The 288,358-nt window shown below is 42.2% G+C and overlaps 5 protein-coding genes across 14 annotated transcripts; 4 read left to right on the top strand and 1 right to left on the bottom strand.

The window, feature by feature from the left end:
• Positions 1-28,252: 28,252 nt before the first annotated feature.
• Positions 28,253-58,243, top strand: NUDT4 (nudix hydrolase 4). Of its 3 annotated transcripts, none has more exons than XM_059816747.1 (5): positions 28,253-28,372; positions 42,385-42,495; positions 50,308-50,352; positions 52,592-52,679; positions 54,605-58,243. In XM_059816747.1, the coding sequence occupies exons 1-5, from the start codon at positions 28,274-28,276 to the stop codon at positions 54,805-54,807; spliced, it is 546 nt and encodes a 181-aa protein (XP_059672730.1). In that variant the 5' UTR covers positions 28,253-28,273; the 3' UTR covers positions 54,808-58,243. The 3 variants fall into 3 exon arrangements, with proteins under 3 accessions (XP_059672730.1, XP_059672727.1, XP_059672729.1); XM_059816744.1 differs by having other exon boundaries at positions 52,595-52,679; XM_059816746.1 differs by lacking the exon at positions 28,253-28,372 and adding an exon at positions 39,844-39,951 and having other exon boundaries at positions 52,595-52,679.
• Positions 58,244-63,476: 5,233 nt separating this feature from the next.
• Positions 63,477-121,668, bottom strand: UBE2N (ubiquitin conjugating enzyme E2 N). The gene is given in 7 exon segments (XM_059817105.1): positions 63,477-64,964; positions 65,575-65,715; positions 65,900-66,146; positions 92,484-92,513; positions 92,516-92,555; positions 114,289-114,381; positions 121,640-121,668. Coding segments are annotated over 6 exon segments (582 nt in total). The 5' UTR covers positions 114,372-114,381; positions 121,640-121,668; the 3' UTR covers positions 63,477-64,923.
• MRPL42 (mitochondrial ribosomal protein L42) lies at positions 95,535-108,116 on the top strand. Of its 8 annotated transcripts, none has more exons than XM_059816984.1 (7): positions 95,541-95,569; positions 96,022-96,295; positions 97,087-97,193; positions 101,500-101,563; positions 102,541-102,625; positions 103,910-104,073; positions 105,367-108,116. In XM_059816984.1, exons 2-7 carry the CDS (start codon positions 96,216-96,218, stop codon positions 105,410-105,412), a joined length of 546 nt encoding a protein of 181 aa, XP_059672967.1. In that variant the 5' UTR covers positions 95,541-95,569; positions 96,022-96,215; the 3' UTR covers positions 105,413-108,116. The 8 variants fall into 8 exon arrangements, with proteins under 8 accessions (XP_059672968.1, XP_059672974.1, XP_059672967.1 ...); XM_059816987.1 differs by lacking the exon at positions 96,022-96,295 and adding an exon at positions 96,691-96,748 and having other exon boundaries at positions 95,553-95,569; positions 97,031-97,193; XM_059816986.1 differs by lacking the exon at positions 96,022-96,295 and adding an exon at positions 96,691-96,752 and having other exon boundaries at positions 95,559-95,569; positions 97,031-97,193.
• A 2,282-nt stretch (positions 121,669-123,950) lies between the features above and the next one.
• On the top strand, positions 123,951-126,454 carry SOCS2 (suppressor of cytokine signaling 2). Its single transcript, XM_059816224.1, has 2 exons — positions 123,951-124,101; positions 125,096-126,454. The coding sequence occupies exons 1-2, from the start codon at positions 123,951-123,953 to the stop codon at positions 125,542-125,544; spliced, it is 600 nt and encodes a 199-aa protein (XP_059672207.1). The 3' UTR covers positions 125,545-126,454.
• An 11,137-nt stretch (positions 126,455-137,591) lies between these two features.
• Positions 137,592-217,439, top strand: CRADD (CASP2 and RIPK1 domain containing adaptor with death domain). The gene is made up of 3 exons (XM_059816223.1): positions 137,592-137,685; positions 140,064-140,369; positions 216,929-217,439. The coding sequence occupies exons 2-3, from the start codon at positions 140,072-140,074 to the stop codon at positions 217,222-217,224; spliced, it is 594 nt and encodes a 197-aa protein (XP_059672206.1). The 5' UTR covers positions 137,592-137,685; positions 140,064-140,071; the 3' UTR covers positions 217,225-217,439.
• Positions 217,440-288,358: the final 70,919 nt, after the last annotated feature.

Consider the following 288,358-nt stretch of genomic DNA (forward strand, 5'->3'; position numbering starts at 1 on the left):
CAATATCACGGTTTGTCATTTGTTTTTATACTGCGTGCAGATGAGACCCACTTCACAGTAGCTAACGGCAGCCTAAAGGCTAAGCAGAATTTCCTATGATGTGGAGGAGACAGTGAATAGATGAAGACATGACTTTAAAATCCTAGACAAGTTCCATAGCCACTACTCTATAATTGAAATGCCATCCTGTACATGAAAATACTGCATCAGGCACCTTCTGATTCAGTGGAAAAGAGGCTTTTACAAGGTGGTATTTGCCAGAGCATTCCCAAAAACATGTCCTTGCCTGGAGATGACTTTGCTTTATGTATTGTATTTATGTAAAATTGATATAGTGGAGACAAGGTAATTTGCAACAGGACAATTAACAAGTAAGCTACTGAAGTGAAAAGACACCTTTTCTTGACAGTCAAGGCAAGACTCCGTTACAGGGTGCTACTTGGCCCAAAAACACAAACTAAACTGTTTTTAAGAAGGAGCACAGTGTAAATTTGCGACATGAATTTATGCTTGTGATAAAGTTCTTCGGTTTGTTTCACTTTGTTGCTGTCTCCAAAGCACATTTGGAAGTAGTCTTGATCACTGTTGACAAAGTTTACTTGCACCCATGTACACCTTACAATGCCATTCCACTGTGCACCTGAAAGAACCAGGAAAAAATGTTTTACCCAGTGTATCAGATGGCTTGTTCTGGTTTCTGGTTTGCTCTTCTCCTTTCACCTTCCTTTATATATTGGAAGTTTGGCTACAACAGAGCTGGTCGGTAGGTGTGGTCTTGCCAAAAGTTGAGACCAGGATGAAAGCTTCTCAAGCTCAATCCAGCAGATGCTGTTGAGTTTCTGTGGAGGAGAACAATCTCATAACATAGGATGCAGTTTACGTTTTAAAGTTATCTGAGCATTTTATCTTAAAAACTATTTGCTGTTGCAAAGACATGGGACATTAATGATGTCCTTGATCTCTTGTTCAGCAGTATATTGCAGTTGTGGGGTTTCTTCTCTGTTTTCAAAACTACTAACACAGATAGCACTGAAACTGCAGCAATGTTGTGCTTAATGATCATTGCAGGGTGTGCAATTGTAATCTCAGTACCAACAGGATATATCACCAGTCATCATTGCATGGCAGTAATGTACTCTATGTATTTATTGACCAGGCCTCACTCAGGTCCTATTCTCAGCTCTTCCTTGGCCAGTGACTTTAAATATATGTGACACTCTTCAACTCAGTGCCTCAACTTCTGCATTTCACAGTTAATGCTTGCTTCTTGTAAAATGGTGATATCCACAAACAACACACAGTACACTATTGTGGGTGGTCACACAGACTCAAAGAAAATAAATTCAGCAGGTACATCTTGTGGGGAAAAATAAGTGGGATTTTTTCCTTCCTCCTCCTTCATAGCTACATTTTTTGTCCTCCAGCATCCTGTCCATCCCATTTATCTGGTTTCATATATCCCCACCCCATACAATAAGGTAAATAGACCCCAAGAGTTTGATTCTCAGAAGTCTACTTTCACTCATCCACCCCACTGTTTCCAAAACCTCAGAAGTGAAGAACCATCAGCACTTTTCTAAGAAAACAGAAGACAACACACAAGATGTCTTCAAGAAGGGAAATCTAATGCTTCAGAAACTAACCAAGGGCACAATGTGGCTGTTCAAATCCTGGAAACAGAGATGATCAGCTAGTAGCATCTTCTCCAAAAATACCCACTGTGCATCTCACAGTGTGAAGTCCACTTTCCTAATAAGCTAAAAAACCCCAACCCAGGAAGACAGGTTGAAATACTGAAAACTTTATGCAGGGATGAATTCAACACTTTATTCTGGAACAGTCATTAGACAATAAAGAACTCTTAACAAGGAAAAGTAACTTTCAGCCAGCACAAGTCTGTGTGCATTCCTGCTACACTTTCAGTCCCCCTGAGAACAGCAGGGGCAAAAAGCTGGGATAGTTAAAACAGTTCCCCCAAGCAACGTCAAGTTCTCTCTTGGCTTGCTGCTATTACAATAAAAGGCAACCTATTACAACCACCTTTAGTCAGCTACGGCACAGACTTTTAGAGCTAAAAGAGTCATCTCAGACCTCCTTTAAAATCAATGGAGAAAACAGGCATTTAACGAGTGATTCATCTGGTTTATTTTAGACAGTGACATTGGGATGAGATAAATTGTGCTGCAAAATATAAAAAACAAGCCCTAGGAATGCCCATATCCCTCCATACATAATAAATGAAGTCCAGATGAGGAATTGTCTGTATTTGGTAAGATGAATCCCACCCAGTAAGCCTGTGGCATACACTCACTCCTCTCAGAGACCTTTTGTTATAGCTGTTACAGTTTCCATCGTTTCCAGACTACTGGGCAACCAGGGTCCCTCCACAGTGAGCTCTAGATGGACAGTGGAATCACAGATATTCACAGCTATTCAAGGATTTCTAACCTATCAGATCCTACTGTGTGGACTGACATGGATCTGGAGGGTATGCCTTACCATGTAGAACACTCTACATGGTAAATGGGAAAGAAATAGATCAGAGAAGCTCTTTTCTAAATTGGGAACATAAACTCCCTCACACTGCAGAGTCTTATAACAAAAACTGAAAGACTGAAAACTGCATTAATATAGGCTACGATTTGCAAAGAAAAAAAAAGGATACTAAGCTGCATTCTTGATCAGAAAATCAAAATACTAGCAACTCAGAATCCACAACACAGCATGAAAAATAATCCCCTTTAGTCGAAGACCTACATCATCTTCCTCGCTCCCTTTTGTAGCAGTATTGAACACCAATAGAGGAGAAGATCTGTTATGAATCTTCCTACTCAGAAGCAGCTATAGATGCCGAGGCCAGCACTTTGCACCGCCCATGTTGTAAATAAAGCTTGATAAAGGTCTATTTTCTGAAAATCCAGCTTTATGTTATTTTGTATTAGATGGAAATTCCCCAAAATTAATTGCTAAAACAATTTCTGCATGTGTGATAACAAAAACAATCACTGTCTGGTTAGTTCATACCATCACCATGCTCTCTTTTATGCTCCCTCAAACAGTTGGTACATACGGCAGATGGAACGGGTATATCTCTGACTTCAACAAACATGTTATTTCTCCACCTGACCAACACCCCCAAGGGACATGATAGTTGCAGAAGTTATGCAGTACACAACAGGTGGCATTCACCATCAGAACCACTTCACCTGTAGAAAACCAGACTTCTCATTAGACATTGTTATTCTTTGGTGTGCACTCATTCTGGGCATCTTGGCTCTGCTTATAGAACAAAGTCTTACCCATCCTACAATAGACAGAATCACTCTACTTATCGGTACAGCTTTGCTATTTTATAGATGACTTTGAGTACCCTGTTCAGTTTGGGGCTCCCCATCATAAGAAAGACATTGATGAGCTGGCGTGAGTCCAGCAGAAGGCTATCAAGTTGGGAGCTGAAGCACATGATATACATAGAGAGGATGGAAGAACTGGGTTTGTCCATTCTTTAGAAGAGAAGACTTAGAGGAGACCTTATTGCTGTCTACAACTACCTCATCAGACAATACAAGGAAGATGGAGCCAGAGCCTTCTCGGAAATGCACAGCAACAGAACAAGAGGCAACAGACACAAGCTGAACAGGGGAAATTCCAAGTAGATACAAGAAAGTAGTCAAAAAACTGGTTGCACAGAGAGGTTGTAGAATCTATGTCCTTGACAGTGGTCAAGACTCAAGCAGACAGCGCCCTGAGAAACCTGATCCTGCTGAACCTGCTTTGTGCAAGGGATTGGACTAGGTGACCTTCAGAGGTCCCTTCCGACCTAAATAATTTTATGATTCTATGATGGGAATAGGAAAAGGCGTGGAGAATATAAATACAGCCTTGAGGAAGCAGTTTCTGTGGCTTTAATGCACAGCTCCCTCAGTTCTTGAAGGACACTTGCTCAGTATTCAATATTCAAAAACAGCCTCGTCTAGTTGCATGCCAAACAACGGCATGTTGATATAGTTGGCTCTACACATAGACACCTCAGACTGCCCACAAACCCCATCACCCTTCACAGCAAGCAATGACACAGCTGTCCTAAGGTCAAGAAACCATCTTATCTGCACAGACAACTGAATTAGCCAGGCACACAGCCTATCCACATAGCAGTAAGGACACTCTTGAATGAGCTTTAAAAAAACTCCAGCACTACCCAATATTTTTCCTGCTGGAGAATCAGCTGTTTTCATGTGTCCCCAGATTCAGAAGTAACGATGCCCTAACAAGTGCAGAATGAATAGTTAACGCATTTGGCTTCAGGACGAGTACTGCACAGCATTACAGACACAGTTACCAAGATCCTCTTACATGCTACGCATATTTTGCCAATACAGTCTGAAGCCATGAAGAAATATATTGCCAACAGAAGCAGCCAAATGTGAGTATATTCTGCCAAAAGAACTTGCTAGCTGCACTATGCCAACAGACTGTTTGCCAGCTAGATCTCTTCATGCAGAAAAGGCCGCGGATTTTCACTGTCTTTCAGACTGTCAGATTCCAGTATTAAATGGATGGATTAACATTTTGCAACAACAAAGTGACACTGGTTATCTTCATAACTGTTTTTAGTCACTAGTCAATACTAGACAACATGTCAATTTACATCATCATCTGTACTGAATCATGTAAATACAAGGCTGCAAATATCTGGGAATGCCTAATGAGATGATGTTAAACTCCGTTAAGTGTGGACTTACTTGAGAAGTCTGTGAGGTTTCATATGCTACTACAGAACATTACAGGCTTACTACTCCAGCATGTACACCCAGCAGACACCATCCTGAAGTAGCTTTACAGGCTGTGCATTAGTACAAATCAAAAGGACAGATATAACGTGCTACCAAAAATTGTAGGTCATTGTTTATGTTTCACACTAGGATTTTGCCTTTTGCAGTCCCAACAATAAAACTACCTTGCTGGAAAACTAAGTGTTGATTCAGGGTATTTGAAAGTTCTCTAAAAAGATGGGGTTTTTGCTGTTTACTAACCCAATGAATAAGGAACTTTGTGGGAAAGTACTGATTCTGATTTAACTTTTTTAGAGGGTTTGAAAATCTATCCAAAGAAAAAGAAAGAGAATAACCTAAGCTCAATCTCATGCTGAACCACATAAAAGATTCAGAATAGGCATCTGATTTGCCATTTTCCCACAACATTTAATGCTTAACATTTAATTAATCAGAAATGTTTTGTGTCTTCAGCTTCTTCTATCTTCAAGAGAAAAGCTAAACATTAGGAAGTACTTTAAATTTTTAGTTTATTAAGAGGGACTTAATTAATGAAAAGGTATGGGAGAGAAGAAGATGTAATTGCTGTCAAACCAACAAGTTAGCACAAGGAAGCTACAGTTACCCTGGAATCGTCCCTATAGAAACTATTGTACATTGATGAACCTGTAGCATTTTGGCCACACCTTCTTTAACAGATTCATAGCAAGACATCTACAGCAAAACAAACAAACAAACCAAACCTTCTGTCAAATGAAACACTCTAGCAGATCATCTTCACCCCCTCAGGAGAGGATGAGGGAGATCAAGTACAGGACAGATGTGTAGGCAGATTACTCAATGACTACAGGATGGCACTCAAATACTATCATGATATATACAGACTAAAATGTGGGCTCTGTTGAAATAACAGAAGAGCCAATACCTGCCTTAAGGTAGCAATGGGGTTTGCATGCAAGAGAAATAAGAAACTAATAAATTATAGATCCTATTTCTTATGCCTATACTAGGATATAAGCAAAAATGCAAAAATTTCCATGATGTCCACCAGAAATATTGTAACAATGTCATAGAAAAGTTGACCTTGCAAGCCACATGAGCAAAATTAATCATTTGTTCTCTATGGTAAACACTATACAGTATTTACAATTAGCATTAATACAGATTTATGAGAACTACTGGTATGCTGTAAAATTGATACTGAGCAGACATATTCAGTAGTGAAATGGTTCGTCCAGCTGAGTTACAGATAATGATCCCCACTGCAGTGAACTCCACTTAGATGTTGTCTGTTCAGGATCCTAAAGCTAGGAAAGCTCTCGCCTTCCCAAATCTGTTCTGATTTAGATCGCATCAGTAAATAAATCAAGTTGATCAAAACCATTAGGAGAAAAAAGAGACATGAAAACAACTGCTGACTTAGAGAAACTACAGTCTACCACCTCTAAGGCAGCAAGATGTTTCAGGAATCCATGTTCATAATGTGGCAAAAGAAATTCTGCTCATTTTAGGAGAAAATCTGAAAGAACATATTTCCAGGGTGCACTGGCTGAGGCTAAAAATGAGATGGATTTCCTAGGGTAGCAAGCTTGTCAAAAACTAGGGTGAACCACATGATTGCCTTGAAACCATTCGATAACTGGTGAGGAAACATGAGGTGTCCATCGCCAAACTGCCTAGAGATACCATTTACACATATTAAATTTCTGAAGGTACCAATATACTCCGTAGCCCTGAAAGATGAAGTAACTCCTGGAAAATCTATTCTAATTATTAAAGGGATGATTCAAACTTAATAAGGAAATTTGCCAAATACCATTTGCCTTCTGCAGGTCTTGGTTCTTTGAGAGGCATCAGCATAAGAAAACAAACTTTAAGTTTCTCTCCAAGTTTCAAGTTATAACAAACTAGCATTTTGAAGAAAGCTTTCTACTCCTATTGTTCAATATCCTTATTTTAAATGTTTGTACAGATTATTAGGCAAACAATTGCAAAGGTCCTAGGTAATTAGCAACTATGTTTATGGAAATATTATACTTAAAATACAAATTGAATCATGTTTATAACTTAAAGCCTTCCATAAATTCTCTCTAACCGCCTCATTTTACAAGTAAGTGAGAGTTTGGCTTTTGACTTTAATGGTTACAGGATTGGCTCATCCTGACATGAGTTAAGACAGCCATCTTTTAAGGGATCTGTTGGAGATGCACACATACTCAGTAATACTGGCACCTTCACTGAAATAATTTTCCTTTAAAAAGCAGTTACCACACAGTCATATGGAGCACATAAAAATACCATCAAAGTAAGTACAATGTAAGCCAGCCCTCTGATTCTTCAAATCTTTGAGCTTTGGTATAGTTCTGGTTGAAAAATGTAGCTGTTCAAGGTTTGTATTGTTTAGATCAACAACAGAGATGGATATTCTTCCCACCTACTTATTCTTTCCACTTTAACACTGTTGTGAGGAGGTATTTCTGATATCCACCTATGCCAGAGAGAATCTGGTCTACAGCCCTTTTAAATCTCAGTACCCCAAAAGACATTTTCAGATAATTGTTATAGACAAGTCTTTTTGCAATACCTGCTGTTCATGGTTTTACCTATGCCGAACCAACAGGTCAGTTCTGAAAATCACCACTCTAACCAGTGACACCTTCTCAGATTTTAGGATAAATGCTAAGACCACACTCCAGCCAGGTTTAGCTATAGGCTACAGAGTAACACATGAGTTCAGCTATGAATTCAGATATTTTTGTTTATTGAGCTTATTGCTTTAAAACAGGTGGTTCAAACTAAAGAATTAACAGAATGACTCAGTAGAGTAGAATTAAATCAGATCAATTAAAAAAATAGTATCCTGTGGTACATAACACACACAAAAATAAACATTTTATCACTTAAATGTTAGAAATTACTAGTATATTAAATTGAAGGTAACCTATAACTGTTCTTTTGGCTGCAGGAAGTAGTTTTCCCATTATGGCCTCATTAAACTCCAAACAGGAAAACTAGAATGGATGGGAGAAGGATATTTTGGAGACTTTGGGGGTGTTAATGTCACTTTAAAGATCCACCTTCTCTGAAATACTATTTAGAGCACAAACCAAGCAGGTGCAGGTTAAGATGAGATTGAGACAACTAGTGTGGTATTCCTTCAGCACGTTTTCTGGCCTGGGGGTGGGAGTATAGTGATGGCTTGGGTAAATCTTGGTGGATGTTTCCTTGCTGAATAGTACATGCAGAAACTGCAAGTCCTACTAGCATTGTCTTGAGTAGACGGCTCTTGTTATATGAACTTCAATAATCAAAGCTAAGATTATCTTTTGGGTAATTATCCCTTTTCTTTTTTTTTTTTCCTTAATTAGCAGTATTTCTGGGATAGTGATGGTGTGCTATCACTTCTCATGCCTCTGGTGACTGAGACAGGCTAAGGGCTAACTCTGGCTTAATGAATGTTTTATACGCTATTCTGTGAGTGCAGACTGCAAGCTTTCTCAGAGTCTACAGGCTTCCCCTCTTGTGTTAAGCTTTTCAGGGAACTGGCATGTTATAATACATATCTGCAGTGCTGTCAACTAAAAGCCTGTTTAGGCCTCAAGACATCAAACTCAGGATGACATAATTTGAGCATCTGAACACCCTGAACTGGATTTGTAAGCATTTTTTTCCTCTTCTTAGAAGGAATGTCTGAGACTGGCTTTTTTCCCAGCATTAAGTACCTCAGCTGGAAGGACCTATTTTTACTGAATTTAGTCTGTATTTCTGAGAACTACTAAAACTGTTTTCTAGCTTTAAAAAGAGTATCTATGTAAACTTCTCTAAAACTGCGTGTGTTAAAAAAAACACTTAGAAAGTCATTTGAGAAGCTGTTCTTAAAATATAATGGAGTAAGCTTGAAACATTGTTCAAATTATACAGAAAGCCTGTTTTAAAATGGCATACTGCATACAGCTGCGCTTCTTCAATTTTGCTGTGGGAAGATGAACAGTGTCGTTATCACCTGTTCACGCCTTGTAGTATGGCATTCGAAACTGGCAGCACTAGGTTCTCTAAAAAGCCAAGCTCTGTTTTGCTTTTTAATTAAAATGCTTTGCTAAAACTTAAAAAGTTTGGATCATCTACTAACTTTGATACACATAATTTCTGACAGAAAAGGACGGAATATGCTTATTGTAGGGTAATTACACTCTCTTTAATTAATATACTGCTTTATTTGGTGTTCTCTTAGAATACCATCATTATTGCTTAAACCTGGAAATACGAGTTTAGTGTCATCAGTAGATCACAGTTAACACAGGATTACAGGACACTCATACCCAAAGGCTGTTTTTGAACTGCCTGCAGAATCAAATATAACTCTGCACTATTGGTCTACTCCCTTTGACCTCACTACAATCATTCCCTCTTATCATGCGATTTCTCTTCCTGTAATTTAAATATCCAGGAATCCTGTTTCCAAAAGTCATCTTTATCCACTGGTCAGATAGAGCATTCTTTTATGGTGCAAATGGCAGCACTGACAGCATACAAAAATAGCTGGAAAAAGGGCATTGATTTTTTATTTTTCACCACACTCAGCTGTTGGAAACAGCCTAATATCAATAACCGTGATCAACTTTTTGTATTACTAAAAGTAATTTTTTGTAACTGTAATATATAATTTTATTAATGAATTCTATTCTATATATTTCTATATCAACAACTTTAAAGGCAACAGCTGTTGGTGTACAAGCAGTTGTGCAAAGTAGACTATATAATTTATGGAATCACTCTGTTCAGTTCTTGCTGTGAAAACATAAGGATCTTTACTTTTTATCTTTACCAGGATTTTATTTCTGGTTGCCACATCTGTCCTACTCTCACTACTTTCCTTATGTTATTCCACTTTGTCTAAGTGCTATTAACAGTCATTTCTTGGCAATTTATTAAAACTCTTTGCAATCTTAACTTTAGTAAGGCCTTTGACACTGCCTCTCTAACATCCTTACAGACAAGCTGACAATATAGGGGTTAGATCAGCGGACAGTGAGGCAGATGATTGAAAACAAGAACGGCCAGGCTGAGAGGGTTGTGAATACTGGGACAAAGTCCAGCTGGAGCCAAGTCACTGGTGGTGTACCCCAGGAGTCAATACAGGGGGCCAGTACTGTCTAACACTCTCATTAATGACTTGTATGAAGGGACAGAGTGCACCCTCCGCAAGTTCACAGATAATACAAAACTGGATGGAGTGGCTAATAAACCAGAGGGGTGCACTGTTTTCCAGAGGGACCTTGACAGGGAGGAGAAATGGGCAGAGAAAAACCTCATGAAGTTCATTAAAGGGAAACGTGAAGTCCTGCACCTGGGCACGAATAATCCCAGGCTCCAGTAAAGGCTGGGGGCTGACCAGCTGGAGAGCAGCTCTGCAGAGAAGGACATTGGGGTCTTTCCAACCAGTATGTTGACCATGAGCCAGCAATGTGCCCTTGCAGCAAGGAAGGCCAAGAGCCTTCTGGACTGCATTAGGAACAGCATTACCAACAGGTCAAGGGAGGTGATCCTTCCCCTCTATTCAGCCCCGGTAAGACACAGCTGGAGTGCAGAGTCCACTGCTGGGGTCCCCAGTGCAAGACAGAGACTTACTGGAGTGAGTCCAGCAAAGGGCAACTTAGATGATTAAGGGGCTGAAGCATTTGACACAGGAGGAGATGCTGAGAGAGCTGCAAGTGTTCAGCCCGGAGACGAAAAGACTCAGGGGGATCCTATCCATGTGTATAAATACCTGATAGGAGGGAACGAAGAAGAGGGAGCCAGATTCTTCTCAGTATTGCCCAGTGACAGGGTAAGAGTCAATGAGCACAAATTAAAACACATTAAATTCCATCTGAACACAAAACCATTTTTTTACTCTGTGACGTTGATCAAACTGTGGACCAGGCTGCCAAGTGAGCTTGTGGAGTCTCCATCTTCGGAAATATTCAAAACACAACTGGACACGGCCCTAAGCAACCTGCTCTAGCTGACCTTGCTTGAGCAGTGGTTGGACTAGACAATCCCCAAAGGTTCCTTCCAACCTCAGCCATTCTGTGAATTCTAAAACAGAGATACTGCTAACATTTTCATTACCGTTTCTCCTTGTAAAAGCTACATGGGAACGGGATGGAAAAGAATCACCTCAATCTCCAGGTTGTTGTCTTCTCCATGTTAAAGTGTTGCTTTCTTAAACTAATCAGTCCTAAATGAATTCTCACATCTCCTACTTAAAGGTTAGGTTGTTTTAAAACCCTTACTCTAATTTATTTTAGCCTAGTTCACACCCACATGTTCTTATCCCCACATTGTTTTTCAGCCTAAGTATATTTTCCCCTCCCATATATTTATAGAGATGTGGGCTTATTTAGCGCATGAAAACAAAAGCTTTTATGGGCTCTTATAATATGCTGTCCATTCCTGTAATCACCCTCATAGCCTTTCCCTGCAGCTGTTCCAGTTTTAATTCATTCTTCATGAACATGGAAGAGCACAATGGTACACATTATTCCTCAGAAAAATTATATTAATGCCTTCATCTCTGTTCTGTCTATTGTAAACATTTTCCTCACTCTTTGTAGGTAACAGATCATTTGATTACTCCTGCCAGACTGAATGGGAGGAATTAATAGAATAGAAGACCCAGGTGCTTACCTGCACTGTGCTTACAGTCCATGCTACTGTGGGTAACAGATGTGAGGCACCTTTCTGCATCCTCATCACAATTATAGGGCTATGTCATGCTGGCTGCAGCCACTTCATTAAGATCTTGCTTCCAGGCAAAAATCAATTGAAGTTCTTTTATTAGGGTTGTCTTTCCACCCATGCGCATTCTCTGATGCTGCAGACTGCTTTTCTCAGGAAATCTTCAGCAGTTTCTGTAAGGTGTCCTAAGAAGTAGAAAGATCTTAGCCATGAGAGGATATGATTCAATTTAGTCCAGCACATACCAAACTACTCAGCAGAGAGTAGGTGGGTTTGGCTTTCTTTAAACAAACAGTACACCTGCATTTTAAATCATGCCTATGAGAAAATTTTTCAAACTTGTTCTCTGCTTGTACCTAGTTCTCTGTAAATACAAAGATAATGTCTAGATTAAAATTTTCAGAAGTAGCAGAAGTGACTTAGGCTTATCAGTCACTTATGAAAATAGGACTTTGGAGCTTTGAAATTTACATTCTAAGTAAGTTTCTAAATTAGAGAAGACACTGAAACAGAGCTTCAGCAGTAGAGTGGGCCATTTGATAAGCCAAAAATAGCCCTTAGCAAAGCAAATATAACTCTAAAGAGATGTAGTCTATTTAGAAGAACTTTGGAAGGTAGAAGATGATGGAAGGAGGGGAAAAGCTAATGCAGAGATCACTTATAACTTATGATGTAAATGAAACACGATCCCATGGCATCTTGAAGCTTGGGATATATTTGTTCATGAGATACAAGCTCATCATCTTCTATATAGAGTTAGGACAGCCTTGTAATATTACAATTTTTTGCCCACCCACCTTCCCTAAAATTTTGAAGGGGAGTGAGGTAAGAGAGCTATAAAACAAAGTGGGAGAAATTACTCTCTTACACTGAGCAATTCACTGGCAGTTTTGTGCTCTTTACTCCTATTTGCAGTTACATTGTTTTCAGTAAGACTTTGTTTCTGTCCTGACATTTACATTTATCGTGCCATTACAGCCATTCATATGTGAAAGCCTATTTTCAAACCCCTATCGCTATCATTCCTCCTGTCTTCCATTTATTGGAGTGACTATACAATGTGAAGAGTGGTGGGAGGTGATATGTTTTGTTTGACAGTAATAAAGTCTACAGAACTAAAATAAGCTGAAAAAATAATTCCCATTTTCTGTCTTTTGTAACCACAAGTCCACCCTCAAATTTTTTGCTACTTAGAGTGAGTATGTATGTTCATAGGAAGGACGCAAATGGCAATCCAATATTAGGTAGACTGACTGGAGCTAAAATTAGAGTAAATATCAGTTCACTGAGAACTCGCCCTCAATTCATTAGCAAATCTTACCCTCAGTATCTTGATATATAGACACTGCTACATATTCTGCTAGTTCTCAGCAAAATGGATTTGCCTCCTTTCTCGTGTATGATTTTTCATTGATACTTCATAGGAATACAGTCACTCTAAAGAGAGGGATGCTTACCCTTTGCTTGAGATTATATTTTTAGAGTGTCAGCTATAAAGATACACTAAAGCAGTAGTTCCCTTTTACTTGAGAATAAACATAGCCCAACAGCTGAAAAGATATATTTACAATCTTCCACCAGAATCCTCCCAATTCCTTACTGCTAAGAAAAACAAGTGGGCCACTGCGGCATGTCCCAGAACTATTCTGGTATTGGGGGAAGTGCAAGTTCCAAAGCAGTGTGGAAAAATGCCCTGCCAGCTGCTCCCCCTCATACAAACGTAGACTTAAGTGTCTTCCCTGATCAACTAGTAGATGAAAGAACTTTCAGATAAGTTGCTTCTACATCATTAGCACCACATCCACAGAGATTTTTAGGTGTCTGAAGGCTCAAAGGTTCAAATGAATTGCTGGAAGCTCATCAAGTATCACACTTCAGCTGACCTACAGTAATTGGCTGTGCAAGTCAACAACAACAACAAAAAAAAAAGCAATGTAACTCACAGCAGCTCAGCTCCCTTCACCATGGAGTACACTCACTCAAATTACTTTTTCCTGCCACATATTAAGAGCACAGAGCATGCAGACCTACTGAAGCAGAGTAACTTGTTACCTCATACCAACTGGCTCTGCTCTGAGTAACATTTATACTTATAAATATAAATCTGCTTTCAAAGCTCTGGCACCTGAAAAGTCATTGGTGCTTTAACTCTCACCAGTGAAGTTCGACGAGTGCTGGACGTTTTACTACTCTGCATGCCAAGATCTTGGTTTACCTAAGCATTTCAAGGGCCCATCTCATGCCTACTGATCGCAAGCTATCAGTCCTGCGCTTTGTCTGCTGATCAACCCAATATACAGGCTTGTAGTACAAGTGCCACACCAAGACCAGATTATAACACTGGGTACAACACACACTTTCACTTAGAAGCACTACCAAAAGCAGAAGGTAGCATCCCCGACATTTTACGTGGCTGTCTAGACGCTGGCATACTCAGGGGGGAAGTAAGAGACTACTCAGCTGAGGGGATTCAAACCCAGATTCTTACATTGGAAGCATGAGGGAATTGGCCTTTTTAAAAGGTACTTACAATGGAGTTTGTGCTTCTAAAGAAAGTTTAAAAATGTGAACCTCCAGTGAGTCAAAACCTTGGGAAGCAAACAGAAATCAGGTGCACGTCGATTTTTTCCAAATCTCATGAGCTCCTGGAACCTGATTCATATATGTGGCATTAATGACAATAATAAGTGCAATAATGACAATAATAAAAGCTGACACAAAGCATGCTGAAACTAGTTTAGTGCTGAAAAAGACAAAGAACATAGTTGGATGGTCTATATGAACTGCATATAAACACAGCTTCTTGGTCAAGCTGAGACCAAAAGCCAGACAGACATGGTCTGGCTGCTGATGCTGCAATATTAGTGCTTCCCTTTCAAGAAAGCAGTCTTAAGATCAAGTGAGCAGTTGTAAGATGCAACATCACCTCTTCCATCTTGACTGTTTTGTTTCTTCAAATTAATCCTTTTCATTAGTATTAGTAGCTCCTCCTTCTTCAGAATGAGTTTCAGGCTACTCGTAAGTTGCAGTCAAAGGAAGGACTGAAGCTGACTTAGGCCAAAACTCATTAGCTATAAGCAAAGTAACACTGCAAAGGCTTCAGTTACCACATAGTACCAGGATACTGCCCAGGTTTGTACAGCTGAAGCCAAATTCAGTACTCTTGTAACTTCAGTGCTGTTGCCTAGGCTAGCTAGATCAATATTTGCAAAACAATATCTACACATGTTGCTGTCACACCTTTAACTGCAATGTAGATACAGTCACAGGTAGTGGTCATTAGTGCTCTGAACTCACATAGACACCAAATTTGGCAATTTGCCTTCTCAACTCTTTGAAACGCTAAATTTTTGTGAGTAAGCTAGGTTTCATTAGAAACTATGGATCACAGTTGGAAGGACATTGCAAAGGAGTAAATGACATGACAAAGCAGAGAACAGACCAGGAATTAAATCTACCTCAGTGCAAACTGCACCAAATTTCCAAGACACACTGAAGACTGCTATTTCAAAATGAAGAGATGCTAGACATCTGCTGTACCACATTTTGATTGCCTAACCTAATGCCCTCATGAACTCAAATTATACTGAAATTTGAGGGAAAGCAGTTAAGCCATGAGAAACTTCTATTAGTCTGCCAAGATAAATTTTCCCTTTTGATGCACACAACAGTCTTGACCTTTTTCTGAAAGCAATATATTACATCATAGCAATGTGTAATTTTACTTTGCAGGGCAGGAACATATTTAAGGTAAACTATAACATTATATACACATGCAGCCCGACTAAGAAATTGTTTTCAAAAAAATACTTTGGTAATCCAAGCATCCTGAAGAGAAACAAGGCTAACAAAATGCTAAAACTTAAAAATGCCTTAGATTTTTTGGGATTTTCATCCTCTACTCAGTTTCAGCTCTGATGCTTTTATAAGCAACAATCAAGAGGCCATGCTGCAGATGGAGAGGGAAGAGCCTACAAAATAGCACAGCCACCTTCCTATCACCTGAGCCTGAGCACACATCCCATGCAGAACGGCACTGCTGGAAGAGCTACTGCCCCTATATCACCTTTCATACATCCGCATCTGTTACAATACAAATTTGTTTTCTATGTATTCAGGCTGTTCCCAATGATTTTGCTTTTTTATCTGCCAGTAAGCGAATTCTACCTCCAGTTTCAACCTCAGGATAGAAGGCAAAGGCTGAGAGCTGGTGCTACAACTTCCATCTGCAAAACCTCTTGTGTGGGCAGCATCACAAGAAATTCTTCAAGGCAGACTGCAGCTCAGAAGACACTGATGACTATGTTTGCACAATGTAGCGACAGTGGATATAAACACTGTTTGAGCATGTTTTAAATCTGATTTCAGAGCACGTGAACTTTGGGCATCGAGAAGATGGGACACAAATATCAGAGCAGAAGACCCAAAGTCAGTGCTGTCACCTCACCTTTGCAACAGCTGTGGTCCTCAGTAGCCCTGCAATAAAATTGGTAGGAATTTTTAAATCACAAAACCCCCAACCATATCACTAGTAAAGTTAATGCATTTCCCCACCCTGCTAACTAAGCTTACATGATTAGACCAACATCATCCAGCTCCAGTACAACACTAATAAATACTGCTGTAACAACACTGTACTCCCCTTTACAAGCAAGATCACTGTGCTGTGTCTGGAAAAATCAGTGGATAAAAATGCTCATGTACCTTTGCTACAGTTGGTTAAAAAGAATACAAAAGCATCTCATGACATAGGTACAAAACACGCTACCACACAAATTCAGGATTAAAACCTTTTCTTCTTCCTTTTTTTTTTTCTTTTTTTTTTTAAATAGAGGAGAGGGGGACATTTAGATTTAATTGCACACAAATATAAAACAAACAAAACAACCCAAGAAACAAACAGCTTTCCAAACCGTGGAATCTTTCCCTTTCTTAAATATAAATGCAAAATGCATGCTACTGGTTGCAGAAAGGACTATCTTTTCAAGTTAAAAAGTGAGAGATGACATACATCATGCACTGAAACATCTGTGGCTGATGCAGGAATCAAAATAAGGAAGGACAACACACAGAAACTAAGGAGTCTTTGCTGTGGGCTACTGTCAATGGAAAGCTCAACTTGACCATCACAAAGAACAAGCTGTCAGCAAACTCATCACTGATGGTGGTCCGAGGGCTCACTAGCACTGTTCAAACAATGGGTAGGACCAACATGAGAATAGAAGTGGAACCCAAAACGTGCTGGTTGATCCAGTCCCATCCGTGGTTCCTCCCAATAACATTGTTATGCAGCCTAGCCAGACTTCAGACCCACATTTGCGAGTGCCCTTAGGCACCCAATTCCTATTGAGTTCAATGGGAATCAGGCTCCTAAATGCATTTGTCAGTCTCAGCTTTACTGCCTTTGCACTCCAACAGTAGGGAGAAGCTTTTGTACTGCACTGCTTCTGCCTCAATACCTTTTCAGGACAAAGGAGGAAAAACACATGCGTGTCTTAGGCATGATTCGTGTTCATTTTGCAAGGAGAGAACCACATAGCCAGCACAAAAGGATGTATCACGAGGTATATCATTATGTATGGCTTTTAATAGTAAGTGACAGCACTGGCTGGTTACCACTATACTATCGTAACTCTTTCAGAAACTCTGACACCATAGTCCAATATTAAGGAAATCCCTATTCTCCATCTCTTTCCTTCAGGTATTTTTGAAAACTAGATTTAAGGCTCTGCATTTGTGTTATGTTTAACAGCTATTTTATACGCAAAATGTATTTGGGTATAGTTACTCTGGGTGCCAAGCAGTTTGACTGCATCAGTTTATAACACAATGGACTGTATTTAAGGTGACTCTCTTTAGAGTTATGTTCTGCTAGTGTTCAACCCCCTTTATGGGAGGAGATGACTGAAGAAAAAAGAATAGCATATGGCAGCTATTACCAAAATAAACACATAACACATCTTGTTCTGAAACCCTGCATGCTACTCAAGTTACTTTAAGAGTAAAAAGAGTTAAAAAAAAAAAAATCAATTCCATTTATTGCCTCCTGGGCTTTTTTTTTTCTTTTTGCCTGGCAACAGGATATCCTTGCTGGCATTACAAAGATGTGATATTCATTAAAAAAAAAAAGAAAAGAAAAAAAGCAACTGTGCTAGAAATCATGAATGTCAAAGAAAATTGAGAATACTAGCACATGCTGAGTCTTGTTCTCCAGCATATCAGCAGAAAGACATTCCAAAAACAGGTTTTATCCCAAGAAACTCTGATTCAGAGTAGAAATTCTTGGTATGGAAACAGATAGAAATGTGCAAAATGATAACCAGTACTTAAATTACTTTCAATGCTTAAAGTCTTAAATGGTTTATGGACATACCACCGTAGACACCACTTATTTTTGCATGCCACAGTGTCATCGCAGATCTTCAGCAGTGACAGCTGATTGACAACTTATCTCCTTTTGTATAAATGAGACATAGCTACCGGTCAGACTACCCTGCTCCCAAGGGCAAAGAATAAAAAAAAAAAAAAAAAAATCTTTCTTTCTAGGACAAGGACTTGAAAAAGTAGGGCTTAAAATGTCATCTGGTGCATTCCTCTACTCCAAGGCAGGACTGTTAGGGTTTAAACTATATTTTGGCATTTCTGAGTCTGTATCTAGAATAGCCTATAGCTGATGACTAGAAGATACAAGTGGAACCAAACCTCCCCCATACCAGAAGAGGTTTCCACCCTGCAAACTAATTATGGAAAAAAATATGAAAAGTGATACTCTAAGAGTTGCACTTGAATTACAATAACCTCCCACAGATCAAACCATGTAAGCTGTAGTGTTGTGCCTTGAAAGTGATGTTTTTAGTATGAAAATTCCTGAACACAGGAATGCTGAGGTCCACCAGCCTTGCCATTGGCTTACAACAATTTGGTATACTGTAAGCACTTCAGAACAGTTAACAACAATTGTCTGATAAAACAATACAGAAAAATACCTGCTTTATTTTCTGCATCTATTAGCAATGTTGTACCAAAGTACAGATATCATTAGACACAAACTGACATGTCCAGCTTACAGGTAATCAAATATTCCTTTCTCACCAAAGAATAATGGGAATTAATGTTGTTTAATCTACCGGGTGATAGAAGTGTCATCTAAGTAAGTAAGTAATTGGATGCTTTGTGTTCCCCCTGTAGACAATGGGATTTTAAGACTGTTTATGTACAATGTGTGGAATGAACGTGTTTCCCTTCTGAAGAGATTTATATTTTCCTACTGCAACTCTACGGATTACTTCTATGTAGCAAAAACCCCAGAGCGTAAAAAAATTAAGCACATTTTCAGGGTGTTCTCCTGTTTAGTCATCACTAGGAACAAAAATGTTGGCTCTTTGTTAGGGAGGAAATATCACAAATACCATATGCAACAAGGTTCCCAATATGGTAGGTGGCAGCAGCAGCAAACGTGCTTTCACTGATGCAAAGACCAAAATCTGAATTTAGATGGGCAAATGAAATGCCATTTTTACTAGGTGCAGCTAGTATGTACCATAAAACCATCTTTGTTCTTTTTTTTTTTTGCCATTCATACCTGCCTTTCCCTTTCATCATACCTGCCTTTCCTTTCTATTTCATTCTTTTTCTTGATCCTCACTTTTGTTACTTTAGTTTTCAGAAATTCTTTCTATAGCTCCACTTCACCTTACTTTCAGATCAGCCTAGAACCGCCTACCTGTTCTCAAACAACAACCATTTTGTTCTAGAAAACAGCTGAGTAGCAACAGCTAAAAAAAAAGTTTACTTGCAACTATTTCAGTCCTCTTGCACAGCAGCAGGCAAATTGAGATGTTTCCACCACTGGAAAAGCTTGGGGGGGTGCACTTTTTAAAGGAAAGTTTAACATTTTTGTATACTATTTCAAAACAAAGTAAAACCAGTTAGTTTTACATTACCATTGAAAAATAATTGTTTAGGATTCACACAGGCCAGTCTGGCCTGGGTTACTGTTTGAAAATATTCCTTACCAGTAAAATCAGTATCATGGCTAAGGTGAGTCTACATGATCTATTTAAGACATTTTGTAGCTCATTTCTGCACAAGATTACCATTGAAGTAATAGAAATAATGCTACTGGATAAGCCAGTGATCCTGTTGTTTCCATGAGCACTTGTAAAAAAAATAATCCTTCAAAGGAGGCCATAAGTCCTGCAGTGACAAGTTCTGGAACTGGCTGCCCATATGGGAATTTTCTTTTTAATTACAGAGGATATTTTTATTTTTACATTGAATTCTCAGACTTGATTTCAGTTATTCCAGGTTTCTTCATCTACATCCACATAGCAAGACATATTATTAAAGATGGATGTAAGAATGTTGAGAATGGCAATCTTAATTTTACTTGAACTTTTATAAGATAACCACATGTACTTTACTAAGTAAAAGCTCTTCCAAAATACAGATATAGAAACAATCTGGGTAATATAAAACAGTACAAAAATGTGAGAAAACCACCATGGGCCTAACCCTCCAGGTTTTCAATGATGACAATGAAAAATACAGGAATAGGACTCATTTATTTAGTAGAAAGAGGTGGGGAGAGGAAAAGTGTTACCAAATATTGAACACTTTTAGGTGCAGCAAGACACAAATTATGTTTACACAACATTTCTATCTACATCTGTTTAATTTTGTACTTAGAAGTCTTCTATTCCCTTAAAAATACATACAGAAAATACTACTGCACATATTAGCACAATACTGTCAAATAAATGTATTATCCAGCACCAATAAAGGGTACAAGCACAGCGGAGGTTTGGAATTTGTTGTATTAATTTAATAAGACAACAAATTAAGTATTATAGCAAAAGTAAAAAAAAAGCAGCCGTCAGATGACTGAAGAGACAATACAATGACCTAGCCACAAGCCGAAGAGACATAATTAATCTATCAATACTAGCAACAGAGAGACCAGAAAAATCCTAAAATGATAACAAGACTTTCCTCTTCTTCCTGAGAAAGGCTTAATCACTGCAGCAGAGAACATTTTTTTCTGTGGAGGAGTCCAAAAGAGCTGGATGTGTTCCCAAATTCAGGAAATAGCAAACTTTAATAAAACAATGAACAAACCAACTCTTACTGTGGTTCAACTTTACAAGCAGTAACAATGCAAAAGGTATTAATTTACAGCATACTTACTCTAAACACCACTCCCATCAATATTTTAACAGTTGTCATCAAGAGAATAGTAAAACCAGAGCCTCAGTACACTGAAAGATGTGAAGCTGTTAACACACATCTCAATAAGAAGTTGCATTTCAGAATCAAGCACCCCCAGGCTTTGATTTGAAATTGCCCATATTTGTTGTCTCTCAGGACCTAGTTCAGTAACCATTTACCCAGTTTCTATTGGGAACGAGCAGTAGTTATAATAATGTAGTAACTAACACCCAATTTACTAACTTTGGGAGGAACTACAGGAGAAAAACTTGGTTTTATTCTGTACAACAGCATTTTTCATTATCTTCCTAAAATTTGGGAGAGATGTTTTACATTACTATTAAGAAAAACGATAGCGCTAGTGAATGCATTCTCAAGACTACCTGCAAACGTATACTGGACTCCTCTCATACTAATTGTATGAGGGGAAAAAACTCAACTCTTGACAAAAAGATAAACAGACAAGTTTCAACAGATACTTATCAAAACATGCAATTTAAATAATTTACATTTAAATGAATTTAAATATTTAAATAATAAATATGGATTGTGCCATAAAGAAAAACACTCACTCAGAGCACTGGTCAGAGAAACAACTAGAAGTTCCCTTCTTGGCTGTTCCTAATTTGGAGCTTATTGGGTCTCAATGCTCCAACCATCTGTCCATTCTGATGATCTTTCTCAAGTACAAATTCTATCTCACGGGACCTGAAAAGTTTTCCAGAGACAGTTTGTCAAAATAAATACAATTCCTCAGTAAAACTTTCTTTTCTAGGGGAAAAAAAGAACTTGAAGGAGTCCTAGCTAGCTCTAATGACATATTTTTGTTTGACTCCATCCCCCATATCAATGCCATTTTGTTGTAACCATACACAGAAAATACACTCCACCTGCTCAGAAGCTAAGCAACAGAACCCCAAGCATATGGAAATCACTAGGCAAAAATCCAGAGCCACCATAGTGATTTGCTACTGCTATCAACATGTAAGCTTACATGCAAATCTTCTGATTGCTCACAAACTGTCCTTGCACAATTCTCCATGTGCAAAAACAAAATAGGCACACATCTGTGCCTTTGACCCCAGCAGAGCCCTTATGCACAGCTTAAATGCTACCTTCTGCTGGCCCTCTTAACGCTAGGAGGTTCAACTGTTAAATTGCAAACAGCTCTGATGCATATATTTAGCAGCAGTAGCTAAACCACAGTCTGAAACAAAACCACTGAAATAAAAGTGGTAATACCAGGCCGGACTGTAATTCGGCTCCAAAGCTGGAGTCATCGTGTACCCTCTTTAAAAACAGAGCAATGATCAGCTTGCATGTCTAGGTGTTTTCAAGTAGCCCATAACCAATCTTACACTCTTGTAATGGGTCATAAAGATGATAATGACTAACTACAATTAAAAATTGGTGGGGTACCTATCACAAGTCTACTCCACCCATATTGACCTGTGGATCTGATCTTTTTTAAAGGTTGCTTCGTGTAAGAAAGGTTAAGCCTGACTAAACACAACAGGGTCAAAAGCCAACATTTTGGAATGAAGCCTTCAGATGAAAACAGTGGAGAGGAACATTCAGGATTTTTTATGGCTTTCTCTGCTACCACACCTTTGCAATAATCACTTTTTCCAGTAAGTTGGTTGAAGTCTGCCACATAACAGCACTCAAAATATTGTTCAGATATTTAAGTAATCACTATGCTCTACTACCAAGATTTACCTTTGAAATTCAACCAGACATAAGAGTAAAATTTAATCACTGTTTACTTCTCACACGGAATTACCTTTAGTAATTACCCCATTGCTGGAAAACACACTACACAGTGGATTTAGCCAAACAACATGTGCCCATCTCTTGGCAACCCAGTTCACAGTCCCATTTCTTCTGTACCTTAAACTACGACCCTGGAGCAGTTGATATTTGGTACAAGCTTGCTGCTGCTGCTATGGGAGTGATAACATCTTAACCACAGGTAGGCTTCCAAAACAATTCAGGAATTTTCTCAGCTTTGAGTCCATAAAGTCCTATTTTCCCAAGAAGCCAAACTCCTAAAAACCTAGACATATTTTACCCTATTTTATTCAGGAAACTGAAAGAGGACCAACGAAGAGCCTACTCATACTACTATCAGTTAAAAAAAAAAAAAAACCTTCTTCAGGTACGTCTACCAAAGTTGAGTGACGTCAGTCTAGCTTTATTGTAGAAGCCCAATAAAATATGCTAAACAGTTCTGCAAAATAAGAGTTTTTCTATTTTGCTAAAAGAAGTTAAATTTTAAGCAAATCCAAACCAATCACAATCCACTGAACCCATAAAAGCACACAAAAGCATACAATACTCTTAATATATAAAAATAAAGATGCTCAGATGTCTACATTCAAATAAACATAGCTGTATTTAATTGATCTCCTCCTTTTCATTCACTGGTGACTATCATTTCTCCGCATTTGTAAGCATTTGATGCAAAACCCTATCTTTACTGGGAAGGTCACTCTTACCAGGGATCAAAGCAATGCTAACTATAGTTTTTCATAAAAGGCAAGATTATAAAGCTGGATTGGCAGACAGTAATTGAGTAATTGCATACAGTTCATACAAGTTGTTCAATGATAACAAACCAAAGGATACTTGTTGGCAGCTGTAGCGGTGCTCTAGATTCACCTGAAAAAAAGGGAGCCCTGCAGATGAGGAATGCAACCCTTATCATCATCATGTGAGCATGTACGTGTATTCTCTTTAAAGTGCATTTTACAACAGATTCAGCTGAAGATCTGCCTCTAAGGAAGAAGACAATGTGGGACTTACTATATAAAAGCTGCTTTATGGAGAAGCATGATTTAGAAATAAATAAGTGCTCCATTTTTTAAAGTTAATTCTCTGTTCAGTGTTTACCAGAAGAGAGTGTGTGTATGATTTGGCAAACTTTGTGCATTTTTTTGGCACTTAAAAATATTTTAAGATTAATGCTGGCATTTTCATAACTGCTATATCATTAGAAAGATGACATTTTAAGTTTGCAGGGAAGTTAGCTTGGCACTGTTCTCATTTGCTTCCTTATAGCTAACCATAGAATAGTATAAAAATCTCAGAAGAATCACTGCTCCCTCCTATTGTATCTTGGGGGAGTAAATCACCTTCTGATGAATACTTACCCTTTCCATATCCCAAACCTTCTTATATTCAACTATGTTTAAGATTTTTTTCTAGGTTTGGGAAAGGTGCTAATCAGTCTGGTTGTCAGGTTAACATTGCCAACATCAACGCTACAGTTATTCTAAGTTCTGCTGAAATGATGACTGGGCCTAGAGCTGCAGGCAGCCTTTCACCAGGCTACAATGCAGCTGAATGAGGATTTACTGTTCCAAAAGCCCGCACAATGCAGCACTAGAGGGATGCATTCTCAATACACTGATCACTCCTGAACTTCTGGATTCTTGTGCTGGTTTAAAGGTTGAATACCAAATAAATGTTCTATCTACGACAGAACAAATGATCATCTAGAATGATGATAAGTAAACACACTGGCTTCCCTAATATAAAATAGTTAATTTGATGTGCTATTCGCAGATGTGAGAAAAAAAAGCTAAGTATCTATTTCTCTTCAGAGCAAATATTAAGTAGAGGACTGAAAGTACCTCCAAAGCAAATATTTCATTTTTATTAACTATAATAAACCAAGAGTGGAAAAGAAAGTTACATAAAACTTGCCAGAACATAGTTATTGAACACTGCAGTTTCTAATCTCGGCAATAAACGTAGGTCAAGGGAACTGGAAAATCTAATTACTCTGTAAATTTTTAAACCTGTTTCTTTCTTCTCAAGGAAAAGACAATTGTTCCCTTGCATTTAAGCAGACTTCGCTTAACTCAGAGTGTAACTACAGCTAGGTGGAAAGTTATTTTAGTGTGAATGTAAAGGTTTTTGAACTTCCTTTAAAGTGTCTCTGCATCCTGCATTGTTTACCTAGCTCTGGTTCACACTTGTACCAGTATCACCAGTTACTTCACAATTACTATTGCTGTAATGCAAAATCCAGAGACACTCTTCACGAAAACAAACAAAAAACCCCACCTCTGAATAAAATAGACCTTCGGTACCACACTGTAGCTGTTCCTTTCAGTAATATATCCCATGCAATCATAATTTGATACCCAGTATTCATACACTGCATTAACAAAATACAAAGCAATGCATCATTACAGAACTACTGAGAATATGAATATGTGATAGCATTTTAAATGTTAATTATTTACTGATGATTTGATTGTTTCACATACAGTTGTTGCTGACTTCTGTGTATAGACAGACCACATAACTTACTTACAAGAAGATCAAATACTTTAAAAAAAAGTACAAAAACCTTGAAGGTTCCAGCCTCTTGATGATTCTAAAAACCAAGGGCCACTTAAGAATCACATCTCCAAACAAAAAAATATAATTTTAGTCATTTAAAATTAATTCCTAGCACAATGAATTTCAATTTTCTCAAAAAAAAAAAAAAAAAAGGCACCTCTCAAAACAAAATCCCTCAAGGTCCAAAAACCAAAACGGCCTATCACTTCACTCTTTAGGATTCATCTGTCATTATTTTTTAATATTCTTCCATAGCCACAAAGTTGGGTTTCTTTTAGTTTGTAAAATAAAAGCCTAAAGCAGAAGTTGGGGCTTTCACAAAAACAAAGAGAGCCTCAATGAATTTACAAATCATTGGAGCTGTTACCGTGTTTGAGGATACGTGGACTAGAAAATGTAAGTATATCCAGCCTACTGACTGGCACACCTCGCAGAGCTCTCTCTTGCGGCTCTTACCTCTGTGATACGTGATGAAGCAACCATCGAGTTTCACAACATAGATAGCATTTGTGTGTTGTGTTCTGATTTGGCAGTCAAATGTTTTGTTTGTTTTTTGGGGGTGGTAGGGGTGAGTTGTACAAAAGTGGAAAACTGGCCTAAGCTCATCTGATCTTTGGACACTGTTCTCGTTAGGTATAAATCCTACTTTTGAACTTCCTCCAATTGCGTGAGAGGTGAGGCCTCCCAAACAAAGAAAAAACATAATTCAGAAAGAGCTATATTGAAAACTTAAAACATGTTTGTCTTAAAAGGTAAACCCTGAAACAGTAGCTCAAGGAACACTCCAAACCAAAATGAGTTCTATCATAATGGTCTATTATAAAAAGCAGACCAATGGCAAGATTTTTTTTGCTATATGCATTACATGAATGCACCTCTGTGCTGTTTGTAAAGATGTACCTTTAAAACTACACAGGAATACGGCAAAGGTGGCAAGGTCAAACATGTAAAATCTAAGAAATGTTGGTGCAATGACTAACTGCAATCTTAATTTGTAGCCCTTGAGTTTCATGTAATGATACCACACTCCCTTTTCTGTATCATGGACAAGTTTATGAATACAGGCATCAAAACCAGATTTTTATTCACCAGCATTCTCAAAGGTTTCAGATATCAATGCTTTAAATTTTGAACTAAAAATTTCAGATGCTAATTGGGTATAGGTCCTTCCCTCACAAAAAAATAATTTATTCTGACTAGGGATCTTACTAAAATTGTACGTAGCCTAAAGCCTGACTGGTGACAGGTAGCAATAAATGAGACCTGGATCTGCACTGAATGAGGAGAAAAAAGAAGAAATCTGATCTGCCAGTCCATTTGCTAAGCGGCAAAAGTGGCAGGGGCCTTCTTAAGAAAAATATGCTTATACAAGTAATCTATGTGTAAAAGTAAATTAAATTTGGAGCTTCTTAATCTTTGGGTGTTTGACTTCACAGCTTATTATAACTTTAACAAAATAATATAATTCAATACAATTGTGCTTTCCCTCCTTTAGCCTTCCATGGTTTTCAAGTGGGATACTGCACTGACTCATTGCACTTAGTTCATGCTCTGAAGAACATGAGGTCCAAATTTCACTAGGAACCGGAGTAACCAGTGATGACGAACCAATCTCCTTTCAATACATGCCACAAAAAGCATATAAAAAGTCTGGCTTGTTACAGATCAACAAAATTGTTAAAAAAAAAAACCCTCTTAGGATAAAATAAAAAGGTGTGCTGGAGCAAGAAACAAGTAGGATAGATGTTTAACACACATCAGTCTGCTCTAAAAGCACAAAGGAGCCTACTGAACATCAGTAAGATTCATATGAAGGAGAAGGTTTATGAATCAGTTTGGAAGGGGGATTTCTACAAGCCCAAGTATATAAGCATATACTACTACCTTCTGCCAACGCGACTAAGCAATCTTTCCTGCACAAGTAGTAAGTGCTTTGATGGCTACTTGCAATTGACAGCAATCCAGGGGCACTGAGAAGAGTAGCATTTTCTTGTTTTGCTTTTGCGGGAGTTTTTGATGATAACGTAAACACCAGGGGGTTTTCCTTACCAGATGATAATAAAGGTATGTGGGTAGTAAACCGTTTCCTGGCCCTCTGGCAGCACCGGGAAGGCCTTTCATCCATCTTCAACTCCCAAATAACGTTATTATATAAACGAAACAAACAAAAAAGAAAAGCAAGCATGGACTGCCTGCTTTCCCAGCCTGCACGCACCAGCATCTTCTAAAAACAAGTTATTTCAAAAACGGGTTAATTTACATAGGGCAAGCTACACTCACACTACGGTCCTTGAGCCACGTGCATCCTCCATCTACCGAGCCTGGCAGCAGGAAAGCCGCCCTGCCTCGCACACCTACGCCGGGCTCCCTGCCACGGAGGCTGCCAGCAGAGACCGCATCCCTTCCGCGCTCAGAGAGCCGTGCTGGACAAAGGCCCGCTGGCAACAGGCCCGCTCCCGCCCCACGGGGACACCGGGCCGCACAAGCCCAGGAGGCAGCCCTGCCCCACCACGCCTGCCCCCCGCCCGGCAGGGCAACCGCGGCCGGGGGGACACCGGGGGCGAACCCCGAGCCGCGGCCCTGTTCCCGCCAGCCCAGAGCGCAGGGAGAGTCCAGAGCCGCCCCATCTCACACTAGGTCCTGCTCGCCTCAGGGACAGAGGCGGCCCCCACCCCCCGCAGGGCCCCGCCGGCGACCAAGCACGCCCGCCAGCAGGCCGTGACCGGCCTTTTACCTCCCCTCCCTCCCCCTCCCCTCCCGCTCCCCGGGCCCGGCCCCGCCCCGCCCCGCCTCTCCCCCCCCGCCCGCTGCCGCGCCCGGCGCCTGCGCGGTGCGGCGCGGCGCGCGCGGGCGCAGGAATGTGCGTTACAGTTAAATAGTGGGCGCAGGGGCGGCCGCCGCGGCGTGCGGGACCGGCGGGTGGGCGCGGGGCGGCGGCTCAGGGGCGAGCCGGGCCGGGCCGGGCCGGGCCGAGCCGGGCGGCGCCGCCGCCGCGCAGCGAGGGAGCCTCCATGGCGCGGCGCGGCTCTTGGGGCGGTGGCAGCGGCGCGGCGCTGCTGTGACAGGAGCTTGGCAGCTGGGACTGGCCTTCCTCCTGCCCCGCTCCCGAGCAGGGGGCCCGTGCCGGCGTTCCGGGGGCGCGGCGGCGCTCGGAGAGCGGAGCCGTGGCGGCGGCGGCGGCAGCAGCGGCGGCCGGGGGCAGCCGGCGTCTCACCGCCTCTATGATGAAATTTAAGCCGAACCAGACGCGGACGTACGACCGGGAGGGCTACAAGAAGCGGGCGGCGTGCCTCTGCTTCCGCAGCGAGCGGGAGGACGAGGTGAGCCCACCGAGCCACCGCACACGTGGGGCGGGGAGCGCCGGGCCCGGCCCGGGCGGGGCTCCCCTTCCGCCGTCACCCGCTGGGCCCGCCGCGTCCCTTTGTCTGAGTGGGCCCCTCCCGGGGGACACCCCGCTGCACTCACAGAGTCGTGCCGGGGCTCTTCCCCCCGAGCCGGGGGACGGGGCGGTGAGGCGAGGCTGCGTGGCCCCGGGGCCCGCAGCCTGCGCTGGCAGCTGGGGCGGTGGCGGGCGCCCCCCTTCCGCGCCGGGCCGGGGGCGGGGCGGGCGCGGCGGCTGCTCCGCGGCGCGCCTCGCCTCTCGCCCACCATCTTGGGGCGGCGCGGTGTGGTGGGGCGCGGGCCCACGTGCGCGACGCCCTCCTTTGTGCGCGGCCGCGGCCCCGCGCGGCGCCCCGGGGCGGGGGGCGGGGGAGGAGGGCAGCTCCCGGGCGGGATCGGACACCGGCTGGAACTCCTGCGTTATCCTTTGTGTGCCCGCGGCGCGCAGAAAATCGGTTAATGTGTAATGGCGCATTGAGGGCAGGGCTGGTCTTGCCCTTAAAGCGAACCCCCTGCCATACTTGGGGGGGGGGATACAAAAATCTTGTTTTTGGAGAACCTGCGCCTTGGCGGGCGTTACCCAGCACGGGAGTAAAACGGTGCTTAAAAATATTTCGTTAAGGAGCTCGGGGGCGGGAGGGGGGGGTGTTGCGGTTTTGGTTGTAGAGAATAGCTCAGCCGAGGTTTTATGTTGCCGCAGAATCGGGAGGTGGCACCGAAGTTGTCCTGTATTCCTAGCCAAGGTCAATTGCACTGGCCGTTATGTGGAAACTTTGCTGATGGTTTCATTGCACAATGCGTTTATAAGCTGTCTCAGGCTGGAAGCATACCCTATCCTGATTTTCGTTTTCATTTTGTTGTTTAATAGCTATAAAATAACTACACAGGTTAGGGCTTGAGTTTCTTTCCCTGCCTCTATCTATATGCTGGAAGAAGCTAGTGTCCTATCCAAGCTGCCAATATGGCAAATTTCTTGCTTAAACATCTACTAAGAAATATAACACAGCAGGGAGAGGCCCGATCTCACATTACCCACCCTTGGGTATAGACAAAAATGTTGTATGGTGTTCTGGTATATGCCGTTCCCTAAGTGGTATAGATACAACCTTGGGACCACACTGATCAGCTTTGCCTAATATTATAAAGGGGAAAGGCGACCAGCAGGAATCTTGCTAGTTCTTGCTATTGGTCTAGCTTTTTTTGGTTTCAGCAGTACCTCTGATACTCTAGTGTGCTTCCCCATTTATGTGTCTTCAGTATTTATTTTTGGATGCTACTCCAGCTCAGACTTGTTTGGAGTTCAAACTCCTGAGCCACTGCTGCAGCTTTCTTGCACCAATTGTAGTGGGAAATTCACAGTTGAGGTTACCTTTGTCAGTAATTTCCATTCATTCTTCATTTCCTGCTGCAGCGTCTTACATTCTCTTTCAGTCTTGCATCCAAATGAGACAGCTGGCTGCTTCAGAAAACTGTTTGTGCTTAAGAACACCCTTGGAGGCTAAGGATGGTAGTAGCAGCTTTACTGGGCTGTGTAAGAAGAGTGGATGCTGACACTTGTAGCACTTTGTGATATTGCAGATGGAGCACCTGTGTGGCTGGCATGAGGCTGGGCTTTGGCCTTGTGCAAGTAGACACGCTTCACAGAATCACTAAGGTTGGAAAAGACCTTAAGATCGTCAAGCCCAACCATCAACCCAAAACCACCATGCCCACTAAACCATGTCCCGCAATGCCACGTTCCCATGTTCCTTGAACACCTCCAGGGATGGTGACTCCACCACCTCCCTGGGCAGCCTGTTGCAGTGTTTCGCCACTCTCTCAGTAAAGAAATTTTTCCTAATATCCAGTCTAAACCTCCCCTGGTGCAACTTGAGGCTTGAGGTTGAAATGAACGGGATAACACCAAGGCAGATTTGGGACATAGATTAAGCGTGTGGAAACAGTTCAAATCACTTTCTGATAAGTTATTTCCAGAAAAGCAATGACAACATCTTGAACTTGCTTAGGTGTTTCCTAAGTGCCAGCTCCGTCAGCATTAATACAGAACCTATTCCTTAGAAGTTTGATGCCTGACTACTGTTTGTGATTAACTTGTATCACCAGCCATGTTCCCTGAATTGGCTGGATGAGACTTGCTTCTGTTGTTCTTGAACACTGTTGTCTTAATATGTTTCCATGTAGGTCTACTTCAAACTCCATGTAAATGTCTTCTGTGTTTCCTTTCCAATTCTCTAGAGATTATACCATTGATTTGCAGCTGACCCACATCTCCAGGAATCTTTAAGTGCAGGGTAACTTCAGCTGTGAAGGAGCACAAAGGCAGTACCTGGGAGACTGGAGGGAGAAGACAGGAACAGCAGACTCCTGTAGAAGCTAGCGGAGAAAAAAATTAGCTTTCCTAGTAATTTTAACCTACAGGGTTACTACCCCATAAGCAAAGAGTTGCTAGACGTTGCAGGAGAGACAATAGAAGAGACAACTGAAAGCAATCTTCAGCGATACATTTCTTTTTAGGAGTCTTAAAGCAAGAAATCAAAATCTCAACTTTTTTTTTTACCAGAGATTCTGTCTGCAAGACTCTCTCAATAGATCATGTTCTACTTTTCAGCTGGTTAGTTTCTATCTGGAGGAATGAGTATCTGCAGCAATCTTCTGATGCAAATCTTTGAATTAAGGTGTCGTCCTACTTCTGTTCTGACTTTCTGAAAGGCCAGTCCATATGCAGTTGTGCCTGTATTCAGCTTTTTTCCTCCTTTCTTGTACTTCTGACATATCTGCAGATGTGGTCATTCCTTTCTTAGCACTTTTTTGATAGACTTGAAGTCTTACAGCCTCCTAAACAGTTTTCTCTTTTTCTCATCATCATGGTAGCTCTTTCTTCTCCTTCAGTTTGACAGCCATATTTTTTGAGTGTGCATGACAGTTGTAGTTGCTTTGGATGGAATCTCACTGTGTTGTGTAAAAGGTTACTAATACTTCTCTAGCCATACTGGAAAAAAATTGTGATGGGACCTGTCTTTATCATGCTTATAAAGCTATCGTGTAGTCATCTTGTGATTAGTGGTGGTATCTAAGTCTCTAACTTGTTCGCACCTTGTGAACACTCAACTTGTACCAGAAATTCTTAGTGTCCTGTGTATTAGATTCGCTATATGTTCTTCTTAGCCATATGTGATCCTTCTGCAACTTCAGCTTGAGATCCCCTGTTGATACCATGACTTATGGATACTGCCTCTCAATTTGGAGGCTTACAAATTTCAGTAACAGCTTTTCGTGATCATCACCAATGAAAATCAGGCCAGTCACTAAAACATTTGATATCTCTTGTTACTCATCATCTAGCAAAATCTGCATGTTACGGCTTCTTGGTCTGTTCCCTATCCGTATTGCACTTCTTACGCTATCTTTGTAGTCTTGTTGAAACCCATGTTACAGCTGAGTTTTATGGACAGTGAAGCAACACGTCAGTTGAAAAACACTGTGGTAACAAAGGATGTTTTTGGTAAAACTGTTCATTTTCTGTTTACTTCTTAATTTCTTAATTTGAAACATAGCTGGGCTCTAGAATACCACTGAGGCAAAACTCAGTCAGGTGATCCCTGCAAACAGTTTGAAATACAGCTGCTGAACTCCTACTCTCCAGCTACAGCACCCTGTCCAATTAGACTTACCAACAGTCTTTGCTGCCAGACTTAAAATTGTTGAGTCAGTTGTCTTGGGTGTTACAGGCTGGAAACTGGACTTGCCTGCGGTCTTGCAACCTGTCAAAAGCTTCTGCTTTGTCTTGAGAAGCTGGTATTGCAGCTGAAAGCATGTACTTGTGAGATGAGCGATGGCTGTCCAGATGCACCACTGCAAAAATCCTTCTTTCCTGTTCGTTTCTTCATCTTGAGTGACTTCACATATGCCAATTTACTGCTATATAGCCCATTTTGGTTTAGATTTTGTAGCCTTCATGCTGTGATATTGTATGATTGGGGGGGGGGGGGGGGGGGAAGCCCAAATAGCCAAGTAATGTGGGCAGTAGCTTTGGCTTTTTTCTGAATGTTTTAGAAGATCTCTTAGACTACTGTAATTAAGGAGTTGTCTGTTTTAATCTCTCAGTGCTGTCGTTTGGGCTGAAGAGAGAGTAAGATGGCTGGATATGAGCTTAAGTGCTGGCTCCTACTGTCATTCTTAATGGAAATGAAGCAGTAATTGCAGGCACTGTCTGCCCTTTGAATGAAAAAAATTGCTGGAAATGAAGCAGGAGAAATCCCATGAAAAATGAAACAAGGTTTTGTGGGCATGAAATGCATGGGGACTGCAGGGTTTTTGCTTTGAACAAGCAAGAAGCTGCTAGGTGTGTGCGAAAGGCTGATGATGGTATTCAGCAGACTGGGATGGGCTGGCAGATTTATGTATGAGGAAATACAAGTCTCTGTTGAGCAACTAGGAGATGTGGATGGCAGCTTTAGGGTAAGCCTGCAGGAGAACCTCTCTCAGTACTGTGAGGACCAACTGCTCCCACGGGTTGGTATTGCTTATGCATTCAGTACTCTGCAAACACTGGTTTTACATAAAATGCTGCTGTCTCAGGGTCTGGGCAGAGGGTAGGGAAGGACGTCCTTACCTCTCAAAGCAGAGAACAAGGCAGGCCTTCAAAGCAGCAAGAGCAAATAGTAATAAACATATTTTTTTCTAGTCATTTGGATAACTAAAACAATTTTAAAAGCTAATTTAATTTTTCTTCCACCAACTACATATTATACAAATAAATGAGCAGTTATCTTTAAATACTTTTGAATATAAAACTTGAGTGCGTTCTAATTATTTTGGCATCTGTAACACTGCTTTATGTAATTGAATATAGTATTGAAAACCCTACTTTAGTGTTCGGCCAGCAGTTGCTAGTGGCAGATCTAAAAAATGGTTTCATACGCAAAAAAAAATCTTCAAGATTTTCAGGTTTTAATTTTGCCATTTTTGTTGTTCAGCCTTGTAGAAGAGGTGAAAATAGATGGGAGGGGTTTCCTGTTACTGTTGAGATAGTAGTGAGGATTAACTGTATTGTCACACACTTATGGGAAATGTAGAGTTTTTTTTTTTTTTTTTTTTTTCCCCTGTAGCAGGGCATACACTTGCATGTCAATTATTGCCTCTTAATTTTGAGTTACCATGCTAAGAGCCTGTAATTTTTATCTCCTTTTTTGTCTGATTTAGAGAATTTTATTTCTTGGGCTGTAGAATATAAAGATTTAAGAAACCCTTGTTTAATCTACCTTGTTCTGGTGGTCACTGTTTTAGTATTTTAAAAAATAGTAGTGTTCTTCAGTTTCTTACAGCTGTTGCTTCATATTAGCAATGGTTTTATTAAAGGATAATAAAGGAAAACGTGAAATGTTATTTTTATTTGCATTGGTCTAAATCATCTGAAAACCAGAAAGACTTGTTGTAATGTAACCTGGTCTATAAAACCAGGGCCCACAAGTGTCACCTGGCTACCCTGGCAAAATGGGGTGTTCTAGGAATTATTGTAAATAAACTTGCACAGTGATGAAAGATCTTCCGTATTTAACTCAGAATTTGTCATTTTGTTTCTTTATCCTTCAGTGTAAGCTTTCAGGTGTAAACACGTATATAATGTGTGCTTTAAAATAGAAGTATGACCATGGCACCATATTTAAGGCTGGCATGCTTTCCAAAGCAATGTATGGCTGATACAGGTTACCCAGTTTGCTCTATGCTTGCCTAATAGAATATAGGCATATTTTGAAATACCAGAGAATACGCATTTCAATGTGCACTTCAGGCGCACTGTGGTTTTTGCTCGTTCTGTCTCATGTCCCTGCCCTGCTAATGTACAGGAGAAATAATTGACATAGGGTGATTGCTGCCTTAGTTTTTTCCTCAGCATTTTCTTGATATTTAGACATCATCTGTGTGGTGTAGGAAGGGGTATAGCTCAAAAAATCAAGACCTATAAATAGCTTCCAAAATGGCTCTTTATGATGTGTCTACAGAGAACGTGTCTGCTTATGGTGTATCCCTGCAGGCTTGTATGGAGTTCTGTAGGGGTTTAATGTTAATGTCTAAATGTTAACTAAAAATAATTGAACGTTAAGTTGCTGTGGTAGGATTTATATCAGGTAACCAACGTACAAAACACAAGTGCCTTGTTATCCCTACTTCCACAGAAAAATGGCTTTCTGCAGGCACTGCATATGCACCTTGCCTTCATGTTGCGATCAAAATTTTGCGACGAACTGCTACTGCTTGCCAGCAGTGGAAGCCTGCAAGTTTGGCGAAGCCGTAGGAATTCAGCTGTCCACCATGGCAGGAAGCTTCAGTCTTCACTCATGCCTGTTCAGATACTGAAATCAGTCAACCGTGAGCTGTTTTTTATTGCAAAACCTCGATATTTTTTTTTTCCCTCGTACCTATGGTATTACTTGTCTATGCCATACAAATGCGTTTAATGGGGTGAACAGTGGCTTGAAATGGGCTGAGGGGAGAAGGAAACATGGCTGTACCTGTCTGACATCAGGCTAAGATGTCCTGCAACAAAACATGTTTTGTGTTTTGCCCTGTTTAGAAGATACTGTCTTTTTTGAACTAGTAATATTTGTAAGTGTTTTGATACTTGAGAAAATATCCTTTATAGTTTACTTGCACCATCCAAAGTTTACTTTGAAGATTTAAACTGGTGGCTGAATTTCTGTTTGAATTGCCCGAGTTAACTCAGCAGTGCTCAAAACTTTCAATCTATGAAATGGAAGAGTGGCAGACTTCAGAAATACATACAAATCCTAGCTAGAGATATATGTGCGTATATACACATACATACGCATATATATATCTAGCTGGGATTTGTAGTCATGTTTTCTTAAACATGTTTTGTAGATATGCAACCACATAGATATTCAGACCACAAGCTGATGTGTATTTTTTTGCAGTCTTGTTTGTAGAACACTTAAAAAGCTTATTATAATCAGGTGGCTTTCTCCAGTTATTCCAACTGGAAGAAAGATGTGTTTGGCTTTAGCTAGCCACTGATTTCATGAAACACTACAATCTGACTTAGTGCTTAAGCACTGCAGTGGAACCAGTCCTGTAAATGTAAATATTTTAAAACAAATCTTGTCTTCTAAAATGTATGCGGTTTTTTCCAAGTATCTCAAAGACAAAAAAAGGCTAAAAGGTAACTGGTACTTGTCAGAAAGTAACCTTGTCATGTATTTACCTGCAGCTGAATAGTTCGCAAAGACTTGGAGCTCTTGTTTCTGACAAGCGCTTGGAAGCTGATCCCTTAGTCAAACAGATTATGTTGCTGAGTAAGTAGTAAAGCCCAGTTCTCCTGCTCAAGATCAGGCTGTGTTTCAAGTTACAAAGAAATGGGCAGCGATGGTCAATTTTAGCTCTTCCCCTACTACCTTACGTATTTTCTCCCTTGGTCTGTATTGGCAAGTGTAAGGGAAGAAGGAGGTACTGTAAAGTGGATTGGGGAACTGACCCAGCGTGAGAAGTAAAACTTTTATAGACCCTTGGGGGGGGGGGGGGTGGTTCTTGTTTGTTCGCAGGGGTTTTTGCAGCCAGGAATCTCCTTTTGCCCTGTGTCTGGGTGCAAGAGCTGCATCTTTCATCGCACCATGAGACTTGTCACATCTGATTCTCCAAAGCATACCAAAGCTCAGGGGGAGATCTAATGTTACAGGTGACTTGAGTGCTTGTTGAAGTGAGGAAATGTGTTCTGACTGATGTACCATAGTAGTATAGTGCTGTCTGTTCCCAATATGAATGCTTTAGCTGAAGAACAAAACAAAGTTCTTTAAATAGCTGGAGGCAGGTACTCCAATTCTGCATCACTGTAACAGCATGTTAGCCAAATATGTGAATTTCATGTGAAATAAAATTTATAGAATAATATAATTTTAATTGCAAGTTAAAGCAAAACTTCTAAAAAGGCTGATGTTTTTCTCCCTATTGCTATATAGCCTTAAAATCAGAAAATCTCAGAGGAAAAATCATTTGCAGATGTGATTTTTTGAAGTGTTATAAAAATATATGCATATATTTCTTTATCATTCATCTTCATAATGCCGGTGCAGTTGCACTGATTGATATCAAAGCATCATGCTGCTCCTTTGAAAAGTGATCTTTACTTAAAGTTGGGTGGCTATTTCAGACTTTATTTAATATATTGTATAGACAGAACCTGATTTTCTGGGTTGCTTTCAAGATGCTGTGCTCAAGTTAATGAGCGTTAGGATTAATGTACTGCTGGTTGTTACGCCATTTCTCTGCTGCTCTGCCACAGTTCCTGTTCATTGAGACTAAATCTTCTTTTTAACCTCCGTCATAGCTGGGGACTGCTTTTCAGTCTATTGTCTGTAAAGTACTTTGCTCGAGGCTCTTGAATTGGCTTAGGCTGAACTGAAATTGGGTAGCTGCAGTCATGCCTTTCTGCCCCAGTTTGTGCTGTGCTGACCCTTGTGTGGCTGTGTACTGATCAGTGTTGGGTGTGTGCAGGCTGAAAAATAATCTTTAACGGTACGAGCTAGTTTTCAGCCAGATCAGCTTCCTGAATTCATTGTGCCAGTGTAAGGGAGAAAGTAAAGATGTTGCAGCCTTGAGTTTAACTAGCTTTTAAAATGCTGTCAAGTATGATCCCAAGGCTTTTTACTACCGTACAGTAACTTTGTGCATTTTACACCTCCAGGTTAAAAAAAGTAATTTTGAAAATGATAGCAGTAAAGAATGAGGACTATAAGCAATCACTCTACGGAGAACATTTTCAGGAAGGCAAAAGTATGTTCCTTACTAAATGCTACCTGTGTGGCATTGCTATGGCAAGCTGTAAAGCTTTATTGCATTTTTCAACTTTCTGGAGTCTAAAAAGAGACAATGGCATTCTAGGACAAGGGTGCCACGGTAACCTATAGGGGAACTGAGAAACTCTTTCAGAACTACTGAAATGAGGCAGTGATTCTTAAAATAGCAGGAAGTGTTAGATAAAGGAAATCTGTTAACTACAGTAGCAGGATGACTTGTGCTCTCTAATTTGAGGTGTGTGCTTTTGCCTAAAAATGCATACAGTGAATCCTGCAAATATGATCCAGACTTTGTAAGAGGTCCTTTTCCTTGCTCCTCAATAATGTTTCTGTGTTGTAGCATTCAAAGTAGTTTGTTTCCTGGTACTTTTAAGGACACTCCTGGGCTGAAAACAATTGGAGGTTGGAAGTGTTAGGGAATAATAAAATATTTCCTGCTCATATTCTTCCCTGAACATCTGCTTATGGCCATTTTTAAACAAATCATAGGGCTTGACTGACCCTTCTGACTGTATTTGGATTAAACCATCTTTATGACTTTCTGGTGCTTGTAACTTTGGCAGACCAACTATGTAGGCTGAAGTTTCCATATTGAGTGTGCTAGGTTAGACTATATTAACCTCCATCAAAGTGGGTCCTGGTTTTTTCTCAGAATAGGATTGGATTTTTTTTCTTCTTAATGTTTCTGATGCCTAGGGAGAACAGATATACTGCATGTTCTTATAACAGCATTTTGACACTTTGTTTTGTACCTGAGAGGTACCTCTTGCTGCCTTTACGATCTTTCCTATATTCTAACCAGTTTAAAGCTTCTGAAACGGTTCACATGTACTCAGCTTCGTAGAGCTTGGGAGCTGAATCCTTCATCTTGCATGCGCCTGCCTTCTCCTTTCCTTCTCTGCGCGGTGTTTAGTCAGACAGCTGAGCAATGCGGTGTTCCTTGCAACTGAGCTACAGGTGCTCAGTGGTCTTTTGGGGGTGAGGGGTTGATTCTCTTCCTCTTGAAAGTTGTTCCTTTTACCTGGCAGTTTTACTACAAAAAAAGGCAAACTTGGCTATCTCTATCAGGTAATTCAAACAGCAAGTTGAACATAGCTAGTGGATTAGCAGGGGTGATGAGAGGGGAGAAAATGGGATGTGCAGTGGGGAAGAGAGAAATAGATTGTGATTAGGCTGGGAGGAGAGACCTTACTAAGATGTCTAATGACATAAATAATTTCTGTGGAACTGGAGTAGTACCTTTTTAATTGTAAGTTTGTTTTTTCCTTGCAAGTAATACATCCGCTATGGAAAAATTCCCATCTTGCAGTTGGTTTATTGTGGTTTCTGCTGCTGTTGCTTCATTACTTCAAGTTGTGGATGACTGCTCTGAAGTCCAAAATAATCCAGCTGCGGGGGTTTGTTCTATCCAGCAAGTTTCAACCTTAACCTTGCCTTTTTTTTAATATAAGCTGCTTTTTAATACAACTATTTTTGTAAGCTATAATGCCCTACAGTTAAGGAAGATGGAAAGCAATGATATTTTATATAACCTTAAGTAATTTTCTACTTCCTTGAGTGCTTGATATGAAAAAAAAATATAGAGAGGAATATCTTTTGGTTGTCATTTGTATTCCGCTGAGCTGTTGCCATTTTAGTCTTCTGGAATATATGGCTGTTAACTGTTTCACAAGTTTCATTTCAATTGAGAACACTAAACAGGCCAAAACTGGCATCTTTCTCTGGAAATTTTCATTGTTTGTCTGCAGGCTTAGCAGTTGTAGTGAGCAAGTCCCATGATGCCACGTTCTCTGTAATTACTGTGGGGTTTTTGGTTAACCGTATTTTGGTTAAGCATATTGATAGGTGCTTATTACAAGCAGGCTGGCTAGCAGTTTCTCTTCTTCACTGCACTCAAAGGTCATTGCTATTGCTGGCCTTAAAAACAAGGTAAAAACTTGGCTAATAAGAGAGTGGAAGAAGTTTTCTTTTTCTCCTCTTAGCTGAATTTTGCAGCTTTACTTCCTCACTTAGCAGCCTTCTGGAAAATAATAGCTTTACCTTAGTCTTTACAGCAAGATAAACTTAACAGTATAACTAGGCAAGCAGATTTGATGCCTTTACTCTGCACCATGGAAATCTTTGATCAAGAGTCATCAACAGTAAGGGTTTTTCCGAGATACAGGAAAGGCAGTGATCACTAGCAAGTAATACAACACAAGAAGTCTCATTCCTTTCTCTGTATTCAGAGATACAGGATACAGATTTCTCTGCATAGGAAGTACTTCCATTGTTTTCTTCTGAGCCTAATAAGGTTATGATGTAAAATCTGGTGTGCGTAGGACTTGAAAAAATGTAGGGGTGTGAGATTCTGCAATCTTGTTTTTCAGTAGACTGCTGTAATCTGCATGAACATGAACCTTCTCAGAAAAGACTGGATGTCCAGGAGACCTAGATCTCTAGTCTCCTGGGTTGCTTATTTTATATTAAAGGAGGATGAATTGCTGGCTTTTCGCTGCTGATTTTGCACCTCTTTTGGCATGTGAGTGCATTGTCAACCAACCACAGCTTTTTGGTGTTTTCATTTTTTTTAAGTGATCTTTGTATTTACAGCCTAGTCATTCAGGTACTGTGGGATGTGTCTTCTGGCCACTTACAGATGGAAACACCTGAAAACTAGATCCACTACATGGAATAAAAAACAACACACCAAAACCAAAAACGTGCAAGTGAGTGCAAGATTGCTTGCTACCATAACAGAAAGAATCTTTGTAGAGTGCTTTTCAGCCTTACCACACAATCTGGTAATTGCTAGCTATCAGCTCTCAGCTTTTGTAGAAATTGGTTACTACTGGGTACATTTGTGCTAGCATACCCCAGGACGGATGCCTCATGCCTTAGGGGCTTCAAAAGTTAATGTTACTGCGTGGAAAAAAATTGTGCATCTGAAGTTCTCAGGGATATACCTTAATGTGGTCTCTTGGATTCAGACTGTAAAAGCAGTGGGATCACAGAAGAATAAAGTATAGAGGGAAAGATGCTTGAGAAAATGCTTGAGTTCCAGGGTTAGTAGAGACTTGGATAGTTGCCAAAATGAACTCCCAGGCTGTAATGCTGGGGAGTTCATTGTATGTGTAGCTGTAAAGCCTATGTACCAGAGTTGATGTATTTTTATGTTGATTACTTGCTAGATGTATTTGTTTCTGCTTTTTAAAAATGTAATTTAAAACTAATAGATACACAACACCAGCTTAATAGACTATTGGTCAGGTTAGTGGTAGGCAACTACTACATATAAAGTTATAAAAAATTCCTTGTTTTATGCTACACTACCAGAACCAGCAACCTGATTTATCCCTTAGTAGTAATTAAGAATTTTATGTTTAGCCTTAACTAAACAATGAATGCTGATTAAAACCATTCTTTCAAGCTGGGAATGATTTAATGTGATATAATCATCCTTTTGTTCATCTTTGTTGCTAGCTTCCACATGACTGCAGAGAGTGCTGGTTTCATCAGCAGAAAATAATGTGCGATGCTTATGTCTGGGATCCCACAAGTGAATTAATAACTTGACTTTTACAACTGCTCTTTAAGCATTGCCGACATGGTGGTTCTTTGAGTTGACTGAAAATGTGAACAGTTAGATCAGACGCTAAGAACGATTCTGTACAAAATGAAGTCTCTGCTGTGTTCCTTATTTAGCGTAGGAAAAATTTGGGGGAAGTTAGTACAGTGGAGAATCCTTCAGAGTAGGACAAATCTTGACTGCAAATAAAATAAACATTGCAACAAGAAACTATCTGTCAGATAAGGCTCTTCTAGGTGCACCTCAGTATGCACACACATTGTTGCATTCACAAAGGTATGCAGTCATCTTAATTACACTCCGCAGTTCCTGTAGGTGAACCTACATGGTATTTCCACGAGTGCCAAAGGGACATAGTATAAGTGATAAGCATTTCCCTGTTGCCCTCATCAGGGAATCGTTTTCCTACTTAATCCAACAGGAGATGAGTTTAAAGACCATAAAGGTAGTTGGTGAGGACTGGACTGTCACTTCCGTCATCTGGCACCAGTCAATACTTTAACCTTTAGACTGAGGTTCTTGTTGCTAGTCTCTTAATTGCTTTTAAAGATTCAAGCACTGACCCTGTCCCTTTGCTGCCCACAGTTGTCCTTTGGCTTCAGGGTAGGGCTCATGTAAGTATTGCCTAGAATATGAAGCACTTTACTACACAGATGATTGAGTATGTCTTACTAATCAGGACATGTCTCAAATAAAAGTTAAACTGTTTGTTTCCATGTGGTCCTGAATCAAGGTGTTATTTTCATTTACTTCTACTGCAAATTACTCCAAACATGAGGCATCCTAGTTTGTTGGATGGGTGGCTAAAATCTTCTCAGCTCTGAATATTATGAAGGACAGGCCCTTTAGACAGTGGGTTTTAAATTGGTATATATCAATTATATGACCAGGTTACAGAGTCAAATTAAGTGAAATTAAAGTGTCTGGGGGGGGAAAAATGTGATTAAATTTAGAAGTAATTTAAAATTAAATGTGTTGCATTTTTTCCTGTTACAGAAATGCTATAAGAAACCAAATTGGACAAGGGCCGATGAAGCGCTCTCCTTATAATTTAGTTATGCAATATTGTAAGCATGTCATGCTAACATAACACTTCAGTAACTGAAAAGAAGCTTGTCTAAGACTAAAAATTATAAATAGCCGAAAGATGCCATTCCAGAAGAAGTAGTTAAACTTCTGTGTGATGGAAATGTATTAATTTTCACGCTTTACTGTCTGTATGACCCTAAGACTTACTCAGTATTGGAGAATATTGTTACTAGTTTTTTGTTGTACATCTTCATTCCTGTGTGTATTGTATTGTGTATCTTTCACATTATGTCTAAGCATCTGATGAAAGTGTTTGTGCAAGGAGATTACAATGACAGTGTCTTGACTTAGTTGTATTAAAAAGACTGGATGTTAATAATTTCACTTTTTTTACTTCTTACAACTCCTGGTTGCCTGCTATGTTTAATTTCTAAAGTCTGTAATACATCTGGCTAGATTAATAAGTACATTGCTGAAAAAGTCGGTAGTACCAAGATTCCTGACTTGTGAGCTGTATTTAACAGTCATTTGCAATTATTTATAGGTGCTATTGGTAAGCAGTAGCCGATACCCAGATCAGTGGATTGTACCGGGTGGAGGAATGGAACCAGAAGAAGAGCCAGGGGGAGCAGCCGTCAGAGAGGTGTATGAAGAGGTAACAAAAAACAAAACAAAAAAAATCCAGCTTCTTTCTGCTGCTGCTATCTTCCGATGGGAATCAAGAAGAAAGAGGGAACTCTACCTTCTTTATCCAGGATTTGAGTGAGACTTTCATGGTTGTGAAATTCAAAGAACTGCGGTTCTGTATGTTAGAATTGGGGTATAGTGTGGTGAGGTGAACGAAATAGCTTACTTCCCAGCACACTTTCATTTCATAGCTAAATTTCTGTCTGCCTTTGTAAACACTTAATGGAAGTGGAACTGTGACTTTATGACAAATGACATATTATAGCAGTGTAGCATTTCTGTGTTTGTGCAGAAAATGTTTGACTTGCAGCTCTTCTAGAACAGAGTGAAGGTGAACTAACCGTTAATGTGTAGCTACATAAAAAAGAAATAAACAGACCTTTGAGGAGATTCCAAACTAAACAGATTAGAAATTGATGTATCTGAGCAGTTGAGAATTCAACAATAAAAAGGCCTTGTTAATGACATTTAAGGCTGTTTATCTATAAAGAAAGCATCACAGGTATAGTCTGCCTTTCTATCTCTGCCCATACCCCTAGGCAGAACAGAGCTTTAAGTCTTGAGGAATTAATGCAATTTCCCACTCTAATATGGTACTTAAATTTCAAATTCAAAATTCTGGTTTTTAACTATTTTTCCTAGGTAAACTGTTAAAAATGTTAAATGTTACTTGAATATCAGCCAGGACTGTAAGCCAAATAAAACTTCAAGAAAACTCAGAGTCACTTGATTTAGCTAGAAATTATGCAATGCATAAGTGACCACAGATCGACTCTTAGTTCTTTCTATCATACTTCTTAAATAGAACATATAAGGTTTTGCAGAAAGTGGACACATCCTGGCAAGTGAGTGAACTACAGGATTTCTGCTAGTCTTAAATAGTTTTCTCATCCCAGTTTGACTACTACTACTCACAAAACTCACTAGTATTGTTGCTAATTAGTATGTGTAGTGATTTTTTTTTTTTTATTAGCTGTGCTATCTAGTGGTTTAGCTTGCTTACCCTTAAGATTGATTCTGCTGGTTGTAGAGGCTTGGGAACTTGATGTAGATGGAACTTGCACCAAATGCTGCCTGCTATTTGGTGTCAAAATGAGGTCTTCTGTGAACTGTGATTCAGTGACCCTCCTCCCCTCTCACTGAACTAGTCTGTTCCCCCTGTATTCATTGTTCTTAGCAGCCTTCGTGCAGCAAGTTTCAAGCATAAATAAGCCTCACTGATACAAAGTTATTCCAGACTTTTTGTCTGTGTGCAGTTTTGCTGGGGGAGCCAATTTCGAGCTGCACAAGACACACTCAGATAAGTGCTTGTGTATTTGTAAAAGTAAAGAAGGCAGCCACAAGGCAGTCCATTTGAAAGGAGCAGAGATTTAGGATTCTAGGGATGAGTCAGTAAAGATTTAGGCAGTAGTAGCACCTCTAGGGAATGTCCTGGCACTTCCCACTGTGTTGATGGGTGGGATTGAAAAGCACAGGACCACTGGCTCAGTGTTCTTGTGGACGCTGGTAGTTTTGATAACTGATCTGACCTAAGGCACTGTCCAAGATGAAGGATAGTAAAATCTCATCTCCATGTCAAACTAGAGCTGACTGAACTTGTAGTCATATGTTTGGGCTTTTTTCTTTGGTGGTGAAGAATGGATCATCTCAAAGGGACCTGTCTGCAGTTAGTATGTCTCCAAGCTGCTGTATGGGTTTGACCAGCTATTGAAAGCTGCCTGAGTGGTCTAGCTTTTCAACTTGCAGGGAAAGCAGTGCTACACACAAAGCTCTCAGGCTGACTTCACAGCAAAGTAGTATAGCAGTGAGAGTTGTGACTGGGCAACTGATAACTAGTTTTCTACTACACATGGTTCTGCCCTGAGAATATTCTGAGGAACACTTCCAAGTCGTGGCTTTGCTGGAGCTCTGCTTGCAAATTTCTGCAGTGGTACAGTGCATGGGCCATGAGTGTTGGAGAAGGTTAAGCTGGGATAGTTAAGGAATGCGTATAGAGTATTACTGGGTGATACATCATATAGTATAAACTTAGTAGAAATTTCTCTGTTAATGTAAAAGCCCAGTCAGAGTGTGCACACTGCCCAGACACTGTGAACTTCTCTGGTTCATACAGTCACCAAAATGTTAGTTACTTCTGAATGATGTTTTTCCCTTTGCATATGCTTTCACATCAGCAGGTAAAAAAAAAAAGAGCAAATAAGAAAGGGAAAAGTAGGAGTACCTGCTGTTATGATGTGAAGCAGTCCTTCCATAGCTAGGTTTTTGCTCTGGCCCTCATTTCTTTCTCAGGGCAAAGCAAAAGACTTTCCCATACATCATGGTGATTCTGGTCAAGAATTGCAGTACTCAGCAACCCTAGACTGTTTTGAATCCTGAAGACAGAGGTCAGCCTCCTTCAACTTAGACACAGAGTTCTCTTTTCATCATGTTTTGTTCAAGTGCTATCACACAAAGTGACTCTTAAAACCAGCTACAAGTAAACGTGGTTTAGACAAATGCTTTGATTACCTTTCAGTGTATTGTATGTTAAGCTGTTCTGTAGCTGCTTAGAATATACGTGTTGTCATCAAAATTTCAGTAAGAGGCTTCATGATAGAAAAGCTGCATGTTGTAAACGACTCAAAATGCCAACATCATCAGTGTTTACACACCATGAGAGAAACTGTTTCTAAAGGTAAAGAAGAGAACAGCAAATACAAGGCTCTTGAGTGGTGCTACCACAGGGGCATTTTGCTCAGAAGTTAAACCCATTTTTATTCACTTTTACTACAGTGGCTACACTTTGGGGGTTTTTACGATGTTCTGGAGTAAGACACAAACTGCCAGCCATGTTCAGCTCTGAGCTGTGCTTGCCAATGCATTAAGATTTTTCAAAGGCATGGGGCTTTAATAAGCAAAAATAATTTGGTGACACTTGTTCTATAGCTTCAGAGTCCCTGGGGTTTGATAGCTTGTGTAGCTGATGAGCGTTAAAAGCTTCTGCCTTAACGTAAAATATTCTTAAGCTACAGGCTGAATCTTGTGTGCTGCCATGAGGCTGCAAAGCGCCATTTTCAAAGAAAGCCAGAGTGGTATTCAGGGTTTTGACTTGAGCCATGGAAATTCGTGCTAACCTTTCTAGAGATGGATGTCCTTTCTATTTTTATACTAAGGTCGATGTCACCTGGCAAGTTTGTTACAGTACAGTGAAGTAAACTGTTAAGAGTTTTGTGAATGAATAAACTTCAAAGGAGGCACACTGTGGCACTGGTTTGAACGGTGTTTATTCAGTATTGGGTCATGCACAAACTAAGCATCGGTTTCCATTAAATTATTAAAATGGAGAATTGATAGTGGGAATTACAATGGCATTTCTTAATGGTAGGAGTGCGAATAGCTCACAATATGGTAGCCCACTGGCTCTAAATATTCCTCACTTTCCCACCAACAGTAGTGTATTTAAAATCTTTTTTTTTAAACCCAAGCAAAGATCTTTGTAGTCAAATCTATGTACACTGCAGTTGTTCCATAGTCCGCCTGTGTGCATGACTCCAGATTTTTTTTATCCTTAAGTTCTGTTCATGTTAGTGATTTGGGTTTTTACCTCTACTAAATGTTTAGTATGAATTTCATTTAAGTTTGTCTGCCATTTCACAGGTTACAGTAATTAAGATAACCTTACAAGTTCCTTAGGTGCAGTAAGTTTTTACAAACCTGGAAATAGAATACCAAAATGAAGTTACAGTATAAAGCAATCCCAGGAAGGTATTAAACCTCATCTAAATGAGGAGCTACTCCGTTAATGAATTTGGAGCTTAGTCTTTAATTGGGTAGCATGAAAGATGGAAGTAAGAGTTGTTTGCACATGCAGTGTTCAAAGAGAAATATGACACAGATAATAAGGGTGGCAAGCTGATGATGTCCAGCCTCTTAAATAAAGAAGCATCCTCCCACTCCCTTTTCTTCCTCCGTCTCACCAAAAATACTGAAATGCCTACCAAAAAATATGCAATTCCTCCCAGACATGTGTGAATATGGCTTCTGAGAAGAAGAGGCTCATCCTGAAGGTTAATCTGCTGCGACAGTGAAAATGGCAGTAATATTATCTAAGACCTCTTGCAGGAAATAGACGCTCACTGGAGCAGATTCCTCTAATATTTGAAAAATGTTTGGGTGTTACAGACTAGGACTAGGTAGATACTGTAACAAATAAATAAATAAAACACCCTTTCAGCTGAAAGATTGTGGCAGGTACAGTGAAACCCTTTGCAAGAAAGGGCAGGAATAGTCTTGCACTGTGCCTTTAGGAGCGTAGCCATTAAAGTACTATCCAACAGATCCCAGAGTTAAAAATAAATCTTTCAGATTTTAAGCAACTTTCTGCCCTGGTAGACTGTTAGCCTAAACATTAAACTGCAGCATGACTCTTGCTCCATCTGCAGGAAACAAAAGGCAAGCCTGACTGCATCTGAGATTGCAGTATGTCTAGAGCTGCCAACAGTGAATGACCTCCAGGTCAGAAAGATTATGAAATGAAGTGGACAGTTTTCCCTCCTGTGGTTGGATTTAGACTAATACTGAAATACATGCATAAATTCAGATTTGAGACCTTATCTACATAGTAGTCATAGACTTCCTTAGGGAATCGTTCTGGGGGCGGGGGGTGTAGCACTAAATTCAACAGCTTGTCTGTCAAAAGAAATGCTGGGGGGGTTTCAGGCTTTTCTCCCAAAGTTTAGACTTTCTTACATGCTTATGGTAGCCTATAGGATTCTGTTTCCTTAAAGAACCGTATTTTAACAGCCATGGGTACATAAAGGCCAAAGGAAGAGAGATACTTTTATTAGAGACAAAATGGTTCAAAGTCTAGAATTTAACCAGTGTATTGGATTAGAAGCTTACAATTGGGAAAGTGGGAACTTTGTTTGACTTCCCAGGGAAAAAGCTGAAGCATTTTTTGGTCCTCTAGCACTTAATTTTGACACATTTTTGAAGGAACTACATTAAGATAAGAACATGGAGGAAATATTTTTGTTAGCAAAAGCACTTAAAAATACCACTGTCAATTTGATGGTACTTTTTAAACTATGAAGATGATTCAGTTGAATATATTACTTTCAGAGGAAAATCATGAGACTTTAATAACCATCTTTTTATACTTCTGGGTATAGAGGTTTTCAAAAGATGCTACTGTCTGCAGGAATGATGCTACGTTTTGGAAGCACATATCTTTGCCTAGAGAGTAACTAGACGTCAGTGACAGTAATCACATTTACATAGCAACATCTGGTTGCACAAAAGCTTCATTATAAGCTTTGGGGAATTTTTACGCTTAATGTAATGAAGTGCTTCTAATTGTTTCATTCAGAATTGCTCAGTTACGAGTATTTGTTTAAACCACTGATTCGCTTGGAGGGAGAATAGAGAAGCTGTTAAGTAAGCTCCACTTAGAGTAATATTGATGATAAAGTCACACTGTGACTGTGGGGTACTAATAAGTTGAAAAAACTTCTCTATGAAAGCTATTCGGTATTGGTAAACTTAACCTGGTCGTGGTGTTTGTGCCCTGTGGTGGACATCAGTTAATTGTCAGACTCCCACTTAGCAGTTCAGAGAAGCCCTCCTGCATCTATTTATGGTGAGTTTCTTTGTCCTTCAACAGTCCTGCCTTTAAGAAATCTTTGTAATGTAAATAAGGCCTTGGCTAGGACTTACTGAAGAGTTACAATTAAAAGTTTTTTGGTTTGGGGAGGTGTTTGTTGGGGTTTGTGTGGAGGGGGCAGTTGTTTAGGTTTGGGGTGAGGGGGAGTAATTTTTTTCTCTCCCTCTGGTAGAGCATAGTCCCCTTTAGAGCAGTTCCTTGGTACTTGGAAAAGCTTTTCTTAATGTTTGAGAAACCTGCAGAGTCTCTGTCATGCTGTTAAGCCAAATCTTTAAGGACATTAAACAATCTTGTTCTTTGCTGCAACTTTAGGGAAGAAATGAAGAAATTACAAAACTTGTGCAGATAAAACTGCACACTTGGACACCAGAATAATTAAAAAAAGACTGATCCCATAGATTCATGTTGTTACTTTTGATGGAATAGGATGATGGGAAACTACTTTTTTTTTTAGTTGTTCAGCTTGCCACAAAGTAGAAATCTTAAAGGATATAGTGATTCCTAGATAGTGCTGTATGAGAAGAAAGGCAAAAATTGGTGACAGAAGCATAGTAGCCTTTTAGGTTCTGTTCCTCTTTTTTAAAAGATACTGTAATGTTGAAGAAATTCAATGTTCAAATACTGTTGAAGATCAGTAAAACTTAAACGTTTCTTCAGCATGTGTTCCTTTAGGCTAATAAATGCTTTTTCATTACCCAGTGTAAAGCACAAGCAGTCTTTAGTGCCTGTTGTGGCATAGCTGACCCTTTCAGACCAAAATAAGGGTCTGTCACTTTCATAATTAATGTCACTTATCCACCAGATCCAGTTACGTATTTCAGCTTCATGAGGTCTAACAGGTATCTGTCATTACAGCAGACAACCAGAAGAATATTGTACATAGTTTTTCATTAACTTTAGGTTTAGCTCTTGCTCTGGATAAGCAACATGTTTGTTGAGTTGCACAGGCTGTGATTAGACTTCCTTCATCAAAACTGCTTAATAAATAACAGCAGCCATCTGCTTTCTTTAAAAAGAAAGACACAGAAAACATTCACTTGTAAGATCTTGATTAGACTTCTTACTAAAGCTTGCCCAGTTGTCTGTCAGAGTTACTCATTAAAATGTAATTAAGATCCATATGGTCCTTTATATATAGACATAAGACATCAGTAACTTGCTTTGGTTAAAGCTGGAAACAAAGACTGAAGGCTAGAAAATGTCATCTTAGCACTAAGAAGCCCTATTTTAAATATCTGTTATACAACAAGATAAAAAAACCCCTAAATATGGCTTTGTCTACCAGTAGACTACATATGCTTATATGTCTCAGGCGTATGGACTGAGATTTGTTTAGAATAAATGGATGATCATAAACTACTTCTGTTGGAAGAGACATTATATATTACTTTTGGAAAAAACAAACCCTAGAGTCTTAGTAGAATATAATGACCACCTTAACTGTATTAATAAAAATGACTAAGCACAGGCTGATACACATAGGGGTTGTTTTAAAAAGTTGGAGTAAAACTCTGAATTCAAAGCGTTTTGTAATGTTACTAAGTAGAAAAAGAACTCAAAACTGTAGAGGATTGGGGATATAAAGCTGGTTTTAAGCTTACATGCCAAAAGCTACACTTCTATATGAAAACTAGCATTCGTGAAGTCATTATGCTGCAAGCTCCACCCAGTAACCTACAGTTTAATTTGTTGTTGTATTTTGAAGACTTGGACTTAAGCTTCTGTGTAAAATAGCAATGGAGTTTTAATGATTCCTTCTCTAGATTTATTATTATAGTACTTTTAAATTATCTCTTGTCCTATCTACTTCCCTGGATTATTTCAGTATTGGATGTCATTTATCTCTTTAATAAAATACAGTATACAAAGAACATGGTAAGTAAACCGGTATTTTGGTCTTGATGTAAAACTTGAAAGATCTATGCATTCTTTGATCCACTCATTAGGACAAGCTTTTGTGCTCTATACTCTAAAATTAGAAACTCCAGAAGCAATGCAGCACTGTCTTAAAACTTATGTTAAAACACTTTCTTAAATAACCCTAATAAGGAGGAGTATGCTGATATAGGAGGCTGGTACTGATATTTTAGTTTTTGAAATTAAAAAGCACGTTAACACTTTTTCCTTTTTGTTTTGTAGGCTGGAGTAAAGGGAAAGCTAGGCAGACTGCTTGGAATATTTGAGGTGAGCTATTTCTTTTACCTTTTAAAAACAATGTTCTTTTTTTGGTTTGTTTTTTTGTGAGAGTTGATAAACTGCAACATCAGATTTAAGTTCTTAAGTATTACCTTCCTATAATTTTACAATGCTACTGGAAATGCTACATTAGACAGATGATTTCCTCTAGTTGTTACATGATGTGTGAAGATTTGAATAGGAAGATTTCAAAGTACTTGGAACTTTCCTGGAAAGATTAAATTAGTATTTGGATAACATCTAGAAGTGTTAAAAAAAAAAAAAAGAAAAAAAAGAAAAAAACCAGTATTGATAGATCTAGGATTTCTGAAATATCACACATGCCTTTTTTGGGGCACTATTTTGACTTTTCCTCTCTGATTAGATTTTGCTGAAGTAACTTGCCAACTTTCACACACCTAAATTGATAGGTCTGTATATGAAGTATCTCGTTATGGCTTTGATAGACTAAAAAAGGTAAGGCTTTGGGTAACAGATAAATCTAACCTTTAGCAATACTACGTAGTTCAAAACTTGTATTTCGTAGTGCAAACATCAGACTCTGAACTACTGATAGAAGTCCCTTAGTCTAGTAGATGGGTATGAATCTTAGTCTAGTAGTTAGGTATGAATCTTCACAATTTAATTGTAAAACCAACTTTTAGAGGCAGTGTGTTCCACATAGGGATTTCCTATCAGAAATATTACTTAGTCATGTATGACTAGTTGATACAGTGCTAAAGGTGTTTCCATTGTGAAGTATGGAAACCATTCCTGTTTGTATTTAGTAGCACTTGTCCTTTTTCTGATTTGTTTTTGGTTTGAGTAGACCTGAATGGTCCTACACATTAAAAACTTGTCTGTGTTTTAACTCTGCTGGTTAGTCTGCAGAAGTAGTCTGTATTTCCCAGCTCAGACAAAAAAAAACCAAAACAGGATCCCTATCATCTTGTTGCCTTAAAACAGGCTGCAAGGGATGGTGCTTCTTTAGTAATTGAGCTGTATGTTCTTCTGAAGCTATCTACCACCATCTAGACCAGAGGAGATAAAAATCTGTGTTGAGTGGCACTTTCCTCAGTTACTTAAATCAAGGGCCTACTTCAGTTTCCCAACACAGCCCCACAAACAGTTAATACCATTGAGGGGGCCACACAGTGCAACCTGGGAATGGAACTAAGAGAAGATGGAAATTACTCTGCTGCTGAGTCCTCCTATTCTAGAACTACAGCCAGAAAGGATACGTGTTACAGATGTGTTTACTCCATTTAATAGTGATATTGACAAAGAACTCTCTTGGAGTATTTTTACTTCCTAGTAAAGCACAACAGTTTAAAACTGTATTAAGCTTGTAGTGAAACAGAGTTAAGTAGGAATAGTTATTGGCGCAAGGATAAAACCATCTGTTCTTAATATAGTTGCAATTGTAGATGGTCCTGGGTTTTCTAGGAGCTCGGTTCTTTTCCAAGGGGCAGTATGGTTTGGTTAGTTGGGTAGTGCCTTTAACAGCATGCCGTTAGCCTGCTTTGGAGCTAGCAGGGAGTAATGTCTACACAGACCTCCCATGGACTGGCTGCAGCGTAGCGACCCTGCCCTGAGCAGACTACCTCTGTCAGTCTCTGTATTTGACTTGCCTTATTTAAAAGGGGTGTGCTTTCTAAATAGGTGTTTCGTGCTGCAAACGTGGCAAGCCTGTTGAGTGAACAGATGGTAATGATTTTTGCATTTGTCATGATTGCAAACACAGGCTATTTAATTTGCCTCATTTACTGAGTGAAACTTTGTAGCCAGCATGGCATAGATGATCTGGCCACGTGATGCAGCGGTTCCATCTTCCAAAGTTCCAAACCTTTCATCTAGGAGAGTTGTGGAGACAGTTTTAGCAAATGCACTCTACCATGGTAACTTATAACATATGGAAAAGATAAGTAATGGGCAGTACTAGTGGACAACTGCTAATATCAAACTGGATGACCAAGAACATAGTTTGGTCCAAACGTCACGATCTTCAAATTTGCTTTGGTTTTTTTTTTTAGCCGAGTAAAAATAGAACAGCCGTTGTTTCAAATAAAACTTCAGTTTTCTCATCCTTCTGGGCCTACTCAGTACAGATATTTATTTAGTGAAAATAAAATGCAGGTTTTGCTGGCAAGTATCCTTCAGAGGTAAGTAATTTCTAATCTTGTAGTTGCGATAAGTCTGTAAGTTATTTTTTTTTCTGGGAATTAAAAGTCTACTTCTAATATTCAAGCAGAACCAGGATCGGAAGCATAGGACATACGTTTATGTTCTTACTGTGACGGAAATACTGGAAGACTGGGAGGATTCAGTTAATATAGGTAAACCTGTTCTCTGTCCTCATGTGCTACACTTAAAATGTATTAAGCAAAGTTCTTTCATGTTCCGAAGCAATTCATATAATTCTGGGGGAATACTAATTCTGTTCTATAAACTGAAATTACTGGAAATTGTGATGCTGTTCTTCCACACTTTTGTACACATAACTAGGGTTGCTTCCTACATATTTTGTTACTCTCATGTTGTATTAATCAGGGTATTCCAAGTATTACGATGGATTAAACTTCATTATTAGTTGCTGATACAGCTGTAATTTTTTTAAAGGCCAAATATTATACTGACAAATTTCCTTACAAAGTAGACTGTTTTACTGTCTGATACTCTAGGGTGTTTTTGAAAGTGTCTTTGGAAAAAAAAAAATATTTGGAAAGTTTTGATGAGGTTCTTTTTCCCCTGATTCTCCTGGGGAAAAAAATCACTAGTATTTACTTTCACCCGAGCCTCATTTTTAAGTACTGATAGTGCTTATCTTAAGAGGTATCTTTTCCTATATATACATCTATGGCACACGGATACCATGTCATGCAGTTTAGTTAGATTAACATCCTTTGTGATGTTGTATGGATCTTCCACTTTGAATTTAATTGGGTAAATGTTAACTGGTTTTGTCCTTAAGTTTTTTTTAAAAAAAAAAAGCTTAGTTCATTCAGTGTCTTTTTCCAGATGAAATTTTAGTTAACTAAGAATTGGTATAAAAAATTACATCCTACCTTGATTGGTTATGCTTTGACCTTTTCAGGAGGTGGTGCTTCAGGAGTGTTAACATTCATAAACTTAGCACTATTGATCTGTCAGCAAATGGCACATAACTGTGCTCTGTTTTTCAGGTGGAGACAGAATGTTTTGTCTCTGATACTATCAAGTTGTGGGGAGTGCACCCTCTTAATTGCATGTGAGGTTCCCTGTATAGCAACACTGATCAGTGGTCCATTACTTAAGAGGATTAATATTGGCAGGGGTGGGATTGTTTTGAGGGGGGGGGTTGTACCTGGAACTGTACAGGGCTCTTGGGGATAGTACTGGTCTGTTCCTGCTTAGTGCCAGGCTGTGGAGTAGAGGGGGGAGTAGAGGGGGGAGCATCCAGCACTGTGGCTACTGCCACCTTCCTTTTGGGGAGCACTGCTGGCGGTGGGATGCTAGCTGGATGAGCAGCCCTTGTGGGGCCACATACCTTGGTCTTAAACAAGCAGTTTATAAATGTCTTAATAATGTTCAAGCATAGTACCTGTAACACTGTAAAACCAAATGAAAAATAGAATTAATCCCCCTTACAACAACACTATCCTTGACCTTGTCTATAAGTATTTTCAGGGGCCTCTAATTTTAAAGGACTGACTTTTATAAGAAAGATGGTTTTAGGACTGTCTTACTAAGATTAAGATTTAGAACTTACCTTACACCAGACATACGTTTAAGTATGTTATTTTTTTAAAACTCGCAGCTAACCTGAGTAACTCCATACATGGATGTTTAGAGTATGGAACGCTGTTTTCTAAACCGGACCAAGCCATTCTTTTGTAATGTTATGCATGCATGTTCATTTTCAGATCAGTTTTCTGCTAGGCATATCAATGTAGGAAGGCAGTATTAAGTAATTTAAATAATATCCTTTTCTGTAAGGACTAGATATGGCTTCTGGAGCATATGAGCAGTCATATGAGCTCCTGCCCAGTATCTGCTTCAAGAGAGTTATCTGAAAGGCTTTATTGTGAACTGCATTTCAGTAAGCTTGAGTGAATCTCTCATGTTAATCAGTTCTTTCAAGGTCTTTTCACTCTATCTTTTGCCTGACAGCTTGAACTTCTTAAGTGAAAGAATTAAGGAAAAAATGAATGATCAGATAGCAACAAATAGAGCTGTTACAGATTTGTAACTCTGTTTTTCTTTGTGGATTATACTCATTCAGGAAGGAAAAGAGAATGGTTTAAAGTAGAAGATGCAATCAAGGTCCTTCAGTGTCACAAACCTGTTCATGCAGAGTACTTGGAAAAACTGAAACTGAGCTGTTCACCCACTAATGGAAACTCTGTGGTTCCCCCTCTTCCAGATAATAACTCCTTGTATGTCACTTCTGCACAGACTTCTGGGTTGCCCTCTACTGTGAGATAAACATTTGGATTACCTTTTTTTCATGTCATCACAAGGGGAGACATCTGTGATCACATGTAGGCATCTGTATAACTGTCAATTCTAAGTGAAATATGTGAATGTGTCATAATGTCAAATTCATTTGAACATGTTTTTCCTCTTTAACAATGTAAAATAGTATTTCAGCAAACCAAAGCCATATATGGATTTTTTTAAAGATGCCTTAATAGGCCATTTAAAAAAAAAAAATGAAACTTGAGTATATAAATTTCCATATCTGTTAAAATAAAATAAGCATCTCAGTGGTGTTCAGCTTATTTAAGACTTGTCAGTTTTAGTCAGTAGTTCCACAAGAGTACTTGCTTAGAAAAAAGCTTGAGCAAATAGTCTTATACTGAACTCTTATTTGGTATCCACAGATGAAGCGCCAAGATCTTAAGATGGCAGTATTTGGGTAAATGAGTGTGTTGAAGGCAGAGGTGCATAAGTGTGATTACAATAAAGCACTAAACCACATTCAGCCTGGCTAGAGCAAAGGATACCAACACTAAGCACTGCTTGCCTAAGTTATCCAAAAGGTTGCCTTGTCCTATGCAATCTTCATGTAATGTATAACTAAAGCAAGAACAACTTTGTCTTGCAACTACCAAAAGTAGCCACTATAACTCTTGTTTCATCACTTGGTCAGCTGATGAACTGTCAGAAGACTTAGGTGAAAAGCATTGTAGACCTCTCTTCCCCCATTTTTTTCCTCTTAGCATTTTGATTGTGTTTTGTTCGTGGTGTAATTACACTGCAGGTTCCAAAAACTTCTGGTCTTCAATGAGAAGCATCTTAGTAGTGTTCCTGCAGTCTGTTGTAATTTTAAAATGTTTAGAGGAAAGTAAGACTTACCCAAGGGGCACCCTTACGTTACAGAGGTGTCTATTAACAAGCATGTGTTGAGGTGTCTTGCCCAGCAGGGCCGAAGTAGTGGTACCTCCTGGGCTTGGAGACAGGTGGGTTGATGCTTACTTACGCTAGTGGAGAAATAATATTCCGTTGCCTCTTATTCAGAAAGTGTGCTGAAAGCCCCAATTTTAAGTTAATTCTTAAATACTTCAGTTTTACTGTTCTAACATCAATTGCTTTAGTTTCTTGAATTAAAAGCTGGCCTCTTGATAAAAAATTAGTTGGAATAAATGAGGTACAGCTGACAACTTCCCTGTTCTTAATTATTTTCTCCTCTCTTTCAGCCAAAAAGATGAAAACTAAATCCACTGTTGGTCTTAATGTTTTTACCATAGGATTACTTTCTCTGTGTGTGTGTGAATGGTTTCTCCTACAGTAACACAATCTAATTCATATGAACATCCTAATTCTGAATTTATTCTAGGCTCTAAACCCAACTGTACCTCCTCTATAGCCAGTCAGAACAGAGGCTGAGGTAGACCGTTACCTCACATGTGAAGTTTATTCTGGGTAAAGCTCATTCTCTTATACAACATTTGAACCTTTGTAAATAGTCCAACTAGTAAATAGTGAGTGTAAAATGGAAAATAAATGTAATTTAAAACTTTTGTTACTCAATATACAAATGGTTAACTTCTACTTTTTTAACACAAATTGTGTAAAATGCTGCTATAAATTAAACTTTTTTGTGCTGTTACACTTTTTTAGGAAAAAATGTTGTTGCCACAAGTTACTCCTTAGAAAACCAATCTTGTGCCATATGTAAATGCAGTGAAACTAGGGAGACAGATGATCTGATCTCTTAATGCTGCTCTCTTTGAAGAGGTATAAATACTACTGACAAGAGGCATGAGCCACAAAGCTGAAGACTTCTGAAATGTTGGGTAGGATGCTGCTTTCCATCCCTGTATCTCCTATTCCAGGTCATCTATGGAACTGGAAATAATACACAACTCTGTGCAGGTGCATCTAAAAGTGGAAGTGTTGCCAACAGTTTGTCCATCCTTTCAGTCATTAGGTGGGGGGCTGGGGAAGGATTGTTGATATTTCAGTAGTGTACACAAGAGTATGTGTACTTTACACTGAACCTAATCCAGATTGGGACATGATTTGCTCAGCTCACTTCTTTAAACTGAATGGTCTCTCAAAAGCACTGTTTGGCCAGGCAACACAGAAGAAGGTAGAGTTGAGTATGTTGAAGAATATCTAATCTTTGTTAGAATCGTACTCAGTGTGTAAGGGTAGTTCTGGCTCTAAAGCTGCTTTTAAAAGAGTGAATCATTTAGCTCCCTTTTTTGATCACTTAGCTCACTTTTTTGTTCAGTAGTCATTTTAACACTTTAAATTGAGCAAACTTGTACAGGCTTTCTTGTAACAAGATTATACAGAATCTGTGAAAGCTAAAACAAGAATCCAGAGTTTGAGTTCTTATTCATACAAAAAGCTTCTGTCTCCATTTCAGATTCTTGGAATGAAACCAATCCAAGCTCGTATGAGATTTACTGGTAATGCATGATCTTATTTTGTAACTCTTGAATTATGTATTTGATAATAATGTAAAAATGTACAGTATTGCTGTTGCTAACAAACTCAGAGTTGATTGCCTATAAATATTTTGGTTATTTTTTTTGGTCACACAGGTTTGAGCTGTTCAGTAGTGCCAGACAGATTTTTTTTTTTGTTTTAAAACAGCATTTGTTGTATAAATCTCTTCAGTCTCTATGCAGCCTTCAGAATGAAGCTCTGTTGCTTAGTTTGAATTCTGTTACTTCCTTTCAAAGATAAATGATCTGTGAATTGTAAAGGTAATTGGAAACACTTCAGTTATGCTACAGGGAACAACTGTAGTAAACAGGCAGTGGTATGGCTTCAGTCCTAACTAAATCTGACACTAAACTTCAACAGAAAGGGTCTGTATAAAAATCGGAATAGGAAGGCTACAGTTTTTTCTGCTGCCTATCAATTTAAATATAGAAGCATTTTGGTTTTACATGCATCTCTCTTTAGATGGGCCAAACCTGTTTCATACTGAGCAGATTTGGGATTTTTCTCATGCCATAAATTCTGTACAATGTATCCAGATTTGGTTCTCCAGAGGAGAAGGGGAAGAGACAGGTAGTTATCTGCAATTTTCAAGAAGTCTAGTTTTACTGCTGCTTTTCCTGGCTGTTAGGTCTTGAGATTATCATGAGTTAATTATGGTGGTATCAAATAGAAATAGCCTTAAAGTTTAAAATCGTGTGGACCCAGAATTAAGTGAAATGGATGTGCTTTTAAACACCACAGGAAATACTGAGGTATTGCAGAGAGGCTGTTAAAGTGAAAAACCTTATTTTGGTGCTTGCTGCACCCCTGACTTAGCCTAGCATTGGTCTGTTAACAATGTGCTGTGAAAAAAAAACTGAGAGGCAAACACTTGGTTTACTTACCAACATGGTTTGTGAAGTGAAAACTGAAGGGAGGGGCTGGGGGGGGGTGCAAATTACGTTGTAAACATTTTGACCTGCTTGCATGGATTTTCTTTAAAGATTGATGTAATAATTTTGACTTTTTATATTTGAGAAATATCAGAATAAAATCTAAATTAGTCCTGTGGATGATGTAGTCATTCCATTGCGAATACTGCAAAAGAAGTGTTTGTGTAAGAGTCTTCAATCCCATCTTAAATATACTTAGTTTTGTTTAATGTTTTCTACTTCTTGCCTCATCCTTGCACTCTAGCTTCATCTAGCTCTGTGGAAGAGGCCTCTGAAGAGCTTATCCCAGCACAACTGCCCTAGCTTACTGTAACTGCTGCCCACACCAATGAGATTTCTAACTCTCTACTTCCTTTTGTTATCTTCATGCCTGCCAGTTGCAGCATAGACATGTATTTAATATCTGTACAGTAATAGTGAAAGCAGCTGCATCAGATCAGACCAAAGGTCCATCTAGCCCAGTGCCTCATTTTCAACAGTGCCTGGAGGAATTAGTAACAACAGGACAGCACGTATTTGCTTAAAGTGCACCCCTGTCTACCACCATTTGTAGCTCAAGATTCCCCCTGAGCCAGACATAGTTTCTTTGTGCTGTTATAAGGGATTTCCTTGAACTTAACACCACACAACTCTTCCCCCTGCCCTTAGAACACATATGTCTCCACTACCCACCCCAGCCTGGAGAGCACTGCCAGAGCTCAGTCTGATGCTGCAGACACACCTCCTCTTGCCTTATTTTTTGAACCTGCTTCCTTCTACATTGTTTTGACAGCAAGCAGTTATTCTGGTCCCCCTTTCCATATGACTTCTGACAAGTAGGCAGTTACCACACGTCCTTTTCTTCTCCAGATTTAAGAGAGTTTCACCATAGTTGTGTCTGGCTCCTATCAGAATATCTCCCATGCATTATGTGAAGCTGAAGCACACAAGGAGGGGTAGAGTGTGTGTCAAAGCACAACACACAGAGGGAAAGGCAAAACGATTGACTTTTCCAAGACTCAGAAAGAAGGTGATAAGCTTCAACTTGAATCTGTTTTTTTTTTTAAACTTACCCTCTTACGTTTAGTGCTGTTCTGGCCTCAGTACTGCTGTGGCATGAAGCTAGGCACTGCATGCTCAGTTTGAGTGATGAAGCCAGCACTGTCCGCATTAGGAGGACAATGTTCCACACAAGGAGTGGTATCAGCTCTTAACCTGCAAACTCAGCAGCTGCAGGCATGTCCCTGCTTGTGGCAATCTTGAGTGCTATGGGCAATGCACCACCCAGAACAATGCTCTCAGACAATTTTCTGTCCCTAAATAAGCAGGAAATGCTGTTCAAAGAGCTAGTTTTGAAAGTCTAGAGACCACTGAATGAGCCTGCTGTATGATCAGCTGCTCTTTGCCTGATGGCCCATGCTGACCTTTCAGCAGCTCTCAGTGGTAGCACTGAGTTCCCAATAGATGTCCCTCGTATTTGCTACCACCAATTCTGATGGATGGACAGTATGAAGCAGCACATACAGCAATGCATGCTACTGGCCCAAGACCATCGCTTTATGCACTTACCTTGGTGTTGGCTTACCTGTGGCCTGGCACCTGTTACATCCAGACAGACTCTGTAACAAGGCTCTTGCCCTAAGGGACTTTTTGTCACCACTCAACTGCTTAAGTGTCCTAACCACTTCCTTCTTTCCTGCTTTCTGGGTATGCCACTAGCACAACCAATTTTTGAAAAAGGCAGGCAAACATCTACAGCAACAGAAGAAAGGAAAAATGCCATTAGAATCGCCTTACTCCTCTGAGATTAGCCCACCTTTAATAATTGTGCATGGGGCATAAGCCTTCAGTGTTACCTGTAATTAATAATAACAAGTAGCTGATGGGAAAAGCAGAGCAGCAGTACTTCTGAAGGCACAGCAGGTATTTGGGCTGAGATGAGCACACCTGCTACAGCAAGCAACAACTGAACATTCCACGATATCTTTCAGAGTTATAACTGACCTTGTAAGCCTGTCTACAGAAATCATGGACATCTGAACTTGGGTACTGTCAAGCAGGGAGGTGCAGATTAGGCCTGAACCAAAAATACTCCTTCACAGCAGCTCTGAAAACAGGAGCCCAGCCTACACCAGCGTATCTGAAACAATTTTGCAACAAGTAGTCCAGTCAGAGATGAGTTTCCCATGTGAAATAACTTTTATTTTCTTTTTTAAAAAAATAAAAATCTTTCTGTTATATGCCACACTTTCATCAATCTCTTTATCTGGGAAGGCTCTCGTGGTGCGATATACAGAAACTTCAGGTACTGTACCTCCCAGTGCTCTCTACCTTGAGGATTCTTGAGTATTCAGTGTCTCAGTGATAGGCTGATCACCCGTGACAACTCCCTAGCTCCAAACTGAGCTACCCAGATGAGTCATCTTAGGGTATAATTCCCTTTCCTAACACAGGTCATCAGTGGGTAGAGTTCCACTCACAGCTTCCACCACCACCCCCCTTCAAACCAGAGCCAGTTTTATCCTTAGTTTTCTGCCCTGCAGACAAATAGAGAACAGTCTACTTGCTCTTACCTGACCCCTTACCATAAGTGTTGAGGGGAGTTTATGAAAGCAAACACCACAGATGATAAAGTTAACCTGCTTGATGCCACTCTTCAGTGTACTTCAGTGCAACATAACAATTACGTATTTGCTGTAAAATCTTCCTGCACACTTTGACAGGCAAGGTTGCAATACACGGTACGAAATCCATCATAGCAGACGTGTAATTATTAACTTAGTGCCATGCTCCTAATGTAACATGGTTTAATAAAGCTATTAATTTGATCGCACTAGAAATTGTCCAAACTGTGCACTTAAGTAGGAAAGTCTTGTACTAAAGCAGGCAGATTTAAACACAGGCAGGCAAAAAGAAAAAAGCATCCTCTGAGCTTGTGTACCACAGCAGTCCCCTCTGATGGCTGCAGGACAGAGGTGTTGCTCTTTTTTCCCCGTACGGGGGGGGGGGGGGGAAGGCCAAAGCAACTGGAAAGTGGTTTATGAGAGAAGTTATCATTGTTTATCTTCCTTATTTTAACAGATGTTAAGGACTGTTAGGGAACTGTATTGCACACTGATAGCAGCCCACTACAGTTAAATGAAGCTCAGTGCCTATGTAATGAATAATCACTCTTCCTTTTATTTCAGTGTCATATTACATTACAGTCAAGACATGTTATTGACAAAACCTACCAGACATTTTACTTTAATAAGAGTAACCCTCAAAAAAAAAAAAAATCCCAAGAAGGAATGTACATAAATTGAGCTGTCACAATTTTTGATGTTACTAGTTCATTAAAATGTTTCATAATAATTTCAATGTGTTGGAAACACACGTTCTTGAAAGCTACAGAAGCAATGTTTCACTTGGTTTAGACTGAAGTCAGCTAAGATACAAAAAACCTGTTCCATCAGTTCCCAGGGATAATACACTTCACACCCATGACAGAACATGGCTACACATTAAGAGACCAGCACTGAATGGTTATGCAAAAATAAAAGCCTTCCAAATCCTCCTCTTGATCTAACAGAAACTACTGCAAAAGTATTTTGCATGTGTGCTTTTAGAGCCCATGTGATAACCCAGGCTCAACAGCAACAGTTACTATCCAGACACTTAATGCAATGTCACTACTCTCATTCAGGGTTTCAGGATGTTTGACGCATAGCACCAGTAATGCTAAAGGAAACCCATTTATTTTAAGTTTACAGTGAATTTATCCAATGGACATCCACTAAAAATGGAGATAAAAGTAATGCTCCCTAGAAGATAGCTGCATTTGCTAACCAGCTGTAATGATAGATGTGACAGAAGTAACTTTGAGTTTCAGATAATGGTTGTGAATATACACCTGCTTAACTGAGGAAAATGGTGTATCTAACTGGCTTCAAAGTATTTTAGACTAAAAGTTTCACACATTCCCCAGCTTGGCTTTACAAACCTGATTTAAGAGCCCTGTATAAGTTAAATACAAATTATTTAATATACATAATCAACTTTAAAATTATTAAAATATGCCTGAATAGAGCCCACCACAAGCAGATTTTAGTTCTTAGGAAGCCCATTTAAGATTTCCTTCATTACAACTATCATTTGAAAACAGTCTAAAGTGTTTTAAAATACAGTATTTTACCTATCCTTTTACACCATTAATTTCAGATATGCCATCATCGCTATGGACTCAGACGTTCAAGCTCAGACAGCATGGACTTCTTTAATAAAATCTCAAATTTGTTGAGCTAGTTAAAAAAAGAACCTAGACGCATACTGGCTACTGTGATACTATAGAACCATTTGAGTACAGTCACTAGCAAATGGAGGCAGGGCATTTTTTCTATTAATATATTAACAATATTCCATCAAGAACTTAATTTTAATTACATCCTCGATCAGCTGCCAAGTCTAGCTGAGTTTTAAGGCCTGAACATACAAATACCTAGCCATCTGCTAAATAACCTTGGGTGTGGATTCATCCCACCTAGTTTGAAGTTGAATGGCCTAAGTGCCAGCTGAGGTCCTGTTTCTCTACCAAAGGAAGGGAAAGCCACCTTCAAAGGGGGGGGGGCTTAGGTGGATCTGACTGTTCTCTGGGGGTGCCACTCATCCTTGGACTAGAGACAGAGCTGAGGAAAGCTGTATATGTAGTGTAAGGTAAAGCTTTAAGAGGTAGGTGAAGTGAATCCAGGGTCTACCACACAGCTCATGTAGTCTCAACTGCCTGCCACAAAAGTTGCCCATGTTAATAGCACATATGGGATGTACGCCAGCTAAACCCAAACATATGCTCATTTTTAAGGAGAAGGCAGGGTTAATGGTGCTTACCCACTCTGAAGAACAAACAATTTGTTACAAGCCCTGAATGCAACTTTGGCTTACATCCAACACAGAAACTACTTTTGAAACAGGTTTTTTTATAGCCCGGTCTGGTGAAAAAGTTGAATTCTGAACCAAGCTTCAACCATGTTACAAAAAGAGTACTTCCGAGGGACAATACCAGTTACTAGCCACTGAAAGCACTGTCTGTTGGAAAACGTAGTTTTAATATATATTCTTCATCTTACATAACAGCACAATAAATACACCACATTCTATAGAAATTTCAGATGACACTGGAGTAAGAAGAGGTGAAAGAGGGAGAATACCAATAGACTACATAACCATACCCCTGAATTGCATGACAAAACTCTCCCCACTGCAAGCTATCATTTATATACTTCAGGTTGGCCTTGCCAAAAGCTTTTAAGCTTTTTTTTTGCCTTTTTTTTTTCCCCCCTCATGAAGGAGAGGGCTTGGGGAAAGGAAAAGAATAGGGACACAAGAAATTAAGGGAAGCAATAAGATGGGTTCCCAGAAAAGATGCTAGACTCCTAAACAAGATACATACACAAAAAACAAGGATGAGAAGGAAGTTTTTAATCACTTTCCTTCCCTCCAATAAAGAAGCTTTGTTGCTATTTAAGCAGACCAGTTGCTCAAGCAAGTAGGTTTATAAGGCTTGTAGAAAAAAACACTGGTATGAGGCGCTAGCAGTAAGTGGTTAAGCAAACATCAGTTGATACACAAGCTGGCTGTAACAGTGGTTCTACACACTGGTATTTCATGTTAATAGAGAGCAGGAATTAAAGAATGTAGAAAACTGTGTAGCCTAACATCTGATGACAAGCAGCAAAGAGAAGTTATGCAGATGCTCGTAATTAGTGCTGTCATTTGCTCTCAAGCTCCTACTTGATTATGGTTATTTCCATGAAAATGCACATCAATGCATTACTAAAATTATGGTTACAATGGTTACATCAGAGGCTCGTTTCTAAAAGTCACTCCAATGCAATTTCATCTTAAATGGGCCAGGTAAGGTCACCTACATAACACAAGCTAATAAAAAAGTCAGCAAACAGAAGCAAAAAAATCTTGTGAATTCTACCTCTTTACTGTTTAACCTGTCAGACTGGTAAAGACAAATTGTCAATTCTGGTTTCAATTTTTTTAAATAAGATTGTCACATTAAAGAAATGAAAACACAGAAAAATAAACTGTACAAAGGCAAAGTAGAATAACAAAAAATATTTTACTAAAACATAAGATTTACAGGAGATTTTCCAGACAAGCCATACAAAATGGTCACAAGCTTTTTCTTGGAGGGATTTTTCTACACTTGACAGCAGAATCACAATATTATTAGTGAAGGTGATGAATGTTTAATGTTCCCATTTTTTGTTCAAACAATGAAGCTTGTCCAACTACAGCGTCTAAGTTAGACTGGGCTAGAGGGTATATTCTAAAGTATAACTGGTTAGCTGCTTTTACCAATGCAATTAGCATCACCATAAAAAGGGAGGAGGAGCCCACAAAATTAAAACAAAAAGCCCCACAGCTAACCCTGCCTACCTTCATTCACAGTGCTTATACTTAAACCATGATGGGAAAAATGATTAAAAGCAGAGATGTGGTGCTGCTTTTAAACAATTTCACAACAATCCAGATGATACTTCTAGCCTCTGCTCATGCGGTACAATAGTGAATTAGGACAAGACACAGATTTGCTAATGTGCATTTAATCACCAAAGGACTGAAGATGTCTGGGCTTTTATTCTGTAATGTTTCTAAGACTGTGTCCATTAAATGCAAACAAAAAAGGAAGAAGTCTTGGCAGAACAGGAGAAGTGATGCACACTTGATGTTCAAAGCGCATTTAAATATTATTCATGGCATATAGCCTAGTCCATGCTCTGGCTGTAAAGAAAAAGAAACACATTTAAGAAAAGATATATTTTTCAGGCTTTATTAAAGTAATTTTAAATACCTATTTTTAAAGATTGCTTTTATACCACTACTGCAAGTACAGAAAATGTATCAGTTCTGAGATTAACTGCAATTTTGAACTCCAGCTGCTGTCAACTTTTGTGTATTATAGAAGTGGCCTGACTACAGTGGATTCAAAAGTGAAGAGGCATAATGTAGCAATTTTTTCAATCCATTACAGCCTGCAACAGAAGCAGGTCTGGAAGAGATGTACTTTCTGAAACCAGATAATCTGTTCCTTAAGCTTTAGAGGAAAAGCAGTGGTGCGTCCTTTTATTTTACCACAACTCCAAATTAGACACACTTGCAATTTAGGAACATGAAAACTCAAGATAAAACAGATCGAGGGAGCTTTTCTTCTAGCAAGCCTCATAGACTTGAAAATAGACCACTGCAGGCATATTCAGGGTACTTGGACTATGGCTGTATGCAATAATTTCTGCAAGTTGCAGACATAAAACAGAAGGTCAGGATTTACATCCCCCAACCAATTAGTAATCAGCTACTTCTCAATACTAGAAAAAAGTGTAAGATACATCACCTGTCTCTATGGCTTGGGCTTCATTGGTCTTCCATTGCTCAGCTACATCATTTGCTAGTGGATCATCTGGATTGGGAGCGCTTAACAAAGCCTGGATTGATAGCAGAACTGTACGAATCTGCAAAGCTGGGGACCATTTATCTGAAGAGACATTTATAGCAGTATGAAACACCATATTCACGATCGTCTACAGAAATAGCAAGTTTTCCCTCTCCCAGATTAAAGAATAAGGTATTCTTTAAACAAATGAAATCTCTTTTCAGGGTCTATTTACAAGTTTCTGTACTTAATAAGATCACAAGAAAGAAAACAAGGTAGCACTTACCTTTCAAAATATCTAAACATATTCTTCCCAACTTGTCTACATTAGGATGATAAATTTTGGTCATGAAACGTACTTTAGGAGCTGCCATTGGATATTCTTCTGGAAGGAACAGTTCAAGTTTAAATGTCCCACCCTCAAAGGGGGAATCCTGTGGACCTGCAATGACCACGTGAAAATAACGTGCGTTGCTTTCATCTGGCTCTGCTTTTATCCCAGGGACTGGCTCTGCCAGCAAGCGCTGGGTTTCCTAAAAGAAAAAGATGAGGCAATGTAACAAATACAACCCATTTAAAATAAACATGACCTGTACAAACTATTTTAAAAACAACAAGTATTCATTATGAGTTATTTGCCTACATCCACAGAAACTATCATGTTAGACAAACACCTTCAAGTCAAAGAACATGTGCAGAAAAAAGATGAGGATGTGGTCAACTGGTACGCATCTTTTTGGAACCCTCAACTGCTGTAATAGCGTGCGCTTCTATAGTGCAAGGTAATAGATAACACTGAAGCTGTCCTCAACAAACTTCTTAACTTTTGATTAAACTACTGCCAAGCTGTTATTTTTCAATACACTTAAAAGCACTTAGTACTACAGTAAAAATACCCAAACCATTTCCCACTCTACCTTAAACAGAAAATCCTTAAGTGAAAAAACTAAGGGCTAATCACTCACAGAAAGTGTTCAAGATTTACTCTTAACAAGAGTGGACTGTTTTATTATGATGGAATCAATTCAACTATGAAGAACTCAAAAGTACTACTCTACTGCAACACTAGAGGTGTTTTATGTATTTACACATATATATGCCTAAATAGCTTTGGTGTGAGCACTTTTCAGCCTACATATAACCATGTTTAAAGTCACCCTAACAAACAGTAAGAGACAGGCAAGTTGTTCTGTAAAATTAGGGAAGCCTGGTTTCCTACAGAGATTTGTATTCTTTGTTGCTCAATTCTTCTGCCCATAGCACCAATCCGACCTCAGGTACCACACTGTGACCGTAGATAAGAGCTGCCCACGTTCTGACCATCCATGCTGCTAATGCACTGAGCGGACAGACCAACCAAGTCCTGTACATCTTTCCCTCTCCCCTGCTGCCAGCATTCACAAGTCTTATAGCCACCATTCGGCTCCTTCTTACAAAAAAGAACCCGAGGCCAAAACAGGCAACAGGACACTAGGCAGAGACAAAAAGTCCTGCTGAAGCCTCATTTCCTCAGGTAATTTTAGCCCCATTTCCTGCTTTTCCTCTAGCTTATTTTTACCATGCACAGTTAATTTTTTCACCACCTTTCTGTGTTGGCTTCCAAAGAAAAATTATCCTGTTTCCACTGAAGAAAAATGGTAACTTGTAGGTGTAATATTAATTTATTATTCTACTTTTATAGCACGTTTATTCTGTGTGTCTACAATAGCAGTAATACAAGCACAAAATAGACAGATTACCTCTACTTGGCTGAATACGTTCTTCAAACATAACTGAACTGGTACAATACTGGCATTTTGCAGAAATAAATTCACACAGCATTTAAGTGATATGGGTGTCTTGATGCAGTTAAATAACACCTCACTTTATATTATATATTTGGTTATATTTTTGCTAAAGAGAAGTCACAGTAATTAATGCTAAAATCCAGTTATTAATCTCAAAATTGTCAAGGCCCTACAAATAATAATATTGAAGTTATTACTATGCAAATATGCAAACATAAAAATACATTTATCTGGTCCAATTCCTTGTTATGACTACATATTGCCTACTTATTGGCATTGGCTGCTAATGCCTATGCCGCTTATACACCTTACTGGAAGGACATCCAAGCTTCTTAGTGCTGTCTTCACTCACTTCTGCAAGTATATTTTTTTAAATTATACATATAAATTTATAACATACTCAGAATTTGTGTTCTGCTGGCTATTTAGTTGTACAGTAATTCTGTAGAAAAGCAGTTATAATGAATGCTTAAAGCTTTAGTTCAGTGGTATGAAGTCAGTGAGTAAGAAACTATAGATTATCCCTGCAAATGCATAAAACATTCTCCATTTCTTTCAGCAAGGTTTCAGTATGAGTGCTGCTGCAGGTAAATGGGGCAATTTGGATTTCCACCTAAGAAGGATCATATACTTACTACAGTTTGACAGTTTTGGCAAAGGAAACAGTGTCTTATGCCAAATGCAAACTAATACAGCAAGCCAACTTGAAATTTAAAAAGAACTTAACAAAAAGACCCAATTTTTAAACTTCTTCACAGCTGCTACCACCTGGACTTTGCCAGATACATGCTAGTAGGCAAATCATGGGTTTGGTTCTTATGGGCATGCTTAAATTTAAGACTTTATTTTTTTAAAATAATAAGGGTAACACATTTTAATAGCTGGGCTGAGCTCAGCAGTCCCTAGCCCCGACTCAGTTATTCTGGTCCCCAGACTGCCTCCCTAGTTAAGCCAGTATGCTGACTGTAACCATACCAGGCAGCCAATCCTGGCTTAAAAGAACCCAGAATCAGCAGTTCTCTGGCAACAGCGTCAGCGCTTCTACCTGCCAGTGTAACTGAGGGAGCAACGCCCAGCTGCAAGCGGCACGTTCTGCCACTAAAAACCATTTGTCAATAAACAATGAGAGAGCCCATGTATGAGAAAAACAATTCTTTTGATCGAGGTACTGCATTATACTGAAGGGGCTATACCACTGCTAGTATGTCATCACATTCAGATAGCCTTTTATGCCTTTCCATTATGTGGCCACAGTGACCTTACTATAAAACACCATAGAAAAGGGGAGTGCAAAGAAAAGCATTTATGCTGCATACAGCTACACTAGCGCTGAGGCTGCTCAGAACCCATGCAGGCCCCCTGCGGAACATTAATATTGGATGAAAAATGCTTTAAGCAAGCACAACTCACTTCCTGCACTGTGCATGGAGCCCCATTGCTATCAGCATAATTGAAGCTGATTTCAAATAGACATGAGGAGGAATACTTCCAAGAAATCTGTGAGGGAATTGATTGACACTTATCTTTCATACGTGCCAGGCTCTGATGCAGCCATCATGCCAAGAGAGCAAGCACCAGGCTAAGCTTCTCTGACACACACACAAAATGATAGGTCACAAGTCCTGTAAACGTACATCACTACCTTTTTATGCAAAAGCTTAGAAGCATCTTCGGTTCAGAAAAGGCATCTTTTAAAACAGTACAACACAGACAAGCTTGTTAGACTATGAAAAACACAAGAAAGACGTTGTTTATTAAAAGAACATGAAACGTTTGTACATACATCAACATCACCTAAATTCTGACAGTCAATAAGACTTTTACCCTTCAATTATGAAGAAATTTATAATAATATCTTCAATATATTTTGGAGGAAACCATGGAAAAGGAACAGAAAGCAAGAAATTAATCAAAAAGTTACGTTTTAAGGTCTAAGCATATAAAATTCTTAAACATAAGTAGGTCCAGTTCTAAGGTGGTATCAGGGACTTGACTTCCACATTTTACAGTAAGATGGCCAGTTAAAGACACGCTGATACTAAAATCAATTTGATTTGCCCTAAGGCTTGGAAAAATAAGTCATATTTGAGGTAAACAGTTGTCAGTATACAGGGCAACACTATGCACCAAGTCAGGAAACTGAACTGCTTAAAGATATCTCTTTTTTGAAGTGCACATTGCCAAAAAAACCAAAAAAAAACACAAAACAAAAAAAAAGCTGTAAGTTACCCACAAGAGTCATGAGGTGTGGACTCAATATACAAACAAGGAAATATTTAACTACATGTTGATCTTACTTCGTAGTTTTGTATTACTTTCCCCAGAGGATGGTTACCCAATGAAAAACAGTCTCTCAAACATGTTAAAATAAATAAATAGCTTCTAATTAAACTTTTAACTTCCCATCTTTTTGAACTAAACAGGAAGATCAAGCATATGCAGTACTTCACTTTCCAGTATCTTTTTAGACAAAAATCTAACACTTTTTTAGCTGAGGAAGAGAGTTTTGTGCAATCTGTTACTTCCCCCTTTCTCCCCAAAACTGACTTTGAAGTCTTTGTCCAATTTCAACTTTTCTGTATGTTTTGTAAGCTGTCAGTGGCTAAGACAGAACCCAAGCTCAGTGCTACCAAAGAGAAAGACATGAAGAACTCTGATATTACATGCTGGTTGGAACTTGGCCAGTTTATTCCAACCACATATGTACTATTCTTGCCTGGCAGAACACCCTGCCAATAAGGATAAAAAGAGCTGGGACACCCAAATATTAACATGCTAAAGACGAAAAAGGAGAAATTCACAGAAAACCAGGTTTTGCAGTTTTGCTGCTCACAATAAATGTTTTTTTTACAATATAGCGGTTAATTTTGTCTTCATGGGAATACAAATTTCCATCTAAATTAGTGTTCCAGAACAACACTTTATAGTGTTTATTAGCCTTCCTCTAGCATACTGAAGTAAGTTTCACAGAAGAGATTTCAGGATATGTTTTGAGCTCTAAAGCATTTAATGAAGTATCCCATGCTGCCATGTTATTTCTATTTGTCACACTCTGCAATGTTTTTAGATTGAGATCTCTTCTCACTCCTGCTTTTACTCCACTTTTTCCAATTCCAAGTTAATGTCATAATTTCCATTGACTAAAGAAAATTAATAAACCCAAAATGAAGATACATGCCAGTCAGTACTTTTAAAAAAAAAAAACACAACACTGTCATTCACAACTGGTTATGCCCCCCACAATTTTATCTTCCTTATTTTTAATTAAGTGGTTAAAAACCACAGAAGCATTGAAGGTGTTTTGACAAGCAAAAGCAAAGCTTTTCTTATTAACACAGGTGTCCTGAAATAGAGTGACAGATGACACGGATGGGACAGATGGTGTAGCTGACTTTCTGCACAGCTATTCTTCATAGAAGACATTAAATTGAAGACTAATTGTACCCAAGGGGGGAGAAACAGTCAACCTGTTTTTACAGTAACCTGTGAGGACAAGAAGACTTGGGAAGACAGAACGCTGTGATCTCTAGAAGAGACCAACAGAGCAGGAGGTGGGGGTGAGGGTTTTTCAGGTTGCCAAGACAGAGAAGCCACACAAACATGATTGATTGCAGGCGTGTATGTTTCATTCTTTGAGCTTTTGCTTGGTTATCCTTGCTTTCAGTGGAAGAAAAAAAAAGTTAATGAAAAGCAGACATAACCACCAGGATTCTCCTAGTTCATACACCCAGAACAAGACAGAGCCCTTCTTTAAGGAAGTGAACTGAACAACCCAGAAGATGCTTCCATACAGATACGCATGTAAATCAATTGTTAGAGCACATGGAGATATGAACAAGTGTACAGTGAAGGAATCCATTAGAAATATACTACTATTTTAATTACTTCCAGTCTTGCAGAAGTGTTCATAAAAACCTCAAGCTGCCAAGGCCTCAGTCAAAACAAAGATTTCTGTATGCTACATTTTTGGATAACAAAAAGCTACTTCAGAAGTCTTACTTGCTATCAACAGATTAAGGCAGGATCAAACAGTGGCATATTGGCAAGTAACTACAATCAGAACACTCATGTATGCAAGTATTTGCAAAAAAACTCCAAACATTATTTCTCACATAGCAGGGTCACTGCAGCTGAACTGAAATCTCTAAAGCTTCACCTGTCTGACAGAGACCACTCCAGTAGTGAAGGAAGAAATTGTTGCATGGGATTAGACAATTTTTAAAGCTTCTTCATTGGTTTTCAGAAAGGAGTACTATATTCTTTGCTTGGAAAAATAGTTGCAATTCCATTCCCTGTACTATGGCAATAGTTAATCGCCACAAATTTCACACTGCCTGCCAAGGGATGTGGCTGAAAAAGTTAAGAACAAATCAGTATCTAGCACCTACAAAATATGGGAACTTTAAGGCTACCATATGAAGGCCACTAGAATTTAAGAAAGAAGCTTGCTTGGAAAGTCAGCACAAACTAGCTCAAAGAAGAAATCCAAGCTCCATGTCTTCAGTCAAATTTGCTTTGCTTAGTAATTCAGCTGCCTGCATGCTCAATTTCCTGACACCCCAGTTTTCTTGTTTCATATTCAATATTACTGCTATACAGTTACCTTCAGTAAGTAAAAAATTCTGCATATTAATCCACAAGTTAAACACAAAAGTCTTTAGTGAGATGTTACAATTGAAGGAATACACTTTTGGACAGAATCTAACATGGTCCTCTGCTCTATGCAGTCCTTTAATACCAGCTGTAAAATCACCTGGTGAAATTCAAAATCCATTAGAATAAAGGGAGCTTAGAGAAATCCCAACACCTTACAAAGCCTGAACATTTTAAGCTGATAAATGAGCAGCCACTGGGGAAAGGAAGAAAAAAAAGCCATGCTGCCTTTCCACTTCAGCCTATTATGGACCTTCACTTTTGCCTGTATAGCTGTCTCTCGACCTCATGGTGAAACACAGCATGTAGCAGATCTGGAAGAAAAAAAGAAAAAATCATGCAAGAGTGAAGAGTCCCTGATGCAGTTCACCACATGTCCATGCAAACAGCTGTGCCAACAAAAAGGAGGGTGCGAACACATGCTGTCAAAAGGATGGGAGAACAGACTGCTCCTTTTGGTGAAAGAGCTGGTTCAAAGAGTTGAGATTGCAGGGTTAATCACAGTGAGATACTAGTGTAACAGATTACTATTCTGTAACCAACCTAAAAAGGAAACACAGATCCTACCTCCTCATTCCAAAGGAAGAAGCTTAACTACCAAGAGGGCTAATTTCAGGAACAGATGGTAAACTGCTCAATTAAAGTCTATAAAAGTCTTAAACGCCAAAGACACTGTATATCTTCTTAGTTGTTATAAACGGTTATCTACCAACCTTTTATAGTGTTGAGACTACAGAAAAGCATCTTTACGACTAGCAGCTTTATGCTAGTACCTTAAAAAGAGAGACATAATATCATTAAGACTTTCAGAGGTCAACATAGCTGTCATAAAATTATTCTGAAACTTCAAAACAGAAGACATTAATAAGGCCTCTTATGCAAAAAGAAAATATTGCAGGTCTTAGAGCTGTTAAATATTTAAAATGGCACAATACCACATCTTTATGCAAAATCTCAAAGGAATGATTCTTCCTTGTATTTTCAGCAGCACATTTACTAGCTCAATTCTCTATGCAGTAGTCAAGTAATTTACCTTCAGCATCACCTACTAAGATGGAGGTTACACCTCTACAACTTTGTCAGGCCAAGGCAAGGTACAAGCCCTCTCTAATCTACTTTAGACAGTGAAAAAAATGTAGGTAATATCCACCTTTACCCATAGGTTCAACTAACCATAGGTGGCTTTATTCTGAACAGATCAGGGAAGACAGATGACGGATGAGTATCTTTGCCTTAATAAGACTTAATCTGCAACGGGAATTGGAGCTCACAGCTCAACTCCCAGTGCTTATTGCTGTCCTCTTGCCAGAAATCATCATCCCGCAAATCTGCTGAGAAAGTAAACCCTGTCAGCATTCCCAATTCCACTCAGGAAAAGTGAGCTGGGCTCTCTTACCTAGATCTTTAACCCGAAAAATGTTGGCTGAGAGCATAAAAACTCTGCTGCCATCTAGCAGAGGGCAATAACTTCCAACAGAAACTGATGAACAGTTGGCATTGGCTGTGGGTAAAATCATCTTCCACCAGTACGAATGAATGAAATCTGCACATCTCTTGATATGTTTCTTCCATAGGTGCTACAAGCAAGGGTCTCCAAACAGCTGGCTATAAAACAAACTTCTTTGGTAGCCTTGGCCATTTATAAAAGGAACAATAGGATGCAACGCTGGATGAACAGTCCCAAGATGGCCTAAAAGAAAGTTATTGGTAAAATGAAAGAGGCATCCAGATTGAAAGACACATCGGCTTGCCTCACTTCTTTGAGACATAAAATTTGTATTTTGTATGGCCTAATTTAACTGCATAACTGTCTAGGCATATGTACAGGGTATAGGTGTCAAGGTGTTGGCAGCAGGGGGGTTCCAGGGGTGACCTCTGTGGGAAGAGGCAAGGGGCCAGACACAGTCAGCTCCAACAGACCTGCTGCAGGGTACAGCAGTGCCCATCAGCCAAGCTAGCAGCACATCTGGGAAAATGTATTTAAGAAAAGAAAAAAAACATCACACAGAGAGAATAGTGAGGAAAAAAAGGTGCGAGCAAAACTAGTATGAACACCAAGGTCAGAGAAGGAGGGTGAGGAGGTGCTCCAGGCACCGGAGCAGAGATTCCCTGTAGCTCATGGAGAACCAGAGTGGAGCAGACATCCACGCTGCAGCCCTTGGAGAGGACCACGCTGAAGCACACGAAAAGCGTGAGGAGGAGGGAACAGCAGAGAGGTACCGTTATGGACTGACCACAAACCCCCATTCCCCATCCCCCTGCAACCATCAGGGACAGGGGGTGTAAAAGGGGGCAAAGGTGTTGGTTTAATTTTGTCTTTGTTTCTCACCATCCAACTCTATTTTACTTGACAATAAAGAAATTAATTTTCCCCAAGTCAACTCTGTTTTGCCTGTGATGGTAATCGGCAAGGGATCTCCCTGTCTTCGCCTCAACCCATGAGCTTTTCCATCTCATTTTCTCCCCCTGCCTGGCTGAGGTAGGGAGAGTGAGATGGTGGCTGGGCGGGCATCTGGCAGTTAGCCAAGGTCAACCCACTACAGCATAAATCACAAGGTGACTTTTAATCTGGAATGTGTTTGAACTGTTGTATCCAGAAGCACTTTTAGAGAAGATGTGGTAGACAGTTTCAGACTCCGCAGATGATATTGCAAATTAGAGTTTTTCAAAAAGAGATGACAGACTTAAAATGAAAGCCACTAGCTCCATTTTCTGCTATAGTTGAAATGATAACACTTATCACTTGGAGGGTACCACACATACCAATTTATGTGGGAGAAGATGTGATGAGGAAAAAGAGATATCTTCCAGTTTAGCTGATTGCTCATCAGTCTCTTCAGTATTTGCTTCCTAAGGGAGATCAGACATTTGCTGCCAAGTCCTCCAGGAATATTTCTATAGCAGATGAAAAGTCACTACCAATAGCAAAAAGCAAAGAGATTCTTTAAAAAAAAAAAAAGTTACACTTAAGTTCCACTATCAATGACTAAAAATTAGTGCAAGTCCTTTATCTCATTCTTCATTGGCTTCAGCCATTGAGTTTACAACTGAGTCAAACTGCTTTTCTCCCCACCATTTCAGCCTAGTTCTCAGTCCTTGATCAACTTCACTCACATCTATAACTACCTCCATCTTTTCCTTTCCTCACAAAATGCAAGGGTTTGCCCAAATGGGAAGCCCTAACTTCTCAGCAGTAGCACTAATTAGTATAGTCACCATTCCATGCACCCCTTTCATCAGCCCAAGCGTTTGCAAAGTCAAACAACAAATGAGATCACAGAACTGTTTTGGCTTAAAAAACAACCTTTACTGCAGAGTTCTGAGCCCAATCAGTCCCTCAGTCCAAGTTTACCACAGCAGCACAAAAACTTCTGAGCCAGCACAGCCCAGGGTAAATCTATCTATACAGTAAGGCTGTTCAACATGAACCGCAGGCTAATTACCTTAAGAACTTCTGGTTAATCTAACTTAACTAGGTGGTAACTTTTCTGCCTCGTGCTGGCGCTCTGCAAAAACCATGGAAGTACACCACCAACTTCAGCATTTCAATTTAGACTACATACAGCATACATTTGTTTCACATTTTTATTCTGATTGCAGGCAACCCTTGCCAGCTACCAGTGCCATTATCTTCCAACTACATCTAATAGTTTGGATTAATTTTGGGGTATGAAATAGAAACTAAGGGTTTTAGCTGCACAGGGTGAAACTTAAAGCAGCATATTGTCACACAGACAAGTTATAATTACTTGTCAAATGGCAATTCTTTCCTGTTCTGTCAGAGTGGCATAGGGGGGAAGATCACACTGATTTCCTTCACCAAGAACTGGTAAGTTGCACACAAGGTAAGCCACATCCATTGTTTTGCTTCCATTTTTGAGAGGGAGGCAGTAGGAAAAAGTGAAACATCAGTCAAAACTGTCTTCTACATATAGGGATAAAGCTGCCTCAGAAAACCACAAAGACTTAATTCAAAAACTTTTTATAACAGTACATCACATTTTGGCACAAATTCTTCCAGGGTCTATCAATTCATTAGCTACAATTATGTAAAGAACTGGCTATAACCAGCATTACTGAAAATAAATTGGTTACCTAAGCAGATGTCATATTGTCAGAGAGACTTCAGAATGTTCAGGTTAAAATTATAGCACTGTAAAACAACTACATTGGAGAAAGTCTTCTGAAAATAATGCCTGTCTTTTAGGAAAAAAAGGAATAGCAATAAAGCCCATTAAGCTGTAAAGCAAAGGTCAATCATCATAAACAGAAGGCTGCACTTGTGGTTCCCAGTAGCTGGCCTCCACATGAATGCTTCTCTTCCTTGCCATATAATCCCTGAGTGTCGGCATCCCACATGCCTCCACTTCCTGGACTCGTTACTAGGCTAACATCTCTGTACACTAATGCTTCCACCACCCTGCAGGTTCCCATACACCATCACCAGCCCCAACTGTATCTACCCCCAAAAAAAACATTAATTAGTACTCAATCTATGGACAATTGTCCAGCAACTTGAAACTACAGCTCTGCTTAGCAAGCATCATGAACTCTGGACCTCACAACTCACAATCTTCCTTCATGCACTTCTGGTTCTCCAGTTCCTATCACCACACAAACAATTTTAACCACTGCAAAGTCACTTACAGTGAGATGAAGACAAATATACTCCAGGTAACAGCACCTTCCCGGGGTGGGGGAGGGGGGGTGGGGACGACGACCCACACAAAAAAACCCAGAATCTATCCACTCTTGGAAGAAGACCTTGTTGCCAAACAACAGTAACATGAAGAGGGGCATTTTTAAGGTCAGCATCACTCTCCCCTGAGAATGATCTCATTCTCAAATTTCCCACAGCAAATTACAGGATTTTGGAACTGTGAAGCTGAGATCCTCTGCAAATTCCTAGAGGATTATCTATGCACCAGCACAGATCAAGCTTTTCATGGTGCATCTCCAGCTATAGTAAAGTAAGGCATAACTAAATTCACTTAGCTAATACTGTAAAACATTCCTGTAGTTATACTGATGGAACACATTTGCATTAGTCTTGCATTAGTATACAGTGCAGAGTCAACTATCAAAGTGTGGTTAAAGCAAACAATAATTCATACAGAGCTTCTGTCCAAATGCCATCTGTATTGTGTTTGTGTGGCAAGGTTTTGGTAGTGGGGGGGGCTATGGGGGGGGGGGGTGTCTGTGAGAAACTGCTGGAAGCTTCCCCAATGCCAGCTGGCTCCAAGACTGACCTGCCGCTGGCCAAGGCTGATCCCATCAGTGACAGTGGTAGTGCCTCTGTCATAACATATTTAAGAAGGGAAAAAACTGCTGGGCAACAGCAGCCAGAAAGAGGAGTGAGAATACGTGAGAGAAACAACTTTGCAAATACCAAGGTCAGTGAAGAAGGAGGGGGAGGAGGTGCTCCAGGCACTGGAGCAGAGATATCTCTGCAGCCTGTGGTAGAGACCATGGTGAGGCAGGCTGTCCCCCCACAGCCCATGGAGGTCCACGGTGGAGCAGATATTCAATCTGCAGCCCGTGGAGGACCCCACACCAGAGCAGGTGGATGCCTGAAGGTGGCTGAGACCCCGTGGAGAGCCCGCGCTAGAGCAGGCTCCTGTCAGTCCCTGTGGCCCCGTGGAGAGAAGAGCCCACGCTGGAGCAGGTTTGCTGGCAGGACTTGTGACCCCACGGGGGACTCATGCTGCAGCAGTCTGTTCCTGAAGGGCTGCACCCTGTGGAAGGGACCCACACTGGAGCAGTTCATGAAGAACTATAGCCCATCGGAAGGACTCACTGGAGAAGTTAATGGAGAACTGTCTCTCATGGGAGGGACCCCATGCTGAAGCAGGGCAAGAGTGTGAAGAGTCCTCCCCTTGGGGAGGAAGGAGCAGCAGAGAGGAGGTGTGAGAAACTGACCACAATCCCCATTCCCTGTCCCCCTGCACCACTTGCAGGGCAGGGTGGGGTGGGCAGGTAGAGAAAAATCAGGAGTGAAGTTGAGCCCGGGAAGAAGGGAGGGTGGGGGGAAGGTGTTTTAGGATTTAGCTTTTATTTTCTCATTATCCTACTCTGATTTGGTCGGTAATAAATTAAACTAATTTCCCCAAGTTGAGTCTGTTTTGCCCATGACAGTAATTGCTGAATGATCTCCCTGTCTTTATCTCAACCCCATGAGCCTTTTGTTATATTCTCTCTCCCCTGTCCAGCTGAGGAGGGGAGTGATGGAGTGGCTTTGGTGGGCACCTGGCGTCCAGCCGGGGTCAACCCACCACATCATCTATGGCAAAATTTGCCACTTGCTTCTCACTATTAACCCACCAGCCAGATGTTAACTATGAATACATGGTTTTGTTTTGTACTATTACACAAAACAAATTTTGATGATACACTGAAAGCCGTGTAAACATAACAGACAACCGCAGTATAAAACTGCTTGCAAAGCGATAAAAAAAATTAGCATCAGTACTTAGAAAGCTTGGCATACTATAGATTTGTACCTCAAAGTTGCTCAAGTATTATACAAGAAGGTGGTCCAAACAAGATTTTTGCCTCTAGTTGGATTATTTGCTGGTTTTTCCTCAGTTTTTGTTCTCTAGTGTCTAATGAGAGCTTATTTAAGGAAAAAAGTCATGGAACATTATCAGTGTCCTCTTTAAGATCTTTTATTAAGACTCCATGTTTTCCTTTTAAAACTGGTACCTTAGTCTAACTTGAATGTTTTCTCATCCTCTGGGCCTGAGCCTCCTTCTCAGCCTCCCTCCCACATCTCCACAAAAAGATCTGTCCTGCCAAACTTCAGGCTTCCAAGACCTGCCTATACACCCCCCTATTACCACAGCCAGCCTATGCTATAGTAGTCACCCAGCAAGAGGACTCAAAGTGGGTCACAAAATAGCGTATGTATTATCTTCCTACCTTCCTACATTTGCTGGGGGCTGTGGGAAGGTGGCTTTAAGAAGAACAGTACAAAAAAACCCCTCTGAAAATTTCCAAAATTTTCACCCTTCTGTCAAATTTGAAGTTATCCACAAGATTCAAACAGCACACAAAGGGCAAAAAGACATTACAAAGACGAAATACACAGCTCTGATAAATGCCAAAGAACAACACTGCCCAGAAGTAAGGTTTTCTATGCCTAACCATCATTCAAAGAAACACAAAATACTATAAAAAGGCATTAGGTTTACCTCCAGTCTTTTTTATTTAATTGTTTATCCGGAAAATGAAGAAATGGCCAGAAACGTCAGAAAAAATCAAAAAGTAACGGTGACTTAAATTTTCATGTGGAGACAGATGTCCATGCCCCAGAAGCCCATAGCTTCCAATACAAAGCAAGAAACTTCAGGTTGGCTGCCTGGAAGTTTAAGAACTTCTAGAAAGTTTCAGAAGTTGCAGACTAAATAACTGATTTATATTAAAAAAAAAATATAAAGCTGACTATACTGACCTCTAATATACAATTCTGTAGGTGCCTATCACCACATATACCATGAGAATCTCCATAAAAACTCCCAGAAACTTTTCATTTTGAGGCAACATTTTATAACTCAACAATCCAAATGTTACCAAGACTCTTGAAAAATACTGCAAGCAGGAGCTCACTGGCAGCAACATGGAAATAGCTTGTCACAGTAAACAGCAAGAAAGGAGTATCTCGGACAACAACACATTACCATGCATGGGAGGAAATCAAAGCCTCAATAGTTTAACACTGATAAATTCATTAATAAAAAAAACTGAAGGAGTCTCAGATACTGCTTCAGATGGTTTGCTTCATGATATGAGCAGCTGCAGCGATTGTAACAGAAGTGCTACTAACAACTGGCTACACAGTTAACACATAGACCTGGACAACAAATTATGAATCATGAGATCACTGCAGCAGTGAGAACAGCAGAAAAACCATTTGAAAAGATGACACGAGGCAGCATTGCCCATCCCATTCAGATATACTGACTGCACTTGACACAGCAATGAGGTGGTTTGAATGTCAGCCAAAAAAAACCCAAAAAAACCTAAGATGCAATTCAACTCCTTACTCGACTGGAGCTATGTGACTTTGCAACACCGGAGAGAACTGGTATAATAAATGCTTGAAAATAAAAAAAAAAAAAAATCACTGGGCTTATTTACTGTGTATATTGCAAAGGCTCACTTTTTCATACTGTGCAGTAGGAAAAAAGTTTACAGTATCAAAAACATGCATCTATGTAAGTGTGCCATACCACATTTTTATTTTATCTTACATTAACAGATTTTTCTTGTCAAGCTGATTCTCAGAGGACCCCTCGGTTTGGACTACAAAGAAAAAAATACCTCTTCTCTATTCACAAGATAGAAGGTTTTCCAATTCCAATTTATCTTTAAAGATTCAAAACTACATCATTATTTTCTACTCGCCATTTGTGATGTGCTAACACTAAGTCATACGTCTAAAGCAAGTCACTTCTTGAGCTTACAGATCATTCCCCACCACTTGTTTAAAGCCCATGTTTCTAAGTAATCTGAGGATTACTCAGAATTACCGGGAGTAATTCTGAATCTTCTATAACAACTGCTTTGCAACATCTATACTGTTACCTTTTAATTGAATTTGCGGAAAGTATTGGAAATATAAATAGAGCTCTCTGCTGAGACAAGGAAAGCTACTGCACTCCTACTGGGCTAGATGACAGCCTGCACATAGCAAAGAAGCAGGATGAGGAGCACAGGGCCGCGAGTCAACCTGAGAGCCAGGCCATCTGCCAGCAGTCGGTCAAGATGAGGAACGCCAACTGCATTTCAAGCTGTTAGCTAGATTCTGTACTTCATTAAGGTCTGAACATGCACCCCTATCCCCAATCAGACAACACTGGTCTCTCTCGGATGACAACACAAAGGGGGCATGTGGATCAAAGGGAAAAGGTCTTTTCCTAACAGTAACCTAAGCCATTAATTTCTCATCAAATTTACTACTGTGCATAAAGAAAACAGGATCTTCTTGTTATTTGAGTTATTTCACCTTTCTATAGCTCTTTCCTGTATCTCTCTTCCATTTCCCTTCTTGATCTTGCAAATTCTCACTAGCCATGGAGTTCACTTACTCCCCTCCATCTAAGGCAACCAGCAATAGGAAATTTAACTCTTAACATCAAGATTGGCAGGATAGAAAAGGTCAAAACAATTCTCACTCAAGACTCAAGCAGCCATATTTCTAGGTCTGCACCCCTGCAGCTGTGATATTTCAAAATATGACTTTGCACGTTTTTGAGGCTGTAATAACTAGTCAGATTCAAGTCCTGGACTGTATGTACATCTGGCAACCTAACGCACGCACAGCACAGGGGCTAAAGAACTGGTGATCTAACACAACCAATCCAAGATTTAAAAGCTCTAGACTGGCTGCAGACAACTTATAATGCCTACATGGAAATACACAACCCACTGTACACACCACCCTATAATAGATAATAATCCCGAAAACTCTAAGGGGGATCCTCTGGAGGAAATCTGGAGTTTCTAGGTGTCGCTGCTGCTGCTCTCTACCTCCCCTCTCCAGAAGCAGAAGAAATATTCCCATGCCATCACACATCTTTGAAGCAAGTCGTGTGAATTGCTCCAGGTTTTTTCTAGAAAAGCATGAAAAAAAACAAAAGCGCCAAGAAAGAAATTTATGCACCAGCTTACAAGTGGGTGTGCTTCCTGGTTGTATTCAAGGGAATTGTCAAGAGCTAGTAAAAAAATTTCACATGGACACCAGCCTCATGACTGAGCTCTTACCACAACTCTGAGACGAATACCAGTTCCACTGCGTTATGAATCAGTGTTCCCTCTCACACCTGAAATATACTCAGCTTTGCATGCTGTGCTCTAAGGCAGCTGGATGAGTGTCAAACTCATTCTGTAAGATTTGTCTTCATTATTTTTACTGCTTATAATTCTAAGCAGTAATCATAGTTTAGTCTGTTTCACACAAGATAAACGCTACTTCTGCCTTATTTTTACCTCATCTCCTCTATCACCTACTAGATAACTTGATTTTTTAGTGGATAAAAAAATGAAAGTGGATTTTCTCTATTTAACATATCCTGCACTCAGTTGTTTTACAATGGTTGCCAACGTTGCGTGCTCAACTAAGAGAGCTTCACAGTGTTATAAACTATTTGTGACATTCGTTCACTTCAACAAGGAACAAAGGTGCTGTTATTTCCTATGAAGGCTAACAAACCTTACTGGAATCACTTAGGAACTTTTGTAAAGGGAGTGATCACCAATATGAAGGCTTCAATTCACATCACTGGAAATCAAGCGGGAGATAGCAGCCCAGCACAAACATCCACACTCGCTACAGCACCAAGCTATCAAAAAGACTCACGGGCATTGCAATGCAGCTACCTGTATCTCTGTTGAGTGACTCCAAATCATTAAACTCTTAAGCTGAAATTGCACTTGGAGGGTCGGCTGAAAGTACCCCGAAGTTGAAAGCCCTTACAAAGCTTGGTAAATGAAAGTCGAAGCAAGATACTAAACCGCCAGCACGAACACACTAATACTGTAAGGGCCTACAGCTCAGAGCACACGTAGTAGTTACCAGGCTGGCCTAGCGTGTACCGGTACGGACGACCCCGACGTACAGCTCAAGCCCAGGTTTAACTGCTCGCTGTGTTTTGTCCTTTCTCACACAGGAGAGGGAACCCGCGCCCCGCGCCGCCAGCGCGCTCCCCCGGCCCAAACACGGCGACAGCTGCGCCGGGGAGCCGGGGCCAGGCCGGGCCCCGCGCGACCCGTCTGTGGGGCGCCCCCGGCGACGAGCCGCACCGCCTGCGGAAGCGAGTGGGGGGTGCGCCCAGTGCCTTTCAAGCTCCGAGCCCCGGAAAGGGCGCGCAGGCACCCGACGGACGGCAGCACCGGAGGCCGTCAGGCGCCGCCGCCAACCGGGCAGTAACCGTGAGAGACGCGGGCCCGCTCCTGTCCGCCGCCCCCGGCCCGCCGGAGGGGCCCAGCCGCTCCCGACCGACCGCGCACGCCACCGCCGGGCCCAGGAGCCCCCGCGGGCGGCCACGCAGCCGGCGGCGGCGGGAAGCAGTGGGGAGGCCAGGCCCGGTGCGGCCCCCCGCCCGCACTGGCTCTCGCTGTGGCTAGGCCCGGCGGCGGGTGCTCCCCACCCGGCAGGGGAAGGCCTAGGAGCGGCCCTGCCCCCGCGCGGCCCTGCTCCCGGTCACCGGAAGCGGCGCCCGGCCCGGCCCGGCCCGGCCCGCCGCTCGGAACCCGGCCCGGCCGCCCCTCGAACCCCCCGCACGGCGGGGCGGGTGGGGGTACCTTGATGATCCTGCGGGGCAGCCCGGCCATCTTGTCTCGTCAGGGTGCAGGCTCGGGGGCTCGCCTCCGCTCCGGGCTCGCGCACAGCCGGAAGTAGTCCGCGCCGCGCTTCCGGAAGCGCCGCCCTCGGCGCGGGACGCCGGGCAATGTAGGCCGCGCCCGCCCGCCCTGCCGTCCGAACGGCTGTTCGCCAGCAGCCGTTGACCCCGCTGCGGGGCGTGCCGGGGGCGAGGCGGGCCCCTCGGCTGAAAGGGGATCCCTGCGCTCTCCGTGGGCACGAGCGCGGCGGAGGGGGCGCTGGGGGGGGCCTGGGGGGTGCCGTGAGGCGGCAGCAGGGCCCGCACCGCGCTCTGCCTGAGGCCGCGCCCCGCCCCGGCCGCGGGTGGCCGCACGGACCCGCCGCCTCTCCTCGCAGGCCGGCGGGTTGCCCCAAGCTAAAATGGGCCAGGGCAGCCAGCCTGCGGGCCCCTCTCGCTTCTCCAAGTCCTGTGGGAGAAGCGGGCAACGGCCGGGGGCTGCGGCCTCCTACGCTACCCCGGTACGAGCTGGCAGAGCCCAGCCGTCGCCGCTGCCTACGGTCCCTCCGATTTACCCCCTCCGTGATGCGCACCGGCTATCTGCAAAGGCAGGAAAAGTCTGTTTGTAGTAAGTGTGGGGGGTCATCATGCAACACTGACAGAATTAGGATTTCATCACCATGTCCTGTGCACCGTAATGCTACAACGTGTACCATTTCCTGATTTTAGGCAGTGTGTCATTAAACCTGTTACAAAGATATCTTAGAACATCTTTGTCTTAGTAACACCTGGTTAGTGAACCTCCTTTTTTAGCAGAAAGAGAATTATTGTAGAAGTTAGAGTATAATTATCACACAAGCATCCTAGGGCACTACTAGAGCTGCATGGTAATAGTAACATCTAGCACCGTGCATCATTATTGATGGGGAAATAAAAGCACAGAAAGATGAAGCGATTTGCCATAGGTTACCAAGCAGGCTAGCACCACAGCCAGGAATAGGACCCTGCATACATATGATTCCCTGTCAAGTGTTTTATCCTGGTTTAAAAACAGAACTTCTAGATGATCTATGTAATTTCTGTACGCTCTGATAGAATGGAAAGTTCTCTGACACTGGCAAATCTGGACAGTGTAATTGTTGAAACACTGCTATCACAAATACTACAAACATGTTCTATATCCTAAAATTTAAGCATTTATATTATTACACAATGGTTATGATAACACAAAGCACATGTCACAAAAGTGGTATGCCTCCTTCCTTCATCCTCCCTACAATACTTCCCAAAAACTTACCTAGATTTCTTTCTCTATCCTTCTCACTAAGCCATTCGCACTATAGAAGACAACTAACAAATACAGAGTTGTTCTACGCTATTTGATATCCCCAGCTGTTGAAGACACCAGTAATTCCAAAGTACACGTCAATTCATGAAAACCCATGATCTCCGTGAACTGTTGTGAACATCCTCAGCCCTTTAAGCACCGAATTCCTCACCTAACTTTCTGGATGTAACTTTCTCTGAAGTCAGTCAAATCAACAATGAAGTGACACACACCAAGAGAGGTGTATGAAAACACGTTTGCAGAATTGGAGCTTAAAACATTCATCAATAACAACCCCTCATTCTACAGTAGAGATGGGTGAGTTCATTTGCATACATTAGCATGTGAAATGTCCATGTTTAGTTGTGGTCCTTCAGTAAAATCTGGCCTTGCTAGTGACACAAAGAACTGTTCTTTAATCGTGATTTTTTATTTTTACTTAATTGTTGCAACCTGTTGCTACTACTAAACAAGATGGAGTAGATACTTTTGTATACTTGGCACCTTCACAGTACTTACCATCTAACCTAAAAAGGTGAAATGCTGATCTCCAGAAAAAAAAGTTATAAGGTGGAGAAAAACTCGTCTAAGATAATGTGTTTATCAGCTGCATGTTAGCCTGTTTGTTTCCTAGCTTCACAGATATTTAAGTATCTACAGCACATCTGGTGCATTAGAATAAACAATTACAATCTGGGCTGCTAGGGGTCTCCTAAAGATGCACAGTGTCTTATTGTTTGATTCTGGTGGCAGCAGTCTCAGTGATTTACTAGTTGATTGCTTTGGGTTTGTTTTTTTTCCAGATAGGTGAGATCACACACAGGATGTGAAGCCTCTTCCAAATGACTATTGCACAGCTTCCCACCCCTCTGCAAGAACAAATAGTCTAAATGTACAATATTCAAGATGTTCTTTGTATGGGCAAATGTAAACCTCAGGCCTGGGCTCATACAGGGCTTTTAGAACCTGTGTGGTACTAAATTTGCTCTCAAGCAATCCTTGTTCTATTGGAAGTATTTTGAGGCTGTATTTAGTGCCCGTTTCTAGAACTCAGATCTTCACAAATGAAGGCTTACTTTGCAGTAAATATTATAAGGTGTAAATACAGTAATGCCCTCTCAAATCATCTGTCACTTGGGAGAGCAGTAAGGTTGGTGTAAAGGAATTAACAACATCTAGTGACGACGACAATGCAGTGCTGACCTGCATATAAATAACTGCTTACCACTCAGCAGCATGCAGATGGGGTAGAGAATCTAACTGGTTTTGAGGAATGGGATTACAGCAAACCTTGCTTAGGGAGTCAAGACAAAAAAATCAGGACAGAAGGTTAGTGAAAAGAGGAAATTAGCATTCATATAATCTTGAAACTTTGTGAATAACTGAAAATATTTGTAATCATGTTGCTATGACACCCAGTAAGAACTAGGAGCCTTCATTTTGAGTTAGCAGGTATACTGACATAGGTAGAAGGAATGCAAATATTTAGGTTATTTTTAAAATTGTTCTCTCCATGTTGTGTATATTTCATATAATACAATAGGCAGTTTAGGGACGAAGGCCAGAAATGGTCCCTGAACCAAATGGTCCCTTTTCACCCTTCTGTCCTATGCTAGTAACCCTTGTATGCACTTGCCAGCATCAAACAAATATGAAGATGCAGCTGGAGAGATGAAGCAACTCCTTGCGAAAGATAGCAATTCCTTGTGAATTTTATGAAAGTAGGAAGATGAAAGAAAAAAAAATGTTGCTGGTAATCCCATTTGGAGAAAGACTCCTTGAATCCAACACTTCATTAGACATCAAAGAATCTTCACTGGGCCATATCCTCAAGACCAAAGTAGTTGGAAACAAATGTATTTTGTTACACTGCTTGCAGAATTACTTCTTTTTCTTTGTTTCTGCCTTCTCCTACTATTTTTTTTCCTTTTACCCTCCTCCGGGAATACTGACCATACTGACTGACATAAATGGAAGAAAACATGGGCCAAAAGATGCTTTTAGGCTCAATGTGATTAAAATGCCGCCCAGTTTCTTAAAAGTGCTGGAACTTCTGCTCTGTGAACCTTGCCCTATGTCTGCAAGATGCAACAACAGAGTGGAGCATAGTTGGCTCAAACAAATGTTCATGAATGTTGCATTCAGTGTATCAAGTGTTCTAGACCAGGAATTTTGCTTCAGTCTGAAGTTGAAGCAACTCAGTCTGGCAAAGCTATTATGTTTTGATAGTTTTCGTTGCTCAACAAGTGGCCTGCCACATGCTGGGAAAGTTGCAGTTTTCATGACACCTCTCTTTCTGGCTCCTCTTAGGAAGAGGCTTTTGAAGTCTGCTTGCTCAGGAGATGGCAGGGAACAAAAACATCGTTTTCTGTTATCATATCTACAAAGATTTAGGTCATTCCCCTAAGTCATTCTAGCTCCTGCAGGGACTGCTGCAGAGATCTCTTGAGTATCCATATAGGTGCTGGAAAAGCCATCCAAACTGGCTACTCCAGAATACTGGCTTTAGACTTTGCTTCTTTGCGCTCCTTCTGTACCAAAGGATATCTTCCAGGAAAAGCTATAGTAAAAATTGTCCTTCTTTCATAGCATTCTCAAATTCCCAAAGGAGGCAACCTAATCCTCTGAATCAGAGCTGGAACGAGACACGTAAGTGCCAGGGGAGCTTTGTCTCCTCAAGCTAGCCACACCCCATGGAGGTTCTTGCATCTTCCAGGTGCTTTCCCAACCCAATGACCTTCCAGTGCCCACCCCTGTCCTTCAGGATTTTCCACTCAGCCATTATTGCCACTATAACTGGGTTCTGGACCGCAGCCTGCACTCTGTGCGCACTCTGTGCGCATATCCTCCATTTGACGTGTGTCTTGGAAGACATCCTTGGAGAAGCACCATGGGTGATCCAGCCTAGCATGCTTCTGCTTTCTGCTTCCCTGGGTAGAATAGTACTTCAGCACTCCTGCTTTGGGGTTCAAGGTTGTTGCTAAAATGTATTTATTCTTCTCTACCAAATGATTTATTTTGAGCAGTATGGCACAAGGATCCTTTATCCATAGAGTTTTTCAAAGCCACATATACCATTAAACATACAACAATGCCCTTAAAACCACCTAAAAAAAATAAAAAAATTCTTGGAGGGCATGGGAGGGGGGACAGAGATGAGAAAAGGAGAGAAGAAAAAGTAGATCAAAAAAACTAGCTTCCCACAGTACTACATGTGTAGTTTGTCAAAACTCGCAGAGTGTTTCAGCAATCCTTTTTTTTTTTTTTTTTTAAATAAAGCTTTGATGGAAAAAAACCTCTGCTTTCATCCCGAGTATTGTAATTAATGAAGTCATGCATCCTCATCTAGACAGCCACCCTCGCTGACTCTATCTGGTATTTTTCTTTTGCTAGGCTGAAAGATTTAGATGTGTTTGGAAGTCATTTAGATTGATATTTTTGTTTAAATTAAATTGAAATTTTTCATTAGACTCTTTACCTGGAGTTCTGTCTGATGCTGTCTTAGCACTGGCGATTGCTAACTGTTTGCTCCCTTAATATCCTGAAATAAACCCTGCACCTCAGGCAGAATGTGAGGAAATCTGGGAATATTATATACCTGTATTTTGTCAGATACATGCTGATAAACAGTTCAAGGGTATCAGACAGGACTCTGGATGGTTGTACTGCCCTTCGATCACTAAAGGCTTTGTTAGATGCTATTTTGACTCCACAGCTTTGTGTCAGGGCACTGAATGCACAAATAGACATTAATTGCTGTGATGGCTTCAACAGGGGCCTCCACCCTTACCCTCTGATGGGCCTGGGTGTTCAGTCCTTCCTGAGCTACACCTCAGCTGTCCCTACCTGAGTGTCCTGGGGCTTGTGGACCAGCCTCAGACCTGGCCTGTTACCATGTCCTGCCTGGTGATCCCTGGACCATCGATAAGCCCCACTGCAGTAACCACCCTGCTCTGCTCACCTGCCTCTGGCGCGGTGGGGCTGCACCCCGTTGGTGGGGTCACCGCTCGGCTCACCTTGGAGTGCCCTTGGCTCCAGGCTCACCTGCCCTGAGGGAGCAGTGCCACCCTTGCTGCTCCCTGATGCTTTGCTTCTGAGTTCAGAGGTCCTGAAAATGCAGGTTCATTTCAGAAAAGCGATCTTGTCATGCTACAGTTTCTGCTGGTTGGCTTTTATAAAGCAACATTTATATTTGCATTTCAGAGGAAATTTAGGTACAGTGTTCAGTAAGACTGGTGTCACCTGTAGTCCCCATTTAAATCAGAGTTCATTCCTAAAGCCCAGCTCCACCAAGGCCTGCCTCCACAGTGGTTATTTAGGGTGTAGTTTCATGTCAGGGTTACACCACTTTGTATTTGCATTGCTGCTAAAGAGGGCTCCTGCCCTTTTCCTCTGCCACACACCACTGCTCCTCAGCTCACATCATGATCTCATGGAAGACAAGCTGATCAAAAGCGTGAATAGTTTCTGGGTGAGCAGTGAGATGATGTGAACCACAGGCAGTCACGCAGCTGTGTAGTCTGGCACAAGAAAGGGGACAGGAACCCATACCTGAGAGTGTGAGAAGGGGACTGTCTACAGGTCACTGCATTAGCGATAGTGTGAAACCACATATTTGAGGTCCAGTCATACCAGACAGCTGAGTCAATCTGTCAAAAAGAGGCCTTATTTCCCCTTTCCATCTTACGCCTTCTACCCTCCTTCCTCAGACATAGCGTTTCCCCCACTGTTCACTCCCGGGGCTTGTCAGATTCTGCTGAGCTGATTCAATGCACTAACTTGGCAGAAAACCAGCCATTTAGCCTGGTCTTCTGCTGGACTGATTCGGCTTACAGTGGGCTGTAGCAAGCACCAGAGACAACGAAAGGTAAGTAAGACAAGTGGGAGTGAAATTGCCCCTTGCAGTATCTGTGAGTTATTAACCCAATTTTGGATGCCTCTTACCCTTTTGGAGAAGCTGCAGGCAACACTGAGCTCCTGCTCCCGTTCCCTGCACTCCGCCCTGTATTCCCAATTCCCTCCTTCCATTGGTACATATCTATTGGGGTATGGGTTGGGGTTTTTTTGGCTAAGTTACCTTTCTGACCAGCTCACTGAGGCATCACAGCTGGCACAAGCAAAGCAGTAGGAAACAGTGAGATGTGGCAGATGTAGGATTACCCCTTCCCGCAGCAGTAACCTGCTCTGTTGGCTGAGCCGATCTTGTCCCACCACACTGATGTGAAGGGCAGGATGGAGAGTATGATCCTCCTCCCACAAATTCGTGACTATCACATCATCGCTGGGAGTACAGCGGTTCTGAGAACAAAGTTAGGCAACCACCTCATTCACCAGCAAAGTGCTCTATAATGTCACTGTAGGCAGAAAAGGTAAACAAATAATTGCAATGATGCAATTAATACTCCCAGAATAATTCAACACAGCTGCTGACTATCCTCCTGTGGCAGCTTTTGCTGTCACTGAGTTACTCACTGAGTGGGTACATCTAGGCCAGCTGAGCCTGTGTCTGACTAGTCTTACTTCCTCCTCCTACTCGCCTTTGCAATCTTATAAAAGTCTTACTGCACTTACAATTCTATTTCAAACCCCAGATTTGTTATATTGTATAAAAGCACTTCTATATTTTTGTCAAGTATTCTAGAAAGTCTGTTCAACAGCAAAAACCAGATGTATGTATGTACACATACAGAATTAATTCTTACAGTAATATCTAGATTTTATATTAAAAATGCTCTTCAGTAAATCCCAGACTATTTTACAAGAGTTGTTATGACCCCGATGTACAAATGGGGAAACTGAGGCTCAGAAATGCAGTGGTTTTCACTTAGCACTAATTGTAAGAGTCACTGGACAATTTCTGAATTATCTTAACTGGCAGTATTGGGTGAAACTGTACTGAGACAAGAAAAAAAACCCATCAGTTATATGTTTTACCAATTTAGGACATCAGAATGGGATGCTGTGAGTAGGAGCCTTCACTGTAGCAAATAACACTTGATTTTTTTTCATTAACTGGCTGCTTGAATAGAGGCATAATATTGCTTACTTGAACTACAGTAATCAAGAGGAACACAAATTATTTAGGCTCCATATGACCACTACAAGCACTTCAGATTTGTCATCTGTTATTTACAGTTGCAGCTTGACTCCTTACCAGTAACCGGGTGGACCAGTGATGAGATGATGTGAGATCTGCTAAAGCCTATTGACTTAAGCATTGGCGTTTACTCTGGGTGTTTACAGATTTACTTAAAACATAGGAATCTGTGTGGCTACAGCATAACTTGAGAAAATTTGAGAATTAAGACCATAACTAAACTACAATGTCTCATTAGAAATTTGTATCTTAAATTTATAAAATAACCTCACAAAAATGAAGATACGTTATTTCAGGAATGAAGGCTTGTCCATTTCCATTGTTAAGACAACACTTTTGCAATAAAACAAACCCATCCATTTACAAATTCAGTTGCACTTCTAGGTACAATTGTATAGTACCTTTTCTACTCCAGATTTAAAGGAAACCAAATGCTTATTCCTGGAAGATTTTGAAACATTGGTTTCTATGAAAAAATAAATATTTATTATATTCATTTGCTAATGAGCAGCCTGAATGATTTTACTAATAAACAATTTCCTAAATATGCTGCTGCAGCAAAAGAGCTAGAATAGGCAAGTCCCAACTTTCCATTTCCCAGAAGGGGGGGTGGGGGGGGTGGTGTGCGCGCGCGCGAGCGTGTGCGCGTATGTGTGCAACTGCTTACATAAAACCCATGCCAGTCCAGTTGCCAGCTCTGATTTATGCATTTGTTCTTCTAAAGCAGAGCCAACCAACATAGTCCTGCCCTCATTACTACACAGCATTTGTTGCCTAACTATAGGGCAACTGTTTTATCTGTTAGACTGTTTCCTGGAGAAGTTTGTAACTGACTGACTGAGTTAAGAACAGATGATGGTTTTTCTTCAGTGAGAGAGCAACCTTGAAACAAAACTTTCCAGGTTTTCAAAGACATGAAGTCCCAGAGGTCTGCAACTCATCACCATTAGTGCCTCCACAGTACCCCCACAGTTAATGGAGAGAACAACCTCCTTTCTATTGAGCCATTACAGAGTGAGCAGCTGTCCTCTTTGCTGTCTACGACCTGCTGAAGCAAGCAAGGCCGTTGGCAGTTATTAATAACCCCATCTCCAGACATAGTGGAGGAGTGTGTAGTCACGCTTCTGAGCTGTCCTTAAGCATTTATCGTCTCCCTACCAGAAAGTTGTAATCCGTCACAACATGCTTCTAAGAATAGACTCGCCGAACGTTATGTGTTAGGGAGGGGGTAGACCTCATCTACTGTCTCCTAAAAAATCTTTTTATAGAAATTGTCTAAAAATAGCCTGGAAGCTTAACAGGGAATGTGGTTTAGTTTTTAAAAAAATAAAAATCAAGTTCTGCAGTACCTTCAATTGCAACCTTTTAGAACCAGGATTTAAGTTACAAGATGTGCCATTACAGTGATGTTTTAAAAGCATGTTTCCAGAATAAGATCATTACAGAAATACAGGTTACCTCTAATTTAAAACTAATCATGCAACGAGGGTATGAAATCAGGGAATCTGAAAAATCTAGTGAAGGCTGTTTTGTGAATCAAGATTCCAGAGTGCTGTCAAGTGTTCCCAATGAGTTCACACAAGGGACAGAAGATGGCTAACAATTTCTGATGAACCTTACAAGTGATATTGCATTGCAGTGATGTGAAAGAGAGAACTAAAGATGTGGTAGCACTAGGCAACAGGTACCTGTAATCCTCCCGGTGGCTGTGCTCCTTGTCTGGAATCAGAAATTCCCCCCAGAGAACCCCGTAGCTTTTGCTATATGGGAAAAAAAATACAATAATTGAAAACAAACAGTACAGACCCGCATGTGCTGCAATATTTATTAAAAAAAAGAAACTTCAAATTCAAGATCTTTTGCTGTTCTTTACAATCTCGTTGATTAATTAGATCCTTAGCTGTTAACAATTGAATACCACCAGCCTATAAAATCTCACTGTTGGAAGACTTGTTGGTCACACCCATCAGTAACATCAGACACTACTTTTTCAAACCTGTGTCTGAGCAGAGAGAGAGTGCACATACCTGTGAATATGTGTCTGTATGCAGTCCTTGGAAAATACATATGGCACTGAAAAGTAAAAAAAATTGTCTTGATACAAGCAAATAAATTGATATAGGAAACAGTAATGTAGAAGCACCACAGAAGGCTTATATTGCAATGATGACTAATATACCCGAGCATATCAAGATCTAGGTTTTTTTATGGAGAGGGCAATTTTCTAAGGGGCCAGTGAGAGGTTTTTAAAAATTAGTTTTTTTAACAGATGCTGCTCAATATAGAGAACATAAGTTAAAAAAAGAAGTGTCATACACTGGAAAAAGAAGCAGGTGCAATTTGCAGTGGTCTCCAGCTGTGAAGGGAGTTAATTTCAAGGTTTCTACTGGACAGCAAAGGATTTTTGTCTCCCGCGTGGATGAACAGTATCCTTTTGAGAAGGCATCTAAGAATCAGAGGTGTCAACCTCAGTCATCATCATTACTGAGTTTAGGCAATCTTTTAAAGAAGCTACGACAACGAAATTGTGAGCACTTTCAAGATAAGTCAGAGAAGCCTTAATTTTGCTTAATATTTCCTAGGAAACTAGAACAAGGCCTAATGTGCCCGTGTCACAGGTTCACACACAAACACACACACGTAGCACACATGACAGTGTTCTGTGCTAAGGGACTGTAGCAAGGTGCATTTCACAGAATCACAGAATCACTAAGGTTGGAAAAGACCGGTAAGACCATCAAGTCCAACCATCAACTAACACCACCATGCCCACTAAACCATGTCCCACAATGCCACGTCCACACGCTCCTTGAACACCTCCAGTGATGGTGACTCCATTTGCATACAGGTGTGTCACACTGTGGCCGTCCAGGAGAAAGAATCCTGAGCAGCAGTTTCCCCATTGTCACAAGCTGCTCCTGGTCATAAACTCAGCAAGAGTCATTTTGAAGTAACTCTGTTTATCCCCACTATGCCTGTGGACAAGATATTCCTGAAGCTCACTCTTTAAATGCAGTTTCACTCCTTTCTTTTAATTTCCAGACCACACTTGTTATATAGTTTATAGTTTACAACCATTTATTTATTTTTGTCAATACTGTCCTTGAGCTTAAAATCCTCAATGTGTTTTCTTTGTCCATTAGTATAACCACTATCTTGCTTGTATACAGCTTCAAAAGACTGTTCTTCATCCAAGGGCTGCCCTCATCCTAGTACAAAAATTTCCTTGTGGGAATACTGAGCTGGTACACGGCAGAAAATATATAGAACTGCATTGCTTCTGTTTGGTGCTTGAGCCCACATCAGATCCCTCTGTAGCCGCACGCAGAAGCTTGATGGGAATGATGGAGAGAGCTGATCTCCACCAATGTGGAGGAGTCTTGTAGTGGAGATGTGATCTCCCACCTTGGTTGCATCTCTCCCAGTAGCATGTAAAACGTTTTGGCCCATCTCTGCCCCCTCTCTCTATGGCTCACCGAATCTTGTATTGCAAGAAGGCCCGGTATGGGTGTCTTCCATCTTCCACTATCTGGAAAAACATTCAAAAAGAAACCTTTGCCACTGCTAATGGGAACAATCAGCTCTTGACTAGTGATTTCTGGCTACATTTCTGCTACACTTCTGGAAGTTACCAGCAGCTACAGAACAAAGTTAGACATTGCTGAAATTGTGAGGCTTCCACTGATGACTGCATGAAATTGCTGTACCACAGCCAACGACCAGAAAAGATGCAATGATTTGAAGAGATCTGGAAGAGGTTGCAGCCTTTTCAGGAGGCATTATCCAAGACTCTCCAAAAGAGTAATTCTGTGAAAGGAACTGAGATGGAGCCAGCTGATGTGACTTAGAGGTGCTTCATGGGCATGTGAAAGCTTAGGGTGCTGGAGCCATTTCAGATACTAGAGCAGCAGGTCAGATAATTGATTTTTGTCTCTACTTCTTGTCTTTTATCAATGTTGTGCAAATATAACATCATCTTTGAAATGCTTCGTGACTCAGTCTCCAAAAGAAGCAAAGCAAGTAGCCCCAGAGCTGCAGTGTGCCTGGGGCATTCAGATGAGTTTTGTGCATGCCTTGAATATGTGAAATGTGCTATTTCGCATACATAAAACCCAGGCCTTCCCCGTGAAAAGGTATTACAGGTATTGCGAAAGTTTGGCAGGCTGAACAGAGGGAGCTGCTGCAGCCACTGGGCAATTTAAACCGGAAAGCAAGCAGGCTATGCTCACAAGCTCGTGAAATAACCAATAACCTTAGAGATGAACCTTCAAATGACAGGATTTGAGGGGGTCATTTTGCAGCTAATGCAACACGACGGCATGTCCCCTGCACAGGCAGATGCGCTGCTGGCTGCTGCGGGGACCTAGCGCCCTGCCCCCCGAAACCCACTCAGCCCAGGGACCGCCAAGGAGCACCGAGGGCGGCGGTGGATGTCCGCCCGCTCGCCCCTGGCCTGGCCTGGCCCGGCCCGGCGCCATCAGGGGCCGGGCCCTGCGCGGGCCAGGGCCGCCGCCGCCAGCCAAGGGGTGACTCGCTGCCGCCGCAGCCGCATTTTGAAGCGCCTCAGGGTTTGTTGCCGGGAGCGGGGCGACGCTAGGCAGGGAAGGAGGTGGTGGCGGGGCGCTCCGCCTGGGGTAGGCCCCGCCCGCCTACACTACGTCTCCCGGCGCGCCGCGGGGCGAGCTGCCGCCGGAACCAGAAGGGCACTCGGTGGTGCTTCCGGTGCTGTGGCCGTTGGCGGGCTGCTGAGGGGGACGCGGCAGTGTCCGCGCAGGTGACCGATGTGCTGGGGGCAGCTCGTTGCGCCCTTGCGACCGGAGGCAGGCAGGCAGGCAGGCGGCAGTGGCAGCGGTTTCCCCCGGCCGCGATTGCCGGGGCCGGCTGTTGCGCTCTGCGCTGGGAAAGCGCTCGTCTCCGCCGGCCGGGCCGGGGCACCGAGGGCAGGGCTGCTTCTCCTGAGGGTCGCGCTGTGCAGCGCTCCCCCCTCCTTGTTTTTGTAGTTAGTGACAAAGCGTGCCCAGCTGATGCAGGGGAGCTGCAAGCTAGGCCTCTGAAACGGGTCATAGGGAGAGAGTTGATAAACTTTCAGAGGGGTTAAATGTGTTTCACACTCAGGATTTATTTATATGAGCCTGCGGATCCGTCTTTATAATAGGCACTCTTTTGCTTGTTTTGATGGATTAATGACTTTATTTTTTTTAAGCTAAATATTTTCTTTAATCCTAGAAACATCAGGTTTTGTGTTCCTGCTTGTTGCAGACAGACCTTTAAGAGTGTTCTGTGTGCTGTCTCAGGGGTGGCAATGCCCCGATTTCAACTGTAGTGGTCCTTGAGGTGAGGCTGAGAATGGGCCTGTGCTTGAACCTTGTCCTTTGACAAGGCGGGCCCGAGCTGCCGTGTTCTTCTCACCGTTTTTGTTAATGAGCTTTCAAAGGCAAGTTATGAGCAGCTCTGTAGATGCTGTGTTAGTGATCTCTAACTTCAGAAGCACCTCTCATGGGTAATGAAAATGGTGAATAATTATTTGTTGAAATTGTAAAATGCACACTTGTGGTGATGTTCTGAAGTGCTAAATATGAAGTAGTTTTAAAGAGGACTTGTTTCTTTCTTTTTATTTTTTATGTGTATGTCTTTAAACTGTCTCCAGTTATGTTTTTTAAGCATCATTATAAGTTTTGATTGAAAGCAAATTTTTTTTGTAGATAATGAAAACTTAAGATGTTTATATGTGTCTTTCTGCTTCTGAAATTTTGAGTAATATTTAAGATATTCTAAATGGTGTTTCGTAGCTTCTACGACACGAGCTGCATCTAGGCAGCTTATAAATAACACTTGCTGTAGTTAACAAGTACTTATATTTTTATACTGGGCGATGATATTGACATCGTGAACAAGAAAAGCATGTTTCAGGAATAATTCTGTGGAGTGCGCAGAGGAAGGATGCAAAACTTAGGTGGGTGAGTACCAGGAGAGAAACTGTGAGAAGACCCAAGCTTGGAAACTTTAAAAGAAGTTTATGAGGTGCGTTCAAAGAGTACCTCTTGCTAAATAGACTCTTGTACCACATTTGACTATTAAGGACGCAGGTGCCAGTATGTTAAGTAATAAGGACTTCTAAACAGCTGACAAATAATGAGGAATATACTGCACAAATTTTATTTATCCTTAAAATATTAAAGAAATTAAATTGTCTGTCTTTTGTACCCTGAACAATTATGAAACTGATTTCTTTCAGAGGGTGTTCTGCAGAAAAGAAGGATACAGTGTTCATTTGAGTTCCATCTTGTCCAGGACTGGTTTCCTGTCTGCTGGCAGCATGGCAACATTGCTTAGAACTGCGTGGTCCAGTTTCTTTTGGATGCGTGCAGTAGCAACCTGCAAACAGCCCCCACTGCAGAGTAAGTAGTGATGAAACTGTCCCATATTAAAATTCGTTCTTTGAGAGCCTCTTTCCTATACTGTTTAAAGTAATGGAAGCATGGAAGTGAATTTTTATTTGAACAGAATCAAGTCTGATATTCTGTATTCTCTGCTAATAATTGAAGGATATCTTGATTTGTTGTTTTTTTTTTTTAAGCTTCCATGGTCCACATATGACACTCCTCTAATTTAGTAATTAGCTGGTAAATACCACCCTTTTTACCACTGATTATAGCTGAAGATTTAAATTTATTTTTTCAGACTTACAAACAGTGGTGAGAAGAGGCTACAGTAAAATCTCATTATTTAACATAAACAGAAAACAAGTGAAAACAGGCAATATTATTTCTTAGATTTTTGTCCATGTTTTAGACATTAATAGAAAGATGTAGGGGAGATAGTAAAAGTGGTAGAAAAGACAGGAATTGAGAAAATATGATGGACATGTTACATTTCAGAGGTTAGTGGGCAAGGAGGGGAAAGAAATCTTAGGAAGAAATACAAACTATTTGCAGTTATATTTTACCAGAACTCAACTTCTTAATAACTAAGAATGGTTTAATTGGAAGAACTGAAGCATGGAAGTGCTAACAGAAAAACTAAATTTAAGAATTGTATATCTAAAATATATATTTAAATATATTAGCTATATCTAAATTTAAATTCTAGAATTTTACATCTAAAATATTTCTGGGAGGAAAATAGTTACACAAAAGTTTCTTCTTGGTTCTTTCAGCTTTCCCAATTTTGACACACTGAATGCTCTCGCTCTCCATTATGAACAGCCAAGAAGAATCCCGTTTGTATTAAAACTAAAGATGGTCTACGTAAAATGTCAGAAAAAAGTTGAAACCTTTTTATGACTTATTTGAAAACAGAAGGCTCAGAACATGCTAAGACTTGTTCTTGTGATTGTAATTCAGTTCTTAAAGTGTAGTAGTAGAAGAATAGAATAGACTATTTCAGTTGGAAGGGACCTACAGCAATCATCTAGTCCAACTACCTGACCAGTTGAGGGCTGGCCAAAAGTTAAAGTGTGCTATTAAGGGTATTGTCCAAATGCCTCTTAAACACTGACAGGCTTGGGGCATCGACCACCTCTCTAGGAAGCCTATTCCAGTATTTGACCACCCTCTCAGTAAAGAAATGCTTCCTTTTGTCCAGTCTAAATCTTCTCTGGCGCAGCTTTGAACCATTCCCACGTGTCCTATCGTTGGATACCAGGGAGAAGAGATCAGCACCTCCTTCTCCTCTTCCCCTCCTCAGGAAGCTGTAGAGAGCAATGTCATCCCTCAGCCTCCTTTTCTCCAAACTAGATAAGCCCAAAGTCCTCAGCTGCTCCTCATAGGACATTCCTTCCAGCCCTGTCACCAGCTTTGTTGCCATCCTCTGGACGCATTCAAGAACCTTAACATCCTTCTTAAATTCTAGGGCCCAGAACTGCACATAGTACTTGAGGTGAGGCCACACCAAAACTGAGTACAGCGAGATAATCACCTCTTTTGACTGGTTATGCTGTGTTTGATGCCCCCCAGGATGCGGTTTGCCCTCTTGGCTGCCAGGGCACACTGCTGACTCATACTGAGCCTGTTGTCAACCAGCACCCCCAGATCCCTTTCTGCAGGGCTGCTCTCCAGCCACTCCTCTCCCAATTTATACTTGTGCCCAGCGTTACTCCATCCTAGGTGCAGAATCCAGCATTTGGACTTGTTAAATTTCATGTCATTAATGATTGCCCAATGCTCCCATCCATCTAGATCCATCTGCAAGGCCTCTTGTCCCTCAAGAGAGTCAACAGCACCTCCCAGTTTGGTATCATCAGCAAACTTGCTAGTGATGCATTCAACTCCTGCATTCAGATCGTTGATAAATACGTTGAACAGGACTGGCCCTAGAATTGAACCCTGAGGAACACCGCTGCTGACTGGTCACCAGCCGGATGTAGACCCAGGCACTACAACCCTTTGAGCCCTGCCATTCAGCCAGTTCTTCACCCAGCGCACTGTGAACCCACTCATCCCACAGCTGGACAACTTGTCCAGAAGGATGCTGTGAGCAACAGTATCAAAAGCCTTACTAAAATCCAGAAAAAACACATCCAGTGCCTTCCCTTCATCCACTGGGCAGGTGACCTTATCATAGAAGGATATCAAATTAATTAAACATGCCTTTCCCTTTGTGAACGCATGTTGACTGTGCCTGATGATTGCATTATTCTTGAAATGCTTTTCAATAGTACACAGTATAATCTCCATAATTTTTCCAGGAAATGAGGTTAGACTAACAGGTCTGTAATTTCCTGGGTCTTCCCTTATGCCCTTTTTGTAAATTGGAGTAACATTGGCTAGCCTCCAGTCAGCAGGGACCTCCGCAGACTCCTAAGACCTTTGGTAGATGATGAAGAGCGGTCCTGCTGTAACACTCGCTATGTCCTTCAGTACTCTGGGATGAATCGCATCAGGCCCCAGGGACCTGAGAACATTCAGCTGATATAGCTGGTTCCTTACAACTTCAGTGTCCACAAATGGAAAGTCACTGTTCCCACACTTGTGGTCGTCCGACTCAGGGGACCGGGCAGCCCAAGGTCTGTCAGTATTATTAAAGACTGAGGCAAAAGACGCATTGAATGCATCCACTTTTTCTTCATCCCTATAAGTCAGATGACCATCTTCAACAAGTATCAGTCCAATGTTTTCTTTAGACCTTCTCTTGGTATTAACATACTTTAAAAAGCCCTTCTTGTTATCTGAAAAAACATCGGCCAGTTTCAACTCTGAGCTTTGGCCTTTTGTGTCTTCTCCATGCATATATGAACCACAGCTCTGTAATCTTTCTGCAAAGCCTGACCTCGCTTCCAGAGATATACAATTTCTTTTTCCTCTTGAGCTCCACAAGGAGTTCCCTGTTTAGCCAAGCTGGTCTTCTGCCCTGCTTGCTTGACTTAGGACACAGTGGAATTGCCTGCTCCTGTGCTTTTAAAGGGTGATTCTTAAAGACTGGCCAGCACTCGTGGACTCCTAAGCCCTCAAAAGCAGATTCCCAGGGTACTGTGCTAAATAACTCCCTGAATAGCTTAAAGTTTGCTCTCCTGAAGTCCAGGGTAGCAACTCTGCTGTCCTTTTTTTCTCATTACATTGGAAATTTTAAACTCAACCATTTCATCATCACTGTGGCCAAGACAGCCACGTACCATCACAGTTGGAAGGGACTTCGGGTGGTCTGTGGTCCAACTTTCTGCTCAAAGCAGGCTTAGCTCTGCAGTTGCACCAGGTCACTTAGGGCTTTGTCCAGCTGGGTCTCTGAAATCTCCAAGGACAGAGACTGCACAAACCGGCCTGGGCCCCAGTCCCACTGGTTGGCTGTGCTCATGAGGAAGACGTTTCTCTACATATCCAGTCAGAGCCTCTTGTTTCAACTTACAGATGTTGTTTCATGTCCTCCCACCATGCTCCCTCTCCTCAATAACCCCAATCCTCATACATAGTTGCTGGGGGCTGCTATTACGTCTCCCCAAAACTGTCTCTGCTCCAGGCTGAGCCAGCTCCGGTCCCTCAGCTTCTCCCCGCAGGGCAGGAGCTGCAGCCCCTGACCATCTTGGCGGGCCTTCACTGAACTCATTCAAGTTTATCTTTTAATAAAGGGCCCCAAACTGGCCGTAGTATCTAGATGTGGTCTAACAGGTGCTGAGTAGTGGGAGATAATCCCTTCTCTCAGTCCACTTATCACAGTCCTGGATGCTGTTGTCCTTTACTACTTGTAATTCTTGTGATTGCTTTCCTTGGAGCAACAGGAACCTGGGGGAGGGGGTAAAGTTCTTTACTCTTACAGCAGCCAAGACGTTATGGTTTTGCGTTTCGTATAGCATATATAGCAGTTGCCAGTGAAGTACAGATTTGGGTTTTATAATAAATATTGCTATGAATGAAATGATGATCTCCCCTGTAAGTCATAAGGTAATGTTCTTTGCATGTATAAAGAATATGCTCCAATGGTGAAATCTATAGGTATTTTGTTCATACTGTGATTTTTCTTAGGAAAACAATACAATTGGAAAGGTAAATGTAGGCCATAGCTACCTAGATATTGTATTTTTTGATTGCACTAGAAATCTGTGTAGTAAAGTGAACTTCTATTTAGACAGTATTTGGGTTTTGTTAATCTAAAACTGAGTATGATTATAATCCCCAATTAAGACTTAGAACAGCATTAAAATGTGAACATTCTGAAATTTGGCACAGCTCTGCTTTTACATTAGTGTTCTTTATGTGTTTTTCTTTTTTGCAGATGGCACTGTGTATCATGCTTGCCATAAATCTACATACGCAGTTCTCCCTGAAGACTACAATTGGTACTTATATGTGCTTTGATGTGTAGCCTTTTCATGTAACGTTTATTCCAGGGCTACTTTTTCTGTCGTGAAGTTGTCATATAATGGTATCAAATACATCTTCTGCCAGTTTTGGATATATGTAATAATTTTAACTAAAGTACTGTTTCCGATCATACTGATTGTGAAGTTAGTATTTAAAAAAACGAACGTAGTGAAAAATCATGCAGGACTCATTCTAAACATGGTGATGACCCCAATATCCCTGCAGTTTTGTTTGTAGAAGAGCAAAAGTAGCTAAGAGCAGTCATTTTCACTGATGCTTGTTCTTGAGACGAAGTCCAGGTATTTTAGTGCTGCTGCATGGAAAACTTGAGTAGAAACCAGAAAAGATGATACAAATATAGTGAGAAATGCAGCATCCCTGTCATACGAGGTTTTAGGAAGCTAATGTGTCATGAAAGCTAATGAGGAAGGTGAGAAGAGGGTCATACTCCCTCAAGGAACCTCTCAGTAGGACTTTTTGTTCATCATGCTCATCATCTTTTACCCAATATAAAAGTTGGAACCCCAAACAGAGCTTTGATTTCTATTCTTGCTTTTGTAGGTGCCATACTTCTTATAAAGGCATGATGTCCTAGGTATCACTGATGTTCCTTATCCCCATCTGTTGCTACAGTTTTATAAGTAATTATTCGAAGTGTTAAAGATTTTTTTCCAACCCATATTTCCAGCTATCTTTAATACTTTATTTTAGCCCTTTTTTCGCCTCCATCCAAAAAAAGAAACCTGAAGATGGCTGGGGAAAAAAAAAAGAGGAAGTTCAGATCAAGTATTTGTGACCCTTATTTTATAAGATTTATTTTATAGAAGATTTGTAAGAATTCATAAATGCAGGGTCAGATCTGGTTTTCTGTGGGACTTGGGCTGTTCAGTTGCTCAGCATTTCTGAAAATTTTAAGGGATATATTTAAGAGTGTAAGTTTTTATTTTTATAGCAAAGTGGAACTTGCAGTGACATCAGATTTGAAGACAATTGTCTGCTACCACCCTTCACTTGAGATTCCATACGAGCATACAAAAGTATGTCCAAATGTACACATTTCTATTTCTTACTCTTGTAAAGGCATAAGTAGTTCATAATTTTGAGTCTTTAGGGCATCTTTTTTTAATTTGAAATACTGAGGTACTTTTTATTACATGATCAGCATGTCTGTGAAGTGAGTGAATCATGAATATAGCTGCTGCCATGAGGAGGACCTTATTCTTAGTTGAGTTGAGGGAAAGTTGCAGAGTAAGAAATGCTCAGATATCACAGCATATAGCAACTTAAATAGAATTAAATGAGGCACTCAAATACTTGTGCACTACAGAGAAAACTAGTGTCTGTCTATGAGTGTAGTCCTCAAAGAGGATGTTTGGAATGCAGGTTATAGTTCGCGCATCCTACCGTGTACAGATGCAGCAGAGTGGGCAAGAGGGTCTAAAGGAGTGCTGCTGCTGCTGTTTTCTTCAACTTGCGCTTTAAGTTCCATTCAGCACTCTGGGTTCATAAACTCCACAAAAGCTTTAAATATAGAATTTTTATCTATCAGTAGTACTTTCAATGTGTTCTTTACACTGACGAAAGTATGTCTGGATAAACTTTTCTAGTGTACACTTCTTGTTTCAATTTTCAGTTCTCACGTGCTAGGAAAATACTGCAAATGGTAGCTACGTTACTGAAGTACCCAGTGTGAAAATTCTCCATTGAAGACTTAAAAATACCAATATGTAACTTGCAGGCAAAGAGTGCTAAAATGTTTTAAGTTTATCAGTTGCATATCTCTCAGGAAAAACAGGTAAAGGACTAAAACAAGGAAAAATATTTGTAACAGTGCTAGTAGTTAGGTTTCAGGTTGAGAACAAGTGTCTTGGTCTTAGCAGATGCACAAACAATTAGGAAGTGACATTCTTCTCCAAGGTATAAATCATCTAAAAGCTTTTTTAGTGATTATGATTGCCACTATGAATAAATTTCTAAATAGGAGGAATATGAGTACTTTTGTATTGGTAGAACTGAAGCTTATGATTCAGCTAGCAAATTGTAAGGATGAGATGAGCAATAATGATGACAGCAGTGCTGTATTTTAGGGGTAGGGTAATCAGCTGTAGCACCTGGGGTAATTAGACGTTTCTACACATCTGCTCCACAGTGATGTGGTTTTTGGGGTGGGCGGTAAACAGCCTTTACAATTACAAGTATTCTTCTGTATTCCTTTGGTTTCAGCTGTTAAGAGTAATTTGTAACACTATCTGTGTAGCTTGGCTTTTTGTTTTCCTCAAAAAAAGGAGAAAAAGGAAATACATACACTACTGTTTTTATAGCCCATACCACGGCCAGATCCACTGAATAATAAAGAAGAAACCCTTGATCAAGTTTTGAAATCCAGATTGAATGAAAAAGAGCTAAAGAACAATAGCGGTCCTACAATTGAAGAGCTCAGCAAAATGTTTTACACAACAAAACATCGCTGGTATCCTGTGGGGCAGTAAGTATTTTCTTTTCAATATTTGTTCCTTTGGGATGTAAAAGGAGATACAGGAGTAATTTAATGACTAGATTCAACCTCGAATAAGTCATGTGAGACAAAATACTGTTAGTACATGGGCTTCTACGTAAAATCTTATGCAGTATTGTGTAAATGGAAGACTGTATTTTGCAAGGTTTTTTTTTAACACTACCCCTTTGGTAGACTTTGCAACTTTTTTTTTGTGTAAAATACATCACACAGTAGAAATTTCTCATACCATCTAGTTAGCTACTGGTTCAGGTGATTTATTAGAGTTGCATGAGTGAAGTCAGCATAAGAGAATCTAGTATGTAAAATACCCTCAATAGATACAACCAAATACAGCTTGGAAATGTGCATTGTCTCTTTCTTAACAGCTTTTCAGGAAAAAACTTAATGGGATGATTCTCAGACTTAGAAACAGTAGAGGTGTTTCATTTGAAATGGTGAAAAGTGTCTCTTGGTATGCCTTGTATTCAGAAAGCTAGGAGGAGAAAAGGTGCAAATATGCATGACTGAGCTTAAAGCTGAACGATACACATTCAGATATACTACTGGAAACAAATGGCATTCTAGTTTGTGTTACTCCTTTCCAGTCCGTGTTACTACACATTTTGGTAGGTGCTAATTTTATAGATATGGAGACTTGATACAGGCAGAATTATTTTTTTTTTTTTGTCCACAGAAAAATTTGTAAGTATTCTGTTTTGAGTGTAGATAAAAGGAATGAAATGGTAGAACTTTCCATGGCCAAAGGGTAGCTGTCACTTTAATGAGCATCAAACAGTATCTTCCTTGTTTTAGTGTGGGTAATTAAGAGGAAAGTAGGGAACATTTTTGTTGTGAAGAATTTGTTTTTTAGTTTGTCTGCAAAATATTACACTATTTAACGTACAGTCTGGCATAACTCCTTTAAACATTGAGTTTCTTTGTTCTGTAGCAATCATTTTACCCAAAGGAAAAGCTGACCATGTAATAAAATCAACTTCACACCAAGTATTAAGAATAAACAGCAGCCTTTGTACCTATTCAGCTGTAGAACTGATTGGATTATTGCATGCTTGTAGCAGATGTAGCAGTAGAAATGAGTAGCATTATGTAACTCCATGAACAACAGAGATGACATCTAATGAGTGGTGATGGGTTGTACTCCTGTAGCTTGTCTTCTGCTTACTTGTGTAACCTCCAGACCACTCACTGGTGGGGAAAAATACCAGGAGGATCAAAGACTCTCCAAAGCTTGCATTCACTGCAGCCTTTTTTTTCTTCTAGGTATCATAGAAGACGCAAGAATCCTAATCCTCCTAAAGACAGATAATTAAGATAACTTCTTGTTCAGCAGCACTTTGCTATTAATCTTTATTGGAAATAAATATTACAAAAAATGTTCGGCAATTCTGTGTGAGTGCTATAACTAAAACGTGCTTAACTAAATTTTTTATTTTCTATTTCAACTAGTTGACAGTAGAAAAACAACAAAACTGCACTACTGAAACAAGGATCCAGTGAACACTATTGTACCTGCACGGTCAGTGAATGTGCTAGTATTAGAGCTGGGTGTAACAGGTGATGGAGTGCTCCGATTAAACTAGGTCAGAGGCTTGTCATTGGTAAAGTGAACACATAGAAGTATTATGTCAAAATGGGAAGTCTAGAACTGGACACGTTAGGGTTTGGTGTTATTTTGGTTTGGTTTTTTTTTTCTTAGAGATCTAGTAATTGAAACGCAGATGAGCTTGAATACTGAGGTATTTATGAAATAGTATTTATGAAAAATATTGTGAGGTATTTATGAAAGCAGTGAAATAGTTTTGCTGCTTCTATTATGCTTGTAAGATACCTGATTCCATGTTTAATCCTGCATCAGCCAAATGATTGTATTTAAAGCTAACGTCACGTACTGAAAACTGGCCAACTTGGTTATAGCTTCCAAGGCATAATTATAGAATCACAGTACGGTTTGGTTGGAAGGGACCTTAAAAATCATCTAGTTCCAGCCCCCCTGCCAAGGGCAGGGACACCTTCCATTAGACCAGGTTGCTCAAAGTCCCATCCAATACTTCCAGGGTTGAGGTATCCACAGTATTTCTCTGGGCAACCTGTTCCAGTGTCTCACCACCCTCATGGTAAAGAATTTCTTCCTAATATCTAATCTAAATCTACCCTCTTTCAGATTAAATAACTTGCCCTTCTAAATCACCCAGCATTCCCAAATACCTGAGATAACTTCTGAGTGCATTCATGGTTTGTAGGGGGTTTTTTTGGTTGTGGGTTTGTTTTGTTTTTTTTTAAACCCACCCCAGGTACCATTCAGTGAGGATGCTATGTTTGAATATAAATCGGAATAGCTGTAGCTCAGAGGAGGAAGAGTTCTTTGCCTCAGCAAGGTAATCAGTGAAGACTCCCAGCTCTTTCTAGCTTACCTGGGGGGAAGGATTGGCCCTTTACTGTATAAAATGCTTTAAATGAAAGAAATTTGGTCTGATTCTACTTCATAGCTTTAGCGTTTTGTAGTGCTTAAATGTTTCTGCTATTAAAATGTTCTATGTCATCTAGCATTTTTTCTCAGGAAGAGAAGATTCTTTACTCCAGTCTACAGTTTTAGGCATCAGCCTGCTGATAGAAAGGGCTAGCTTGGAACACTGCGCCTCAGCAGAGATCTCAGTGACTTCCATTAATTCTTCTTAGCAGATCCTAATAAATAATCAGAAAATCATTATCCCATATGTGTCATACATTTTGGTTGTATTTCCTTTCCAAAGCAACTTGGATAAGATAGAAAGGTTCTTGTTTCTTGTGTTAGTCTAGTGTCATTTTGCCAGCATGTGTTATCTACACATTTTTCTAGAAGTGGAGTACCATATAAAGTCTCTAATCCTGGTCATTGTTAGTGTAAAGGACACTTACTTTTCTAGAGTTATTACTAAATAACCTTTTTTCCTTGAATTTCCTTTAATTGTGAAAAAAGTAATGTTGGATGCATGTAAAAAGACTGCCTTTAAATATTTACAGAAAATTTTACATAAAGCTAGTCTAAGCATTTATCTTGGTATTATTTTAAAAAATGTGTATTTAAATCCGAATACCAGTTAGCTGATAATGGTTTATCATGGCAGAGCATGAAATAGTTTTGCTTATTCTCTCTGTTATGCTTGTAAGATATCTGCGTCCATGCTTAAGCCAACATCAGCCAAGTGATTTTGGCTCTGTATTATACGATGTGTTGCTCGCGTGATAACAAACATGCTATCGTGAAGGAATGTCTGTTGGGTCTATGAAAAGGATTGCTGCTTACTCTGCAGGTTTAATTTAATGAAAATAATTATTTTTTTCTGCCTAAAATATAATTTCTAAAATAGTTTTTAGTAATTTGTAGTACAACAAATTTTAGTATTTTCATCTATTTGTGGTGCCTGGTACTGACACTGGTCCGTGAGTGAGAAGCTTACATCTCATGTTTAGTGTTTTGTTATGTTCCACTGCATAAAATCGAGCCCCCTTTATTTTTGGAAGGCTGAGACCTAATTTGTCACCATTTGACTTTACGCCAGTGTAAGAAAAGATATCCTTGGATTAATTTAAACTTTCAGTTATTTCCCCCCCCTTCTTCTCCCTGATACTTTTGCTTATTGCTGCCTAATACTATTAAGACATTTTGCTTTACAGAAGCCTTTTGTTATCACATTTGTCTGCTCTTGCCTGTCAAACTCTGTTTATGATGAAACAATCAATGTAGAAATGTTGGATTTCTCAATGTTTCCCAAACAGTTTTGGATGCTTTTCAGGCATTTTGAGGGCTGAAAATCTATGATGTGCTGGACTGCTGTCTTTAAAGTACTTCCTCTTCTGACCAGTTCCTGGAAACTGAGTCTAAAACACATGTTCACTACATGTACCCTCTGGCATTTTGTTATTACATTAATTCATAAAATTGATGTTTTAAAATATTTCCTTGCATTACACTGCCACTCTCAATCTTTCTGTGTTCTCTTTTACTAAGTCTTTCTCTTGGGTCATCTGAAGCATTAATTAATATAATAATGCTTAATAAATTACAAAAAATAAGTAAAATCATACTCGCACAGTAATTCCAAGCTGTCCTCCTGATTTTCTAGGTCTTGAACAACTACATAAAGCTGTCTTTATGTGTTTCTCTTCACTTGAAAACTTGGAATTGGAAATCCATCCATTTGATTCTTGTCCCAGTTCTACACAGAAGAATAATCCATTTGAAAGTTAGTTCAGGATTTGTGTTTTCTGTTGCTCTTGTTCTTTGTAATTGAATACTTTAGTTGCATATAATTCATGAAGTGAAGTCTGCTCTGGTGTCTTTGTATCCAATTTTAGGTGCTTAGCCATTTGCTTTGTATCTAGTAGTTAAGTGTTTCAAACCTTGTTAGGCTCATTTCTGTGGATAGTATACAGTTGGGTACATCTTACTGGTTTTTTTTTAAATGTCTCACTAAAAGCCTTCTTGGGCTTTGCTTGCTAGCATGCCGTTAGAAAACTGTTTCATAGAAAACTCTGTTTCAGTCAAGTATCAAAAAGGTTGTCCTCAATTCAGACCATTTAAATTGCAGTTCAATTTGTCTTGATGTCCTAGTGAAAAAAGAAAGTTCTTTCACTTCCTCTAGTGAGACCTGAATTTAAAAAGGAAGTGTGCTTTTAAAACGAGTTTTTGCCTTTTCTTTGTGCAAATTATGTTGTTATGCAGATTCTCGGTAGTACCACCAGGAGGCAATCTTGCACAATAATGCAACTGGATTTGTCTGAAACCATAGAGGATTTAGCTGTATCATCAAATGTAACACTATGAGAGACATGCATTAGCAGCTCTTTAATTAAATGTATAAGTAAGTACTTAAGAAAAAGGAGCTCCCTAGCAGTTCTGAAAGTGGTTGGATTCAAGGGGTCAAAGGTTCTTTGCGGGACTTGCCTGTTTGCTTTGACTGATTTGACTTTGTAACATGTAGCAGAGATGTATGTTGACACTTAAACAAAAAACACCCTCCAGGTTTTAAAAAAATGAGCCAACAGTGGGGCAGTAATGGGACCCTACTGCTAAATACACCCATGTGGCAAGTCTCATGTCTGTGCTTCTGTTCCTCATGACTATAATGGAGGCAGGAGTTATCCTTCCCTCCCTCCCCGCCCCTCCAGTTACTCAGTCCTGTAGGAAAGTTCCCTTCTTGTCTGTTTACTGCTGTAATAGGTCTGAATTTCAGCTGCCATGTTTAAATTCTGGTGTACCAGCATAAGTCATTGCTGCAGCTCTGTTACAAGTAAGTCACAGTAGTAATTGCTGTTTAAAGTCAACGCTGCATTTCTCAGTTATTCCAGTCTTTATCAATTTTAGCAGCTGCTCTGCTGTAATTTCTCACATGTGCATTCCATCCTCAATATATAATGAAGAGATCAAATAGATGTGGGCTGCATTCCTCTTCTGTAGTAGAGGATGTATATTTTGTTTTAATGCTACAATATAGTAAAATTGACTTAAAGCCCACCACTAGAATAAACGTCAGACAAACTGTGTACCTACAATACATAAAAGTTAGATGCATCTCTAAGATTGAGACAGCTACTAATTAGACATCTAAGCCTGAGTTAATCTTTGTAGACTCCCCTTATGTCAATGGACCCAAGAAAAGGACCTACACAAGGCAGTTGTCTTATTTTAGGGTTTTATTGTCTTGAATATGTCACACAAATTGTTCTCTGGAGGTGCTTTTTCCTTCCTGTGATGAAGGGAGGATGGAGCTTAGTTGAGATTCAGATGCCTGTACCAGAGCAAATGAAAGCAGTCACCTTTTTTTTAATTATTTAAGAGAGCATATATGTAAAAGAAAAATACTCCAAGATAAAAACATTTTTGCTGTTTCTGCTAGCCTTCAATAACATGTAGTCCATATATAGGAACTCTTTGTTTTCTGTATAGAGTAATTCACACACATTTAATTCGCAATTTTAAATAAATAGTGCATAGGCTTTTAATCTCGCCTCCTTATATTTAATCAACCCTCCAATGCTAAAAGATAATGCTTAAGCTGTTTTTTTTTTTTTTGTTTCATTCGATGTGTAGTCACAGGAGAGATAAGATAGTTACTTTTTGTATGTATCTTTATAGGACCTCTTCTAATGAGCTCATGATCCCAACTGTTAACATCTAGGTACTTCTAGAAGAATGAACGCAAAAATGGTAACTTACTGGGTAATTTGCACAGAACTCTCTGAAAATTTAAATAGAATATACGCAGAATGTTAGTTCCAGCGTATAGAACTACAGCTGTTAGGCCACTGCACATCAGAAGGTGAGATCTATGTGGAAGCTCCATGAACCAAACAGCATGTTTGGTCAGCAATTTTGCATTGCATGGCTTCTACAGAAGTAAAAGTTTATGGCCTGGAGTACCACTTTTAAGTTTCATGATGTAGGTGAGAAATGATAATGTATCACAAAGTTTTTCATGACCTAGAGACACCACAGGAGGTTGGAATGGCCAACAGAACTGAGAAACTTTGCCAACTAGTCTTTCTGAAAAATCAAATCAGTAATAAATACAGAACACAGTTGTGCTTATATTCAGGTTTACTGCTTGTCAAGGTGAAAAACAGTCTTGGGTCAGAGCCAGTTTACCATTTTAAATAAGGCCAGTTTTGACTGCCACCAAAGTTTACAATTCCTCAGCAAAAGAATCTCCCTACCAGCAAAATACGAGATGTCATAGAAAAAAAAATTCTGGAAGAGCTGTTTTTTAGCATCTCTTCTGCCAAAACTAATAAAAGTTTAACCATGTAAGAGAACAGTGAAAAGTGACTGTTAAATTAGGCTACTGCATTAAGCCATTATCATATAGAAGAAAAATTAACCTAAGTAAAGGATTAAACTATTAAAGCATGACCCTACTGTACAAACATGTATTTCCTACTCACTAATGCTAACAAAACAGAGCTTTATAGTTTCATGTAAAGACAAGTGTTTCTTAAACACTCCTAGTCTTTCTCATTATTCAAATTTATGTTGTATTTGTTTAAACAAATAATAAGCTAAGTAGCATTTTTCTGAAGTCAACATCTGTAGGAGTTATACTGGATCAGAGCTGTGCTGCAGCAGTGATCTTCACCTTCTGCTTTAGTTAAGACACATGAAGGATTTCAACTGAATAGTAAACTAATGCCAGGAAAAAATTTTCCTTGACCCCTAATTACTTAACAGTTGGTATACAGTAGCATAAGGCTTTGCATCCCTTTTCGTATTTTTTGTTATTTTGTAATTTTTAATCCTGACTGGTTTAAGTATGGGTTCACTTGTTATTTTCCAAGAATATCTCATGTTTATAAAACTCTCTTTCCCCCATGCCATTTTTCATACAGTTAAAATCCTGGCATTAGTGATGGGAAACTGAGGGTGGCAGCGAGTTCCACAAATTTTAGAAATGGATTAAGAAAAAGGATTTCCTATCCAGAGTAAAGGCACTGTGCAAGCAAAATTCATGGTAAGTTTACCATAAGCAGAGATAAGAAAAACAGCAGAGAAATTCCCTTTCTAGAGCATATACTTGTATGTTCAAATTCAAAATAAACATGCTGTGTGTTGGCTGCATGGGTTACAATTGACTTTATATGGCCATACTTGTTGAAGAAAAATATTTGAAATGAGCCCAAAGAGGCCACTGGTAAGGCTGGAAGGTGACACAATGGCCTGTGAAGAGAAGAGCAGTGGTGGCCCTGATGTAGAGCAGCTGTAGTTAGTACCTACACAGTGCTTAGCCAGTCCTTGTCCAGTCCGAGGACAAAACCTCGAGTTGCTGGAACTGGGTGAGTGTTTTGCTTCAATATGACCCAAGATTTTAACGCATGACTTTGTGGAAGTTATACATGAGAAGCCTTGTATTTCTTTAAGAGTGAAGCATTCATCCTGCAGTCAAAATACCTGTGTCTACACATTACCTCAGCCAGAGGTGGTCCCCAGCAGCAGACTGAAAGTCGGGGTCCCTCTGAGCATGTCCTTGCTGCTGCAGGCTGGGGAGCAAGCTCAAGCTCCGGCTGCTGATCCCCACACCTCTTTGTTACTTCCCCCTGTTCCACCTAGCCCTCTTTAAAGCAATAGCTGCACACCCCTGCAGGGAGAGTTCACACCAAGCACTGCTCCCAAGATCACATCTTCCTTGACTTACCCTACGTGCTGTTCTAACTCAAACATTACCGCATCCCAAAACATGTAATACGTATCCTCGCTTGCATGCTGGGAGAGCACCATTCTCACAGGCTGCAGTACAGTTTCATGTAATTTCAGATACTTCAAACTGAAAGATACACAAAAAATCAGAATTACATGTGGGGCCTATAGGGGCACCAGGAGAAGTCCACGGAGTGCTGTGGGATGTGAACACAGAAGTCTGCTCTCAAGGGAACTAGGCCCAGCTAGTATGAATGTAAGCCAATCCTCTTGGCATCTGGGACTTTATTTAGAAATACAAGCGTGCCCTCTGAAATGAGGTAGTTGGGACCCACATCGTTTTTACAGACAACCCGAGCTCAGATTGTCTTTGTTCGGACTACAAAGTCTGAATGAGTCTGGTACAGGCTTATTGAGACACGCAAAACCAGCAACTCACGCGTATAATTACTGTTCTCTAAACAACCTGAGTCATCAAGATTGTCCAATCCAGTTCAGAGATGCCCCAGTTGAGACTCCTGTAAAAACAAAAGGATTTTCTTCTGGAGAAACAAAATTAAACATGCAGAGGAGAAAGTGTGTGTCTGTAACTTCAAACAAAATCTGGATTTAGGAGCAAGCGTCTTCTTCAACAGTCTACATCGGAGTACATGAACCATACCAAAGGTCATTAAATGTCAATGTTCTGTAATTCTTGGCCTTCAGAGGATCAAAGAGATCTAAAGAAATGGTTCAGGTTGAGGCATTTGGCAAAATACTGAGGTGAAAGGCTTTCAAAGTTTTCTGGAGAAAAAAAACAGTAATTGGACATAATTCTTAAAATCTTCATTTAGGCATTACTAAATAAAAATGCTGTGTTTCCATTTCAGGGCTAGTGAAATGTCAACAAAAGAAAATAGTGGTATAAAAACAAAAGAGCTGTTTTTCAGTTATTCTCAGGACATAAGGGGTTTATTTATTTAAGAATCTGTGACACTGGCAAATAAGCTGTTCACTTTAAATAGCTTGCCAGGTGTTGTTTTGTTTTTTCCTTTGCAGCTGTACTCATGATAAATTAATTTTGCTAGAAATACACTGCCAGTCCAGCACAGATATTTCTAACAATTCATCTCCTTACCTGGCATACTCTCGCCCCCTTGGAACAGCCCAAGGAACTGATCCTGAAAATGCCCAAGGAGATTAAAAGATATGCTTCAATCGATTGTTGAACCGTCAGAAGCATAACTGATAAGTCGTTTGGGGAATTTCATTGTTATTGCTGCATCTTTTCCATCAGCCAGTCCAAAGGGATTTCATTAACATCTCACTAGTACCTCTGACTAAGTAGGAATTTTGACTAGATTGTGAAAGCTTCTAGAAATAATCTATTTTGAAGTTAAGTATATAAATGCAAATTGAGTGGAAACAGCTGTTATTTACACTGTCTGGATGCAGGATTCCACTCTCTGATGGATGGAAAAAAAATGCCGTTGGAAGAACATGAAGAAATTGGAAAAATAGGGACCTAGTAAAAATATATGCAATGGACCACATTGTCGGGTGGTATAAATTGGTATAGCTTCACAGGTTTGCCACCGTAACAATATATAGCCCACCTGCCTGGAGGACTTGAAGAGCTTCACGTATTTCTTGGAGAAAGGGGGGGGGTGAAGGAATGAACATGCTGAAAACAAAAGCATATGAACAAATTAATGTTTCAGCCTTTTAGGCAATGGCTAACAGAGAGCCAGGCATTTTCAGAAATAGTCTTGCAGAACAAAGCCCCCATTCACAACAAGATTTTGCTATGGCCTTCTCTTAGTTTGAAATTATGTTCTGGGAAAATTACAAAAGCTCCTGAAAAATGTAAAAGTAGCATATTCTAGACCAGTGTACCTGAAAGCGGAGGACTGTGCTGGAGGGAAAAGAAAGCACAGTGTGAAAGCTCACCCCTTCAATGAACCTGAGCTTTATCTTTTTATTAGCCTGGCAGAGGCCCTCCTGCATGTCCTCTGTACATGTCCCCCTTCACTTACCTGGAGCAGATCCCGGCTATCACATGTTCCACTGGAAAGCTCACGCTCCCTCCTGCCATGCCTGCTTCTATCTGCAACATCATAGGCAACCACCTAGACTAAACCAAATGGTAATAGACTGTCCTCAGAAAAGGTTAGGCACGCTTAAAAAGGTACACAAAACGTGGCTGCTAATTTAATTTGGACCAAACCCACTCAGTCAAAACAGCGTTAGGAACCTGGGCTGGGGAATTAAACATGGGATTGTTTTGCTGGGTTTTCCATATAAAAGGGAAAAGGAGTGGATACAACCAGCACAGCTAAAGCTCAAGCAGCGCAGAAACACTTGATTGTTAGAGCCTGTAGAGTGAGTCCCTCCAGGATTAGTTCTGTTTGACTTGGGATTGCTTTGTGCATGCCAGCACACAAAAACTGTCGTAACACAGGCAAACATGGGAGGGAAATTTCATTTTTGTTCCATTTTAGATACAGACTCTTGTCTGCTATTCTGTCTTATGCACACGATACATCCAATGGCTAAATGCATCCTTTAGTTCCTTCCCAGAACAGAGACGGATCCACAGCAGCAGATTTTGCAGCTTCCTTCCACCTAGCATGATGTGGCCTGAAATGCTGTGGAAAAATTCTGCTATGCCTCGGGCATCTTTCTGGATCAAATTTATTCCCAGAGGGATAATTTATCAGAGAAGTGAGCTCTGAAGAGAATGCTAAAAATAGTGTTAAAATTTTGAAATACAGGGCAATGGCACTGAAGTCAGAAAAGATGTCTAGCCCAAACTCACACTTTATAAAAGGCTCTGCATATTTTGTAATAATTATGGATATTATTTCCCCTCCCCCATTCATTTACAAAGACACAGATAATAACAAACTTCAGCAAATCTGAATTTGGTTACACAGAGCCATCTGTTAATTCTGGTATATGGCAGTAGAGGGCATCTAAGGACTTCAAGTCACATATGGAAAGGGGTTTAAATCAGATGGATGAAGGAGTTACTACTCTCATCCCCAACAATTCACCCCACCCGGTAACAGAATTTGCCACCTCGCGACCAAACGGCTCACGGAGCTGCTCCTGAACAACTGCAGTTTTGAGCCACACTGAGACTGGGGTTGATCTTAACACACCAAACTGAAAGCTGAAGATGTTTAGGAGGAGATGCACGAGTTAATTTCTCATCCCTGCTGCAGGCAGCACTCTATCAGAGCCACAGAAAGGACAGTTCAGGTACAGTATAAGGGAGATGTAACTGCCTCAATCAGTCTATCCAATTTTATCTACTACAGTTTGAGCTTTTATTTCTACATACCTGGCAAAACTGCTTACAGGAGGGGCAAGCAATCCTGGGAATGGGCAGGCCGTGCCAAGAAAATGCAAGCTGTGGACCAATGTTGTTTCCTTAACCAGGAAGAGTAGCCCCGTGTCTATTATTTCCTCTGTTGAGCCCAAAAAATGCCAGTCAGTCTGTCTGGCCTGTATTTCAGTTTACATCTTCCCAACATGCCAACCAGTTACAGGACGATGCCTTGAGCCTTCCTGACAAGAAACAAGCACTAATCATGACAAAGAGAGAGAAGGTAGTTGGCAGCTAGCACTGTTTTCTTGTCATCTGTTCAGGATTGTATGACATTCCAAATCCAACCTCCCTTTATACTGAAGCGGGGAAAACAGGTTAAGTTCATTACCTGACACTAACACTTAATGCACTAATCTGAAAAACTTATTTGATCTGAGCAGCATATACACATGCCACGGGCAGCATATTTTCAATTAACTGTAAGAAGTTTAAAATTATATAAACACATTAGTACATGTTGATTATCCTGTTACTCAAACTCCTAAATACAGCAACACGTCAGGCCTTATGCTGAAGTTTATTATACGTTAGTCTGAAATCTAAAATCATGCCCAGGAAAAGGTTCTACAACTAATTTAATGATTCACAGTACTCCCGAAATTATATTCATCTGTCTGCTTTCCATGGCAGCACTTTCAGCCATAAACACTTAATTGTAGGAATTCATCCTCAAGGCCAAATAGCTCTGGGTGAATTAAACCATCTTTAATATAAGAACTAGAACAGTGATTTAAAATTAATCTTTTTCTGATGGGAAACCATTTATTCAGAGACATATAACCCAGTTTCTTCTTCATTTTTGTTTTACTTCACTGTCAAAACTCTCTCCTTTGGAGACAGCCGCTGCATCACCTGTTTTAATTTTCCTTATTCGTTTCAGAACTGGTTCTTCGCCAGCAAAGGAACTTTAATCACTTATGTACTGGCAAAGCACAGGAGAGCTGCTTGCATGCCGTCTGTCAGGAAAACTTTTTTCATGGACATTACTTGCCCCCTTTTACTTTGAGAAGTAGGACTCGCAACCAGCAAGAAAACATCTCAAGCCTCCTGAAGCATAAAAGGCTTGTTTTTACTGGCAGCGTCTAGGACGAGAATGCAAGATTTCACAGTGCTTTCAGCTGTGCTATCTCTAGGATTTTTCTAAAACAAAGACAAGAGTGTACCTTTCTCCAAAAATCCAGAACTTCAAAGAGTGTCGTTGTGAACATGTGTATGTATAGGTGCATGAGTATATATACACCTATGCACTCTTTCTCAGGCATATACACACTTTCTCAGCCAAAAACCAAGGTAAATAAATATTACAGTCACAGCATCTTATACTATAATCTGAATACTGAAATCCATAGCAAATATTCTCCTAGTAGTTGTTTAAAATGACTCCTATCAAAACAGTTCTTGCCAGTAGTCTTTTTTTTCTACCGTGATCATAAAAAGGATGCATGACAGGGAAGAAAACACTATGAAAGCATGTATATTTACAAATTATCCTCAGGTAACTTTCAGCAATATTTAGCTACTTCTAGTCAGAGCAAAATTCCATAGTTCACGAAATAACAAAGTGACAGAACAGAATTCTGCTCACTGTTTATAAAGAAGCCTAACATAGCATAAGGTGAAAACTGCTATTTAAATTATCTTCTTTTTTTGTACTTAGTACCCTGTGTTGCCACTTTCCACTTTTCCTTAACAAGCCCAGCCAAATTATTTTTATTTTGTTTTTACTTTAAATTGTAAATAGTAAATTAGAGAAACTATAAAAGCGTTACATTTTAAGTTTTTAACTGAAGATCCTAAGTGTGTCTAGATAACCTCTTACTCAATGCAGTTGAGGCCTTTAGATGCTACTGTAAATTTTAAATAGTATAAAGCACATGATGAGATGAGAGAAGGATTTAAATGCCACCTCTTTATGGTCAGAGTTTCATGCTTGCCGGTGATTATCCGTCTACCTATCCACTGAACTAAAGGAAATGATCCTTCTTTTTCTCAACCGTCTCTGAAAGAAAATAACCTGGATGTTATTTCAAAGTACTGTTCTCTTAGTGCTATCTCTTGATGGTTTGCTTTTAAATTACAAGTGCTGGTTTTCTTTTAGAACACCACTGATTCATAGAAATTATTAACTGGATTTTTTATTATTCTCCTTTACCAAATGTATATTCTTAAGAAAGATAAGGCATTCCCATCTGAATAGATAAAAATGGCAGGAAATAAGGTGGCAGCTGGTTAAGAGTAAATTGTTTGGTATACATCATAATTTATTTCATCAAAACATTCTGTTCCTCGGGCAGCTGGAAAGAGCAGAGTGATCCCATTTATGAAAATATTTGTTTTCTCTCTGGTGTATTTATTATGTTTTGGAAACTCTTTGTGAAATAAGCAAACCTTACTCCTCACTGCTGAGTGAGAAATTCTCTAAGGGCTCACATTGCGGACCTTGTTCATGGAGCAGAGCTACAATTAACTTGTTCTAATTTGCTTGAGATAAAGGCTCAATACTCATATTTCTCTGCTCGAGAACCAGACATGCTGCCTGACCACTGTAATCACAGGACAGGGAGGAACCATGGCAGTTATACATTGTTATTTAGTTCAGGTAAACAGTTGTCAAAATATGGTCAATAAATTGACACATGTGATAAGCAATAGCTGGCCTTTTAACTAAAGTGGATTTTATCTGACCAAATGGTATGTCATGAATAACAGATATTCTGTGCTGCATCTTCGGGAAGTAAGGATACAGAGAGCAAGGAAAGGCCCCTTGTATTCTTTCAGGTAGCTAAAGAAATCTAGCTAAATAAATCAGTGAAACTTTCCAGCAAATCAAAGCAAATTTAGCAAAATCAGCTGGGCCAAAAATGCATTACCCCCTCCTCCACTCACATCATATTATATAAATAAATCACCATGCTAGCTCTCCAGTAAATTTGGCATACTTTTCAGGAACAAAGTGAAAATCATTTCTAGCAACAGGCACTTCACACTATGGCAAAAACATTCTTGCCTCCTTTCTTGGTCATAAAAGGGATTTTTGCCTAAAGGAAAAATAAAAAGTAAATCCACTCATCCCTCCCCTTGTCTTTTTGAGTACATATGTTTGAAAACAAGTCAGAAACATAATATACTCTGCTTCTGATTTCAAGAACTCTTAATGTTCATGTTTTCACTTCTAATATAAACCTCGGTTAAAAATATCTACTATATGGATGATATACTGCCCAAACCAAAACGTTCATGCATGGTAGAAAGTATCTGGAAAAGAAATCAGAGATTGCTTAAGTTTGTGCTTTTCATCTCCAGTCGGATGATACGCCTCTAAAACTGGCTCAGAAGCATTCATAACTGTATACATACAGGCAATATTCATCCTACAATTGCTACCCCAAAACATACAGACTAAAAATAAATAAAGCACTTGGTTTGAATTGTACATACAAATTTTAAATCCCCATTTGTATAAACTAATTTTCTGTTCATATTAGTGACTCTTTAGAAGAATTACTGTTTGTTACACAGCAAATTAAAAAACCTTATCTTGTTTACATGATGGAAAGCTAAGTTTTCAGAGTCTGAGATCACCGTGCTGCTTCTCTTCTTTCTACATTTCACATCTTTCTCCTACTCCATTCTGATTTTTTATATAGTAAAACACTTAAGGCAGACCAAGTATGTATTAAACATCCTAATGCCAAAGAAACTAAAAAGTAGCTTAAAGTAGCTTAATGCACCACGTGTGGCACATAATCCAAAAAAGTAATTTAATTTAATCACCTTTTCTTACACTTAAAAATTACTTTTTTCTCCCCTGTGACTGTGTGAAAGACTCAGGCAGACAGAGGAGAAAACCAGCTAACTAATATTGTTGAAAGAAACAGTGAAATACTAACTTATTCCACCAAGCCTATAGTAGTTAGGGAAGTCCCATACCAGAGAATAAAGGTAACTGTGAACCGAAGTATTCTTATGAGGTGCCAAAAGTGTCATTTAAAGATCAATTTGCAGTTTCTAAGTTTGAATTTCATTACTCTTGTAAATTTATCAGATCTTTAGTACTATTTTTAAAAGACATTAACTTCTCATGAAAAAAAAAAATTAACAGAACTTTGTTTAGGAAAAATCCTGCTGATATACTGCCTATTTAATTTTTATGCTACCTTTTTCATAACAATATCTAAAGTTTTAAGTAACAAATGTTTATTACATTCTTCTGTTCTTGTTTCTCATTCACCACATAAATCATGGTCTTCCTCTCTCTGCCTTTATAGCAGCCAGCTGTGGTTTTAGAAACAAATTATTATGACTTCAAGTGACGAATAAACAGCAGAAGCAAAGGAAGTCATGAGATACTAGCCACATAAAAATGCCAGTAAAAAATAACAGGGAAAGAGAACTACAGCAAAGCTGTAAAAAAGCAGCTTTGCATCTAGACAAGGTGCATTTCATTTCTCTAAGATGAATTAGTGAACTTTAAAGGAATATCCCTAATTGGAACACTATTATATCAAAATAACATATTGGGGTTTTTTGTTGTTCTTCTGAACATAGTGAAGCCAGTGCAATTCTGAAAAATAGATTAGATTTCATGCAAGATCTCACATAATCGGTAGCAGAACTGTCAACTAAGTTTCAAAGGACGCAGACATATTCTCTCTCCTCTTCACATCTATCCAATGAAAAGTTAGTGGGCATTCCACAATGGCCACTGGAGACTGAATCTGAGGCTATCTGAACTGCACGGACGAAAACAGGAACAAGAATGACCTTCAAGACCGAAATTGTTTTAAACCATTTCTGAGAATGCTGAAGTAAGAAAGCCCACGTTTGTTCCTCAGACCTCATTTTAAATCTGCAGTGCCGTCAGTGATTAACCCCACCTTTTTTCATAAACTGAATAAATTATATTCAAAAGCACCCAGGCATTACAAACAGCTGAAACCATACTGACCAATTCACTTAACAAAGTAGATTTTTTCCCTCAGATGAACCTGCTTAATTACTAAATACAGCACTTATTTTTTAAGAGAACTATTAACTCTAATACTCTTCACTCATCCCCTGATGTTTAAAAATAGTAAGTAATATGTATTACAAATGCCTTCAGGAACTGTCCTCCACGGTCCCTTTGGGGTTTGTTTCGTTTGTTGCTTTTTTTTTTTAAAGAAACGTTGCATCTCAGGAGTTACTGGGGAGTACGACCCAAGGCAGGAGTGTCCCTGTGGGAACCCTCTCTGTGCAGGGGAGCTGCCCTGCTCCCTCAGCCAGACCGCCCAGCCTAATACGTATTCATTTAGCTCTTTGATAACAAAGGCTCCACGGCCCCCCGATTTTTAAAGATATTATTGTGTATTATTTTGTGTCTTTTTTCCTGAGGACTTTAAAAAGACATCCCTTAAACCTTCTCCCGCCAAACCCGAAAAATACTCCCTTCCCAAACACCGCCGTGCAATCTGCAGGGAGCCCTGACCTGCAGCCAAGGGCAGGGGTGAGACTAATAGGGCTACTTTTGCTTTGTTTCCCCTCCTTACTTCCCTATACTTTGTCTTTCTGAAGTCGACTCGAGGCCGTCCGGGCAGCGGCGGAAGGTGACTGGTTACCGAGCAGCACCCGCGGCGCAATCAATCATTTCTGCGCCGAAAAACAGCTTCGGGTTTATTTAAAAAGAAAAATAAAAAAATCGCGGAACGGGGAAAAAAGAGCGGCGCGCGCATCGGCGCGTAATGGCTGTTTGCAGCACGGAGGTATTCAGCGCCGGAGGGTAAAGGGGGGTGGAGACCAGGGTGGGGTGTCCCAGGAGCTTCGGCCGCCGCAAGTCCCTGGCACGGAGCTACTGGCACTGGCCCCCGACGCGCTCCCGGCCCTGAGGGCGGGCCCCGCCGCCGCGCTCAGGTGCCCGCGGCTGCCGGCGCCGGGCAGGCCGGGCCCCCATCGCCCTCACCCCGCCGCCCGCGCTCCGCCGCGGAGGAGTGGGGGGGCCGCACTCGCATGGTTACCTCAGGAGGTGCCGCGCGGCCCAGGCGCGGGCGGCCGTTGGAGCCCCCCGGCGGGCTCTAACGGCCGCCCGTGCGCCGGTACCGCAGCGGCCCCGGCCACTGACCTGCTTCGCCGCGCGTCTCCCGCGGCTCCGCGGGGGGGTGGGGGGAGGGAGGGCGCGCAGGGGAGGGGTAGGCGACCGCTGCCCCGGCGTGACAGGGGCGGCGGCTCGGTGCGTCGGCCCCGGCTGGCCGCGATCGCGGTGGAGGCGCCGGAGCGGGTCCTGTCACATGATGCGGTTCCTGGAAAGTTCCTGGAAAGCAGCCTTTGTATGTAGCCATCCCGGGCGGGGGGAGCGGCGGGGGGAGGATGCCCTCGCCTCGCAATCAAAGGCGAACAGACCGCCCGCGCCGGGGAGAGGCGGGGAGCGGAGGGTGTTGTTTCCCCAGGAGCACCATCCCCCTCCGGCAGCGGCAGCCTCTCTGTCTGCCCGAGCACAGCCCTGACGCTTCTCCCCGGCGGCGGGTGCCGTGTCCCGCCGGCCCCCCAACACCGCCGGGAGCGAGAACAACCTGACCGCCCCACCTCCAGGCGGCGGCAGCGGCGGCCCCAGCCCCGTCCCGCCGAGCCCGGGTGAGTCCCGTCGCCGCCGCCCCCCGCCCCCCGCCCCCCCCGCCTGCGCCCGGTGCCCCGCCGCTCCTCGAGAGCGGGGAGCCCGCCGCCCTGCCCCCGGGACGGAGCTGCCGCCGGGCGGGATGCAGGCTCCCCCGAAGCCCGAGGCAGGCTGCTTCGGCGCTCCTCGTCCCTGCCCGGGGACGCCCCTCTGCAGCTAGCTGCCACCGCCTCGCAAACCCTCTGTCCCCGCCAGCTCCCGCAGGCGGCGGCCCTTCGCGGCCAGGCGCTGCCGGCGCTTCCCCTTCACAAGGGGTCGCGCCCGGGCACTCCGGCAAGGCTGCTCTCACCTGCGCTCGGGGCTCTGCGGCCGACGGCCCCGCGCCCGCAGCCGCTCCGGTGACAGGCGCACCTGCGCCCGGTCCCCGAGCCGGAGGCGGGAGGTCCTGCGCGGAGGAGAAGGGGACGGGGATGGGCTTTGCCGGGGGGTTGCAGCGTGTGTGCCTGCCTGTGTTGCGATAGAAACTCGGCAGAGCGACCTATCAGCTGCCAATAAAGTTTAATTTGGAAAAGTTTCTGAGCTGCGCTGCGGAACTTGTGACGGGAGGAGCCACCGCGGCATAACCGCTCACCGGGCAGCTGCTGCGCACCTGGAGGCAGAGACTCCGCCCGGTTCGCAAGCACCGGCGGGGGTCCCGGCCTTCCCGGTGAGCCCCCTCCCTGCCCCGGCCAAGCCGGGTAGGCTCCCGCTCGCTGGCGCTGCCCGGCTTCGTGTCGCTCCCGGCGTGACGGTGGAAGAGCGAGAGGCTCTTTTTGTCCCTCCCGTTCGCTTCAGCCGAGCGGAAATACACTTTTTTATAATATCAGCATTTAATGGAACGGGAAAAGCGCATTTCCTGCCCCGCACTAAATATATCGCGCCCTCCACCGCGCTGCCCCTTCCCGTACCCAAGCGGCCGGCGAGCCCCGGCAGCCGGCGCTGCCCGCGCACCCGACCCGCAGCCCCCCGGGCACGCCGCTGCCCGGGAGAGACTCGCTCCACCCCGGGAGCATGGCCCGCGCCGGGCTCCCGTTCCTAGAGGTACGACTTCGCCTATGACCTTACTGAAAGGCGCACTGTGCCGTTTCTACGCAGCGTAGCGTGCAACCCGGGCAGCGCCGGCTCTGGGACCTGCCCCGCTCCGTGGTTACCCCTCCCCACTCATACCTTTACGTGCTCGGCTCTCCCCCGCGACCTCCTCCCTCCCCAAACGCTCCCCCGGCGCTACCGGCCGGGCTCGCCTACCCCGGCCGCGGGAGCGGCGCATCAGCGGGTTTGCTCTTGCAGTAAAGCGAGACCACCTTCGCAGGCCGCCGCCTCCGCCTCGTCCCCGGGCGAGGGGAGCCGGGGACAGACTGGGCGGCGGGGGGTGGGGGGAGGAGACGTCCCTCCCCCGCTCCGCCGGGAGGTGATCTCTCGCCTCGGGTCCCTCCTCTGGATGCTGGGAAGTTCCGAAGCGGGAGCGCCAGAAACGCACGGGCTGTGTCGGGAGCGCTTCTCGCGGGGCTGGCCGCTGACCACGCTCTCTCTCCGCTCGCAGGCGGCACCCGGGCCGGGGGCCGGGGCCATGCACCCGGCGCGGCGCTGAGCACCGCGGCGACGGCGGAGCGGAGCCCTCTCCCCGCGGGCAGCCCCCGACCTGCGTGCGAGCGGGGCCGCGCCCGCCGCCGCCGCCCCCCATGACCCTGCGCTCCGCCGGCTCCCTGGAGAGCGCGGAGGGCGCCCGGGCGCGCTGGGGGCACCCCGGGGCGGCGGCAGCCGCGCCTGTTGCCGAGGAGTCCCGTGAGGCGGCGCAGCTGGCCGCGGCCATGGAGGAGCTGCGGCGGGCAGGTAAGCCTGGGCGCCCGGCCGGCCGGGAAGGGGGGAGCGCCCGGGGCGGCGGTGCTCGCCGGGGTGCCCGGCTCGCCGCCGCCCGCCGCGCCGCGGTCCCGGGGGAGGCAGAGCGACGCGGGGGGGGGGAGCCCCGTCGGGCCGAAAAGGGAAGAGGGCGGTGGGGCGACGTTTCCCGTCGCCGCACGGCGCTGCGGAGGTCGCGGCCCCGCCGTGGCGAGGGGCGGCAGCGGCTCCGACCTTCCGCGGGCTGCGGCGGCCGAAGCGAAAGCAGCGCCCGCGCGGGCAGCGCGGCGCCCCGGCGGCAGCCCGGGATCGCCGGCCGGACGAGGGCCGGGCGCTGCCGCCGGCCGGGGCGGCCGCGGAGTGGGGAGCGGGCGGCGGCGGCCGCCGCATCTCCTCGGCGCCGCGTACCTGCACTCCGCTCGCCGGCGTGGCGGCGGTTCGCCCGGTCCGGCAGGACGCGGCGCTTGGCCGCGGGAGGAGGGAAGGGCTTTTTTTGTCTTCGTCGCTGCCCTGCTAGACCGCAGCCGCACCGCCGAAGTTGTTTTCTTACCCCTCTCTGCTTCCGACTGCTAGACAAAGCTCATTTCAACAACTGCCTACCTAGAGCTACCGAAAGCGGGCTGCGCGCCGGGCGGACGCAGCGCTCCCCCCGGCGTGTGCGGAGCGGCGGAGCGCGTCCCTGCTACCTCACGGGCGGCCCGTGGGGTCGGCAGCTTCGGCGTTAGCCTCGCAGGACGCTGCGGGAAAGTTTGTGCGTTTGTATGCATAGATATGAGCATAAAACAGTGACCTGGAGGGCTCTGTCAAAACGAGACGCATTGTAAAGCAAATAAATTTAAATAGCAAATAAAAATTTACAATGCCTGCAGGACTTCAGCTTTCAAACAACAGAGGAAATGGGTTATTACAAGCACATCAGCCAAAGAGCAGCTTTTTGAACAAACAAACAGGAATAAACAAACCCCTTCTTTTTCTCCTCTTTTAACAGGATGGTACTGGGGCAGCATGACTGTTGCTGAAGCCAAAGAGAGATTACAGAATGCCCCCGAAGGGACCTTCTTGGTTAGGGATAGTTCACATTCAGAGTATCTACTGACTATTTCGGTAAAAACATCAGCAGGACCGACCAATCTACGTATAGAATATCAAGATGGCAAGTTTAGACTGGACTCTATCACTTGTGTCAGATCTAGACTTAAACAGTTCAACAGCGTTGTGCATTTGATTGAGTACTATGTTCTTATGTGCAAGGACAGAACCGAGACACCTTCAAATGGAACAGTTCATCTTTACTTGAGCAAACCTCTCTATACATCCGCTCCATCTCTGCAACACCGCTGCAGAATAACTATAAACAAGTGTACAAATCAGATCTGGGAGCTGCCATTACCGACAAGACTAAAAGAGTACTTGAAAGAGTACCAATACCAGGTATAAATATCTTTTCTAAATGCCTCTAATGTAGAGTAACTTTTAAATGCAATTCTTAAATCAGCCAAAGAACTGAGTAACCAGTTGTACAACTCAGCATGGAATTCACTATCAAAACAGTGGCAGTTCTGGGGGAAAGGTTTTTATTTCAGATGCCACAAAGGGAGACTTTATGTAGAATAATCCCAGTTTGCATCCTCGGGGATTCGTCAAGGTGGTATGCTATTCTTCCAAGGAGAGAGAAGCCAGGAATCTGTCCAGATTGTGTTGCTTTGTCAATGGCATAAAATACTGCACTAAGTATCAAATGCTAACTGAAGCAGTGGGACTGGGAGAGACTGCAAGAGTGGTCAGAGGCGTATGAGAGTGCATAAGTATCTCAGTTGTCTGATTCCAAGACTAATTTGGTGCTGGTGTTTGTATAATCCTGAAAGCTTAACTGGATGACACTGTGATAATCTTGCCAAAGTTATGCAACTAATCAAATCCAGTCAAAAAAGTGATCATCTATTTAGTTTTTATTGAACTATAATTCTTGTGCTTTTCTGCAAGCAGAGGAGTACTGTAAGTAATCAGTTTAAACATTGTTTTTCAAAGTTCTCTAAAAGCTGACCTTGAGGAGAAATGCCACATCTTTCATAGGAACCCGGTATGTTGCTGATTATACCAGATTGGTATCCCAGAATCTTTGTTAACGTGTTAACATCTTCCCAGTGGTGATATATCCATGTTATTACTATTAAGCCTCTTTTGGTGGAGGCTTTAGGACTGTATGCTGCAGGCTTGCAGTTGCTCGGTTTCAATGTCGAAACATGGATATCAGCAGTTACAGCTGTCTTCTACAGTGTAGAATGTTTTCTTCAACTTGTTTCCCAAAATATGGGGAAATAGGGATTTGGGGTTTTTTTGGAGGGGGTTGGGGGCTTTTTTCCTTTTTTTTTTTTTTTTCTTCTAATTCACCATTGTAGCTATCAGACTATTACTCAATAAAGTAAATCAAATTGTACAACAATCTTCCAATCTTTGTATGTATGGACTTGCTACTATTCAGGAAACAGTGATCTTATGAACCTATATAATTTCCCAGCTAATACTCAAATAAATGCACACATATCTGTGAGGATGAATACCCCTGCTTTGCCTTTGTGGTGCTGCTTAAAGGTATAGCTGGATTACGTTCAGATTAGTGGTTTAGAGGCTGCCTGCTGAATTCCTGTAGTTAGGTATTAGCATAGGACATCGCAGTCCTATGCTGTTACAGCAGTCCTCCAAATGGGAAGAAGGGACTAAGACCCTCGGTACCCGTTCCTTCGTCTAAATGTAAAGTATTTAATAGAAGAAATATCCAGGATGAGAGTAATAGGAGAGCAGTAAAGAGAGAAACAAGGACATAGATTGATCCTCAGTCAACAATTTCATAGTTCTCTTTCCCTAGCTTACTTTTTAGTTAAAGCAAATAGATCTGTGTTTGAACAAGGAGGGTTGTCAAGACTTGCTGTAATCTAGCCCTGCCCAGGCTGAAACAGAAACAACATAAAATAATCTTCTTGGTTTCCTTGTGACTTAACTGCGCTGTAGTACTATCAAGGTGCTGTGTACCTTCTCATAAACTCTGGGGCGCTGACCAGCTTACTTTGTTGCATCTAAACTCCTGCGCTCAGTTTTGTCATTCACGTGCTGGCAGAAATGAGTAGCACAGCTGTTGAGACAGGGAGGACAGCAAGAACCTAAGGCAGAGGGGATGGTCCCTTGTTATGACAAATACTTGGTATGTTCTCTTTGTGGAAAAGATGGCTTTTCTCCCTCCTCCTCCACGGCTTCGATTTTCTCTCCCCGTTTTTAATGCAAGCTTTAGTATAGAAATGGGAGGAGTTCTCTCCTGAAAAACAAAACAAAAGGTTTTGTTACGTAAAATTTTTCCCCATGCCCTGCCAAAATGTAGCAGATTGTTGGAAGTTTTTCACGTATAGCGACCACTCTCTGGTTCCCATCCCAGAAGAGCTCTTGCATTCCAGGTATGTGTCATAATGACAAGGTTCTTCTGTGCTTGTCATCTGTCTTGCTAGGATCTGCCACCCTGAAGCTGAAGAGCTTTTCCTGTGAGCAATGCCCATGACAGAACTCTATTCCTGGGAACACTTTTCATTCTGATCCATCTGTTTTCTTACAGTTCTTGTCTAGCTCTACCTTGAGATGAGATAGCTGCTGTACGGAATAACTTCTGTTACAGTAAGGAGACACTCTGACCTGCTGCTGCGTTAACCTTCTGCTACTGGGCATTTTTATCCAAGGTGATGCTTAGTTGCAATATGCTGGGGGTCTCGGTGGTGAATGCGTTATAGTACAGTCCTGTAAAATAAGTTCCCTCCAGGCTAGCCCCTGGCCTGTGGATTTAAAATCATGAATACCAATGCTGGAACAAGGAGACTGAGAAGAGAAGAGATTTGGGGTGTACTGAGACAGTCATGTTGTACAAATAAGAAATGATTTATGGCTCGTTGCTGGCAGCCTACTGTAAGCAGTCACAGACCAGGTATACCCCATGGCAGAGCCAAGCTCTGAGGAACAACATGGGGCAGATGCCGGGCAGCTAGCTGGGCTTCTTGTTAGTGGCTCTCCAAAGCAGGAGAGCAAATGGGAGGCTGAAGACAAGGAGTGCTAGTTAGGTGAAAGGTGGTGATTCTTGTAAATAATGAAGAGTAGTTACTGTGATGTGGACTCAAGTCACCAAACGTTAAGCATACTGACTTACACTTCCTATCATTTGTGTTAGTTACTGCAAGGAGTCAGTAGGGTCTGTAGCTATGGTGTGCTTGAAGCAGTGAACAATATTTTGAACAGACTGGAGGGGGAACTAGTCCTCTTTGTATGAAAGTACAGTTCTTGTCCTCACTAGGATGCCAGCCCTAGGGTTGATGCATTGCACTAGTAAAACGAAACCACGGTATAGCTTGCTCCAAGCTCAGCTTCATTCTAGTGCAGCACGGAGGAATGACTTGTTCTGGTACAAAAAATCCAAGGATAGCACATTATTGGATTACAGTGGTGCAAAAATCTTTCATGTAGACTCCACAAATTTTCAGGCACGATTATGTTGTCCAAACATTTTTTATAAATTTCCAGTGCTTTTTTTTTTTTTTTTTTTTTTTTTTTTACTTTATGGATGTTGCTGTGCCTTGTTCACAACACGAGCTTTTAAATTGCTGGCCCTTCAGATTCCAAAAATGACTTCTAACTGATATATGTCATCTTGAATTGCTAGTACAGAGTGTTCAGTGAAGCTAGTTTCACAGGTTCAATGCCCGTCAGTCAATCAACAATCATGATAAGGACTTCAATCCTAAGCCTTTTTTTTCATCCCATGTGCTGGTTTGTTTTTAATTTTTGAGTCTTGAGGTTTCAGATTTTCCAGCTTATACCTGGAGTGTTAGTTGCTGAAAATATTTTAATTAAAGAAAAGCTGAGAATCCCACAATCCTAAACGGTGATTCTTGAAAAAATAATAATAATAAAAAACAATTGCAAGATGAATGATGAAAATGGAATTGGTAAATGTATTTAGTTTAGCACTAAACCTAGCAGAAGTGTGAATTATGGCTCCATTTTAGTTGTATGGGTATTTCGATGCTGTTACTATTATCACCAGAGACAGAAAGTGGTTCAAGTGCAAGATGGGTGGGTAGGGTGGGAATGTAACCAAGCAGCTGCGCCCATTGCATTAGAAGTAATTTTATTTTAATCTGATCTCGTCGGTATTGTCCTAATTATATTTTATGTAACCACATTCTAGATAAACAATATATGATTATCAGCAAGAAAGAAAAATTGTTCACTACAATATGGGGGGAGAGGGGTTTATTTTTATATCTTAAAACAATCCAGAACTTACTCCTCACTAAAAACTGTGGAGCTGTAGAAGCTGAGACTCTTATTAAGTGTCATTACCTTAAGAAAACAAAATCTACATATGATAGGAAGGACACAGTTCTGTATTTGCATGAATTCCTGTATCTTAGCCACCCCTCCTGTCTTAGCAAAGTGTTCCTGTAGGTAAATTACCTTGTTAAAGATCGTAGAAAAGCTTTATTTACTTACATGTTCCATTCAAGAGCTTTTTCTTGTTTTCTTGATAAAATTCCTATGGATTTTTCTTTTGGCTATAACCTTAGGATCTAAAGTAAGAAAGTAAGAAAGTAAGCTGCTGAGAGGTATCAGGGCTTTGTTCTCCTCAAGCCAAAACACATGACGGAAATGGGAAGAGATACCTTTGGATGTGGGTGTCGTGTCTAACAGTCATTTAAAATAAAGTAAAATAAAACTTCTGCTGACTTTGCTGTCATTAAAGAAAATCTAAGTACCATATTGACTGCTAGAGGAAGTAATGGCTTGAGGGATTCTAACAGTTGTATTACTGATTTTCAGTAATTATAAGAAACTTTTCTGTTGAAAGGAGAAATTTTATTTAAAAAACCTATAGAAATAAAGGAAACTTTTAGTACCTAAACCATAAAATTTCCAAATAGAATAACTAGAAATTACTTGAAAGGTCTGAGCTGGTTAGTGCTGTATACACAAAGGAAGCAGGGATGACAAGCTACTTTGGTATCTCAGCCTAGCTCCTGAAAATAACTTCTTTATTAGTGTTAACTTCAGCAGGTCTCAGTATTTTGCTAAGCCCTTAGCATGACTGAAAATGCCTGGAAACAACATTCCACCGACACATAACTTCTGATCACCAAGCTCTGAGCTCGCTTTACAACAACGTGGCGGTTTGCCACAGTATTGCTGAAATTGGGTAATTGCTGCAACGGGCTGAAGATCAGTCAGAGAAACTGGGAGGCAGAGTCGTTGCTGCCAGCGGCTGTGAAGGGCATCGGTGCCAGGCATCACTGGTCATTACCTGCTGTCTTACACAGAGGGCATGCTATAAGCTAGGTAAAATACAGCCGCCAGGAAAACAGATGAGCAGCTATTCTGCTTGCTGAGGAGGGAATTATCTGTCTGGCTTTTGGTGTCTGAGAAGGGACTGAAGGGAAAGAACATGGAAAAGCCAGCAGCCCCTACGAGAGGTTGCACTTCTCACAGGGTGTATCAAATAACCAACCATCAGGACTAGTACTATGCTGAAAGGTGTAGTAGTAGAGCTTAAGGGTCCAGGGCAGTAACTAGTATCAGCACAGTTTGAAGCCATATATAAACAAAGTCTGGCTAGATAGCTGAACTTCAGGAAAAAATTGAGCTCATAGCAGAATCAGTCTGTCCTGGTCCCAAGGTTGCCAAAGAGGGGAGAGATTAATTGTGTTTATTAATCAGGTTATCTACAGTGCTTTGAAGTAGCCAGTGCCTCTGAGAAAGTCTAGGGAAATGTAAAAATACATCATCGTAATTATGGTGTTTAATCTCCCTGATAAATTGTGGATTTTATTCTACTTAAATCCTGTTTAAAAAATGGATTGCACCTGTGTTTTGGTTTTTAGTTCCAGAGTTGGAGCCATTAACTCTCCGGGAACTGAAATACCAAAATAATACTACTTTCTATGATATTTAGGAGTAAAAAAATGCAGGAGCAAAAGCTATTTACATTAGCATAAGAAACAAGCTGACATTTAATAGGAAAAAGTTCAAAGAGATGAATACACAGGAAAAGTTCAGTGCTGAGTGCTGCAAAGAACAAAATACATTAAAAAAATCCCCAAATTCAATGTGCCTGCCTTAATTTTTCTTTCACTGGCCCACAGGGTTTATAGAAGTAAATCCTTTTGTTTTCAGTGAAGTTGTTCCATAATTGATGTTTCATAGCTGAGGATTGCAATTTGGTGCACTGTTGGTTAATAAATAGTAAATGCGGAGGTATGTTAAACATGGGAAAAGATTCAAAGCCCAGTGCAAATTCTTCTTTTGACTTTATTGAGGTTATTTGGATCAGGCTTGATAATAAGAATTATTTGAGACTGGTAAGACTGGTATCTGAAGGCTGTAAAATAACTTTTCAAAATGCTTTGTTACCATTTAATTGTATTTCTTTAGGTTGCAGCCCTGAAATAGGATCTGTTCAGCTGAATCTCTGTACCCACACCCAGTTTGTCTCAGGGGGAATCCCCAAATTTGAGGTGTTGCTCTGGCCACCTATATTACACGTCATATGTTTGCTTTTTTCTTACCTAGCGTGCTGCTTATTGACACAGTCTGGAGGGCAGAATAAGTTATGGATCAACTGTTACTGCTTATGGGATTTTTAGCCAGTTCACTTTCTTTTAGGAAAAGCAATATTAAACAAGACTGAGCCTGTATTAGCTGCGATTTACCTATCTGTAAAGTGGGCAGTGGACTTAACATTTTGTAATTTATCAGCGTAGGGTGAAAAGTCGCTTATATTTCAACTAACATTGATATGAACTTAAGCTGCAATGGTGGTACTATCTTTGAATGGCTGCGTTGCTAGGAAGAGAGAATAAATTAAGTTAGCAAAGTAAGATTCTTGTCTAACTAGGTTGCAATGGAAGTGGCATTCCACTCCTTTGGAGCTGAAGCGCTTCAGATGCATGTTGTCTGTGAGGGAAACTGCCTGCGAGAAGATAACTTTTCTGGAAATTAATCTGTTTCTTTTAAGTCCCCTGATGGAGGATGCAGTGCCTAGTGCAGGCTGCTTAACTAGCCCACTATAACCGTGCATGCAGGTTTCATTTTGAAAGGGAACAAAAGTAAATTTTTAATTGAAGGGTATTTTTTGTTTGAAAACAGGATGCATGGAAGAAGTATAAGCAGTAGCAAATCTCTTGCTAGGCTACCTGTAAAAACTTTCCATGAATCATTACTAGCTCCTGAAAAGCTTAACCTGGAAGTATGAACCTTTAAAAATACAGGTACTGTATATGAGTTTGGCCAGTTCAAAGCCTGGGAAAGAAAGAGAAGATTAGAAAAAGCAGTAGTTATTCTCCTCCTAAATAAAGCCAACCTTCCAGTCTTTTATCTAAAATGCTGGACAACCATTTCATATGCTGTAATTTGCAAACAAAAGAAGTTGGTTTTGTGAAAATATTTCAGACTTGAATCTTAAATTCCTTTTATTGATTTGTCAATGTTTGATTTTCAGGCTAATTTGTGAATTTTCTTTGTTTGTTCTCACATTATTAAAATGGTTGCTTTACATTTAAAAACTAATTTCATAAGTCTGGAATAAATATTCAGAGGCATGCAGTATTTCATCTGTCTCCTCAAAGCATCTTTAAATTAAACTTCAAAAACAGACAACTACATTTATTCATATATTTAAAGAAAATGGACTTAAAATTTTGAGAAATGCCGAGTCATATTTTGCAAATATTAACTGCAGGGTTTTTATTATAATTCATTGCAGAGATTTTTTTTTTTTTCCTAGAATGAATACAGAAGTTTCACATTTGATGCCTGCTTCTTTTCTTAAAACTACTCTACATTCAACTTTTGGCTAGAGATTAATTGTATCAAAGTAAAATGCCTTAAGAATTAATTCATTGCAGTACTGCTAATAACCATTTTCATTATTGAAACAAATGTAAATGTATAGATACTACACGGTGACTTCAAACCCCATGGTTTAAGATGTTTTGAAACTTTCTGTCCTGTATTTTATCTACATGCTGGACATGCCTTTTAATAAAATAATACTGTTAAGGAAGTTCATGACGTGTCACCTACGTTTTATGTTCATTGCTCTCTTCGAATGGCACTTAATTTAAAGCTTTTATTATTTAAATGAATGGGAGGTTAGGAAGTACCAGAATAATCTAAGCGGCAGCCCAGAGCCTGATCCCCTTCAGTGATGCACTTCAGTCCTGCCTGTCATCTTTTCTCAGGAGCAATAAGGAATCACTTTTGGAGTAGCAAACGCCAGCTGGAGAGTGACACCCCCTCCTAACCTACTGTCCAGTGCCCTCAAACCCTGCTGGCACCCAGTGCAGCATGCTTAAGCTTAGTCTACAAGTTGGGCAGTCTTTCCATACCAAAACCTTCCCTTCCTTGGCATCAGCCTGGGTTTTGGTGGCTGGTGCGGGAGACCTGGATGTTGGTATTAGGGAGGGACACACTTGAAAAGGGGAGTGCAATGGGCACCAGGGTGAGGAGGAAGAGGAGAGGGAGGAAAGGAAAGGATTATTGCCTGGAATGGCAGTGGACGGCAACGGCTTGTAAGACGCTCATCTGTTCTTCAGGCCACTGAGTTTGGGCCACCCTGACTTGTATTTTGACAGTGTTTTTGAGATACAACACATTCAGAAATGTTTTCTGTGCTCTTCTTTCTAAAAACGACAGGCAACCATATAATATATTTCTTATTTTCCATCTTCATTACAAAGGTTTTGTGAGAGATTTAAGCAATTAGATGTGTTTTTAATAAACAAATCTAGAGGCTCATATTTCTTTTCTTTTGTCCTTAAAGTTGGAATGTTGTCCTACAGACAATTGAAAACAGCATAGTCCTAATAGATTAAATCTGCTTGCACTAGTTTTAAAAACACATTTTGGCTCTTGTTATCAGCAGAAACAAATTAGTCTGGAGAAAACAAAGACAATACATACATGCTAGGATACAGTTTGACTCTAACTAGCATAAAGAATCCTCTCAAAAGCTTTTTTTTTTTTTTTAATCTCATTATACTTGTACAGAGTTTCTAAAAAGATTTGGGACTTTTAAGTGAGTTTTTAAAAAGTGTATAGTAAATTTAAAAATCTGGTATTCTGGAATAACCCACAAGTAAAGAGAATAGCATTGTCAGAAGAGATGCCGCTTAGCATGGTTCCCACAGATTTGGACTTGCTACCCTGAATTCAGCAGTCCTCAAAAGTGTGGCCTGACAACCACCAGTAATTCCCCAATCCACAGAACCAGAGAGCGTAAGTCTGATGATACCGATGTGCGGGATTGATCGTGGTCCATTGATCTACAAAGTCTAGGAAATACTTTTTTAATTTACATGGTTAGCTTTCAGATTTGAGCAGAATTAGTGGGGAGTTGAGCTGAACCCAAACTGGCTCAAATATATATATATATATATATGTTTGTTCCTAAAACTGGAATAGACCCAAACCACCCTTCTGAAGTTTTGTTGAACTCAGACCAGAATTGAACTGGAAGAACTTTAGTTAGAGCTGAACCCAAACAGAACTGAAATGAAAAGTTTAAGGGCTTCCCTCCTTGGACTTAAAGTATTACCTGTGCGCATCCTTATTCTGTAACTGCAGAGTATAATCAACACCTGGGGTGCCTTGCTAAAGATGAATCCGAAACACCAGTAGCGCATTTACAGTTTCTGCTAATGAATTTGCAGCACTAGTTATAAACTAGTGGAAGGACAAGGAAACACCGGATTTTCCCTTTAATCAGACTTGGACCTCTGCTGTCATCCTCTTCCTTCCTAGGCTTATCTGTTTTCTTTCACGGCTTTCCTTCTTTGCATCTGTTTAGACTGTAAGCAAAGACCTGACTAAATGCTGGCTGTACAACTGCTCCCATTTACTTGAGCAGGAACTGGAGTTGCTCTGTGCATATCCATATGTTTTGCTAACTTTCTAAGATATTCTTGGACAGTATAAAATAAATAATCCTAATTGCCTCATCTGGCAAAAAGATACAGTAAACGCAAGTGATGTAACTGCTTGCCTTCGTTTTCTATTTTAAAATGTAGGCACATTATCTGGAATTAAATGCAGCTGTCAGGATGACAATAATGTGATATTTTAAGTCTCCAAGTTTGGTTACTCCAGTTCGAGATACAATATAGTTCCTTAGATCGTGACTGAAAAAAAAAAGCTGGCAATCAGAAATATAAGAAGCTAAGAAAGGAAACTTTCAGTAGCTGTACAGCGCTGTGCTGAGAAATCATCATATAGATGGTTTGTGGCGTTCTCTGCTCCCTGGTGCCAGTTTGTGTTGTTTACAAATGTATTTTCTCACAACCAGTATTACAAACTATGTATGACATGAAAATTTAAAACCACCTCAATTGTACTTCGGCTACAACAGCAGCATACTTCTTGTCTCAGAGTCACCGATGATGACTTACTTGTGTGGTTTCCAGTGTTGTCAGGGTCATAGTAAGTATGTTAATGCATCACTCTGAAACAACCCAGAGGAGTATTTAAATTTTTTATATCTGTGTTCCTAGAAGACTAACATGTGTGCCTGAGACGAAAAACGCTTACCTTGGTTTAATAGATGTATTGGAATAAGGTATTATTTATCAATTATTTAAAAGCAATTTAAGAGCCTTATATCAAATTTATTGTCTGGAAATAATCCTAGATAAAACCATTATGTCAATTAAACGAAAATATTGCTTGAAAATTGCCAAAGAAATAGCACCTCTGCAGAAGCTGGCCACATAATAAATGTATGTCATTTTTTTAAACATTTCTTAAATACAGTGTACAAACTTTGCCTTTAAGACTGTGATTTACATTCTGTGTCCACATAAATGTTCAACTTCGCTGTCAGCCACAGGAAAATCAAAGGAAAAGGATCTAAGCTTTCTGAGCATGACAAAGCGTGTATATTTATGCAAAATCTTGTAGATAAGTATCATGTTGAGCATATGCAGTATGGGAGCTCTACCAATAATACTTTCAGTTATATTTTTCCATGGCAAATATTTCCTGGGTACAATATCTAGGAAAGGCATGTCCAGGTTTCCATAACTAACTTCCAAATACCCTTAAATCTTCCAAATACGCCTAAATCTGTACGATTAGTCTGAACTGAATGTACAAATGGGATTCACACAGTGGCAACATTTCTAGCAGCAGCTGCAGTAACCACCTTTCCTGCTTTTCCAGAGGGTAGGCGTTAGCAAGCCAAGCAGACCACAGCCAGCTCGCTGTGGTTGCCTGCAGCTTCAAGGTAGCTCGTTCCAGCTCTGCAGGATCTTTTTTTTTTTCTTTCATCGCTATTGCGGTCCCAACATGAAAGAAAAGGGCTGACACTGCTCAAGCCTGTGTGACACCTGACACCTACGTAAAGATGGAAAAAAAGTTCAGTGATACATGATAGGAAATGACACCACCTCATTTTTATAGCCCTGTAAATCAGAGTTTTCTCTCTTCTTCTGTACTTTGGTTTCAAATATTCATATAAAATTATGTGAAAGAGATGTTTTCATATCCACTAATAGATGAATAAAACTAGGAGAATGTGCACAGCTCCTGAAGAGACAGGCTGGATCGTACTAATTGTTTTTCATCTATTAAAGTTTCTTCGTTTTTAGGTTGTTCAGATGAAAATAATGAAGCTAAATATATATAGTATTCAACGCAACATTGCTGTATGTTTGATACAATGATATCAGCACCTGGATGAAGTTTGGCTTGGCATATACTTGCAAATAGGAACCAGTAGCCCTAGAGATTAATGAGATCAGCTGTTTCTAATGTCACGAAAACTACATTTTTGTAATTTCTAATTTAATTTTGGATACAACTCCTCCACTTTCTAAAAAAAACCCACCACCCAGATGCTGAGAACACAGCAGGTCCTCCAAACTCCTGGAAAGGAGCCTCCTTCGCGGAGACCGCCACCCCGGCCGCGGCACCAAGCAGCGGAGGGGACCCCGCCGCGGGGGGGGGGGGGGGGGGGGGGCTGCGCGGCGGCCTCCCTCCCTCAGGCCGCTCTCGAGCTGGCGTGGGGCCGGCTACGCGCCTGCTGACAGCCCGGTCGGGGGTTGTTTCCCCTTGCTGAACGCCCGCTCGCGAAGCTCGCCGCAGCCGGGCGCTACAGCCAGTCCCGCCGCGGACGGGGGCCGGCTCCGCGCTGCCAGCGTCCCCCGCCAAACCACAGCCCCGCAGCAGACACCCCGCCGCACGCGTCCCCCGCCCCTAGGCCCACCTTCCCGCCCGGGCGGCGGGTGGGACGCAGCGGTGCGTCCCGACCCGCGGGGCCACCCAGCCCCGCTGCCCACAGCTGATATGGCGGCGGCGGCGGCGGCGGCGGCGGCGGCTCCCCCCCCACCCCCGCCCGCCCTCAGCGGGGCCGGCAGCGGCGGCCCTTCCTCGGTCGGCCCGCAGCAGGGCGGCGGCGGCGACTTCCGGCGAAGCCCTCTTGCCTTCAACAAAGATGGTGCTCCCCGCGCAGGCTCCGCGGGCACCGGGGTGCCCTGTGTAGTTCCCCACTTCCCTCTTGTAAGTACGGGGCGAGGGCGGAGAGGGCTCTCCCCTCGCAGCCCTCGCCGCCCCGCCCGCTCTCTCGCCCTCTGCGCGCTGTGGTGCCGGCGGCCGCGCTCGGCTCGGCCCGGCTCCCCCGCCCGCTGCCCCGGGCGCCGCCGAGGGGGAAGCGGGAGTGAAGGCGTCAGCCCGAGCGGTGCCGAGGGGCCGTTCGGCGGCGGCCCCCCGCGCTGCGGGGCCGGGGCAGGGGCCGGGCTTCCTTCCACGGGGCTGGCGGGGGCCGCGGGCCGGCGGCAGCGCCCGCCTCCGCTGCAGCAGCCGCGCCGAGCCGTGCCCCGAGGGAGGGCGGAGGGGAGGAAGGCCGGGGTGCTGCTGCCTGTCGGGCTGGGGCCGCAGCGGGAGGCTCGGGGCTTGGGTGCCAGCAGGTCGGGCAGCCGGCCCCTGACTGCGGCAGGAGCAGCAGCTTCCAGACCGCGGTTACAGGGGAGGAGTTAAACGCAAAACTTGATTTTTTTTTGGGGGGGGGAGATTTTTAACCTGTAGACATGCTGTGAATCGCCAAAATCACTAACGGATTAGGCAGGGTGAACCTTATTCTTAGCTAAGCTGGCACATGGGAGTGTACTTGGAGTCATAAGCAGCCCAGTGCAGTTGGTGTTTGGGAAAACGCCAGAGTGTTTCTAGCCAAGAACTAAGTGAATGTTCTTTTTAGGATCAGAAAGGGTCTTTCAAAAGTTTTATCCCCATTCATGGGCAGATTCTGTGTCAGATCCAGAAAGATATAAACCTGCCTGTATTGGTGTGGTGGTAAGTCAAGGACGGCGCTCATTCAGCAGGACGTGGGGATATAGTTCTTAAAATTTGGCTCTACAATGGAGAAGATGCGTTTTTAGAAGTATCTGGGGAAGATTTGAGCCATGTCATCTTTTGGGTAAATGGACATCTCATATTTTTACTTTAGCACCAGCATCACTAGAGAAAATTCATTTTAGAGCTTACTTTGGATCCGTAGATATAGGCTGCTATTCAAATTAATTGAAATTAATTCTGTGTTGCACTAAACTCTGTCTCTATACTGTTACACACCAAAATCCTGATACATTTCTGTATCAGGCTGCTTAGTTCCTGACTCAGACTTTTCCTTCTCATGCTAAACACACACAAAGAAATACTTAATCTTTAAAAAAATCTTAAAAATCAATACACCCCATCCTGGAAGTTTACTGGGCCAGTAACCTTGGTGTTAAGGGCCCTTGGTGTTAAGGGCTTTAAAACTTCAGTTGTGCTCACTCTGCAGTCAGCGAGCCAAAGGCCTTTTTCAGCAGAAGTTCCCCCTTCAGATTCATGGCTTGATAGGCATTTTTCAGTGCACGAAAGTACAAACTCAGATTGTTTGAAAAGGCCTTATTTTTGAAAAGCGTTGACCACTTTGGTCATGAAGAAGGGGAGCTCATCAAGTGCTGTGCAGTGACTGGAGAAGTCGATGTTCCTTGTCCGGCACAGGGGTGAGGAGGCTCGTGGACGGGGACTCTCAGTGGCCTGTGCAGCACGTGAAGCGCAAGAGCTTCATAGCATCTGAAACAGTTTCCTGCCTGGGTTGAGATAATGCCCTCAGAGCTGCTGCTGGGTGCCTGTCTTGAACTCTGTGAGTGCTTCATGACCTCAGGAGCTGTCAGGGAATCCTGGAAGGGAGAAATGGCAGGGATCTGCTGCCTGAATTTTATCTGGTTTTGCTTTAGTCCAGTGGTTGCTCCCAATAGTGTAAAGGTAGTGCATGTTAGAGACCAGAATCTTCAGCTTCACCTGTCCAAAATGAGCATCCTAACATCAAATGGGGAAATCCAGTTCTCTTTCTTGCCTGCTTGTTTTCCATCTCCTTGCTTGTACTCTCACTCTGTCCCTGGCACTGCTGCCTATCTGTGGTGCATCTACCAGTCCTGCTGCTGCTTTTGCAGTACTGCAGCAAAAGTGCTGCACCAGCAATAGCGTCAGAGGCACCAGTGGCAGAGGTCAGGTGTGACATCTCTCCAACTTTTTGGGGGTAGAGTCTCTTAAGGACTGGCAAATGCTCTAGCTGCCTTTAGCATGGACCTTGACCAGTTAGTGAGTGGGATTATTTGGCATGGTTTTTATTCCAGTGAAGGACTGGTCTTCACAGTGCCAAAGGTTCTCTTCCTGTCTAATATTTCCCAGGTAGGGCTTCATTTTAGCTCGTAAGACAGTGAAATCTGAGCGGAAAGAAGATGGTGGGGATCATTAATAGTTTTCCTAGGTTGGTGATTATGAGTTAGGCATTCTTTCTAAAGATTGCCAGGTATCAAACATCACTTCTGGGTGTTAAAAGTTGAAGTATTTTAATCTTCACACATTTCCCTACTCATTTTCTCACGCTCTAGGTTGCTAGATGGATGCCAGAGACAAGCAGCTTTTGCGTTCCCTGCGCCTGGAGCTCTGCACGGAGGTGCTAGTGGATGGAATTGTTATTCAGTATCTTTACCAAGAAGGGATTCTCACGGACAGTCATGTTCAAGAAATAAAATCCCAAACCACCAGTCAGAGAAAAACTATGATGCTCCTTGATATTCTGCCCAGCAGAGGACCCAAGGCTTTTGATACATTCTTGGATTCCTTACAGGAGTTCCCGTGGGTAAAAGACAAGCTGATGGTGAAGCGTAAGGAAATGACAGTACAAGATCCTGCAGGTAAGGCCAGGATTGTTGTTGCTGACATTTTGAAGCTTGTTCTCAAGTCGTAATTTTGAAAGTATTGAATGTACCAGTAATTTCAAGTTATGCGTTGTGTAGATATGGAGCATGATACCAGCAAAAGGGGACAGCCTGAATTTCCTGGAAGCCAGCTAAACACTAGGAAGTATTGCAAAGTTTGGGGAGTGAGCAGGGCTGAGTTTCAGGAGACCAGGAGACAGCAGGAGAGGCTGGGATGTCGGAGGACCCAGACTCCATTACCTCAAAGGGAGCAGACTATAAAAAGTAGTTTTGACTAGCTGCAGAACAGTCTCTTCACCATCCATACTGGATTATTTTTTGTTTTATATATGTTTTACAATGGTTTGTTTCTGGATTGTTCATATTGACAGAATTTTTATTTACTTACTTTTATTATGATTTTAATGTCATTTTGATTTAGTATCATATGCTAATTTAGATTTATTTAGTTTATTATGTTTACTGGAGTGCAAATATCTAGGATAATTACTTCCAAAATTACTAGCTATTGTTTAGTTTTAAAACAAATTTAGGAGCTAACCGATTTAGTGGGTGTTATATAATCTTATTTAGTCAATCTCTGGCTTTCTGACATTTAAATGTACTTCTAAAACTAGTTCTCTGGACTTGATGTTTGTTCAGAATTGATTTCTTTACCAAGCCATGCATGCAATTGTTGAGGTCTTTTAAAGTCAAGACAACTGCTTAAAATGCACGATTCTTGCCCTAGACTCTGGCAGCATGCACTGGCCGCTAACCTCATGTTACCAGCGAGATAGTGAAGTAGTCCTAACTTGGGAACATTGTTTCCAAGCAGTCTGATTAACCTTTCTCCAAGCCCTCCACCCTCCTGCCCTGCCCCATTTGAGTTTGGTCATACGTATTTTGATGCATGATGTGTGATTTTTCCAGTGTCAGTGTGCTTTTTGTGAGACTGAAAGTCTGTGAACATGGGTGACTAAGACCCGTTGACCATCGTGTGCACTTGCACCCCAGTTAGCTGCGTGTTCAAGAACGTTTTGTCAAGATCTGCTGGACAAATCTGACATTATCTTACCTTAGGACAATTTTAATGGAATATCGTGACAGCTTGTCTTTCTGTTGGGTCTCTGTGGAGGTTGCTTTATGCTTGCTCGGAAATGGGTAAATAATTTTCAGAAACTGGGAAATAAATGTCCTGTGCTGCCCATAGGGGAAAACACTGCAAGTTCTCAGCACAATGCAAACTTGCAGCATTGAGTGTGTTGGAAAAGACCTTGCTCACTGTTATGACAAATCCTGTCATGTTAATGGTCTTTATTTGCCTTACAAATCAGCCTCTATCTTTGCTAATTGCTGATTAAGCTGTTGAATAATCCTTATAGTTCCAGAAATGCACACACAACCATCGCGTACAGTCAGGATCGTGTAGTTTGTTACTAGAAATATTGTTTCTGATTTTTGTTCTTTGATTGTTTTGTAGATTGCTTCTTCCCATTCCTGATTGCTTGTGACTAATGTGCTGGATTTATGCATATCAGGTTCTCTGGTTTCGAGTGGGCTGACTGTACTTGATAATCCTATTGCCAAATTTTGTGTGTAAGTTAGAAAAGGCTTCCAGATTAGATCAAAGGTTACTGTTATTTTTACTGTGGCAATAGAGAGTGTAAGAACAGGATAAGAGGCAGATAGCCAAGGTTTTCTTAATATTTAGGCATGATCTTTAGAAGCCAAAGAAAGAGAGCACCATCTGTGCCCTAATAAATGCTGAGTGCACCCTGGAATGAATTGGAAACTATGGCGGCATCATCAGTGCTGATTACATGCAAGAAAATGTGGTTTGAGATAAAAAGTCTCCCTTTGCCTTCTAAACAACAAAATTCTAAGCTTTTCTCTCGGCAGAGTACTTGAGCATATGCTTGGCCTTAAGCATGGAAAAAGTCATTAGCTCTAATAAAACTATAAGCACACTTAAAATTAAATGTGTTCTTTAGTGCCATGCTAGATAACTTAACTTCTGCCTTATTGGAAATAGTTGTTATAAATGATGATTTGTCAGTGGCAAGTTCTTTTAAAGAATCTATTTGTAGTGAAAAAAGCCTGCCACATACACACTATCTTTTTTTTGACCATAAAACTTTTAAAATTGAAGTTGGTTTTATGGCTTTAAATCTTTTTTTTCTTTGAATCATGCTTACTTACGGAAATCACATGCCTGCTGTTCACTTGTTTATGCTCAATTAAAATTGTGTTTTCTCAAGCAAAATATCCTCAGTTTTTGCAGATCTTTTGCAGGACTAAGGACTGGTGGCAAGTTGTTCCTTGAAGGAAGGTTGTATTTTATACTCTTTCACTTCTCACTGACTACATGTAGGATTTTTAAAGTCAGTAAAAGTAGACCATTAGGTTTTCTCTATCTGAACATAAAAACTGTGGCATGTGCACAGTGATTTTTCTATGTAGGCCTTTGGACGCATTTTGTTCAAAGAGATCAGGCTTTCTATCTTTGCTTCAGCTGAGAAATAGAGTTTATTGGTTCCCAGTTAAAAAAATCACAACTGCAATTGTTATGAAGCTTTTAATTTATTTTCTTCCCCTAGTAAAAAAAACCCCAATCAATAAACCAACCGAATCAAACAAACAGCAATTTCAGAAAGACAGAAACAAAAACATTTTTGTGATGTAGTGTAAATGTGATCTGGTGGACCGAGCAGCTATGAAATGGAAGCCAAAGTCCGAGAACTCAACAAGACACTGCCATTGACTCATCGGGAGCCTTTAGGCAAATTCTTCTAAGGCAATGGATTTATTGATTCCCCAGTTGTGTGACTCGGTGTAATGTTCATAGAGCAGCATATAGTGTAACTGTAAATTGGCCCAGGATTCGACCCAGAGTATGCTGTTTGGCTGCTTGCAAATAAATGAACTGTAAACCTTGTGATATCCTAAGTTTTATTCCTGAATGTCAGTTGACTTAAAAGTAATAGTTCTGTATGCTGTTATCTGCCGTAGTTCCAAGGAACACAGAAGACCCTAAACCTGCAGATCACAAGGAATAGTTTTACCATGGGAATCAGGAGAGTGACGTGCAGGCAGGTAGGGCCACTTGCATCTCTATAACTGCAGCGAAGAGACCCAAGATTCCTTCCCCTTGCTTGTTTACTTTATGCACAAGACAGCCTTTTGCATAGGGTCACCTCTCTCCTCTCTCGTATGGATCTGTCAGATGGCCACAGCTTTGGGGAAACCTTTTCTTAAGGTAGGGAAAGCATCATTGTAAACCCCAAAAATCTTCAGAAGAAAATTTAAGTCATGTGCTTTTGGAGGTAAATATTTATGACTTTAATTGATTTCAAGATGATAGGGTATTTCTTGCTTGTGTAAGAACCTGTGATAAAACAGTTCATCCTGTGCAGAGTGGCATTGCAAGACTTAATCATGATAAACATCAACTGCAGCATGAGTTCCTGGTTTTGAAGATCAAAACTTCTGCCATATTAAGAGTTAACAAAAATAATGTGGGTCTGTTTCGTTGGGAAAAGACTATTCTGTTTTTTCTGCCCTAGTTTGGGTAACTTTATGCCTTTGTCAGGAACATAAATCTTCAATATAGTATTATAATTCCTATGAAAAACTACAGCTGTTGGCAACAGAATTCCATTCTTTCTAGGAACAGCAAACAGTTATCCAGCATTTTTTGCACTGAATAAAAAAAATATAAGCTTTGACGGTGTTTGTTTATCAGAATGTTCTTCTAATCTCTCTCTGCTCAGGAATGTCTCTGACAGAGTATTATATTTCTTTCTCTACTATATGTTGCTATAAAATTATTTGCTTCTAAAAGTGTTAGTACTGCGCCTCTCTGTAGTATAGATGATTTCTCCATTCCATAGGAAATCGCAGCATATTGAGAAAGAGAAAAGTCTGAGATACAGTGTTTGCCAAAGGAATCCTGCAGCGGCCGTTGCTATCTGGCAAATGTTAGTGGATTTGGGGCATGGAGTTACACAGAATCGTCTTGGGAAAGCTGTTCTCTCACAACTAAGCAAGGCGTGTTTTCTAATGCATGATTTTGTTGTTGTTGTTGTGGTACCTAATCAGCAGTGTGCATTAGGGTCCTGTTAGACTTGGGTGAGGTTTTTTGCTTTGAATGGATTTTGGTGTGGTTGGGCTGTTGTTTTTTTTTTGTGTGTGTGTTCTTGTATAGCTATATAAAGCTTCATGTTGTGTAACACTTTGGATGAAGCATGCAAATACAAAACAAAGCAAAACATGTACTTCTGCTGAGAAAGCCATCCTTCTCCCTCCCCCTCCCCCAGCTTTCCCAAAGTCCTTTTTCCACAGCTGGGTTGTAGGTTTGTAAGAATTCGGATTCAAATGCAACAGCATTAGGACATGGGGAAGTTTAGCATCTCTTCTTACCTTTTGTTGGCTGCTTCCTGCCCTCTTCCTATCCTGCTTCCTCTCACGTCTAATGCAGTGAGGAAACAAACTGGTCTCTTGCCTTTTCCATTTGGATGTCAGATAGGACAGCAGCTGATGAATTCCTTTTCTCTCTCTAAAATGGTGGACAGAAGACGGGTTTTTTTCTTTCTTCTCTTTCCCTCCCCTCTCTTGTATAGTCCAGTGGCAGAAGGGGGAGTTTCCTCCCATGTTGTCTGAAAGAAAGGGATGGGCTTAGCAGCCTTGGCTGTGCTGGATTGACCTGGAGATGAAGGAATGCCCTTGTGCCACATCCCAATGCCTGGAGGCTATAGAAAATGTTCTCTGGTTCTCTGTAAAGATCCAAAGGCATCCTCGTAGGAGAATTTCCCAAACTCTTTTCCACATTCCCATCTCCCCTGAAAATCGAGTGTTACATTTACAGCTTTGGCTTTGTTCCTGACCGCAGCAAGATCTGTGAACTCTGGCATTAAAGGTTCGTGCACACACTCAATATTAACAGCATGCATCATGACATGGACAAGTAATCAACTTTCCTGGTTCTACAGAGTGTTCTGTGTATGTATTATGGTTTTAATGTGTGTATGAACATAAGATTTTCTTTCTTTTTTTTTTTTTTTTTACAGTTTAAGGAATATTTGCTTTGTTGCTTTTTTGCCATGTTAATAAGCAGCTGTGTTTATGCTGCTTACGTCTATGTTTTTCACTTTGAGAAGCCCAAATCTTAGGCATCACTGTTAAGAACTATAGTGTTTCCTGTCCAGTCTCAAACAGTTTCTTTCAGGTAAGTTAATGGAAAGATAGAACCATACTTGGTGTCATCCTCAGTAACACAAATATGTGTTATATAATAATATAATCTATATAATAATAATATAGATTTAATAAAACGTATAGTCCCTGGAAACAGGATAGGAGGAGTGAGTTCTGGCGAGAGGTGTTTGGGCCAGCTGTGCCTGATCAAGTACTCATAACCAGTGCCACTAAGAGGAAGCAATGGCTAATTGGGATTGAAGACTCTCTGGTGTATGGAATGGAGACATCCATCTGCTGACCAGGCCTGATGACTTCCAAAGTTTGCCACTTCCCCAGGGACTGGATCCAGGACATCCCAGAGGTTGCCAAGGCCTGGCCAATCATCAGACTTTGCTACTCTGTGTGGGCACTAGTCATACTTCAGTAGATTAAGGGTGACTGTGGCGCTCAGTGATCCCATGTGAAGGGATGGAGCCCAAGCAGTGTTGTCCATCCTGCCATTCAAGGGGGAAAGACCTGGGCAGGGGTGGATGCATCCTGCGTATTCACACCTGTCTGTGTACCTGGTGTCATGGCAGGACTCTATGACCATAGGACCCTTTTCAAGAAATGGGGACTGCTAGGGACAGATGGGATCAACCTGACAGTGTGGGGCAAAAGTGTCTTCACCAGCAGACGTGCTGGGAGGAAGTGGAGGTCTGCACAGTTGCAGCGCTGTGATTTCATTGGATTTGCAGAGACACCGTGGGATAATTCACACAACTGCAGTACCATAGAGCATGGCCTCAGATTCTTAGACAAGGATGCCATTGCAGTCTCTTCAAAGGAGTGTCTTGAATACACAGAGCTTTGCCATTGCCTGGGCAACAGGCTGGTCAAGAGCTTATAGGTTAGGATCAGAAGGGAGCTCAGCAAGAGAGACATTGTGGTAGCATATTTTATAGGGCTTCCCAATCAAGAGAAGCTAGAGCCTCAAGAAGGGATGATAGCAGCTTTCCAATGCCTACAAAGAGGGTATCAAGAGAAGACAGGGATAGACTACACACAGCAATGCATGGTGGGACGATGAGACATGAAGGGTGTTAGTTGAAATGGGAGGTTCTGACTGGCTGTAAGGAGAGTTTTTCATCATAAGGGGAGTCAAGAAGTGGAATGGGGACCCAGAAGGGTTGAGTAGTCTTCATCTTTGGAAGTTTTCAAGACCTGGCTGGATAGAATACTGAGCAACATGGTCTGATCTCAGAGCTGACCCTGCTTTGAACAGGAGGTTGGACAGGAGACCTGAGGTCTCTTCCAACCCGAATTTCCCTATGATCCTATGAAGCCTTCTTAAAAAAGTGCTTCTATTGCAGGCCCTGGTTCTCAGGGAAACTTTTAACAACCCTGGTGTTTACTGGGAATGTGACACAGTACATCCAGGAGACTTCTGGAATGCAGAAGGGGCAATATCTTGATGAATGTCCTAGATGAGTAGACTAAGGGAGGTGCTCTACTGGCCTTGCTACTCACAAACAAGGAACAATTTTTCAGGGATGTGTTTGTTAATGTCAGTCTTGGCTGCAGTTACCATGCAGTGCTCAAATTTAAGATACTGACAGAAGAGAAGAAAGTAAGTAGCAGAGTAAAGGTCCTGGACTTTAGCATGTTCATGAAACTGGTTGATGGGACACTGTAGGAGACAGTTCTGGAGGACAAAAGCACCCAGGAGACCTGACTGATCATCAAGGAAAATATCTTCAAAGCACAAAAATGGTCCATTCCTACATACAGGAAAACCAGCAGGCATGGCAGGAGGCCATCTTGGCTGAAAGGGGAACTCCCAGCTGAGCTCAAATTCTAATTGTTTAGGAGGTGGAAGTGAGGACAGGGTACCCAGGAGCAATATAAAAAGCATTCTGTGGGCTTTTAGGGATAGAGTTATGAAGGTCAAAGCTCACCTGAGTTTGAAACCATTCAAGGATGTGAAGGACAAGAAGATGGGCTTCTACAGGTATATTGGCAGTGGAAGGAAGACTAAGGCAACCACTGATGAAGGGCATGGAAAAGGCTGGGTCTTCATATACAAAGCCTTCTGTCAGTTAGCCTTGGTCTCTGTGCCTAGTAGTGGAATGTGGATGAGGGAGGTGCTGTTTATAGTAGAAGAGAATTGAGTTAGGAGCTACCTGAGTAGAGTGGACATACACAGATCCATGGAGCTGGATGGAATGTGTGTGAGTGCTGAGGGAGTGAGCCTGTGTCTTTGAGAGGCTGTTCTCTGACATGCTTGGTAGGCTGTGGTAAGCCAAATGCACAAAGTGCAATAGAGTGACTGGGGACAGCTAGCTTGGGTTTACCACAGATAAATCAAGATGGACCAACTTGATTCTTGCCTTCTGTGATAAAATTACTGCCTCTCTGGATGACAGCAGTAGATTTCATTTAATTGACTTCAGCAAAGCTTTCAGCATAGTCTCATAGCATTCTTGTGGTTAGCTGGGAAGGTATGGACTGAATGGGTGCACTGCATGGTGGGTGAAAAAAAGGCCGGACCACCAGTCTCAAAGGGTGGTGGTCAGTGGTTCAATGTCCATCTAACTGGGGGTTAGTTACAAGGCATGTTCCTCAGGGCTGACAGTGGGACCAATTCTGTTTAACTTCTTTGTCAGTGACCTGGGTGATGGGAGGGACTGTATCTTCAGGAAGTATGTAGGTGAAATAACTTTGCACACTTGTCAGTTTGTGTTCTGGGATCTTCTGAACTGTGCCTAAAGCAGGAAGGCAGGATGACTCCAGGCCTTGGGGATGATTTGACACAGGAGAGCAGGACAGCCTCTCAGAGGGATCCCAGCAAGCTGGATGAATGGGCCAGCAAGAACCTCATGACATTCAGCAGAAGGAAGTGTAAAGTCCTGCTACCTGGGATACAAAATTCCCGCAAAATTACTCAAGATGGGCACTGACTGGCCAATTGCAACTCTACAGAAAAGAAGCTGGATGTCTTGATAGGCAGCAAGTATGATGATGAAGACTAACCACGCACAGGGCTGCATCAGCAAGAGCAACGCCAGCAGGCTGAGGGAAGTGATTATTCCCCTGTACTTGGTACTAGGAGGCTGTATTTGTAGCTTTATGCCACCAGTGCAAGGGAGAGATTGGCAAACTAGAGAGTCTTGTGGAGCTCCGCTAAAGTGGTTAGTTTAACATGAAGTACAGGGAAAGGCTGAGACAACTGAGTTTGTTCTCGGAGAAGAGGAGGCCAAGTAGACTCAGAAAAGGTGGAGTCAGACTCTTCCTGCGGGTGCGCAGTAAAAGGAAAAGAAGTGGCAGCCACAAGTTGTAGCAGGGGAAGTTCTGATTGGATATAAGGAAAAAAAATTTACAAGACCGGTTAAGCACTGGCCACCAGAGGTTGCAGCCCAAGTAGGGTTGCCCAAAGAGCCTGTGGAATCTCCATCCTTGGAGAGTCAACACTTAATGGTAGAAGACCCTGAGCAACCTGATCAGACTTTGAAGCTGGCCTTGCTTTGAGCAGGAGGTTGGACTAGATGACCTCCAAAGATCCCTCCCAACCTAATTTTTTCTGTGATGCTGTAAGCTTGGCATCACACTCTGTGTGCTCAGTATGTGGGATTTTACTCTAAATATAACTGGTGCTGACATAGGACACTTTGGATATGTATGCATGACTTCTAGTTCAGATTAGGAATGTGCTTTTTAAGTGAATTGGAGTGTTTGAATTATATTTCTTTCAGGTGAATATAAACAGGAAAATGTGCTCTGGGTGTTCACGGAGTCCATAGGACCAGACTAGAGCCAGTTAGAAGTGAAACCTTCCAGCTGTGTATAGTCTGAATGCCAGATCCTCAGCATGATCTGTATCAGTCTATACATCCTCTCCTATTGCTCTGTACTGCTTGTACTTCTGGCCAGTGGATGAGGTGGTTTTGTCCATAAACACCTGCAGTCTTCCCAAAATTCTGTGTTCATGTATACATATAGATGTAGATGTGCATCATACCAGGGATGCTGCTGCATGCAAATAAATGCTTTTTTTTTTTCTTCGATTATTTAAGTATCTCTGTTCCCCAGAGTTTATAGTACTGTTTCTCATCTTGGGGTATGTCCCTTCTCAATGGCTTACAGAGTTCACTACCTGTAGTTTTCCATTAGACAAAATATCTTAATTCTCTGTCCATTTTCCTTCTCAACTTGCATCACAGTATGATAAAATCATTCCCATGTCTTTTATTCCCAAAAGCATGCATAGTTCACAGAATCACTACGGTTGGAAAAGACCTGCAAGATCATCAAGTCCAACCATCAACCAACACCACCATACCCATTAAACCATGTCCCACAATGCCACGTCCACACGTTCCTTGAACATCTCCAGTGATGGTGACTCCACCACCTCCCTGGGCAGCCTGTTCCAGTGTTTCACCACTCTCTCAGTAAAGAAATTTTTCCTAATATCCAGCCTGAACCTCCCCGGGCGCAACTTGAGGCCATTTCCTCTTGTCCTGTCACTCATCACTTGGGAGAAGAGACCAACACCCACCTCTCTGCAACCCCCTTTCAGGTAATTGTAGAGAGCGATGAGGTCTCCCCTCAGCCTCCTCTTCTCCAGGCTGAGCAACCCCAGTTCCCTCAGCCGCTCCTCATAAGACTTGTGCTCCAAACACCTCACCAGCTTCGTCGCCCTTCTCTGGACACGCTCCAGCACCTCAATGTCCTTCTTGTAGTGAGGGGCCCAAAACTGAACACAGGATTCGAGGTGCGGCCTCACCAGCGCCGAGTACAGGGGCACGATCACCTCCCTACTCCTGCTGGCCACACTATTTCTGATCCAGGCCAGGATGCCGTTGGCCTTCTTGGCCACCTGGGCACACTGCTGGCTTATATTCATCTGTCTCTCAACCAGCACCCCCAGGTCCTTTTCTGTGGGGGAGCTTTCCAGCCACTCATCCCCAAGCCTGTAGTGTTGCATTGGGTTGTTGTGACCAAAGTGCAGGACCCGGCACTTGGCCTTGTTGAACCTCATGCAATTGGCCTGGGCCCATCCATCCATCCTGTCCAGATCCCTCTGCAGAGCCTTCCGACCCTTAAGCAGATCAACACTCCCTCCCAACTTGGTGTCATCTGCAAACTTGCTGAGGGAGCACTCAATCCCCTCATCTAGATCATCTGTGCAGTCCTCTATGATCCTTGAGATCTTTTGTTAATTGCTGCCAGCTTCCCACTGTTGGTCTTGTCTCAGGATGTGGTGGGGCAACCATTGAAAAAGCTTTGCACAGACAATAATAATTGTTTTCTAGAACAGACTGGAAATTTTCTTGTAAGGACTTGATCCTGCAGCTTGATAAAGCCACTTGTAAACATGAAAAAGCAAGATGCAGTTGTTATTTTTGCATTATGTCATCAGTATAGGCGTTCTGTTGATACTAATTAATGGCTCTTACAGCCCACAGATACACACTAATATATGCTCCAGCATAACTGACAGAACTTCCTACTTAAGACTTTGTAGACTTCTTTTCATGAAAATTTTCTTCATTAATATGAGTTGGCCAGCTCTTCTTTTAGCACCTCCAGAATTGCCTTGGAGCTCCATCTGAAAATGTTTTAATTTTTGTATTTCTATTGCATGGGGGAAATCTATTGTCTTTCGTAAATTAAGTCTATGAATGCTGGTTTTAAAAAAAAACTAACAACCAAGTAGCAAACACACCCACCTTAGCTTGCATGTGTTCTGGAGGCTGCATAGCCATCCAAAGTCAGTAAAAATGTTAACTAGTGTCTCACAGTGAAAGTCTGTGAAGTCAGAGGCCAGACTCCTGTTGACCAGAGCAGGACAAAGGTCTTGCCACTGATGACTGAAATGTTCTCTCTGGTGAAGGAATGGGTGCTATGCTGTCTTCCCTACGCTGACGTGGCAGCATGTCTCGACCTTCAAAGAAAAATAATTTCTATAGCTGAAAAGCTGTTATTAGTTAAAACTCTGCACTCCTTTTGCCTGTCGTCTGAGAGTATCATCAGTGACGTGACTTACTTCTCACTGGGAAATGTCACTTGTATGGCAAAGGTCAGAAAGTTCCTCTAGGATACACTTGATTATGCATGGTTATTATATCTTGAGGCCCTCCCTGCATTGCCATATGCAACTAAGCTTTCCTTCCACATTTGTTTACGGTCATATATATGTTTATATGAATGAGAACTAGAGCACCCAAGTATCACTCGTTGTTACCTGAGACAGATGCAGCTGCAGTTTATCTTGTTAGAAGATTTACGGTTTTGTATACAAGATGTTTAAAGCCAATTTTTATCTATTTGGCAATTGTCTGTGTATACAGAAAACCAATCTTCTTGCTTCTTTTAGCCATTGGACTATTGTTCCAGTATACTGTCAGATTTTCTTTTTAAGTTTTCTTCCTGCTCTTGCTTTGTCTGTGAATAGATTTGCGTTCCCTCATATATTGATGTATTAGCAAGGAGTTGTACACGTGTTTTGACAAACACCTCTGCTGCGAACTGAAGTGAAGCTTCAGTGTTTCTGCCAATCTACATTCAGAGAAGGAACCAGTTTGATTTACACTATACAGTTTGTGTGTTTAGGAAATAAACATTAATGCATCAGGTCAAGAGGAATAAATTGCCATTCGTGCACCACTTCTTCTGGCATCCTGCTTAGTGTTTCACCACCTTGCCTGGGATTTTTCAAAAAGACTCATAGTTAACCCAAGCTCACCTACCCCTCCTCCCGTCAAGGTCAAGGGTAAGCTCCCCTGGGCTTTAAAGAAGGCAATTTTAGTCCTGTGCTGATGCTTTTGAAAGTCTTCCCTTTCATTTGTAGTTAATGATATGTTGAGCTCTTTAACGAACAGCCTGTTTCAATCTTTGGATCTTTCTAATAAGTCACGTGCTATGGTTGAGTGAAAGGACTTTACAGAGGTAAAGGGCTGACTAAGGCCCTTGCCAGCCCTGGGCATCTCTGGCTGGCTCTGGTGGGAGGTAGGCTTCCTCCGCGGGCAGCTGGTGCTGCCTTTAAGCAGGGGCATATGAATCCTCAGCAAAATATCTGTTGAGAAAGGAAAGCTGGAGTGAAACGGAAAACCAGTACTTTCTAGTATTTCTGTGTGAAGAAAGTATTTCTTAAAATATGTTTTTATTTACTGTAGGCAATGGCTGTGTTTGCTCAGCTTTTCAAAGCAAAAAGACATGTTCTTTATTCTTACTCCTCTTCTGTTTAATTAAAAAGTCATGTTTTTCTCTGTAATCCAGTTCTGCCACATCCAACATGAGATCAGTTTCATCTTGATACCCTTGAACAGCAATTGCTGCGGTTGGGGTTGCAAAACACTCCCATCATCCCCTTGGTTCATGTGCCCATGGTGGCTCTGACAAGTTCACCTGCAAAATGCTCATTTTAAAAGTAACATCAGGTTATAGCTAGAAATGCTAGCTGGCTGTTTGCAGTAGAAAGTAACTCAGGATTCTTGGGGCATTCCCCTTGCAGGCACCCAGATCCAAAATGGGAAGCCGAGCTGCTGCCTGTGCCTGCTGCCAGGTCCCTGGGCACTGCAGCTTTTGCTGTTGGAGCTCCCCAGGCACTTCAAAGCCTGCTCTGGGCAGGTCCCAGGCTGCCCACCTCTTGACAGTGCTGAGCAGTGCGGTGCCTCACGCACGGACCGTGTCGCGACATGCAGCCAGGCCTTTCTCCATCGACCTTACCCACAGGGCTGAATCCTGTGCGCATTCGTAGCACACACCTGTCAGATGGGGCTGCGTCCCTGCCAGCAGCTGGCAGTGAGGTGCAGCTTTCTGCGTGGACTAGTTTTACATTAATGTGAACCCACAGCGTAACATGTAGGATACCACCTTGTGACTTGACATCTTCGACACTTCCCAAGAAAGCGCATCTATGGTTTATATGAGCAGTGCCCCCTCAGCTGTGTTTTATAAATCTTTGGTGGAGGTGTCACTCCAAGAGAGAGCTCAAATCTTGAATTTTGACTAGAATGAAGTCCTTCCCAGTAGTTGAAAGAAACGTATCTAAGTCCCAGAAAGAGGTAAGACAGGGCTCAAGTTCCTCTCCTCCTTGTTTCATCTGGGTTAATTGAGGCAAGCTTCTCAGTTGGCGCACTGGCCTTTGTGAATCCCCTTCTTAATGCCCCTAACTTTCCCCAGAAATTGTGCATGGATTTTAGCGAAATAATTCAGACCTGTCCTGGGGGAAGGGGATTGACGATAAACCTGTGTCTCTTCCTTGCATCTGAACCCAGGAGAATTGACCCTGTTACCGAGAGTCTTGTTTTCATTTATCACTATTTGTTTATATATTTAATTTATCCTAGTTCTCATATATGGCAACGTTCTTGTATCTTTAAATTGTTCAACTGAGTGAATCATCTTCCTTCTCCTGTGCAGACTATAAACACATATGATTCACCTGTCTATTTAAAGTTGTTACCTATGTTAGGGATTTTTCAGCTTCCAGTATGATCAATGGGTAGAATATAAATAAGAAACAAACGTGTAATACATGCTTAGCCCAAATGTCTACCCTTTTATTAGAAGGCTGTTACCATACTTCCGTTTAGATAAAATTAAGCTGGCCAGCTGCTAGCGTGGCACTGTGTTGATTTGATATCTTGCACAAGACTAAGGCCTGAAGGAGCTCCTCAGTCTTCAGAAGGCGATGGTCATCTTACATGGTGTCCATATCCCAATTACAGGAAACACATGCATTGCTGAAGTTTGTTTAATTGGAATAGCTAGTTAAGAGGCCTCAGCTAATATATTTTTATTGTCAAACTCAATCTGCAAACATTTGTCTGTGTGACTGTATGCATGTTAGCATGCTCATTGGCCTCAGTCAGATTACTTGCATCTAAATTTACTTTAATTATCCACAGGATTGGGCCATAATGTATAAACAGAGTCTGCAGGAGGGAAAACAACTGTGTTTCCACTGAAGGATGCACAGGGAGTCCAGGGGAATATTACAGGGTTATATGTGTTTTGTTTGGGTTCTGTTAGCATTTTTCTTTTGTTTTTCAATTTGTCATCTATAGTGGTGTGAAGAATAAACATCAAGTCATTTAGAGAAAAAGCGAATCTCAGTAGTGTGATGCCTTTCCGTTCAGACTAGTATCAGGAAGAACTGGAGTGTTATCCCTGCTGTTAACTTGAGTTTCACGCTCTAGCCTGCTGCATGACAAGGTGTTTTCCTGCCCAATGCTGATCAGAAGCATTCCTAGTGTGATTATATGTCCACTGCAGTGTTCACTTTGCTTTTGGTATGTGCACCCTCGTAGAAAATTCTTGGCATACCAGGCTCTGGTTTAGAAGATTTCTCCCCGTTTGTTTTATGAAGCCAGATAAGAAGGGAACTGTGATTTACAGCCATGAATTTATGATTTAGAATCATAGAATCATTTAGGCTGGAAAAGACCTTTAAGAACATCAAGTCCAACTGTAAATTTAACAGCTTTCACTTTCATTGCTCAGGAGCCCATGCACTTGGTAAAATTCCTCCTGTATCACTGAGTATTTTTGTTGACAAGGATTATATTCTGATGAAGAAAGCAGTGTGCTGGGTTTTCCTCCTCTTGTTCTGCCTGTGCAAATGTACTACTTCTTCCCATTCAAAACCTATTTGGTAAGTGCTGAAGTAATTTTGGGACTTTTTTTTTAAGAAAATCAGTCTTGATAATGATAGCAACAGTAATCCCGTGAGATTCTCTGCAAGTCTTCTGTAATCATCTGTAAATGTTAGGAAAGGCAGAACTAGCTTTTTGCTTTTGTGCATAAGCCTTTCACGGTGGTCTTAAACATTAGGTTGTATATACTTGTTAGTGTCTAGCCCTCCTGATAGTGTCCCCCAAGATGAATTTCACCATTGTACACTTCTTCAGCTTGGTTTTTCAACTTCAGCATTCTTTTATTGAGTGCTATCAAATATTGGGTAACTTTTGTCCATAAAGCTTCAGAGGCCTAAGTTAGGGAAATATACAGGATGTCCACGTCTTGATACTGCTTTCATGCCAACTGATTCCTCCTGGTGTGAATCGAGTAAGGGTTATGAATTACTTGTACAGGATACAGCATTACTAGTGCTTCTTGTACTAAATAATATGCTGTCCAGTTAAAATTGCAAACCCTTCAGCTTATGTACAGACAGACACTATTTTTTGTATGTGCTGTCCTTACCTTGCAGGTTCATTCTGGGAAACTGTCATCATGTCAAAAACATTGTCTGACATATACATATCCAGACAAGTCTGGAGCTCTTCAGACTTCATCACTGTCTTGCATTACTGCCTGTGGGGTAATTATGAACTCTTTCCACACGAGGCTGGAGAATACCAGAAGTCCTGGAATTGAGGATCTAATAACTTAATCCTGGAGCATCAAAGCAGGCACACAGTCCCAAAGCATGCCTATTCCTGGGGGGGAGAGAGAGGTGGTAAGAGATTCTGTACTGCCAGGCGTTAATTAGCCTTCTGATTTGGCACCAGCTAACATTTGTACAGCTCTATGGTTTGCATTGATAAACAAAGTCCTCTTCTATTCTATGCCGTAAGTGTGGCTTTTTGGGTTTTTTATTGCTCAGTTCCCATTGACTGTACAAGTCGTTGCCGTAGCCCTTTTCCTCCCATAGAGCTACCACCATTTAGTTACTCAGACTGCAAATTTAATCTTGTGCATCAAGAAAAGCATTTATATTGTCATATTAATAATGAAGAATAACTCTCTGAATAGGTTAAGTCCTTTGGTTTATTGAGTAAGCTAATACAGGAGCAGAGTATAAAATCCCCTGGAAAGCCACTTGTGATCCTATACCCCTTCCATGTACACCCAATTCTAAATGGCTCCCTTTCTCCTTATCTGGTTCCAGTCATGTCTGAGCCACAACTTTTGAGCCTTTTGCCCATTCTGGATAGCTTTTTCCTTCCCAGTTTACTATTTCCATATGCATAGCCCTTTCACAGAACAATTAATGTTATAACATATAGTTGATTTAATTCTGAGGCATAAAGCACATTGGCCGTACATACCAGAGAAGAGTTTAATATCATTTCTGTGAACAAACCAAACATCATTGTATTGCATCTTCTTTAAAGATCTAAAAGGACAGTTATTACTCGGACCTTTCTCTAGGGTTGCATGTTCTGCCTTTGTCAGGATGTTTGGAGTGGGTATGTTATTATTTCATGTCCTTTCTTATCAGCTTCTGAGTCCAATGGTATTACAAGGTTAAAAAAAATGTTGTTGGCACATAGAATGTATAAAGTATGAAGAATTAACTGCTTTGCTTCGCCATAGGGAACCGCTGTGATTTATCTACATGCTTATTTTCTGCATGACACTGAAATTGGATATTGCGTTTGGGTTTTTGGATATAATTTCTTCCTTGTGTTAAAAATTGTCAACACCAAAATGATGCTGAAGTATCCTCCTTCTACAAAAGCTGTTCGTCTTTCTTTTGCAGTGGTAACATTTATGCTTGCCATCATGGTCTTTTATCTTTTCCAGGTTGTAATATATCTGATGTAAATTCTAATAGACAGTTGTGGTTACTGCTTTGTCCTTAAATCATTGCAGCTGTGTAGCAGACGCCCACTGATTCCTGACCACAGCTGATGGGCTTACTCCTCATACTATGTTTTATAGATTTCCTCACCTTGGTTTTGAAAAAGGGGCTTTCTCAAGACTTAATCATAATCCTATCCTATTCTTGTATAGCCTACATTACAAACTTACTCGTGTTCTTTGCCTGGCCTTTGAGCTGTAGGGGCATATAGGCTTTGATATTTTTTTTTTCCATCTGTGGGATCCATTATGTTATTAGTATTATTCCTTCTTCTCTAGTGGTCTTGCAGTTGCTCAGAAAACTTCCTTACCCATGAAGTCTTAGCTGTAAAAGGAGAGATGCCTGAGGTTTTTTTCCATTTCATAGCCACTGGGATGAGAGATGATGAAAGGACAGCCATGCTGAGTCTGTCTTGCTCAATATACCCACTGTGTCAACGAACTCACCATTAACCTTTGCCAGTCTCTGTCAAGCTGGACACCCTCAGCACCATGAGAAGGAAGCTTGACCAGGGAATCCCAACAGTGGGGCAGGTCCTCTTTCCACTCCCTTTTGCTGTCCTGTCTCCAGACAGAGAGGTGCCAGGTGGCATCTGCTGGTTTCTTATGTGTCTTTGGGAAATGGTGTCAGGGATGCCTTGTTTGAGGTTCCTCTTTGGCCCCCCGTTCTTACATTTTTTGAACCCCTTGACCCTCAAGCCTCTCTCTTTTTTTCCTTCATCGTCACGTGCAGACATTTTCTTGGTTTCCCCACATCTAGCCATCTGATACCTGTCCCAGGTAGGAAAGCCAGTCAGGAGAATGATCTAGGAAAGGATAAGCTGAGAGTGAGTATTTAATCCCAGGGTTTTCAGTGACTGCCTTTTTAGGCATAGGTTTTAATACTCAGTTTGATTTTTTTATTTGACTGGAGGTAGCTAATCAAAGTTCTGTCTTTTAACACCACAGTCATCATTATTTACATGCAAAGTGATAATACAACACGTACCTGAAGAAAGTGCATATGCCATGTCTGGAACACGAAAATGAATTACCTCAGACGTAGAGGCAGAAGGCAATCACTCAAAACAAGGTATGATTTAGGATCAAGATATGGGAAATGCGCTATTAGATAGTCTTCCCTCACCATTCCAGGTTTATAAAATAAGTATTGGCATCTGCACACAAAGGTGGTTGGTGCTTTAGGAATGCCAAAGAGGATGTAGCCATTTGACAGAACTACAACCAATTCTATGCTTGTTTTTGCATACAGGTTATGAGAAAGTGTTGAGAGCTGTTTTCAGCTTTGAGTGGGTCACCCTGTTTTGGTAGCTTGAATTCAGAATATATATACATACCTAAGTAGTTTATTTCCTCCGGGAAATTAATGTGTTTAAGTAGCTGAAAAGACGTTGTTCAAGAGAATTGGTGCTTCTGTCAGACCACAATTCTCTTACCTTGTGGTGTACCCAGGCTGGCTGGTGAACCTTTGGCCTGGGGAGGAAAAACAGCTGAATCTGTTGTTGTTCTTGGTATTTTCTCATGGGGAAATCTGCATGATTGAATTATATTTAGTACAGAAGAGAGCTAAATGGCTTGTCTTTAGAATTGTTTTATATCACTTACTTTTTTCCTCCATACAAGTTGGGTGTGTTATGCTCCAGGCAGCCCCCAGCTGAGCTGAGTCTTCTCAGAAAAGCATCTTGCACTTTGAACAAGCAGTATGTAGCAGCTGGAGCTTTGCCCCAGTACAGAAAGTGTATGTGTTACATTTATACTGTAAAATGCACCAGAACGTAATTTCAGAGTAGTTTTCTTCGTGACTAAAGCCAGAGAAAAAGCTGAAATTTGCCTTTTGTCTACAGCTGTTTTGTAGAGTTTCAATTAACCTTCAAAGCCTAGTAATTGGTGTAGTTTCATTATGAAGTCTTGAAATGGAACTTTAAGGGATCATTCCTATTTGGAGATAAAGCCAGTCATAACTCTTTCTGCTACTAGTTGAAGATTCAAGTTTTGGTTTGTGGTTTTTTTTTGTTCTGAACACAAATGAACTTCTAATATCAGGAAAGATTAAGGAAAAGGTGCTCTTGATGTATGAAGTCCTGTCCATTCTGTGTTTTCTCATCATGTGTCTTAGTAGTTCTTGTTTTCTTGTGGACCATGAGCAACATGAACCACAGGTAGAATATATTTTTTATATCAAAATTTTTGGTAAAACCAACAAATTTCTGGGAACTAAGCACAGCTGTCTTTTTGTCTCTCCTTTGTCTTTCCATGATACTTTTTTTTTTGGTTTTTTTCTCTTACTGTGGTTGAACAGTTGGATTGTAATCTGTAAAGAAAAATATGTAGTAGGACCTTTAGACAGTGACATGAAAAGTAATTTAATTTTATAATAATTTATTTAAATTGCTGTAAAGAACCTTGCCTACAGAGTAGAAATCCCTGCATCACCTGCTGACTTTTATTATATACATCTCAAGGTGAAGGTGCTAGATTTCAGGTCTACTCTGTGATCTGCCCTAAGGAATACGTGGGAGAAATCTGAACTTCAGACTGAGTTAGTGTTAGGTAACATCCCAGAGTAGAAACATCTCATATTCCCACCAGGCATTGGGATTAGTGAGAGAGCTCTTGTTAAGAGGGACAAAGCTCCCAGGCTTCCTAAAGGCTAGCAATGATATATTTTTTTTTTTAAGAAGCACGTAAATAAATAAAAAAAAAAACCTTGAGAACCTTAATCTTGTGTAGGCACTTTACCCTTATGCCCTGAAGCTTTTACAGTAGTTCATGTTTAAAACGCATAAAAGAAGATACAGCTGACTGGTATAATACTGAAGATCCTTAGGGCCCAGGGACTCTGTAGCATGAAGTTTCAGAGGATGCACTTTCGAAAGATTTGAACTTTTTTTGCAAGGCACCTCTAGCTGCTGGAGGGGAGTTTAACACCAGGAGTGAAGCCTGGAAGTGCCAGGTATTCATAACTTACCATAGGAGACATCTTTGTTAACTTCAGCACAGTTTTTTTAGGGTTTCAGCAGATTGTGATCAGCACCTTATATTGCATTTGGAAGAGAAGAGGAAACTGGTCTAAAGTATACCTTGTCATTCGACTGAGCTCATGGTTTCAGTAGCTGCACAAACCTCAATTTTCCTTTACTCAACCTCTTTTGATTTGACTGTGTGATATTAAGTGTAACCTAATATTTTTGTCTTGCCCTGCTCCCCTGGGACTGAGGTAAGGTTTGCTACTGGTAACGTCTGGTGTGTTGTCATGTTCTGTCTTGACTATTTTTAAAAATGGCACTGCATAATTGACTTTTCAGCAATAGTTGCTCTTTTAAAGGGTTCCGTTTGCTTTGTCAGCAAGTGTCATTGCTGCTTTATGCTATTTTTTCAGAATTTCTGATCAGAGTGATTTACGAAACTTGAACTTCCCAAACTATTCTGTAATTTACTCCACGTGGATCTTAATCTTTGTCCAGGACACACTGACTACCCATAAAAATTGTTTGGAAAAGGAATTTCCCCTTTTAACTCAACAGCAAAAAATGATGTAAAAAAGTTAATGTAGCTGTCTGCTCTGCTCCCGTGGGTGGCTGAGATGGGCTGGCAGTCACACATGCCATCTTATTGTTCTCCTCCTAAAAAATGTTAGCAAAGAAAATGGGGTTTAGATGATTGTTTACATGACAGTTGTGCCTGCAGAAGAGTTATTTAGACGGCGGACTCTGGTCTTGATCTGGACCATGACTAAACTTTGTCTGGATGCCAAACCAAGATCCCAGAAATCTGAGGCCTGTCCCCTGAGGCCGTGCACGAGACCACTTGCCTCTCCGCCTGGGGCGTCTCGGGGGAGTAGCTGGAGCGTGCCACCCCTAGCCATGGGTATGGTGAAGGGGGCGATGCATAGCTTTCATTTCTAACTCTTGAGGGTTAACATTTTCAAGTCTTCCCCCCTCCCTTCATTATGAAGAATGTAGGGGTTTTTTCTTCATGAAAACCAAGGGCAGCGGGTTTGGCAAAATGATGTGAGGATCTGGGCGTTCAGGCAAAACACCAAAGAGTGCTGTTCCTGTGGAGAAAGGGCTGTCAGTGCTGGGTCAGTAGCGAAGGTGAGGGAGGGATGTGGACACCACGGCCTGGAGACCAGCCTGTTAACTCCCGCTTCAGACTGCAGCCTCGCTGCTCAGATGGCCTCCTTCAATTCGCGCCTTCCTTGACATGCAGATCTCCGTTTATTTGCGGTAGAGATTTTTATTCTTTAAAGGACACTTTGGTAGCTCTCGTGCATTCGTGATTCTTGGCTCACTCACCCAGTCTTAACTGTGCCTTTTTACGGCCCGTCTCGCCGGTCACAAACCGTCTCCTGGCGTGCGGTTGTTGAATCGTCTCTGAACCCCCCGTGTGGTCTCATCTATGTTTTGTTTTACGTTTTGGCCTGATCCGGTGCACTTACGTGAATGCCATATGTCTTACACTTCCACAGACTGATCCTGTCGTAGTTTGAGGTCAGTAAGCTCCCTTCCCCCTTTAAGATTGCTGAAATTACTCCCTGCCTTTATAATCACTCTGTATGGTCTCTCCAAAGACTTCCTCCTCAAAATTAAAAAAAATTCCCTAAGAGCCCTTTGCTTACATTTTCAGTAGATGGCTTCTTCAAACCACTCCCAGATGTGCCATCCATCCAAATAATATTGAGCTGGTTAGTTTTAGAGCTTCTTGAGAAACATGAAGGGATCCCCATATTATTGAGTCATGAATACAACTTCTGCCATGAAAAACTCCTTCCTTGCCTTCTTAGGTTTAACGGTTGCATTTAAGTTGTGCAGCACAAGAAAGCTTGTTTTGTTACTTAAAACAAAAAAGAAAACAGGAAGAAAAATTGCTGTGTGTGTTGGTGCCCCCTTGGTTTCAGTTTGGTGCTGTGTTGGTGCAGGACACAGCCCAGCAGAGTGTTAACTGGGCAGGAGGTTGTTTTCTTTAATCTTTTACATTTGCTGCCTTTTCACTCTCACTGTATATTCTCTTTTTAATGGATTTTAAAGATCATTCCTAGCAGTGTGCCAGGGTGTTGAAACAACTCCCCTGGCCTATTTCACCAGTCCCTCCCGTGTATTTCTAACCTATATTTGCTGTCAGGCTTGTATGTCTGATTTTCTGTATCCTACCGATGTCTGACTGGGGCATGCATCTGAACCTTGCTGTCTATGCTCGTTTCTGTTGTCACGTCAAGTGCTGTGCAGCTCCTTTTCACTTCCAGCCTTACTGAATCAGCATGGAGAGCTGTCTTCTGTGTCTACGTGGATGTATATATATATCTACATGTATATATACAGTATATATACTGTCAGTAGTGGGATGATTACTGTTGGCCACAGCGTGTAAAAATCCTGCTTTTTTCCTGAACTGGTGCACTGATAATGCCCAGGCCTCCTAAAATTAACCACTTTTCTTTGAGGCTTATCAGCACTCCCATTTCAGTTAGGTGCTCTGATTGAGCCTGAATGCATGTTGTTTGGCCACTGTTAGCCTTGTCACAATGCTCCTACCTTGAAATAATTTTCCCTTTACACCAAACTGTTAATTTTATCTGTGTGCTTGTTTGATTTTTTTTGTGCTGCAATCTACCGAATGGCACCTGAACCAGGAAAGCAGAATGATTTGGGAATTTTATTCCCAGTTCTAGCGCTGATTTAAAGCGTGGCTTTGGGCAAGTGACTGCTGGTCCACTTTCCCTTATGTTCACTGGAGGCAATGATATTCATTTATGAATCTCCTGGAGCTACTCAGCTGTGGTATGAATGCACAGGGTGGGAGGGACCCACAGGACCTGCGGTAACTAGCTGCAGTGGGTATCGTGGAGTACTTCTTAATCACTTTCTGTATATTTTTATTGTCCCCCTCTCAGGCCAGATGGATTTGAAATTTATAGTTCTGAGAAACTGGATTCCTTTGTTCATACTGTATGGCTTCTCCCCCCCCCCCCCCCCCCCCCCCCCAGTACAGGGGTATCTTAATTTAATAAAGGATTCAATCAGCTGGAATGTGCACACTGGAAAGTGACAGACAGCTGAGGCTTCCAGGGGAGGCCAGGTGCATGAGCCGGCTTTAGGAGAGAGAAAGAATGAGGCGACTGTAAAATAAAAGATGTCTATGCAGTTAACATACAAATACCATACACAAAATGAATAGTCTGCTTGCTTTCTTCATCATGCTAGAATGTGATGGTGTTTCAGACCTCATTACTTCTTTACTTCAACTGAGGTTTAATGCTTTATGGCAGGTAACAGGTTTGATGGCATCTGCTCTTCTCAGATTAAAAAAAAAAAAATCCACCTGCCTCTCCTTTCATTTGGGGCCTGCAAAGGGTTAAGAACTGCTGAATGCAGACCTATATCGTGCTGTATTGATATTACGTACTTTGTAATAGAAAACAGAACTATCCAGGTCAAATATCAATAACATTCTATAAGCCTTTCTAGGAAAATATAATTAAAACCATTCAAAGCTGTTTCCCATAACTGAATTTACTGTGTCTTACTGACTTCAGTCCCACATCTACAATGTGATATTATTATTGACTTTTAGAGCTCTGCCTATTTTAAAAATAAAGAAAACACAAAATCAGGTGGTGGTATTCATTTTATTAGAAATCTGTCCCTCCTTTTCTCCCTGAAGCAGGGATCATATTGAATTGTTTGAACAACAAAATGGTGGGGTAGCCCTTCAGCTGGTTTAAATTATCATAGTCCCACTGAAAGCAGCTAAACCGGTGGACCATCAACTGAGAACCTGTCCGACATTCTGCATTTAAGCAACTTACTCCTTTGTACCCAAGGCTACCAGTTACAGCACTACCTATGGTTTTATTATCAAGCTAGAGTGACTTGTTTTCATATTGAATATCGTGAGTAGGATTTAGAGTAGGAAGTTCACTAAATCATTTGAATATTTCAGACAGAATGAGTTTGCTTTTCTAATTCTGTCCCTCCCTCTCCTCAAAGCAAATACTTTGATATATCATCCACATTTAAATCAGGAGTATATTCCTCCAAGCATATAATTTTCATGATAAATATATTTTGTATATTTGGTAAGTTCTTAAAAACTATTTGCTAGCACAGCCTCTTAAAAAAAAAGTGTATAATAGTCTCAAAATTTGAATGTTTATATAAAATAACTGATACTGTACCATATTCATTAATTATATTTATTCTGAAGACTTGTACCAAATATTAAGTATGTCTGTATTTTTCACACAAATCTGCTAGTGGAATAATTTTTAGTTATAAATATTAATAATATGGAACTGTTTCTGTAAATATTACAAGAGCCTAAGAAAAATCTTTTCTGAGAATAGTTTTGTTGTTGTTGTCTGTGGGTAGCTTAGCACTTCATGGTTGTCACACAATATGTGATCAATATTTAAGATTTTTGAAGAAGTCAGATGTATGCAGATGTCTAAAATAGATGTGTATACACACCCACCCACTTATATATATGTATCTATAAAGAAGAAATGGGTGTAGAACCTTACCAGGATGTTTTATTTCCGTAAAATTCGATGTGCTCATGTAACATTGGTCTGATTTTCCTGAGATCCAAAGTTTCCCAGAAGTTGGTAGGGATTGCGTTGTAGAAGAAAGGGAAGAATTCAGTCTGTTTCCTTTCTACTTGAATTGCACTATATTGAGTATGTTTGTGGCTCAAATAGAGTACCTAGATTTAACATTAACTTACTTTAAAAACATTCAGACATGGGTATTTATTAGTAGTGACAGCCTAGAATATTTTTTAGTCCACTAATGTTTTACGTGCTTTTTTTATGTAGTTGGGGCTTAATTGTTAAAATAAAGAGCACCCCTCATGTCCCAAGGCAGACAGTGGCAGCACTTAGAAAAATCTGATGGTCAGTGGTAAATGTACTCTGAAGGAGATGAGGTAAAAGAAAATAATTCTGAAAATATTGAGAGCTGAACAGGAGTATTGTGTATGGAACAACGAAAATTAAAATATTTTTTTTCTTTCAGCAGGTACCTTTTTACCTTATTATAACTTGATAGTTACATGTGAAGTTGGTAGACAGAAAGGCTTCTGTATGAACCATAATTATATTCCTTGTGCTGTGAAAATTGCTATAATTCTGTGGCTGAGTTTTAAAAATTACATCCTAAAGATGATGTGAGCTACTGTCCACGTTGCTATTTGATCTGAAATACTCAACTAGGAATTCATTTGGGTGAATAGTATCTTAATTTATTTTTCAAGTCATTTTAAGTCACCTGCAAATTGTAGGCAGGTCTGAGCCATAATTTTTGTATTTAACTTTTTGAAAAAAATCTCAATATTTCAGTTTGAAATGCAGAATGTTTTACACTCTAGATATTTGTTTAATATTGTAATAACTGTATGTTTTGATGTCTATATTTTCTGCTCATGGTATTAGAAACTACATTAGTATGTAAGAGGGAACAAGAATAAATAATTTAAAAATCTATAGGGCTCTCGTGTCATTTTCATTAGTTAGTTCATGTCATTTATATTTTCTTCATGTCTAGCTTAAAAATGGCTCTACAGTCTGGTTTTGGATTGATGTATGTCTTCTCTAAATATAAAGGTGGTGGTGGTAAAATATTTGCCAAGAGGAATGTATAGGGGATTTTGATGGACTGTCCTGTTGTTCTCTTACCTTTAAACAAAACTGCTTACAAACACTCAAGAACAAGCACACAGGCTGGGCAGTGGCTATAGATTTTCACTCACACAATACCCTCTTTCAAATCTGATAGTGCTGTTCTATGCCATTTCAAGAAGGAATGTTGATTACAAGCATTATAGTATCATTAAATGTTCTTCATTAAAACTTCACTGTTTTAGCATACAGGTGGCAGTAGGAAGATTAAACCAAGCAGATGAATATTACTAAAAGACACAGGAAAAACAATCTGATACTGACCTGCATCACTTATTTTCACTGCAACTTCCCCCTGACCCCCTATTTTTCACATAGCCCATGAATACTTGGAAAAAAACATTGTTATATCAAATTTTTACACTCATCTATAAATTTGGCAGAGTCAATTACTTGCCTGAGCCTGCCACTTTTATATTTTTAACTCTGTTCTTACTTGCTGTGTGAGAAGCATCACTGCAGTATGCAGAGAATTTTTAATTGCAGTAACATATGCAGTAGCATATTTTTTCCAGCTGCAAATTAATTATTCCCTTTATCTTTAGGATTATTGTGGAATGCTATGATTTTATGATTATTATCAGGCCTCTTGAGGTAGTTAGAATATTGTGTAATACTTTTATGAGTTTAGAGACCGGACCTTACAGTGCAGGAGTGGTTAACGCATATGGATACACCCCCAAAGTTTCCAGTAACAATTACATTCCAAGAAAGGTGCTAAATATATTGCTACCAAGAATCTTCGGGATTTTTCCTCCCTCAATCTTTGATGTCATTTGGGAGTGCCAAGAATTTTCACTTCACCTACTTAAAACATTTAAACGTGAATATAAAAATTTGCTTTAGATTTTTATCCTACCCAGGAAGCTTGATTCTGTGGCTATCACCTGGCAAAAATTCCCACTGTATAAATGTGAGTCTTCCTTGTGTCAGGACTACTGCAGGAGTAGGGCTGGAGTTACAGTGAGCCCTTCGTGGTGAAATTATTCTGAGCCCACGCGAGGCTGCTGGTGCTGTTATTGTAGCTGAAAACTTCACTACAAAGGCACAAGCCCTTGAAAATAGTCTGCAAGATCACTTGTTTACATTTTATAATGTAGAGATGTAAACTGGTTGGTAGTGTTACGGTCAGTGTTTGTTTTAATTTAGAGATGTGTTAAGGTTCGGGGGTTTTTTTGGGAAACAAGTTCTTAATGCAGTTTTTTTATATGCCCAAAACAAAAGCTGTAAATGCATTTGAAATTATGACATCTTTAGGTCAGCATTATACTTACTACATGGTTTCTACCCACGATTACTTTGCAAAGTGAGAGCAGATGATAATTGGGGTAGTTTGCAGGCAATAACAACCTGCATTTTCTCACAGGAACCTTAGTAACAGTGTGACATAATGAAGGTAAAAGCAAATTGAATTAGAAAAACAGCAAACATTGTGTTTTATAACCCAAAATAAAATTCTTCAGCAGCAACTAGTCCTGTAATGTAATCCAATCTGTTTTAATACTGAGATTTTTCCAAGAAAGCAGGAAACAGTAAAGGGTAAGGCTTTCAAACCTCTGCTGTTTCGTTTACAGATCCCTTGTGTTAATTTAATGCTTCTAGGGAACTGGGGCTCTTTCTTTTTTCTCAGAATCCCTTCTCTAGGAAATACTGAGTGGTGTGGCGCTGAGAAGCAGTCATGGTTTACAACAGATAAGCCAAAGGACCTGGCTTCAAATTCCACACTTCTCTGAGAAAACAAAACACGCCAGTGCGTGCTTCTCTCTAATGCGGATGATTTCGTGCTAACAGGCTACAGAAAATTTACCTTAGAAGGAGCTTAGCAGCCGGCCTTCAGGGCCTTGCCTCTCCTCCCCTTCTCCTGTCCCTCCAGTGCATGCACCAGCATCTAGCAGTTCTGTGCAGTCCGGCTTTTTAAGCATAAAAGATAAATATTTACGGCTATTACTTTTGGAGCATTACCCTGAAAGTTTTACTGGCACAAAATCCACACTTCTCCCGGTGTGGCCGTGCCAGCTGCAGCCCTGGCAGATGGAACGCCTGTCCCTTCCCAAACCCTGCCAGTACGTTTTCCCCCTCCTTGAAATACCCCCTCCCTCCCCCCAAACCAGAGACACCCACCCGGACAACTGGATTTCGTGGCGAAAACTGATTTTGTCTGGAAAAAAGTAGAACGGGTTGCTTGCAAAAACCCAGCCTGGCTGATGTCAGCTGTGTGCGTGTTAGCAGCCCTGCTGCTGCGGCCTTCGGAGGTGCCTGGGCCATCCGTGTTCTGGCCTCTCGCTGCTCCTTTCCCTCGCTTTGCTGGTTCAAAAACAGGGTTCACAGTGTGATTTCTGAAATTACAACAGCCCTGGCTTCTGGGGCTTTGTTGGCAGTGAGGGTTTGGGGCGCCAGTTGTGGGGTTTGGGCAGGGGGGGCCGTGGGGTGCCCCACGGCGGGGTGTCACTGAGCAGCCCCCGCCGTCTGGCCCGCACGTGCTGGGAGAGGAGCTGCGGGCGAGCGGCAGGAGACATCTGGAAGGGGACCCACTCCTGGTCCTCGGAGGGGCAGGGGAGAAGAAGATGCGTGGAGGAGAAGGAATAAGGGAGGCACAGCAGGAAGGAACAGCTGCCTGACCCCAGCTGCCTGTGCTGCCGGTCCTGCAGACCAAGCGTGCCACGTGGGGAAAACAGGGGAAATTGAGGCTGGGAAGGGGGAGAAGTTCCTGTCTCCCCCCCGCCCCGCCCCAACATCTGAATCAGTAATTAAAACTTTGTGTTAACTGGCAATAAAGTGAATTAAGTAAATTTCCCGGAGTTGAGACTCTTTTGCCCGCAAGAGGAAGGGAAAAGCAAAAATTAACAGCACGCTTTATAACCAGGAGGCTCTTCTGTCTTTGGCTGTAGTTTGCCTGGCATGGGAGGAGATTTTCAGGAACTTTGTTCTTTTTCTGATACAGAACATCCTGATAGACTGATACTTTCCCTCTGGTCATTGATTTTTTCATTACTATGTAAAGGCAGGGAGAGTATCAAAGGCTGAGCTGTGTCCTCTCCCAGTCCCTGGGTAGGCCAAAAGGATCTCAGATTCATGCGGCAGGAGCAGAGATTTGGCAGAAGGGAAGAGCATTGCCCTATATCATACATTCTTGGTCCCAGCCCCACTCCCAGTGTCATACAGCTTAGGAAAGAAAATGTAGCAAACAGTTGTAGGTGTGCCAAGACGAATCCTGCTGCCAAGCCAGGGGAGGTGCGCCTCCCCTGCCATCGCGCTCGTGGTTTAGGCTTATGGCTGTGACATTGGTAGTTCGTGGGATCAACACTGGAGTGGGATGTTGCGGGACTGTAGAGATTTCCCAAGATCAAGGAAATATCTTGGGAATCTTCTTCAGGGACAGCTGTTACTCTCATATAAGCAGAAGGAGACAAATCTCATGCTGCGGTAGATAAAGCACTGCCCTGACTTTCTTCCTAAACCTTCTTTCCTGGGTTTTATAGAGAAGGGAGAGCTCTGCATCCATTTCGTCAGCAGGTTCAGTTTATGTTTGCAATGTGCATTAGATGAGCTAATATTGCGGAGTGCTGGGAGAGAAAAAAGAAGAAGGAAGTTGTGATTTTAGAGGGTATTAACATGCTGAATACTGTGCTGCTCAGATCTGTAGCAATTTTAGAGCTTCTCGTTTCATTTTCCTTTTGCAAAGGTACTTGAATCCTGCAAAGAATTCTTGATAATGTCAAAATGTTGCCCCTACCAATTATGGAAACAAACTTTGAAAAACAAATTGGCTACTCTGTCAAAAATCTGTAAAATAAACTTCCTCTCCCGCCCCTGCAATTTCCAGATTTTTCTTTTGTTTTGCCATCCTGGTCTGTAAGCCGCTCAGGGTTGGCAGTGTTGTACAAAGTATCACCGATTTCTTCTAATCCATGTGTTAACTCTTTGAAACAGCATATTGTGTGTGTATTTTTTGCGTGAACAGACTTTGAGAAACCATGAACATAAAAATAATCTAAGGATGGCCATATGAAGCCAGGGCAAGGTCCATCTGTCTCAGCAACCCATTTCCAATTAAGATCAGTAGCCCAGCGGCCAGGGGAAAGATGCAAGAACAGGACCTGCCCACAGCAGTAGGTACCTGCCATGCTCTTCCTGCAGACTGGGGCTTGGAGGCTTCATGAGCTGTGATTTGTGTGTTGGTGTTGTATAGCCCTTCATGGATTTTTCTCTCCCTTAATTTGAGAATGTTCTTGTTGAAATCTGGCGCCTGGAGATTGTGACGGATTTAACTTTTGACCTGCTCTCCCATTTGGTTGTGTTTGATACACTTCTGTTCCCCAAACACGGTTGGCTTGAAGGAGAGAGAGCAGCATGCTCTCTCTAAGGATGTAGCCTGTGATGACCATGTAATAAAAACAACTACCTTTAAGCACAAAGGCAAGTTCCAGTTCTACAGAGATGCACTTTCTCTTTGGCCTTCCTCTCCTCTTCATTCACCAGAGCTTTTCCTAGGCTCAGGAGACCAAAGTGTTTTTAGGATTGGCTCTGTGAAGTCACACAGTGAGACTCTTTTAGTCTGACAAATGCTTCTGGTAAAGAATAATGGTACCCGACTGCCTGAGGGTGTCAGTTTGGTGTTATTTACATAAAGCCTCACACAAAGACTTGAAGCATTTCCTTTTGTTGGTGTAGGATGCACGACAAACCAAGTTCACACACAGAAGGGCAATGTCTGTCTGTCTGTCTGTCTCCCCTGTATAAAATAGTCCACAGCAGCGTTACTATGAGTGGCTGCCTTCTGGCTGGCGCAACTTTCAGCATTGATTATTTCTTTTCTGCGTAGGATTAATCTGCACCATCTGTGTAGTTGTTCAGGAGTAATACGAAATAATATGTGCCATGATGTGGAAGTTGCTTAACATGAGCGGTCTTCCAGATCTATGAAAAAAGCCACTCCATCTACTCTGCCACTTCATCTCTTCGCTGGATTTCTTGGCAGTCAGGAGGAAGATAATAAAACGGTGCTCTCTGCATAGCAGACAGATAGAATTTGTCCTGCATCATATTAAGTAGTGCTTACTAATTCATAGCTGCTGGGGTTTTTTTAAATTAAGATGAAAGTTTGTAGGTGTTTAATTCACAGGAGGTAGAGTGGGTTTCCATGTTGCCCTATAGGTTGCAATAATAGTAATAATAATCAGCAAGAAAATTATGAAAGGCCTCCCAATACAAAATATGGATTAAAACAAGTCAACTTTTATGCAAATGTGGTAATCCTTGTTTTCACAAAAATTTCCTCAGACATGCAGTGGGGTTTTCTGCTCACACCGAGATCCTTGGTTTTTATCCTGCTTCCTTTTGTTACATTGTTGGGAGGTACTGAAGTTGAATAAAACCAGTGTTTTCAGAGAGACACCTTAAAATGTAGAGTATATTCTGTGAAGAGAAAAGATATTAAAGATGAAGTTAAAATGTACATACATTTTATGTTTACTTAAATATTAACAGTATGACTGAGTTTGACCTTTGAACTTGAAGACTAGGGGTTATTAATATGAGGGTTTGTGACTGATCATGTGAAGTGTAGTTATAATTGCATTGCCTTTCATTTACACATAATTCATTTACAAGCCAGAGCTTTGATCTTTCAGGTTGATGTAGGCTGCTGTGGTTGATGTCAACTTCCGCCGTGTTGGGTTCCAGGTCATTGCGTGATTTTACTTGTAAATCGCTAGAAGCCGGCACAGTGGGAATAAGCCAGCATACCCAAAGTCATCCTGTGTGATCGACTCGCTGGTCACAGTAACGTGAGAAATGTAAAATGAGAACTGGCCCTGTTGTTCTCAGCAGTCACCGTCTCCAGGTGTGGAGGCCTCAATATGTAGGGCAAGGGAAAAAAGATGATTATTTTACTTTTACAGCTGACAAATTAAGCAGCAGAATGAATGGTTTCCCTAAAGTTTATGGCAGATTCAGGAACTGAACTATTAAGTCCCAGTCCACTGTTCTAACCACAGATGGTTTTTCCTATCATCAATTAAATGAAATAATTTGAAAGCTTTCAGGGCTGTTTTTCAGGGATACCTCAGAGCTGACAACACCGATCCATCTTAACCTGTAAGTGTTTTAATGTCTGGTATCTATTTTACTTTAAAATTTGCAGGAATTTAACCTCTGAGGTTGAAGTCAGAAGTTGTTCTACTAGCTCACTTTTTAATTCTTTCATAGTACCAAAAGAAGAGAGAAATTGCTGTTTCCCCTGTAGAGAATTAGCTGAGGTAGTATTTCAAAACCATCAGTGTGTATGTCTTCTAGAAAACCTGGTAAAATAATTCTTTAAAATCCTGAAAGATTGCAACCCTATATTAGCTCTAAATATCTTTTTTCCTATAATTCTTGCTCCCTTCCTTGTAAATCCAGGGGTTTACTTCTGCTCTGGAGGTCAGGCAGCACAGAGGTGAATGCGTTAAAAAAAGAGAAATTCTTTTGCAGTACAGTTGTACATGTCTGAACATTAGATTCCAGTGGGCATGAAGAATAGGAATCGGATTATTTGCATTGAATTTTCACTTGGAATCTGGAATTGGATTTGGGGAATTTTACCAAAATACATAACTCCAGAATGCATGAACTTTAAGCTGTTTCAGTAATTCCTCGTTTTTATAGTTACCGCTGTTCCTAATGAATTTGCTGCAACTTATTTTAATGTCTTTTGGTGCGCTGGCTAGGATTCCAGGATTCTTATTGTTTGTACATCATAAAAAAACCATGCTGTCTTTCAACAGAAAGGTTTTCCTTTTAACAATCCTTTTAAGTATTGTTTCATGAAGTAACAAAGGCAGCCATTGAAAGACAGCATTGAATAACTTCTGTCAGGTTTCAGTGAACAAATTTTTGTTTAAATTAGGAATAGAAAAGATTTCCCAAACCTAGCATTCGTTCTATTACTGTTCCAGGCAATGTCCTCCTGCTATGCCATTTGCAAAGTGATCAAAATCCCGTTAAGTTCTTTGTCTTCACTCCTGTCATTAAAAATATGTTCCAAAACCTCAGTGCGGTCAGGCTAGAAGCCTTCTTCTAACTTCAGCCTGAATTTTGTTGTGGCCTCTTTATATCCACTTGTTCTTGAGTTAGCATTGTCATTTTGCTTAAATAGGTCTTTTACTTCCTCTGCCATATATTTATAGAAACAAATCTTGTAGCCCTCTGTCTTCCGAGGCTAACCAAGCCAAGCTCCTCAGGTCCTCTTCTCGTCTAGGAGAAGCTTGTCTGTTCTTGACCACCCCAATAACCCTGCTCTGCACCAGTTTGAGACCAGTTTCCTTCAATATGGGTAATGAAAACCTTTGCTCAGTGCTCCAGGTGAGCTCTTGCTCTACGAAGCAAGAGCACTGCAGTGATCTTGATCTAGCAGAAGCACATCTGATACACTTTAGCAGTGTCTTTGTCTTTTATGATTATATCAGGGTGACCCTCTGTGTGATTTTATGGGTTTGACTTCTCTGACATTTCCAGCTGAGGAGTTTCTTTATAGCAGAAATTTTGCTTTCAGTCCTTTTGTTCATGATCTTGCTTTTTCTGTTGCATTTCTATCGCAATGCTTCGTGAGCTCAGATAGTTCTTCCTATTTGATATCTCCTCAGGCCAGTTGATTATTTAATAAACTGGTTTCTTTTAGTTTATCAGACTTGCCCCTTTGAAGTCCTGAACTTTTATTACAGGCATTTTGCTTATCTCTCTGTTTAGTTTAAACAAAAGCAAAAAATGGTCTGGCAACTCATGATTATTTTCTTAATCCAATTGTATTACAGATATCTATGCTACTCCCAAAATCAAACCTAAGAATACCCACAGACCCTCTTGTTTAACCAGTGTTTGGTAAAGAAGTGCATAGGATCTCACATCCAGAAATAACTGAGCCCCTGCTGTTACTGGATCCATTTGTTCTACTATCTGTATCTCATAATTTAGAACCTTGTTTTCTACTAGGAATTGTGCCTTTTGAGTGTCAGGTAAAAATTTCTTTGGGGAAAAACGGAAGATATCTGCTGCAAAGGAATGGAGAGTCTACTGCAGAGTGTCTTTCTCCTAAATGGATTTTGTATTATTGATGCTATTCCTTCTTATCAGATTGCCATTGATATTATTCATGTTCAGTTCTTGTCCATCGTTTTTATTTGTTTTTACCTTTCCTGAACACAGCCGTGTTCTAGTCCTGATTGCATTTTCTGTTATTCCTGCAATGTATTGCTTCACATTTTGCACCAACAATTAGAATTCTACTTTTTCTTTTCTGGTTTGTGGCCTAAGTATTAGTACACAAACATTTTACTTGTTTCTCACTAACCACATCCCTTTCCCTTACTGGATTAGGCATAATCCTGTGTTTCCTCTCAATTACTGCACTCTGCAGTATTGAATCTGTTTTCTTTCTCATTTTTTACTCACTGACATTCCTTTGCCCATTGCCGTATCTTTTATGTGCAAGATTTTTCAGGAAGATTTTTCAACCTAACTCCATATCCTGCATCCATTTGATATGCCATTCTTATTTGTAGACCCAGTCAGATGACAGGTTTTCAGCTTTTGTTCAGGACAGTCTCCCATCATGTACATCTTCTTCCTCTGCCTGGTGTTGGTACGAATCTGACCCCTTTCTCTTCCATCCTTCCTTCTGTCGGTGGAGCATCCTGCTTGCTGTGTTAGCTGCTGTCTCCAGCACGCTGTCAGAATCCAGTTCCCCAATGTTTCTGTTCTTTTCTCTTCTCATAATGCTATTTACCTCATGTTCCTTTCCCCCCCCACTGCTCGTAGGTCTCATTCTCTGCTTACACAATCACCCTTATCTAGGGGATTTTTGTTTTGTTTTATTTTGGCAAATCTGTGCCAAGTCCCTGCCGTGGTATTGAGCTGTACTGGTTGTCTCCCTGCATAAAAAAGCATCTGTCAAATACTCTGTCAAGGATGCGGGACACACTCACTATATCCAGTCATCTCTGTTGTCTTTGTAGTTATTCAGGTCTGCCCCACTGCTGCTGTAGTCACCGTCATTGTTTTCTCATCCTTGCCCTGAACTTGTAACAGCAAAACCAATGAGAAAATCCTTTTCCTTCCAAGCTCCTGAACAGCCTGCGCTCTTTTCTGCTGTCCGCTGCTGGCTCCAAGGCTGCTGGATCTGGTCCACCGTTACTGGCTTCTTTCTCAAGAAAATACATACCGTAATCAGTTGGTGAATTGCTTAATAGAAGGACTTACATTGAGGAATTGCACACAGCATAGTAAAAGCTGATGAACTTAATATTGCTTGTTATTGTATTAAAGGAACATCTGACTACAATGCATACCAAAAAAACCAGCGTAGCAGCATTTCAGGAAAGCGTTTTAATATTGAACTGAACGCATTAACAGAGATACTTTAAAGCTGCAATTTCAAAGAATGTTTTCTTTTCCTGAAAACCAAAGATGCTTCTATAAATGAACTTTTTCTGGTTGAAGCTGTAGAAAAGTCTAATTAAAAGATGAAAGTAGCATATTTCTTTAGTATGGCTGATTCTAGTAAGATAAATTCTCATTGTATGTTTGAGCCTGAAAAAAGTGCAGGCAATGTTCAGAATAATTTCTTATCATTCATGAAATCTTTTACAGTAATTGGGAAATTATTAAAGCTTGTTTGTTGGTGCAGTCATAGTCAGAGCTTTGCATTTTTATTCTCTCTCAGGGCTGAGGAATTTATTTTTACTATAGAACAGCATAGTTTACAGCTTTTGAAAAATTAGTGGATGATCCCCCCTTTCCAACAAAACCTATGTTAAAAACCTATTAAAGTACAGAATATTGATGAGTTATTTCAGTCTAATAGTTGAATAAGAGATCAAAATTTCTGTTACAATTGCAGGTGTTTCCTGTAGCTGAGTATGAAATTAAGTAAATTGTAATTAAGTTGCAGTTGCTGTTTGTTGAGCTTTTGCTGTTCCTAGTTTTTTTCTCAGTTACTCTTACTGTTTTCCAGGAATTCTGGAACTAAGAAATGTTCTACTTAGAATTTGAAAGCAGAAAGCCTTCAATTCACTGAGTTTGTTTTTAAGTTTGGAAAGCAGTGAAATAGAAGTTTCTAATTTGTTAGTCTGTGTGCTATCTTGTAAACTTGTTTAATACAATTTAATTGCACTTCACGGAGCAAAAAACCACGAACAGTAATTGCAGATACATTCTTGCTACATTAAAGAAATAAACATTGCCCTCCAAAAGCGAGTGATTTTAGTAATAAAACGTAAAAAGGAAGGGGTAAGTAACTAAATAATAAAAGTTGAATTTTTTTTAAATACAGAAATTATGTAATAGCTTGTTGCCATTCTCCTCCGCGCTTGAATTAAACATATCTGCTTTTTATTCTCACTGGCTTCTGTGAAAGTAGGAAGTTCCTTCTTTCCTATCGTTTTCCTATTAATTTATTTTTCACATTAAACGTGCCAAAACTTGACCTTTCTCTCATTTTATTCTTTTCCTTTTCCAGCTGTTTCCTCAGAAGTATTCTATCTTTAGTCCTTTCTTACCTTTTTCATATTTTCTCCACCCTCATCCTTCTTTTCTCAGGTCCCAAGTCCCCTGATGTTCAGTATTCAGAGAAAACCATGGCAGTATTTTCCTTAGGCTTGCAGGTCCCATCCTGTTCTTAGTGAGGAAGAGTAGAAGACAGCCCTCCCTCAGCCACCAGCACCAGAGGCTGCAAGCAGAACTTTATTATTAATGCTTACTAGTTTTTAAATTATTTTAAATTAAAAAGAAAGAGAGAAGAGGGAAGAAAGAACTAGGCTAGTAAATGTGAAACACAAGCAGGTATTGTATCAGCAGAATTCAAGTATGGTTTTAGGAACTGAGATTCACTTGCTCTGTTATCTCAGAATGTGTCTCTCAGCTGCCAGACCTGTCTTGTTGGGTTTTAGTACCCAGTGTAGCTCTTATCCTTCTCTTTTCAGGATCACGATAATCACTCCTGGGAAAAGATGAAATAAGTAGCCTATGAAGTTTAATGCAGTTTAAGGTAAATAGGCTGGTTCCCACATGGTGTAAAATGATACAGCTCTGCTAATCCTGTTTGGGATTACAACAGTTTCTGCCATCCGAGAGAAGTGAGTAATGTCTTTGGTGAAAGACTCTGAGCTCAGCTTAATTGAGTTGTCAATCAAGTACAAGTGCTCTCCCAGTAGTCAGTCAGTGCATGGCGACAAATATTTCATTTATCACAGCCCAGGTTTATTTTATGAGTAAGAATTACTGATGTGTGCAAAGAGGATCTTTTCCAACAGTCTGTAAGGGGAAAGCAGGTCCAAACCAGACAACAACGGCTAGTGAAATCGGCTCTTCCACAGCTCCGCGGAGGGCTAACCCTTTCCCTTCGCATCAGACCTGGGTCTCGGCCGCTTCTCCTCCAGCAGGCACGGGCCGCTCATTTGAGCACGTATCTTGCCTCCCTAAAATGGCCCTCAAAAAGCTGCCTCCCAAACCAATACCTTCCTACTCCTTGTCCTGGTGTGCATTCTGGGATACATTCCACACTTCTCCTATTTGAGGGCCAATACTATAGTATATACTGGCTGTGTGCCGTTAGCCAAGCAAATCGTAAGCAAGCAGTACATAATACCTGCATTCCTTCGAGGTTCTGCAGCATACCTTCAGAACCAGATACATGATTACCCATTTCAGGATTTAATGCTGCTCTTTTAGATTGATGGGCCAGATAATTGATCTTACTGCCATCTTGAATATTGCCTTGCTCTTTTTCTTCACTTGCATTTTCCTGGGTAAAAGCTTTTCCTTTTCTCCAGCCGAGTTTCTTCAGCAGATTCTAATGATACAGGCAATCTCCTTTCCGATAGCTGGTGTTTGCTTTATGTCAACCATAGTAAATTGAATTCTCAGCATTGAGAAAACTACATTCCTGTTGATATGCATGCTTTTGCTTGACATGTTGGCACTTGTATGTGTGTGTAGAGACTGGCTTGAGTCCACTCTCTAGCAGTTACAGGTGGCAGGAGTAACATCCATTTTCTCACTTCGTTGTAACAGGTAGCTTGAGTGAAGCTCTGTATTTGCAAGGCATTTCTTCTTCCTAACCTGCGATTTTCTCCCTGCCAAGGAGCAGCAGAGTTGGCCTTTTAGTGCAGACTTGTTTATAATGCTGATATCAGTTGTGTTTTTTGCTTGTCCCATCAGGTTTCCTTTGACTACTAAACTTCTAATATTTAAGATTAATTATTTAAACCTTAAGAGTTTTCTCACATATCATGATTCTGCTGGTCAGAAGTCTCTGGCTAGCTGAAATGCGTAAAAATAACAAGAAAAAAACCAAACAGGATCCTGCCATAAAATGTCTCTGTGCTTGTGCTGCTGAGAGCAGGCATTGAAATTTGGTGTGGTAAATGCCTGTGCTGTCTTGGAGAGTAATTTTTCCTTTGAATGACTTATTGGTAGGTAACTGAAAATAAGAAAGGAGAGTATGCCCCGGTGATGAAGTGTGTTTTAAACGTGATCTAATCTGCACAACAGAGGGGCGTGCTCGATCCTTGAAGCTGTACCGCTCCCGAGTGCCTCGTACAGGACTCGGTGCTGGCTGCCATTGCCACAGCCCTGCTGGACTCGCACATCCATCAGGAGAAGGCAGCAAATCACCACCCTTACAATGTCTCTGTGCAGACAGTGCCTTTGCTGGCACCTGCTAGGTCTGTCTGTAGCGTGTCATCTCCTCCCGCTGAAGCCTTCTTTTTCTTGGAACACGCCACAACTTTTTGTCCCATTCAGCGATGTTGACCACAGAGGTGGGTAAGATAAACCATCCAAAATGTCATAACCCAGAGATGCCCAGTGATTTTTCATGCTGCCTATCCTCTGAATGACTGCCACCCCCTCGAGATTGTGCCAGCAAGTTCATCTGCCAGTCCCTTCCACTAGTGGGCCTGTGGGGAAGAGGGACCTCTTTCCTGCAGAAGGAGGGAGGCTGATTCAAGGCTGCATAGTGTGGCTCACGTCACACCCCAAAACAGCATTGAGAAACCACCTTCCTCCTCCTTTGTCTTTGCCTTGTACGTAGTGTAAATTGCATTGATTTAGCAGAATGATAAACCTGGCTTCAGGGCTGTGGTGGCTTCCACTGGACAGCGAGACCTGCGCTGGATCCTGCTTACTCAGCAGCAGGGTCTCCCCCCTTTTGGTGATACGGTGTATTCCCAACCCCACGCGGGTACCCAGCATGGAGCATAGAGAAGAGATGCTAATTCCCTAGAGGGGAAGACAATGATGTAATGCATATATATATATTTTATATATATATATGTGTTTCAGTGCCTGCCTTAGAGAGCTCTCTCCATTTTTCCCCAGTCATGACTCTCTTCATGATTTCCCTCTTACAAACCTCAAGCTGCTCATGCTTCCACTCCCTTCTATTAGACCTTCTCTGGGCCTTGAGTGTGGCCAAGGCCTCTGTCCTCACCCACCCCCCTTTCTGGCTGCTCCCAAAAGCCTCCACTTCACTTTCCAGCATGCACAGATGCTGTCACGGTCTGGTAGATCAGTTTGCTCTTCCTTCCTATTGCTTTCTGCAGTGAGCTAACTATTCTACTCATGAGTCTTTTGTACACGCTTAGGGCTCTTCCCAGGCTTCAGGAAGAAACTGGCACCTGGACTATCTCAGTGCTTGAAGCAATCTGCAAAAGACAAATCTGTTTCTTCTCCCTTGAATAAGGAATAGCCACTCTTCTCCATAGAAGCCTCCCAGAGCTTCCTTGAGCATAATAAAGAGCTCTCCTTTTTTCTGCTTAGCTGGAAGGCAGGCCTGGATGGTTGCGGAAAGATGTGGTCACAATCCTACGTAACCCTTTCCAGCTCTTTTGAAGGAAGATCTTTGTCTTTACTTTTTCTCTCTCCTGCTGTTACTGTGCCTACCACTCAGGGTCTCATCTGGGCTTGGGTTTGCTCTGCAGCTTTTCCCTCTGAATCTTCCTACTCACATACCAGCTGCCTACCCTCCTATCCAAGCAGCTTTTCACACTGTATAATGTTTTGCTGTTCTCCTTTCCCAGCGATGCAGCATGGTGGCTTGCCAAGGCGGGACACACCTCTGTCTGACGGGGAGTGTGGAATATACTGGGGGGACGCTGGGGCGGGTTGCGCTGTGGTGTGCTTCAGGGAGCAGAGCAGAGGGAGTACCTGGGAAGAAGTGGCTGGTACAGGGCTGGGGGAGTCTTCAGTTGTTCGGGGAAGATGCAGGAGGAGGGCAGAGAACACAGCAAGCAGGAGAAGCGGGAGCACGTGGTAACTAGTGGCCAGTGCAGCATCAGTCTTTCATCATGGAGGCTGCCAGCCTACCCTCCTCTAGCTGTGGTCAGTTCTGGGTGCCCACCTCCTGCCACCCCTGCCCAGTCACTGCTAGCTGCCCTCCCCGTGGTTTTCCTTGCAAGAGCAGCCTCTTCCTCGTAGGACACAGTCTGCAGTTCCGCATCTCTCCCTTCCTTATTTCTCCCCGGGGTCAGCAGTTCTCCAGCTGGCTGGGCAAGGCAAAAGGAGGCATAAGGAATGTATCCCAGGAGAGCAGAGAGGAAAAGATGTTGAAGAACTGCTGCTGTAGCTTGCTTCTTCTCATTAGCAAGAATGATGTATGTGATGGTGAGCCACTTGTGACTTGGTGGCATGTGTATTTGGGACCTCTGCCAGAACATCCGTTTGGTGTGAGCTTTGCTTGGTGGAGTGATACAAATAGCAGAGGGGCTTGCAGAAACCAGGGACTGTGAGCTGTAGTTGCTGCTTTGCTTTTTATTTTTATTATACTGTTAGGCTTTTAAAGTGACTTGAAGTACTTTTTGTCTGTAGAAATCAGAGCTTTCTAAAGCCAGCATTAGTAAAGAAATCCTTGAAACTTAGGTGCAGTCATTGAGGTTAGAGAGACTAGAGCAGGCGGCTTGAGTGTTCAGAGCATCCCCCCCATTCCTGTTACTCTTTTCTCGCTGAGGTTTGTTTGCTCGTTTTGATAGAATCTTTGTATCAAGGCCAAAATACTGGATCTCTTTCTTTTTTCTCTCTGAACTGGGGTTTGCTTTTACCAGAGTATAAGGGGAACTGGAGGCCCGTTGGGGCCCTTTGACGCCTGCGGAAGGTGGGGAAGGCTGCTCAGTCCTTTCTTTAGAAAATTTACTGGCATTTGATAAGGAACCTGAGCTATATTTTTGAACTTGTGTGTTAAACGGTAAAATTAATCTTGGGGCTGTCTTATTTTTTTATGTGAAGGAGAGAAAACAAGCAAGGGAGAAACTGATTCCTTCCATATTTCTTTTATTCAAGTTATTAATAAAAAAGAGGTCTCTGAGTGTGGTTCAAGATAGTAATAAAAAAGAGCTCTCTGAGTGTCGTTAGGGCATATTTGTTCACCAGCCCCGTAGGAAGTGGTATTTTCTGTGCAGCATAAAAATGCACAACTCTCAGGTACTTCTCTCAAAGTTACAAGAAAAGCAACATGCACGCCCAAAACAACCCAACAAATGCAAAACAACTAACTCTCCAAACCAAACTGCAGCCAGAGTGGGACTCCCTGGCAACACAACTACCTATTCTGAAATTTTCTATCCCTAAATTATTATTTTATTTTCCCTCCAGGATATCTAAATTAAAATGAGGACAAGTTGCCAAGCTGATTTATTAGTGAGCAGTAGTGAAACTGGCTAGAACTGCCCTGTCCTTCCTCCCTCAGTCCTCTTGACCTTAAGGGCCAATTTTATGTTAAAGCACAATGGAGATAGGAGTATTTCACATTTGTGACCCCTGGTGCCCTGTTTCTGCTAAAATATCCCTATAATGAATAAAGCTATATGTTGTACTTCTACTATGGCATGTTGTACATATATGGCATGTTCTGTCATATAACTATGGTGCACATGAGTGGACATCTCAGGATGATTTGTGTTGTAAGGCATGTATGTGTGTGTTTGAGAATGACCTCGGCTTCCTGGTGGCAAAGCTATTTTGCCATTTCAGCTCTGTGTGGACGTGTCCAGGAACCTTAATGTCTTTTTCTAATGACTTGTGTTTAGGAGTTTGAAATGGAAATAATTTCTTAGCAGCTTTATGAACGTAGACCAATCTGATTGTGAATCAGTATCTGTGGCATAGAAACTGCATAAGTAAATTGGATGTAACTTCAAGGGCTAATGGGTATATCCTCATTACTGGGGACAATTAGTGAAAAGCCAGCAAGGGATACAGTTGCATTTGAGTTAATCTGGCTTGTTTGATTTTATTGCTCTAAACTTTGTCCATATGCTGAGTAGAATTCAATGGGCTTCAGGCATATCAACTTCAAGCATATGGATAGTCCCACTTACCATGGGACAAAGCCATCTCCAAGAGTCCATTTGCTGACTTCTCTAAATATAGCCTGTTGTATTTTCTGCTAGCATAAGAAGTGGTATTTGACCATTCATCCTGGATTATCTTCCTCTTCCTGCTTTTTTGCCCCTGAAACACATTAGACTCTTTCAGACTGGAAGGATTTCATTCCTCTTAACGGAGTGGATGAGGCATGGAAAAAGAAATGTTTGTCAAAAAGGCCAAGAGAACAAAATTCCACGGAGTATGGAAGTTTCAAAACACATTAGTTTGCAGCGAGGGGCAAGTGACTTCTCAAAGTAGCAAAATGATATCCCTAGTTAAAAGAATTACTACTTTCACATGCACAGTCACAGCATCACGGAATGGTTGAGGCTGGCAGGGACCATTGGACATCATCAAGGCCAACTCTCCTGCTGCGAGCAGGGTCAGCCAGGGCACGTTGCTCAGGACTGTGATCCATCAGATTTTGAGCATCTTCAAGGATGGAGACTCCACAACCTCATTGGGAACCTCGTGCAGTGTTTGATCACTCTCTTAGTAAAAGATTTTCTTGTGTTTGAGTTTCCTGTATTTGAATTTGCACCCATTGCCTGTCGTCCTGTTGCTGGGCACCACTGAGAAGAGCCTGTCTCCATCTTTTTTACTTCCCCCTATGCGGTATTTAGACACATGGATAGGATCCCCCTGAGCTTTTCTTGTCCAGGCTGAACACTCCCAGCACTCTCAGCCTCTCCTCGTACGTCAGATGCTCCAAGCCCTTTCATTGTCTTTCTGGCCCTTTGGTGGACTCGGTCCAGCGTGTCTTATGTCTCTCTTTTTCTGGGGAGCTCAGCACTGGACCCAGCCCTCCAGCTGTGTCTCACCAGGGCTGAGTGGAGGGGAGGGATCACCTCCCTGGACCTGCTGGCGATGCTCTGCCTAACACAGCCCTGGAGGCTGTTGGCCTGCTTTGCCATAAGGGCGCGTTGCTGGCTCATGGTCAGCTTGTCCCCCAGGTCCCTCTCTGGGGAGCTGCTTCCCAGCCTGTGCTGGTGTCTGGGGTTATTCCTGCCCAGGTGCAGGACGTGGCATTTCCCTTTGTTGCACTGCTTGAGGTTTCTGTTGGCCCATTTCTCCAGCCTGTCCAGATCCCTCTGGATGGCAGCAAGACCCTGTGCTGTCTCAGACACTGCTCTCAGTTTTGTATCATCTGCAGACTTGCTGAGGGTGTCCAGATCATTGATGAAGAGGTTAAATAGTCTTGGCCCCAGTATCTTCCCCTGGGGCACACCGCTAGTGACTTGCCTCTAGCTGGACTTAGTGCTGCTAACCACAACCCTTGAAGCCCAACAGCTCGTTCCATTTTCAGTCTGCCTCACTGTCCACTTGGCTAGACAAAACCGCATTTCTTGTCTGCTAGGATGTTGTGGGAGACAGTGTCAAAGGCGTTACTGAAGTCGACATAAACAACATCCGCTGCTCTCCCCTTGTCACCAAGCAGTCATCTCATTGTAGAAGGCTGTCAGGTTGGGCTATCAGGTTGCCATGAAAGGATGGAGGATAAAAGCAGCAGCTAATACACTGTTGCATTACTTTCTCAGCCAGTGAATTTGCTAGCTAGCTGTTCAAATCTCAATAGACTGTGAAACTCAGATGCAATTTTAAGCCTGAAGCTGGCGACTTTTAAGATAGAAAAATGTATTTTAATTTAATTTAACAAATAATTACTAAAACTTTTCAAGCTGGTTTTTTTAATTGTAGTTGCAAAAAAAGGACCTAAAATCAGTGCAAAAAATTATTCTTGAACTTTGGATCAAGCAGGTTAGCAGTAATAATTTATAAGGTCTTTAGGCATTAGAGGGAAGAAGGCCACATAAGACTGCAATATTATGGCTTTTCAAATGTCACTAATTTTTTTCATACTGTAAGCTAAATCAGAGTGAAATCTGGAGTTTGCGATTTTGTGTACTGTTTTGCTGTTCTGGTTGGGGTCTTTTTCTTTCTCTTGTTGTAGTTTAACTTTCTAACTTCTGTGCTAGTTAATCATTTATAAGTGTTCAATACTATACTAGATTTACAGGCAGTAACTTTGGCTCACTGCCTACATAAGTAGTGCTTTTTTTTTTTTTTTTTTTTTTTAAAGTTTTACTGTGTTGCAACTCTGTGGCCACTGTTGAATCATGCTGTAACTAGGCCAAGCAGGGATGTCTTGCCTATTTCTGCCTTTTTGAGGGTATTTCTAACATTCGGCTCTAATTAAGAGAACGAAAAAATGAGGGAAAACAAGATTATTTTCTTTACATGACCTCCAATTACTTAAGGAGGAGTTAAACTTAACAGTTTGAGTTCTTGTGTTAAAATGAAACTAGAGCGTTGGGTCATTTGTAATGTGTAAGTACTTTCCGGGGGAGAAAATACTTGATGCTGAAGTAGGGGGTTACTAAAAGGTCGCTTTAACAGGAGCAGAAGGCATAACAGAAATCAGTGGCTGGAAGCCGAGGCCAGAAAATTTCAAATTAGATGCAGGGTTCATATTTTTAATAAGAGAGGTGGCTAACCTTTGGAGGAAACTGCTGGTTGACCACTTAAATATTTCTGCTCCTGAGGTTCCGCCAGAGAGACCATTCTGGTGGTGGTAAACTGCCCCCAGGTCCCTCTGTTTGAGGACAGTCAAGAGAATGCAGGAGCCCAGCTATACCACTGCAAAGTCACTCCAGCAGTGGCCCTTGAAATTCAGCTACTGCCACGCTTGTAAAAAGTCTGCTTGAAGTCTGGGATTAGATATGCAGAAAAGGTTGAAGAGGGCAGACGTGGGTACAATCGTTTAGAAAGATGAGGGGTTCTACCCAGTGTCAAAATTCGAGGATTGGAAAATCTGGGAGAAACTCATAGCAACTGCCCCAGGGAAGTTCTCGTCACCGGCATAGTGTAACATAGAAATGGAGCTGAGGAACCCCATAACTCCCCTTAAGAGGAGGAAAATGGTCCTGTTGTTGTCGCACAGGTGGGGTCACTGACCCGATGTGCAAGATGCTATTTCACACCCAGAGCAGAGGTATTTTATTTCATGTTTGCACAAAGATGGGTGCTGGGTGGTAACTCCACAAAGCTAGCACACCCGGTTGAAATCGTGACAAGTATTTGAACAGTTAACAAAGTTATGCTTACTGGTCCCACCCCTTAACTAACTATTGGTTAGTACCTTTCTTACTTTGTCTTAAAGATACAGTTCTCTCTTAATTCACTACGCATGCCCAGAGAGTAGGGGGCTTATTTGGGCTGGGGGCTTTTTCTATCTAGGAGGTGTGGTTTTCACATTATAATGAGGCAGGTCAGCCTTAGTATACTATTTTGGCACTCTGTTCTATTTTCCTAGAATTGATCCTTGTGTTAATCTTTATTGTTAGCTAGTGGAGACAGTTTTTATCTTTAATATGTCTAAATACCAGGTGCATTCATTACAAAATATCTTCTTTACATTCTTTCCATTTTTTTCACTTATTTTTGACCTTGTGTTTCAGGATGTTCTATAACACTGTGATTAAGACCTAGGAAGGAAACGTAGAAGATAAGAATCCTGTAAACGTCATAACTTCTGGTGAAGTCAGTCAGACTTTTCTGCAAAAAAAGATGCAAGGCGAGGATGGGCAAGGAGCAGAAGTACTGTAGCTCAACATGTTAGTTTATAAAACTGAGAAAACATTTGGCTAATTCACAGAGGCATAGCTGTGTGGATAGGGTACCCTCTTATCCTTGGATGAAAGGTACAACAAATACAACATGTTGTTTTTTTCTTGTGATCCTGGGCGTGCCTAAGGCCTTGAAGATGAGTCAGCTATGAATTAATAATGTGTGGAGCAATTAAGAAACCCGTATAATTTAGTGAAATTATCTTCTTGTGACAGCAGAAAGTACACTGAGACTCCTGTAGCTAGGTCAGAGTTCTGTCACCACTTGTGATCCTCCCACTGAAATCACTGTGGCAGTGACAGTGTTTGACATCATGCTGAATTTTGTCCGTAGTCCCATGAATCAGAAGTAACAGACTGTTGTGAACCGAGTCTGAGACTTCCAAAAGCACGTCAGTGCATCAGGGTTCAGTTCCCACTGAACTCCACTAGTGTTCTCTAGAAATCTCAGGCATGAATTTCCAAGCGGATTGCATGCTGTTATCTGACCCACCTATAGAAACTCTTACTGTGAGAAAAGTTGTTTATGGAAATAACTGGCTGAAAAATAAAAACTGCATTTATAACGCATTTCAGAAATCAGTCAAGTATAATTCCCAGGAACTTGTGTTCAGAACACTGGAACAGCTCTGATCCTTCTGCGTAGGGCTGGGAAGATGATAGGAAGTAATTTGTTGTTGTGAAATTGGTATTTGTTGTGAGATCTATTTTTTGACTGTGAAACATTGCTTTAAGTAGTGCGTTTTTGTTGGTTTTTTTATTATATTCATTTTATTATGGGCTTAGGGACTAACCAGGGACCATTATGCAAATGTAGAGTGTCATCTTCATTTTGCAGATGGTTCCGGCTCCAAGTCATACTTGACATAAATTGTCATAGCACAGAAAAAATCATTTGATACTTAAAGGAAAGTTATTAGTTTGTGTAAGCAGAAACATTCTTTGTTACTAAAATCAAAGTGGTACTCTTAAAATGCATGACTCCACCAGCGCTTTGAATCACTTTTATACTTGTATTTTGGTCATCTTGTTCTGTTGAGGTAAAGAGGTAGAGTCACCATTTTGGAGGAAGCTCCACATACATGGCCTTTTATAAACTATATAAATCAATCCATGAGATTTGATTTTTATTATATGAAACTACTTTTATTACATTTACCCTGCTTTGAGTATACATTTACTCAGAATTTTGAATATAATCAGTGTCAGAATGACCTTATAAATATCTTATCCAAACTTTTTATCTCATAATGTCATACCCAAATACTCTCATTATCCTATATCACACCATCTTCCCCACCTTCTCAATGCATTCCAAGCTGCCCGACTAGCACATCACATATTTCATTGCCTCTTACCTAATTAGCAGGAAACAATTCCTTCTTCTGAGTTATGGAAAAAGAAATTATTTGTCTTTTAGGCCAGCCAACAGAGATTTTAATCTGCTGGGCCTCTCAGAAATCCCAACCTTTATTTACATCACTGCAATTACTTAGCAAACAAACCAACCACCATGGTCCACAGTGCGTTATAAAGCAATATTTGTCAGCAAGATGATATGCACTGAACTCAGCACCTCCGTGCTCTGAATATTGCTGAAGTTTTGTAGGCAGCATAGCAAAGGAGAATTTTGGAGAAAGAGTTGGAAGAAGATTATCTGAAGCAAATGACATATTTTCTGTCCAGGTTAGCCAGCTCCTTGAGGAAGGGATGCTGACTGTTAGAAGATGCTGACTTAACCCGTTAATAGAGATACCCATTTCTAGAAGTTCTGCAAGCGTTCTTATAATTACTCCAGGTATTCAGATGGTCTGGACTTGGATCTCTGGATTGATTTGTTTCTTGCGTCACGGTGTCTAATATCGCATGATAGCCTGATAGGGGTATTTAGCACTAGCCTGGAGTACGATGACAGCTGAGACAAAATGGCAGAATCTTTCTGCTAGAGCTCAAGATGAAACTCTGAGGCAGTTGATGGGAAGTTTGGGTTTTTCTATGGGAGGCCCTGTTTTTAAGCATTTCTCTTCGTTAGAGAGGCCTGATGGAAGCTGTGGACTGGCTTGGAAAAGGAGCCTACCTGGCGCAGTGTTGCTTCTCTGAAAGAGGCTGGTAGGAGATACTGATGGAGACGTATAGGTCCTCAGTGTGTCCAAAGGCTGCATTTGAATCACTGTGTTTTGTAGTCACTGGAGACTGTTTATCATCTGAATTTGTGTAATCTGTTTTGAACCCTATTTTTCTGTAGCCTCTAGAACATCCTGTGTCTATGATTTTGGCAAACTGTAGAGTGAGGAAGGAAGCTAATTTTTTCCTTTCTGTTTTTTACTTACAAGCAACCTGTTAAGGTATGTATGGTGAGCACCTGTGCTCAAGGGTGGCTTGCATCTGTCTTTCTGTTCCTTTGTTTTCAGTGACTGTTGCTGACATGGTGATAGGTACTAAATATAAAAAAATATTATCAAATGGGAAGTATGAGGACAAACAATCTTTTCAAGAAGATTATATATTCTCTGCACAGATGGTTTTTTGGTGTTTACAGACTCAGTTTCAAGTAAGATAGAACATACTTTTTTTATGATCTTTTTAAACTTACTGTAGCCCACAAAGCAGTTTGGGATATTGCTGTTGTGAAAACACTCATTTTTGCATAAGTGATGCAATCTCTTGTTGTTCTGTGGTAGTATGAAGTTGGAATGGACTCTTTTAGTGGTTAATGGGTCATACGCAACCTGGAGGCCTGCAACAAGTGGAGTAGCACAGGGTCTGTGCTGGGACATGCCCTGTTTAACATCAGTGACCTGGGAGAGGAGACCAACTGCACATTGACCAGGTTTACAGATGACATCAAAATGGGAGGAACCAGTCAGTATGCTAAAGCACAAAGTTGCCATTCAGAGGGACCTGGAGAAATGAGCCAACAGGAACCTTAGGAAATTCAGTAGAGACAAATGTGAAGTCCTGCACATGGGAAAGAAGCAATACAGGCTGGGGACTGACTGTGGGGAGCAGCTGTGCTGAAAGGGAGCATAGGGATGTGATAGACAGCAAGCAAACATGAGCCAGCACTGTGCCCTGGCAGCAAAGAGGGCCCACAGCATCCTGGGCTCTTTTAAGAGGAGCAGAGCCAGTAGATTGAGGGAAGCGATTATCTCCTTCAGCACTCGTGAGGGCACATCTAGATACTGCGGCTAGTTTTAGCCCCCTGAGCACAGGAAAGACATCGATAAACTGGAATGAGTTCAGCGAAGGCCCACCAGGATGGTTGGGGGCAGGAGCACCTGCCATGTGAGGAGAGGCTGAGGGACGAGGGCTGGTTCAGCCTGGAGGAAGGATGGCTTCAGAGGGACCTGACAGCTGCCCCTCCCTGCTTATGTGGGAGTAATCAAGGGGAGGGAACCAGGCTGTTGACAGCGATGCACAGTGGTACAGTAAGAGGTCAACAGGCATAAGTTGAAACAAGAGGGGTTCAGACTGGATGTAGGGAGAAACTTTTTCTCCACCAGGACGGTCAAGCAGTGATTGCCCAGAGAGGCTGTGCAGTCTCCGTCCTTGGAGGTTTTCAAGACTCATCTGGCTAAAGCCTTGATCTGATCTCATAGCTGATCCTGCTTTGAGCTGGAGGTTGGGCTGGAGATTTTCTGATGTCCCTTCCAGTCTCAATTATTCTGTGATCATAGGATCCTTCAGTTATGCCAAGATTTCACCCAGGGTGCATTTGTATACGCCAGTCACTGGCAAGCTTGATGTGCGTTAAGGGCAGCTAGCATCAATAGTATGTGGATTGCATAAAGATAGGTTCAGTGCATAATGTCCGCTCCTTTAGAAGGCAGAGGCCAAACTATTTTTTCTTTAAGTATGTGTCAGTGTCCCATCCTGCAGTAGGTGTGTGTCAACTTGGGAAGGGTTTTTTTAATGGTATTGTTTGTCAGGGTCACTCATGTTCTGTGTGTCTCCCTGTCTTTCCAACAAGGATATGAAAGAATAAAGCAAATGTGGTCCTACTACAGCTCCCCTTTTCTTTCTGTAGTAGTGAGATGGACCTTGAAATGTACCCAACCAGTTATTTTTATCGGACTTCAAATTTGTCCTTTCTAGATTTGTTTGGTGAATAAAGATTATCCTCCTCCTTTCATCTGCTTATTTTTGGATGTTGCAAATAAATAAATGAAAGTACTAATCAACTTCTCCACAGTACACTTTCGTGTATGATTCCTCAACATGGTTTCAAATGTAATATAATTAAATTCCTACTGTCTTGCAATGTTGTAATTGGAAATTCTGCCCAAGAGAAAGGAAAGAAATTGCAAATAGCCTAGAATATATTATCTTCTTGTTTTTTGTGCTGTGTCCTAAAAAAATGCAGTAATGTCATCTCTAATGCAACCAATCATGACAAATTTTATAAGAGCTATGATAGACACGAAGATTTAAAAGTATTCTTGTTAAGGATTGTTGCTGTTAGTGCTACATGGCCTGAAATAAAATCCAGTTATGACAATCTAGATGCGCTTTGTTGTTCTGTAAGATACCTTGACGGTCATCAATGTGCTGCTGTTTGCTAGTCATTATCAGTGTTTCCTCAAGCTCTGGCTTCAGTGCACCTGTTCGTTATTTTAACAGTAGACATACAGAAAAGGTTTCATGCTGGTTCATGTCCTCCCAGCTGACAGATGAGTTAAACTCCCACAGCAGGTTTTCCTTTTTAGCTCACCAGCCCCCCAGTAGAGAATTTGATCATTGTTGTTTCCAGAATAATTTGGGGACCCTAGTTGAATATGTAGTTTCAGACACGGTGTTTAGAAGACATCACGTCCTATGAATGCATTGGAACTCTGAACCATAAATATGGTGCTGTATTTTCACTTTTATCAAAAACCCACAGTGCAGACTGCGATGGACATTATCTCTGTTGTGCTTGACAAGAAAATCAAGTAGATGCCCATTCATTGTTTCGCTGGAAATGTAGGAGCTCTCAAACTCCCAAAATGATGCTCTTAGTATGGAGTATCTCTGTTAGCTCGTCACTTTCAGGAGGTAAAAATAAACTTGTGAATTTGCAGAGTAGAAGGGTAATTCATGAGAAGCTGATAGAGAGCTGATAAACATCAGTGGGGCTTCCTGTGATGGATCTCACTGCTGCCAAAAGTGTTAACAATAGCAACATTTTAATTCCAGGAGCATGAGTTCAGGGACACTGATCATTGTCTTGTTGCTTGTGGTCTCCTTTTCTTTCTCAACCAGTTCCCCCAGTTTCCAACAAGATTTCTAAAGGCTGAAGAGAGAAAGCCGTGACTGCTTTCAGACATCCAAACTGGCTAGGATAGAGTTGGCAATACCCTCTCTCTGTTGAGACTTCAGCAGCTGGTGCTTGCTTCACAACATAAATATATGTCAAAGAGCATAAGCAGTTGCACGTTCTTTCCAGCAAACGTATTGGTTATACACATTATCATTATTACTGGTCCAACTTAGCCGGGACTTCACAAAGTTATAACCGGATGGATGATCCGAGCACAAGGCTCCGGCAGCGCAGAGCCCGGCGTGGGGCAGGACGGTACCATGGAGAGGGCCCCCACTGGAGAGCCCCGAGCCGTCTGCCCTCCACCGACCTCTCTGTCCAGGGACACGGAGGAGGTGTGTCACTCCGTGTTCAAGCTGTGCTCTGGGGCTGCTGATCCTGGAGCAGAACTCTTGGTCTTTCCATTCAGCTCCGTCAGAGTCCACCTCTGTCGTGCAGTCTCTCTCTACCTCCTCCGCTCACGGTGCTGCCGTTGCTCATAGCCTTGCTTCAGAGTTATCTGTCAGTGAGGAACACAACATCTTGAAACTCACTAGTTCCTTTTTTGTTTCTTTTTTTTTCCGAATGCTGATTTTTTTGCATAGCTATGAACTGTTTTCTATTCAGTGTCATGGAATTAACTCTTTTCTGAGTTACTACATTCTGCCTTTACTTACACTGCCCTGTTCCCTTGAATGCATGTCTTGTCCTGCATAGTTGTTACTACCAGTGTTAGTGACTGAATCAAAAAGAGCGCAGCTGAGTTTTCAGCTCCTGGGCAGTCAATAAGGCTGAGAGTTAAGAAAAGACACCACCAAAAAATTCCCCCAAGCCTACGTTTTGTAAATGGAATGAGTTTTATCTGGAAGTCACTGAGACATAAAAGGTGCAGAATTTTAATGTCATTTTGTAAGCCATTTTTAAGAATAAATTTCATTTTAAAACCTCAGAATGTCAATAGGTAAATATGCTTGTTAAAAGCCAGTAAGTACAGACGTATCTTTAGAATGGAATAGAAAGAAATAAACTAGTACTGGTTATTCAGAGAAAGTAACAGAATATATAAACCTCTGCTCTGTACTGAAAGAGACCTCATGAGAATATTTGGGTTGCTAATAGAATTATTAAAAACTAAGAAAAAACTGAAAGCAAAATTGTCTTCACTATTTAACTCCTCATGACTGCGTATTGCAACACTCTTGAATTACGCAGGAATATGTGTGCATTTTCAGCAATAACACTGCATCATCACAGTGAAATGAATATTGGAATAGGTGAGGGGATTTCACTTACTTAGGTTTTATTTAAGACTTCAAACAATGGCAGGCAGTTCTTAAGTGATACTTAGTTTCCCTGCAGGAAGTATATTCACCTTTGTTGTGTAGGCACAGTACTGTACAATGGCTTTTCAGTGGCTTGGGTTTTTTCTTGTTTTATTCTCCAGCTAGTCTTCTCACTGAGCTGAGGAAGGATAGCATGTAATTTAATATAATGAAGGTTATTGCGGAGGTAATTGTTGCATGGGTGATATTAAAGTAGCACTTGGCAGCTGGTGAGCACTTCACTTCCCATTTCAAAGCTAAAAAAAACTCAACCAAAAAAACCAAAGAAAGAGAAACTGCATCATTTAGATCTCTTCATAAGAAAGCATAGCATTAGAGCATTCTCCGGTATGAGGAATATTTATCATCTGTCCTCATATGTGACTTGCCAATAAAGAAAAATAAGACAAAGCCACCAAATGCTGTGATTGCAGATCCTCTGTTACTGGCGCTGTAACCACTTCTTGAAGTTTGGGAATAAATGAGGAGATATTTTTAGACATTGTTGCACAATGGAGACACTTACATACCATAATTAAAATTTGTCTTTGCGTCGTTAGTGTTCCTAATCCTACTTGCGTGCTGGCCAGCCTGTACATCCCTTTGTGGGAGCATGGTCTGGTCTGGGATTAATAATCAGGGTTTGGCTGTGCCCTGCTCTCCAGTTGAGACTCAGGCGCGTTGTCTTCATATGTGCATCACTTAAGTTGTAAGGCAGCTGGCTGGCTGTGATTAAGAATCAGAGGGAAGACGTGGATTGGGGGGAAAAGCTTCTAGTTTCTTGGCAAAGTCTTCTAGATTTTCAGCAAACCTGCAAGGCCAATTTGATTAATGTGCAATGTATAGAAGGTGATCTCAAGAACATAGCCCTTCAGCAGCAGAGCAGAAGATGGCAGAACTGCCGTGATGTTCGTATATGCTTTAATAGCTATAATAAGTGGAACATGCTGCTGCCTGCTTGCAGAGCCAGATCATGAACTCCTTATCTTGTAAATCAGTACTGAGCTCACGGGGCTGACTAAAAGCCCACAATATTTTCTGTTAGAAAAGATGCCGAAATTCAAAACCGTGGCCAAATCTCAAATTATTTAGATTTTAGATCTTCAGGGGGAGTTTAGGTTATCAGAATATAAAAGATTGCAGTATTTCTCCTTACTCACAGCTTACACACTTTTCTGTGTAAGAACTGCCAGCTTTCAGCTGCAATGTTATAATTCAGATGAGGCTAAATTTCAGTAACAGACAAAATTATTCTTAAACACAGTTTGTTTGTAGACCTATTTGGGGCACATCAGGGACTTGTGTAAATATTTTCTCTGAAGGTAGAGTATTCAGGTCAGGTACATAGTATGCTCCTGGTGTCTTAAATTTAGGAATTTTCCTACATTTCAGCACTGTCTCTCTCAGTGTATCAGGTTTGGAAATGCAACTGATAGCCAACTGGCCTTTCTTTTAAGACGACTCAGAATGCTTGAACAAATTAACAAGTTATGAGGGCTTCCAAACGGAAATTGCCCAGACTGGAGCTTGTCTGAGGAGAGTTTGTCATCAAGGGGAATTCTCTGCCATCTAAGAAATCTTTCACCAGCAGTAGACATCCCTTACATAGAAAACACTGCCAAGCACTTATGGAAATATTTGAACTGAAAATGACTGACTAATTGATTGACTGGGCTTTTTCTACCACAGCCTCTTTTTTTTTGCCTTTTTTTTTTTCTTCTTCCCCTTTTTTTTTTTCTTTTTAAATCAGGCGGTTTAGAAACCAAAGACATTCCTGGCCAGGACTGCTTCCTCAATTGACTCAATTTTCCCATTTCCTCCCTGGCTTCCGCTGGCTGCGCTGGGACAGGAAGTTCTGCTGCGCCCTGCTTGAGACTCATCTCCTTTTGCAGCTCAGACCCAGAGTTTCACTAGTAATTTGCAGACCCTCGAGCAACCACTGGTTGTGAACGCCAAGGCAGAAGGCTAGAAAGCCCTGCATGCTTTCAGTGCCTGAGGGCAGCCGGAAGAACTTCACTAGGAGAGATGAAGAGGTTAGAGTAATCTGCTGGGAACTGAGATGTGTGGATTCAAACCTTCTTAGAAATTGTCGGTGCCTAGGGATGTTGGGCGAAGGGAATCAGCGGCAGCAGTAGTTCTCAGATCTCATTGCAAGGACTGTGACATCGGTTGCTTTTGAAATGAAGGATTTATCCAGCTCTGGAAGAGCGTTCTAGGCTGAGAACAATGTATGGAGACATGCCTCCTTGTGGCCCTGTGTTAGGCTCTCACATTATCGAGGGGAGTATGGCTTGGCATTCCTCATTTATTTGTTTCTTGCTCAGTCTGCTAGCTATTGTGGATTGTGCTCTCAGAAGTCTCACTCGCCCCATGCACAGCATGGAGGGAGCCTCAGCCTTCAGGAAGGCACCTGAAGGTCCCACGAAAATCCAGTCTTTGAAATCTTGCAAGTTTGTATTTCCCACTTTTCATTTGTTCATACCTCTGTGGAGCCCTTAGCAGTTGGGAGCAGTTTTCTCTTTTTCTTTTTAAGCACACAGCACAATACCTTTCATCAGCGTCTTTTCCCTGGAGCGTTGTTTATGTTTGCTCTTCCTCTTAAGAAATGCAGAGCTTGCTTGCTTCTGAAGCCTGAGGAGCTCTGCTTGCAGTATTGGAGCAGGTCTCCCCCTCTGGGTCAATTCCAAAATACAGAACTTGTCTTTTCTCAGTTTTTCTCCTTTGCTACTTTATTGGGTTACAGCTTTTCCCGCAAGGTGACACATCAGAGTAGATAGGTGCCACCTCCCCTGCCTTCTCAGGGGGCTTCCCCTCAGCCTCATGAGCCTCAGGAGAGATTAGCTTTTCAAAACTCTCATCAGCATCCTCTGAGAATGTGTCACTTTCCTCCCAAAGCTTGTATTTCTTGCTTCAGTGCTGCAAGCTGCCGATCATTTCATCCTCGAGTAAGACCACTTCTTTCTCAATGACACTTGAAAAGAAGTTTGGAATTGCCTTTTCTTCCACTAAGACTTTTAGCTTGTTTGGGCCTCAAGTGCTCTGTCTTTCAGGCAATTTAATGCTTAACCCTCTGCTTCCCTGTTTGATGGTTCATATCTCTTTCTCAAAGAGCAGCTGGAGAAGAGAGGAAAGTTGCCTTACAGGCATTTTGAGATCTTGCCAATTTGAGAGGCATCGAGGGGGATTGTGGGGGTTGTCTGTGAGAATCTACTAGGGATGACGTGACTGCTTTCCATTGCTGTAATGCTCATCACCATCCTTCTCTCTTCCCTCAGCATCTGCAACCTTGAGGCCCAGGGAAATGCTGTAAAGGCAAAATGAACCTACGTGAGCATCAGGATGTGAAGTCTGAGCATTATCAAACATTAAAAAGGCTACTTTCCTTCAGTTGGAAAGAACATCTGAAGTAAAGTGAGTATTGCAATGTGTGAAACAGGCTGGCAAGACTAACCTTATGGCTATATTACCAAGGCAGCTGCCCCATGCAGTTTTTCTGATCTTGATGGCAGTTGGTCTTGTGAGACAGCTTTGCTCAGCTTCTCCTCTGCAAGGAGGCGGCTTGGAAGGGCTACAACAGAGGGCTGAGGACAGTTCATAGTATTTTAAACTGTCAGTTCCAAACTGAAATATTTTAATGTAAGCTTACCTATAAGCAGTAGTACCAGCTTGGATTGCTAAGTCTGGAAGAATTTTAGAGCTGGACCTATGTTTTTCTGTTGGACTTCCCATATGTAGGTTGCAGTATTTACTGATGCTCAGTGATGGTACCAGAGCCCAAATTTGGTTTTCGGCACAGAATTTGCATTTCATGGTCACGAAAGGTGAAACTAGACCGGCCACTTTCACTTTCCTTTTTAAGGGCTATTTTTAAAGCATTTCACTTTCTGGCTCCTCTCCATTTGACCTCTGGTGTAATGTCTGGACTAGAGATGCTTCTGGGGAAACATTAAATCCAAACAAACTCCCTTCCACCCTGTTTTTCATGAAATCTTTCTTGGATGGTCACTAATGCTCTATTTTTTTTCCATTACATTCTCTATTACACACAGACATGCACTAGAGATCTCATGATTAGTAATTTCCCCAAACTAAAGCAATTTTAAATGCTTTTGTTGTTGTTGTTGTATTTTGGAAGGCAATTAGAAAGACTGTGATACTTACTTGTTTGGTTTGTTTTATTTTTCTTTGCTTTTCCTGAGGATGAGCTGGGAGAAGTGAGGATTTGGAAACCCTGGAAATCCTTGGCACTAAAATCAAAATAAATTTTTCCCCTTGGGAGTATGTCTGGAAATGAGGAGAGATGAGTTGTTAAAGAGCTGGATGGTTACACTCTGATTTATGGAAACTTTTGGTAGTGACAATGCCTTCAGCCATACCTAGGGACATACAAGTTCCTTCTTTCACAGCATGCTGACGTGTTAGGTCTTCCCGAAGCCGTGCAGACCGTGCAGATGTGACACAGGTAAGCTCTGGCAGCGTTTTGAAGAGAGAGCTTTCCTTTTAGCAGGGAGTGTGGCAGAAGCAGAATGAAATATTCAGAGCTCACTATTAGGAATTTAATAAATGGGTCCTCCTTGGCTGATTCTTCACTAGATATGCCCCAGTAAAGAAAGAAATGAAGGTCAGAAACAGAAGGGAAGAGGGGACCAAATGATCAGGGTAGAATTGATGTGAAGGTTTGCTGTGGCTGTTGCCTGTCTGAACCTTTTCCGAAGCCTGCTTCCCAAGAAGTTGCCATATTTCTCTATCTTGCTTTATCTGTGCTTTATTATTTTATTTCAAGTCTCGTAAAATCATCAACTCACAATGCAATAAAATCTCTGCTTGCTTTGTTTATGTCTAACATATATATCTATCTTCCTCTACCTGCCCCACACCTGCGATAACATGACAAGGGGTCTCCTTCTCATGTCTTCATGGATTGCCTTTGTTTCAGGGTTTTTAAATCAAATCATTTACTTTGTATCCTATTGTTGGATAAAATATGTATTTCATATGCTGCTTTGATAGCCCAAGTATTCCTATGAGACTTACATTCTTCCTGCTGGAGTGTTTTTTCAAAAATATCTGGTTTGAGTTGATGAATCTGAGAACTATAATCTGTATTTTTATTATGAGCTTCTTGGCACTGATATGTAATAAAGTTGCTTCGTTACCCCATCCAAGAGAAACAGTGCTAAGTTGAAGGTCATGAATGTTTCATATCAATATCCTGTCTTTAATAAATCCTGGTCACTTCTGCAAAAAATCTGTCTGCTTTCTGTTTTGGGATATTCAGGAAGAAAAATACGGAAAAATGAAATATTTTAGTCTGGGACTTCCTTCCTTTTCACTGCCTCTGTCTCCTTTGTCTTCCTGGTAGATATCTCCAAGACGTGCTAACTCATCCAGGCTGCAGCTGAGCCCAGGAGCCAGAATGGAGTTGGTCCATCCATACTTCTTGGGGCTCACTTTCCAAAATGTTCTAACCTCTAGCATTTTAAAGCTTCTGCCCTTTGAATCCTAAATTATTTGTATATAAGAGCTTCTGCCCCAGCCAAATATTTTCTCTCCGTGGCAGTGGCAAGCAAAAGGAGGTATGAGAACGGTAGGCTTGTGGAGTAGCAGAATAAACCAAGAAAACCTAGGTGATGGGAACCATGTGCTGTGCCTGGCACATGGCACGTGGCTGGGGCTCACGGGCATTGCTGGGTTTAGTAGTAAGAAGGCTTTCTCAGAATAACATTGCCTTGTCCTTGTACTCTGCCAGTGTCCCTGTTTCCCCAACAGGCAGGCATCTATGCTGGCAGCTTGTTTGATTTTCTTGGATTACTTTGTCTATTGGGGACAGACAGACAACCTTAGGGGTGAGCTGATGACTTTGTGAGGGAGTCACCTAAAGTGAAAGAAAGTAGATGAAATGAGAATAAATTAAGACTATATGTTTTTATTCTGGTTAGAGTTTCAGGAGATGAGCCATGGGGCCCCTGCCAGTACAAAAACCTGGTATGGGGGAAGATGAAGCCACGTCATTAGGTGTAACACCACCTGTTATCTACAGCAAAAACTCAAGCTATGTTCTCATAACAAATGAAAGCTATGGCATAGTAGTTTCCCAAATGAGCTGTGATACCAAGATTTCAGTTTACTTTGGAAGATGCTACCAGGATGTAATTTCATAGGTGGGTTTTCTGGGCTGTTATAACTTGTCAAAATACACTTCAATTAGTCCAGTTACTGGAATTCCCTGGAGGAAAGCAGCCTTCAGAGGAATGAAAACCACAGCGTAGCAGCACAAACAGTTTTCCTGTCTGTTGCATAATAGAGTGACTTGCTTAGTTATTCCATGGTTGGTCCTTTCCATGCTAAAAGAAGTATTTGGAAGCAAAAGTCCAGCCTGCGTTCAATGGCCTGATCATTTTTTTGAAGTGAGATTCTGAAATGAGGGGAGAAACCAAAGTAAGGGAAGCTTAGGGAATTTCCTAATCATCTCATTCCCTCCAGGATGAAGGGAGAAAAAAGATTGCTGTGTATGTGGAAGACAGGAAGCATGATTTTGCAATTATGGCGTATGACGGAGACTCCAGAAATCCTGAGTTTTCAGCTCTGCCACAGATCTGTCCACCATTCCCCCCTCTCCTTGCCACAGGCGATATTAAAATCATTCGGGGAGGACTCTGGAGCCTTGTGAGGAAAGACCCATGTTGTCTTTTCTGCCTGATGTTGTTGCAGAATATCAGGACCCATCAGCTCTGCAACACACCTAGATTTCCTCCCACGAACAACAGCAGGGTGGATCTCGGTTCAGGCCATCGTGTGGGTGGGGGTGCAGGACATTTCATGTGCAGTGTAAATAAAGAGATAATGTGTTAGCATTGCTCCAGACAGAAAACGTCTACAGTGTGCGTAAACTATCCTTTGTTTTAAGAAATGGGACCAACACCAGATATTAAATAAAACCTTTGGCCTGAGGCTCTGGACTTTATCGCTTGTTTGGTTTGCTTTTCAGCTCACAAAGCAACACTTTCCCCCTCTAAATACAGCTTATCACACCAAAAATGTGCGTTGCTATTGCAGTTGCCGTGGCAGACACTGCTCCTAAGGAGACGTTCCATGTGGAAAGCAGCAATTCCACACAGCGCAGCTGAAGGCTCACTGAAGCTAGGGAGAACAGCTGGCTTGGCCGATGCATGCTCTGTGATACTGAGTTTGGGCTGACACCATAAAATCTGACCCATCGCTGCTTTATCACTGGTGTAGGGTTGCTGTGTTCCAGCTGCAGTTGCTGGATCAACAGTTGCTGGTGGTCTGCTGAGAAGTTGCTTGGGGGCAGGGGTTGGGGTGTTTCTTCCACTGGTATTTCCAGGTGCACGCAGGCTCAGAGTCACAGAGGAAGAAGATGATGGTTGTCCCCAGAACTCGTCATGTTTCCAAGAGCTGTTATTTGTGTTGGTTTGCGTGGAACTTACTTTTGCCAACGATGTCGCTGGACTTTCACTTATTTCATGTTTTGTAGATAGTTGTTGAGTTTTAGGAGGCCAACGCCCTGCTGCTGGGTCAGGGCGGCATTGAGTTACATCTCGCTGTGCCGGTGAGCCCTGCCGCGCCGTCGGAAGGAGGGATACCCAAAGGAAGCCGTGCTGCCTTGTAGATGCAGCACGCCCTTGGAGACTGCTGGAAAAGGCCCTGTCAGTTAACAGCCAAGCCTTATAGGAGGTTTCTGGCCAAAAATAAATGAAAAGAAAAGCTGCCGAAGGAATAAACTAAATCAGTATGTGTTTCTGTCACTGTCTTTTCTGGTACAGTCCTGCCTTATGTACTTGCTATTGCAAATGAGGTTTGGGCTTGTTCCTGTGTCACAAGCATTTTTTTTTTTTTTATGATGGGAGACATCGTACAGCCAGAGTGTCAGGTCGCCTTCTGCACCTGGAGGTGCAGGCTCTTCTCTGAACCATGTGGATGTCTAACTGCGAATTCGGATTTTCCTAGTAGCCTCAAAAAAAACCCCTCCAACACCACCACCAGTTAAAGCAGAAAGATTTTTATAGGTAGTTAATTAAAAATTGTGTAATGTTAATTATATAGTCTGGCTAGGTACGTTCTCCTGTAATACATAAAATAATAGTTTGAAGGAGGGAATTGGAGAGACAGCTGTTTTTGCATTGGTAAAGAGAGCAGCAGTCTTTATTTTTGAAAACAGCCGGGGGCTGGTTTGGCAGCAGAATCTTAACCCAGCAGCCGTCATGCTTTGCCATTTGCTCAGACAAAGTACGCCTTAAACAAGGTTGACTCCTGAGCAGAAACAGAGACGGTGTGCAATGTATACACGCACTTCGTTCTGTCAGTGACTGTAGGGTCCCAAACCTGCTCAGACCCCTGCCTATCAATGCCATTGGAAAATCAATAGCTTCAGTGCCTTTTTCTTCTCCTTTACCAGCCGCTCCAGTCTCTGCTGCTCTCTCTGTGCATGGGTAGGCTGTCCCGGCTTTTGGCTGCTCCGGTCCTCTCCTCGCTCACCAGTGCTTTCCTCCCTCCTTCCCGAACATGTGGAGGCAGTGGGGATTAACACCCGGGGCGTTCAAAGCCAACTGGCAGAAGGAAAGCATCACAAGCTGTGCATCCACGCTGGACTATGGGGTTTGATTTATACAGCCAAAACCCTGAAAAGTGGTTTGCAAAGATACAATTCAAGAGAAAAATTCAAGCTGACCTCTTGCCACACTTAAGGCTGGGATCTGTGCTAAAGGAAACAGAGGTACCAGCTCCCTGCTACCTTCCACACCAAATGCCAGTATTAACTGGACACTTATTTAGGAAATTTTAAATAAAAAAAATGGCTTCTGAACCTCACTGAAAAAAAAAATCAGAAAAAAATTCTGTCTTGGTGGAAAATGTTTGTGTTTCTTTTTCCAGCAGAAGCTGAGGAAATCATTATTCCCCCTGTCACTCTCCTTCCTGCTTGAAAAAATAGGCAGGAAAGGAGAGAAAAAGCTGGAGAAGGAAGAAAAAAAGAAAAAAACAAATTCATTATTTAAAAGTAGGAGGGGTTTTTTGTTACGGAAAAACTTGCAACATACCTTTGACACAGCTGAGTCCACCCATCCGGTGGGAGGGCTGCGTGCCTGCCCGGCGTGGGTTAGGAGACAGACCAATTGCCTTTCTGTGATGGAGGGACACGGTGGTAGCACCCTGCCCCAGCTCCAGGGTCCTCCAGCAGCTGCAGCACAAGGCAGGGGAGAGAAGAGAGATGGAGGAGATGGCAGACAGTGGGAATAGACTAAGTCAGTGCTAAGAGTGGGAAACCAGAAGGAATCCACACTGTGAACTGTCTGGGAAAATTTATCACTTTGTGTAAATGCAGACATGAGAATTTGACTCAAAGGTGTTTTTTTCCAGATTAAACCCAATGTCTTAAATTCCACATGAAGCAACTGGCAGAATAGAGGTGAGGTGCAGATGTTGGAGGATGCTTTGGTAAGCAGTGGCAGTGGATCAGCTATGGTCTTGGTGTAACTTTTCATGGATTTTCGAGAAATTGTCATGACAGCACCTGCATGCACAGATAGGAGATATTTTCAGATACTTTCATGAGTTACCTGTGGTCACTGGATGACTGAAAACAGAACAGGGCAAAACTTCACTGTCTCCATCTTCAATGCATGGGAGCTCCTCTGTGCAGAGCCTTCCTAGCTCTGCAGGTCAAAAGCTTCAGGAGGATCTGCTCTGTACAGAGCCACGAGGTCAGAGCCCGAGCCTTGTCCCAAGCACATGCGTGCATATTTGTCTTCATAACGTTTCAGCCTTTCTAGCTCAAATAGCTACTGACCCCTTTGGTTGTCTGCTCCCTTTGGTTATCAGTGGATCCTCAGTGGACTTCCAGATTCCAGTATGCTCAATTCCATACCTGAGATTATTGGGGACAATTTATTATTTGCATTTCTGGGACCTGTTAAATTAGGTTCTCTGATTAATACTGCAGAGGCGTAGCAGGGCTCCGTCAGCATCTAAAGATGTGCACCTTTCAAAGCAGTGGTCATGAGTAGGAAATCCAGCATGGATGAGATGCTGGGCTGTTGGCTTCTCTGGTGCTTTCCCTTTTTTACCTGTGTAGGCCCAGCTCTTTGGAGTTATTTCAACATAATCATGGCAATCTCTGTGTACATAAACTAATACATGCAAAGCCTTTTTCAGAACCTGCGCCTGAGATTGCAAACTCTCTGGTGCAGTGTCTCTCCTCCCTACATGTTTGTATTTAACACAAGGCCAGTCTCACGGGGAGTTTCCAGACAGTGCAGCGTGGAAGCCATAAAATACAGTAGCTCAGATATATGAAAGGCTAAGAGGCTGTTGGTTCAGAGTTCCTGGAAAGTCTGGGATGGTGTACAAATGAGGTAATATCTAAAACATCTTCAAATACGTTTCTAAAGCAAATGTTGCACAATTAAATTAAGGCTTCAAAGGAATAAAAAGTAGAGGCAGATTTGTTTTTCTGTTGAACAGGACAAGTGTGTCATGTTTAATGATTCCCATAGAAAAACGCAGACTTCAAATTTAAAGCCACAGCCATGTTGTCAATCTAACAAAGTATATGGGATTGGGACATACAGAGCTGTAGAGTGTTGCAAAAAACCTGAGGAGTTCTCACCATCTCTTTGTAGTAGCTTTCTGTTTTTGTCTAATATGTGTATTCACACAGTAATTTCATTTTTTCTCAGGGTCAGAGACCAAAGAGCACCAGAGCTGTGCTGCAGATTGCTTCAGCTGTCTTCTGCTGTCCCTGCATGTACCTCTGGTCTTATTTGATAGATACTCTCAAGCTGTGTTTCTTAATGAAACTGTCTTTAAAATAGCAATCTGTGGGTTTACAGAGCTACAGATTTTTTACAGTTGTCTATCTGAGGAAATTTTATATGTTGTTTGAAATTACTCCTTTAAGCTTATGATGTTCAGCTGTTCTGAACGTACTTCTGTTCTCTGCAAAAGGTGTGCTCCTGCGGCATTTCCAGACACAAGTGTCCTTGGTTGACTGAGTTTCTCTGCTTGCATGTGGAAATAATTGCATGACACAAAGAACAGTATTAAAAATTGCCTCTGCTTTCCTTGCTTGGTTTGCAGAAGAGGGCTGTTGAGTCTCTTTGTTGAACACTTTGGACCTGGATTGTTTAAAAAGGACTAGTGGCTTCTTGTGGTGATCCAGGGATTCTTGACCCAAGTCTCACAATCCACCTGCACAGAGCTTCCTGAAAACATTGAGACTCTTCACAGTTTTCAGCATGACTGTCCCCATTCACTTGGCAATTTTGGAAGTGAAAATCTTCATAAAGCTTTAAATCCCAAGACAGCTTGAGCAAGGACTTTTCATGGGATGCCTAAAGTTCTCAAACGTTTCAAATACAGTATAAATATCACTAAATAATGTCTAGTAAATAATGTGTCTCGAAAAGCCTGAGTTGTAGCGGTACCTTCATGTTCTTTCTTGTCAACCTCTTTCGAGTAGACAAGAAGCTCTCGTATTCAATCTACAAAACTGAATAAAGATACTTAAATAGGTCAGTCTTGTGGCTTTAGGACACAACTCCTAGGCTGTATAACAGACTTAGAAAGCTGGAATCTCCCAAAATGAGAGAAAACCAAAGCATTGCAGCCAAATTTTAATCTGTCTTATGCACTTGAACTTGTGAACTTGCACATGAACTCTCTGTGCCTGTCATTAGCATATTTACACACACTGAAGTGCAAGTGGAAGGTCAGGTTAGATAGCTGGGCACTGCTCGTGTGGTTTGTACACAGCGAAGTTGGGCTTGCATATGCTGATGTGGTATGGCGTATTTCCGCAAATGGAAATTTGAGGCCACTTTTGCAGAATGTGTTAACCTCGCATCGCCAGATCGTTTGGCTCTTCTCTGAGGAGCACACACACAAAATTAGGTAACACACGTTGAATGTGAAGCTCGAAATATTTAGCCCTGTCTAACATTGCAATCAATTAGAAGGTTCATTGAAGGGTGTGTTTGATTTCTTTAATAAAGTCAGCCAACGCATAGCAGTTACATCTGAAGAAGGAAGGAAGAGAAAGAAGTTAATGTTTACAGTTCTGGCGCTAAAATTCTCAGCATTGTAAAAAACCTCCTGATCTCTTTGTTTATGAGTTTGTAGAACTAGAAAGATACTTGTTTAAGGAAAAAACCCAATAATTCTTTTTTAAGGTTGCTTTTCCATTATTACATCTAGGAGGTAGCTGTGATGTCAGGAACAGTTGTCAAGGAAATAACAGCCCTTCTCTCTTGTTTGTAGCAGGATTTCAGATTTGGCTCCCCCAGGAACACAAGCATCATTTGTATTTGTGCATCTCTGGGACAGAACAGATTTGTCTAGTTTTTTGTTTTGCCTTTTGGTTTTGTTTCAATCTTACTTAGGTTAGGCATAGCTGTGTAAAAATCGCAAACCAAGTAAAACAAACCTTTTATGGTCTGTCTCATCTTCCAGCCCTTTCATTTCTGATGTTAAAACATTTTTATTTCTGATTTGCTATGTACAAAAGCCAAAATGAATGAAATTTCAGTTCTGGATCAAAATCTGGCAGCTCGTAGACTACAAAACTGTGAGGGAAAACATTGTTCTGTATGCATGAGACATGAGAATTAATTGTTTAAGCAAAAGATTTTTTCAGACATTTAGGTTTTGCATATGAATTGTCCCACTAATACTGGCATAAATCTTCTACAAATACGGTAAGTAATACAAATGTTTGCTGATAGCTTGTTTGATTTTGAACTTGCTTCAGGTGCTTGGCAAAATACAATTCCTGAGTGAGTAAAAGAGTAATTGGGTCTGCAGCCTTCAAGTGCGAGGCTGCAGCTGTGAGTCACCTCATTACTTTCCGTACTGTCTTGGGAACTCTAATGACTGCAGCTGGTCAGCATGCCGTGTCACCCGGTACCAGCCGTGTCACAGGGCAGCCACGAGCCATGCCGGTGAGCACATCGCGCGGGATGGTAGGTCAGTGCTGACTCAGAGGGGAAAGGAGTACTCATCAAACCCGTGGCAGTGTAAAGTGCTCTGTGAATTAGGACTTCTGTTTATGAAATTACTTCACCCGTGCACCCATTTTCATCCTTTTTCTCACAGGGTAGTGTGACAGGTCTCTAACCTGAATTTGTGGAAATGAAATCAAAAAGGGGATGAATTTGACTTGCAGATATCTGAGACTTTCATATTTTTTTATTAAGATTTTGAAAATGTGTGTGTGGTAGATATATATATATGTATACACACAAATATAATCTCACATTTGCTTTATAGATAATTAAAAGTCCTGTGAGTGTGACCTTCTAAAATTACTGCCCTATTGGTCAGCTGAAATTGCTTTTAGGCAGTGCCGATCTGTCAAACCGGTCATGAGATTCCAAATCGGTTTCTTTCAGATCTGCAAGTGACTTGGCACTTGAGAGGGCGGGTTGCAATGCTAAGCCCCCCACTAATCTGGAAATGGAGAGAAGCAGATGCCACCTGAAGCTCTCCTTCCCGACACCTATGGAAAGCCTTGCCTTCTGACTCAGGCTGTTGAATCGCACTTGGCAAGCCAGGCGTAGCGAGCGACTGTAGCTGAGCGGTGTATTTTAGTACCAGTACCTGTTTTTTCCTGTGGATTTTGAAATGTCGAAAAGTCTACTAAAGTTCGTAAACCTTTAAGGCACTGACACAAGTAAAGGAGGAAAAAAAGGAACCAGGAGGGGTCTAAGTCCATTTTGCTTATGGCATTTTGTGAAGTCTTTTACATCTGTGCAAAATGTCTGTAAAGAGACACTAAACTAACCCGTTGCATTTTGTTTACTTGCTTTGCATGGGTGTAAATGATTAAATAAAATGCCAAGCAGTGGAGGATTCAGCATAATGATAGTACTGTTTTAGCTTGCTCTGCATGACTTGTTCTATTAATATATGTTCGTGGTCAGGAAGGAACGCAGTCTCACTTCGCTAAAATCTGAAACTCAGTAAAGCATAATATGTGCAGTATTAATTTTGGTTTGACACCTGCCAGGCAAAAATCCTCACCAGCCAAAGGCATTCTTCTCAACCAAGCTCCATCTGTTGCGCAGATCTTTGGTTATGATATTTCTAACTACTCAAGCCAAAGCAAAAAGAAAAGCCAACTTGAAGAAAAAAATCTCTAGGAGGAATGAGCAGTTTTATCAAGGCTAAATATAATGGCTTGTTGTCATATTTCATTGAAGTCCTGTAAGGGAAACACATGTGATTAGTTGTGTTGTATAAGAAAACAGTCCTTCATACTGGCAGTTATGATTTCTGTTGTTGCATGAAAAGAACATCAATAGCTAAAGTCCAAGCACATGATTTTATTGTTGAAATGCTGCAGCCTTTAGAAAGATTTCTTGGTAGTAAAGTTGCTAATAAAAAATTTACTCACTTATTGTACTCGGCAGATAAACATCCCAAGGAGTCTGCTGTGATTCTTGCACGCAAAGGAGCAGTAGGATTACCATTTGTCTCAGCTCTTTGAAAGACGCATCAGCCTATTTGAAATAAGCATTCAAGTAGTGTCTGTCAAAAGAAGTTAACTTCCAATCCCCTGACAAAAGTTGCATGATGAGTTTGTCACCTAACTGACAAAATAATAATTAATTGCTTCAGTTGTCTTTGTTTTGCACTTAGAATGGGTGAATTACTCTGTCAGAGCTGCCCGGCCCACCTGGGTAAATGTTTGCCTCCTATGAAACCATGAGAAGTCTACTGCAAATATGAATGCGCTTTATGATCGCCATGACTTTGTACAACCATCCGCTGATTGTTAATTATTATTTGTGATAGCGTGGAGGAGAAACTTGACTGAGGGAAATGATGGCTCTGTGTGCTTCAGACCAATAATTAATGGTTGAAAGTGTCGTGAGTATTATCAAACTCCACTGAATTCACTGAGAACTGGAGAGCATGCAAAAGTATATGGTAATCCGCTGGCATACTTCAGAATTTGATTTTCAGCATTATTTCTAGAGTTGACTCTTGGTGTGACTGCCAGCATGTAAATCAGAGATTCTCCTCTCTTCTCTCTCAGGCTATCAGATACCTTTCTGCTGTCTAACAACTAGTTGCACCTGGCTTCCAAAAAAATGGTCGTACATCTTTCCATGTAACTTTTCAAGCCATATTTGTTCATTGGGAAAAAAAATCTTTGGCCGAGGTCTGAATGCTCAGTATCTGTATTTAAGCAGTTCTTCCAAATAATTCCTAAAAGCTCAGGTGTTCCTCAGACCCTCCCAAATGTGTAGATTTTTTTTTTCCTTAGTGTAACACTGCATGCTGAACCTGTTCATGCATTTATACCAAAAGTATCACTGCAAGGATGCCATCATTAGCTGTGACTTCAGTGCTGATGCATATAGCTTATTTACTTACAGCAATATAGAAATCTATAGGAAATATCAAGCAAATTTTACTTCCATTTCAGGGCCTACAGCAGCATCAAACGCTGCTAAAAATAAAAAAGTATAAAAACACATATGATTAAGTCCAGTCCTGTCTGTAATGTAGGGTAATCCTGCTTGAAAAGAGAGCAGATATTATAGTATGTTGTGTTTGTGTTTTCTTTGCATAGGTATTCTTTTCCTTGCATGGAAGGAAATTGCAGTCGCCGTTTTATTTATTAAATTAATTATTTGATTTCATGGTATGCAACAGCAGAGGAATACTAGGTGGGATTGTACTTATTTTTTTGCACATGAAACAGAATAACATCCACACTATTAACTGCTGAAACTTCCTCCCTGCTCTTCCTGATAAAAGGCAAATGAAGAAGTGAAAACCCAATCTCTTTCAACTTCTTAAACCCAGTGATTGCTCCCTATGGCTTGAAAATGGTGAAAACTTAAGACAGCAAGGATTTATTTAGGGACTTCTCTGTAAGTCTGTTTAACGTGGATTAATACTGAAGGCCATCAGTATAGCAGAGATCTGTGGAGGTACAAAACCTGTTAAACAGATTAAAAAAAAGTTCAGGAAAACTGCATAGCTACTGGAACTCAGTAGTGGGAATACAACTGAAACCTTTTATCATGAAATCTGAATGTTTATGTTTCAGGTTTTAGCAGTCTGCTGCCATATCCGCAGCTACTAGGCAGTCATTAGCAAGTGATAAAGAATATATGAATTAGCTGCTGGTATTGAGCCAAAACAGAAACATCTGCGTTCTTGAATTGCCTGTAGATTTACAAAATTTTATGCTGTCTTTTTTCCCTGCCCTAATACCCCAAATATATTTAATGTCACAAAGTGTGATGCTTTAGAGCTCACGCAGGAGAAGAGGTTGCCAACAAAGGAATATATATGTACTTTTGAATTACATCAGTAATGCAGAGTCCTGGCAAGCTTTTGGCAGGAAGGAGCTGAATTTGGTACCGTGAGTGGATTCTGCTTCACTTGAGGGAGACCGTTTAAAGTTGCCATAAATTGGATTATCACGGGATCATGGCCACAATTTATTCTGCATGTTGGTTGTCATAGTATTACATTCCAGTTTATTTAAGACAGAGAACGTCCTATCTTTTAATACAAGTCATAAAAAACAGCACGATATGGAAGAATGCAGACAGTCTTAAAAATTTATTTCGTATGTGCTTTAATTTTGATTAGTGCTTTTCATAATTTAATTATGAGACATGGAAATGTAAATTACCGTGATAGAAGTATGGTTACGAGTAAGTGTTTTATGATCACTACTTGACAAATGTTGGTTTTATTCATGCACATTCTGTATATTAATGACTGTTTGCATTCATCAGATCAGAAGCTATCGAGCTACAGAAACTTTACAATCCTGCATTTGTGAAGAATAACCGTGGCATATACTCAGACAAACATAAAATTCTCTGTCAAATTTGTTTTGCTGTAACGTGGTCAGTTGAAAAAAATGTGCCACTTTCTAAACCCTTGTTTTAGGTGTTTTTCTTTTAATGTGCTGATGGTACAGAGTCCATTCTGTAGTTTAGTGTGAGTATTTAACTGGCCAAGATTTGATTTTGATTACATTAGAGAAGCTAGTATTTATTCTGGATTTATACAGGCATTCTTGGGAAGGTAACTGGGCCTGTTGTTCCTACAAAGGTGCAGGTTTTCCATCACCGGGATTTCTCTGGGCTGAATCAACTCTATGGGAGGAAGAAGAGGGAGTTCCCAAGCAGAGATCGGAGATCAGCACATGCTTGGCAGTCATCGTTAAATGGTGTCCTCTGATAGCCTCAAATGGGACGGACGTGGGCATGGCTATCTCTTTGGTAGTGAGCAGAAGCCTACAGAGGAGGCAACTGGCACAGATAAGTGGAACAGCTACCACAGTCTTCCACCTTGCAGCTGCCCATGTAAGTCACCGCTTGCATTCGGCAGGAGAGAAGAAATAGCTGCACACATCCTAAAAGCAGGAGAAGGCTACACATCTTCTCAAAGTTATTTTAATCTTCTTCTGTACGTTATTTTAATCTGAGTGTATTAACTTTATATATGGAAATATATCTATAAGGGGGTCAGCCATCTTGCTTCAAATAGTACAAGATTTGGTTCAATTTTTTCTTGCTCCTTGGTCAAACACTTTTTGAAATCCACTGACATCAGGAGGCGAGCCATAGTGGTTTTGAATAGACTTTGGATGAGCTGTGTGACCCATGCTGTTTGCAGATGTATAGAAACGATATGTATATGGTGATATATAGAAGAGAAATATTTTTTCCATGTTCCCTGGAGCATGATTATTTGGAGCTGTTGCAAAACACTAGTGTTCCCTTCCCAGCCTTTGAATCAGTCTGGTGTTTAATTAGCAACAACGACAACAAGAAAAAGAACAACACCCAAATTATATAGTAGGGCTTGGTTTCTGGATAGTCTGTCCTACTTTTTTCACTGATCAGTGATTTGAGCTTGTTTCTTGTGTTTAAACAAGAATTCGTGTTTAAATCAGACCCTTCTAAAGTTCGCAGCAATTAAATAACCTTCTAATGCTTCATGATCATTTTTAACTTGTACAAGAGGGAGTAAGTGCTACGTTCTCCATGCAGACCTGCCAGGTGTCGTATATCTAGCGTGATACTTTCCCATCTGGCACTCCAGTCATTCATTGCCACAGGTTGGCTTCGAGCTCATGAATTTGGATGTGCTGTAGGAAGAGGGCAGGCATTTGCCTGCGGTTCGGCCTGTTAGAACAGGGTTGGAGAGAACAGCTGAACAAGAAAGCAGAAGAGCACCCGTACAAAGGGAGGCCCACTGTCACCTCCCATCTCCTTTTCTAACAAACTGAGCCAAGCCACCCCTGCAGTTATCCAGCACCTTCTGTTTATTCCACCCTTCTCACCAGGACCGCCACCATCATCTGCCCTTTGACTTCAGTGATCCACAGCACGCACCGGGATCCCTCAAAATTCTTACTTTCTCTTTTCCCTTTCATCCAGTATCTCTGGCGGCTCAAGGGGGGCTGCAGCTCTCAGAAGTCTCCGATCCCTCAATTAGTGGGAGTGGTACATACTTACCTTCCAATTCAGGTTTTGCAACCCCACCTCACTGCTCTTGAAAGCCTGTCCCAACCTGATCCGTCAAGTGTGTTCTGCTTCATGACCCACTTCTACCGTTGCGCTCAGGCCAAGGGGATTTCACTTTAAAGCAAATATACTTGGTTATGTGCAAGTTGTTTGCTATTGTAACATTCAGTCATTAAATAATTTCTGGAACATAACACAGCTGCCAAAACACACAGCACACAGTCTGGCAACCATGACGATGCCCGTTCAGTACCCACTGCCGGGTCTGTGGTTCAGGCTAGTTGAACAAGTGCACTGCACTCCGAGGAGGCTGGAGGGAGGCAGAGCCTGGCACCAGGTTCTTTACTATATATGTTTCCCTTTAGCTGAAGTGCCCCAAATGTCACTGGCTGCTGGCACGTTAGCCACGATGGTTCTGTGGAGCTTCAAAGTCACTTTTAGCATAATTTCCTATAGTAACCAAGGCTGTGCACTCCTCCACTGTGGGCCATTGCGTGTATGCAGGTACCTCTAGTAGCTTTTGAACCTGTTGGCCAACTTCAAGAAGCCTACCTAGTTGCTGTTGTGGAAAGGAGCAATTTCATGAGTGCCTTGAGAATCGGTAAGCAGCTGGAGGAGAGAAGTCCTGAAGCACGAGTCAGCTGTAGGACTCACACCTGGGGTAAACAAGGCTTCTTTGGTTTGCTGCTTGTGGAACAGCTTGATCTAACTTTAGCACTTCTCAGGGAAGAACTGTACTCCAGATGTCAGGAAAGATGATTAAAGAGGACTCTGAAATGCTTGCTTTGAACTCTTCAGAAATTATGAGCAGGATCTGTTAAGAGGGTCAAGTGAACAACAGTTAGTAATTTGAGTGCGGATCACTGAAGGACTCTGTACACCTATCTGTAGGAGATGCTGAGGCCAGATGCATGCCTGAGCAATTACTCCTTTTTACAGTCCCATTCCAGCTATGCAGAATCTGAAGCCCAGAATCACCTACTTGTTTCTGATGTGATTATATACAAATTAGAGCATTTGCTTAGCATTGTTTCTGCCAAAGACTCTTGCATTCAGTTTTGCCCTGTTTCAGCATACTCTTTGCTTCCCAGGAGAGTTTTCTCCCCACCAGGCTCCATTCTGGAGGCTGGGAAGCACTCTTAACCCTTCGCAGGGAAATCTTTATTTTTGCTGGAATGATTTATCAGGAGAAACGGAATGAAGAGGAGCATGACTGTGCACGTCAGCATTAGGATGTGCAGCTCAGAGACACCTGGATTCCCATCTCCTCTTCCAGGGCTGCTTCTGTCTTCTTATCCAACGAGTGCGTACACAGCCATTTAAATGGATAAAATGCACAGGCAGCAGTGGAAGCAGAGACCAGTCCCCAGAACAACCTTTCCCAAAGGACACATTTATTAGATATAGTTATTAGATAAGAGGTGGGCCATTGTATCCCTGGCTCTCCAACTGTCTCCTGAACTGCCTGTGGAGTTGTCCCTGCAGGATTAGGCAGCAGCTGATTTTCAGCACTTTGGATTCAGGTACATAATTTCCACCAGAGTCCCTTTTACACAGCAAAGTGCAAAAGCCAAAAAGTTGGTTTTGTGTTGAATCCTGTAAAAATGTATTGACTGCATAAGGGAGAAGGCTCCCTGAAACTCCAACAGATGCTTTTGGTTATGCACAGAGAAGTCATGCTTACATGGAGAAGGGTCCTTTAGACAAAACCGTAAGGCACTTTGGGCTGTCGGCAGTTCTGAGGAATCAGCTGGGTACTTTGTAGACCACCCAAAAATGCCTCAGCACTTTTTGCTGCTGTGTCCTGTGTTGGAGCCAAGCTCTCTTGCTCCCCACTCAGTTCCAGCAGCATGGCGAGTGGGAGGTCAGTTCCTTGATGCTGATAAAGATTTTCCCATGGCACAAGACAGGCTAAGAGATGATACCAGCTTTTTTCATCACCTAGAGATGGTGATGAGAAAGCAAAAGCAAAAAACCAGTGTGTAAGTGATTCAAAGCCCATTGTCACTGGACTTTATCTTGCATCCTCCCACTTGTGCCAAGCAGGACAGAGCTGGGGTGAGTTTATTTTCCATCCCCCTGATTGTTGCAACATCTTGTTGGAGTCTCCTACTTAAAGCTGGAGAGGTCCTGAAGACAAAGAAATGCAAAAGTGGTGACCAGCTGCCTTTACCCCATGTATAGCTTTGGTATCTGGGTTACTTTCTTTTGTCTGGTACGTATCTGTCATACTGTCTATTTATATCCAGTTGTGTTTCCCGTCCACGCTCACCAGCACCCTTGTATCTCCCGGTCTGTGCAGTGGTCTGGAAGCACAGATATACACACAGGCCAGAAGCTGTCAACATCACCTGTTTTTTTAACTGGGACAGCTAGGATAAAGGCTTAGTATGGATGAGCTTCCTTGACCAGTGAGAGCTGGAAACGGGGAGAAGCACGTTCCCTTGTGCTGCAACTTAGAATAGGAGCTGCAGGTCTTTCTCTGGGTCCGTTTCAGCTCCAAAACCAGGGTGGAGAGTGTCCTCCCCACCTCCAGCCCAGCGAAAGGGGATTTTCATGGTCCCAAGCACTGCGCCAGTGAGCTGGCCGGCAGTCCCAGGAGAGCAGCTCTGCACCATGCTGGCTCGCTCCCCAGCACAAAGCCGTCGGCTCCCCGTTCCTCAGGGACTTAATGGCTTCAGTGCAAGCAGCAAGACTTCAGCCTCTAAACCTCCACAGCGGCTGGCCCTGGCGCTTTGTGGCATAGACTGTGTCCACATGTCCAAGAGATGGACGTGGTGTTTCACTCGGTGTGCTCGCTGGAGGTGACCGCACCGCAAATTGCCTTCTCCGGGGAAACCCTCGACACTCTCCGGTGGTGCCCCAAGCCCCGCTTCTTCCCGTTTCTAACAGTGTAGTCCTCGATGTCCTAAGCTGAAGCATGTATCTGACATAAGCACATACACCTCCACATCGGATCCACCTAAAGCAAGAAGAGCTTCACATTTTTTGCAGAATTGAGGTCTTGGTATCCTAAACGTACCTTTCAAATGCAACTGCAGAATCTGCACAATTGAAACTTTTGCTTTAATCACGTTACCTCCCTCAGGCAGTTCCTGACAAATGGAGATTATAAATGAGGGTCTGTAGTAAACATAACTAAAAAAAGGCATCTTTACTGTTTTTGCAGCATACAAAGCAGCTTGGGTGCTGAGCACAGAAAACTCATTTCCCTTTTACCTGAAATGTGATTATATTTATTAAATTAAGAATGGCATTAATCCTAGAACATAACCAAATCTTTTTGTGATTTTGCATTTGTCGTAACTAAAAGATCTCACTAAATATTTCTCTATATCTCTAAATAATATTGCCTGTCATGTAATACTTGTCTCAGATTTTCCTCAGTGACTTTGTATCACAGCTGAAAAAGAGCTATCACAGAAAATAAAATGGGACTAAAATAACAGTCCTTTGTATTAAATTTAACATTTGGCTTCTGTCCCAGAGTTTTCCATATCCATATTAGAATCAGATGGTAGCATAAGATGAAAAGATTTCCTGGATGGGTTTTATTCTTATTCTTATTAAAGGGCTGATAACAGGCTGAAGGCAAGATACTTGTTGTAGTAAAAAAATCTGCCTAATATCAAAGGCTGGATGGACAAGCTGACATGTATTATTGTTAGGCCTCCCTGCTTGATCACCTCTCAGTACCATAAAATCATTCTGCTAGTGAACATGAAGTATAAAAATTCCAGCGTGACAGCAAAAAGCCCAGGCTGGCAGGTTGCGCTCCTTTGGGCACACTGCTTTATGCTTAGTAGCTGACCATAAGCCAGTGTAAGGGTTTAATATCAAAAAGTAGTGTTGACAACAGCACAGTATAGCTATATTTATTTTAAATTTTAGTTCTTCTCAAATATTTGCATTCATGAAAGGCACTCTGTCATCCTGACTTACCTGTGGAGCTGGTGTCCTGTGTGATGTGACAGCACAGGGCAGCCCCACCAGTATTGCTCAGCATTCTTCAGGAGCTGTGCATCTTCTGCCCTGTCCCTGAACCAGCCACTTGCCACAGGTTTATTTGGCAATCTGGAGACAGAAGGATCAAAGGGACCTAAATACTCTTCAGAAAGCAATTTTCGGTTTACTCAAAGCAGCTTTGTATAGTACTTATGTATGATTGGGCTTAAATGGTACAATCGTTTGCAGGCACTGGGTATTCCATGCAAAACCAATTACTTTGATGAAATGAAGGAGTGGTGCCTTCTAGTGTTGCTGTTCTACTGTAGTAGAGAGTGCAAGCATGATATTGGAGCTATAAATTAGATTTTGCAAAGCGGCTCTTCTGTAGCACGTCTGCTGCTTCAGACTGACAGGCTATAATTAGCATTTTCTTGGGGATATTTTTGCTCTGACGCAGTATCTTCAGCAAAAAAAGTAGAGAAGCAATTGCAGGCTGCATTGACCCTTCATTTCAGCTTGTAATCGCAAAGGGTATCGAAGAGCAAATACGCTTTATAGATATTTTATGCTGCTTTTCTAAATGCACCTTTTTAAAGCAACTGGTATGCGGTTTGAATTTGCAGGCAGAGAATCATTTCACCAGCACTGGGTGTTTACAGCGTCGACGTCAACATCTGAGCTTATACCCAGTGCTCCTTTTACAGTCAATGGAGAGAAATGTGCGCATTTAGAGGAGTAATTCATCTGATTATTTTAGACCTCTTCTTTCCAGTGAGATGGATTGTATTCTAGAATAGCCTGTTTCTCTCCTTAGTGATAATTAATCCCAGTATAATTAGTTCAGGAGGGGCTATCTGTAGTTAGGTGAGATGGATCCCATGCAGCCTGTTTCTAAATAGGACTGTATTCTCACTCTGCTATTAACACTATTTGTATTAATACTTTTTTTTTTTTTTAATTATCAGATTACCATAGGGAATACACAAATAGATCACTTGTCCTTGCAAGAAATACTTGGTTCAGTCCCTAAGAGATTTTTACCAATGATAATTACAGCTACCTTAATGGTTCCCTTGAAAGCTGTTTTGGTAGTTGTATTGATCCTGTCCTCCCTGACTCAGGTACCAGTTCGATGCTAAACATCTTCTCGGATGAAGAGTGCATTCTGGGACATGTTGGGTACTTGGGCAATACTAAGGGACATAGAGCAGAAATCTCTGAGAGAACATGTGACTTCCTTGCACTCTCCTGAAAACAGCTTCAAGGAGGCCAGATGAATGGGGCTGTAGCACATACATTCCTGTTTTCAGGAGTGTTACTACAACTGGAATGAGGGATAAGGAAGCCTAATTTGTACTGGGATGCCCTGTTCATTTGGGTTCACCTGAACCGTGCTTATGGGTTCATTCAAATAGAAGAAAAGCCCCCAAAGCTGGTCTCCTCAAGACAAGTTTGCCAATTATGACAGGGCACAAAGGGTAAGTAGCATCTTAGGAGGCCAAAGAATTTCCTGTGAACAGCCCTCATATCTAGTAACTAAGGAATCAAAGTTATTTCTGAAGTGTATAAACAGAGGCACAGAATAGGAGTAATAAGGTACTATTGGTCCCATATTTGTCATTTGTCACTATATCATACTGGTGCAAGCAGATTGATTTTCAGAGGGTGATGGCTGCTGGAAGCGTGTTTCTTGAAAACCTTTCTTGTTCACTACCCCAAAATCTATTAATTGCCTTTGGAAGTCTTGGCTTTGGAGTAGAATTTTGATATCTGGATTATTGACACCCAAAACCGCAAGGCTCCCTAGTATGGTCCACTGAGCATTAGTTTTCTTCTAATTAATCTTCTGGTTGATTATGTAATTAATTTTTCTAGGTGTGTATGTATTCTGTTTCTTTAATTAATCAATTCTTTCGCCTTAGCTTTGTTTATTCCCTCCTTTGTCAAGGTCTTACATTAATATTTGCAGCATTGCCTAGTGACATGTGTATGCATTTTCTTTCTCTTTTTCTTTTTTTACAGATGTAACTGAAATTGCACCGTGTATTTTGAAGACTTCACCAACAGATCAGCAGCTGAACAAGCTTGCGAGGAGACTGGGACCTGAATGGGAGCATGTAGTTCTGTGCTTGGGTTTGTCCCATACTGACATCTATCGATGTAAAGTCAATCACCCTCACAACCTGCAGTCGCAGATCGTAGCCGCGTTTGTTCTGTGGAGACAGCGTTTGGGGAAAAAAGCAACAATCCAAAGTCTGCAATCCAGTCTGATGGCAGAAGAAGTGGATCCTACGGTGATACAGTACATGCTTGAGTGAAGCCTTGCTATTGATTGGGAGCTTTCAAGTACTTCGTTAAATTAAATGGAGAGGATTCACTGAAATGTATGTTGAAGATCTGATGCCTCAAACTGGAAAAAAATGGGGTTTGTAACTGCGGTTTTATTAAGCTTAAACATTCCAGTTTTCTGTGGCATCTTGTGACTTGTAATTCTTTTCAAGCCAGATTAATTTTTAGCAGGCATTAAAAAATGGATCACTCTTTCCTGTTTGCTTTTGTACTATTCCAGTGGGGATATAGGGTGACACTTAAAGTTCTTGCAAGCAGGAGGCCCTGCAGTGAGTTCAGCAAGGTTTTTGGTTTCATTGCAGGAGCGACACTTGGTTTAACCTGTTTTCTGGACTATATAGGAGCCTTTTTTACTGCTGTGCCGTGCTAGTTCCCTAATATCCCAGCAAGAAATGAGAACAATCACTGTTACTAATTTAACAATTTTACAACAGTTATTCCAGGTGGCTAATTTCACATTTATAAAGTTTTAGCACATACAGTTTCTTGCTAGGATAGATGGCTGCCACCGTAGTCTGCCTTTGAAACTGGCCCTAAGTGGAAATAACAGGAACCTAGTGTGCCTGTGAGGGTTTCTCCCATTATTATTTAATGGGTGTAGGTTTCTGCAAGGAGACAGGCACTGTGCACGTATGCCATCTCTTAGCATAGCAGGGGTGGGGAGTTGTCAGGGAAGACACGCAGTAGAAAAGTGACCAGAAGATAGGCAGAAAGAGGCAAACAGAGCGAGAAGGGGCCTAAAAAATGAGACAACTTCTAAGTTGTCCATGTTTGTCTCTTCTAATAAACTGGGAGACAACCTGGTGCCTGCTGAGTCTTTGTACTGTTCTCTGGATCCAAGCAATCTTGTTTTACAGAAGTTTTACTCTTAGGTCAAGTGTCCATAGGCACCTTTCTCTGACCACCACATGCCCAACAGGGTACTGAAGCTTGCAGGTCCCTTCTGGTCAAGATTAACTCCCCACTGCTCTCCTTCCAGCTTGTGCCATCCACCAGGCTCGTTTGCTTTCTACCAGTTTTTCTGCACCTAATGGGGACAGGTTCGTCACTCCTGTCCCCAGTTCTTTGCCAGCTGTAATTGTACCACTAGTGATGATCAGATTTTATCTGTAAAAACAGTAAAGCTTGGGCTTTTCTCCTCCTTCCCTCCTGTCAAGGAGATTTCTTCCTGCTGGAAGAAACCGCTGAGGTTTTTGCTGATCAGGTAAGTGGGGATCACTCCACAGGGTATATATCCAAAGGTGATGGAAGTGACCAGCTGCTCTCTGAGGCCTGATGATAAGAGGCAGAATACGTTTTAAGTCTCCCTGAGCAGGTTGCTGTACAGTAAATGAGGACCAAAGTTTGGATGCAGGGTTTCCAGGTCTATTTATGAGCACGTTATGGGAGACTGTTTCATCTACAGAGTCATTGCCAAGTAACTTCCCATCCTACAAGATCTGCCCAGTATGATTTAACAGCTTAACAGCCTTGTCAGAAGTCTTTATTGGGGCAAGAATGAACTGTACTTCCTTTTTTTTTTTTTATTTCTTCCTATACCCAGATTTTGGTCGACATCTGTGAAATTGATAAAGACAAAGACATTTTAAGGAAATCCTGACTGCCTTGATTTTCAGAAGCATGGAAACAGAAAACATATCCTGGCAGGATCAGCTCCTGCAGGTTCTGAAGCAATCTGGTGTTATTTTGGTTTTAATCTTCTGTGTACAGTTCTGACCGTCAATAAATTGTGATACCTCAGTAAATTGTTATACCTCACTCAGATCTTAACTAATCATATCCTACTGACAGAGTTTAAGTCTATCAAAAAATCTCAAATAAATAATGTAAATCAATTTAGGCCTTGGGATTTATTTATTTTTCTGTTTCATGATGCTTTAATGCCAGCATATTCTTTTTTTGGTTGAAAACTATCCTAGAGCAGGTGTACAAACATTTGGCAGATTCATGCAACGGCCCAGCATAGGGAATGTGATGAGGTCTCTGAAGCAATTTTGCCAGTGAGATGGGCAGGAGCGTGGTCTGCACGTTAGGGAAGAGGGGCAAAGCAGTGTCGCTGGCAGCAGTTTGGAGGAACAGAAGCTGGAGATGGGGAATAGGAGAAACTACTGAAAACATGATTTAGAGGGAGAACCTGGCTCCTGACGACATAAATGCAAATACCTTATCTTGTTCTAAGCCAGCATGAACCAAGTCTTAACATAGACTGGTCTCCAAGGGAGTCATCCCCAGTTAACCCAGCATGAACGCAGTGCTCCAGGAAGGCAACCAGTCCGGGCAGTAAAGCAGTGTAATCAGCGCACTCACGGGGCCCTGGTACCTTCTTCTTTGGGTGAACTTTTGCATTTCATGATCTTCATTTGTAAGATCAATGTCAGGTTATCCATATCTAATATATTTAGAGTCTTTTTAATGGTTAAGAAAACAGCCTGGAGTAGGTATGAAGTGTCATGCCAAAGAAGCCTTCCCTGTAAGTCAGGTATCCTTCTGTGCATCTACTATGGGTCACTGGAAACCTGATGGGCGAGTATCATATCAGGTAATTTCTCAGTTTAAATTGGTCTTTAGGTGGGCTAAATTCTGCATCCCAGCAGGGGTACTGAAATTACAGGAGCCACAGCTAGACAAGGAATTTAAAACCTGGCCTCTCATATTGTAGAACAAAGCATTTAATACATATTTTATATTAACTTTCACATTCCCAGGCCCTAAATTAATGCTGAGTTAACAAGTTAACTTGAGTTAACTTAAGTTAAGTTAACTTGAGTTAACTCAAGTTAAGTTAACTTGAGTTAACTTAACTCAAGTTAAGTTAACTTGAGTTAAAAATATTGAAGGGAGAGGTTTACTTATTTTAAGCGATTGTTTCCATTGCTGTTATTTTTAAATGCATGAAAATGTTCCTATTAGACTATTCAGTTTTATTAAAGCTTGCTCTTGCACCACACAAATGCCCGGACACATTTAACTTGACAGTAGTATTCCTTTAACCCAGTGGATTTTTCCATCCACTTAAAAATCTTTTTTTTCTGTATGTAATGCTTTATTTTGCACAAGGATGCAATTAAGTCAATTTAATTCTTCAGATGTATTCTGAAGAATCTTATTCTCTCTTAGGACAGCCAAAAGGTCTTAAATTGTTTATTCTTCTCTGACTAATTTGTGAGCAAATGTTATTTATTTAAATCTCACTCATAGACAAGCCTGCAACTTGAGTATTGTTCACGGGTGAGGCAACTCAGTGAGCAAATTTCTCCATCTCTCCCTTTGCCTCAACTCCCTTGCGCCACCAGTTTGGGTGATGACAGGTGGATTGAGCGGGGGCTCCTGTCCTCCCTGCCTGCTGTGCCCCCGTGACTGGTGCATGGGGCAGGCTGATGGCCAGGGGCAGCCCCCAGCAAGGGCTCGTCCCTCTTCCACTGCTCATCACTTGCAGCGAGGTGCATGGCCACCCCAGACTTCGGGCTAGGGCGTGGGCTCAGCGGCAAAGATTAGCCAGAAGCAATTGCTCTCTGATGTGTTTGGGCTTCTTAACCGATGTTGAAAAAGCCTTTCTAGTGAAAATGGTATTATTGCTATCTACTTATTTGTGGCAGTGTTCAGGAGCCCTGAGAGAGGAAAACTTAAAGGTAGCCCCTGCTGGACCTTCCACTGAAATGGATGGCTTAACTTCTAGTCCTTGGAAAAAGCAGTCATTGATTTTCTTCCTTGGTCTGTAAAGGAGACTTTGAGATTCCATTTAACTCTCCTAAGTGGTAAGCAGGCTTTACAAAAGTTGTTTTGTACTCTGCAAGTACAGGTGGTCTCTTAGCATAGCAATAGGCAAGGTCTAAGAGCACCGCTTCTCACTTGTATAAAGCGGCATGGATGATCACAAAGGAGGGATCTCCTCAGGATAGAACCATGTCAAGGAGGCTTTATGCTGCCTTGAAGAGTGGCTGGAGTGTAGAGTGAAAAGAAAATGAAGTCATCTTTGAGCTGCTCTCCCAGATGATGCAGGGGAAATTTCCATCTTGAGTCATGTATTATGACAGTCATTGATCTGCGGAATGAAACATTTTGCAAAAGGCTGGAAAAATAAACAAAGTCATATTATATTCAAAGAACATAAAAGGCATGCTCATCTGATGCTAAATGTGGTCATGCTGCCAATTTTGTTTCTTACTGGAAATAAAAACAGTCTCTGAGAGCTAATCTGTTTATAAGCTTCCATATTTTCCATAGCCATACACTGATGTCAAGGCATAGTGGACATAGAGCTGAAAAGGCAGTTCCTAAAAGCTTTGTGTATCTACAATGAATATTCAAAGGCTTTGTCCAGATTTCACTAAATGAAAAGAATTTTGACTTTAAAGTGTCTTTCTATCACCTGATAAATAGACCTACAAATAAATGCAGTGATTTGGCTTTTTTTGTCCTGAATACCATGTCTTTTTGAACTCATTTCCTGAAGAAAAGAAACATTTGCCGGAAACGGAAATAATCTTTCAAAAGATCTTTCCAGATTAAAAAAAGAAGTATGTGTTTTAGCAGAATTCACTTCTGAACCTAGCATTTCAGTTGTGAAAAAAGATGAATCGGCAATTTTGCTTTGAAGCTGTTGTGGACATCTGAGGGATCAGTAGAGCTGATAACGGTGCAGGAAGACTCCTGGCACTGCTGCAGCAGTGACTGCATTAAAATGTCTGCACGTGTTACAGATCCCATTGCTGACACTGATGTCTGGTCCAAGCCCCAACAGCAAAGAGACAAAAAGTCTCTTACTAACTTCAATGCGCTTTGGATTAGGCCTTCTTTAATTGGAACCTGCTGAAGCACGGTACTTTTACTACCTCCCTTTGAAAAGCAGTCTTTATGGCTTTGGGGCAATAAAAAGGAAAGGGTTTTTTGTGGGTGTAGTAAGCACTCTAGGTTACGGGGTCCTCTTTTCACTGCTTCAGGTGCTACTTTGCACTATTCACTTCAAAGTAATTGTCATGAGAAAGGAAAAAAACAGAGAAGTGGAGCCATTCAGTAGAAGATACCGGTATGTTTCCAAAACCAAGATAATTTTGAGTTCTGGAATGTGAATAATCCCCTAAGGAGTGGGGTTTGATGGCTCAGGATATTGTTAATAAATTCATGATGTTTTGCATCTCGAGATCAAGGATCCAAACCCACGTTGACCCAGAAGAAATGCAACCTAGTGGCAGTCTGTGCAAAATGAACTAAGCATTTTGTTTCTTCTGTCTTTAGGACTTTCATTTCTGACCTACACAGCACCAGCCCTTGCTATCAGATTTAGAAAAGGGCATAGAGGATTGAATGAGCCAAGTACTTGAAATGCCCTCTGCCCAGAGTAGGGACAAACCCATTAGACCCTGGGAGGGCAAAGTAGGCAACATGAATTGCCACAGCCAGTGTAAATGTTCACCTGGTGTGTGCAGAGAGGCCAGCAGCTTCCCGGGATGTCATTCAGAACTCCTCCACCCTGGCAGCAAGCTTATTCGCAGGGAGAGGACACACCGATACCTCCTTAACAGCTCCTTGCAGCGTATGCTCATAGGCTGTTTTCACTTGCTGGCTAGTTACTACTCTCCTGTGAGTGCTGTCATAGACCTTCCTGAGGAATGTGTGTCTAGGCATAATATTTAACTGCCCAAAGTCCTGTTTCTGCATGACAGGGTCTCTTCCATGAACAGGCTCGTGGCAGGGTAGGACAACACCTTAGCTGGGAGAACTGCTCAAGTGCAGAACCCATCAGCAATGTTTCTAGTTGAAAATACATTTCCAGAGTCAGAGTTATTTTCTGATTAACAATGCCTTTTTTTTCTTAAATTCAGAGCTGATCCATCCCTTGCTTCCTGGTTTGATTTCTGCGCTGGTAGAGTGAGTTTTGCCCCATCAGCAGGATGCTTGCACTTGGCCATTCTGCAGCTGTAAGTCAGCCTGCCCCATGGCATGCAGCTCAGGCACAGGCCTCAAAATTGGCCCTTCTGACTTCCAAAATATGCAAACTCTTCTAGCACCTGGGACATCTGCGTGTTGCTGTTCACTGTGATTTCAATCGTTAGCTATTTTATTTTTATTGACTCTAATCTTCTGTCTTTGCACTGTTAATTTTGGATTATCCTGAAGGGAATCATTGCAAACTAGAGGGGGGGTATTTTTTTGCTTGCACGCTGAACACCGGTCCCTAGGAAGCAGACATGCAGAGACTCTTACACTCCTTTGATGTCCATTTTGATTTTTTAGTGATACTTTCTCTGCCAAGAGGGTGATGCTTCCCAGCTCACAACCCTGTGAACCCCAGGAGGGGGCTCAAGTGTGCCCACTCAGCTGAGGCTGGTCGGGATAAGCCCACAACCACATTCGCCTTCGTGGCACCTCAACAGGAGCGGCGCTGGGGACGCATGGCACAGTCATTGCCCTTGAAAGCCTAACGGGCACCCAACAGACCTGTAAAAAAAAAAGGTTATGAAGACATACTAGCAGGAAAATATAACTTTCAATTATCTGAGCAGGCAGACCTCGGTGATATCGCCTTTTATGAGGTAATTTTATTTTTATGGACACATTTGCTAGACTTTATTTAAATAAGAAAGCAATTGAATAACTAGAGCATGTGGAGACTCCTGATAAGGATCCGTCGTTCAGGTTATTAAACAAACTGCATAGCAAATGCTCAATTATTCTTCAAAATGCTTAAGCAACACCTTTTGTTCAGATTCCCATCTAGAATTACCTCCCAGTAAGTTGCCTCCCAGTAATTTCCAGGAAGCAGCATGCGATCAGCACACACCCCTGTTCTGGATAACAAAGACTTCTGAGAAAAATCTCAGGATTAACAAACAAGCCACGTAGGACCCTGGGAAATCAAGCCTTCTGAAGGAATTTTACTTGCCTCGCACTGGGCTCACTGTGCCGTCGGGTCTGATGTCTGCATGTGAAATGAGCCTCAATAATTATATTCTTCCCCTCCATTGCTGATCCTGACTTTGCAACATTTGAGAAACGACTTCAGGCTGCAACTTGTAGAGCGATGCAGACTTCTGATGAGTGGAGTTCAACGAAGGTGTAGCGAGCCAAGATTATTTACTTAATGCAGGCTTGGGTTTTGCCGTCTGAGCAAGTGGCCACTGCACGGCGAGCACGGTGGAGCACTGAACCCTCTGCAGAGCAGAGAGAGCTCTGAGGAGCATGGGCGTGCTTCTCAGCCATGGTGCAAAGTGTGTCAACAAGGGCCTTGAAGAGGAGAGCAGAGGTCTTCCTCCTTGTGGTACACACAGTTTTTCTCACCCAGCACCAAGTATTTGGGTCCCACAGCACTCTGGAAAAAAAAAACTCAAAAAACCCTGAAACTAGCTATCTAAAGCAAGAGCCGCATCACAGGGGCAGGCAAGAGTATTAGCAAAGATCTGAAGAAAACCAGACTGGAAATGAAGCCCTGAGTCTGGCTGACCAGCCTATTGTGAATTTGAGGACTGTGATTTTTCTGTTTCAGCTGCAGCCCAGGCTCCATGTCACAGGTTGTCAGCTTCTTCACTTCCATGTCAGCTCCGGGCTCTGGTGAGTCAGGCCCCGGGTGCCTGGTAAAGACAGGGAATAGCAAACAGATCAGAGAGGGACACGTGTGCGTGAGCATGTAGAGGACAAGAATAAAGGGGGCAGGAGGGGAGGGAATGAGCTCTGGAGCTCCCGGAGGGCTCGCTCCCAGCACCACCCTGTACTCGACAGTGCCCCAGGTCCCCGCCTGCTGGCTCCCCGTCCCTGACACAAGGTCACATGCCAGGAGCGGTGTCCTCTGACGCCAGCGGATGCCACAGCAGGTAGGATTTTTCTTTCTCTTTTTTTTTTCTTTTCCCAGGCAGACACAGACGACACATCAGATTTCACCCTGAAATCCAGCTGACGGGTGGGCTCCAGGTTTAACATGCTTTCCTAGAAGGGACATTGCTCACAGGGCACGCAGCTGTGATTTGCAAAAGCTAATCCCATGAGGCGTGCATCCTGGCGAGGTGACAAGCCATGAGTGACTGAAGCAAAGTTGTCACCTGAAAGAAGCGCCAGCAGGCACCTGGCCCAGCATGACCAACAGCAAACACTTCTGGCCACGGCTGCTGCCCACCCAGCACCGTCCAAGGGCCACATGGCCACTGCCACCTCCCCACACGGGGATGTGAGCGCCAAGCCAGCGTCGGCACATGAGCTGTGCAAGGCTGGATGACGAGCCCTGGCCACCCCATCCAAGGCCTTCTGCTGGCTTTCAGGCCCCAGTTTTGGGACGTGTTTAACCACCCGTGCCATTGGGTGCAGCTTTGGTGTAGCTGGAGAGCATCATGAAAAGTTCAGGCTCTATCAGCTGGAGAAACCTGCCTGTCGCTCTGAGGCTGGAAGGCGCTTGCCCGTCTCTGGTGCGGGGCTGTGAGTTGATACACAGCCTTGCTTCAACAAACTGGCAGCCGAAATAGCCTGTTCCCTGGGAACTGACATGAGTCAACAGAAGCATCAGCTGCTTCAAAACCTCTCTCAAGTGTCTTGTCTTAGAAATGCAGGTTTGTTCTCTTAAGTGTTACAAATAAAGCACCTTGAGCATGGAGAAGAGGAATGTGTGAGTGCTGGGCCCCATGCGGAGGCCCGTGCTCCTGCTCGCTCCTCAGGGTACCCCTTTGCCGTATGCCTGAGGTGGGCCTGACCCATGCTTGCAGACAGTCCTGCTCTGCCTCCCCCACCATGGACATTCTCAGCGTGGGCCTGCATGGACCCTCAGGGTGGACCATGGTGGCATGTTTCCGCCCGTCTTGCTCCTTCTCACCATCCCACTGTGCAGACACCTCCCTGACGGAGGGCAGAGGCGTGCACGGTGCCATGGGCCTGCCTGCTCCCATTCCCTGTCCACCCCACGGCAGTGCCACACGGCCGCACTGGGCACGAGTCATCTGTGTGCCTTCCTAGTAGTACTCGAAGGCGGCCAGCGTCGAGGCCAGACCGACTGTCCGAGCAGCCTGGGCTTCACTGATCTTAACAACATGGAAGCTGCTGGCTGGGTGCGCTGTGCAAGTGCCCTGGAGCCCACAGGGGCACTGCTCCATACCCAGGTCGTGGTATGGGCATGGCCAGAGCAACTGTCCCTGTGGTGTACTGCTGATGAGCCCAGCAGAAATCCAGCAACGGCGAGTGTGGCCCGTTGAGCTGGAGTTATCCATGCGGTGGTGAATGCCACTTCTCCTGGCAAACAGCAGTGTATTTCATTAAAAAGCCAGCATTTCTCAAACAGTGCCATTGTGTTCTCCTGTACTTGAGCACGTTGGCAAACGCTTGTGTTTTTTAAGGGCCATTATAGCAACAAAGTAGGAGTGCTGCACAAAAGTAAGCCAGAAGTGCAGCTCATCAGAAGCAGCAGAGAAGGTCTGCCACGTTCACTGCTGTGAACTCTCCTGGGAACATAAGCTTGGTAAGAGAAAAAGGAAAAGATGAACGGCACCATTTCACAGTTGCTATAACTAACATGGTAGGAAAAATCCAGACCTAGTGTGTAAGAGATGATCATATTGCATAACAGAATTGCTCATCTGTTAAGCATTACTAAATGCTTACTATACTAAGCATTGCCGATCTCCAGGAAATGTACCTAGGTGAAGCTGAAGATTTTAAAATCTAAAACTGATGGCATAAATCAAACTCTTCTTTGGCTCCTGCAATAAGAGGAGAAAAGGAAATTGCTTTTCAGCCCAGAAAGCATGCTCCTGGTAGCTGATATATTGTCTGTGACTCTCCACAGAAGGCACAATGACTAGCGAGAAAGCAACTATCAGAATTATAATAAGCCTTCAAAGTGACACAGGGAGCCACAGCAGCTGCTGCTGGAGGAATTTGGGGCTGCAGGAGATCCCCTTGGGAGGGAGGGCAGTGGGTGGGAGGGGGAACTGCACCCTAAGGGTAAGGGCCTGTAGGGTGCCTGGAGTGGAGCTGCTTAGCATCCAGAAGCTTTCATGTGTCACTTTAACTGCTTAAGGGCCATTACATCTGGAGCCAGAAAAGATATCCGAGGAAACGTGAAAGCACCAATGCATTTGCATGATGCCAGCCAAAAGATGAGCTGAGGCCTTACTGAGGTCGTGGGTGAGGGTGTGATCCTGAAGCAAAGTAATCCTATGAGGTGGAGACCTGGCTTCATCCCTTCTAGCTTTCACCTGGCCAACCATATAGCGTTAGAAAGCCAGAGAAGGATCCATCTAACTTTAGACATCTACCATAGAGACACCTACATCAGACCTGATCCCTGTCACATCCTTTTATAGTCAAGAGAGAGAAGCAGGCACCTTTTGGGTACAATTCATCTACCTTCTATATGGTTTTGCTAGGATGAGATGAACTCACACCCCAGTGACAATAACTGATGTCTAGCTCTGCTGTGGGTATGTACATTAATTGAGATAAATCCCATCCCTCATGTCAGGTTAAATGAATCCTGCCCCAAAGTCCTGATTTTCTGAGACAACATGCTCCATCAGGAGCTTGATGGTTCTGGCTGCCGAATGCAGACAGTCCCTGCAGTAACGTTGCCACCTTGCCAGCTGTGGAAGTCCTGACAATGTGAGTTTCAGGGAGGCCTTTCAGGGGGTAATAAATGGCTCAGGTATCCAATAAAAGGAAATTGAAACTTGGTAGACAAGCTTCCCTGGACAAAGACCTGCTCAGTTTGTATAAACAGTTCACACACAGCAAGAGGGATTCTGGAACAAAACACAGCCTTGTAATCCAATTCTAGTCCTAGCTGTAGATAAACACAGAGTGGATCTCTGCTACAAAAGCAGATATATCAGAGGAAGCCAATAAAGACAAGGGTGCCTAACAAAGGTGATAAACTACCAAGCAGTAGATCGTATATGTTACCTTTACCAAGATACTTCACTGTCTGCTTTGTGAAGCACCAGAGCAAAAATGTTCCATTTTGTGCCTTGTGAGAGGTTTGGTGGTTTGGCTTTTTTATTTTTTCCCTCTTTGTTGCTAGAATTTTAAAAGCTTGAATTTGGAATAGTCTTGCATTTCCTCATGTCTGTGTGTCTCACCTCAGTGCCATTAAAAGTCATGACACGTAATAGAGAAACAGCTGTGCAGGAAATTTCAGGCATCTGTTTAACATTAATTGCATGTATTCCTAAAAAGTCATAGCATGTTTTTAAAATTTCACTGCACATTTGGTGAGTCACTGCTTAGGGTTTTTTTTTAATAGGTTTTATCTGTGAGTCACTGAGAATTATCAGCCACAAGCTGGCCAGACAGCGGGGAGATACACAGGCAAGTAAAATGGAACTGTTCCTAAACAGTTTCTAAAAAACCACAGCTCTGAACAAAAATGACAAAGCAACACTGACTGTTAGCGGCCCATCAGCAGACACCAAGCTATAGGGAATCTAGGTTTAGGGAAGGAGAGCACATTCTATTAATAAACACTGTATGATTTAAAAGATATATATGTGAATCCTGTCCCAGAGTGTAAGCTAGGATTTCTTTCTCAGCCAGAGGAGGATGAGTTCTCCTGCAGCTACTCAAAAAAACCACAACTTGTCCCCTTTCGCTACACCACTTCCCCACCCTTACTCCAACTTACTGGCATTGAGCCATAAACTGCTTTTCCTGCAGACTTGGCAAGTCTCGCGTTAAAGAAAGTGGTCTCTTGAAGGTCAGGTGAAAGGTGTGTTCTTCAGCCTGACACAGCCCTGCAAAGCCTCCAGCTCCAGGAGATCCTCCCACCACTCTGCCCTGCGCTAACCTGGGGACCATGGAGCCACAGCCTCCCCCTGCCATGGCAGGAGCCCGAGACCCCGGGGAAGGCACAGCAGCTGGACATCCATGAGCTTCTGAAAATTACGCAAAGTCTCTGAGAAGCTTTTTCTGAATGAATGAATGACTGGTGGATGAAAGATTTTTGCATATTTTTCTGTATGTCCACCCACTAGAAGGCAAGGACCCTGAAATGTGTCACTATGAACAACTCCTTTTTTATTTTAGAGATCTTTTTTCAAGAGCTCATCTTGCATACTGCGCATGACAGGTTGTTTCCAAATGTCAGCTGTTTGAAATATTTGCTGAGTGGTAACAACCGGTAATTAAGTCAGCAACAAATGATGATTTAAGATGTTTATTAGTGCCTCGAAAAAGGACTAGAAGGCATAGATTTGGAAAAACACAGCTTTGCCAGCGTTACAGAGCAGGTGCATCCCTCAGCAAGCTCAATTTAGAGAAATATGGCAGTAGGTCTATGGCGTGTGCGTGCCTGGTGTTATCTTCCGCGGATGAGAGGACCCATGGGGGCTGGGGCAAGGGAAGGAGGGAGGGAAACCATGGGCACGGCTCTCATCCCGACATGCTGCAGCAGGCAGCCGCACCCACGCGTAAGAGGGTGTCTGTGGGAGAAGCATTCCTCAGTCCCACGCTTTGGAAGTAGAGAGTAAAGCCTAAAGAGTAAAGGCGTGTTCCTGTTCTCTACTCAGAAGGGTTACGACTGTCTCCCTTTGAAAGAGTTTCTGAAAAATGAACCTTTCATTTCATACCTTCCCCCAGCTCTGGGGAAAGTCCTCGTTTTGGGCTAAACTTCACGGCTGGTTCCTGTGTTTGTAATGGGGTAAACAGCCATGAGTGCCGTGGTCCTCTTTGGGGGGGCTTCTAGTTGGGAGTCGGTGGCCTGGGTGCCCCAGTGGCTGTGAGCTCAGTGTAGCCTCCCCTCAGACCTCTCCACCCACCAGTAAACAGGGGCAGTGATTTCACTTTCTCCTTGAAAAAATGCTTTGAAGACTTGCAATGTCTAAGAGCGAGTGGGAAGGTGTGAAGTAGGTGTGCTCCAGAGGTGCAGGGACCGAGTGCCCATTACGTGTTCACCCCTGTTTGCATTGCTAGTACAAGGAGTACCTTCCAGTCCTTATTCTTCCTGTCTTAAAACACCTCTGCAGTTGTATGCTAAACTAGTTTTAGGAACCCACAGCCTAGAGAAGATGAGCTCCAGGCCGCTGGGAATCAAGGAGGGGGCAATAAGGGGGAAATTAAGCAGCAGTGCAATGTATCCATGATGTGAGAGGGGGAAAGGGAAGGCTTCTCTGAGCCTCTGCCTGGGGACCCAGCAGGTCTGATGCCAGCTCTGGCAACTGTTTCAGCAGAGTGTGTTTTGTCTCGATGTTTTTACAGATATGGATGAAATTAATTCCTGGCAGAGAGCAAGTACATTATTTGTGGATAGAGTTGAAGGGGGACAACACAGAACCTGCAGAGCATTATTTAAAAATAATTTCAGTGAACAGCTGCATTCACAGGCTTCAGAAGAGAAAGACAAAACTCATGAGACTCAGGGCAGAGGCAGTGTTTAACCTGCAGAATCGCCACAGTCCAAACGCAGAGGCAAGGGTGACTCTTTGCACCACATCCCAGCTAAGCACCTTGGTAGTCCCTCCTGGCGCTTATCCATCTCATGCTGCTGGGGAGGGACATGAAGACAAGCCGTGCTTGTGCTCCTGCCGTGGGACAGGGGCAGGCAGCATTACATGGCTGCCACTGGTGGTATGAGCATATACCTGCTGAGCTATGCTGATACAGAAGCAAAGCTCCTTTAATGTCTTAAGGAGCTCTCTAGGCCAGAATTAAACCCAGCCAGCCATGCTAAATCTCTCTGAACATGGGGAGAAAATACCTGTCGCGGGCAGAAGGGCAAGCCTGACCTGGAGCTCAGACGAACTCTCCTCTGCAGCCAGGCTGGGCTGGGATGCCGCAGAGCTGGGCTGTGGCACTTTGCAGGGAGCAAACTTATGTGCTTCTCTAAAACGGAGCAACTCTCCTCCCTGGCTGGTGCCCTGAGGGCACAACCCCTGGCACTCTCCACATGCCGAGGCTGGTAAACAGACGCTGGGGAGGCTGGATGACTGCCCCTGCTTGCAGACCCTCCCCGCTGCCGCCGCCGTCGGCGCATGGCAGCACTTCCTCTCCCTGGGTGGGAGTGCCAGGGAGGCATGCTGACCTGCCCTGGCTCAGGCTGGGCCGGGATCACTGTCCAAGACCTTTTCCTCAGTTAGCAAAAGGTGCCAGGATCCGCCTCAAAATCAGCAAAGGAAATAGATCTCACCAGGGCAATTACAACCAGGAACAGGTTAAAGGCAGGAGAAGCACCGAAGAAACCACCTAACACAGACCTTTGGGTTTTTTCCTTGCCTTAAGCAACTTTCTCCTAACATGACTTCCCTCTGCACTTCCTCACTGCTGGCAAACAGCAACACACTGCAAAACCTAAAAGCCCGTCTCCGGCATGTGCCTCAGCTCAGAGGGAAGGCCAGGGACAAGCGGGGACAGCATGGTTGGACAGCCCACGTCGCCATGCTCCCGGCTGCCACATGCACGTGTGTGTGTGTGTGTGTGTGTGTACGTGCACAGGATATCCACTGCACCGGCATGCGTGTGCAAAGGGGCAGCACGGTAATTTATAGTCTGGGGCCGTTTGCTTTCACACAGCAATTGTTCTGGCAGCACAGGACAACCACGGCGGTGCTGCCAGGAGGGAAATATGGCTCGCAGCACCCCGAATCCTGTGGGCCACTTTGGTGCAGAGTGGGTTGGGTGCAAGGCCGGTGCACTGCTGAAGCCGGGGTGGGGGGGATGCCAAGGCGGCGGGGTCCCAGGCACGGTGCAAAGGCGAACGCCAAGCCGTTGCAAGAGGGGGAGTGAGCAGCGCGCGGCGCGCAGAACAAGATCTGTTCAATTCCATCAGTCAGCACTCTCTTCCAGAAGATGACCTATTGAACATTTCCAGGAATAGCTGTGCCAAGCCTGTCAACTGTTTCTTGGAAATACACTGAAGAAAAATGGCTTCCTTCCAGTAGGGATCTGCAGAAAGCCTGGACTGGATCAAGGCTGCAGTCAGACGTCGAGATGGATGATGCCGTTGCCGCAGCTTTTTCAGGAGTGGGGGCTGCAGGGGGCTGGAGCAGGGGGCTGCGTTTTCTCCCCCTTCTCCTCCTCCTTTTACATCAGGTGGGAACGATGGGGAGGGAAGGGGTGGTTTTTTTGTGTGGATCGACTCAGCTGACTGGTATGCTTAGCCTTACTTGCAGTCTCCAGCAGTAAGCAGATAGGAAAACCTGCAGGGCTACACACGACTGGGCTGTCAGCCTGTCACACAACCTACCTGGGCTATTGCATAGGCAATCGCTACCCTCAGCTGCCAAGACTGGCACAGGCCCCCACAATCACAACTCGCTCCCAGCGTGGTATTCTTGGTATTCCCTTATCACTTTATTGCTGGAACTAACACAATAACCTGAAGTTATCGCTGTGGTACTGAGGTTTCAGTCCCTGCACCAACAGTTGCATGGGTGGTAGGGTGGGGAGCGGCATTGAAACACGCCCTGGGAATGTCCTGTCACGGTGGCCCTGTGCCAGCTGGAGGGTCCCACTGGCTCGAATCGACCATCAGGGAGAGGGCTTGCAAGTCTCAGGTGATGGGAGATACCTGCTGGGGCCTGTCCCCACAGCACACACCGTGACCTGCACCCCTGCCATTGCCTAACCCACCCCTCTTTTGCCAGCTGGAACCAGTGGAGTACAAACCAGGGTCATGCACCAACCAGAGTTCAAACTTAAGAAGGTAACTGTCTTGTATTTACACATCGCAACATGGTATTAGTGCAGCAGATGGCTTTTCCAAAGTGGAGGTCCGAGTCCCTCTTCATGTCTCACCGGTCTCTTTCCTCCAACATGTGTCTGGGTGAACAAAACCCCATGGAAATGAGTATTTCCCCAGTGTTGGGTGAAACTGGGCAGGTGCTGCTCTGCCGTGTGAGAGAGATTGTAGAGGTGCCTTTTGGAGTTGCTCTGGATTGACTCCAGATCTGGATTTGCATTGGGTCCTTCCTGACGGGTTACAAATAAACCAAAGTAATGAGATCTGGCATGGCTTGGCAGACTGTTAATAGGATATAGAGTCTTTCATTTCTGGGTCATTAATTCAAACCAGCCCGGATCAGTAGTGGCCACATTTTGTTGCAGTCTAATAGCTGTATAATAACCTCTCTGAGCAGAATTAGGGAGTCCATCACCACAATTTATAATAATTATAATAACTTTTGTTGGCTGTCTCAGCAAAGAAACCCAGGACTGATTACATCCCAAAGTGGGGGCTCCCTGGAGAAGCAGGGGCAGGTGGTAGCTCTTTCTGCAGCAGCCGAGTGCAGCCCCCAGGGCTGTTCCTCAGTTGCTGTTTACAAGGCGAAGCTCCCCAGCGTGCAGGGAGACCACCTGAGCAGTAAGCATCTCTGTGGCTATTAAAAACTGGGCTCCAGATGTAGCCTCCAGCTTAGAAAGTCCCCACAGCCCCTGCTTAACTGTTGGAAGTATAGGATTGCTCTGTATTTGATTGCTTTCTTATATTCTCTCCAAAGCATCTGTTACTGGCGACTCTCCGAGTCAGGACACTGGGCTGGATGTGTCTGTGTTTGACCTAACAGGGATCTTTTTATTCTTTTTTTTTTTTTTTTAACATTCTTATATTCTGAAGCCCTCAAAGGGGACATTAATGATATGCAGTGCACTTGTCTAGGATCTATGCGCACTTTTACCCCTAAATTCACACATGCAGTTGTATATGCTCACGCACATACAGCATTTGTCTGCATTTTTGTAATGGCCCAGTAATTAAAAAACCCTTTCAATGATTTATAATTCCTTTATGAGGAAGGAGGGCTATACTGTTTTTTTTTTTTCTTTCTGTGTCAAATCCAGTTAGCTGGCCACCGTCTCATTTCAAAAATTAACTAAAATAAGCTTTCTGTTTTCCTGGGAGGAATATTTTCATGTTTCTTTCTGGGTGTGGTTAGAATTCTTGGCAGCACTTTGCTGAACCAAAGCATGTGTATGACTAATGCAGCAACCAGGCTAGTACACCATGCCGTTTGCAGAGATTATTCATTTCATACCATCAGATCGCATCATTTGTAATTTGTTGCAGCAGTTCCAAAGAGCCCTGGAGCTTGATGCTAAGTCCACTTTACATGTAGACGCTTTCAACACAATGCAGAGGAGACTGTGAGGGAAGGGAGGAATGCTATGAAACCCATGTATAAAATGGAGGTGGTGGAAAAGGCCACCACCTGAGTGTTAGGGGTCTAGAAAGGAATTTGTCTACAAGGACGGCTTTTCATCAATGGGTTGTCTACAGCAGGGTCATTTGTCACAGCTAACAGTTTTCACTTCATTGCATCACTAGCTATGCCATTCCGATTCTGGGTTTTTAAAAATATTATTATTAAATTTATTGTTCTTTTAAAAGAGGGGCTGAGATCTTTTCTTTATTAAATGAACGAACAGAACCGTGAGCATCTCGTGGCTGACATGCTAGTGTCCTTCTTGGCGACTCTAACTCACGCACCACGGTGTCTGCTAGCAAGGGTTGCATTTAGCACTTGTTCTTCTAGTTTTCCTGGTAAGGAGGCTTTGTTGTGGGTATCAGTTTGCACAATTATATCTGAGTTGTCTCCAAGTCTTTCCCCCACCCCTTGTTCTTGCATTGCACAGTTGCTGGCTCTCCATTGTGGACCCAGCTTTGAGCTTTAGCATCTGCAAGTGAGAATCAGAGAGCTGAAATGTCACGAAAGAGCAGGAGTTAGACCCTGGGGACCCTCTTTTGAACACAGGGAGATTTCAAGCCTTCTTTTCCCCACAGGGCTCCATTCTTATTGCATGAGCAATGCAATGGTGTTAATGAACAGCCTTGTGGCATAGGGAACTGTAGTTTTGAAGGCCAACTTTCCCAGACAGACAGAGACACTCGGAAACTCTTTTAGTTGCTATGTGCAAGCAGTTTAAGCTGAACACAGAATAAAGCAGATCACTTGCAAACACTTCAAGCACTGAGTGCTCAAGGTGCTGTTGGAGTAGCAACTGCAGATATTATTTGGATAATACAGAGGTTTACGTGTGGCGCTATGAATTGAGATAAATTTTGGAAGAGCATAACCAGGAGCTTAGAGGTTTGGAAACTAGTGGTAGTAAATACAGTAAACAACTGAAAACTTAAGTGCCTATCAAAGCATGAGCGCTGCAAGGTGTATAGATGGATCTCAGCTCTATTAAGATAATCATCAGTGTGCCTTTGCCAGTGACAAAGGGAAATAAGCCCTTCAATGGGCAAAAAGTTTAATGGGGTTTGCAAAGCTATTGCAATTTATTGTGGAGGCTGCCATTCATGTGCCACAGTCATGAGTACAAAATGAAGCTATTAAAGGAAACTTTCCTGAACAATAACAGCATAATTCTCTTGCAAAAGCATGATCAAAGTAGACCAGTATCTTAACCCATGAGTATATGAAGAGTCCTGTGCTCATTTTTGAGAAGACTATGCTAATTAAAACTGCCCACAACCCCTTTCACTACCACTGAAAGGAGCTGTAGGCAGCTGTTGGGTGCACATGGCATAGTGGATCATGTAGGGCAGGAGTGTTGGTTCCTAAAGGCTGAGGCTGGGGATTGTGCTGGAGCATAGGCCTTGCCTTGCGGCAGCCCCACTCCATATCTCTCTGCAGTTCTCCAGGGCAGGTGTGATGGAGGAGTCTGTGTCTGGCCCTGGCGTAGGTCCAAGCCGGGAAGAATGGCAGCCCTGAACTGGGCATGTATGATGGGTCTCTGAGCGGGGCAGCATGAGGCAGAAGGTAGCTGTGAGAGTCACACACACAGATCATGAGATGTGACTGCTCAGATACAGCTGGAGCAAGGCTGAGGCTGGACTGATGAAAATCAGCATTGGTGGCTGTCTGCTTACTGTACTTACTGTCTGTACTTACAACTTCTTTCAGCAGACATTTCCTAAGGTACAGGAAGATCTGCCCTCCATGACTCTCCAGGTTTTGGTCTGGCTTAGATTTAAGCCAATGAGATTGTAAGTGGGAAAAGGTTCAAGGCAACTCTTGGGCTAATTTCTGAAGCAACCAGCAAGAAAGCTAATTGTACTGACCTTGGTGACAGCATTGGTAATTTGATCACTTATTCTCTGAGAACTGCACTGACATCAGCAACTCATGTCCCATGGGTGATGAAACAAACTTTGGGTCACCACCACCAAATCCTGGATTTCAGTCCTCAATTCTGCCATCTGGTGACATTACGTCGCCAAATCCTATGGGCGACATGGGATTGCTCTGCACACAGTCGAAATGATGTGTAGGCATATGTAGCTAGGTCAAGAGAGGCAACCGAGAAATTGTGACACCCATGTCCCAAGCCTTTCTCTTGACCATACAACACACTACCCTTAGTATATTGATCCATCCCCATTTAGGAAAGATGTAATATGGATGTCTTCCACATTTCCTGCCAGCTCTTGTGCAAAACAGTTATTGTCTATCTCTCAAAAGATGGTACATTGCAAGTGGAAGTAGGAGTGCTCAATGAGCTCTAAGGTACTTTGAGATCCTTAATTGATGTATACTACAGAAATGGACTGTATCATTATTATTTGAGCACAGATGTGAAAATTGTTTCTTTGTACAAGTCTGCTGGGGTAGTCAGTTTGATTTTTCCTATCATTTAAAGGAGGAAACTAATTCTTTTATTCTGCCTACACCCCTGATTGGAATTCAAACCTTTATCAGAGACTTCCCTGCAGAAAACCACAAATGCCAGATTGCAAATTCTTTGCCAATGAAAGCAAGGTCTTTATTTCATTTTATGTCTAGAAGTGAGCTCTTTTGTAGACTGATTTCCTAAGGTAGTTTAATTTATGCAACTGTGCTGTTCCTATGCGTCTGTCAGCCCCTTCTTCATAGATTTGACCACGTTGACTAGATTCCACCATATTTGACAGTGAGGTAGAAATCTCAAAGATCCTGCAAGTCCTGTGACAACAGGCAGCTGTGGAGAGGAAGGAGAGCCAAAGTCATGGCATTTCTGAGAGTAAAGCTTCTAGACAGTGAAGCAATTATTTGATCTAACCTGCATAGCTCTATACAGTATAGTACGTGCTGCCTTCGGTCCAGGTTGCAACTAAGGAACATTGAAAGGAGTTGATACAGATAGGCGATAAAGGAGTGAGGGAAGCAAGGAATATTGAAAGTCTTGTAGCAGAGGGTAGCCATTGGAGCTTGAAGACGGGAACTAGATTTGCTGTGGCACAAGGGGACAAAGGTGGGGGAAGGAAGGGACAGAGAATGCAAATCCCCAAGGAAGCGGCATGTCCTCCACTCTGCTGCGCCTGGAACAACACCTGTCTCTAACACCCTTTGTGCTAATCTTCCACTCCTCATCTGCTCCCCACCAAGCAGCAACTGCCCATAGGCCCTGCCATTGAGTCAGAGGGCTATCTATTCACCTCCTATTAGCACAGTTTGCTGTTTTCCAGACACCTCTGCCTAGCTACTGCTGACAGCAAATCACCTGTACACCCTATCGTGTAGACCACGGATATAATTTTTTACCCTTCTTCATGCAGACTGTGACATTCACAAAGTCCTCTAGGTTCACATGCCTGAAAGAGGTCCTCTTCTTGCACATCGGCAGTTTTCCGTGCTTCTGTTAAAGAGACACTTCTCTCTGCACTGCTGCTTCTTTCTGGGCTGACACAGTTATGTCTACATCGACTGGTGCAAGCTGCCATAGGGCTGCTATCAAGACCAGACTTGCCTACGCTGCATATGAGCCAGCAAGAACAGCAGCAGGTGGGGCCAGGACTCCTTCTCTGAAATGCTCCTGCCTGCGTGGTGGTGCAGCACAGCAGCGCTGTGCGGGCAGGCTTGCATAGCCCATGGGTGGGCAGAGCACAAGACCAGGGGACCTCCAGCTGATGCCCCTTCAGAGACCTGGCTCCCAGCTGGGAGCTAATCCACTAAACAGCTCCTGTTCCCAGTGCCCTTTACTGTTCCTCGGAAGGAAGGGCCTTAATTAAAATCCCATAGTTTAGTCTGGTAGGCTACTTTTTACGTAGCAGCCACTTAATTCAAGCTTCCTAATCAAATAACACTTGGGTCGAAGGCACTGCTGGAACATACTGGGCTCACGTAAGAGCCAAGAACTGCAGTGCAAATGGCAACCTCATGCCTGTTCATGTAACAAGGGCTCATTTTTGTCTTCCTGATTTCCTTTCTCTTTCTGCTTTTTTTTTTTTGTGGTTGGCTTGAAAGGTAATTTTGAAACTCAGTTGTCTTCTGGTACACTCACATAAGAATTTTCTGTTTGAAGTCTCTTAGAAAGAATTGCAGATTGCTAATAATAAAAAGGTGTTTTTTAAAAAACAAGCTTGGTCTAAAAACAGAGAGATTTGAATGCTGTCAACAAGAAAAAGAAGTGCTTCAGATCTGAGACTCATTTCAATGTTTGTCATCTCACATCTGACTAGGTCTGAGTCTGGAATGAGAGCTTGATCTCACAGGAGGCTTCAGGAGTAAAACCCTGGGCAATGGCTTCAAGCTTTCACTGTGCTTTGTAGCCCTTGGTGTTTTGGAGCAGCGTAAGGGCCCGAGCAGATGCTGTGATGCGATGGCTCACCCCAGCCGCCCACCCACCCTCTGCATGAGGCGGCCATGGGCAGTGCTGGAGCAAGGTGGGTGGCACAGGGAGCACGCGTCCTGCCCAGGGCCCCAGCACTGAGTATCCGTCCAGGTGCACTGCCAGGGGCTGGAGCCCCTCTGCCTGCCTTCACCATCTCCCGCTTGACACAGAAGATGCTGCGCTGAGATGGCTGCTGGAGGCGACTCCTGAGCCTCCTGAAGCCGTTGCTGCCTGCTTTTTGGAGGAACGCATTACCAGAGTGATTTGCTTGTGAAATTATATTATTGAGAGTGGTGTGCATATGCACACATCGTACCACAAATGGGCATAGAAAATCATAGACACCCTATGTGAAAAATACATGGGTTTTTTTCTGGTTTTCCATCCCTTGTGATTTTAATGTTTTGTGTCCCAAGAAGATGGCATCTTCCCATTTCAAACTATTGACAGCCAGAATATGTGTTCCTCCTTCTGTCTTATGCTCAAGTCCCTATCAACAGGTTTCTTGTGTTTCTCTCTTCCATTGCTTACACTGGTTGAGCTGCTGCTTACTTATCCTGGAATTACAAAATCCGTACCTTTACGCACAGAAGCAGGTACCTAGCACAGTAAACACAGCACAATGAAGTCTTTCTTTGCTTTGTTATGGATAAAGAGAAATCAAAACAAGATAGAGACAACACATGAGAAAAGGCAGTAACTGCTCCTTTAGCAAACAAGACACACATATGGAGAAGGTAGGAAGTTTTCGCAAACTCTCTGCACAGATGGCTCTGTGTCTTGCTTGCTCACAGTCCTTCCTCCTGCCAAGCAGGGGGTGCACCTTCTCTCCCCGCAGCCCTACATATGGACAGACCCTACAGACCCACGCAGACCATGCAGGGGAACATGCTGGGCTCTAGCTGCCTGGTCGCTTGCGTCTGCAGTGGCTGACCCTTTCCTCGTGTAAGCTGTAGGCTGCAGCAACTTTGCAAAGCCAAAGCACTTGTCCAGAGGCCTTTTCACTTTCAAGGGTCCTGCACCAACTTTGCAGACACCTGTACGGCTCATAATTTAGGACAGCGCTTATACACGCCGGTGAAGATGTGAAGCTGCTGTGCACAAAGGCTTTTTAGCCTTACTGCCCCTGTTCCCACACACGCTTGGCAAGGACCCTGCCCGTGCTCCTCATCACTGGGAAGGGAACACAGCAGTTTTGATGGCCTTATCAAGCAAGAAGCCGGAAGTTCGCGCTCCCATCCAACTTTTGCAATGGTACAAGGAAAAAAGGTAGCTTGTGGAAAAAATAATGACCAGGTGAGCCAGCCTGGCAAGTTGGCTACACCTGCCCAAGGCCACAGGTGGTGGAGGGAAATCCGCAGTGATTCTGTGAAAGCCGTCAGGACACAATGACAAGAGAACAGGAAACCTTAGAAAAGCAAAGTTCACCTCACAGAGTGGCCCCCCCAGAGCATGTCTTCACAGTCAGGAGCAAACAGATGCAAATGACTCCTTGTCCCAAAGCCCTGCTACCATAATAGTGTGTCGCTGTGCTCCTGCCAGCTTAATATGTTGCGGTCAGTGCTGTGCTAACACAGGATTGATCCCGAGCTGGATCGCACCCGTGGGACACTGGCAGAGGAGCGGGAGTCTGTCTGCACCTGCTCATCTGACACTTGGGCTGGAGCAGGCGTGCAACCTAATAGCTGACAGGGCTGCTAGTGCATAGGCCTGTTCTCTTGTTCCACCACTGCCTTTTTATTTACCTTGCCTCCTAACTCTGCCTTCACCCAGGCTGGGTTGGTTTGGGTCTCAGCATGGTGGTAGCAAAGTGCCACCCCTTGGTTGTGCCTACGGAGGTAGCAAGGGCCCGAGAGGGCTCAAAGGGCCACCTGAGTGTTTGGGAAAAAGGTCCCTGATGACTGTCTTGTAGCTCACTTGCGGGGTGGTCTCTAGAATTTTCTGTACAGTGGTCCTCACCACAACCAAATAAATAATCCATATTGATTAAAAATAAACACAGAAGAGGGTGAGGATCACAACCGCTGCCTTGTGGGCTTGCTGGTTTTTGGGAGAATCTTGAAACGCGTGCTGCGTTTGAAGGACATGGGAGTCCCAGGCTGGTGCGGTGTGCAGCGAGCCATGTCTCAGGGAGGGCGCTGGAACCCATCAGGGGTAACTGCTCGAGCAAGAATCCCCTATTCATTCTTGAAACCTGCCGGCTGCGTGGAGAATAGGAACGTTTGCTATTACACCCAGCAATTATCCTCTCAGATAACACCATCAGTTATGCAAAATCACAAAAACTTTTTTTCCCTTTAGGAAATCAGTAAAAACGGATGCTTTCACCAGGCAAGCTCCTCTATTTAAAGCTAGTGCCAGCGACGCAAAGCAGGCTGCAGCCTGAAGCAGCCGCCTGCCCCTGGCCCCAAAACAGCCCTGCTGCCTCTTCCCCCAGCAAAGATGGGGAGCAGTTTTCCAGCGGTAAGCTTTTCTCAAGCTCTGGGTGCCATCCTGCCTTTACCCTGCCCAGCCCACAGCCAGCCTGTTCGCCACGGCAGGCGGCGGGACTATCCTCATCCCACTCAGGAAGCCTGAGCACTGTCCCCTTTCAGGGCTCCAAAGGCTCCAACCCCACCTGCACCCATGGGGATACTCAGGTATCCCCCATCCATTTCTCAATAGCTAAAGCTCCTTTCACTCCCATACACAACATGATTTATAAGCTCTGCCCAGTGAGGGTGTTCACCTCTTACAGTTGCGCGTGTGATTTTCCAGCGAGTGCGTTGCATCTCTGACTACCCTCCACAGTAGGTCTGCATGCCAGAAGCACTAGGAGAAGCGTTTGATGCTATAAACTTGCCATGTGTACGCATTCAGAGATCATCTTTACAGTCTACCCCCGTCTCGTACAATATGATGAGAAGTGTTTAACTGCCTCCCAGCCCAGCTGCAGCCCTAAATCAGGACTGCTGTGTTAGGAAGAGCAGCAAAGAGCGGTGAGGTGGTATTTCTAGGACTGGGCTCCCCCAAAGTGCAGGGCCCTGCCTGCACAGGGCTTGTTTGGAGAAGTACATGAGCTGCTATAAACTCACTTTCCAAAAACCCACGCTCAGCCCTGCCCTATGGGGTGGAGAGGAGGCAGCAGCTCCTGCTGGGTAGCAGAGCGGTCCCTCCAAATAGCGGAAGGTGCTTGGGGTGATTGTCCCAGCGCGGAGCTGTGCCCCACACATGGCATGGGGCATCACTCTGTGCACAGTGGCCACCTGGAGAACAGCCACATGGCACCTGGAGTGTCTCCAGGTGGCCACCCTGCAAGATTCATGCACCAAGGGCCAGCTGGGTGTAGGCATGTGGAAGTGATGGGATGCTTTGCCCCTTTCACTCCTGGGCATGTGCCCTCCCGGTGGGACTGGGAATGGCACCCAACATGTCCCCTGGTGCACTCTGGGTGCTGTTAATTCAGCAAAAACTGAATGGTGTCAAAATTGCATCTGTTCCTGAAGATTTCCTCTTTTTAATTCATACTGACTGTGAGCGTTGTTCAGTTTTTGGCAACCCAATGAACTAGGTAGCACTGATGACAGTGACGCTAACAATGTTTTCATTCAAGAGGGCCAGATATTGGGCAGCCGATGCCAAAAATGGCATGCAGATTTTTACCATCCAGCAGAGAGGCTACAGCAAAATCCTCAGCACCACTTCAGTCCCGTTGGCTTTACATGAAAGCAAGAAGAGACCAAAAATAATTCTAGAACCAGCTCTTTAAAGATGTGCAAGCACCTAATAGGCTTTAAAATCTGTAAGTGGTGGGCATCTAAATACCTTTAATTTTCATTTCTTTCAAAAGAGATTACATGCCTGAAATCCTTAAGAAGTGCAAGCTTTCCTGATATAATTACATCTCCTATGGTTTTGATTTTTCTTTCCTCATATGTGTTTATGTCAGTAAAAGCTTTTGCAGGGGCAGAAACCTTAGTTTAGCTGGTCCTACAGTGAAACAGTCCGTTTTTAGCACTTTGATATCAGTATAGCTATACCCAGTCTTTAGGGGTTTTGCTGCAATTACCAGCGTAACTGATTATTGAAAATCTCTGTTTCTGAGATGCAACTCTGAATCTCGAGCTCAGATGTTCCTCCCATCTTAACAGATGGGTGCAAAAGATGAAAATCCATCAAGAGTACACAGACAAAAATAGTAAGAGCATGAGTAGAGGTAAGTTCTCAGGTTTCCAGGTGCTCAAGTGATTTTTGAAAATGGCCCTTAAGCTCAGCAGTGGATTTGAAGCTAAACTGAAAGGTCTGATGCAACCTGAAGGGGGAAAATGCTGCAGCCCAGAGAGGTAAAGCTGTAAGGCTGTAATACTGATGGCCCGAAGCCAACGTGGGTCAGGAAGGGCAGCTCACCCTGTGCTATAACAAATCACTAAGACAGACAGGTGTTCTAAAAAATTGCCCTTAAGTCATAACTTATTTACGGTGCTGTTACTGCACAGCCATATCTAATCCTGTTACAAAAGATTCTGTGAAACACAACAAGAGATTTTGAACCTGATCATGCACGAGGTAAATTAAAAGAAAGATTCTTAATTTTTTGTTTTAAGAACGGTGTGCAATAATGCCTCCTGGCAGGAGCCGGTGAAGGAGAGGACCTGGGGGAGGACGAGTAATTGCAAGGACAGGTAGAAGAAGGGTGCTGGACAGTGCGGGCATTGCCCATTCCTGCTGCCCCACTGCCCGGCAGGTGGGACAGGCTCTGTAGAACTCCATTGTGGGCTTTTAAAAAAACTTGGTAAAAAATAATCCAGAAGGCCCATCACACATTAGCCAAAGTAGTAAAAACCTCTGTAACTTACTGCTCCCTTCAGGTTATCAGGTCAGCCAAGCCTGGAAGAGGGTTGAGTAACACTAATGGCCTGTCATTGTTAAGCCCTCTGACCATCTGAACTGCAGAACTGTTTTCAGAGCTGCAAGGCAGGGAAGGAGTGGCCAAAAGGGATGTTTTGGTCATTCAGGGACAGCTAACCTGAGGCAGAAAGGTTGGAGGACCAAAACCTGGAGGACCTCATAATGAATTAGTGAAAAGAAGCCTCAAATACAGCCGGTTCTTAGTTCCACATGCAGACCGCTGTAGCACAGCTGGAATGCTGGATATCTGAAGGGGGTTTCTTCCCTTACCAGGTACGTTTGGGCTGGTCAGATGCCCCCACTGCCCCCACAGCACCCAACATCTCCAACCCACCAGCACTGCTCTGGCTGACAGCTTCACCTGAGCTGTGAAAAGTAGAGAGCGTTACCAAACCGCAACTTATTCGATCACTGTCAACAGCAACCCTGTCACTTGGCAGGCTGGGGCATCGCCAGCAAGGCCAGGATCCTGGTTCCCAGGGCCCGTTGCTGACCGTGGTGTTGGGGGCTGATGACTGCGAACCAGATAAACTGTGTTTCAAGTTTTATCTCTAACCATACTGTCCAAGGGTCTTTAAAGTCCAAGGATTTGGTCTACTTGTCAAACAGATTTAGACCACATTGGGAAGGGTGGGGGACATTGCTTCACATTTGGATTTCACTTCAAGCCAAAGGGAAATGCAGAGAATGCAAAATCTGATGGACTGAAACAAGTGTGAACATGTGATTCTCTGCATGAAGAAAAGGAGGTGTTTGCAGGAAAAAAACCCAAAATACGCTTGTGATGTGAAGTCACCTTATAAGGCTAGAAACTCTAAATACGTCCCAGGATGGGCATTGACCTGAAGAGCAGCCAGGTAGCTCTTCCCCACAGCAGCACCTCCTAATCCAGGTCTGTCCCCCCTGGCATGGCTGCCCCTCTGCTGAGGTTGCAATGAGTTCTGCCAGGCAGTTTTACAATAGTCTGGGAGAGTCTTTTCCTGTGTAAAATCACACAGACATCCTCCATTTCCATTGGATAAAGAAACCTTAGGATAGATAATCATTTCTGCCATTAGTTGTTTGGACATTTTTTGATTATTTATGTGTGCTCTTCCCAGTCCTCTGCGGTGTGGAGTTCATTATTTTACTTCCTTGCGCTGAGGTACAGCCTCGTGCGGTAAAAGCTCTGCTAATATCAGTTAAATTCTAGTAGGAGTAACCTTCCTTGATGGTAAAATTAATGGCCACATTATGGAACAAATGTGAAACAACTGCACATAATAGAATTATTTTGGATTAGTGCTGCTACAACCGGCAGCAGAGAGTCAAACGCTTTCAGTACTCAAAATTACAAAGCCTAGCTATCTTGTTTGATTAAAAAGCACAGGGTATGAAAATCATTACCTAATATCATTAGCTTTCGGAGTATGAGTATGTTGGTGGGGTTTACCATAATTTTGATCTTAATTTTTCGTGTACAAATAGTTTGTAGAATTTCTATCAGCTTTCACAAGGGCTCAAGGAAATGCAAGTGAAACTATTTAACAGAAATTTGGCTTCTCAGTTGCCTAATTCTGTGTGTGTGTTTGTATGTATGTAGGAGAGAGAGGGCATGCGAGTGCCCATTTTGTCCTCACAGTTACATTTCATTTATATTCATTTGGAGCAAACATTTTTCAAACACAGTGAAGTGCACAAATCAGATTTTGTTAAAAGCAGCTGTGGATAAATGTTTCCGTTTTTGGAAGATAGAGAAATTAACTGCGCTTTTCAAAATGTATGATAATAAAATTTTAATAATCTCTGGTTTGTGTATGTTGGAAAGGTTACAAACGCTCAGCTGTGTCTGCAGTGCTTGTGAGAAAATGAAAATTAATAGTATTTAGCATTCAGTTGAAAATGCATTTAGCAAAATCAAATGAATGATACAAAGATTGGAAAGACTGAATGCAAAGCCCACGTCCATTTCAAAAGCTGTCTTCTAACTTCTGCAGGAAACACTGGGGAGTCATTAATGTTTTAATTGTTAGAATAATGCTAGAGAAAAATCTGCTCAGAAGTATCCAAAGTGAAAAGGTTCTTTTTTCAGTTGTGGCAAGGCATGTGTCCAGCATGTTTAGCCCAGAACCAGACATGTCCTGGATTGCTGGCCCTGCCAAGGGAAGGGTCCCATCAATGCTTACACCTGGAGAAGGGACTTGCTTTTAGTGATGGGGGCAATAGTACTCCCATGCTTTCACAGGGTGGGATAAGGGACTGTGGGCAATGCCTGGTTCTAACAGGGAGCAACCTGATTGCTTTAAATTGCCCTGTTTGGGGAGAAGGGAGCGAATGGCACATCACACGGAAAATCTCAGTGCCGATATTAGCCTGGACACTGTTACATGGCCACTGTCACTGGGTACGTCAGGCAGTGCCGGAACATTACATTTTAGGGTGCCTTGCTGGTCACTGCCCCCATGGGGTCTGGGGCTGCTGGCGGGGGATCCAGAGCAGCCCCCTTGTCCCGGCAAGCTGGGTTTGTGCAGAAGTAGGAGTTGGCCCATGTGTCTGGAGGAAAGGCTTATGAGCTTTGCAAGACTCGAAGAAGGTGTCGGGTTTACAGTTGTAAAATCTTTCCAGTGAACTAAGGAAGTTTCCCAAACATTGAAATAATCCCTTATTTCCTTTTGAGTCCTTGGGAACTGATATTTTCTCCATTTCACTCTGAGTGGAAATGCCCTCTATTAGACAAATAAGTCTGCTGCAAACCCTCTTCCCCTCCATTAGGTGCCAGCAATTACGTATCTCTCGTAGCATATCAGATGTGTGCATCGGGAAGCTGGAGTCGCAAAGCAAAAGTCGGGAACAAGCATATCTGTATTTGTTTCTCTAGATTTTGCCTGGTTCCTGCAGGAAAATACAGTCTTGAACTGCATGCACAGCTCCCTTCCCTGTTCCCGTCTCAGCTCGAGCAAACTACATGGCAACTGTATGTTATCCCTGGTCTGGAGAACAAGTATTAGAATAATTCTTTGTCTTGTGTGTTTAGATTACAAATAAATAACAGCCTTTAGCCTGAAACCCGTGCCCAAGTATAGGCTTCTTCACTTAAAAGCTTCTGTTTCTCCTGTGGCAGCATCATATTAGAATTTTAACCCACTGACTAGATTGAAGGCTTCCTCTGCGCAGCCTGGAAGAAGCTAATGACATATGTCATGGCTCATGTTAAATTAAAGAGAAATCAGGATATACAGCTCCAAACTTAATTCCAGCTTCTGTTAAATCAGGATGGTCAGGAGTGGTGGGTGGTAGGCAGCTCACGGCTCGCTGGCTGGCATGCCTGCAAGAAAACATCCTCTGGGATGTGCCATTTGGGGCACAACGTGGTCGTTAGGACTAGTGTAGACAGCGACTAGAGTCTGGTCTGGAAGGCACACCACTTCTGGTAGAAAGCCCATATTACGGACAGATGCAGTCTGTGGTGTTGATAGTCTTTCTGTCCTCAGTAATTGAATTACAGTTGTTATTTACTGTAGAAAACCTTCAGGCATGTCCTACGACTGCTATTAGAAATTAACTGAGGGTTTTAAAATCTTGTCTTTGAGGCTATTTCTTTCTCATTGCCCATTTTTCTTCCTGTATTTCTGAAGAACTCTTTCCATTTAATTTCCCCTCATTTCGTCACCTTTTATTTAATGGATATTATGTATCTGTTATGCAAAGCCAAATTATTTCCGCAAATTTGGCATTTGATTGTTTCTTACGTTGAGAAAGAATCTGAGTGTGAGACAACCAACCAGCTAACACACTCTGCCACATGGGTGCTGCTGCGGGACAGATTCTTCTTTCTTTTACACTGACATAAACCAAGTTGGTTTATGACATCTAGTCATGGTATTCTGTATTCACATCAGGTGTGAGGTCTGTTATCCTCTGAACTCCATCATAATGTCAAAGAAATAAGCTTTTGAAGAAAATAATAATTTTTTAAAATAAAGTATTTTGAAAATCATATCGGAATTAAAAAATATTTTATGTACTTAACAGCACTTTAACTTGATGTACTTTCTTATTCAATATTCACAATGCCCATATGTTAGCTGCCAGCACTGCCTCTTGGCTGTTACCATGATCTTCTCCCAGCACATAAACTGTTCAGGATCTGATTTTCCTTTGAGTTTAACCCCTCAGATTTCCATTCACAGTGCCACACACAGTGTATGTTTAAAGTACTATAAAAGGTATTAATAATGTCTGAATCTGCAAAGCAGAGCCCAGAAAGAGAAAGGATAGAAAAGCAAAATATAATTCTCCCTGTTGAAATTTAAGCAGCACAACAAGATTAATTCTCCAGCTCTTGCAAAAAGCGTCATGGGATCTTTAAAGACCACAGACAAACTGGGCCAAGATCTTTAAGTCCCTTCAAGAGTAATGCTCCCTTCACACCGTATAAACCATATAAAAGAAGCACCGAGGGAAAGCCTCCCAACAATTTAAACAGCTGTGTAACACGTAACCTGACGCCGGGAGGGTTTATGTGTCCATGCACCCTGTGCATCCTCCTGATTAGTGCCGAACATTGTGCAACGTGTTCCTGCCAAAGACAGACGGACGTGTGCTGCTGATGGTGTGTAACGGACAATGCGCGGTGGTGAGGCTACGCTAGTGGCAGCTGAGCGGGGAGAAGGCATTGCCTCATTATGGCAGCCTCTTGAGCAGATGTTTGCGACTGCCCAGGCTGCTGCAGATGTGTTTAATGAGATTAACTCCCCAAATGAGAACTCTTCAAAAGAAGTGTATTAATAGTCACCCGTATTCTCCCCTTAACAAGACACATCATTTGCTCAGGACTGAAATAGTGGCACACCAGCCCAGGCAGCCCCAGCACCACTGAGTGCAGTGAACTGTTTCTCTGAAGGACTCTTTGTTGGCCAAGTGAAACACCATGAGTCGAGCCGTTGTCCTTCCTCACCCCTACACCAGGGCTGGACCCTGCCACAGAGGTCCTTGTACCTCCTGGGACATGGGCTTTCCTCACTTCTGAAAGACAGACGTGGGAAAAAGCTTTTCCAGAGCTTACGAGGGAAGCAGGCGTTTCCTTCTGCCCAGCAGCATGCCATGGCCAATATGTCCTTGCTGCCTGAGTTCTACAGGCTCCCTCGGCCAGGAGGGGAATTAATAGTTGTGGGTGATGCAGACACAACTCAATAGCTGTTACTGACAAGTCACCAACCTGAGCAAAACCCAGATATGCCCAACCTTCAGAGAAAAAGGGGAAGCTTATAATGTCATCATGAATGCAAAGAAAAATGGCATTGCTGGATTGATAGGAAAATCATGGCGAAATTGTGCATCTCCAGATCAAAGGAAGGAAAGTGAGTCCAGAGAGAAATGAGCCCAGCAGCAGGGAAGAGGCAATGGCAGGGGAGTTCATCAGCCTACCCACAGCCTGGACAGCTTGCACCACCCCTAGAGAGGCAGTTTCTTGGAGAAAGTGTTGGATCTCAGAGTAACTAGGCCAAGAGCTTGCACATCAGAGGGAAAGCTATGCCTGATTCAGTCTTAATTAACACACAGGAGCTAATTCAAAGAAAATTACAGTAGCTGAATATTAAATAATTAGAGACAACCATATAGTTAGACTAACAAAGGAAAAATGAAACACTGGAAAGTGACATGGTTCTGGTAAGCACTAAAAAAATAAGATGAACAGGTTAGTTCAAAAGGCTTTAAAATTAAAATTAAAATTAAAATTAAATCCCTAGAAAGTCACCTACTCAGAACAGTTATGTAGTGTCAGAAGATATGCCTAGGGTTGAATAAAAGGGAATCAGACGGGGCGGAGGAATGCCAAGTGGTAAGATATAAGAGGTAATTTGAGCCAGTCCTTCAGCATTTGGAAATCTGACCCTACTGAGGGCAATAAACAGGATTATAAATTACAGTAGGTGATAAATTAGCAGGAAATCAGAAGGATCAACATAGTCTATCAGAAGTAATAGTCATAGGAAAGAATCCATGGGGCTGTGAGAACACCAGGGACCAAAGGAAGCAACTAAGAGAAGAACAGGGTATTTTTCAGAAGTAAAGTTATCTTTCTGTGCAAGTCTTTACCACTGATTATGTTGGTCCTGTTCCTAAGGATGAGACGAAGCTGCTGAGGAAATATCACAAGTGAGATGTTGGAGCAAATTGAAAAGGTTGTATGTTGCTACATTCAGATAGTATATCCAAGACTGGGAAGGAATTCCACTCCTCAAGGAGGCTGATGGGCTGAAAGAAAGCAAGCTTTCTGTGTGCCTGAGGACTTCAAGTGGCAAGCTTAGCCAGTATTTACCCACACACAAGGAAAAATCTGGCAATGATCACTAATTGCCACATTTGTAGCTCAGAACTGGTTGAAACTGTCATGGAAACTAGAGCAATAAAACATCTGGAAGCAGAATAAGTTGTTTGGATTTCTACAGGCATCTAGTCAGGTCTTACCCCAAGCAGCTAAATAGTGAAACAGTGAGACTCAGAGCATTATCATGAGCTGAACATTGTGCAGGAGGCAGAAAGCAGTGGGTAGGGCTAAAGGTTTATTTTCGTTATAACAGAATGGTGAAAGGCAGAAGATCCTGTCCTGGTGCCTGTGTTATTCACTACATTTATCAATGTTTTGGAAATCAGGGTGGGTTGTAAGGTAACAAAATTATGGGTGATTCAAAAAAGGAAATAGAGGAAGATTAATTAAACATATGACATTCTTGGCAGATGCTTGCCCAATCTTTTTTAAAGCTCCAGTGATGGAGTCTTCACTGCCCCCCTTTGCCAGTCTGCTCCAGTGCAGTACAGTCCTTACTGTTGCAGAAATTTTCCTAATGAGTAACCGGTCTTCTTTGCTGTGATGCCTGACATTACTCTTTATCCAACCCCCAGCAGACACTGAGAAGAGTTTATTCCTTTTCTATGATTTATCTTTTGCATATTTAAAGAATTATTTTTATGTTTAGTAACTTATGTGTGTCTAAGGACGCATCATGAGACATGGACTCATCATCTCTCACTGGGGTCTCCTCCATACTAAGCCAAATTCCTCCAACCCTTCTCACTACCAAGCCCTAGAGGACAAATTCTTCTTGAATCACTGAGCTGGTGAGGGGTCTGGAGCACCAGTCTTATGAGGAACAGCTGAGGGGACTGGGGTCGTTCAGTCCGGAGAAGAGGAGGCTGAGGGGAGACCTTATCGCTCTCTACAATTACCTGAAAAGGGGTTGCAGAGAGGTGGGTGTTGGTCTTTTCTCCCATGTGACTAGTGACAGGACAAGAGGAAATGGCCTCAAGTTGCGCCAGGGGAGGTTTAGGCTGGATATTAGGAAAAATTTCTTTACTGAGGGAGTGGTGGGTGAGTCACTGGAACAGGCTGCCCAGGGAAGTGGTGGAGTCACCATCACTGGAGGTGTTCAAGGAACATGTGGATAAAGCATTGTGGGACATGGTTTAATGGGCATGGTGGTGTTAGTTGGTGGTCGGACTTGATGATCTTACAGGTCTTTTCCAACCTTAGTGATTCTCTGATTCTATGATTAAATGGGACACAACCTTACAGCACCACATATAGCAAAAGAATTACATCATATTTCATGGACTGGTCATTTTTATCCATTGTAACACAGCTATTGCCTATTTTGTGTCTGAATTCTTGACTAGTAGTGAACTTGCAGAGTACTATACCACCAAGCTGCATTACCTTGCATTGATTGGTCATTCCCCTCCTATGTTTCTGGAGTTTGCTATTCCTAGCTAATTATTAAAACTTTTAATTTCTCCTTTTTCAGATGCACCCTATTTCTTCCAAGCCATTTCTTTTCAATTTGTCAGTTGAGGAATTTGTCATTCTACCTTCCCATCTTGTCCTCTGTCATCACTGCAGCTTCTCCCAGTTTAGTCATTCATGTAATTAAAAAGCGTACGTCTGCTCTTTCATGTAAGTAACTGTTGAAAATCTTGAATAGTGCTGGACACAGTACAGACACCGCTGAACCTCAGCAGATGCTTTTTGCAAATTTGAGAAGGAGCTGTTCACAGAAATGCCTCGTCCACACGTTCCTTGAACCTTGATCACTACTCTCTGAGTACACAGTTTTAACCAGTTATGGTACTTCCTAACATTTATCTACTCCTTTTTTCCATGCTTGTTTATGGGAGTTACATGCAAGGCATGTTGAAAGCCTTAATAAACTAAAGGTATGTGCCATTAATGTCCTTCTTCTAACCAACAAGACCTGTTGCCCTGCTACAGTGTAAATTATATGTTTGACATGACAGATCCTTGTTAGGTGTCATTCATCTGTTTTTTATGTTCCAGATACCCCAAATTCTTTGATTACTTGCTCCAACATTTTTCTATGAATTGAAGAAAAGCTGATTGCCTTGTAATTCCCCTTATAATGATGAGAACTATGTTGACCTTTTTTTAGGCTTGTGATTTATCCAAGTTTGCCTCTGACACTCAATTCTAGCTGTCCTCCTCACTGGGATAGATCATGCTTTTGACCTTACTGTAACGTTCAGGGGCTCTCTACTTTTCATCAACCATTTCTCTCTCACATTTGTTTATGTAGCTCTTGCCTGCTAGATCTCTGAGTATTATGAGGACTGCTTTCTTAAGTCCATTCTCTTTATTTTGGTCTTTTATCTTCCTGCTTTTTCTAAGAGTTATAGGATATGTCATATCATGGTGACACTTGTATAGGTCACCTTCACTTACATGTTCTCATATAGAATCAAATGAAGAAGATCTCTCCTAGCTGCTTTCTCCAACCTCTGCATTAACAATGCTGCTTACGACACATCACAAAATCTTATGGACTGTCTCTACCATGCTATTTTTCTCTTCTAGCAAATGCCTGTGTGGGAGTTAATCTCATTAATAGCAAGTCTTGTGTTTTGGGTGGTTCTGTCAGTTGCTGAGAAAAAGTTGCATTCATCTGATCTTCCTGCTATTGCAAAATTCTGCTGTGCTCATGCCTGTGTAACTCTTCTCCTTTTCTATTTATTCTGCAGCTTGATGGCTGTGAAAGTATAAGGGAGATCTGGATTGTTTATGTTAGGTAGAATATGTGGGTAGTTCTTTCTCCCTTCTAATAATAGGTTACTGACATGTAAAAGACAAGAAATTGGAGATAGATAAAAGGAAGCCTTTTCTTCCACAGACTTATCATTCAACCATTCATTGCCCTCGGAACACTTTTTAGCTGAGATGTAAGATTCAAAAAGCTACATGGGACATGGATGTGGATAGAGTACAATTCCGGATAGCATGCGTACTGAAAACAGCGTTGAAAAAAGATGCTAAATCTCATTCTCCAAAACTCATGCCGGTCTCTAAGAATGAAGTGCCAGAGTGACTCATAAGGTGCTAAAGTGGCTTACCCTCCCAAGATGAGCAATTTTATGGAGGAGCTATGGAAGCTTTCTGAGCCCCAAATCAACTCTGCCACATGCGGCACTTTTCTCACCACCAGTGGTAACAGAGCAATGCAGTTGGGCTGTTCCTCCCAACCTGAGCACAGCTGCATTTACCTCTGCACGCACTTACAGCTCTTACACCTTCCCCTGAAGCATTTGCTGCCAGAATTTACGGAGGACACAACAAGGTTTCCAGACTGAATCAGAGCAGGAGCTGCTTTCCTGTTCCTAAACTTAATAACTTTTTGGCAGCAGTTTCCAAAATTTTGCTTACAATACCACTTCCTGTGTAACTCATCTACTTCTGTTTGCCCTTCCGGACTTGTGAGCCCTTCTGCAGAAAATGCTGCTTTATGGCATCATGTGCTCCCCACATTCCCTTCCTCTGCATCCACCTCTTCCCTGCACTCCTACCTCTCTTTCTCCGTTCCTCTCCTGCACCTCCATGCTGAAGATGCTGCCATGCTTCCTTCATTTCTGCTTGCTTGAGGTACCCCTTTACCCCTCAAAACTCTGCAAAAGTCTTGCTGCATTTTCAAAGTCCCTCCAGACTTCCCCTTGCCCCAGTCCTGCATGCCTGAGTGTGTACTCCCAAACTGCCCAACTTTGCTTTGGCATCACATTATGTCACGAGTGACAGAACGTGCTCATGATGGTTCTCAAATTTCAAGGAGGGAAGAAGTCCATGTCAAGGGAAGCTGGGATTTTCCTAGCTTGTTTTAGTGGAGAAAATTGCAGGGAGCAAAGAAGCAAGGTGGGACATGGACAGTTAAATTTGATCATTTATTAGGAATGGCGCTATAGTGTAAGGAGTCCATAAAGCATATACATAAGAGCAGTAAAAACTGTTAAGATAGGATTGTTCTCAGTAGAGTCTTCATCTTTTTTAACAAAAAAGGGCTTTTTGTCCCACAGTGAGTGACTCTCATCTGCAGGACTGGATCTAGGGGCAAGTGGTTGCTTCCTAAGTGGGACAATGCTGGCTGTGGGGGCAGGAGTGGTGCCTATAAATTCCCTTGCCTATAAACCCCCTCACTAGGTCGACCTCTGCATAGACTAACAATTTGGTTTCAGGGAAAGGAAGGAATGGGATTATTTAGAAAATAATGTAGAGAAAGAAAGCTTGCAATACATTAAAAAATGCTTTTGCTGGCTCCGTTCTTGAAGAAGAGATTTTTCCTGACTTAGAAACACCTACAATGGCAACAAAGACAAATCTCCCAGAAAATTACTGGAAAAAATGTGTAAGGAAGAGGCTGATTAATTTCCAAAGTAATTTTCTGAGAGATTTGTCTTCATTGTCATTGAAGGTGTTTCTAAGAAAGAATCTGATTAATTTCCAAAGTTAAGACTGCCCTTGTTTAGACGGAGAATCATGTTTGCCATGTTTCCACTCTGGTGATTTACATTTTTCACTTTGGGCATAGGCCAGAAGGATTTACAGCTTGAGAAAGCATCTTCCATCTTCCTAGGAAGTTAAATCATTGGCAGTGCTTCAGCTTTTGTGTATAAAGGAGATTAACATCATATTGACGTATAAGGTTGAACGAACCACAAAACAGATGTTTGGATAGTCAACTGAACACTGAACCCAATGGAAAAATTCCATTTTGATCAGTTTGAGGTAGGCCTAGTCGTCTTGTGGCTGTGCAGGATACTAAAATCTGGACTTTATAAATGAAACACTCATTAAAAAAAAAATTCCTGGAGAAACACAACTGCTTCAGGCTTCTCATTTTATTTTTTTAAACTGCAATAATCTCCGGCATGGATGGTCTAGCCCAAGTGGAATACATTAACATTAGTTATTCTAATAATTATGGATTTTCAGATGATAGCTATCCCCTAATCACAGCTGGTCCCCATCTAAAATACTCCTGGTGCCCTGATGTTATCTTTTTGGTGACTTTTCACAGAGGTTGCTCTGGGAACGAGGGTGGAGGGCCGATGGCCCTGCTGTGGAGAGGTGGTTCATTGCTGGATGTTTACTTCATTCCTAAAGAGCACTGTGAGGGATCTCAGTTAAAGCAGTGGATAAGGACCAGGATTAACCAGGACAAGTCTTCACCAATCACACACACAAGGAGCCATAACGCAGGCCTGGACTGCTCGTTCACACAGCACAGTCATGCCTTCAGGTCGTTACAGCCAAGCAGCATAATCAGCTGCTGCTGCTGCGGATGTGATTTCCCTTCCTTAGGCTCGCTGTGCTTTATTGGCTTTTTCAGCCAGGTATTCTAATACTTATCATCTTTACGGTATATGGCAAATTTCCATCCTTTCCGTGCTAGTCTCTTTACCAAGTGGTAGCAATGAAAATCACATTGGCTTTTTCTTACCTGAAAGGAGATTACAGCACTGACTTTTTTTGTCTCACTTATGAGGCAAAGGGGAAAGGATGGCCCCTCTACCATGTTATTAAGGCCTTTGTTTTAGGTATGCTTATTATTGCTCACTTTCTCTAACATAAGGAGTTCATTTGTTGGACCAGCAAGAGCAGCACTGAGGCAAACAGACCTGTAGTGTGCATTGATCCTCATACGTTGTAGACGTTAGACACTTGGGTCCAGCCCTTGCTCAGATCCTGTGTACGGATGGTCAAGGATGCTGCTACATCTGCCACTCTTTCAGCCACATTTGGCCAGGTGAGTGGTGAGAAACAGAGAAGCAGCAAGTGTCGTTTTTGTTTACCAACAATTTTTCGAATATGCAGTAGCACGATTACCAGCGTGTCTTGGATTACATCACAGGCAGATTGTGTTCGTTATAGGAAGCCTGGAGGTGAATCTGACCTTTAATCATTACTAAACTGGGTAATGGAAAAAGACTAAATTAAGATTCTTAAAAGGAGTGAGAGAGGTGGGGTTTTTTTGTAATTTGACCTAACAATATCTGTATAAGCAGAGGAAACACATGATAAAGGTTGCAAATTTCTATTAAGCCTCTGAGTGTTAGCACCAGCCTAAAAAGAAATGGTGCCTTTGAAGTACCACAATAGATTGAGATACTTATTTAGACAAGGAATGTGGGCTGCAAGATGGGGAGCTGGTCAAAAGCGAGTCTGCCTCTTCTGACAGTGCTGCCTCCAAGTTCTGCTTTAATTGAGGACGTTCATTTGAGGCCTTTCCTTCAGCTGCAAAATTCGCAGATACATTGACCCTCATTGATCTCTGAGATACTCTTAGGCTTACACCAGAGACAAAGATGGACCCAGTGTGTGCAGAATCCTCCATGAGCATTATTTACTTTTCTTCTTTCTGTTACTCCCTTTAGGCTGAGATTCATCTCCCCTGACTTCAGGTGATCTAGATTAAGCTACTCATCTGCTCCAGTCAATAGAAGGAGAGAGAGACTAACCATAGGGTGTAATTCATCTCACTTATCATAAATTTCATTTCTCACCACCCTAAATGCAGCCCCTGGAAGTGACTTGCCCTCTTCACTGACTTCAAACAGACCATAGACCCATGAATCTGATTAGATGGCTTAAGGTAAATTTGATCAAGGATCATGTTAGTGTCCATGATGACTTTACACTTTCTTTTCCCCAAAAGTCGGAGAGCTGAAAAGGAGAGAAACACTGCCAGTGGAATCCAAGGTACTCAAAGGAAAGCTCAGCCTGTAAGCCTCACAAAGAAAATTATTTTTTTCTTTTTCTCCTCCTTTTGTACTCTTCTCCTTTGAGCGCTGTCAAATTTTACTCTTTATATTCCATGTCCCTCTTAATTTTCTGAAATAAATACCTGACACTGCCATGGTTTCATGATAAGTGAGCCCTGCTTAAACAAGTCATTTCATCATCATCTAATTTTGGTTTCTACTGTCATTTTTGTCTTTCTCCACATCAAATGTTTTAGCAAGTATGCATGTTATCCCAGCAAATATTTATTTTAGGTCCTAACTGGAAAAGCTCCTTTCCATTCCAGGGATATTTTGAAAGTCTGGAGGTGAGTCTGGGCATGTCTACATGGATGGGCCCAGACAAGTACACTCATCTGCCATGCTATGAGCTGATCGAATGGGAGCCAGTTCTGGTCTGGAAACCATCGAGCCATGTTCCTGGGGCAGCTCTGTGCCCAAGCTAACATGCCCTGCAGAGGAGACCACATCTGTGTGCACCCATCTGCGTAGACATGCCTTATGCGTATAAAGCACTTAATTTTGTTTCTATCCCTCTCGTTGGTTGTTTCTCCTGATGCACAAACATACACATGTAGACACACATGCGTGCACGCAGTCCCATTTTGTATAACTATTACAATCTACAGGAGCTCAAGTTGCACCAAAATATCACAGGAATTATTTTTTTACAAATAACAAATACCCGCTTTTGAGTGAACAAGCAATTGAAAAACAGCCTATATCCTCTCTTCGTGAAATGTTATACTGGCAGATAAAGTAGATGACCTGACGATGCATTCCATCTCTAATTTATGATTTGTGATGTAGGCAAAATTAATTGAAAACCTGGCACTTGTAAACTCTTTACTCCAGGCAATGCAATCCAGAAGAAATCAACAAAGAGAAGTGTTAGTTCAAAAGGTAATCTTTTCCAGCTACATCTGCATTTAAGGTTCACTCTGCAAACTCACAGACTGTATTGAAATGAGCAAAGGGAATAGAGATCCTGAATTTACCCAGGTGCAAACAGCATCTTGCTATGCAGATGCAGTCTATGGCCTGAAACCAACTAACATGTTTTTTTACAGCCCTTGCTGCCCCTGAATCCTTGGAGGAATTCTGGCTGGTGCAGACTGCCTCCTGGAGCATTAGCAAAAGGAAGCTGGAGCAGCAGTCTCACACCACCTTCAAAGAGCGCTCTCCTGGCCCCGTGCATGGAGCCAGTCCTCCTGATGCTGGTGTTTGCATGCCTCTCCTCCCTGACCAGCTGTGATTAATGTCCCTTGGAAGACCCCAGGTGTTCTGGGTGCCTAATGCTTATGTCTGTGGACAGCTATTTTGTGGAACACAACTGGGATGGAAAATGCCTCGTATCCTTTTCCTCCTTTTCTCACATTAGTGGAAAAAGAGCCTTCAGTAGTGCTTGAGAAATTACTTTTGTACACAGTGTTCTTGTAGACTGTGGAGGGTGCATACTGATATATGAAGTGGATGCCTATGGATATATTTCTGTGTTTTTGGCTAAACGAATGTAATGGATGCCTTCATTACTAAAAGTCTACTCCAATAGCCAGCGGTGTATTTACATACTTTTGTTTGCAGTGACCACTGAATCGCTTCCTTATCTTGTAGTGTTTAAACAAGCATTACCCCATTCATACTGGTGGAGCTGCCTCTGTTTCTAAGGGCTTGTCTACAAGGGGAGGCTAGTGTGCATTAAGATAGGGTATGAATTTACAGTGCTCTTGGGGTAGCCGCACTTGATAGAAAAGCTGCAAGGGTGGAAAATGTGAAATTATGCCTGGTGGAATGGCTTGTTTAGCTAAATCTGGTTTAATTGTGGATAATGCCTTATTCAGATGGCAATTTTAGTCACCTAGCAGATATTCATGTAAGTTCACATAGCTTTTGAATAATTATTCCACAGTTTCTCATCCCATTTTTGAGGCATGATTTCCACTCCCTACAGTCACTGTTTTTCTTGGCCTTTTTCCAGATGTGAGTGATTTGATAGAATCCCTGTTCAAATGTAGAGTTTCTGCAGCTGTAATCACTTTTGGCAGCCTGCCCAATAAGATAAGCTGATCTCCAAATATTGAAAAGATTGGACTGATACAAAGCTTTACTCCATCATCCTTGAAAAACAAACAATACTCACCACTCCATGAAGGGCTGTTCTTGGAAAAAGAAGATCTGCTTTTTAACACAGAAAGCTGAAGGCAGTAATAACAGCCTTGCTTAGTTTCTGGTCATAACATCAGTGATGCCATGACTCTATATTTTTAAACCAAAATACCCCTTTAAGCTATTGGTAGGCCTTATAACTACTTCCGTACAAAGACAGAGATTGAGTAGATGTATACTGGTGTTTTACATCACTCCAGCGCTTCTTTGGCAGTGTTATCAGTATCTGCAACATCCAGACTTTCCTTTCCACAGCTACTGCTTTCCTGAATGTCCACACAAAAAGGCTAAAAAGAGAGCCTTAGGCTCACACTTACTCAGCAGTGTTATGCTGGAAATTCACTGGGCTTCAGTGGTCATACTGTCATTGATGACAAAGAATCAGGTAGCCTTACCATGTTAACTATTTCATATAATGACAGAACCATTCAGGCTGCAAGGGACCTCAGGAGGTCTCTAGTCCAACCCTCTGCTTCAAGCAGGGTTAGGTCTGAGATCGAATGAGATTGCTCAGGGTTTCATCCACCTGGGACCTTAAAACCTCCAGGGATGGAGACTGCACAGCCTCTCTGGGAAACCACTGTTTGACTGTCTTGATGGAGGAAAAGTTTCTCCCTATATCCAGTCTTTGCATTGTAGGTCAGTTGTGAGTTCCCTGCTGAGTCAAGCCAGTTTCCTGATACATCTGCTTGTTTTCCTGCACACTAAGATGGTTTTGTGCTTGGAAGAGGTTGTCAGTAAAGACTTGCCAGTTCTCCTGAGCTTTTTTGCCCTTCAGAGCTGGTTCCTATAGGATCCAACCTAGCAATTCTCTGAAGAAACTGAAGTCTCTGCTGTCCTGAAGTCTATGGTCTGTAGTCTGCTACTTGTCTTCCTTACTCTTTTCAGTATCTTTAAGTCCACTGTTTCAGGGTCTCCGCAACCAAGCCTGCCACTGATTATCACTCCCCCAACCAGTGTGAATGCTTTGCGGTTAGCAGGTCCAGGGTGTGTGTGTGATCCCAGGATGGCTTACCTAGTACCTGTGTCAAGCAGTTGGCCCTGACTCCTTCCAGAAATCTCCTGGCTTGCCTGCATCCCTCTCTAGTGCTCTTCCAGCATACATCAGGGAATTTAAAATCTCCCATAAGAGGCAGAGTATGTGATCCAGAAACCTCTTCAAGTTGTTTAAAGAAGGCTTCATCTTCTTCCTCACCCCGATGAAGTTGTCATTAACAAACTCCCACCGGACTTTCACCATTACTGATGACTCAACCCTGTCCTGACCCACAAGCTCTCACCCAGCCTTTTGTCTGGCTGACTGAGGAGCTCCGTATATCAGAGCTGCTCCATCACATACATGCATCCACACCCCGTTGTCTCCCTGCCTGTCTTTTCTGGTATCCGCCCATCACAGCACTCCAGTTGTGTGAGCTGTCCCAACACGTTGCAGTTACTCCATAAATGTTGTAGTTTCTCTTCACCAAGCAGATTGAGGAGACACAACATGGGCCCCCATGCCCTTAACCAACACCCCCAAATCAATATAGTCTCTCCTGATATGCTTGAAGTCCCTGGCAGCAGCATTGATAGCCATGTGGAAGAGCAGCTAGGGTAATAGTCTGAGGCCAGAAAACCCTTTGTCATCTCTGCAGTGTCCCAGACCCAAACGCAGGTCAGGTGGCAGGCAAAGACTTCTATCATCTCCTGCAGCAGGGTGTCTCCAGCAATGATCGATCTCCTGTTCCTCTCCACTGTTGAGGGCCAGCTGGCCATGGCACCTCCCTGAAGGGAGGTCATCTCCCCCTGGTCCCAGGGCAATGCACTGGTTCTGTAATTGTAGAACCACAGGCCAAGAAAGCCCCTTACATAGGATGCCTGAAATGGTCCATCTTCCCCATCTTGTGAACTTCCATCCATCAGCCCTCTGTGGGCTGTCTCCAGCTCTCCTTCCCAAACACAGGGTTTGGGCTCCTGGGCTCTGCAGGGTTTCTGCAAAGACTCTTTCAGTCTCTTCCTGCTCATCCTCCCAGATGCTGTGTTCCCACTCACCTCCTCCTGGCACTTCTCCTTGCAGGCCCATGAGCCACATGGCCCATTCCCTCACCCAAGACCGCCCTTATATCTGTGTTTCTGTGAAAGATCCTTTTCTTCTGCCTGAAAACCTTGTCCAGATTGGAAAAGACAAATTCGGCCAGATAGCAAACAGCCCAGTGAGAGCAGAAACATCATTCAGTACATATGCAGTAAGTTGGATGTATCCAAGAAACATGAAAGATCCCAACAACCTTCCCTGTCCCTCAACCTGCAGCGTGGAGCAGCCTTGGGGTCCCCAGCACCACAAGCACTGCAGGTGGTAAATGGAGCCCAGATCAACCTGCCCAGCAGGCCCTGGGCTGGGAGAGGGGCTACAGCAGCTAAGTGCCGCAGAAGTGGGGCACAGCTATTCTGTGGGGAGAGGGGAGAGCCGTTTGGGGGCATCTCACTATCAGTGTGCCAGCCCTGACAGGGGCTTGGAGATGCTGGGATGGGGAAGCACGTGGTACACTGTAGCAGGATGTGGCGTGCTCCATGGCAGTGGGAAAACTACAGAAGGACTTCTGCATCCTGGCACCCCGCCAGATAAAGGATCCCTGATTTCCCCAGCGCAGCAGGCCCTGCTGGAGTATCTTAATGTGATCTTCTCTTTCTTTCCCTTTGCAGGAGAAACATCGATGTGAAGTTGTCCAAGTGCATAAGTCCATCGGTCTGCACGTGCACAGAGGGTGTCAGCAAGCTAGCGTCAGTGGTGGGATGGGCAGGAAAGTGGTGGCACGTTAGCAGTGGCGGCACTTGCTCTCCGAGAAGCAGGGAGCTGAGATCCCCATGGGGGATGTCAGGCGGAGCTTTGCACTTCCAGTGCAAGCCTGGAGACCCCATAAAAGATCGACAGCACGGACAGCTCAACCTCGGCAGACCAAGAGGCACAGGTAGGACTCCAGTGTCTCCAACCTGGGAGTGCCTGCAGGGAGGTGAAGCGTCCTCCAGACCTTGGGCCATGCGCAGAGCCCGTCAGGGCTGGCGATGGCGTCTAAAACTCCAGTGAAGGGTATCAGGAGTGCTAGAGGTAGTCACAAAAGTTGCATCTGCAACCCTGAGGGGATTTCTAGCTGACAAAGTAAAAACATGAGAACAATTCAAACCAGTGGGATAGAAAGGGAGAAAATTAATATGTAAAGCCACTCGTGTGATTTTTTTTTTTTACTTTATGGCATTTATTTTACACACTTCTCCATCAGTAACGAAAATACCATCAATGCCTTCAAGCAATGTGGAATTTCCTTCTCATGAACCCCCTCCCTGAACTCTGTCTCCAGAGAGGTGAAATGTCACAGCCTGAAATCAAGCAAGCAATTCTAATAATTATCTGCCACTTATAGTGCCTCTTTTCTGCACAGCGTAGCGGCACCCTGTCAGCTTCATCCTACAGCTGGGGAAACTGGAGGAGAGCGAGTTAAGTGATTGCTCTGGGTCTTACAAGAACGGGAGGGTAAGTGTCCTTCCTTTCTGGCCAGCCCTTGTCCTTTGGGCCACGCTGCTTCCATCAATGATTTGGTAGTGAAATCATGGCACTGGTATACCTAAATCCTCTATGGTCTTCACTTTTTTTAGTTACTGTAAAAACCAAATCATTATCCTGGTTATCTCAGCTGAGATGATGGACAAAGACAAGCGCTTAGAGGGAAAGAAAATAACAGGGGTGCATAGTATAGCTTCAAGAAATCACTTGATGACGGGATGTGGAGAAAGTCAAAGACAAAAATATCAGAAGGTATGACAAGAATGGTGCCACAGTAAAGAGTGGCTAAAATGCAGGGACCTGAGCAAAGCCCTAAAAACGCAGGCTTGGAGAAAGTTAATACAGTATCTCACAGGACGTCGTGGTGTGCCATGCACTAGAGAGATTAAATGACGGCAGTGTTACCCTGACATCAGAAGAAAAGTGGGACAAAGGACAGGCGGCAGCATGAGGGGGTGAGAAAGAGCAAGTGTATCTCACCCTTGCTCCTTGCTGCACGTGTTTTTTCACAGTTTGTGGTAATCTGCTACCAAAGAGATCAGCATAAACTGCACAATGGCATGTGTTTTGGACACACACATGATGACGCTCCAAGGAGCGAGTGCTGCTGCCCTTTACATTCACCCGTAGCATAAGCGTTACTAGCTTCTTCAAGTAAACAAGCTCCGAATCAGAGGAGACAGATTGCATGGGAGAATCTCACCCTCTATTATCAGCCCATCTCTGGTCCAAAACCCACAAGAGTCCTGGGGCCCATAGTGAGAAATAAAATTAGAAAATCTGTGTCAAAAATAGAACTCTCTTTCTTTTAATAGCCTGGTTTTATTTTGAGATACCCTTCAGGGAACACCCCACTGAAATGTGATCTGAAGTCAAATCTTTGGCTACATAAAACTCGTCTTATTTGTGCAGATGATTTAGTGGACAACTTTTTATTTTTATGTAATCGGTGGTCAGTGGTGTTATCAGTGAAGGAGAAGGCAATTTGCCCCCTCCCCAGTGCACACAGTGACAGCAGGTCCTGCCACATCCACGCAGTGCTGAACTGAGATTATATGCCCTGTATTAAAATGTACCTGCCGGTGTCTCAAGGAAACCTTGGGAGCGGAAAGCGCTGCACTGAAAGCCGGGTAGATCCTGGACTGCTGAGGATTTATTTCCCACATTCTGACTAGTGCAAGTCTAAGGGTTAAATAATAATGCTCTTTGTTTAAGTGTGCCTGATAGGCTTTAATGGAATTTTTTCAGCTCCTCTGTTATTGAAGTCGCAGTGTATTACTGAGCTTTCATGTCCCAAATTTACGCAGATGCAATTCCAGCCACGAGCCAAGTCATAAGACGGCAAAACATAAGCCTCAAGAGCAGCAGGCTCAGGAAAATATACCATTTACAACCCCTGCCATGAAGTACTTTCGAAGGCCTAATTTTAGATGTATGCACTGGAATCAAATAGCAAAGAGATCAGTGGGGTGAGGAATGGAGGATTTTTTGTTCAAATGTCAATTATAATTAACCTAGAGCACGATGATATTCTCCTGTCCCGGAGCATTTGTGGTGGCATGTTACACCATCCTTGGAAGCTGGCAGGACATCCTGAGAAAGGCGTTCCTCGCCTCGGGCAACAAACCCACCAAACGTTTCTGCCAACACTTGTCCGTGAAGGCTTGCTTTGGTGTCTGTCCATCAAGGGCTGGCCTCAGGCATGAGCAGACCAAGTGGTTTCCCCTGGCCCTTCCCGCCACCCTCCTCATTGCTGCAAGGCCACCCCTGGGGCATGTTCCTGCACCACTGCCCATGCCATCATCTTCCTTTTTCGTATTGCATAATTGCAAATCCCCTGTGCTCGGGGAGAAGCAATTGCTCTCAGGGTGTGAAGGGAGCAAAAGCTCCCAGTGCTTGGACTCCAGGAGGCTCAGAGAAATCAGGAGGCAGTGTCAGTCCTCTCCCATGGGAATGGCCTCACCACCCACATCCCTGGTCCTCCCAGGGGCTGGCTGTGGGATGCCACGTACTGATACTGCGGTCACGCCTGGACTGTTGCACTCCAACTCGCTTTCGTATTTTCTTTTTCTCCTCTCTTCCCCTTCCTCCGGGCAGGGGTGGCAGCCACCCGTGGAGCCCCTTCAGGAGCAAGGGGAGTCATCAAATAGGCACACTGCGTGGGTTTTTTTTCTCTGCTCGTGCCGTAGGCTCTTCCCAGAGTCAAACGGTTTTGCTGTGTTTTTCCAATATACTATATAGTGAAACAGCATCAAACCTACAGTTATGCCACAGCAACGCATACATAAAGCCTAAGGCCAAGAACTTCAAAATCTGAAACCCACACTTTGGCTTGTGGCGTAACTATATGCATAAAAATGGAAGGATCCTGATTCCTCACTCCATTCCAGCGGTTTTATGCCAGTTTAATGCTCAATTTCCATGAAATGAGGTTGTAATAAAAGAAGCGTAATGGAGTAGAATGGTGCACAACAGCAGGAGGCCTCATTTACAGGAAGTCCCAGAAAACTCCGTTTGGGACTCCCAGAGCTCAGAGGTGCTCGCCGCTGCCTCGCCACGTCCAGAGACTTGCTCCTGGGCAGAGGACAACGCCATTTCCTCCAAGCTCCTGTGCTGCCACCTCTCAAACCGACTTCACCCAGGGCAGGAGACACATCTTGCCACTGCCACCGCTCCTTGGCCAGGGACCCCATTTCTCACTCAGTCTTACCTCTCCAGACCATGTTCAAGAGCCCAGGCCTGAGCAGCAATAAGCCCTGCTAATCCTTTTGGTAGCTGAGATCAGAGTTTGGAGATTATTCACATTTAACTCCCTATCCATTTATTTACCTTCCGTTAGCTGAGGTGGAAAAGATCTGGATCTTCCTACCTTCAAACCATTGCTGGAGAAGCTTTGGCGAGACTAATGATGCATGGCCTAAGCAGTCTCACCTGATCAGCTGGACAGTGGGGTTTGTCTGACCAAATGTGGACATCTCTCATGTGGATATCAACAGCTGACACCAGGATCTGTGCCCCCTTTATAGCTGATGAACGTTTTATGTGAACCTCCAGGCTATACTCGCCACATACTAAAGCAACATCTCAAGGACACCAGATGAGTCACGCTTTCTCAAGCATGATTTCCTCAAGCAGCTCTCTCAGATGTGGATATCTGCACCGGAGGAATCTAAAATAGGCAAGATGAACTCTGTCTTTAATGACTCTTTCCATACTTCAGTATGGACTATTTCCACCAAGTCACTAACCGCATTTGAAGCACAGTGCCATGTCCCAGTTTCCTGGAAAATGTTTAAATCACAGACAGAAGCTCCTTCTCATACAAATTGCATGTGCAATACATAACAACTTCTTGCCCCCAGCCAGGAGCTGAATGCAGTTGCATGACTGCATTTTGCTTGTCGAGACATGAAAGCAACAAATCCCTCCTAGGTGATAATGGGGTTTGGAAACTGGGCCACCTCCTGGCTTCATCTTTTAAGAGATACAGTGACAATGGAGTTTTAAATGAACCTAATAAAAAGAAATAAACATAAAATGAGGATGTCACAGCAGCTTGTAGACTTCAATTTTTATGCAATTTAACAAATGTTGTCATGCTCTGTGTCAGACTTCTGACAATATTACTATGGTGGATGGTAGTAGTCAGTCAGCACAGACCTGTATAAACCCAGTGCATGCAGATACCTTCATTTGGGCCATAAGAAGGAATGGTTAAACATCTTCTAATGTAAAGATAGCTGAAGCCATTGCCCAAGGAAACATCTAGCCATCACTGCAAAGCTGAAGCAGAAGCTAAGACACCACGAAAAATTTGGAGCTTCTCTGAAAACTGACTGCAAGCCCAGGATGCATCAGTTATATCACAAGCAAAAAGCTGCAGTAAGCAAGAGAAAGCCAGCAAATGAGGACCGATGTTGTCATGTCCTGAAGAGAAAGCACAAACAGAAAGTGTACTCCCTGGAAGAGTCATATTGGAAATGGTGAGCAAGGAAACTGCCAAATATTTGCTTTTACTGCGTTCACAGAAACAGATTTTGTGTAAAATATTGCATTCTTTGTAAATAATCAGTACAATCCCAGAGAGCTAGTAACTGACTTCTGTAATCAATTCTCCTTGCAAACCCTGAACGTTGGCTAGCCTCTCCATCCAAGGGGCATTAATATATTGTCCAGGAACCTGAGTAATTAAGGACAAGGTAGATTTCTGTGGCTTGCACTGAAAAAGGCAGAACTGTCAGTACCTTGAAAATGCAGTGTCCAGGACAACTTTTTATTTGGTGACTCACTGTTGAAAGACTGTTCTGTATGCTGCTTACCCCTCTGCTTAGTTTGGACACACTGTACTCAGAGATGCTACCAAAATCAATATTGTAGATAAGATTATACACTTGGCTAGAGTCAAGAAGATGCTGCAGGGAAATAAAAACTAGTAATTTGAAAGTGCATGGCATAAGGAGTACCCTATTCATTTTCAAACAATTAGCTACCCATAAGGAAAACTAAAAACGTCCATGGCAGATGTCAAAGAAAGTGTACTGAGACACCTTCCTTATTAATAGATTTGAAAACATTCCCTACGCAAAAGGACATAATAGAGTCAAAAAAGGGCAACTTAAATGGTTACAGTGGTTTATAGTACAGCCATAAAGCAACACTAAAGGTAATAGGCAGGGAGGTACCCTGTAATAGGCGTAGTTTAACAATTGGGGATGCTGGGGAGTACCGGAAAACAGACCACTGAGGACTGTGTACTCTCTCTAAATAGCATCTCCGTTGCCACTGTCCATCCTATTTCCCTCTCAGCGAAAGGGAAAAGAAAACAGGGAGAAATAAAATTATTATGGGGTACAAGAATGAAGATAAGGGAGAGGAGCAGGACTCAGAGAATGAAAAACAGATAAACATGGCACCAGAGGGAGACCCTGAACAGAGCAGCCAGCAGTGCCTTGGTGGGAGGCTGGGCAGCAGCGGGTCCTGCAATGATAACACCAGAACCTTTTTTCCTACACTTTTATGATATTTAAAAATAGCCCTTGAACTGAGAAGGAACAGCATGGGTCAAAATCTGGAGGACTGGGGCATGTCCTTTCCTGCTTCAAAGCAGTGGCTCCTCCTGACTATCCTTCAGAAGGAGTGGCATGGGATGACGATCCCGCAGGAGACCCAAAAGAAGCATCTGGGAGCCAAATTTGTGATTGTTCCCAGCAGGGAGAGCAGAGCCTTCAGGGAAAGGCAAGGAGCCACCATCTGCAGCGTCCAGCACTACGGCGAGGCTGGCAGGGATCTTTCCTTCCTCTCCACCACTTCTCTCGCATCTTCGTCTCCCATCCGATAGGGTCTCACCCTGCTCCCTCAGTGCCCTAAAATGTGCGTTTCCTAAAAGGCTGCAATGCCCGGTGGTGTGCATGCTCAGTGCTAATTCAGGTGGCTTTGTAGGGAGAGACCTATTTTGGGGAACAGAGCAACTGAACCACCCCAAACTAAACCAGCGTGCAGAGTGGAGAGATAAGGGCTGCCTGGGTTATTCCCTGTGATATGCGGGTCAGCAGCTAAGATCCTGCAGGAGCTTTTCAGGCTCAGAAAATGTTCTTCAATCAGAGCTGAGTTGCAAAAGGTCAAAGTGTTTGACTGAGGAAGTGGCAGAGGTTTGCTATGAAGCGCCTCTTTGTTTAAAGAGCTTAAAAGGGGGAAGTTTAGTATAGTACAATAAATAAACTCTGGTAACCTGGTTTGAACAAGTTTCTTATCTACGGTTTCAGAAAAAACAGGGAAATTAGTGAGTCTGGGGCTGAGGCAGCAGCAGCAGGAGTCCTGGGAGCTGCACCTGCCCCGGCAAGACCCGGGCTCCTCTCCCATTGATTTATCTTTCCATTTAAGCACAGAAAGGAATAATAAAAAGTTGTGCTCTTTAATATAGTGAAGACTTGTTCTTTTATGAACAACAGTCTGGCTTCTCATCTACATCTGTGACCATGGGGTTTGCATCCCCATCTGAGGTATGAAAGTATTGGTGCCTGTCCTGATTGCTGTAACAGAGTTTCAACTAGCAAGAGACAATTAGGCAGGGAAGCATGTGTAAATAATTTATTATAGCATATAAATGCTTTGAGAAGATGGAAATACTAGCTACAAAAGTGCTCTCTGCTCAAATGGGAAATGGTACAGTTTCAGTGGCTGGAAGCCGAAGCAGTATAAACTCAAATGAGACATATAATTTAGATTTTGACTAATGAGGTTGTTTAACAGTGGACCAGACTGCCATGGGCATGGTGAAGTTATCATCTTTTGATGTCTTCGCATCAGAAGTGCAAGGATTTGAAGAAGGCATGTTTTAATCAAGTGCTAGCTGAAGAACCCCCCCAAAAATGATTGGCAGCCCAGAATGAAAGTGTTTGCGATGGACTAGGAGACAGAGTTAGGCAACTGCTGGTTTCCTTGGCTTTCAGGTCACTCTGTGATTCTGCAAAGTTAGCTGCCTATAATAAAATTAACCAACTTAGTCTTTTGAAATCAATATAGAATCCAATAACCCCATAAAATACAATTTGTGCCTTAAATGTGTTTGTTCTAAAGTTAAGTCCCAAGCTAACTTTTCTAATACCTAAGGGTCTTTAAAGGCTATACAATCTTTAACTCAGCTCTTGATTTGACCATCTATCTTCTGGTTAATTCAGGACTGGCAGAAGTTATACAGAAAAAGTCAGAAGCTTTGCTGGCCAGCATGTCAAGCAGGGAAACTGCAGTCCCAGGTAAGCTCTCCAGCGCTCAGCCCATTACAGGGTGCATCAGTTCTCTCTGAACCTGTCCTGGGGCCAGGTTCTTGGCCAACAGGAGACATCTTGTGCTGCCCATGCCAGGACAGCACCGAATGATTTTAAACAACCTAATTTTAATCATAAATCAAATTACCCTGTTTACTTTGATTTTGACTTCTACATTTAGATTTTGGATTTATTTTCCTACAGGCAGACTGATTTTCACTGGTTGGTAGCTATTAAAATATGTTGGTTTGTTACTAAAAGTAGCCCATAACTACAACTGGTGTTTCCTTTTTGATAGCCAAGGTGATATACTATACACACATTAAATACATATGTTAAAAATACAGTTCTTGTGCTGAATGAACAAGAAAAGTTTTAACTGGAACGTGCTACGCATTTACAACAAAATGCTACCTTCGATAAAGAAAGCATTATGCATAAAAAATTAATCAAACTAATGGTTTCTGATCAGCATGTTCTTCAGCATTTTAGGACTAATAGATGTCATTCTCTCACACCTAATTTTTATAAGTAAATTGGAAGAGGAAACCTGGCTTTTTTGCTTTTTTCAAGTCCCAGATGGTTTCTCAAATTCTATTACATTATTGAAGTAGCTATTGAATTGAACACATCTGATAAGAAGAAAATATCCTTCCAGCAGAAAAGCCTACAGATTGCCTAAAAGAAATTTAATGTTTTAGCAGATCCTGTTTCCAGAGCTCAGCCAGTGATTTCATAAGTAAATTGACTTTTATGTATATTTCATTTAAGCAAATATATACTGGCTAAATAGTGTTCCTTATATAACCTAGAGGTTTTTAATAGCATAAGATGAGGAGTTAATATAGATCATGATGATTCTTTAAATGCATTTAAACTAAACCCATTAAAGTGCCTTTATTTTTAAAAAGGAAAATAACAATTTAATATTTTTTTTTTATTTAGACCTTTGTCAACTCAGTGCCTGCTGCTATATTCAAAGACCCTTAGGACTTTGAGAAGCTTTTTGCCTGCCTATTGCTGACAATGATCCTGTGCAAACTTCTCAGCCTTATCACAACCTTGTAACTCACTTCTGCACTTGGATCAACTAAGGACAATGAAACAAATGCAAGCTGAGCAAGATAGGAGTATCATCTCTTTGACTTCAAAGCCTGTAAAAGTTCAATCTCATAGATTCAGGGAGTTATACTGCTTAGGGAGCTTCAACATTTGTGTTTAAGGTATTGGCCTGAAAAATACCTTTTGTCTTTAAAACAAAACAACATTCTTTCAGCTGCTTAAATATATGCATTGTTTGATTTACCTTTACGTTATAAAGGCCTATTGCCTGTGAAAAAGTGTTGAGCTCAAAGAAACATAGATAAATGACTATATCTATATATATGGTTATATACTATTTTAAATACATATATATGTACATATGGACACACACAATTTGTGCAAGATTAGCCAAAAATGAGCTAAATCCAAGAACAAGTTAAGTAAATTGCTATAAGAAAACTGACATCTGGAGACTTTTCTTCAGGCTCAGTAGGAAGCAAGGAAAGATCCTTATTTTTGAAACAGTTTTTAGCTTACATGTTTAATTTTTTCCATGACATTTTACAGGGTTGATTATTTGCTTTACTGGCATTTTCTACTATCATTGCTACCCTTTACCTTCTCCTGCTGTGCTCCATTATGAACCCAGTGCCTGGAAAAAGTTTATTTCTTTTTCTATTCTCCTTTTCAAAGGTGTAATTAGTGGTTTTCTGTGTGTGAGGGCCAGCACATGTATATGTGTGTTTATGTATGCTTTACATCCACAAATGCATGTATATATGCAGAGGGATCTGGACAGGCTGGATCGATGGGCCCAGGCCCATTGTATGAGGTTCAACAAGGCCAAGTGCAATGTTACAGGCTTGGGGACAAGTGGCTGGAAAGCTGCCCCGCAGAAAAGGACCTGGGGGTGTTGATTGACAGCCGGCTGAAGATGAGCCAGCAGTGTGCCCAGGTGGCCAAGAAGGCCAACGGCATCCTGGCCTGTATCAGAAACAGTGTGGCCAGCAGGAGTAGGGAGGTGATCGTGCCCCTGTACTCGGCGCTGGTGAGGCCGCACCTCGAATGCTGTGTTCAGTTTTGGGCCCCTCACTACAAGAAGGACATTGAGGTGCTGGAGCATGTCCAGAGAAGGGTGACGAAGCTGGTGAGGGGTCTGGAGCACAAGTCTTGTGAGGAGCGGCTGAGGGAACTGGGGTTGTTTAGTCTGCAGAAGAGGAGGCTGAGGGGAGACCTCATCACTCTCTACAATTACCTGAAAGGGGGTTGCAGAGAGGTGGGTGTTGGTCTCTTCTCCCAAGTGACGAGTGACAGGACAAGAGGAAATGGCCTCAAGTTGTGCCCAGGGAGGTTCAGGCTGGATATTAGGAAAAATTTCTTTACTGAGAGAGTGGTGAGACACTGGAATAAGCTGCCCAGGGAAGTGGTGGAGTCACCCTCCCTGGAGGTTTTCAAGGAACGTGTGGACGTGGCATTGTGGGACATGGTTTAATGGGAATGGTGGTGTTGGTTGATGGTTGGACTTGTTGATCTTGCAGGTCTTTTCCAGCCTTAGTGATTCTATGATTCTGTGATATACATACACATATACATATTGAATATTGTTTGTCATTACAAATGCTCTACAATTGAAAATTAACAGCAAAATAGTAATTATGTAGAATTTTTATGTTTCTGAACTGAGGAACTATGATAAGAACATGAGAAAATACTCTGATTGGGAAAATGAACAGCACTGAGATGAGCTCTCACCAGCACGCCTGCGTGGCACCCGACTTCAGCAAGAAGCCAACATTCTCCCAGGACCCTGGAGCCAAGCAGGACTCCATGATGGCACAGATCCTGCCTACTCTGGACCGGATCAGTTGACAGGATCTGGGCCAGAAGAAGGAACTATTCTGCTGAAGTCAGTGAGGCTTTCAAGGCAATCTCTTGAAATAAAAGGTAGCATGCTTCTCTGGGGTGAAAAAAAGAAAAGCAAGGGATTGCAGTGTCCACATGAATGTAGTGTAATTTACATTAGCTTGTGCTGCCCTGATGTACTTCCATTGGTCTTTCCTAAAATATCTAAAACATGCATGCATTTCCAATGCAGTTCAGCTCTGCTATTGCTGTTAACTGGGTTGCCTTATACTAAGCAGTTCAGATTTTATTAAATAAGATTATACAGTGGTCACGGAGAACATTTGAATTGTTACTAGATTAGTGTTAGCAATCAAATCAGGAAAAGAACAAGGATACTTTATCCCAGATACTTTTATTTGAATAGGCCAGTTTCTCTCATTGGTATCAGCCTAATGTAATTCTGTTCTTTGTTTTGCAAGTGAAGTTTAGGAAACTTCACTTTTGTGGTGGGTTGATCTTGGCTGGATGCCAGGTGCCACCAAGCCACTCTACCACTCCCCTCCTCAGCAGGACACAGGAGGAGAAAATAAGAAAAAAACTCGTGGATCAAAACAAAGATAGTTTAATACAGCAAAAGCAAAGGCCATGCGTGGAAGCAAGGGAAAACAAAAGATTTATTCTCTACTTCCCATCAGCAGGCGATGTCCAGCCACTTCCCAGGAAGCAGGGCTTCAGTATGTGCAGCGGTTGCTGTGGAAGACAAATGTTGTAAATAACAAATGCTCCCCCCTTCCTCCTTCTTCTCTTAGCTCTTATTGCTGAGCAGGCGTCTTGTAGTATGGAATATCCCTTTGGTCAGTTTGGGTCAGCTCTCCTGGCTATGTCCCCTCCCAAGATCTTGCCCACCCCAGCCTGCTGGTGAGGGGGGAATGTTGGAGAGACAGCCTTGATGCTGTGTGAGCACTGCTCAGCAGTAGCCAAAACACTGGAGTGTTATCAACACTTTTCTAGCTACCAATACAAAGCACAGCACTATGAGGGCTGTTATGGGGAAAATAAACGCCATCTCAGCCAGATCCAATACAACTTTAAAAGGTTATAGATGTGTAAGAGTGAAAGAAAGATGAAAAATGAACAATCACAACCAATTTAGGATGATTCGTCTTCCAGAGGGGAAGAGATAAAATCTCTGTTTTCTGGCAACAGAATATGCAAAAGAAGTAAGTAAAATCATTGGGCAATATTGAAGAACAAATAAAGCTACAATCAAATAGAGCATACAATGAGAAGAAGAGCAAAAATGTATAATGCCTTTAGGCAAAAGTTAATGGTCTAAAACCAGAGACAGATGAACAGAAAGGCTTGGGTCTAAATGAAGATATTGTTATATGAGATTGTATGTGTACTAGGAGGAAGGAAAGAAAATTAGTGTAACACTAAGGTAAAAATGATATCAGAAAGTATAGCTGTCTGTGCTGGTGGAGAAACAGTATGTGTGTTAAAGAAAGCCTTGGCAATCAAATAATATGATTAAGTCATCCACATCAACAAGTCCTAGGGTATCACTGTGGATTGCAATTGCGGGTTATAGGTTAATACTGGGCAACAGTCCACATCAGTGGAGCACAGTGCTGACCACAGCCTCCAGGATCAGAAACAGAACAATAACGGAAAATTTTGGTAATTGCGTATCCCCATGACAATGGAGGAATGTCATTACAGGCATCATACAGAGGCAAAAGTTGTAGACATCATAAATGACTGTGTTTTCTCAAGAAAAGTGAAAAAACCCTAGTCTAGATGAATACTAGATACGTACAAGAAAAAAGCATCTTGTGGGCATTGTACAAGATACGGTTCAAGATACAATCATAGAGAAGATACTCTGTAGTGCCTACACTACCAAAGTTCAATGTTCTAGTAGGAGATAAATGTCAAAAAGGCAATTATATTATTATGGCACTTTAAAAAGGGTGATTAATAAAAACAAGGAAGCTTGTTGAAAGAGGCTTTTTATAGGCACCTTATCAGAGTCTTTGAGTAAATGTAAATCACATACAAAAAAGACTCAAACCCAAACTCAGGCCTAAAAATAAAAAATATAATAGCCTTTATGCTTAAACATTGGAGTAAAGGAGCTGCATATAATTGAAAAATCCAAGTTGACTCCAAATGAGGAAAGAAGGTATATCCTGGTAGTTAAATGCGAGAGTATAAGAGGCCATGCTAAAATGGTCTTGAGAAGCAACAAGCAAATGGCATGAAAACTATTAAAAGCCTTTTCAAACATATCAGAAGCAGGAAGCCCATCAGAGTTGGACAGATAAACAAGGTACAGAATAGATGCTCAGAGGAGTAAGGCCATAGCAAAGAAGAAAAGGAAAAGGAAAAGGAAAGGAAAAAGAAGAGAAAAAGAAAAAGAAAAAGAAAAAGAAAAAGAAAAAGAAAAAGAAAAAGAAAAAGAAAAAGAAAAAGAAAAAGAAAAAGAAAAAGAAAAAGAAAAAGAAAAAGAAAAAGAAAAAAAGAAAGAAGAAAAGCCAGAAGGGTTCTTTGTGTCAGGATTCAGCATAGAGAGGCTTAAGGAAGTTTGCACGACAGTCTTTATTTACAGGGGTGAGGCTGAGGGGTTGTGTCAAATTGAACTGTCAGTAGAGAGGTTTTAGAGCAAATCAATAAAGTGAGCAGCAACACATTGCCAGGAGCAGGTAACAATCAACTGAGGGATCTAAGGGAATTCAAATATAAAATTGCTGAACTTTTCACAGTAGTGTGTAACCAATCGCTTACATTGGCCCACGTTCCAGAATAATGGAAGGTGGCAAATGTGGCCTCAATTTTTAAAATAATCTCCGGAGGGGAGCCAGGAAACCAGAGAATTGTAAATTTTACTTCCTGCTGAGGCAGACTGATGGAAGTTATAATAATGAGCAGAATTAGTAGACGTGAATATATACAGCTCACTGGAGATCGTGAACAGGGTTCATAAATAAAGAAATCATGCCTCACAAATCCTGTACAGTTCTTTGAAAGGATCATTGCGCTTGTAGACAAGGGCAACTTGAGCAAAAAAATTACCTTTGGTTTCCCAGACCTTTCTATAATATCCCTTCCCAAACAATCTTACAGAAACCTAATGTCAGGAAGAGATGGCTGTGCATTAATAACTGCTCAAAGGAGATGGAACAGCTGGCAGGAATAAATGGTTGCTGTTCCTCCTGGAGCAGTTACTTGGGGAATCCCAGGGGGATGTGGATGGGAATGGCCACAAATCACCTAGAAAAGCTGAAGAACAGCAAGAGGAGAAAGTTTGCTGGGGTTTTGGAAGTAGTCAGGACAATCGAAACCAAAGCAGACTGCAGAATTTCAGAAGTTTGCATCACGCTGAGTAGGTGATAAAATGGAAGATAAAATTCATTCTTGATAAATATGAAGTAATACACTGTGAGAATGCAGTCCTAAACACACTTACGTAGGCAATGATCAGATCCAAATCTAGCTGGTTTTGTTTTGGGGATGAGGGAGAACTTAGAATGGTCCTCCAAAGACATCTGTTTGACAACCTTTCATTGTCAAAAAGGCAAGCAACATTGGGGATGGACTAAGAGAAAACAGCATTATGCTAATGATGCTGTCACACCTTAGAGACAGGGTCGGCTTCTGCCTCAGCCTCTGTCTCAGAAAGGATGCAGAAGAATTAGAAAACTTAAGAAAGAAAGGTAACAAAAATGAGAAGAGACTTCTATGCAAATGGAGCTTAAAATATGGAGACTGCTAACACTGGAAAAAGAAGGTCCTAACAGGACACACCCAAGTTGTATAAAAATCCTGAATGATATGGAAGAGAGGAGGAGGAAATAATTCCATTATTCCCAACACAAGAACTGGGATCATCCAGCAGAAAGCCTAAACAGCACGTCTAAACCAAAAAGAAATACTTTTCCATGTAGCATACATAAAATTATGGAATTGCCATAGGATACCATGGAGGCTTAGCATCTAATCAGTTTCAAAATAAAATCTGGCAGCCACATGGAGTGAGATCTGTGGCTATTAAGCAGCCACTCTGCTCAGCAAGTCCCTAACCTCTGATTTCCAGAAACTGAGAAAATATAACAATGTAAGGATTATATTCGGTCTGTTTCTCAAGGACTTTCCTTGCATCTGCTGTGGCCCGAAGGGATAGATGGATCCTTGTTCTGACCCAGCATGTCATCTTTAAATTCTCTGTGTGCTTTTGTTCACTTTAGCAATTAGTTATTAGGCAGTGCTGAGGCAAGAGGGAGATGGCCTGACTTTTGTGCTGATGCTCAGGTGCACGGAAAATCTCAGAGGCAAAAAGCAAGGTTGTCTCACGCTTCAAATGGCTCAAAATAGCTGATAATTGTCCAAGACTGAAGTCTATTGTGTTAAAAGGTAGTAATCCCTCAACCCAGAGAGATGCACAGGTAGCAGGTTTGGGTAGAAAACAAGAGTGTGCTGTAGTTGGAAGGAGGAAAATTAATAACGCAAAGCCAAGCTGTTACTGATGAAACTCTAATGGCATTAAAGGATAAGTGCAGGGTCATTCACCGGGCACTTTGGGATTCCCCTGTGCCATATCTAACATATGGATTAGCACTTTCCCCTTCAAACATTGAAGCTTCACAGACTCAGAAATCCCTAAAATAGGAATGGGGGAAAGTTGTGATGAGCTGGCTCTAGTACACATTAAAAATGTAAAATGGTCACAGTCATTGTTAATAACACAAAATCTCATTTTTACACTAAAAGAGCTTGTTTGAAGAACACCAGTTGCAGCTTTGTTTCTCACAATAATTGTTGACTCCGGTGGGAGCTGCTTTGCTGGCTGACTGCTCTCCAATTCCTGGGAACTGCTGCTCTCTGGTGCCCATCTTCCAGACAAAAACCGGGACAATTTCCCTTTCATCCTCCTTGCCCTGCTTTTGATGTTGCTACTGAACCACCTCATCAAGAGAAGAATCAAGACGTAGTAACTCATGTTCAGATGCATATCCTTTCTAATTAAGTGTTGGCAAATAATATGCACTTGAATTGTAAAATGGGCCTATGCAATATGTAAATGAGGTTGAGTCAATTTGCAAATTGAGCTTTGTACAGCATGGTATCTTCTACACATGTGACATGAATGGTAAAGAAAATTCTGATTTCGGTAGTGGGGGTACCTTAATTTAAACATTTTCAATAGAAAATGTTTGGACTCCTCATTTCAAAAATATTTTCATTTTGAAATTGATAGAGGCATCCTGAAAGTGGGGTTAAATAACCTGAAAATGATACAAAGCATTCCTTTTTGGAGCTGGATGGTTGAATCATTGTTTCTCAATAAGACTGTTTGCTTTAAAAGAAGTATAAATCTTGTGTTGGGTCCCTACAGTCACAAGGGCCTTTGATGCATTTTGCAAGTAGTGGCTTAATTTCTGTTTTGATTTTATACTGCAGAAACTACATTGCTGAAATAATGAATGATTTGGTAATACAACTTTCACTATTTATTGCTTATTTTCATCACAGTTCTGCCATTTTTGTTCCCTCCACAAGCCAGTACATCTTCCTTGATGTTAGAGACTGGTGAACTAAATAAATATAAAGCAGGAACTGTCTGCAGCAAAATTTCTATTAGAAGTTCTCTCTTTTCCATTTTAAATAATTATGTCCTATAAACCACACAAAGGAAATAACAAAGTCAGCCAGTAAATCAGAGGCAGTAAGTAGAAAAAGGGACTGTTGATGGTGTCTTTAACTGGTGAAAATGGATATATGCATGAAGTAGCAATACTTTACAAAGTCGTAGTTATTTCTAACTTTATTGAAATGCCTGCTGTTCATTACAGAGATTTAAGAGGTTGATGCTATGAGGTATAACAGCTATATTTAAGGAAAGTTGCAGCACCCCTGATTTCTGGGCTACTGCAACTATGTTTTACACAAACTGTAGAAGCATTAGGTTCACCTTTAACTGACCATCAAAACATCCAATTTTGTTATTCACAGTGATTTCAACATTCATTGCTTGTAATAACTGTACAGTTTTTGTTAATACTTCTACTTCCTACTTGTGCTGTTTATGTTAAAAATGCTTGTGTTTTAAATACTATAGGCACTAATTTCAGGTACAGAAAAAATAAGATTAAGGGCTTAGAGTCGAACAAAGCACCTAACCAGGTACTTATCCTTTTACTGTAAGAACAGCTCCATTGGCCATAAAACACTTTGCTTACATGCTTAATGTAAGCCCATGTTAAGAGCCTTGCTGGATTTGAAAGTGAAATCCCTTAAAAGCACTATTTAGAGACGCATGTAAAATAATTATGAAATACAAACTTTCTTTCTGTGAATAGCATTCCTCCTCTTCTTCAGCTGTATTTTTATTTTAGAAAAAAAAATCTATTCATGAAAAGCTTTTCTATAGGACAGAATACCTACGTTACCATCTTTTTTCCTACTATTGAACATGTGGTCTGGGTTATCCCAAGCTACCACATCCCACTCTGAATTCAGTGTTTTTTGCTGGGATAACTCTGATGGATATGCAAGGTAGAAGCATGCTGGAAGCTCATGTAATGAGTCCCTCAGGAATAGCTATGCAAGGCTCAAATTGTTTAGGTGCCCTTGGATAACTAAAGTACTCATTCACTTAAAATTATTAAAATTATAGATAAAATTATATATCCAATACGTGGACTACATGAGTAGCGTGCGCAGATAAGGGGAAGGATATGTCTTCTTGAAAGAGACTTGGGATTTAAAGACATTTTTCAGAAAAAGGTTGTCCATTTGCAGAAAACCTCTTCTTTGGAAGAACCTTGAAACCAAGTTTTTACAAGTACAACTTTCAAAGGAACAATTCTGATGCAATTTCTAATCAGATTGCATTTCAGTCAAAAGCTACTATCGATCAAACAAGAAGTTTGTCCATATTTTGCAAAACTGTGATCTGAAATAGTCTATTTTTCGTTGTATCGAAAAAAAATCTTTTTCTTTCTTACTTACCAAAGGCTTGTTCATAATGCCATACAGAATTGACCTGTGTTTATCACAAGACAGTCAACCAGGAATCAGGGATGCACATTGAGGCTGATGAACAGTAACTGATGTAAAAGAAATTGAGAGAAGTGTAGTCATGATCCAAACCACTTTCTTCAAAATGGTGACACGTTTTCAGCATGTCATTATAAAATAGTCAGAAATCTAAGCTATTAGAAGAAGATTTCCACAGCAAAACTCATTCACTCAGAGCCTGTTCTAAAATGAATAAGCTTCATGGCCATGTAAAACAAAAAGAAGAAAAATATGGAAAAAAAATAATCCAGAGGTGGCAAAAAAGATAACTAACTGCACTCTTGAAATGTTTATGAGATGCCAGAGATTATTTTTCATTTTAAAAATCAGCAAATTAGCAGTGATCAGGTCAAACCTATCTACCATTCAGTGAGAGAGGTAGGGACTTAAGAGGAAGAGTGCAGCAAGAGGTGCTTGTGCTGGCAAAATCTATGCATACTTCTAAAAATTCAAAAGTACACTTGTCATGTGAATATTTACTGGTTGTAAAATGTTAGCACAGAAGTATCCTGTTTTATTTTGGTTTTCTTTTGAGTGTACAGTAACTTCATATAAATATTACTTCCCCACACCATTCTTACATAGTCATTTTTATCGTCTCATGGCATCATGTATTCTGGGATATCTAACTCCACAAAGGTTATTATTATCCTATAATTTGTCACTTACAAATGTGCACTACATTTTAGCTGCCAACAGCACAGGACTTATCTGTGGTTATAGGTTTCAGCTGAATACTTCCAAGGCATTTATGTGTTGTGGTTGCAACAGAATTATTCTTCAGATCAAGCCGCAAAATTAGGAAATTATGAGGTCATTTCCAATAAACAATTACCATATAATTCACTGAGTGATTGGGGGGGGGGAAGCTGTTGTTTCTTGCTTATTGTGTATTCCTTAAATGAATACAAGTTAAACATTGGTGGAATAGGTAAAGGAGCATGACCTGCAACTAGCCCTGAAATACAAGAAAGAGATATGGAGCGAGTGCCCATTAGGAAGGAGAAATTAGAGTTAGATCAATGGGAATTGAAGTTTGAAAGGATGCTGAGGGAAACAGAAGTGCAAACTCATCACTAAGTGCAAACATCCATCATTCACTGGAGTTGTCAAGGTGTTGGTACTGCCCTACTGACGAAGAAGCTATTGTCCTAGATATGTAACTTCCAACAGTTGTTTTGTATTCATGGACTCATATAAATCCTTCCATGGGTATCTCCATGTTCAGATTTGCAGCTTGGGGTTTCTGAGGAGGATAGGGCCATTCATACCTTGACTTGTTCTTTCCTGCACCATATCTGGCTCCAAGATGTGGAGACATGCTATGACATGATGAGTGAGGCTTGGCTTCCTTTTGTATTCCTTTTCCTGCTTGCAATCTTTCCTCACGTATCGAGGGATTGCAGAAGCAATGAAAACAGCCTACATGGAGATGAAAGAGGTATCTATTCCCATGGCATTTTGGAGGATCTGACCTGAGTAGATACATAGGAAAGGTAAGAAGCAAGAGGAGGAAAGGGATGGGGGGAAGTTAAGGGCTGAGATATCCCAAGACGTGCTTCAGGAGGTTAGGAATGTTGCCTAATGTTGCCTTCCATGTCTCCTTCTGGGCATTCGTTCGAGTAACCCCTTTACACATTTTTTGTTGCAGCTGTGGACAGCCGTGTCAGTACCACGGCCGCACAGTGGCTTCTGTCCTTGCGCTGCTGACTGCTGACAGAGGAAAAGCAATGCTGGTGCCCATTAAGCAGATGGCTGCTCGAGACACCAGGCAATACATTATCCATGCTGGAACGCCATGGAGGCACCATCAAGGATCGGTCTTCAGGTCTGCTCCCTCTGAGTTTGGTGGTACAGGTACTGGAAAAAACAGTTAAGCAATGACTTCTGCCAGCTCCCTCAGCACTCGCGGGTGCATCCCATCAGGACCCATGGACTTGTGGATGTCCAGTTTACTTAATTGGTCTCTAACTTGATCCTCCTCAACCAAGGGAAAGTCTTCCTTCTTCCAGACTTTCTCTGTTACCTGCAAAGTCTGGGACTCCTGAGGGCTGGCCGGAGCAGTAAAGACTGAAGCCAAGAAGGCATTCAGTAACTCCGCCTTCTCTGCATCATCTGTTACCATGGCACCTGTCTCACTCAAGTCCAGTCAAGACATCCCTAAAACAGAGCTTCTTACAGTTTAAAATTAATAGTCAGTAGTAAGTCATTATGATCTTATGTAATAAACCAGCTATAAGGGTTTGCAGCCAGTTCTTAAACTTCCAGGAACTGTGCTGCGGATATAACGTTTCTATAGAGATCTTCTGTTATGCCACAAAATAGGTCTACAAATGTACACCACGATGTCCCCCCTTCCACAATCCTTCTTACATCTCGCTGCCATATATTACAGTGGTGCCACACGCAACAAGTGCACATCTTGCCATAATGGTATTTTATAAAGATGACTTTGTGCCTTCCAAAAAGATGGAGAGTATAGATAGATAGAAAAACAAGTTGAATTTTTCAGTTTTTGGAGGAGTAAAATCTCACCTCTACAATTGCTGATTTCGTTTCCCTATACTGATCCTTGTATTCTACCCTTTTGCTCCTGCATGTGCAGCTTCACTGTATTTCATGTTCATATTCTACTTTGACTTAGAAAAAAAAATCTTAGATTTAGGAATGAGATGTTATTAGGAAATATTAGTGTAATAACATTCACTCAGATTTAAAATAAATAGCAAGCTACTATAACATACTGAAATGGAAACAGATTTTTAAATGTTTTCTCACATAAAGAATTTTTTGTTGGAAGCTCAGGAAACTGGGAGGGTCTCATAAGCAAAGTTAATTTCTTTAAAAAGTAAAGAAAAATGGAAGGAAAATACATATGGAGCAGGATTATTGATATACAACAAATTTATAATGAGCTATTTGTTAAAGCTGCTAAAATCAATAAGGGAATATTCCTTCAAGTGACTAAATTTCTTTATTCAAATTATTTTAATGGATTTCTGTAGACTTTATGCATATTCTTGTGTGTTAAATTAAAAGAAACTGTAAAAATAATTTTGCTGGAGAGAATTGTTTAAAGAAACATTGTCATTTCCATTGAAACTGCAAAACACTTTTCAAAATAATTTTAAATGTATAAACATGAACTCTTGCATTGGAAGTCTGTCTCAAAGGATTAAGTGAATTGTGACTAAGACCACATTTTTATCCTGACTTTTTTGTCTAGACACAGTTAACCATAACAGTGAACTTTTTTAATCAATGACTTTTAAAACACGCTTATCATTTTCTACAGATCAAGAATTTTCCTGCAAATTATAATAAAAAGAAAAAAAAATGTGTTCCAGAACTTCCAGAACAATGCCAGAACAAATTAAAGATCCAAAAGAGTATTAGTGTTTAGTTATTTTTTTCCAACACTACTGGGAAATATTGTTTCTGTAAAAAAAAAAAAAAAAGAAAAAAGACAGTTTCCAAACACCAGAAGTGCTGAATAAAAGAAGCTAATCTTGCAACATGTTTGTTGAGAAAGCATTAACGTGCTTCCCTGGTTAAGACCAGTTGGCACATCTTAGAAGACTTTTATGAACATTCTGATTTTAATTTATCCCTTGGGGTTCTCCATTGACCTCAGTACAGTTACACAAGGATGAGATTTGTCTTCTTGTTAGAAACAATTCTGTTTATAAATATGTCTTTAATTTTGGTAGGAGCTGGGTGGATTCTTCACTCTTTCTCAGTAGAGCACTATGACTACAAAGCTGAGTTATTTGTTCTTTGTTTGGTTGCTGCCTAATTAGACTTCTCAGTTCTAACCAAGCTAGTTATGGAGCTCACCTGTTGCTGGCCTTGTGTTATAAAACCCAGCTTTCATCACAGGCTCACACACTCTTGTTTGTTTGCATCTACAGCATGGTTTTCTAGATGAAAGAGGCCAAACTTGTGGCTTTCAAGACTTGGGTTAAGCCAAGGGAGAAGGGCATGATCTTACGTCTTTTTTTTCAGCTGTGATTTCTGAGTTCATGTGAGCTGGGGACTCCACGCGAAGTTAACTGGGAACAAACCAACACAGATTAAGATCGCAGTAAACCCTCCCATTAAAACCACCCTTCTTTGCCTTGGCTGTAAATCTTCGCATGTATCAACCTAATCTTTGATTGTGTTCACAGCAAGTAGCTGTGATGTTACAAAGAACCTTCTCAGTCACTTGAGGAATGAGTAGCGAAAGCTGTTGAACTTGTATAGTTACGTAAATTCCTATCTCTATGTCAGGAAGCTTGTTAATGTATCAGTAAGGAAAGGTGGGGAGAGGAAGGCACGTGGGAGAAGAGACACACGCATGCCAGCATTACACCTTCTCCTTCAGGGGAGAGTGAGTCACAAATTTTTGCTTTCCACACATCCTTGCTTTGAAGTGGTTCATTTTGGCTTGATTTGACTGTGCAGGAGACATTGCAAACCAGCGTTTGTGCTGATACTGTCAGCCCTCCGGTGGGTAATGCATCTGGCGTAGACAGCCACCGCAGCACTGCCCAAAACATGTTCAAAAACATCAGTCACAGGGATTACACAATGTATTTCATAGCTATTTACACGCAGAAATCTCACCAGCTGGGTTAATCTTGTAGAAGCAAGTACAATTAGATGATATTTTATATGTATTATAAAGGCTGAGCCACAGGGCTCTGTGCCAAGCTCCGCTCTCATAAACAGCAGCATAAATCCAGAGCAACTCCCTCAATTTCAATGGAGATTACATCAAAACTGAGCCAGGATTCATATTCTAGGTTGCGTCCCACTGCCTACACACAGCCTACTATGTTGGCTAAACTGAACCCTGGCTGCCTCATTTCTGGCACCTTAAAGGAAGGGTTACCAAATATGTACATAAATGTGTATTTTTATATACATATATATATGTAGTGTGAATTGTTAGCAATGCTGGAAATAGTAACCTAACACCAAGAATTTACTAGTATGGATTATTACATTTCAACAAGTGCACGTGTTCTTGTGCTTGCCCCTATGCGACCTTCATACGGACAGTAGATTATATTATAGATGCATGTGTGAGCCCTGAAGAAAAGGAAGAGAAAGGGAACCTTAACAAAACACAGAGAGAGATATGACAGGGTAATTTCAAGGTTATTATTGCAAACTTACAGCAGTGACAAGCAACACTCAGGTTGACTACACTGGGGAAAAAATATCAAATGTTACATAGTGTGTTTTGGACCTTTGACATGACTCCTACGTCAGTTTCCCCATATCCTAGTGCAGTCCTTTAATGAGGATATCCTGTGGCTTCGGTAGGACAGTCACACAGCAAGAGCTTACACAGAACCTATTTTTAGTCAAATTTCCTACAGGTATTTGGATCTTCACATAATTACAGAGCCTGGAGATCTGTCTGTCTTTCTTCTTGTGCTCTTCAGTGACTTTTGGCCAGTTGCAGCCATATCAAAGAGAGATGCAGAATTCTTAAATATCTTAAATTCCTGCAGGTTTTGTGAACTTTTGTGAGTGGGTGGAGGAGAAGGACCTAAAATAGTGCTCTTAGTGTGAGCTCTGAACACTACTACTAGATGTTAAGGGAAGCCACCCAGGAAAAGGGAAGTTTAAATACTGCAGACATAGGAAATGCTTCCATCAGCGCTTGCACCCTATGAGGCGCAGAATGTCATTAGTCACTGAGACACAAGTAACCAGAGCTCATTAGTTCTTCTGCTCAGGGAACTGTTTCTTAAAACAATGGGAAATATCATGCTTCCACCCCAAAACCTGGTAAGGCATAGAAGGATAAAATCTGAAAGCGGTTTTAAGTCATTACTCTAGTTTTCTAATAAATCTCTAGTAATTTTCTAATTGACAGTGACCCTTTAATAGCTGCTTTAAAAATATATTCTAAAATGGTGTCATTAATTTGTTTCTGTGTGTTGAGTTCTCCTTCTTTATGGTCTTTAAAAGCAAACTTTGCATTGTAGCACCTTGCATAGGAATCTCTGGCAAGCTCAGAAAGATTTGTTGTGGTTGGGTTTTAATCTGGAGCTTTCCGGCAGTCTTGCAGATAAACCCTTGATTTAAATATGAGTTTTGTAGCCCACACCCACCTTAGCAGATAAAACAGTTGGTGGATTCACATCTCCGGATAGCCTGACCCCTGGGAACTCTGCCATTCCTTGTGGACGCTCCCTGTGCCCACTGCATCCTCCACCACAGCTCAGCATCCACTTAGAATGAAATGATCAGGACAGTTCTCAAGATTTCAAAGAAACTCTTGAAAATAGATATCCCAGAGCTTGAGCTTGCAGCTGTCTGGGCAGTGGCTGGGAAATATGAACTCCAACTTTGTGCCTCCTTGTGGCTGTTAACTGTGAGGTTTAAAGTTGACATGTTAGGCACCGAAGACAAGCAAATCATGTGCATTTAATTTAGTATTCAACTAAATAAAATTGGAGTTCCTGTAACTCATCTTCAGATGGAAAAATCACACCAAAAACTTTAGTTTTTCAAATGCCAACAAGTCTTGCAGAGAGTTTGTATCCAAGTGTCACAGATGGCAAGCACCATGCTGCAAAGTACACAAAAGCATGAATTCATCCATTGGATCCTCGATGAGGGTGTACTGTGCTCATACTTGGAAAAGAAACATTCAATTAATTTCCAGGAAGTCAAACGTTCTAAATTATAAAACTATAGCTATAAACCTAATGCTTGCAGTCAATACTGATACACTTTCTTGGCTTCTGAAAGAAACCCTTTCACTCTGTTGAGCTGCACCTCCAGAGCCCTCCCCTTTCCCACGGGACGTGCTGTGCTCCCATCCCTAATCACATCAATCGCAGAGACGTATGTTTCTGTAAGGCCTTTCACGGCACATCATGCTGCTCTACAGACGGGCTTTCTGCCCGTGCTGAAATCCTGTGGAGAAAGGGGGAAAGGAGGTTCCCTTTGAAAACAAAAAAAAACCCAAGCAAGCAAATAAAATGTCTATTGACACCTCACTATGTCAGCGCTGCTTGTGTTTGCTCTCCCGGTCAGCCCACTGGCAGCACCATTACCGAGTTGGCTACATCAGCCGTGCAGCGAGCTGAACCGATTGCTTTCCTACCACCTTTCCCAGTGGTGGCAAGGAGCCAAAGACTGTGCCTTATCTGTTGGACCATGCCCTTTGCACCCACAGTGGATGCCAAGAGCATCGCTTCCCAGAAGGTGTCGTATGGGAGCTCCCCCCACCATCCTCAGCCAGCCGGTGGGCTCTGGGAGCTGCTGGACCCCCCAGAGCATGGTGACCTTGCCTGCACCCTACTTCTCCCCGCTGACTGCCGAGCATCTTGAACGTGCTGTGGTGCCAGAATTGGCAGAGCTCGGGCTCCCCAGCCGTGTTGAGCGCTGCCCTTTGTATGGAAGCAGCAGCAGCAGCCTCTCGCGCCTGGGGATGTCTTGGCCACTGACTGCCAGCTGCGGTGTTACTCATTATCCCAGCCACACGCATGGCCGGAGTTACGATGATTTCTAGCAGCTTGAGGATAAAACTCTAAATGCACAATTTCCTGCCCTTAAGGCCTTGGCTTTCAAGGATATTTAAAATGTGGGCCTCTCATTTAGATGAAAAAGAGGAATAAGTGCCTAAATCTCACTCAGGTACTGGTTTTAGACTCTTCTCATCGGTTTCCAAACAGTCCCTCTTAAGCTGGGAAATTTAACAAAAACTGGCTTGTTCAGTTGCACATACATAAACCAACTATAACTGGAACTGAAGGAAAGCAGTAAGAGAATAATTGGGGTCTGGAAGGGAAAAGCCTAATTAGCTGTGGTGTGTTAGAAGATCTGATAGCAAATACAAAGCAGAATGGTTTTTAGATGATCTGCATTGACAGGGAAGACTCCTGTTGTTTCTTAACCAAGCAGGAGGGTAATAAACCTCTTGCTGTGCTGGTTTGTTAGGACTGGAATGCATTGTGAGTAAGGAAAAGAAAAGCAGCTCTGACACTTTTAACTGATGAGGGTTTTTTTAATGAGACTAGCTGGCCTGACTTTCAAATGTTCGATAGACATGTGCAGGGTTGAGTGGAAGTTGCTTCGTAATTGTAATGATATTGCAAAGTAAATGCAGGCAAAGTTATGTGAAACCAGTCAAATGTGGTACTCTGAGTTACTGCGGAGTTATAGTTACAGACTATATGTAATGAATATGGAAATTGGCTGATTTGGAGGTAAAAGGGTGTTAAAAAATGGTTCCTTGGAGCTCCTTCTAAGGCTCATGTTTTGACACTTCTTTTTCACCTTGTGCCTGCCGTGACAGGCTTCTCCAAATGCAGAGCTTGTTTGAATTCTGAGTTCTTAGTACTGGTTTTAATTTTAGTAATAGAGTTCATTTGGATTTTGTCTGGTTTGTGCTGTGCTAAAACAGAGCTAGATGAAACCACCATTTTTTTAGTGGATTAAGTGAAGAAAAACTATCAACATTTACAACACAGGACAAGAGGAAATGGCCTCGAGTTGCGCCAGGGGAGATACAGACTGGATATTAGGAAAAATTTCTTTACTGAGAGAGTAGTATCACAATGGAATAGGCTGCCCAGGGAGGTGGTGGAGTCACCCTCCCTGGAGGTATTCAAGGAGCATGTGGATGTGGCATTGTGGGATGTGGCTTGATGGGCATGGTGCTGTGTGGTGTGGGTGGGGTTTTTTTTGTGTGGTGTGTTTTTTTGTGTGGGTTTGGTTTTTTTGTTGGGGTTTTGTTTTGTTTTTTTTTTGTAATGGTTGGACTTGATGATCTTACAGGTCTTTTCCAACCTTAGTGATTCTGTGATTCTGTGAACACTTAACATTTACAACAAACAGATCAGAAACTCCAGTAAACATTTAGGATCCTGCTCATGATTATCTTGACAGTGAGTCTTCTGAGTTAAAGCAGGCCAAGAGCAAACCCTGAAGAAGCTGGTGTCTGCAAACTGTAGGCTTCAAATAACAGTTAAAAATCTACTTGTCATCTAAGGGCCCTTGGAGTTTTTCCCTTATTTTGTCCAATTCAGGAGTTCAGTTTCTTAATTTGTACAGTCAAGTCATCCTGAAGAAATAAAAAGCAGAGGGAGGAATTACTCCATCTATACCCTGGCATCACACTGGAGTTCAGGATCACTGAGTGCAGTGACTTGTTTTGAGGAAGCAGGAGGAGGTTTCTACAAAGATGGGCACTTCCCACCTCTGCTTTCTGCAGTGGGC

The sequence above is a fragment of the Gavia stellata genome, chromosome 4 (genome assembly GCF_030936135.1).
Source record: "Gavia stellata isolate bGavSte3 chromosome 4, bGavSte3.hap2, whole genome shotgun sequence".
NCBI lineage: Eukaryota > Metazoa > Chordata > Aves > Gaviiformes > Gaviidae > Gavia > Gavia stellata.

Excerpts from the sequence above, each read along its gene's own strand:
- NUDT4 (XM_059816747.1), top strand. The coding sequence starts at position 28,274 with ATGATGAAATTTAAGCCGAACCAGACGCGGACGTACGACCGGGAGGGC. Across the intron at positions 50,353-52,591 it reads GACTGCTTGGAATATTTGAG|CAGAACCAGGATCGGAAGCA; the intron begins GTGAGCTATTTC and ends CTAATATTCAAG. Across the intron at positions 52,680-54,604 it reads GGAGGATTCAGTTAATATAG|GAAGGAAAAGAGAATGGTTT; the intron begins GTAAACCTGTTC and ends ATACTCATTCAG.
- MRPL42 (XM_059816984.1), top strand. The coding sequence starts at position 96,216 with ATGAGCTTTCAAAGGCAAGTTATGAGCAGCTCTGTAGATGCTGTGTTA. Across the intron at positions 101,564-102,540 it reads CTCCCTGAAGACTACAATTG|CAAAGTGGAACTTGCAGTGA; the intron begins GTACTTATATGT and ends TTATTTTTATAG. Across the intron at positions 102,626-103,909 it reads TTCCATACGAGCATACAAAA|CCCATACCACGGCCAGATCC; the intron begins GTATGTCCAAAT and ends CTGTTTTTATAG.
- SOCS2 (XM_059816224.1), top strand. The coding sequence starts at position 123,951 with ATGACCCTGCGCTCCGCCGGCTCCCTGGAGAGCGCGGAGGGCGCCCGG. Across the intron at positions 124,102-125,095 it reads GGAGGAGCTGCGGCGGGCAG|GATGGTACTGGGGCAGCATG; the intron begins GTAAGCCTGGGC and ends CTCTTTTAACAG.
- CRADD (XM_059816223.1), top strand. The coding sequence starts at position 140,072 with ATGGATGCCAGAGACAAGCAGCTTTTGCGTTCCCTGCGCCTGGAGCTC. Across the intron at positions 140,370-216,928 it reads GACAGTACAAGATCCTGCAG|ATGTAACTGAAATTGCACCG; the intron begins GTAAGGCCAGGA and ends CTTTTTTTACAG.